We start from the raw sequence: 231,269 nt of genomic DNA, 5'->3' as shown, positions 1-231,269 counted from the left end.
GGCCCTGCCCCCCAACGCGGAGCGGGCCTCCGGGACCGTGAGCGGCTTCCTCCGTGAGCGCCCCCAGAGCCGTCCGCGGCACGTGGTCCTCTTCATCCTGGCCACAGTTGTGCCCTAGACACTTGACCGGTGAAAGGCCGCGCACGGACCCGCAGGGTCAGTGCCCGCACGGACAAGGGCCTTTCCTGGCTTCTGGATAAAGAAACCCCGGGTTAAGAGCCCCCCAGTGTGAGGGCTGCGCTTGCATGCCCTGGGACCTACAGACTTCCCATCGCACCTTCCGATGCTTGTAATTTTTTGAAAAAATGCTTCCGAAATGGTGTTTTTCCCCCTTCAAATCAGAGATATCAGTGAGTTATAGGAGTCTGTTGACCCAGGCTGGCTGTTCTCCCTGTTGCTTGGAAGGCTGAGGCAGATGGACTACAGCTGTGAGCTGTAGCAGAGCTAAAGCTGATCAGATGTACAAAGTTTGGAGCCAGTGATACATACCAGGGTTTCCCTAGGAGAGAGAGTTTTGGTACCAGCCTGTGGCATCTCTCTCTGGGAGCCCCACTCACACGTACAGGGTACAGGTTGGATAAGCAGGCTAACCCCCGAGAGCGTGGGTCCGGGCCACTCCTTGACTGCATCAGGAAAGAAGCCTTTGTTATCTCATTCTCTCTGTCTTCTCATTCATTCTCTCAAACCGTTACTGTTGATGATATGTAAACTGCTACTCTTTTAATGTCTTATGACTTCCGAAAGATACAGGAACAGTTTCAAAACTGTAGACTCTTTGGGAGAGGCGGGCATTTGATACAGAAAGCCTTAGCGCTATTCACAGCTTGTTGAAGCTTAAAGCTTTGGGCTACACTAAGACTTTTGTAACAGCCTTTATATTTATTTAAGTACATATTGATTTCCCCTGTAGAATATAAGCTTCTTGAGGGCAGGAACAGTTTTATTTTTGTCTTTGTATCTCCAGTACCAAGACCACTCATTCACTAATGATAAATGATATCTTGGCATTTCATAAATGATAGTTAAGGTTGATTGGTTAATCAGTGCTTATTAGACTCGACATCGTGCAAGGTGCTGGCCTTTTGATTTCACCTTTTAAATCTCTTCAGTATGCCTCTTCTTTCCTCTGATACTGTCACTACCGTGGTGCCTAGATTTTCCCAATAGTCTGCTTCCCTCAAGTCTCTTCCCAATCCAATCCATCCTCCGTTCAGCCACCAAAATGATCTTCCTAAAATGCGGGTCTGATCGAGTCACCCCCCCCTTCTCAAACTCCACTTGCTCCTTTTTGCCTTCAGGATCAAATACAAAATCCTCGAGGTTCAGAACCCTTCAAAAGTTGGCCCTTCCTGCCTTTCCAGTCTTTTTACACCTTAGTCCCCAGCCCTCAATACAGTGACCCTGGCCTCTTGGCTTTTCCACGAACACTATCCGTCACCTCTGGTCATTTTCTCTGGCTGTCTCCCATGGTTGGAATGCTCTCCCTTCTCTGCTCCAACTGCTGACCTCCCTGGCTTCAAGTCCCAATTAAAATCACACCTTTTTAAATCACTAACCCTTTTTAACTCTAGTGCCTTCCCTCCATTAATTATTTCCTACTTATCCTGTATACATATCTGTCTGTACATATTTGCTTGCTTGTTATTTCCCCCATTACAGCTGGAGCTTCTCAAGAGTAGGGACTCACACTCTTTTGCCTCCCCAGTGCTTAGCCCAGTGCTTGGCACTTAGTAGGAGCTTAATGTTTATTAACTGACTTATTGCCACGTATATGTAGACAAAACAAAGAACAGTTCCTACCTTCAAGGAGTTTGCATTTGACTAAAAGGATACAATAGGTAAGGTTTAAGGAGGAACGGAGTACTAACAAGAAGATAGCGCATGAGTTGAGAATTGAAGGAAGCCAGATGTGCATTCCATGCAGGACATGTCACCTGTTTGAAGACATGGAGGCTGGAGTGGAAAGATGGCATCAGAGAAGAGCAAGCTGGCCAGCTTAACTGGAAGAGAGTGGGTCATTGGAAGTCAAATAAAATGAGTATGGAAAGGTAGACTCAAGCCAGACACTGGAGGGTGTTAAATGCCAGGCTGAGGAATTTTCATTTAATGTCATAGACAAGCAGGAGCTACTGAAGCTTCTTGAACCCAGGAGGTAATATGGACAGCTCTGCTTTAGGAAGATTATTTTGCTGTCTTTTTTTATGAGAATGGGTTGGATACCTGAACCAGAAAAACCAATTAGAAGACTGTTGCAATAATCTAGGAGTAGAACTCACTCTGGGCATCAGTTTCTTCATGTTTAAAATTATAGCCTCTAAGGTCCCTTCCAGCTTTAAAGCTACAATACTGTAATCTTGGAAGGCATCTTACTGCCTCCTATATATCTCTAACTTCTGATTAAAAATTTTTTTTCTAACAACAAAGTGTGTCGATGGAATGAATCTTCATTAATAGAAATAGATGAGTTTTAAGAGGAAATGAAATTAGAGAAAGCTGAGGATTTAGTACTAAATCTCATGAATTTTCCATAGCTAATGACAGAGAAGATAAAAGAAGCTAGAAAGGAGACCAAAAAAAAAAAAAGAACTAAGAAGACCAACATCATATAAGCTAAAAAGTGGAAAAGTTAACAGTGTGAAATACAGCTGAGACAATCAAGAAATATGAGAACTGAGAAAAAGCCATTAGATTTAGCCGTGAATACATTTCCAAATAATCCTACTTACAGATAGCATTGCATTCATTCACCATGCCCCAAAACAGGACAAGGCCTTCTCAATCACTCCAGTCACTCAGAACAAATTGGCCTATCCATTCACGTTGGAAAAACAAAGTGGTTGAAGAATGTCTATTACCTAGATTTTCAAACAGGCACATACACACACACACACACACACACACACACACACACACAGGACCAAGGGAATGGGAAAAAGCATCACATGTGGCTCCTGTTGGGAGCTACTCCCTTAGTGGGAAAACACATTTTCTTAACCTCATTTTTCTCCCAGGGACAGTTGTAGAACTGGAATATTAGCCTTCCAGAAAATTCTAAATTGTAGGTGAAATAAAAGGCAATGGAAAGATGCATGGGGAATTCACCTTCCAGGAGCCAAGATGGCAGAGTAAGACTTCTGAAAGCCCAGAAAATATCAACCCAGGAAAAAGACAGGGCACAGCAGTCTTGTACCCCAGGAAGCTTGGGAGAGTACCTGGAAAGGCCTTTTTCTCTCTGGGGGAGGGGGAGCAGTACAGGATTGGAGATGTCCTAGCAGGCCAGCAGAAAACCCCACCTCATCGTACCAGGGGGAGATCCTGAGACGCTGGTTGGTGGAACAGGCAAATGCCAATTCCAGGACCCCCGCAAGCCTCAATACAAGAAGGGGAACTGGTAGACACCAGCTGGGAAAATGACCACGGGTAACAGTGTTCTCCAGCAGTGAAATCAACCCAGTGCCTCAACACAACTGGGAAGCACAACTCCAGAAGCAAAGCTCCAGGCTGACAGAAACCCACCAGCAGCAAAATATCCCTGTGCAAGGCCTGAGCCACCAGGAGCCAAAGGGAACTGGTAGACACCAGCTGGGAAAATGACCACGGGTAACAGTGTTCTCCAGCAGTGAAATCAACCCAGTGCCTCAACACAACTGGGAAGCACAACTCCAGAAGCAAAGCTCCAGGCTGACAGAAACCCACCAGCAGCAAAATATCCCTGTGCAAGGCCTGAGCCACCAGGAGCCAAACATTCAAGTGCAGGGCCCCTGTGAGCAGGAAAAGAAGCTTGGGCAAGTGCCCCCTTTGCTCCAGCAGTAGAACTCAACATTTTTTTTTTAAGTCAGAAAATAGGCAACAACCATGAACAAAAAGCAGACACAGAAAATGACCATATTGTTATCTTGGGGAAAGGGAAGATCAAGGCACAAACTCAGAAGAGGACAACATTGTTAACATACCCCCATCCAGAACCTCAAAGGGGAAGATGAACTGGTCTCAAGCCCAAACAGCCTTCTTGGAAGAGCTCAAGAAGGATTTTAAAAGTCAAATAAGAGAGGTAGAAGAAAAATTGGGAAAAGAAATGAGAGGTATGCAAGAGAGAGTCAATAGCTTGGAAAGGGGAGGACAATAACTGTAGAGAAAATAAGGGAGGAAGGGGCCAAGAGAGCAGGAGGATGATAGAGGGGAGGGCAGATTGGGGGAGGGAGTAATCAGAAGCAAACACTTCTAGAGAGGGACAAGGTCAAAAGAGAGAATAGAATAAATGGGGGTGGGGTAGGATGAGGGGAAATATACTTAATTTTTCACAACATGACTACTATGGAAGTGTTTTGCATGACTACACATGTATAACCTGTGTCAAGTTACTTGCCTTCTCAATGAGGGTGGGTGGGGAGAGAGGAAGAGAGAAAATTTGGAACCCAAAATTTTAAAAACAAAAGATAACAAAAAATTGTTTTCACATGCAACTGGGAAATAAGATATACAGGAAATGGGGTATAGAAATCTATCCTGCCCTACAGGAAAATTGAAAGGGAAGGGGATAAGAGAAGAGAGGGAGAGATAGAAGGGAGGGCAGATTAGGGGTATTCAGAATGCATGCCATTTTGGGGTGGGAGGAGGGACAAGATAGGGAGAAAATTTGGAACTCAAAATCTTATGAAAGTGAATGTTGAAAACTAAAAATAAATTTGTTAATTAAAAATTTTTAAATGACTATAAAAAACAAGTCCTTATAAAGTAGAATTGGCCAAATGGAAAAGAAGGTACAAAATCTAAGAGAAGAAAACAACTTAAAAATTAAAGTGGGGCAAGTCTATGAGAAAGCAAGAATCAAACAGAAACAAAAGAATGAAAAAATAGAAGAAAATGTAAAATATATTATTAGTAAAAACAACTGACCTGGAAAATAGATCCAGGAGAGACAATTTAAAAATTATTGGTCATGAAAACCATGATGAAAAAAAGAGCCTGGACCACATCCTTCAGGAAATTATCAAAGAAAATTGCCCTGAAGTCCTAGGACCAGAGGGCAAATTAGTCATGGAAAGAATCCACCAATCACATCCTGAAAGAGATCCCAAATTGAAATTGCCAAGGAATATAGTAGTTAAGTTCCAAAACTACCAGAGCAAAGAGAAAATACTACAAGCAGCCAGAAAGAAACAATTTAAATATCATGGAACCATAGTCAGGATTATGCAGGACCTTGCAACTTCTACATTAAAAGATCAAAAGATCAAAGGGGGTGGAATACAATATTCTGTAAGACAAAGGAACTTGGATTACAACCAAGGATGAACTGTCCAGCCAAACTGGGCATAATCTTTCAGGGAAAGAGATGGACATTAAATGAAATAGGGGACTTCCAAACCTTCCTGATGAAAAGACCAGAACTCAACAGAAAATTTGACCTTCAAATACAAGGCTAAAGAGAAGTATAAAAAGGTAAACAGGAAAGAAAAAAACCCCATCATATTATCAATAAGGGCAAACTGTTTACATCCCTACAAGGGAAGATGATACTTGTAACTCTTCAGAATTGTAATGTCATCATGACATTTAAAAAGGAGTATACTTAGAGGGCTTGGGTTTAAGTTGACTTGGATGGGATAGTAAAAAATCTAAGTGGAGAAGAGGGAGAAGAAAGGAGGAGGCAGACAAGGATAAATTACATCACATAAAAAGGCACAAAAAACAAATACAGTAGAGTTGGGTTTTTTTTTGTTTGAGCCTTAATTCTCATCACATTTGGTTCAAAGAGAGGATAATATAATCAGTTAGGTATAGAAACCTAACTTATACTATAGGAAGTAGAAATGATAAAGGGAAAAGAAAAGGAAGGAGGATAATAGAAGGGAGGGCAGACTGAGGGAGAAAGTGGTTGAAACCAAAATTCTACTGATGAAGGAAAGGGAAGGACAGAAAAAAGCATAAGGAAGGGGAGAGGGGAACAGGATGGAAAGGAAGACACAGATAATAATCAAACTGTGAATATGAAAGGGGTGAACTCTCCCATAAAAAGGAAACAGATAGCAGAGTGGATTAAAAACCATAAACCTACAATATGTTGTCTGCAGGAAACACATTTGATACAGAGGGATACACACAGCCTAAAGGTAAAAGGCTGGAGCAGAGCATATACTTTGGCTGAAATAAAAAAAAAGCAGGGGCAGCAATCATGATCTCAGACAAAGCAAAAGCAAAAATAGATCTAAGTAAAAGAGATAAGGAAGGAAATTGCATCCTGCTAAAAGGTACCATAGATAATAAAATAATATCATTGCTAAACATATATGCACTAAGCGGTATAGCAGCCAGATTCTTAAAGAAGAGAGATACAGGAAGAAATAGCAAAACTATGCTAGTGGGGGACCTCAACCTCCCCCTCTCTTAACTAGATAAATCTAACCACAAAATAAACAGGAAAGAATTTAAAGAGATCAACAGAATCTTAGAAAAGTTAAATATGATTGACCTCTAGAGAAAACTGAATGGGGACAGAAAGGAATATACCTTTTCTCAGAGGTACATGGCACCTACACAAAAATTCACCATGTACTAGGGCAGAAAAACCTCACAATCCAATTCAGAAAAGCAGAAATGTTAAAATAATCCTTTTCACATCATGATGCAATAAAAATGACATGATATAAAGGGCCATGGAAAGATAGACTGAAAATTAATTGGAAACTAAATAATCTAATCCTAAAGAATGAATGGGTCAAACAATAAATCATAGAAACAATAACTTCATCCAAAAGAAAGACAATAATGAGGCAACATACCAAAACTTATGGGTTGGTGAAAGTGGTCCTTTGGGAAAGTTTATATCTCTGAATGCTTTTATGAATAAAATAGAGAAAGAAGAGATGAATGAATTGGGCATACAACTAAAAAAGCTAGAAAAAGAACAGATTGAAAATCCCCAATTAAATACTAAATTAGAAATTCTGAAAACCAAAAGAGATATTAATGAAATTGAAATTAAGAAAACTATTGAACTAATAAATAAAACTAAGAGCTAGTTTTTGGAAAAAAACAATAAAATAGATAAACCTTTGGATAATTTGATTTAAAAAAAGAAAGAAGAAAACCAAATTACCATCATGAAAAATTTTTTTAAAAGATAGTGAATTCACCACCAATGAAAAGGAAATGAAAACAATAATTAGGAGCTATTTTGATGAACTGTATGCCAATAAATTTGACAATCTTAATGAAATGGATGAATATTTACAAAAATATAAATTGCCTAGATTAACAGAAGAGGAGATAAAACACAACCCCATTTCAGAAAAAGAAATTGAAGAAGTCATCAATGAACTCCCTAAGAAAAAATCTCCCAGGCCAGATGGATTTACAAGTGAATTCTATCAAGCATTTAAAGAACAACTAATTCCAATACTACATAAACTATTTGGAAAAATAGGTGAGGAAGGAATCCTACCAAATTATTTTTATGATACAAAAATGGTGCTGATACCTAAACCGGGAAGAGCCAAAACAGAGAAAGAAAATTATAGACCAATTTCCTTAATGAATATAGATGTAAAAATTTTAAATAAAATATTAGCAAAGAGGTTACAACAACTTATCTCAAGGATAATATGCTATGATCACGTAGGATTTATAACCAAGAATGCAGGGCTGGTTCAATTTTAGAAAAATTATCACCATAGCTGCCCATATCAACAACAAAACTAACAGAAATCATATGATTATTTCAATAGATGCAGAAAAAACTTTTGACAAAATCCAACATCTCTTCCTATTAAAAACACTAGAGAGCACAGCGATAAATGGAGTCTTCGTTAAAATGATAGATAGCATCTATCAAAAACCATTAGCAAGCAATATATGCAATGGGGATAAACTAGAAGCATTTCCAGTAAGATTGGGGTGAAACAAGCATGTCCATTATCACAACTGTTATTCAATATTGTGCTAGAAATGTTAGCTGTAGTGATTAGAGAAGAATAAGAAATTGAAGGAATTAGAATAGGCAAAGAAGAAACAAAGCTATCACTCTTGGCAGATGATATGGTGGTATGCTTAGAGAATCCTAGAGAATCAAGTAAAAAATTTCTTGAAATAATAAACAAATTTAGCAAAGTTGTAGCATATAAAATAAAGCCACACAAATCATCAGTATTTCTGTATATTACTAACAAAGCCCAGCAGCAAGAGATGGAAAGAGAAATTCCATTTAAAATTACTGTCAACACTATAAAATATTTGGGAGTCTACCTGCCAAAACAAAAGCAGGAACTATATGAACACAACTACAGAACACTTCACACAAATAAAATCATACTTAAATAATTGGAAAAATACATCAGTTGCTCATGGGTAGGCCGAGCTAATATAATAAAAATGACAATTCTACCTAAGCTAATTTACTTATTCAGTGACATACCAATCAAACTACAAAAAAAATCACTTTGTAGAGCTAGAAAAAATAACAGCCATCCCAGGGTCTACACTGGAATGCAAGAAGTATTAAAACATAATAAAACCAACAGTAACAACTCCAAGGAAAGGCTGGAGGCAAATGAATGATTTACTGCATAGTTGGCTAGAACATAGAGTCAGAAAGGTCTATCTGTGAATCAAGCCTCCACCACCTAGGAGCTGGGTGACCATGAGCAATTCGTTTAGCTTTTCATCCTCATTTTCTTCATCTCTAAAAAGGGTTAATGATAGCACCTAACTCACAAAGCTGTTGATGGGACCAAATGAGATAAATGTATAAAGAGTTTTGCATACAACAATTTGGCGCTGATTACAAAATAGAGAGTTTGATCGGTGGAACAGATTGGATGTGTGGAAGGGAAAGAACCTTGTAGCTTAGTGTTAAATAAAACCAAGGACCTCGTTCCTTCATTCTTTTTTTTAAAATTTTATTAATATGTTTTGACTTATCAACAATCACTTCCATATGCTTTTGAGTTGAAAATTTTTCTCCTCCTTCCTCCCCCTCCACCCTCCCCAAGACGGTGCACAATCTCATATAGGCTTTACAATGCCATTCCTATTAAACATATTTTCACGTTAGTGAAGTTGTAAGTAAAAATTAAAACCAATAGGAGGTCATTCCTTCATTCTTCACCTGACTTCTTTTGACTTCTTCATTGTACCCTCCTCCTCCCAGACAAAGATCTTTCCTCTCCCTAACACCTGGTTCCTTCTAAACTTCTTTTTGTGCTTTCTTCTCCCATTAGATTCTAAGGTCCTTGAGGGCAAGACCTGTTTCTTTTTCATATTTATATTCCCATTGCTTAGGACAGTGCCTGGCACATAGTAGGTGCATAATAAATATTTATTGACTGACTGACCCAATCTAGTGGCATAAGTAATCACAATTTGACAAAAAACATATAGGACAGGGGTGGGGAACCTGTAGCTCAAGGCTACAAGTGGCCCTCTAGGTCCTCAAGTGGGGCCCTTTGACTTAATCCAAACTTCATGGAACAGAAGATTTGGATTCAGTCAAAGAAGACCTAGAGGGCCAGAAGTGGCCTTACGGCTGTAGGTTCACCACTCCTGATATAGGGAAACTTGACAGCGGTTTGGGAACAATTAGATCTAGAACATCTTACACCAAATGCCAAGATAAGCTCTAAATGGATTCATGACCTACATATGAGAGGTCAAATCACAAACCAATTATAGGAGTGAGAAAGAAATCACCTTTCAGACCCATGGATAGGGGAAGAATTTCATTACCAAACAAAAAATATAGAGGATCAGAAAAGATAAAATGGAGAATTTTTACTATATAAAATTTAAAAGTTTTTGTACCAAAAAATCTAATAAGATTAGAAGGGAAACAGTTAACTGGGAGGAAATACTTGAGTCATTCCTCTTATAAAGCTCTCATTTCTAAACTACACAAGGAACTGATACAAATTATAAGAATAAGCACCATTTGCCAATTGATAAATTGTCGAAAGACATGAACAGGCAATTATCGTGAGAAGAGCTCTAAGACATCTATAATCATATAAAAATGCTTCAAATCACTAATTAGAGAAATACCAATTAAAGTAATTCTGAGGTTTCATCTCACAGCCATCAGATCTGCAAAATGGACAAAAAAGGAAAATGACAAATACTGGAGAGGAAGGGAGAGGAAAGGACATTGTAAAGCTCCTACCGTATGCCAGGCATCACACTAAGGACTTCACAAATATCTCAGTTGATGGGCTGTGGAGGGAACTTCAGATGGGCCCGGTCATTGTGGACAGCAACCTGAAATCACGCCCCACAAGTCACGGTTCTGCGCATACCCTTTATCCCAGCAACACTACTTCTAGGCCTATGCCCTTCTAATAAGACCGTTTCCCAAAATGAGCAAAGAAAGAGGAAAAGGACCTAAACATACAAAAAAAATTCACAGATTTGTTTGGAAACTAAGGAGGTAGCCATCAGTTAGAGAACTGCTGAACAAATTATAGTGTATGATGTATACAATACAGCTGTGCTGTAGGAAATGGAGAAACACTTTCAGAAAAACATAGGAAGACTTGTATGAACTGATATAGAATGGAATGAGCAGGACCAGGAGAACACTGTATTACAGTACAATAATTGCATTGTAAAAATGAACGATTTTTAAGGGCTTAAGGACTCTAATGAATGCAATGACCGGCCATGATTCCTGTGATGAAGCATGCTACCTATATTTTAACAGAGAGGGGACAGACTAATATGGCTGAGGGGACACACTTTTGGGGGCATGGCAAGTATAGGAATTTGTTTTGTTTTCCTGTGCTTATCTGTTTCAAGGGTTTTGTTTCCTTTTTTTTTTGAGCGCTGAGTTGAGAAGTGGGAAGGAAAGAAAAATAAATGTTTGACAATGAAGAAGAAGTAGTTTTCAAAACCCAAAATGCTGGTAAACTTTAAAGTACTATATGTCATCTATTAACAACAACAACAATAATAAACTCTTCTATGGAAAATGTGAACAAGAATGACAGAAGAAGAATGAGAAGGCGTGGATGGGTTTCAATCTGTACTAATGGACGGAGTGCTTGTGTTTAGGAAATCATGAGTCTACAAAATCACAAAATAAACTCATTAATAACTTAAGAGCAGACGTGGAGTAGTGAGCATGAAAAGTTAGAGTTTGGACCTTTAAGCTTGCTGGAGAAGGAGCCTGAAGGCTTGACATTTGGAAAAAAGGGAAAATATTTTTCCAGGGAGGATGAGAAAAGGAAAACCCTGTAACATTTCAGCTGAAAAAGGACCTCAAAAAGTTCCAGGTTGTCTCCTTACATAGACTTAATGATCACATTGTTCAAATGTCTCATGTGTGTATTTTTAAGTGAATCCTGTTTTTCCAGTTTAGAGTATGCTGGGTATAGTTTTACCATGTGATTAAATACCCCCAAACCCCAACTAAGATACTCTAATGTTCCATATGCCTTCCAAGGTAGATTTTAAGCGGTTTTCTTACTTTCAAAAGTATGAGCATAGCTTTAGTTCAGTTCAGAAGCAAGTATTAAGCAGAGCTTGATGCTGACAATTTAACACAACTTCAAGGATTGTATTAATTACTCATTGCCATCCAAAGGTTGTTTGATTTTGGGTTTGTTTTTTCAAGAAGACAGTGTGCATAAGAAAGCTTAAATTTTTAATCTGAAAGAACTAAAATGTGGCCTAAGAATCAAAGTAAAACAAAAGAAAACACTTAGATGACAACATTTATGAATTAGTTTCTTTGAGGACTGTTTAATTTTGAATGTTTTAATCACATGCTCCATGTTCGTGAATGCAGACTTCAACCAACTCTGCTTCAAGGGGATGGGCTTTTAAACATAATAAAAGCTAACATTTACATAGTCTTACAATTATGATCTCATTTGATCTTTACAACAATGTAGGGAAGCAGGTGCTATTATTATCCACATTTTACAGATGAGGAAACTGAGGCAGACAGAGGCTAACGTGCTTTGTCCAGGGTCAAAGCTAGTAAGCTTTGACACAGATAGTAAGTGTCTGAGGTCAGATTTGAACTCAGGCCTTCCTGACTCTACGGCCCAATACTCTATCCATTTTGCTACCTTCCTCCCCCATGTGAAAGGAGCATTAGGCCCATTGAACTCTACTTATCCATCCAGGTTTCTTTTTTCTTTTTTCTTTTTTTTTTTTGGCTAGGCAATGGGGTTAAGTGACTTGCCCAAGGTCACACAGCTAGTTATGTCTTATGTGTCTGAGGCCGGATTTGAAGTCCGGTCCTGCTGCATTCAGGGCCAGTGCTGTATCCACTGCGCCACCTAGCTGCCCCTAGGTTTCTTTTTAATGCATTGAGAAGTCTGGCAGACACTGGGTTACTTGCTTTGTTTTTTTTTATTTGTTTGTTTTGGTTTTGAATTTTTAAAAATTCCTATTTTTGTTCTCCCCTGAAATTGAAAAGAAGCAAAAGAAAATGCTCGTAACAAATATGCATAGTCAAAAAAAACCCCAATTCCTACATTTACTGTGTCCAAAAATACCTGTCTTTTTCTGCATTTTTGGGGGGGGTGAGGCAATTGGGGTTAAGTGGCTTGCCCAGGGTCACACAGCTAGGAAGTATCAAGTCTCCACAGTCAGATTTTTTTTATTAATTTATTTTGATTTATCAACAATCATTTCCATATGCTTTTGAGTTTAAAATTTTTCTCCTCCTTCCTCTCCACCACCCTCCCCAAGACAGCACATAATCTGATATAGGCCATACATATACATTCCTATTAAACATATTTTCACATTAGTGATGTTATAAGTAAGAATTAGAACCAATAGGAGGAACCACCAGAAAGAGGAAACAAAACTCAACAGAAGAGGAAAAAAAATAGCAAACAGTCTGCTTCGATCTGCATTCAAATTCCATAGTTCTTTTTTGGATGTGGATAGCATTTTCCATCAGGAGGCCTTTGGAGATGTCCTAGATCTTTGTATTGCTGGGAAGGGGTAAGTTTGTCAATATTAGTCATCACACAACGTGGCTGTTATTGTGTACAATGTTCTCCTGGTTCTGCTCACTTCCCTCAGCATCAGACCGTACAAGTCTTTCCAGGTTTTTCCAAAGTCAGCCTGTTCCTCATTCCTTATAGCACAACAGTATTCCATGACATTCATATACCACAACTTGCTCAGCCATTCCCCAATGGATGGGCATCCTCTCAATTTCCAATTCTTTGCCACCACAGGAAGAGCTGCTATAAACATTTTCATACATGTGGGTCCTTTTCCCATTTGTATGATCTCTTTGGTGCAGTCACATTTGAACTCAGGTCCTCCTGACACCAGGGCTAGTGCTCTATCCACTGCACCACCTACCCCATTTTTCTGCATTTTAAGTCCATTGCCTCTCTAGCAAGAGGTGAACAACATGCTTCATTGGTGGCCCTCTAGAGACTAGCAGTTTGTCATTGCTTTGATCAGAGTTCTTATGTCACATGATGCAGCTGTGCAGTTACATTGATTGGTGGAAAGATGGTTGAACCGAGAGTCAAGAAAGCCTGAGTTCAAATCTGGCTTCAGATACTTGCTGGCTGTGTGACCCTGAGCAAGTCACTTGACCACTCAGCCTCAATTTCTTCATGGGGATAATAATAGCATATACCTCTCATCTCTGTGAAGTGATAGTGATTTCTCTCCTACTCCCCTCCCTTTCCTTCCCAGTGATTGCATTAGCTTCCAAGTACATTTACTCAAATACAGCTTTAATCATGGTCATCTGAGAGAAGGAAAAACCGCAGAAAGAACTCTTATCACTTACAGTACTGCCATCAATGTAGCATCATAGTTAGCTGGGCCATCCCTAACAGAAACATCCAAAAAATACCCACAGTTGCCAACCAGGAGTCTACCCTGGGTACTTCTGAAGTACCCAGATGCATTTGTGGCTTTATCAACGTTGAGGGTACCTCCAGGGGTGCAGATAACAATCCGTCCCTGTCTACTCACCCTGGGCAACCCTTGTCCATGTCTCTCATAGATTCCCTAGAAGAGGATCTGCCAGGATACTGGGAGCCTTCCTTGTTTCCTCCTGACCTTGCAAGGATACCAGTAGAATGCACACGCAGTCCATCAGGTGTCCCTTGCTCTTGCGGCACGAACAGAGCCTCTCTGCCATTGATCAGTTTCTTTGCTGATTTCACCACAATAGCTCTTCCTGATTCGTCTGTTGAGGTGGCAGCCTGCTCACCCCCGCATGGACGTACCTCTCCATTGACCTCCGAGTGAAGTTCAAAGAGACACAACAAATGTGGCAAACATTCTTCAGTGTAGACTATTTGAGAGTTAGAGTATCTGGCTTAATGGAAAGGCTTCATTTTACATTTTCCATAAGCTAGTTTCTATGATCTCCAGGAACATGTGGGGATGAATAAAAATACTAAATTGCAGAGTTCATTGCCTTGGTAGAAGAAGTGTTCTTACCAGAAATTTTCTGTACCAATGAAAACTATTTCCAAACACATTTCAGTTTCACAAACTGTATAAAAGAAGAATTTGAAATAGCTGAGAAGCAAGAAACCAGAGGCTCTCTCTTACAAAGCCTCAGCCGCTGTGTTGCAAGAGTGCCAGGTCTGACACAATCCCAGGCTGCTTTCCCAGGACCAAGCACTTGGAATTATATTTGGAAAGGACCTTGTCAACATCACCTATAAACGGGAGATGTTTAGATCAGACCTATGATGCCATTGGCATAGGGAACTCCTGGGAAAGAAACTCCCTACTCTGAAGCAGGAATGCAAATGCAAGATACCAGAGAGTAAGAGATAACAAAACTTTCATCTCATAGTCTTTAAGAGGTTCAAATGACATAACAAATGTAAGCATTTACATATCTTAAAGCACTATGCAAAGGTCAGCTGTTATAATTTAAAATAATTCACAATCCTATTTGGACAGAAGTACTTAGAAGAAACTTTTTAAAAAAAATTTTTTACAGTGTAATGAAGCATTGGGATTGCTTAAAATCTGAAATAAGAAAAAAATCTTACCTGAGTTCAAATCCAGCCTCAGACACTTGACATTTACTAGCCGTGTGGCCTTGGGCAAGTCACTTAACCCCAATTGCCTCACCAAAAAAAAAAATTTAATAGATATCTGAGGCTGGATTTGAACTCAGCTCTTCCTAACTCCAGGCCTTGAATTCTATCCACTGCACCACCTAGAATAACTATATTTTGTTACAAATATATAATTACATTTTCAAAATATAAACATTGATACATGTTTGTATGAAGTTTCCTAGACATTCCTAATGTTTTCATTTGAGTCTATTCTTAAACCCCTGTGACCAAAAATGTGTTATTATCAATTGAATGGAAGAATCAAAGAAAAGACTTTGTCCAAGGAAGAACCAAACAGTTGCTTGACCATTTGTCCCAACCCTCTGACAGTGATGACAATATCAAAGTTATCATTACTAGTTATCTAGTGTCATCTAGTTGTACGAGTTTTGATATGTAATTAGTATTCTAGTCTATTAAACTTATTTTGTTTTTGTCAAATACCAGAAGAGGAATTTTATAACCTCATTTCTTTTTTTTTATTTGTTCCAATTACACATAGGAACAATTTTTAACATTCATTTTCTATAATTTTGAGTTTCAAATTCTCTCTCTTCCTCTCCTCCCCATTTTTGAGAAGGCAAGAAATTTTAGATAGATTATGCACGTGAAGTCATGTTAAATATTTCCGTATCAGTCATGTTGTAAAGAAAAAAAAGACACGGACCAAAAAAACCCCCAAGAAAAATAAAGTTTAAAAAACGTTTGCCTTGATCTGCATTCAGACTCCATCAGTTCTTTCTCTAGAGGTGGATGGCGTTCTTCATCCTAAATCCTTCAGAATTCTCATGGATCACTGTATTGCTGAGAATAGCTAAGTCATTCACAGTTGATCATTATATGATACTGCTGTTACTGTGCGCAGTCTTCTCACTTCGCAGCAGTTCATGTCTTTCCAGATTTTTATGAAAGAATCCTGCTTGTCATTTCTTATAGCACAATAGTATTTCATCATAATCGTACACAGCAACCTGTTTAGCCATTCCCCAGTTGATGGGCATCCCCTCAATTTCTAATTCTTTGTCACCACAAAAAGAATTGCTATAGATATTTTGTACATCTAGGATCTTTTCCTTTCCTTTTTTTTTTTTTATCTCTTTGGGATACATACCTAATAGAGGTATTTCTGGGTCAAAGGGTATGTACAGTTTTAAAGCCCTTTGGGCATAATTCCAAATTGGTCTCCAGAGAGGTTGGATCAGTTTACATTTCTACCAATGGTGCTTTAGTGTCCCAATTTTCCCACATCCTCTCCAATATTTGTCATTTCCCTTTCTGTCATATTACCTAATCTGATAGGTATAAAGTGGTACCTCAAAATTGTTTTAATTTGAGTTTCTCTAATCAATAGTGATTTATAACATTTTTTCATAGAACTATAGATAGCTTTGATTTCTTTATCTGAAAACTATCTCTTCATATCTTTTGACTATCAATTGGGGAATGACACATCTCGCTATATACTTGAGAAATGAGACCTTTATCAGCAAAACTTGCTGTAAAAATTTTTTTCTACTGTATTTCCTTCTATCTTTCTCCCTGTTTATCTTACTCTCTTTCCTTTCACCCTGTCCATCCTCAAAAGTGTTTTGCTTCTGAACATCAACCTCACCAATCTGCCTTCCCTTCTAACAGCATACCCCTCGCCCCCTTTCTCTTATTCCCTCCCTCTCCTTCTCTCCTGTAGAGCAAGATAGATTTCTTCTGCTGCTTCTTTTTTTTTTGGCGGGGGGGCTTTTTTGGTGAGGCAATCAGGGTTAAGTGACTTGCCCAGGGTAACACAGCTAGTAAGCGTCATGTGTCTGAGGTTGAATTTGAACTCAGGTCCTCCTGATCCCAAAGCTGGAATTCTATTCACTGCACCACCTAGCTGCCCCTGAGATAGATTTCTATACCCAACTCAGTGTGTATGTTATTCCCTCTTTGAACCAAATTTGATGAGAGATTCGTGAGCTCCCCTCTCCACCTCCCACATCTCTCTCTCTCTTGTAAAAGCTCTTTTTCATCTCTTTTATGTAAGATAATTTACCCCATTCTGCTACTTACTTCCCCTTTCTTCCAGTGAATCCCTCTCTCACCCCTTAATTTTATGTTTTAGATGATCATCCCATCATATTCAACTCACACCCATGTGCCACATGTATATTCCTTCTAGCTGCCCTAATACTGAGGAAGTTCTTAGAAGTTACAAGTGTCATCTTCCCATGTAGGAATGTAAAACAGTTTAACCTTATTGAATCCTTTATGATTTCTCTTTCCTGTTAACCTTTTTATACTTCTCTTGTATTTGAAAGTCAAATTTTCTATTCAGCCCTGGTCTTTTCATCAGGAATGCTTGAAAATCCCCTATTTCATTGAATATCCATTTCCCTCCTGAGGGATTATACTGTTTTGCTGGGTAGGTAATTCTTTTTTTTTGGGGGGGGGTAGGTAATTCTTGGTTGCAATACTAGTTCCTTTGCCCTCTAGCATATCATATTCTAAGTCCTCTGATCCTTTAATGTCAAAGCTATTAAATCTTGTGTTATCCTGACTATGGCTCAATGTATTTGAATTGCTTCTTTTTGGCTGCTTGCAATATTTTCTTCTTGACATGGCAACTCTGGAATTTGGCTATAACATTCTTGGGAGTTTTCATTTGGGGATCTCTTTTAGAAGGTGATCCGTGAATTCTTTCAATTTCTATTTTAACCTCTGGTTCTTGGCTATCAGGGCAGTTTTCCTTGATAACATATTAAAAGATGATGTCTAGGCTCTTTTTTAGATCATGGCTTTTAGGTAATCCAATAATTATTAAATTATCTCTCCTCGATTTTCCAGGTCATTTGTTTTTTCCAATGACATCTTTCACATTTTCTCCTATTTTTTCATTCTTTTGATTTTGTTTTATTGTTTCTTGATGTTTCATAGAGTAATTAGCTTCCATTTGCCCAGTTCTAATTTTTAAGGAATTTATTCAGTGAGCTTTTGTACCTCCATTTCCATTTGGCCAGTTCTACCTTTTGAAAAGTTCTTTTCTTCAGTGAATTTTTCCCCCCATCTTTTTCTATGTGGCCAACTCTGCTTTTTAAGGAATTCCTCTTTGGGTTTTTGTGCCTCTTTTAACATTTTGCTTATTCTGGTTTTTAAGGTATTATTTTCTTCAGTGTTTTTTGTGCCTCCTTTACCAAGCTGTTGACTCTCTTTTCATGATTTTCTTGCAGCACTGTCATTTCTTTTTGCAATTTTACCTCTGCCTCTCTTATTTGATTTTTAAGATATTTTTGAGCTCTTCCAGGAATTCTTTTTTTGACCCTGGTACCAATTCACAATTTTCTTTGAGGCTTTGGATGTGGCTGTTTTGACTTTGTTTTCCTCTGAGTTTGTGTTTTGATCTTCCCTGTCACCATAACTTTTTATGGTCAGGTTTTATAGTCTCTGTTGTTGTTGTTGTTGTTGTTTGCCCATTTTTCTAGCCTATTTCTTGACTTTTAACTTTAAGTTAAAGTTGAGCTCTGTTCCTGGGATGGATGGTGCCCTGTCCCAAGCCTTAAATTTTTCTTGCTGCGTTTTCAGAGCTAGTTCTTGGGGTCTGTCAGTTTTTGGTGCTTCCAAGGTGGTATGATCTAAGGAAAGGCGTGGTCACTACTCTCCTGGCCTGTGCTCTGGTCTGCAAGTGACCATAAGCACTCTTCTTCCCTGGAAACGTGATTAAAGTCACTGTCCTCCTGCAGCTCCACACTCTAGTCTGCTAGAGCTCTTCTTCCTCATCCTGGGACTGTGTTCTGGAACCACATATGGTGAATGCCACAGAGTACTGCACCCAGTATCAGCAAAGGGGTCCCCTATAATCTCCTTCTGACCATTTGTTCAACTCCCTCACCTATCTTTGAGCTGAGAGCTCTAGAAACTTCTGCTGCTGTTTCAGTCACCCCCAAGGCCTGCTGCTGGCTTGCTGGGGTGTGACCTATGCCATGGGAGCACCTTAGTGAGAGATTTTTCCTGCCAGCCTTTTAAATTGTCTTGGGCTGGGAAATTGTTGGTTCTGCCACTCCAGAATTCATTTTGAGGGGTTATTTTAAAGTTTGTAGGGGAATTTGAGAGAGCTCAGGCAAGCCCCTGCCTTTCCTCATTTATTTTTCTAAAAGCTTATTGAACTCTTTTAACATCATCTTCATTTTCCAATACCTCCTACCTCCCCCACCCAGTGGGCCATCCCTTATAATGAAAAGAAAAAGAGAGAGACATCTGTTCAGCAACATTAATCAACATATTGATTGAATCTGACAACACAATATAAGGCCATGTTCAACACCCATAGTCCCTCAGCCTCTACAAAGAAAGAAGGGAGGTTCATACTTAAATCTCTTCTCTAAGGAGGTTAGGCTAAGGAAAATAAATCAACTTGAGAAAGCAGAGACTGGTTTTGCTGATTTCCTCTGTTTTATAAAATCAATAAAATGAATTCTCTGGACTTGAATATTTCAGAAATATCTTCTGAGGGGTTGATTCATTTTATAAAATTAATTATTTTGCTTATCTTAAGGCAGAAGTAATGTGACATGTGCACCACTATAGAAACTCGTTCAATAAATACTTTGGAAAACCAAAACATAATACATTACTATGAGGGCTACAAAGTCTGTTTGAAACAATGTTCATGCATGACCCAAGTTGTGTTGTTTGTTAAATAAATTTTTATTGAGGTCTTTAGTTGTTTAAATCATCGTGGTTTTTTCCCATCATTCTTTCCCTCAAAGAGAGCCATCTCATATAAAAATAATATTTTTTAAATACAGAAAAACAGAGAAAAATGAAGGAGCTGCTGAAGCAGGAGCTGCAGAGCTCCATGGCCAAAGCTATGGGCCGCTCATCAATCGAGTGCGTTAGCCAAGCCCAGGGTTACAATACCTCCAGAGGCTGGGTATTTGTAAAAGTGAACCCCAAGTCAGAGGCCAAAGAGAAGTTTGAAGGTGAAACCTCAAGTTCATTTGCTACCCTGCGAATGAACACGGTGAAAGGACCGAAATCCATGAAAGCGAGAGATGAGTCAGGGTGTGGGAATCTACTGGTGATGGAGCATTTGGACAGGAGATATTTAGAGGCATGCTGCAAAGCGTACAAGAAGCTTGGGAAGACTCTCGGGAAGGAGGAGAACACTGCTGGGAAAGGAGGAGGGCGGGCGGGACTTCAGCTTGTGGAGCAGTTTGAGCTGCACGCGTAACCCGCTGTGGATCCGCCCCCAGGGGGGCATTTGTGCCACGCACCAGATTCAACCCCAGATAGACATGGCGGAGGAGTCTGGCGACAGACAAGGGAGACAACTTGGGTCTCAGCTACAGTTGAAGATACCTGGCGTGTTCCACGGAGATCTCTGGGGACGAAATGTCGCAGAGGATGTGTCCGGGCCAATGATTTTTGGTCCGGCTCCATTTTATGGCCGCTCAGTTTGAGCTTGCTTGCCATGGCTGGAGTGTTTGGGGACTTTGGCAGTTCTTTCTACTCGGCTTACCCCAGCAAAATCCCTAAAGCCCCCGGGTTTGCGAAGCAGCTAAGGCTCTATCAGCTCCGTAACTCCTTGAATCATCGGAATCATTTTGGATCGGGTATAGAGGATCCTCCCTTAATGTAATGAGGAATCCCATAAAATGAGTGTCTCTCTTTTAGTGTTCTGGCCTCAGCCCATTTTGGTGATTCAGATATAGTATCAGTTCTCTAAGGACGCAAGTAACATTATAGTCAAACCTCTGGAGTCTGGGATTTCTCTTGTTCCTGTTCGCTCTTCCCCGAACACCACCATATCCCCAATTTACAAGCCATAAAAATACCTTACAGTTTAGGGAAGAATTTATTTTCAAGTTGAATATTTTGCTAGATGCTAGAGAAAAGAAGCTAGATGAAGCTGTGCTACAGGATAAGGAAACTGTGAAGTAGTGGACGGCAGCATTTAGCCGTCATGTTACCAATATAGAAAAGGAAAAAATAGCGATCAAGCTTGTTTGAAGTGTGAATAAGAAAGTTTGATAGTAAAGAGATACCCTTATTTCTCTCTTGATTACTTAAACACATTCCTTTCAGCTTGTATAGTTCTTAGATGAGCCCTTCTGGTAGCGCAGGTTTTCCTAACCTTGGCCAGCTGTATTCCTACTGCAGAACATAAGAAGTGGTCACTTCTGCTTTTTGATCGGTATGGCTGAAATCTGGAAATGAAAGTCATTCACATTCAGGATCAGTGAATCTTAGAAAAAGAGGTGCAGCAGCCTCTTGTGTTGTCTAATAATAGTGTTCTGTCTCCCCTCCCCCCCCAAGGATCTAGAATCTTTTTACTGATCCAATATCTATTTTTCTTTCTTTTTTAAAGTATGTATGTGTATATGTGTGTGTGTGTATTCAACATTCACTTTTATAAGATTTGAGTTCCAAATTTTTTTCTCCCTCCCTCCTTCCCCTCCCTTCTCTATCCCCGCTCCCCAAGATGGCATGCAATCTGATATAGGCTATTCATGTACAATCATATTAAACGTATTTCCACATTGGTCCTGTTGGGAAAGAATCAGAACAAAAAGGAAAAACCATGAGAAAGAAAAAAAAAACAAAAAGAGCAAATACTCTGCTTCAATCTCCATTCCGATTCCATGCTTCTTTCTCTGGATGTGGATACCATTTTCCATAATGAGTCTTTTGGAATTCCAAGATCTGTTTTTCAAATGTAAGAAATCAAGTGTTTCCATTTTGATGACAGAAATGTAGGTTCGTGAATTGATGAACATAAAACGTTTGGGAGATGGAATTGTATCTCAGGCTACTTACAGATCTGAAGTTATTTCGGAGTACTTTTGAAGGACCATGTTAATTTGTACTCTGTTACCCTGAAATTTGCAGATTAGAAATGTTATCATAATGGAATTGCTGAGTTGGGTCTAGATTTTATCACGCAAAGGGGGCTTCCAGATTATCTAGACACAACACATTTCTTTTTTTCTGTTGCTTCCTTTGCTGTGTGTCCTGATGTAATAACATGAAATGAGCTTTTAAATGCTTTAATGCAGTCCTAGAGAAGTGGAGTAATTTATTTGCTTTTTTATTTACTCCATCTCGTCCTTCCATTTTCCTAAGCCTGGTCAGTTATCTTATTTTCATAGGGTCTTGAACCAAATTGTAAACTTGCTTCACTTACTCAGTATTTCAGCAATGTGGTAAATTTAATGAACAGTGTTGATGCTTATCACCCTCTTCCCATGAGAATTTGAACGATTAGCTGCCTCAGGGAGTGATATCTGAAGTGTTTTTACTTTTGCTGTTCATCTTGTGATTTGGCTAAATAACAGCTGAACATTCCTGTACGGCAATAAAGTAGACAAAGTTTGTTTCTTAAAAGATCCAATAAATAAATAAAGACAAAAACAAAAAGAGGACAAAATCAGCACAATTAATCAACACATTACATTGAAAGTCTGACAACATGTGGAGCACACAACGCCTGTGGACCTCCTGCCTCCTCTGAGAGATGAGTTGTGCTTCATATGTTGTTTCCATTTATTGTGTTCCACTGATCAACTTTTCTATTTTTTATCCAGTGTAAAATTGTTTTGATGAATACAGATTTGTAATATAGTTTGAGATCTGGCATTGCAAGGCCCCTTTCCTTCCCATTTTTTTCATTGATTCCCCTGATATTTTTGACCTTTTGTTCCTCTAGATGAATTCTGTTATTATTTTTTTGACCTCTATAAAGTAATCCTTTGGTAGTTTGATCGGTATGGCACTGAATTAGCCAATTAATTTAGGTAATATTGTCACTTTTATTATACTGGTTTGACCTACCCATAAGCAATTAATATTTCTCCAGTAATTTAGATCTATCTGTATTTATTCCAAGAATGCTTTGTAATTGTGTTCATAGAGTTCCTGTCTGTGACTTGGTAGACTCTCAGCTATTTTATGTTCTCCAATAGTTATTTTAAATAGAATTTCTCTTTCTATTTCTTCCTGCTAGATTTTGTTGGTCATGTACCGAAATGCTGACAAATTCTGCAGGTTTATTTTACATTCTGATTAGTTTTTTAGTTGGCTTTTGAGGGGTCTGTAGTTAAACTGTCATATCACCTGCAAATAGCGATAGTTTTGTTCCCTCATTTGCACAGGCTTATTCCTTCCATTCCTTTTTGTCCACTGCTTCTGTCAAGCGTTTCCGGTCCAGTGCTGAACGGTGATGATGGATATTCTTGTTTCGTTCCTGATCTTATTGGAAAAACGTCTGGCTTGTCCCCAGCGCAGACGATACTGGCTCTCGGTTTTAGGTAAATACTAATGACTTTAAGGGAAGACCTGCTACTTTTTATGCTTTCTACTGTTGTTAATAGGGATAGGTGTTGTATTTTGTCAAAAGCTTTTTATACATTGATTGAAATCATAGGATTTTTGTTGTTTTTCATCTTCATACGGTCAGCTGTGTTTATGATTTTCCCAACATTGAGCCAGTCTTGCATTTCTGGTTTAAATCTAGCCAGATCATAGTATATGATCTTTGCGATTTATTGCTGGTCTCCTTGCTAATGTTTTATTTGAAGCTCTTGCATCAGTATTAATTAGGAAAATTGGTCTATAGTTTTCTTTCTATGTTTTGACTCCCTCTGGTTCATGACATAGTTGGCATGATGATAGACATCACCATCCCACAAATAGGATTGTTATTATACTACATGCTCAGTTGTCCTTTGAGATAATGACTGAAACCATGTTACTTTCTAGCTTTTCAAATTAGGGCAAGGGAATAGAGTAATTTCATGTCACTCTCACTGAGTTCTAGCAAAGATAGGAGGTCTTAGGGCAGGGAGATCTCCAAATGGTCGTGAATTATGGAGTCAACCTTCTATTATGAACAGAGCAGCATGCCCTTGATTTCAAATGACCCATTCTTTGGAAAGTGGCCTTCACCTCCATTGACATCTATAACTAAAAGAGCTAGGAATGTAGAAGACACTGTTTTTTCATTGATTTCCTTGTTATTTTTTGGCCTTTTGTTCCTGTTATTTCGTATCCTGTTGTTATTTTCTAATCCTTTGGTAATTTGATTAATATGGCACTGAATAAGTGAGTTAATTTAGGTAGTATTGCCGTTTTTATTATATTGCCTCAGCCTACCTATAAACAATGAATATTTCTCCAGTAATTGAGATCTGTCTTTATTTATACAAAAAGCAGTTTGTAATTGCATTCATGTAATTCCTGTGTGTGACTTGGCAGGTAGACTCTCAGGTATTTTATATTCTCTGTAGTTTTTTGTTTGTTTGTTTTTAGGCAATTAGGGTTAAATGACTTGCCCAGGGTCACACAGCTAGTGTCAAGTGTTTGGTCTGTGGCCGGATTTGAACTCAGGTCATCCTGACTTCAGGGCTGGGGCTCTATCCACTGTGCCACCGAGCTGCCCCTTGTAGTTATTTTTAAGTGGAGTTTCTCTTTCTATCTCTTCCTGCTATAGTTTGTTGGTCACATAGAAAAATGCTGATTTGTGCAGGTTTATTTTATATCCTGCAACTTTGCTGAAGTTGTTCATTGTTTAATTAATCAAATAATTAAAGTCACCCTTAGAGGGTTTAAGCAGCACGCTTGGATCCTAGGAGCCCGACAAGAAGTATGTGAACTGACTTTATTAGAAAGTAGGAAGGGCTTCCAGACATACGTCTTTTGGGATCTTTCTCTTGACCTCATGCTTCTTCATCCTGGGTGGGCAGAGAACTTTTTGGCTTGACTTTCTCAGTTCTGCCTTTCCTTTTGTGAAATATGGAGTAGTAGAGAGTATAGTGATTTCTCAGCTACGGGACAAAGATAGATAGAAGGCTCCTCTTCTGATGGGCAAAGAAACAACCAGAAATCTTTTCATCTTTTTCTTCCATTTTCTATTCTTCCTTTTTTTTTTTTTTTTGCTTAGAGTTGGGAAGTCTATATGGCCTTGTGTAATGACAGAACAAACTGGGCCCTAGAAATAGAATGCCCTGCTGTATATTATTTTATTTAATCCTCATTCCCCTGTGAGGGTATGTGTTTGTTGTTGTTCAGTTGTGCTCTACTCTTTGTGACCCAGTGGACCTTAGCACGCCAATGCTGTCTCTGGGGTTTTCTTGGCAAAGATACTGCAGTGGTTTGCTATTTCCTTCTCCAGTGGATTAAGGCAAAGAGCGGTTAAATGACTTACCCAAGATCACACAATTAATAGATATCTGAGGGGCAGCTAGGTGGCACAGTGGATAGAGCTCCAGCCTCGGAATCAGGAGGATCTGAGTTGAGTTCAAATCTGGCCTCAGACACTTGATACTTAACTAGCTGTGTGACCCTGGGCAAGTCACTTAACCTCGATTGCCTCACCAAAAAGAAAAATTTAATAGATATCTGAGGCTGGATTTGAACTCAGGGTCTTCCTGACTCTAGACCCAGTGCTCTATCCACTGAGCCATTTAGCTGACTCCATGAAATGTGTACTACAGGTATTATCTGTATTTTACAAATAGGAAAATGCATTCACCCTTCAGAGGGTGAAATGATCTGTCCATGATCACAGAGCCAGGAAATATCAAAGGAGGGTTCTGGATTCAGATCTTGCCAGAATCTAAATCCTTCTTCCCATATATCATATTATATCCCAATCCTTGGCTTCCTTCAAGATTCTGTTCAGGGGCCACCTTCAACAGGAAGCCTTTCTTGATCATCCCTTTATTTATGTGTCCATGATTTATAACCTCAGTAGAATGTAAGCTCCTTGAAGGCAGAGGTATTTCATTTTTGCCTGTATATCCCACATCTAGCAATAATGTTGCTATAGGTGCTCAATAAATGTTCATTGAAATGAAATCCTTTTTTCAGAAATATGTGTACCCAATTCCTTGCCTCACTACTTTTCACTGCAACTAAAATTAGTCTTTGCAATTAACAAGTTCAGCAGAATTTTAGTATTTTCACTTACATTTTTGGCAGTTGTTTTTATTTTTCTTCTGGTTCAATCTGCATTTTATAAGTTCTTATAAGTCTTTCCATGTTTCTCTGAATTCCTCATATCTGTTAACTAAAGCACAATGACATTCTACCACATTTACATACCAAATTTAATTCAATCATGCCTTAATTGAGTAGTATCCACTTTTCCAGTTTTTTTTTACTACTACAAAAAGTGCTGATATGAATATTTTGCTATATTCTATTGGTATTTTCAAGGAATTCTGTACTTATGTGCTAAAAAGAAAACACACCTGTCCCAGTCTTTAAGAATTAGTCTGCTTTTAAGAAATAAGTTCAGATAACCTTCAAGCAAAAGACCCTTGTCCAAATTTTTACCCACTCTTGGGTAACTGCTGCCATGTGGGAGAGACATAGATTTTTTTTTTCTTCAGTGATGACCTTTTCTTAGATATCTTCTGCTCTTGGTATTTCCTTTCCACTGTGGGAGTACCGAATACTTACCAGCAGCTATCATTGAGATTTCAAAAAACTATTACTCCATGTGGAAATCTTAGGATACAAGAATTGCTCCCATTAGCTTTACAAAAGTTTACATGTAGAACAGAATTTACAACTGTCAGCAGAGGTGTCCAACTTGTTGCTTGCAAAACTCCCCAGAGTGAGTAAACTAGATTAAAATGGAATTGAGAACTGTTAAACAAAATAAATAAAAGACAAAACATGTTCCTTTGTGATTTTCTAAGTCAACACGCAGCCCAAAGTGATTCATTTCTAGTTGAATTTGACATCACTGGTATACAGTTTCACTTTTTTGGTTGAGCCCTCCAGTGTGGATGAAATCTCTTTCCATTTAGGACCCAGACCTTTTCTGAGATCTTCTGGCCAGAGCTCCCTTCCCTCCTTCATTTCACATCACTCACATGCCTCTCTGCATTATTTCCTCCTCCATGAAGAGGTGACCCCATCCCTTGCCAAGGCAAACCCCTCTACACATACATGATCCTGATGGGGTGATGGGATCTGAACCCTGAATTTTCCCATTTTAGCAACCCAGTTCCTGGCTTCTAGCCTAAGACATATGGCCCACCTCAACCCACCTAGATTACTTAGTTTACTTGATACTCTTTAATCCCATCTGGACTGGCTCACTTTTGACCCTTGCCCACCCTAGGCTATTTGCCACTCCCTAATCCCATTAAGATCTTTCTCAATGACCCTTTCCCCCTTTTTTTGTATACAAGTATCAGTCCCATCCTCATTAAATCTGAAGATTCTCTAGGAACCCTGCCTACTCCTATTGGCATTACAATACTGCAGATTTACTAGGATTCTTGCCTGCTCTATTGGCATTATAATAAACCTCACTACTTTGACTGAAAGAAAGCTTGAGTGGCTGAATTCTTTTCAGGCAGACCTCTCTGTGCTCTTACATTTAGGGATTCCCAGCACCTAAAACCACAACAATCCCATTCCATCCCATCTTCTCCACTAGATTTCCCTTCTTTCATCCCCACTTTTTCATTTAACTTCAATCTCTCCCAGTCTCCTGGCTGCTTTGCTGCCTATAAACATGACCATATTGCTCTCATACACCTCCCAAAAACCTTAGTCTGTCCATGCCTATCATCCTATATTTCTCCTCTCTTTCAGGGCTAAACTTCCTGAGAAGGCCATCTACTACTGCTGTATCTACTTTCTTTCCTCTCACTCTCTTAACTCTCTGCAGTCTGACTTCCAGCCTTATCATTCAATAGAAATTACTCTCCAAAGTTATCAGTGATCTAATTGCCAAATCTAATGGCCCCTTCTAAATCTTCTTTATCTCTCTGTAGCCTTTGACACTATAGATCACCCTTTCCTCTTTAGTTTTTATGACAATTTATTCCAGGGTCATCTGAGTCCAGTGGCAAGACATAAGTCAGGATGGCTGGAGATGACCTCCAAATCCAGTGGGACCTTGGCCTTTTAAGCTAAGGTCTTTCCCAGGTCTCAGTTTGTCTGAGGCAACACCCATTCAGTGATTTAAGGCTAAGTAAGAAAAGAGGCAAAAGATGGCCTAGTTTGCCTGTTAAAAAAAAAATCAAACTGGGAGAGAAAGATCCCCAGTTTCTGGCCAGAACAGAAATAATTGCTATTTACACTCCATCTGAGCCATCAAAACTCAAACAACGATCAAATGAGATTTAGGCTGGGACCTATTTTTGGCCAATCAGTGACAGCCAGAGTGATTTGGGTTTAAAGCATGGTCAGGCAGCTCCACTTGAATCCCAATGGACTGCATCAAAGCCTGGTTTTCCAGAGCTCTACTTCAAGAAATCATAAATGAAACTATAAGGGCAACCACACCCTTACACATATGTGGGTGCCCTGCCCAAAGGAAAATACATTTTGATCACTGAAACCTCATAAGATATCTTGAGGTTTAGGGCCCAGACTTTTTTTTCTCTCCCCTACTTATTTATTCTATCATTTTCTAAAAAAACTGGGACAATTAACTCTTTCGTCCCACTTAGTTTCATTTAATATAGAAGCTGCAGGGTCCTGTGTAATCCCGACTGTGGTTCCATGATATTTACATTGTTTCTTTCTGGTTGCTTGCAGTATTTTCTCTTTGACCTGGTAATTTTGGAATTTGGCTACTATATTCCTTGGTGTTTTCAATTTGGGATCTCTTTCAGGAGGTGATTGGTGGATTCTATGGCTATTTTACTGTCTGGTTCTAGGACCTCAGGGCAGTTTTCCTTTATGATTTCCTGAAAGATACTGATCAGGCTCTTTTTTTCATCATGATTTTCAGGTAGTCCAATGATTTTTAAATTGTCTCTCCTGGATCAATTTTCCAGGTCAGTTGTTTTACCAATGAGATATTTTACATTTTCATCTATTTTTTCATTCTCTTGCTCTTGTTTGACTGATTCGTGCTCTCTCATACAGCCATTAGCTTCCATCTGCTCAATTCTAATTTTTAACAAATTGTTTTCTTCTATTAGATTTTGTGCCTCCTTCCCCATTTGGCCAACTGTATTTTTTAGGGACTTGTTTTCTTCAGTGTACTTTTTTTCCAGTTGGCCAATTGTATCTTTTTAAGGACTTGTTTTCTGCAGTTAATTTTTGTCCTTCCTCTTCCAAGCTATTGACTCTCTCTTGCATACCTCTCATTTCTTTGCCCATTTTTTCTTCTACCTCTCTCATCTGATTTTTAAAATCCCTTACTACCTAGTTCTAAAAGTTTCCTAAGTCTTTTTTCTTTAAAAGACCAAATTTTAACTCCTTGAAAGCAAGAGAGAAAAATATGTCCATATTTCTAAGTCTCATTGTTTTCTCAGTCCATATAGTACCATGAACATGGGTACTGCTAAACCTTCTAACTCCTGTATACATAGGCATACAGGAGAAAGTTTGTTTTTCAGGGGTGGTAGTGGTGGTAATTGTGGCAAGAGGGACTGTAAGGGCACTTTCAGTTTTCCTAGATGAAGTCTCTTTGTTTACTGCCCCCCTTTACTAAGGGTTCAATGTAACACTTGATTTTTATAAGCAGAACACCAACAAAGAAACAAAACCACATTTTTAAATAGGCTTTTATTATACAGTATAAAGTTAGGAAAATCCTATCAATTTGAAAGTTACAGTATTAATTCCATACCCCAAATAAGAAAGCACCACATTGTAAAATTACATGAATAAGAAATAACTGAAAACTGTATAAATTAAAATGGTCTATTCACTAATCATGAAATTTAGAAACCTTTTCTTTACCAAAGGTCTAAATGTGAATTTCTAGTACTATAATATTTACAAAGATGATCTTCATCATGGCACACAAGGATAAAATGGCATAAAATGGTAGCAAAAAAAGACAAGGTAGGACTTCCTTGGTGAAGTAATGCATAAAGGTTAACAACATTGGTTTCTCTGCACTTGTAACTTCAGTTTAATATTTTTCAAGTTAAAAAAATCCCATTAACTCTGCTCTAAAAAAGTAATGTGTTCATAGCTCCTGGAAAGAACTTTTTTCCAGAGATTATTTAATTACCTGGAAAATCTGTTAAGACTTCCTTTCATGTAAATAATAAAAGTCTGCAATTTTATTTTTCATGCAAAATCCATTAGCAGAGAAATAAGTGAGCACAGGAAAAAAAATTTTAATGGCTAGGGAATAAATTTTATATCTTTAGTGAATTAAATGAGGAAATGAAGCACAATCATTTTACCAACCAACAAATACATATTTTTAAAAGCTACTGAATAAAAAACCCTGAATTCATATTTCACTAAAGCCAATCTTCCAAAAGATTTCAATTACTGAATAACACTGCATATGAAAATGAGATAATAATGCTAACCACTGGATAGTAAGCATCACATTATCTCCAAAAGATATGTCTGTGGAAAAACTACAATTAACACATCTCTGTAGTAGGGCAAACTTCTTCAGTTTTTTCTCTCTCTCTAAAAACTCACTGGTAATTAAGTTTTCCAAGTAATTTTATGATACTTGTTTACTGGCATTTTGCAGAATTCAAAATGAAAATATTTTTAAATTGTAAAGGCACACAGTCATTCAAATATTCTCACAAGGCTGAGAACTCCTGTTTAAAATAATTTATACTCAGGACTGCTCAATATATATTTCAAAACAAAGTCAATCCTAGGAATTGGTACATTTCTTAAATATCCCTGAAACTAAACAATATTTCTTGGAAGTTTCTCTATTCTAGCTTTATGTTTGTTAAGTATAAAAAGAAACCACTACCAAAACTATGCACATTAAGAAGCCATTTCTTCTCTAACTTAAAAAGTTACTAATTTGATCACACTGATCATAAAACTATACTAAAATTCAAACTCTGAACTTTACAAATTACCTAATTTGGCATTTTCTATAAAAGAAGTCAACAAAACAAAACCTCACAGGACCATTAAAAGTTGAAATTACAAAATAAAATCACAATGTGAAAATATAGGTCTTGGCTTAAATTACAGGCATAGAAAACAAGTACAACATTTCAGTAATTATATACCACTCAAATTTATGTGAGGGTGTTCTTAAAAAAATATTTGGCAATAACTAAAAGGTCATTCAGGAAAAGAAAATACTGATGACATAGCACTTTGGTATAAAATACACAGACTGTGCCAAATTTCTATTATCTTCCTAAGTTCTGGATTAGGGAAGGGTTTAATAATCATTATTATTCTCAGGGTGACACCTGAAAAAAACCAACACTTGGTTGAGATCTAAGCATGAAAAGACATTATCTGACTCCCCCTCCACCACTGGCATAAGTTTCTGATTATTAAAGCAACATTAACTGAATTAGTTTCTTATGGAATTTGAAGATGTTTGTGACAAATCACAGGTATGGTTCAGTTGACAATCCTAAAAATAAGGTTACTAACTTCAACATAGAACAAAGAATGAATCCAAATGTTTTTGAAAATTCATACCATATAAGCCAGAGTATTAAATTGAGAAATTTAATTTCATTGGTTCTTTTTATACTGTCAATGAATGTTCCATGAATAAATTCTTTTAATTAGAACTAAACTTCTATCAACACTAAAGAAAGCTATCTGTATTCATTTACATTTTATCAAGTTTCCTGTTAAAAACATGACTCAGATACATTAAAAACACGTAGCTGGGAGATCTTCAAAACGGTGATGCCGCCCCAGCTTAGTGTTTCCAGATGCCGCCATGTGCTTGTCCTTCTCACAAGAACACTGGATGGAAATGCCTGGTATAAGAACCTTAGACATGGTAATCATCCCAGTTACGCTCAACAAGCATATTTACGGAGAAAGCGGTCAAATGCATCATAGATGGCTTGCCTAGAATAGAGTAAATGAAAGAACAGGCAATCAACATAAAATTAAGCTGTACAGGCACTATGTTTATAAACAAAGAGGCTCAACTGGTTCCCAAATAAGGCAAGGTTCATCTACCCAGAACTCCCCTCTGTCTAACGAGTCACACCAGAGCCAGGATGAGTGCAGGGGTAGAACCCTGGAAATGAGTCACTACTATTGCAAGAAAACTAAAAAAATACAACCACAATAGATTTATGTAGCTGCAACATTGCATGTTAAGTCATGACAGGAGGTAAATTCGTTCTACTGTCATTTTATCTTGGAACACTCTTTTGAGGCTGTGCCCCAAGTGATAATCATGATCGTGATGATCATGTGTCCTCTACAAAGTGATCAAAGTTGATTACATACGTTAAAAAATAATTAGCTCTCCGGGTCACTAGAAATCTGTATTCCCTGCAACCTAAAACCAAAAGGTTGAATTATCTATACTAGCTTAATAAAGTATTTGATTAGGAAATTAATTCAATTTTGTAGAATTCTATTAAAAACATGTTTAGATATTTGTGGCACACATATACACACATTAAAAAATATGTGTGTATGATGCTACACTCTCAAATGCCAAAGTTATGGTATATAAACATGATGAAATACTATATGAAAAATGAAAGGGATTGTTTCAGAGAAACACAGATTTTTATGAACTGATGCCAAGTTAAATGAGCAAAATCAGGAGAACAATTTACACAGCAACATCAATATTGTAAAGATAATCAACTGTATAAGATCACTCTGATCAACACAATGACCCATTACAATTCCAAAGGATTCTAGATAGAGAACTGAGGTACTCAGAGTGTATACTGAAACTTTTTCCTCTCTCTCTCAGAACATGGCTAATACAGAAATTTGTTTCGCATGCCTTCATAGTGGTAATGGGTTTTGTATTTCTTGCCTTTTCAATGGGTAAGGGAGGGAAAGAACTTAAGACTGAAAAAAAAAGAGCAAAAAACATTTGTTTCCTGAGTATATGTTTGACGACTTGTTTTTGGTTGACAGCTTCATAAGAAAAAAATTTTGTTTAAAACCACAAACAAATGTTAACCTGATTCCTTTTCCATCCCACCGCTTAGCTCGTCCTCTCAGAAAACGATCTCACTGACGCACTCTAGTGAAAACATGGAGGCAATGGACTGGCTGTAAGCTCCCTCTCTATACCCATTGCAAGCACACTTGTGTCTTTATTCCAGTCTGAGTAAGAGGTAGCCCTGCTCTGCAGGGCCAGTGTGTTACATGTCCTTCCCTTCTCCAGAGATACTTATTCTCTAGAATGTAAACTCCTTAAGATAGGGACCGTTTCGTTATTCTCCTTATATGCCCAGTGCCTGGTGACTGAATGCCTACTTTCACTCTTCTCAAAATGCACTGTAATATCTCTCATTACATTTCAATTAGGCATTTGCCATAGAATTTTATAGATTCATTACACTGCGAATATCCTAAAATATCATTGTGACTTTTTAAAAGAGTACAAAAACCAATAATGCTTAGGCAAAACCACAAAAATACATACACTGTACTTTTTTATTAATTAATTCATTTTGATTCATCAACAATCATTTCTATTAGCTTTTGAGTTTTAAATTTTTCTCCCCTTCCCTCCCCAAGATGGTGTGTAATCTGACACAGGCCATACATATACATTCCTATTAAACACAGTACAATGTACTCTTAATTACTCAAGACTTTCTGAAGTGGGTCCACACCACCTCGATGTTCTGCTGCTTTCTAATTCACTGTTCTGTTCACTCCAGGTTGCCTGTCTAAATGTCATAAAAACATTCTACTTTTTGTCAAGTTTACTCCTATAGCTTAGCAGTTTACAAATGGACAAGTCTGCCATCTATTGGTGCAAGGATGGAAATGGAGATTTTTAAAAATGTGATAGCAAATTAGAACACAACTCTAAAGTCACCACATCAATGAATGAACAAACACCTATGTGCCAACCACTGGTCATACAGATACATAAATGAGAAAGCTTGCATTCTAGTAGACAACACAAATGAAGAGAGACAGAGCTAGAATGGGCAGGGAGCCACGCCAGGGCCCATGGCTTCACTCCTTTTCTCCTTTCATTACTGACTTCTCCCCGAGGAAGACTTCTGGCCAAGGCCAACCCCAGCTGATTAGTGCCAGCTTACCAGCCCCACCACTGTCCCAAGAAGGGTCCCAGGGATGCTTCTCTGCTCACAACTGCCCTCTGGGGATTCTCTTCCTCAGCTTCTCCACAGACCTCACCCCCCATCCTCTGCTTCTTTTGTGGACCATCTTTCCTAAGAGAACATAAGCTCCTTGAAGATAAGGATGGCCATCATGTTTTTTCTACCCCTCTATCTGTCCTGATTCTATCACCGCTTGTCACCTCCAGGAGCGTAGCCCATTGGTCACTCTGCCTTCTCTCCTTCCTATCCTCTCCCCCCCCCCCCCCGCCCCCCCCCCCCCCCCCCCCCCCTACAAACAGGTCCACCCCCTTCTTAAGAATCCCATTACTTCTCCCTGACACCTCTCTCTCTCTACTCTTTTGCTTCCATGATTCTAGAATGAATTATCTACACCTGCTACATACCTTCATTTCCTCTCCATCTGTTACAAGCTGGCTCAGATCCCACCCTCCTGATGCTGGTCTTTCCAAGGTTATGAATGATAATGCCTTTTCATTCCTTCTTCTTTTCAGGCATCTGGGAAACTTTCATTCTTTAACTCTCCTCCTCCCCAACCCCCCAATAGCCAGGATCTCCTCTGGGCTTCTATGACTCTTCTCTCCTGGTTTTCTGTCTGTCTGTCGTTCTGCAGGCAGTTCATCTCAATCAACCAACAAGCATTTATTAAAAGTATCTACTACATACCAGGCCCATGGTACAAAATGGAACATCTTAAATCTCTTGCTATCAATATAACTGTTCAGACCTGGGGTCAACGTTTATCTTTAAATACTTTGATAACCATATCTTAATTTAACTGTATTTTATTTCCTTTGAATTTTTAGGCGTTTTATTTTAGGTATTTATAAACATGATTTGGAGAAGGGGTTTACAGGCTTCACCAGACCTGTCTGTAGGCAGTGGGTAACCCTGGGACAGTGACTGGGCAAGTCACTTAACCCTATTTGCCTCAGTTGCTCATCTGTAAAATGGGGGACCCACTGGAGAAGGAAATGGCAAACCACTCCAGTATCTTTGCCAAGAAAACCCCTGGGACAAAAGTGCAACAAAAATAACCACTTCTTATTGAGACCTGTATTCACAGATCCCAGGCCTCTCGAATCACAAAAATACACAATACCACTTGCAATATTTAAAATTAAAGTAATATAACTCCAGCACAGCAATGAAGGGCCTCCACTATAAATCCAGTTTCAAACTACCTTTCCAGTGCTCCTTAATGCTACTTTCTTTCAAAGTCAATGTTCTATTCCAGGCAACAGTAACCCTATTCTCCACTCTTGTCCTAAACTTCCCTGTTCTGTGAATTCATACATGCCCTCAATGCTGCCTGCCTGCATGCATTACCTGCGGATGATATCTTTACTTGAGCACACAAACTGGATTTCAGTGAGGCAGAGTTGCACAATGTCGTGTGTGTGTTTGTGTCTCTCTCTCTGTTCTCCCCTCCCACCACTCCCCCCACCCCTGTCCCAGTCACTGAAGTCCAGCAGCAGAACAAGTCAGGACCACTGCTGATGAGCCAGGACGCAGTGCATGACCTTGGCATCTTCAATGTCTGACCTCACTCTAAGAGCTCCACAGCATCTGCTTCAGTTGCCTTCGCGGCCATTGGCACAAACTGTCCTTACCTGCCCATTCTGCAGGAGGAATTCTTCACATCTGGGGTTGACATCCCCCTAATTCGCTGATGGGTTTGAGGCCTGTCAGTCACCCTCAACCTGGTTTAGCCCTGCTTTAGTCTGCTGAGGTATGGCCACGGCACATGCTGCAGCTTCTTGGAGCCATAGGTGAGAGCTGGGGACAAGTGGATGGGCAGCCCTGACAAGGGCTGGCAAGCCCTCCCACCAGGTGCTCATCCTCCCTTAACTCCCCTGTACATCCTCCAAGGCTAATCGCAGGTGCTAGCGCCGCTTCCTCAAGTTTCTCTTGTTCCATTCCTTTTCCTTCAGCATGTTCCACGATGCATTAGATTTATCTGTGCCACGTCCTTCCTAGGAGGCTGTGAGCCACCTGATGGCTGGACTGTGCCATCTCGTGAAGATTTCCCTTCTCCAGGCTTAAATGTTTCTTTCGACAATTTCCAGCCCTTTCCTAGGCGCTGGCCACTGGTTCAGAGGTTCTTAATCTGTTCTGTGTTCCAGATCGCTATGGCAATCTGGTGAGGTCTGTGAATAATATTCTCAGAATACTACACAGATTACAAAGGAAACTAATTACATAACACAATTGTTAAAAATATTGAAAAAGCAAGTTCATGGATTTCATGTTAAGAATTCTTACTCTAGTTTCTTGAAGTTAACTTCTGCAATGGAATGTCAGACCTGATTACAGTATTCCAGGTTGGTCTGACCAGCAAGCACAGAGTAGAGATGAATTGCTGCCTCCTTTGTTCTGGACAGGACACTTCACCAATCTAACTTAACATCACATTTCCCCCCCCAGTTTATCTATTACAATAGACCTGCAATCAACTAAAACCCCTCAGCCTTTTTCATAAAAAGCTACTATGTAAAATGACAAAAACTTACACCTCTATAGCTGAATTACTGAATCTAAGTGCAAGGAATTTTTAAAAAAATCCTCATGCTATGTGATTTCACAAGCGCTGACCCAAACTTCCAGCCTGCTGATCTCTTGTTATTATCCATCCTCACTAGCTTCCATCCGATGTCTCTCCTCCCCTTCAGGCCAAAATCCTGGAGATTTTCTATGCTAGGTGCTTCCTCTCACTGCAATGTGTCTTCTCACTTCCTCACGCAACTGAAGCTGCTCTCCGCAAAGACTCCTTATCCCTTAACTGCCAAATGTGGTGCTTTCTTCTCCATCCTCACCCCTATCTCTGACACTGCCTATCGCTCCCTTCTCCTCGCCAGGTTTTCAGGACAGCCCTCCCTCCTGCTTCTCCTCGTACTCGTCTGCCTGCTCCTTCTCAGTTTCCTTTGCCAGCTCTTCCTCCAGGTAATGCCCCCCAACTGTGGCCCCCCAAAGCTCTTTTCCTGGGTCCTGCTCTCTGCTTCCTTGAGGCTATTTCACTTATCACTTCACCTCCTCCATGGCTCCACTGTCATCTCTATGCAGATGATTCTCACATGTCACTCTAACCTCTTCAGCCAGAGACAAGGACCACTTTGGACATCTTAAACTGAATGTCCTGTGAGTGTCTCAAACTCTGTGCGTCTAAAACAGAATCAGCTCCAGAGGCCTCGGGATGGAAAATGCTGTCCACATTCAAAGAAAGAACTATGGAAGTCGAATCGCTCTCACTTATTTTTACCTTAAGTTTTGCTTCATCTTTCTGACGGTTCCTCCTATTGGTTTTAATTTTTACTTACAACTTCACTAATGTGAAAATATGTTTAATGGGTATGTAAATGTAAAGCCTATGTCAGATTGTGTGCCGTCTTGGGGAGGGAGGAGAAAAAGGGAGAAAAAATTTTCAACTCAAAAGCATATGGAAAAAAAAATTTTTTTTAAAAAAGAAAGAAAATAAATAAATAAATCAGAATCAGTATCTTTATCCTCCAAACCTGCCACCTTTCTAACTATTTTTATTACTGTTAAAGGCATCATCCATTGAACTTTGGACCCCCTTGACACCTCCCTTGCACTCAGTTCTATTTATCTAATCTGTGCTTGAGCCTTGTCATTTCTACTTTACAGAATCCCTCATATATGCCCCTTCACCCTCTTCACTGACACGCTGCTGCTGCAGGCCCCCATCGCCTCCTGATAAGACTTCTAAAACAGTCTTCAGCTCCCTCTCCCTGTTCTAATCAGCTGCCAAAGTCACTGTCCTAAAGTGCAGGTCTGACCTTGTCACCAGCAGCTCCTCAGTGCTTCCAAAGCAAAATGTAAAAATGCCCTGGACTTCCCGGCCCTTCCCTGGGCTCCCTGCAATGACTCAGTGATTTGGCTATGCAAGTGTGGCCTCCTCTACTGCTCCTGCAACACGACAGCCTGTCTCCTCCCTCAGGAACTTGTCCATGGCTGATGATGGCCCTCTTCAGCTTGACCTTCTGGTTTCCCTGTCCTCTCTCTTCCCTCTGGTCTAGTCTCTGTGCCCACAGGCCTTCACAGATCATCTTGCCAGCAGAGCGTGAGCTACTTGAGGGCAGGGTCTTGTATTTTTGCTTCTCTCTCAATCTCTAGCACTTAGCACAGTGCCTGATACACACACACTAAATGCTAATTTTTTTCATTCAATGTATTTTTATTTCCATAGACATGCTTCGATCTGCAATTTTGACAAGTATGCTATTTTATGTCTTCATTTAAATCACTGAAAAAATGTTGGGAAAAAAATAAGTCTGAAGCCAAGGTCCCAGAGATTTGCCACTAGAAACCTCATCTTCCAAGAGATAAAGGAAAATGAAGGTAAAAGGAGGGACAAAAAAGAACGGAAAAGAGTAGGCCCTAGAAAGTCACAATAAAAAAGAATGTGTTCTTATTTATATTGGTTAAGAAAAGAAAAACCTATTTAGACTAAGCACCTCACCTGAAGAGTCCTTGTTTGAAAAGATAAGCACTAATATGTCCCCCTTCTAGGTATCGAATTTCACATCCAGGCCAAATTTCTTGAAGGCTTCGAACTCCTGTTCGTGGAATATAGGCATCTTCTTTGGCTTGAACCACTATAATCAGACTTGGATCAACTGGAACTATGTATAGGATATAAACAGTTCAAAAGTATGTGTACTCAACAGTGTGAACATAAGAATTTAATACTATGTGAATGGTATGAAAAATTAAAATATCCTATCGTTATGAAACGGTTTCAAATTCAAACAATAAAAAGATAATTTTAATTACATGAAACTGAAAAGCTCCTCATGAGCCAAATCAATGCAAACAAAATGGGAAGGGAGACAATCAAACCGGGAAAAAATCTTTGCTTCAAATACCTTTGTTAAGAGTCAGATATACAGGCAACTAACAGAAGTCATTCCCCAATAGAAAAGCAGTCAAACGAGATAAATCAACAGTTCTCACAAGAAGACTTGCAAGCTTTTCACAATGGCATGAAAAAAAACGCTCCAGACCACTAAGAGGAAGGATGCAAATGTAAATCAAAACAAACCCTGAAGTTTCACTGGTTAACTAGCAGAGAGGACAGAAAGTCAACACTGAAAGGGCTGTCTGTGTAAAGAGAAGGGCACACAAATGCTGGAGGGGCTGCAGACTGGTCCACCCATTCTAGAATATGACTGGGAATTATGTGAAGAATGTGACTCAACTGTACCCCATGACCCTGAAATGCCCCTGGGCTAGATGTACAGGGGCTTCTAAGGAGCACAGCAGCCACAGCCTGGACTTGGATTTAGGAAAACCCAAGTCTGAATCCAGCTTAGCTGTGCGATCCTGGGCAACTCCCTCCACCTCTGCCTCAGTTTCTCCATCTGTAAAATGGAGAGAACAACATCTACCTCCCAGAGATGTTGTAAGGAACAAATGAGATATGCCCAGTACTTTGCAAACTTAAAGCCCTACAGAAAGCATTTTCTTCTTCATCTTCATCATCACCATCATCATCATCACCATCATCATCTCCAAGGAGGTAAATGATGAGAATAAAGGCCTTAAATACACACCAAAATATTTAAAGCAGCAACAAGCTGGATCCTGCTTCCTCAGGAAGGCCTTCCAAATACTTGAAGAGATTCCTATTCCCCCACTATCCCCCCTTTAATAACATTTAATGTGTTATTACATACATGGTCACCAGATTCTGATATTTTCATAAGCAAATATTTCCCGAACTAATTAATCTAAATTATAGGACATTGGGAGGTTCTTGATGAGTAAAGTATGCTACAGCCTTTAAAATAATAGTACACAAGGCAGCTAGGTGGTGCAGTGGATAGAGCTTCGGCCTCGGATTCAGGAGGACCTGAGTTCAAATCTGGCCTCAGACCCTTGACACTTACTAGCTCTGGGACCCTGGGTAAGTCACTTCACCCCACTGCCTCGCCCCCCCCCAAATATATATATACTTGCACACTGGCAAAAACCCAGATTTCAAGAGAAAATTAGTACCTGAGAAATTTGCTACATGAGTACATTCGTCCATGACGCCTTTCATAAACATTAAAGATTCCTTCTGTAGAATGCTCCTTCTTTTTTCTTCACTGAATTGGGGGTCTGATCGACTTACAGAGCTGCCATCACTGCTCTTCTTGGTGGACAGTGTTGGACTTAGGGACTGAATCTTAGAGACATCTTCCAACACAAGGCCTTCTGATGTGGCACTGAGAGGGGCTTTACCAGTGTTATGACACTGAGCAGATTTCATGCGTAATGATTCACCCATGTCTAGGTTCAAAGTTCTAGGAGCCAGATCAAAATTAGCCAGGTTGTCCACACTTTTAGGGAAATGTTTCACAAAGTCTCGTCCCATTTTAAAAGAATCTGTCTGAAGAGTTGAAAGGTGGAGAGAAAGAGAGAAAATAGGAGAAATCAGAACATATTCTTAAGGAAGATACCTTTATTAAAATGTCTTATTTATCAATTATGCTTAAAAAAAGATACGAGGCTAAAAGAATTGAGTTAAAATCGAACAACTTCCAAATGATGCCACTGAGAACAAGGATTGATATTTTTAGTCAAAAAAAGCTGCATTCACTCACGCCATGCTTACTGCTGAAGTTTCAAAAAACAGAGACAGAAACACTTCAGTTATCCTCCTAGACCCAAAAGCATCCTAGGTTATATGGCTATTTCTACCACAAATGTTTCTGTACACATCGCTCTCAAGATAAGGCACTGTCACAAGCCGAAATACCTTGGAAGAGTTGCCAACGGTTTTTTTTAAACAAATTAAGTTTTTCAAGTGTGATTAATACTTATGGATCTGGAAATATCAAAGTTTGATAATATTTGTATTTCTAGCAAGAAAGAGGGAACTAAAATTACAGCAATAATGGTTACAGAGACATGGTGACAAGATCCTCTGTGGTGACCTTTTGGGAGGACTTGGACAAGAAGAGATGCACAGAAAAGGTAGGCACAGAGAGGCTGCAACCTGCACCATCAGTGGGAACTTAGGAATCAATAAGATCACAGACCTCTTGAAGTATTTTTAAACTTAAAAAAAATTTTCCCCATGGTAAATTACTAGAAAAATATTAATGATGATGATGATGAGAATAACAATAAAAGCATTTATACAATATCTACTGTGTATCGGGCACTATGCTAAGCTAATATTTACACACATTCTTATTTGAGCCACACAACAGCTCTGGAAAAAGGTCCTATTCTCATCCCCATTTTATAGCTGGGGGAAACTGAGGCAAACAGAGGTCAAGTGACTTGCCTTGGGTCACACAGGCAGTAAGTGCCTGAGACTGGATCTGAACTCTGTTCTTTGCGACACCAGGCCCAGCACTCTATCTGCTGAGACACCAGCTACCTCATAACAAGTTAAATTCAAACCTTTTGACTGGGATTCAATTGTTTTTCAAACTGAAAAATAAGCCTAGTATGCCTTAGTTGACTTTACATGACATAACCTCTTTAATACTCTCTAAGAGTTACTCACATGCAATACTACTAAGAGTCCACAGAGACGGGTCTAAAAAAAAGCTGGATACAACTAAATCCACATTTCAGTTCCTCAAAATTCACGGGTTTCTATCACAAGTTCTTTTGCAGGCTATTAGATTGGAAGATAGAGCCATAGTTTGAGGGCTGAGACATTACAGTGGTTCCATCAGACTGCTGTCTTTGCCTGCCTGCTCAGTGCGGGCTCTGCGTGTGGTGGAGGAGAAAAGGCCTAAGTATTGGAGTCCAAGGATCTGCTATCAAATCTCAACTAGGGTGTACCCCAACAAGAGGAATGTATATGGCTCATTCTTTGTTTAACGGACATTGTCAATGACAGCAATTTTAAAAACCTGACATACAAGTCTGTCCCTGAGAAATTAGTACCTAATTACTGTTCCTTGCACAAACCACTCCATCTCCCTACTACTGGCATTTCCACCGGCTGCCCCCCAAGCCAAGCTCTCTCCTTCTTCATCCCCATCTCCTGCCTACTCTGACTTCCTTCAAATTAGAGGTACAATCCCACCTTCTCAAAGAATTAAAGCTAGTGTCTTCTTTCTGGTAATTATCCTCAATTGATCCTGTATACATCTATCTTCTTCAAATGTTCCCTCCCCCATTAGACTAATAACTCCTTAAGAGCAGGGGAAGGTTTTCTAAGGCCCAGTGCTGGCACAGAGCAAGGGGTTAATAGATGCCTGTTGATGTGAGTGGGGAATTTAAGTCAATTGCCTTTTATTACCTTCTATGTTATGGTAAGTTTCCAGAACACTAAGTGAAAATAATATTCATTTATAGCAGGGCAAAAGAAGAAATTCTGTATTTAGAATTAAAAATGTACACTAAGTTACCATGTTAACCATGTCTGACAGCTATCTTAAAATTCTCTGTAATTTTTAAACTAAATGTATTACAAGGAAATTTATAATATTTTTTAGAATATTCTATTGTGGAAGAAAAACACAAGATTCTGTGTTTCTTCAGCCAATGTCTCTAAAAAAAAAAATAATCTACTCATTATCTCCAAGCTTTGATCCTAAGAGAGGGAGAACCAAAGGGTGGAGTTTGGCATTTTCTCTGACCCAAGTCATTTCTACTTACAATTTTATAATGCTTAGAAACAAAGGCAAAATGGAGGTTTTCTTGAAAAAGTGATCAGGACTTCGATCAGGAAGAACCCAAGGATCTCAGAATAGTGTTTCTGGGAATCTGACTGAATACTGATAAAGTTTTTTTCCCTTTCAGGTGAGACCAAAGACATTAGGGCAAGGAAAATGAGAAAATATTTCTTAATACTTTTTTCTTTAAAGAAAGGGATGACTTAATATACTTTCTCACTGTCAATACAATATTTTTGTCCTACTTATAAACATCTCCATGACTGAAGTAGGACATTCACACTATTATTAAATAGGGACCCACAGATACCTGAAGAGCATAAACTAGAAACTTCCCTGCAACAGTTCCACTTCTTCCTGTTGACTCACAATCGATTTGTGAGAGAAGTAAACATGTGTATGGCAAGTTAACAAGAGATCTGCCTTTGCTGGAGTGAGAGTACAGGTATTTGGGGATCTTTTTTTCCGGCATTTTTTCATAAGACCTAGGTGGGGGCAGTAAGAAGAAACATAGAAGGATCAAACACCAAGTTACTTTCACAATCCAGGTAAGAAAATGTGATACTTCTTGGTGAGTAAAAGAGTATTATAGAGACTTCCAAACGATCCAAAAAGATCTTCACAGAGATATTAGTTAATGAGATTCATTTACCTATCACCCTACAGGCACAAACCAAGGCATGTTCTCAATCCAATTTCGGGGTTCTCAGGTGGCAGCTGCCATCAGAGAGTGCCTTTCCCCATTGCTAAAACCTCACCTAAAGTCCCGCTCCAAGGCCTAATTGTGTCTGTCAGCAGCAAATGAGCTATAGCAGGTCCTGCCAAGTTCAGGATCAGTGATAAAAGTCTATGGCAGCTCTCTACAGCAGGCCAGCTGAAGCCTGAGGAGAGGCTTGTCACCAGGTCAGCATCAGGGCGACGAATCTTCCAGCCACGGAAACTCTGGAAGATGACCTGCTAAGTTAGAAGGCTTCAGTCTAACATACAAATGTCATCAAAATTGCAGACTGACATAAATCAAACCTGTAACAGTCACAATTTAGAAATCTGAAGACCAATGAAAAATCAATAATACACATATCATATATTTACAGAGGCAGCTACATGGTGCAGTACACAGAGCACTGGGCTCCAGCCTCAGACACTTGCTAGCTGTGATCCTGGGCAAGTCACTTCATCCTCTTTACCTCAGTTTCCTCATCTGTAAAATGAGCTGGAGGAGGAAATGGCAAACACTCCAGCATCTTTGCCAAGATAACTCTAAATGGAATCATGAAGAGTCAGACATAACTAAAAATGACCCAACACTATACTGTTATATAGTTCAAAGTAGCACTGTGTTAATATACACTATACATCTAAAGCTGCCTAAACACTGCATTTGGTACCAAAAGCAGTAAACTTCCAGGTCAATGACAAAATACACAAGTAGACAGAAAGAAAGAATTCAAGCACCGAGGAGCCAAAGTCAGGATCATACAAGATCCAGCAGTCACCAGGAAAAAGGAACAGAGAGTTTGGAATGTTATCTTCCAGATAGCAAAAGATCTAGGTTTACAACAAAATAACAAAACTGTGCAGTAGGGAAGTTTGGGGTCCAAGAAAGGAGGTAAAAAAACCTGCTACCCACAATCAAAAAAAATTTTTTTTAAATGCATTTTCAAAGTTATACTTCTTGTTTTAAAAAACTGGCATGCTTCTTATTTTTGAAAGACAGGGAAGACATTAGTAAGAGACAATTTCTTGCTAAAGAGGATTTTGTCCTTCCTCCCCACTCTCTTCACTCTTTGCTTAAATATTATCTTTAGGTGGTGTAACAGGATTGAGAGTTGGAAGGGACCTTGGTGAATATCTCTTTGAACTTCCTCATACACCTGATGTGGGGTCCAGAGAGGTCGAGAGACTTGCCTTACCTGTGTGAACTCAAGGTCACATAAGTAGTGACCAAGCCAAAATTCAAAACAAATTTAGGGTTACTGCTATCATACTGCCACTCTGATAACATGTAGAGCTGACATCTAAACAAAAAACTATATAAGATCTCCATAGTAGATGCCTGATAAATGATTACTGGTTAACTGATTCTATCAGAAGTAAAAATCAAGTTGCATTTTCCCATTAAGGATTTCTAAATTTGACTAGGTCAAAAGTGAAGAAAGTTTACTCTCTGAGAAGAGAAAATTGAACATACTGATTTTTATTAAAAAGATTTAACGGGAGTGTTTTCAAAACAGTAATTAAAAAAAAAAAACCTGACACCTGAATTTGTCCTTAAACACCAAGCATCTAAGGAATATAAGTCAATCATTTTCTCCTACCTCACCTTTAAAAAATATGATCATAGAATTCAATGTTAGTGGTATTTTTCATATTTCTAGGCAGTAAGAATAGTGAATCATCTTACAAAAAAAATCTATATTTACTCTAATGAGCCCATTGTAACAAAGAAATCTGAATACACTTACCCCACAATATTCAAGCATGTGAAAAATCTCTTCTTCATAAACTGTCTGTGTATAGTATTGTTTCTCCAATTCCCTCCAATTGATTGATTTACTTAGCACGCCCTAAAAGAACAGCCAAAATTAATACTAATACATAAAGGCCACTTCATTCATTGTCATTTCTACATATTTAAAACTCACTAAATGTTAAATGCAATAACATTACCGTAGTAAAGACTCCAGAAGCAGTTGACCAAGAAAGACATGGAATTAGTGGCAAAGGTTTAGGCCAGTTGGTTACAGCTAATGAAGCCATCTGTAATAAGAATCACACGGTTATATAATGCTTTAAACATGAGATCTTGCAACGAAAAAAGAAAAGAAAAATGAAAAAAAGAGTATTTCCAAGAAATACTATTCAGTTCATTTTCATAGTCACTTTTAGCACTATATTCTCCCACAAAATTTTCAACAATTATTTACTTGGCTCCTTTGTTCACTGATCCATTCACTTATTTAATGAGTGTCTACAAATTGTACATTACTGTGTTATCTGTTATGGGAGGATGTAAAAATAAAACTAATAGCCCAAAAAGATATTGTGACTTTGAGGAAGGGGTAAATTACTTACACCAATAATACAAAGCAGGAAGGAGAAAGAAGTACAAGAATGTTATTGGAGTTCAAAGGACAGGAAGCAAAGGTTCTTCATGAAGGTAGCACTCAGACTGGGGCTGGAGGGTGACTAAAGTTTTAAGAAGTGAAGGGACAGCAGGGAAGGAAGGATAGGTAGAGAAGACATTTCAATTAGATGTAACTGTTTGAAAGAGAACTGGGCTAGAGACCAGCAGATGTCAGAGCCAAGAGGACTTAGGTTCAAGTGTTGCTACTGACCCATCCTGGCTACAATGACCCAGGGCAAGTCACTTGGCTTCTCAGTGGTCTAGGCAATGCTCTACAGCCACAAATTGCAAAGAAGGTATCAACTTGCACTAGTAAAGACAAGTTCCCCATCTGGGAGTTCTTCCTCCGTACCAGGACACCCTAGGTACAGTCCCTATCCCTAGGCATCTATACTTCCAAAGGTCTTTTCACGGTATGGAGTTCACCCTGGGTTCTTGAAGGCTGTCATAGTACCTGAGAGCCTGCTCAATATCTTTCACAGACTATATCTTATCTGATCCTCTCAATGAAGTGAGAAAGGTAGATTAGAGGTCAGAATGAAAACACCAAGCTGAGATATGAGGGCTTAATTCAGGATGTAAGAATCACTGAATATTTCTAAGCAGAAAAAGGAGAGCAGAGAAAGAGGTCTATTTTAGAAAGCTGACTGTCAAAAGTACATAAATTGGAATGGAAAGAGGTAGGGGTAGACCCTTTAGTAGGCTACTACAATAGTCTAAGTGATGGATCATGGCTTCAAGGACTTAATGCAAAAGTATTCTTCCTGCCTCTCAGTAGAGAGGTGGTGGACTATAGGTCCAATATCTCCAGATTTGGCCAATATATTAAATTGTTGACTGTAATCATTTGTTACAAGGGAGGGTTTTATTGGGAGAGAAAAGGAATAGTTATTAAGAAGTGACAGTTTTGTTTAAAAAAAGCCATCAGCAAAAAAATTTTTTTTTAAAGTCCAGGTATATCTCACACTTATCAGATTACTTAAAATAACAGAAGTGGAAAATGACAAATGTTGGAGATGTGGAAAAATTGGGATACATACACTGTTGGTGGAACTGTGAACTGATCCAACCATTTTGGAGTGCAATCTGGAATTATGCCCAAAGAGCTACAAAACTTTGACCCACCAATACCACTATTAGGTCTGTTTCCCAAGGCGATCAGGGAAAAAGGAAAAGAACCTATATGCTCTAAAATATTTATAGCAGCTCTCTTTGTAGTGGCAAAGAAATGGAAATTTAAGGGGATGCCCATCAACTGGGGAATGGCTAAGTTGTGGTATATGATTGTGATGGAATATTATTGTGCTCTAAGAAATGATGAGCAGGTTGATTTTAGAAAACCATGAAAAGACTTGCATGAAATAATGAAGTGAAATGAGTACAACCAAGACAGCACTGAATACAGTAACAGGAATATTGATAGAAGAAAAACTGAATGACTAAGTTATTCTAAGTATTCTCTTTGTGACCTTACTATGAAGAGATACAGAATTTACACTTTAGATAACTGATTTTTAAGGTCACTTATAACCTAACATGTCAAGGTAGGACTACAAATCAATAAGAGAATACTCACAAAATACTCAAATCAACTACAAAGGGCCTATGAAAGAAGGCTATCCACCTTCAGAGAAAGAACTGATAAATAAAAGTATTCATAGTATGGTTTTACATACACACCCAACTGTGTCAAATTGGTGGCCTTCTCTAGTGCAGAGTGGGGAAAGAGGGAGACAGTTCAGAATTTAAAATCTAAAAATAAATAAATTTAAATTTTTTAAAAAGTCCAGGTACAGGGTAAGGAGGGCATTAAAAGTAGGGTATATACATTGCTTTAATAGCAAAGCTTATATAACACATTATTCCTCTACCTCTAATAATTCTTTCCTTTCTAATTTCAACGTAAGAGTTGTTCTGTTCATAATCAGTCTAAAGCAGAGTTTTAATTTGGGGTCTGTGAACTTTTTAAAAAATAGTGCTAGCCATTTCAATATAATTTGTTTCCCTTGTAATCCCATATATCTTATTTTGTGCTTAATTTAAAAACATTATTCTGAGAAGGAACCACAGGTTTTACCAGATTGCCAAGGAGGCGACTCAAAAAAGGTTAAAAATGTCTGTTATTCTTTTTTTAAAAATATTTCCCCCATTACATGTAAAAACAATGTATAACGTGTTTTTTTTTTAATAGGTCTGAGTTTCAAATTCTATTCCTCTATCCCTCCCTCCCCCATTCCTGAGACAGTAAACAATCTGATATAAGCTATACATGTGCAATCATGAAAAACATTTCCATATCAGTCATTTTGTGCAAGAAGAAAGGAAGAAAGAAAGAAAAGAAGAAAAAAGAGAAAAATAGTATGCTTCAGTCTGTATGCAGATTCCCTCTCTGGAGGTGGATAGCATTGCTCACCATGAGTACTTTGGGACTGTCGTGGATTACCACATTGCTCAGAACGGCTAAGTCACTCACAGTTCTTCATCGTATAATACTGCTGTTACTGTGTACAGTAAGAACCTCTGTTCTAAAGGAACAACTCCAACACATTTTTGACCTTACTATGGAGAGATACAGAATTCACACTTTAGATAACTGATTCTAAAGGTCATTTTTAACCTAACATGCCAAGGTAGGACTATAAATCAATGAAAATAATTTAAATAAGGACAAAAATTGCCAGACTGCTTATTTAATAGATGGTATAAGAGAAAAGGCCAAAAAGTTTACAATCTGTTTCAAGAGATCTCAAGCCACGCTAACATAAGCCTTACATATCTCAGGTATGACGAGAAGGCCAATGGATTTAGAATCTAAGTAAGACATGGCTTCTTCTAGCCCCTGCACTGTCATGGACTGTGTGATTGCAGCACGTCACTACTTTCCTCAATCTCAAGTCTTCTCCACAAAATGAGTGGCTTAGTTCAGGTGATTTCTGAGGTCCCTGCTAGTTCTAAAATCCTATGATAAAGGTCAATTTTCTAGTCCCTCTAAACATAATCATGCCCCAAAATTCAGAGACAGAAATACAGAATATTAGAGTTTTCCTAACTCAAGGACTAGAAAATTGTTGACATTCTGTTTCTACACAATAACAAACATTGTACAGGGAATAAAATGGTACAATAAGCATGAAACTGCTTTCAGTTTATCAGTTTATCAAAGCGGCTCTACCATCTTCAGTTTGAAACATTTGTCTTAGTTGTGGACAAGCAAAAATAAGGCACCAATTACAGAAATTTTTTTGTCAAAACAAAACGAAACAAAAACAAAAAAACCCCAGAAACACCAAGGGATCATTGTATATAATACCATCATGGCATGCTCTAACTACTGGTCATATTTCTCAATGACTTAAGAGATTTATAATGACTTTCAACTGCTTATAAGTACAGTTAATATTTTCAATATTCATAAATAGCTTTGGTTCTGAATAATAAACACTTATTTTGTCTCCATCATGAGAGTCAAAAAATATATTATGAGTTCTCATTTGCTGACATGAGTAGCAACTGGGTAAATAGGTTTTAGTTAAAAATGAAACTCTTTGACCTTTAACTTTTTTTTAAACAAGCCTGCTATTTCAGAGGGGCAGCTAGATGGTGCAGTGGATAAGGCAATGGGCCTGGGATTAAGAAAGACTCATCTTCTCCAATTCAAATCTGGCCTCAGACAACTTAGCTGTGTGACCTTGGGTAAGTCACCTAACTCTATTTGCCTTCTCATCTGTAAAATGAGCTGGATAAGGAAATGGCAAAACACTCCAGTATCTTTGCCAAGAAAACCTCAAATGGGGTCACAAAGAGTCAGACGTGACTAAAATTAAACTGAAAACTATTTCAGAGCAAGAATGAAACACACTACCTGCCTCTTGATAGAGAGGTGATGGATATAAGATGCAGAATGAGACACGCTTTTTTTCTGGACTTGGCCAACATAGGAACTTGTTTTGCCTGACTATGCATATTTGTTATAAGAATTTGTTATATATTCATCCTTCAAGCCATCGAGATGTTTTCCTTATAATTACCATATACTGTGTTAATAAATTACCTGGCATTAGTATAGATTTGCTCTAACTGCACAAAGGTTAGGGGAGAGTTTTGCTGTATTATTTTTAAGATACTGCATTACTGGGACAGCTAGGTGGCACAGTGGATAGAGCACCAGCCCTGAAGTCAGGAGGACCTGAGTTTAAATCTGGCCTCAGACCAATGCAGCCTTGACACTTACTAGCTGTGTGACCCTGGGCAATTAAACCCAATTACACACACACACACACACACACACCAAAAAAAAGAGATACTGCATTACTCTTACTACCGGGACCTGCTATTCTAGATTATACTAACTACCACTAAGAAAAAGGTCACAATCTCCCACTGCACTGGGGGCCATCACCAGTCATCCTGACCTACGTCTTGCCACTGGACTCCGATGACTCTGGAGCAGAGGGAGGCTGATGACTTCGCACAGCCCTGCCAATCACTTTCCCGTCAAGGCATCACCCTGCTAATGTCACTGGTCCTCTTCGAGGCTGAAGGACAAACAACAACTACCACTAAGATGAAGATACCGTGACGTGCTGGACGGCGCTATTTCACTGTCCCTCAAACGTAGTAATCATAAAAGCCACAATTTATTTAGTGCCTTACACACATGTCATCTCACTGGACCCCCATTAACTCTGTAAATCAGGTGCTACTATTATCCCGATTTTACAGACGATGTAACAGAAACCAAGTGAGTTGCTGAGGATCCCACAGCTATAGCACTGAGCACATCCCTGAGGAGGCCTTCCTGACTCCATGAACACCTCTGTGACCCCTCAACCCTCCCCACCACCGATATAAAGGAACAGCAGGGGAAGAGAGAAAATGGGGGCAAGTAACTGTCCAGCTATCTCATTCTGTGTTAAAATTCAAACGGGCACCGTGCGCTACTTCTAAGCTTCTTCACTCGTTTCTTCCGATGTGTGTTCCTGGCATAACAGTTTCATAAAATGAGAAAATGCTTGGTGTAAGTGATTTTGCCTCTTCACGGCCGTCTAACGCTTTATTTGTTCAAAGCATTTCTGCATGTATTATCTCATTTGAGTCCTGAAATAGCCCAGTCGCACAGGTGCAAAAAGTATCACTAAGGAATCCCCTCTTACAGGTGAAGAAATGAAGTATGAAAAAGAAGCTACAAGACTGGCTCCCTTTCTCAAGAGCTGGGTGGGTTGGGTGATTCAGGGAAGAACAAGGTTTCTTGATTCCCAGGCCAGGGTTTTATTAATGCACTATAGTATATGCAGTAACTCCTAAAAGAAAATCCAACAGTGTCAATTCTTTTCCATTTATTTAACTACATAACTTCACTACTTAAATTTGGCTATGGACTTTCAAGTACATACCCACTGAAATGCTGAGCTCTAAAAGCATTTAATCATGTTTTAAAGACAACTTTCAAAAATTATTATCTCAAATTCCATCTATGTAGGTAGCTACCTCCTCTACTCATGCAAATCACAGCTCACCTATGACTTAATAATCGTTGTAGAAACAATCAGCAAATGTATCAAGAATCATTTCAAGAGACATTGTCTTCTACTAAGTTTAGCAATATAAATGCAGATCTTTTTCTGATGCTAAAACTTACTTCTCTAGACAAAATTTCAACCCCCAAACTTTAGCACATGGGCTAAATTTCCCTCTAAGGATTTTAACTTACATATACAACAAATGTCTATATTGTAAATTAATATCAATTTTCCTTTGGGGAATAAGAAGCAGCAGCAATTCAAAGGGACTTCTTAGTGTAAAGTTAAGCCTAGCTTTACTTAATCAATTATAATAATAATTGAATAAGGCCATTAAGTTCATAACATAATGAAACAAATGAAAACAACATAAAGGCTTACATGTCCTCCCATGGATATTCCAGTCATCCCCAGAGGTCCATAACCCTCCCTCTCTAGCCAATGCAAGAGAGCTGCAGACTCTAGAACAAGGGCCCCTCCCATCACAAAGAGGTCAGACACATTTTTCAAGCTTGACCTTCTATTCTCAAAAAGAGAGAGAAAGAGAGAAGAATGGGCTTATTTAACAAAATTACATTTCTAAATATAGCATTTAACTAATAAAATCTTCTTAAATTAATCAAATGAGATAATATATGTAAAAGGCTCTGCCAGCCTTAAAGTGCTACATGTTAGCTATTATTATAGCATGTATAGCATGGAGAGCTAGCCTTGCAGCCAGAAAAACCTGGGTTCAATTCCCAACTCTGACATTAGCTTGTCTTACAGAACAGTTCTGGTAGCATGGACATGTATTAGGGATTGTCATATTATAAAGGGTGTGTGTGTGTGTGTGTGTGTGTGTGTGTGTGTGTGTGTTTAAATGTTAATTTTTTCTAATAAGAGAAATCAGACTAAAGCTAAGTTCTTCAATTTTTGTTTTATTTTGAACAGGGACAAAATAACATTACACACAAAACTCAGGCTACAGTGGCTTAAGAGCTTACACTTTAAATTCTCTCTCATGTCCTTTTCTGACCTGATTTCTTTTAAAAGTCAAACTTGTAAAAGGAGATCCACTGGAGTGCTGAGAGGTCGTCCTCGGTTCTACGACAATAGAGAAGTGTCTTTCTGGCAGATCTATGGCCCAAACCCCACGGGCTAAGTCCAGGGTGGACCCAAGATATACTAAATTCCAAATGCCCGCTCCAGTGAATCAGATTATAGCATGCTAAGATTCCAGTGTACAAATGTTTCAACTAATTTACCGATTTTCATTTTCACACTGTTTCAAGTCTCAAATCCTCAACCTCTAATGTTTTCATTTCCCATTCTCTTTTAATAATGAAAACTTTAAATCTGCTCTTAAAATTCATCACTACAGGAGTAATTAATTAATCACACCCATTCCTATGACTTCTCTGTCCAAAAGAATGCTTTCTGGCCATAACTACTACCTACATATGCTGTCACCCCTCATAAAAATATGTTACTTGAGGGCTTATATATGTATTTCTAGTACATGACACAGTGCCTGGCATCTAGTAAGGATCCCCTGAAGAAATACTTTTTCGTTCTCTCATTCATTCATAAATTCTTACTACAGATAAAATGAAATCCAGAAAAAGACTGAAACCTTAAATTCACAAAATAATCTTAAGCAAAACATTTTAACTGGGAGGGTACATTACTGCTTTAATTAATTTTATAAAGTGAAAAAATTTATTGCAATATCTCTTTGCCCCTCTATCATACGAAGCTTAAGGATTTTAAACCACTCTACCGTTCCTCACTAACTATGATTTGCTAGTGCTTTTTATCATGCAATCTTGTAGCAAGACAGACTTCACAACTGATTAAAATAGACAAAGAAGAACAAAACCCAACATTATACTTACACTTGATCTTTGGGTTTCCTACAGCCATTTAAGAATGTATGTCAAAGAAAAAGCTTAAATGGAATTTATATGAGCTCAATGCTCTAAAAAATAGGCCCTTAAACAAAGTGGCTTATCTGCTAACTACCAAGAATTAACTTTAGTTTGGGCATCATTACCTCCTGATTGCTATCCAGAAGCTCTGAACTTCCTCAACTCAATTTTATTAAAGTTAAGAGTTGGCCAAACTTCACCCAGACAGTCTTTGGAGCAAACACTGATGATAAATGCACCAAGATTATAAAATGCCTATTAAGCATTTTTTCAAATGTTACGATAAGTACACTAATAAAAAAAAGTACAATGGGATTTAAGCACTTCTGTTGGCAAAAAGAACACTTTCAGAAATGTGGATGGGCTTTCATGACGTAACTGAAAGCAAAACCAAAGAACTGGGCACATGATCACATAAAATGAAAACTGAATAGGAATGAACCATATTAGAGACTTAGAAGTGATTAAAAAGTCATGACATTGTACGTGTTGAAACTAATCTCACTTATTTAAAATATAAAAAGTGGTATGTGTTCTACTGCAAGTTAACATTAAGTTTCTACTGAATCACTACAGAATAAAAGCAGCAGCTCTGGCCTTGGAGTCAGAAGGACCTGAGTTCAAATCCAGTCTCAGACACTTGACACGTACTAGCTGTGTGACCTCGGGCAAGTCACTTAACCCTGAGTGCCTCACCAAAAGGCAAAACAAACAAACAAACAAATAAATAAATAATAAGAGAAGATCTTTTACTCAGGGAGAAAAAAAATTTCCATTAATCTTTAAAAAATCTCTTCAAAACCGAAAACTAATCAAACAAATCTTTACTTGTTTTAAAGGGGCAGGTTATCATGCACTTTCCATCAGACAGTCATGAAAAAACAAAAATTCTTGGTTATTGAAAAAGGATATAATAAGGGTTTTCTAACAACAAGGAAGCCATACATGCTTCCTTGATCATCGGGCGGGCCATCAGTGTTCGTCGTCTCCAGTAATGCTAGAGAAAGAAAACATGATAAACTTATAAGAACAAAAGCGTCACATTTATGAAGTAGGGTGAATTAACAAATTACTGTGGGCTCATGGTTTAACTGTCTTACATGATCTCCTGTTCCAGCAAGATGGATGCACACGGGTCTGTATTTACTGCTCCATTCTTTAGGTACAATGAATTGAAACCTATTTAAAAGATAATTTATAGTTACATTCTCAAGATGCTTCCCAGGAGAACATTTGAAATATCTTAAAATACTCACTTGTTTGTAAGTGCAAAAGGCCAAATTTTGGATTCTCAGATACTTCACAAAATGTCAGAGGTCTTTTAAGTCCAACCATAGCTGACAAAGAATCCCTTCAATGACTTCAGCAACTTACCCTCCAGCCTCCATTGGAAAGCACCCAATGAAGAGACAGCGCTTCTCAGGAGGCAGCCCATTTCCCCCTTGGAAAGCCTTAACAGTTAATGAGTTCTTCCTTACATCAAGCTCAAACCTGTCTCACTGCACATGTCACCCATTCAAGTGGTTAACTGAAACTCTGTTTGACACAAGGTATAAAACTATTAACAGCTTGCTAAAAGAGCACTCAAGTACAGCGATAAGAGAACTAGATTTGTAGCCATTAGACTTGAGTTCAAATCTAGCTCTGCCATTTACTAAATGTATATGACCTTGAGTCTCAGTTTCTTGATCTATAAAACAAGGGGATCAGACTAGTTCCAATTATGCCTTCTAAAGTTCCTTTCAATCAATAAATCAGCAAACATGTACAAAGTATTTAACATGTCCTTGGCACTAGGGATAGAAAGACAAAAGCCAAAACCAAGCCTGAACAAGAATTCTAGCTCTAGCATTGGGCCCATCCAGTCCCTACAAATGACAGTCATCATGATGAACATCGCCTGACATGTGGACAACCAGCCCCTACTTGGAGACTCCTTCAGGGGTAGGAGGTTGGGGCTAAGGGAGGATGGAAGGAGCACAGTTTACCACCAGCTTGGGCAGCCCACCCCCCTTGGAAGAGTTCTCATTGTTAGGATGTTTCCCCTACATTTACCTCATTGCAACAACACTGCCACTACCTATATTTTTATGGTCCTTTATCAGATGCCTCTCTTTCCAGGGGTGGGGAACATGTGGCCTTCTTTTTTCAGATTATACGTGTGTAGTCATGCAAAACACTTCCATAGTAGTCATGTTGTGAAAAACTAACTATATTTCCCTTCATCTTGTCCCACCCCACATTTATTCTATTCTTTTGACCCTGTCTCTCCTCAGAAGTGTTTGCTTCTGATTACCCCCTCCCCCAGTCTGCCCTCCTCTCTATCACCCCCCTGCTCTCTTGTCCCCTTCCCCCCTATTTTCCTATAGGATAAGATAGATTTCCATACCCAAGTGAGTGTGCATGTTATTCCCTCCTTAAGCCAGATCTGATGAGAATAAGATTCACTCATTCCCTCTCACCTTCCCCCACTTCCCCTCCACTGTAAAAGCCTTTTCTTGTCTGTTTTATGTGAGATAATTTACCCCATCTACCTCTCCCTTTCTCCTTCTCCCAATATAATCCTCTCACCCCTAAATTTTATTTTTTAGATATCACCCCTTCATCATCAACTCACCCTGTGCCCTCTATCTATCTATCTATCTATCTATCTATCTATCTATCTATAATTTTTTTCCCCTCCAACTACCTAATACTGACAAAGGTCTCATAAGTTACAAACATCATCTTTCCACGTAGGAATGTAAACAGTTCAACCTTAATAAGTCTCTTATGATTTCTGTTTCCTGTTTACCTCTTCATGTTTCACTTGAGTCTTGTATTTGAAAGTCAAATTTCCTATTCACCTCTGGCCTTTTATATGTACAACCAGTTTGCCAGCACTAAATGTCAACTCCTCAGACAGACACTATTTCCATTTGTCTGCTGTGCCTACCAGTGACTGATTCTTCACATTTACTTTTGGAGTTAATATTTTATTTATTTTGCTTCCCCCTTCCCCTGCCACCAAGCCCAAGGCAGCCCCTCTACACCATCCATCCACTGCCTGGGACCAAGCCGGAACACGTCTAATTACCAGCCCTTCAAGACTGAGTACAAATCACAGAGTTCTATCTCCTGCCCTGAGTCTGCTCTTCTCCAGCTTAAAAAGGCCCAGCTCCTCCAACCTATCCTTCTCTGATGTGCACTGAAGGCCTGGCCCCACCCAACCGCCTCTGACAATTTTTGTAACGCTGATTGGGTGGACTCACTGTTGTGAAATACAGGGCTCTTCTTAATCTCGGTTTCCTTAGGCGTGACCAAAGGCTCCCCACCACTAACACCAGGGATTACTTCCTCCTTAATTTAGGCCAGAACTTAAAATTAAAGACCTCCAACTCCAGGGTGCAGCACTGACCCATGGGCTGGCTTCTGGTACTTCACTCTATTGACAGCGGATTGGTGCTTGTCTTTTGAGATTAAAAAGCTTAGTCTTCCCTCTTTTACATTCTTTGGTTTCAAAAGACACTAAGCAGACATAGATAAAAATATCTATCGAGATGAATTAAATAAATTAATTAAATAGGAACCCTGTAAATGTGTTGCTGCCCAGTTTCTCGCCTCCCTTTCACAGCCTAACTCAGAAAAGCTATTTACGTCCACTGCCTCTTTTCCACCTTCCATTCACTTTTTAACACCCTGCAACCTGGCTTTTAATCTTGTGGCTTCTGGAAACCTTCATGCCATCACCAGCTTACTTTCTACCCCACCCCATGGCTGCTTCCATTTTAGAGGACAGAAGCAGCGATAGCAGAACCTCTGAATTGGTGGTGGGGGAAATAACATCCTTGTTTTCTCTAGCTACTCATCAGCCTTCCAGCACATTTGTCCCCTGCCATGGCAACAGTGGAGGCAGCTAGGTAGTTCAGTGGCTAGAACACCAGGCCTGGAGTCAGGAAGACTCCTCTTCCTGAGCTGAAATCCAGTTTCAGACATCTACTAACTGTGTGACCCTGGGCAAGTCACTTAACCCTATTTGACTCAGTGTCCTCATCTATAAAAAGAGCTGGAGAAGGAAATGGCAAACCACTCCAGTATCTCTGACAAGAAAACACCAAACGGGGTCACGAAGAGTTGGACTCCACTGAAATGACTGAATAGCATTGAAATAGTAAAGCCGCATTAATATATTTTACATGAAGACAACAATAATTCAGCCAAAATTAAGCAGACATTTCTAATTACATCATGTAAAAAACATAACCAAGCAAATTAATGATAAAGAAATAGGACTGTAGGAGGAATGAGAATGAAATGTTTTAACTTCAGGACTTTGGAAACACTCACTTCAATTGTTATACTGGTTACAAATTACTTATCCGTTCACGAAAGCAGTTTCCTTAAGGACTTCTAGCAGAAAACATGTCAGCCTATTCAAAGTTAGTGCATGTACTTAAAAAGTAACAAGACTCCTAATATCTCTTACTACTTCAGACCAGAACAAAATGAAAATCTTCTCCGAGCTTCCCTGAGCTGTTTCTTTGATATTCTTTTTTCAGCATGAAATCTCTTACCTGGCAATAACAGATTCAATGGGCATGAGATCAGGAATATAATGAGCCATTGGAGAAACAAAATGTCCTTCAAGAATTTTACAGTCAGTCTCTTCTTCAATCTGTCAGAGAAAGAAAGAAGCTAAGATGTGCATGCCGGTTGTAGGGAAGAAACCAGTAACCAAAGAGGTCAATTCAACAGGAGCTCTCCATGGCAGTGCTAAGGGCTACGGGCACAAAAGGAACAGAATGACAGCGATGGGCTAGGAACTTAAAAAGGAACTGGATGGCAAATCCTTTCGTACGATGTCTGTGCTACGAATCTCAATGCTCTTTTATCAGATATGATGAAAAGTGGGCTATATCATCCAGCTCACGAGGTTCTTTCAGGGTTTTGGGGAGAGGAACTTCTTGGCACACTATCTGAAATATCTGCATTATTTCATGGCAGTAATAAAGGATAAAGTTACACAGATACTTCAGCTACGACCATGCAGTCAGCCCACGCCCCAAGACCTCCAACTCTAGGGCACACAGCAGGCTCATGCAAATACAAGGGTTACATCTACATCTGTACTGCTCCAGACACCCATTAAAATTGGGCCAGAATTCACCTAGATTAGATTCTCTTTACCCTTTGATCAGAAATAAGCTCCCCTAGTTGGGGGGTTCCAGGCCAAGATTGAGCAGAATGTCTCATTGTCAGCCCTGTCCTTCTCTAGGGCTGGGTTCTGAACAGGAAATAAAGGGACAGCTAGGTGGCACAGTAGATAGAGCACTGGCCCTGAAGCCAGGAGGGCCTGAGTTCAAATCCCGACCTCAGACCAAACACTTGACACTTACTAGCTGTGTGACCCTGGGCAAGTCACTTAACCCCAACTGCCTTAAAAAAAATGAGTAGGAAATAAAAAGAGGAAAAACTCCACCAATAATTGGTTATTAACATAATAAGAAAACAGTCCAGATTGAATGTGTCAGTCTTCTCCTCTGGCCCCATCCACTATCCCCTAACTTTCAGAACCACCTGGAAGTACCCTATATCAAACCAAGTCCCTATCCTATATGGTGCCATCCCAAATTACTCAATTAATCTGGAAAATTAATCAGGAGGAACAAGAGGTTAAGAATCTTAACAGAATTTTTAAAAACGGGAAATAAGGGGGCCTAATAGTATCAACTCTCAAACTGTGTAATACAGAGCAGTTTTCATCAAAACTATTTGGAATTGGCTAAAACAAAACAAAACAGAAGAGTTGATCAGGTGGACAGACCAGGAGCACAAGATCTAAAAGCAAACATAGGAACACAGTGTTCAGTACACCCAAAGACCACAACTACTGTAGGAAGGATTCACTACTAGACAAAAACTGGAAAGCAGTCCATCAGCAGTTAGATTTAGATCAACACCTCACACCACAAAACTCAACAAATTCCAAATGGATGCACAGCCCAAGAGTCCATCATAAATAAATAAAATCAGGAGAATGGAAGGTGCTATCTTTCCAACTGAGGCTGGGAGAAGAAGCCTTGACCAAACTAGTGATTCAGAAGATCACAGGAGATAACATGGACAATTATAATCACATAGAATCGAAAATCTTTGCATGACCAAAATTAACACAACTAATAGCAAATGAAAACAGTTATTAACTAGAAACAAACTGCTTCAGCTAAGTCCTCTGACAAGGCTCTAACACCCAAGATCATTAATGATAACAACAGCTAATACGTACATGGCACTTACTATGTACCGAGTGCTAGGCTGAGAACTTCACAATTATCACATTTCTGATCTTCACGACAACTCTGGGAGGTGAGGGCTAACATCGTCCCCATGTTACAAATGAGGAAACTGAGGCAAATGGAGGTCAAGTGACTTGCCCAGGGTCATACAGTTAGTAAATGTCTGGGGCTGGATTTCAACTCGGGTTTTCCTAACTCCCTGTGCTCTACCCAGTGTGCCATCTCCCTGCCCCTCAAAAAGAGAACGGATTCAAATACTTCAGAACTGGAAGTGGAGGGGATTCCCGGGCACTGAGGAACGGCTGAGCAAGTCGTGGTATATGCATGTCATGGAATACTATGGTGCTATGAGAAATGATGAGCAGGCCGACTTCAGTAAAACCTGGCAAGACTTGTACGGGCCGATGCTGAGGGAAGGGAGCAGAGCCAGGAGCACACTGTACACAGCGTAACCAGCACACTGTGTGATGACTAACACCGACGGACTTAGCCCTTCTCAGCCATGCAAGGATCTAAGAAACCTCCAGAGGCCTCGTGAGGGAAAACGCCCTCCACATCCACAGAAAGAACGATGGAGTTTGAATGCAGATCGAAGCAGACTACTTGCTCTTTGTTTTCTTCTGTTTTGTTTTCTCTTTCTGGTGGTTCCTTCTATTGGTTCTAATTCCTCCTTACGACATCGCTAATGTGAAAATATGTTTAATGGGAATGTATATGTAGAGCCTATATCAGACTGCGCACTGTCTTAGGGAGGGAGGTGAGGAGGCAGAGGAAGAAAAATCTAAAACTCAAAAGCACATGGAAGTGATTGTTGATAAATGAAAATAAAGTAATAAAAAAAAAAGAGCTCTCCTACAATAGATAAATGGACAAGAGATGAACAGGAAGCTCTAGGAAAAAAAAAGAAAAGCAAACTGTCAACAGCCGCATGAAAAATGTTCTGAATCACTAATTAAGAAAGAAATAAAAATTACAGTAACTGCACCTCACATCCATCAGATTAGCAAAGATTTAAAAAAGGAAGACGAAAGTTGTTGGAGGGAGGACAGGCACGTGAATGCTCTCCTGGTGGAACACTCGAATTGGCACAGCCCCTCCAAAGCAACACACTCAAAGTCACTCAATTCAGCACTCCTTCGACCCAGAAACTCCAACAGCAGCCATATAACCCAGACAGCTTAAAAAAAAGGGTAAAATCCACACATAGAAGAATATTTAGTTTCACTTTTGTTGTAGCAAAGAAAACAAACAGAAAGGTGCCCATCCACTGGACAAGGGCTATATATTGGACCGCGGGGCAGGACACAACGGACTACGGCTGCCTTACAAGAAGTGATGGAAAGGATGGGTTCAAAAACTTGTATGAGCTGATGCAGAGTGAAGTGAGTAGCATCTGCAGAACCAAGTATACGAGGACTACCACCCAGCAAAGAAATGATACATTTAAGGCTTACGGGACCAGAAGGAGGCAGATGTTTCCCAGTGTGTGCATTGGTTCTGCTTGGGTACGGCCTTTCCTGTCGCCCTCCTCCCCCCATGGATCCCCGCCCCCAAGCCCTACATCTGTCAGCCATTTCCTTAGATATGTTTTGTATACAGTTGGTCATGTTGTCTCTCCCTTTATCATGTGAGCTCCTCGAGTAGCATCTGTCTCTTTTTTTCCCCCGCTAGGCCAACGGGGTTAAGTGACTTGCCCAGGGTCACACGACTACTGAGTTCTGGCCGGATCTGAACTCAGGCCCTCCTGACTCCAGCCAGGGCCAGTGCTCTATCCACTGTACCACCTGGCTGTCCCAGCAGCATCTCTTTCTCTTTTGACTCTGTATCCCCAGATCATAGCACAGTGCCTGGAAAATTTTTTTAATTTTCCCCCCACTTAACACGTAAAAACAATTTTAAACACTGTTTTTTAAAGTTTTGAGTCCCCAATTCTATCCCTCCCTTCCTTCTCCCCTCCCTGAGACAGTAAGCAACTTGATATAGATTATACATGTGCAATCACATAAAACACATTTCCCTGTTAGTCATTTTGTGAAAGAAAACATAAAAGGAAGGAAAGAATGAAGGAAGGAAGGGAGGGAAAGAAGAAGAGAGAAAGAGAAAGAAAAAGAAAGAGAAAATATGCTTCTGTCTGTACAAAGACATCATCAGTTCTTTTTCTGGAGGTGGATAGCAATTTTTGTCTTGAGTCCTTTGGGATCATCTTCGATCACTGTATTACTGGGAAGTTATTCACAGTTGTTCATTGTACAATACTGCTGTTACTGGGCACAGTGTTCTCCTGACTCTGCTCACTTCACTCTGCATCAGTTCATGGAAGTCTTTCCAGATTTTTCTGAAATCCTCCTGCTCACCATTTCTTACAGCACAGAAATATTCCACATTACAATCAGATTTTATTTTTTTAGACATCACCCCTTCATCTTCAACTCACCCTGTGCCCTCTATCTATCTATCTATCTATCTATCTATCTATCTATATCTATCTATACACATAATTTTCCCCCCTCCAACTACCGTACAATTTGTTCAGCCATTCCCCTCATTAAGGGGCATCCCCTCAATTTCCAATTCTTAGATACCACAAAAAGAGCGATCATAAATATTTTTGTACAAATAGGTTCCTTTCCGTTTGGAAAAAAAACACAACTCTTTGGGACACAGACCTAGTGGTAGTACTGCTGGATCAAAGGGTCTGCACAGTCTGGCTGCCCTCTGGGTACAGTTCCAAATTGCTCTCCAGGATAGCTGATCAGTTCACAACACCCCCCAAAGTGTATTAGCATCTCCAGTTTCCCACTTCCCCTCCAACGTTTATCATTTTACTTTTCTGTCATATCAGCCAATCTGAGAGGTCTGAGGTGGAACCTCAGAGTTGCTTTAATTTTAGTTTCTCTATTCAAAAGTGATTTAGAGCATTTTTATGACTATATATAGCTTCGATTTCTTTGTCTGAAAATTGCCTGTTCATATTCTTTGATCATTTCTCAACTGGGAAATGACTTGCATTCTTGTAAATTTGACTCAGTTCTCTATATATCTGAGAAATAAGGTATACCAGAGATACTTGCTGCAAAAAAATCTCCCTCCCTGCCCCCGTTTTGTTTTCTTTCTAATTTTAGTTGCATTGGCTTTGTTTGAGCAAAACCCTTTAAATAATCAAAATTATCCATTTTCCTTTTATAATGCTATCTGTTCTTTAATCCTAAATTCTTCCTTTATCCATAGATCTGGCAGGTTAACTATTCCATGCTCCCTAATTTGCTTATGATATCACCCTTTATGTGTTAATCATGTACCCATTTTGACTCTATCTTGGTATAAGGTGTGAGATGCTGTTCTATACCTAGGTGTTTTTTAAAAAAATTTTTAAATTAATTAATTTATTTTTAGTTTTCAACATTTACTTCCATAAGATTTTGAGTTCCAAATTTTCTCCCCATCTCGTCTCCCCCCCCACCCCAAGACGGTGAGTGACCACAAGCACTCTTTTCTGCCTTGGAACTATGAGGAAGATTCCCTCTACTCTGCCACTACAAGTCCACCATGCCAGCCCTCCTCCTCGCCGCAACACTGCCACCCAGAACTGTGACCCAGATCCAAGCATGGGCAAAGCAAGAGAATACTGCCTCAGCACCAGCAAAGAGATCCCTTCAATTCCCACTCTGATCAGCCACCTGATTCCCTCTGAGTCTGTGGGCTGAGAGCCTCAGAAGCAGCCACCATCCTGGGGCTGTGCTGGGACCAGGGTTGGGACCGAGCTTCTCTCTCACCACAACCACACCTACTGACTTTCTAAGTTGTCTTTGGCATTTGTGGGTTGAGAAGTCTGGAAACCACCACAGCTGCCCATGATTCAGTCCCCTAAGGCCTTCTCCAGGTTCACTGAGGCCTGGTCTTTGCCTGAGAACCCACAGTGACCTATGCTCCTCTCCCAATCCGGCGCAATAGATCTTTCCAATCAACTATCTAGGTTGTCTTGGGCTGGAAATTTGTTTCACTGCTTTTTTGTGGGTTCTGCTGCTCTACAATGTGTTTAGAGCCATTTTTTACAGGTATTTGGAGGGGTTTGGGGGAGAGCTCAAGCAAGTCACTACTTTCACTCTGCCACCTTGGCTCCGCCCCTATACCTCATTTCTGCCATACTATTTTCTACTATTCTATTTCTTAGCCAGTAGCAGACTGTTTTGATGATTTCCCCTTTACAATACAGTTTGAGATTGGTATGGCTAGGCCATCTTCCTTCACATTTTTTCACTGATTCCTGTGATATTCTTGACCTTTTGTTCTTCCAGATCAATCTTGTTATTTTTTTCTAGCTCTATCAAATAATTTTTTGGTAGTCTGATTAATATGGCAGTGAATAAACAGACTAATTTAGGTAAAATTGTCATTTTTATTATATTGTTTTGGCCTACTCGTGAACAATTACAATCTTTCCAACTGTTTAGATCTGACTTTGTGTGAAAAGTATTTTGTAATTGTGTTTATATAGTTCCTGGGTTTGTCTTGGCAGGTAGATGCCCAAGTATTTCATACTGTCTACAATTATTTTAAACGGAATTTCTCTATTTCTTGTTGCTGGACTTTGTTGGTAATACGTAGAAATGCTGATGACTTATGTGGGTTTATTTTTTATCCTGCAACTTTGCTAAAGTTGTTAATTACTTCAACTAGCTTTTTAGTTGATTGTCTAGGATTCTCTAAGTATTACATAATAAACACCTAATGACTGATCAACAAATGAGTTTAATATGCAAATAAAAAGCAGGTTTATTCCTATGTTTTAACATTCAATTTAACTGTAGCATATGCTTTCTTTAAAATTTAGATAACTAAATAATTTTATTTTGAATACCTTGTCAATGTACACTGGATAATCTCTTGAAACCATGTTCTGGCATTTTTCTCGATTACCAATTATCTTTCTGAATTCAAATAGTCTATTATGAAAAAAAGAAAAAAGAATGAGTTCAGTTTTTCATCCATGAAAAAAAAATCACATTACAAAATAATTGAAACTAGGTCAAGATGCTAAATTATTAAGACTTTTTTTTTAACCTATTCCAAAAAATCCAGTTTATAGTTCTATAAGTATTCTTAATTTTTAAGTACTAAGTGCTTTTTAATAAACATAATTTATAACTTTATACTAAGATTTAGGAAAGCTAAATAAGAAACTTTTTGATTTGAAGGATAATCACAACTATTAATATACTATTTTAATAATATACTACTTGAAATGTGACATTGGTCAAGTTACTTGACCTTTGCTTCAGTGTCTTCAACTGTAAAATAGGGATAATAAACAGCACCTCTCTCCTAGGATCAAATGAGATAACCTATATAAAGTGCATCTGCAAACCTCAAAGTGGTGTGTGCCAGCTATAAAAGCACTCATAAGTGTGGGTGCTCATCCCTTCAAATCACAACCCTTATGTCACTGAGTAGATGATCCTAGGGAGTTATTCTGACCAAGAATATCATCTCTGCAGCCAAGCTGAAGATAAAAGGACTAAATGATCTAAATTAAATATTTACTTGGACTAATAACTTCATGCAAAAAGACACCTGCAATTCTAGTTTGAATATGCGGGGCAAAATGCTCACCGTTTCAGATCTTCAGGCCTTCCCCATCCTCTGATGAAAAGCTTTGTGAGGAGAAGCCGTCGGTAAAAAACATCTAACTTGCTCACACCCATTAGGACATCTAAAAAGCAAACACATACAACACTGTGAACTGATTTTACCAATGTCACTCTTGAACATGGGAGCTTTCTAGCAAGTATAAATTTCAAGCTTTAATTTTTCCCTCAGGAACAAGGCTGGACAAAAAGCCGTGACAGGAAAAGGAAAAAAGAAGGTGAAATGAGAGACAAAGGATGACAATGGAGGAAAAATTAATAGACGTCATCTGATTTTAAAATATTTTCTTGCTGCTTTCATCTTCCAAAGTTTATACTCTTTACCAATGAACTTTCAACTCACAGACAGTTTGTGGTAGGTGCTGGGGGTAATTCACCTTTTAAGTCTATTCCATTCAGCTAAGGAGAATTTAAACTTGCGTTTCTTACAAAGTGTTCTAACGAGTGCTCTACATGGAGTATTCTAGAGTTAGGAAGATCTGAGTTTAATTCTAGCCTCAGACACTTATTTGCTGTGTGACCCTGGGCAATTTAGCTAACCTCCCTCATCTCATCTATAAAAACGAGCCCTCCCAGGGCTGTTGTGGGAATGAAATGAGATGACAGCACTTTGCAAATCTTAAAGTGCTATAGAAATGTTAGGTTGGTTTTTTTTCCCCTTTCAATTTAACAAGCATTTAAGTAACAAACATGAGAAAGGTGTAAGAAGACTGGAAAAATAAGAAGAGGCTAAGTCAGGGGTGGGGAATCTGCAGCCTTGAGGCCACATGTGGCCCTCTAGGTCCTCAAGTGCGACCCTTTGACCTGAATCCAAACTTCACAGAATAAATCTTTTTATTAAGGGGTTCCCCAACTCTGGGCTAGGTAATGAATGGCTTTGAATACCAAATAGAGTACTTTCTATCTAACCCTGGAGGCCACAAGGAGCCACTGAGTTGGGGGGTGACATGATGGGACTTCCAATTTAGAAAAATCACTTTAGTGGCTGAATAGAAGATTAATTGGAGTACAGAGAGACTTGAGGCAGGCAGATCCACTAGTGGTCCCAGCATGAGAGGGCCTGCATCAGGGTGGGGGGCTGTGTCAGAGGAGACAGGGGAGCATATTCTTGAGGTGTTATAGAGGTAGAAATGACAAACCTTCAAAATAGCTTGAATATGGGGGTGGGGGAGGGGGTGTGTGAGAGATAATGAGGAATCCAGGATGACTCCTAGGTTGTGAGCCTGAGGGACTGGGAGGCTGGTATTCCCATCTTAAAAGGGAAGGTGGTGAGGGAGAGGGTGAGTTCTGTTTTGGATGTTTTGAATTTAAGATGTTTGCTGCATATGGAGTTTGAAATGTATTGAAAGGCAGTTACAGATGGGAGACAGGAGGTCAGCCTAGAGATTTGAGAATCACCAGCAGTGAGATGGTAATTAAATGCATGGGAACTGATGAGATCACCCACCAAGTGAAGTGGTAGAAAGAGCGAAGGGAAGAAAGTCCAGGACAGAACCCTGGGGGACACAATAGTTAAGAGGGCTGATCAGATAGGGAGGAGGAAAACTAGGAGAGAGAATAAAGTGTCAAGGGGGAAGAGACTGAAACCCAGGTCTCTCTGGACTCCACAACTGTGTGTGTGTAACTGATGAAGATGGAAGGAAAGGACAACCCACGCTCAACTCTCTGGAGCAGAGATAAAGTTCTAAGACAGTGTTCTTCAATGCTCTCTGCTCTCACCACCTGGCTGCTTAGGAAGGTGGGATGGACGACAGGAGGAGGAGACAGCCACTTGTCCCAATGGATAACTCAGAAACAGAGTCCACTTCACAAATTCTTAGACTACTGAGAACTTCAAAAGTGGAAGGAACCAGAAGGATCAAATTTAGCCTCACTTTATAACCTTGGTGAAGCTAAGAGGCTTGTCCAAGACCACACTGCTCACCAGAGGCAGAACCAGAACTGGATCTCAGACTTCCTAACATCCGGGCCAATCTTTCCACTGTGATATAACACCCCAGTTCCTTTTTACACCCCCCCCCCACGATTCCCAGATGTACATACCCAGCCCTTGTTTCTCCGCTGAGCTCCAGTCACACACCACCAAGCGTACGCCTCAGAGGAGATGTCTTGTAGCTATTTCAAACTCAACACGTCTACAAAGTACAACTTCCCTCCTTCCTCCGAATCCTCCCCTGTCCCTCGCTCTCCTATTATCATGGACCATACTATGACTTTACCTTCCCATCACCCAGGCGCAGCAGCTCAGCATCATCTTTAACTGCTCACTCGCACTCACTGTTACACATTCAGTTGATTTCCAAACCTTGTCATTTCGATCTTTACAGCATCTCAGTCAATAAACACGTATTAAAAGCCTGCTATGTGCCAGGCACTGTGCTAAGGGCTGTGGGGTCAAAAGAAGGCACAAAACAGTCCCTGCCCTCAAGAAGCCACAATTGAACGGGAGAGACAACAGGCAAACAAATAAGTGGGAACTATATACAGGCTAAACAGGAATAATTAACAAAGGAAAGGCACTAGAATTAAGAGGGATAGGGAAAGGCTCCCAGTAGAAGATGGGATTTTATCTGGGACTCAAAGAAAGTTAGAGAATTTGGGAGGAGGAGATGAGGGGAGAGTGTAATCCAGGGGGATTACATGGCGGACTGCTGAGAAAATGCCTGGAGCTGGAAATGGAGGGTCTCGTTCACAGAACAGCAAGGAGGCTGATGTCATTGGGTCAGAGTACCCAAGGCTGTCTATCTGTGGTACATTCTCCCTTCTCCCTACTCACACCCCGACCACCCTAATTCAGACTCTCATCATCTCTCCCCTAGACTACTTCGATGGCCTTCTCTTATCCGTCTCCTGCCTCATCTCTCTATTCTGCTACCAAAGCAATTTCCCTGAAGTTTTCCCTAAAATTTCCCAAATCTGACACCCCATCCTCCTGTCAATTCCTTCATTTCGCCCTCTGTCCTTCCCTCTCTTCCACCCAACCTCTCTCCCACACATTCAGTAAACTCAAGTGGCTACTACTTCCAGGGTCAAACCTAAAGCTCTGTAGCATTTAAAGCTTTTCACCACCTGGTCCCTTTCTACCTTTCCAGGCTCCTTACACTCTGTCTATACCTTGCGCGTACCCAGTTATTTATATATGTTGCTTCTCTTATTGGAATATGAGCTCGTTGAGGGCACGGACTTCATCCCCAACTGTTTGGTACAGACCTCTTCTGCTCAATAAATGTTAGCTGAGTCACTGACTAAGAAAACAAAGACTGTGACCTGGTAGAACTTAAAATCTAGTTGGAGGAGGCAAGTCTCATTACCTTATAATTTTTAGGGCCAAATATATTCCTTATTATTAAAAAATTATTATTCAAATGAAAACATTCACTTGAATAAACCTAATTCAGTAGGTCTTTCTCTAAGAGGAAAAAAAGGACCCCCCCCCAAAAACCAAACCAAAAAATAACTATTTGCCATAATTTTAACACAGTACAACTCATTGATTTTCACATGGGGTGCAGCAATAGGTATTTCTTTAAAATTTATTTTTCAAATAACCATTTATATTTTTTAAAGTTATAAACTACCCATACTGGCCTCTATCATCATAAATTCAATTTCCCTTGAGCTAGCAGATGTCATGAACCAGCAAAGACCAAACAAAATAAAATGCAGTGTGCTACCTGCTCTTCCCAGCCTAGCATCTGGAAAGTCACACCCACAGCTCTACCTGCAGATGCACAAAGCCAAAAACTTCTCCTTTGTGAATCCTGAGGAAGCAAAGAAAGAAGATGGTGACAGGATGGGAGAAAGGAAGAAGGCAGAGGAATCTCAAGATCCCGAGAACAGGACAGGAGGCCTGACTAAACTGCATGCTTCTTTGCTGCAAACAAAGAGTGCCCTGATACTGTGCCTTCAGAAGTTTGAGGACCACAAAGATCCCAGAAGCAGGAATGTTAGCTTACTTAAGGGGAAAAAGGAACCTTGAAAGGTCATCTCTGGTCTACTCCCAGATTTCAAAATTTCTTTTTTAAAATGTGTCAGACAATATAATTCTTCCATTTTAAAAGAAAAAAATTTGTCTTGTTTTTACACCAATTTCATTTCCCAATAGGTCCCTTACCTACCCTCTCCCTCACAATGAAAGAACATTTAAAAAACCTGCTTAGACAAACCACCCACCAGCCAAATCCCACACAACATGCAGCGTCTCCCATGCAGTCTCCTGCGCTTCACAAAGAAGAAGGAGGAAACCTCAACTCTGCCTTGGGGCCAAGCTCGGTCATCATGATTTCACAGCGTCTGAGGTCCATGATTTTTGGTCATTTTTCTGGTTCCTTCCATTTACACTGTTTTAGCGGAGCATATTGTTTTATTGGTTTTGTTTCCTTCATTCTGCATCATTTCACATATACACCAATTCTCATCCACATTTCTATTTTCTTTCTATTCACTACTATACAGCGCAGTATTAGTGCTATGTTACAGGACCACTAAACTGACATACCACAACCTGCTCAGCCATTTTCCAGCTAATAAGCACTGGAATTTGTTTCCAGTTCTTTGCTACTTGATAAAGTGTCACTAGGTCATGATGTACTTGAGACCTTTCTACCTTTGACCTCACTGGGTATATGCCTGCCCTGAGTCAAATAGTATGGACATGTCAGTCACTCTCTTGGTATAATTCCAAATTCCTTCCTAGAAGGTCAGTTGACAACTCTACCAAAAGCAAGGCTACAGTGACTATTCCCATCTTTGTCAACTGAGAACCACAAACACTGGGGGCCTGTTCCATCCCAAACACTGTGCTAACTATCTTAGTGCCTCATCTCTCAAACCAGTTCTTTACCGCGTGCTCCTTTTTGAGCAGAATACAGCTCACATCTTGAGTTACCTTCTACTAGAGCAAGAAAGTGGCTAAAGCTGATGTCAGAAAAGCACTGATGAACACAGATGCCCCTCTCTGCTGTTCCACGGTGCTACCTGCCCTACTAGAAAGGGCTGCCTTAGGGGACAGCACATTCTCTGACACCGAAGGCCATAACATGGAGGCTGGGATCACCCATCCTGTTGTTTAGAGGACTCTTAGAGACTTACGTTTCAGGGAAGGGATTACAAGATGATCAGTGAGGTTCCTTTCAAATCTTGGGAGTCTGTGGTTCTAGAGCAGAGGCAGGGAACCTGTGGCCCGGTTCTAGAGAATAAAAAGAAGAGCATCAGACCACACACTTCACAGTGCCCAGGGGAAAAAAAAAAAAAGAAGAGCAATACACAGTCCCTCCCCTCACAGAATCTACCAGGGTGTGATCAAATTTTGTGCTATAAGATTAAAAAAAAAAAAAAGGTAGTTCAGAAGAAAAAGACAACATCTTAATTAGGAGAATTAATGGTGACATACCGAAACAATTTCTGAGCTAAGAATCAGACTATAAATAATTTACCTTTGTGGCCCCACCAAGCACTGCCCAGTTAGAATGTGCCACCACCACCAACAGTCTTAATCTTTACAGAGACAATGTGATCTTGGGCATGTTGTTTGCGAGAACAAACCCCAAAACCTGAAATAGTTTTAGAAAGAAATTTATTAGATTGTTTATTAGTAGACAGTGAGCTGGAGAGGAGGTTTACATCCAGGCTCTGGAAGGTTTACCTGTTTAGGTTTTAGACAAGCATGCTCGCCCATGAACCACAGAGTGAAGCAATTTTGCTGAGAGGGAAACCAGAAAGCAAGGAGATTGAATAAAATTTGGGCGAAGCCAAAACACAACAGAACCCAAAACATAAGCTTGGGTGGACCCAAAACACCCTGCAGTCATCTCCAGCATGCCTAGAAAGTTACTGGAGTCAGGTGACATTCCGGGTGCTGACAGCCTTCAATCACATAGCGTTGCATTTAAACAGCATAAATTTTCTGAGCAATATAATAAATCATTTCTCCTACAGGCACCGTTTCTCGTTGCCCCCATCTGACCTCATCTTGAACATTTTCAGGACGGCACTGATAAGTTGGAGGGTGTCTAGAGCAGGGCAAACAGGAAGGTGGAGAGCAATAAGTCCACATCATCAGAGAAATTGAAGGAACTAGTCACGTTTAGCCTGGAGAACAGAAGATTCAGACATGTGAGCTGAGCTATGTCCAGGTATCTGAAGAGCTGTCAGACTGAAGGAAGGATCAGAGTGGTTCTGTTTGGCGGTGGAGAGCAGAGCCAGGAATGAGGTGGGGGGCGAGGCTCACAGTTGTAAAGAAGAAGATTAGGGTTACCTTCCAACAACCAGAGCTGTCCAAAAGCATTATGGGGGCCTTAAAAATGCAGCAGGTTCCTTCTCCTCAGAGATCTTCAATCACAAAGGAAGGGGAGACTTCTGCGGAGTCTGCTGCTTACAGTAGCGACTCCTCTCACATGTGGAGTCCCTTCCAACCATAAAATTCTGCACATCTCTCTATTTCATCAGAGCAAATATATTTCCATCCTATAAACCAGTGGCTCTGGGAATTGTGGACCTTATTTAATACTGTTTTCTCCAAGGTAATGATATCTTCTTTTAAAAAAAATTTTACTTTTCCCACCAATTACATGTTAAAACAACTTTTAAAACTTTCAAAAAAAAATTTGAGTTCCAAATTCTATCTCCTTCTCTTCACTCTCCCTGAGACAGTAAGTAATCTGATACAGTAGTTTATATATGTGCAATCATGTAAAACACTTCCACATTAGTCATTTTGTACAAGAAAGAAAACTTGAAAAGAAAGAAAGAAAAGAGAAAAATAGTGTGCTTCAGGCTATCTTCAGAGAGTATCAGTTCTTCTGATCATGTTTTAAATGCTAAATCCAAAGGCTTTTTCTCTATTCTCTTTCTTCTCAACTTCCCTGCAGGTTCTGACACTTCATCAGCCCTTCTTCCCAAATACTTGCACTTTCCTTAACACCCACATGACTTTTTTGTCTTGTGATTCTCCTCCTACTAGTCAGACCACTCTTTCTCAGGCATCAATGATGCTCTGTCTCCTCAGTATGGGCGTCCTACACAGTTTTTGTCCTTTTTCTTACTTCTTATAACCAGTAACACTCCATTACTATAATTTGTTTAACCAATTCCCAATTGACATGTTACTTTCCAGTTCTTCCCTACAACAAAAAGTGCTGCTATACATATTTTTGTACATATGGGTCTTTGTCTTTGATCTCTTTGGGGTATATACTATATACCTAGTATTGGTATCACTGAACCACATGAAGAATCTGGACAAAACAAGAAGAGAATGCAAGACTCTTCCTCGAACTATAACTAGGGGAAGAAATCCTCATTAAACAAGGGAAAGAAGAAATTATAAAAGGGGCATTTAAGTTATATAAAATTTAAATGCTTTTATAAAAATAACAACAATGAAGCGATAGAGAAGAGGTTAATTGGGGCAAACGTTTACAGCAATTTCTCTGATAAAGATCTAATATATATGCATATGTAAATACACACACACAGTATATAACTGATAGAAATATAAGCAAGAACCAATTTCCAAAAATGAACAAGAAATTTTCCCAAAAGATCCAAGCTACAAACAACTATATGAAATAAGCTCCAAATCACTAAGAAAAAATACAACTTAAAATTAGGTTTTACCTCACATTCATCAGATTGGCAAAGCTTAAAATGCTAAGTTTTACATGGGCTATGGGAAGACAGGTGCACTAATAAATTGCTAGGGCAGCTATGAACTGATCCTACCATTCTGGAAAACAACTTAGAATTTTTTTTTTAAAGTCAACAAATTGTATACACCCTATGATCACCTGGTTACCTGATACAACTGCTAGGCATATACTCCAAGGAGACAAAGAGGGAAAAAATCTCATATACAATAATATTGATAGCAGCACTTTTTGTAGTAGCCAAAAACTAGAAGAAAACTGACTACTCATTGATTGCAGAATGGTTGAATAAATTGTGGTGTGTGAATGCAATGGGATATCGATATATAATAAGAAATTAACATGAAGAATTCAGAGAACTTCGGAAGTCTGCAACAGGTATCAACTGCCATGATCATGATAAAGGAAAACAACCTAGAAAGACTTCAGAATTCTCAAGTCTGGCAGTGATGGCCAAGCACGACTCCGAAGAAGTCACTCGTGAAGTATCTCTCCCACCCTTCACTGAAACATACATTTTCATCCCCATGAATCCTTGAGTTCTGTCAGGATGCAAAACAACAGGGCTCAGGAATTAAATTAAGGAAATCTGCCAATATAAGCTACAAAGCAAAGTGCCCCACTTAAAGTCAATACCAGAGAGAAAGATTAGCTCCATTAAAAAAAAAAAGTGCTCCACTGCCAAGGAATGAGCTCTCTTTCCTAGAACTGAATTTCATTAAGCTGAGCTGTGTTACTAAAATGAAGCAACTGTCTGGCAACCGGTGTAAAGATCTTGTATCACTGCTCTCCAGACATTTAAGTAACACGACCTTTGATTTCACTGCTTTGTACTGATATCCTTCATTACTTTTATTTATCCTAAAAAGTAATTAAAGTTATTTTAAATTTGCAAGGTATAGAGGAGCCATGTTTTTGTGGAGTTTTTTTAAAACCTCCTTTTTAATCCTATAACTTCATTTTTATTCACTTCTCACTTTTCCTTACTTGGCATAGTGAAGAGTTTGGGGTTGGAGTGCAAAGCCCTTAACTCTAAATCGAACCTAGGACCAGGGGTAGGAGGCCACTAAACTTTTCGGCTGCCTCAACTTCCTCACACGTAAAATACGGACGGCAAAAGTCTACCTACCCATTTGACAGGGTGACTGTAAGAAGATCACTATGTAAATCTTAAAGTGTTATTGAAACGTGGGCTGTTTTCTTACAGAGAGCTGCAAAGGGAGTAGAGACCCCCCCCCAACAAATCAGAACTTTAAAATGGCTTTTTAAAACCAAGAGGGTAGCAACAAGCCTCTTTCAATGCCTCCCTTTTACGGAGGCAACTTTTCCCATCAGCTGCTCACTTGGACTCCCCAACGATAAGCTCATCACCTGAAACCTCACCATCTCGGAGCCGCATTCGGCTTTGCCATTCAACCCCTCAGCTGCCTCTCCCTGTGATTGGGGCGCCCGGAGGGTGGGGCAATGAACTCCTCCCTTCTCGGAGCGCTCTGCCTGTGCCATCAGCCGCTGCGCTAGCTTTCTGGCCCTGGAAGAGTCGGCTTCTGAGTGCTCTCTCTCCCCTAGAAGGCTCTATTTTGCCTTAGAGTTATCGCGGGGCCAAGCAACATCGCAGCGCCCTAGGGCTTTGTGTTTGTCTTCTTCTGTCCGGTGCATTTTACAAATAAGGAAGTCGAGACCCGGCTATTGTCTGGGGCCAACATTTGAACTCGGGTCTTTCTGACTCCAAGCCTGGTACTACCCCCACCGTGCCACCTAGCTGCCCCATGCTAGAACCAAGCACACAGTAAGCACTTAATAAGTGTTTACTGACTGAGAAATGAGCACGCCAGAGACAAAGAGGAGCTTGGGTTTTCAGCAAAGCCAGGGTACAAGTTTGTGGCCTCAAACGGAAACTGTAACACAACACTCTTTTTCACACCTCCTGCGAACGTCACAAAAAGTGAAAAAACATCCACAGTCCTCGAAGACGGATCTTCTAACGAGACAGGCGAGGGACACATTAGCTCCCATTTGTTTTTGGTGGCGAACTCCGGCCGGGACAACCGCGCGAACCCGACTCCGCAGCGTCGGCTGCGATCTGGAGTCGAGGATGCAGCAGGACAGGCGCGGAGTCTCCGCGAGGAGCAGGAGGCGGAGGATGCGGATGGATGCGAGCGGCATCTCTCTGCGCCCTTGACCACAGACACAAAAAGACGATTCCCAAAGCGAGGCGGAGAATAAAAGAGCGGCTCCCGAGCACCTCCCGGAGGGAAGGGCCTCCGGACGGCTGCGGGGACCCGCGCTCACTGGCAACACAGCCAGCAGCGCAGGCAGGACTCAGGAGAGCCCATCGTAATTTCTATTAATAAAGCCCGATTACGCACTTTCTGGGGGCTGGGGGGGGTGGTGCTGGGGATACACAAAGAAGCGACAGACGGCCCCCGCCCTCCCCGATGGGGGGGGTCAACATGCAAATACACACGTGCAAAGCGAGCTATGCGCAGAACGGGAAACAACGGGGGGGGGAGGCAGAGGCCCGGCCCGGGGCCGAGGATCCGCGCCGGGAGGTCTGCGCGGCCCGGGGCGCCCGTGCCCTGCCCCGCTCACGCAGCTGCCGCGGCTCCCTGCTGCCCGCGGGGGAGCACGAGGCCCCCCGCAGAGGAGGCACGACGGGGAGGGGCCGCCCCCAAGGTGACCGCACAAGGAACAAACAGGCGGGCGGATGCGCCTCCCGTGACCCCACCCTGGGGTCCGAGGACCCGCGCTGGAAGGACCCCGACGCCGGCTCCTTTCCCACGGCCCCTCCCCCCATCCTATACAGGAGGAAACTGAGGCTCGGGGAGAAGCGACTTACCCAAGGTCACCTGAGCCGCAGCAGGCGGAGCGGGATGCAGGAAGCCTCTTCCTCTTTCCCGCGGGGCCTCAGTTTCCAGCCCGGCCCCAGCACGGCGCGCGCCGGCCCGCACGTACCTCCGCCTCTCCCGCCCCCGGCGCGCGCCCTCGCCCTGCCTCTCCCCCCGCCCCGGGCGCGCGCCCGCGCTCCGCCCTGTCCCCACCCCGCCTCGCGCCACTCACCGAGGGCCCGAACCGCGGGACGCTCCAAACAGCCCTCGGGCCTCCCAGGCCCTCCAGTGCGGGGTTCCTCCCCTCAGGCCCACCTGCCGCACCCGCCCACAGCGGGGGGGGGGCGGAGGAGACTGCGGTCGCGGCCGGGGGGAGGGGCGAGCGTCCGTTTGGACCTTGCCGGTCCTCCATCTCGTGTCAGGTGGCGCCGCCATCTGGCGGGCTGCCAGGGAAGGGTCACGGGGTGTTGGGGGAGGGGAGGCCTAGGCTCTCCAGCTCGGCCCGCTCTCCTGCGCACGCGCCCTACGTCCAGGCCCGGCAAGCCCCGCCGGCTGCCTGCCTCGCCCTCCTGCGCACGCGCAAATAAAACGCCAAGAGCGCCGGCGCGGCCCTCCAGGTGTCGCGAGAGTCGGCCCCGGACCCTGCGAGAGCTCCGCCCCCTCCCCGGGCTCAGAGTAGGATTAGAGCGGCGGGGTCGCCATGGCCGCCCGCGGGACAGCCGAGGAGCAGCAGCCTCTGCTGGGCGAGCAGGGCCCAGGGACCAGGTGAGCTGGGGGGCCCGAGGCCCGAGGACCTGGCCCAGTGGGGCGCCTTGTCTCCCGCGTTCAGCCCCTCTTACACGCGGGGAAACGGAGGCAGGGGACGCCGGGCCGCGCCGCGGTGACGGGCGTGTATGCAGCGCCCCGCCCCCCGCCGGCCCCCACCTCCGAGAGGGCAGGGCGTGGGCAGCGTGGCGCCGGACCCCGAGAGTGCCGGCCCGGGGCAGGGCGCTGCACCCTGGCTTCCTCATCTGCAGAATGGGGGCGTACTCAAGCCCCAGCGCCGTCGCAGAGAGCAAATGGGATGTTTGCAAAGCGTTTCCCAAACCGTGGAGCGCGACCTGCAGATATGTGTGCAGTTTCGTCTGTCATGTGCAACAACAGCATAAGCGTGCTGTGCTTCTCATGACGACGTAACGCGTCCTGTGCGTGGACGTGTATGAATGCAGACGCTGGCTGTCGTGGTCGTTCCGCCTCCGGCCCCCGGCGTCCTGCTGGCTCGTTGCCTTGGCCAGAACGTCTGTCCCTGTGATCCGGTGGTGTACGTTGTTCTCCCGGTTCCGCTTCCCCTCCCCTCCCCCTCCGCTCCGCCCGAGGAGTCGCAGGATTCCTTGCCTTTCCTCATTCCTGGGTTGTGCACACGCTCCTTCCCTCCATTCACATGCAGTGATCCGTTTAGCCGGGACCCTCCCCGTTCCGAGTTCTTGGCCGCCCGAAGGAGAGCTGCTGTGAATAAATGCCCTGGGTTCTTTCCTCTTTCGTTTGCGGAGGAAGGAGCTGTTAGGGAAAGCTGGTGCAAACAAATTCAGGAACCCCCGACTCCAGCCAGCTGTGAAACCCCAGGTTTCCAGGTGGAAAAAGGGGCCACGTTAGAAGATTAACACTTGGCAGTTGCTCATCTCCTTAGCGTCAACTGGCCCATCGGGAAGCACCTTGTTATTGAAATCTTAGGGATCCGAATCCCAGTTAGCACATAAAACAGCCTGATGGAAATGACAAAATGCTCTCTGCTGAAACTCTGGAGAAAAGGCCATTTCTGTGGCATTAATGATGTAATGAAAATTAGTGATGTGAGTTTCCCAGATAGCTGAAGGCTTCCCTTTGAAGCAGTATATTTAAGTTTTTTAAAACCGCTTTGCATTAGAACATTTCTAAGACTTTATCTGTTCTACAGCTTTCTTAAGTAGAAAAGTACTAACGGGTTCGCCTTTTCCCTCCCTTAATGACCCATTCTCATCCTTGATCTTTGCACTCTGCTCTACATAATGCAATTATTCCCTGGGAGCCTATTAAGACGTTTGCTCTTAAACAAAATAGCCTCAAGATTCCTGTAATATTTGAGTTGAATCTGTTTTTTTGTAATTTTTCGGTTTGCATGTTTTTCAGCTCTCGCTGCTGTCCCTATGTTTGACTGAAGGAACTTTTTACACCTGCCTGATTTTCTTAAAATCTGCTAAAGATAAGATCGATCCTCACTTCAGATCTTTATCAGTGTCATTTGAGTTTTCTGTCTCTGTGTATTACCACATATGCATGAATGTACAGTTGGATGTAATTCATTGAGCAGTGGCTCTCTGGGACACCTGCAGTGAGTGGACTGTGAACTAGGCAGAGTTGTAGAAGGAGAAAAAGCAGACGGGGGTCCATTGGAGGATTTGAACAGCACTTGGAGTGTTCCCAGGCTGTCCTCCAAACAAAACCTCATCTTCTCAATCTCCGTATTTTCCCACTTATGCTGTGTAGCCCTGATGCCTTTCATGGCACAGTTTGGGTTCTTCACAGATTGTCTTGTTTAACGAGGGCAGTGGGAGCCAGGTGATGGGCACAGATAAGACTTATATGCAAGAAGTGGCACAGAGAAAATCACCGAGGAGATTTGTGGTCAGGAAAGGAAACGGGCCCTTCATTTAATGAGAAAGGAAGCCCAGGTGTGTCAGTGATGCCCACCTAAGGTTAAAAGACCTGCAGGGGTCTCTTCTCTCCCAGCGTAGCCCTTCCTCTTAGGAGCTTTCCTTCTAATAGAGAAATGAAACACACAGCAGATCGGGGGCAGAGAAAAGGGTTCAGGGAAGTAAGGATGGAGACCGGTGCTGGGCATCTGTCTACAAGAAGCAGGACAGAAGACGTTAGAAGAGCTGCCACGAGTGATCGGAGCCACAGGGCAGGCGTTTGTCTCCCATTCCAGGAGCATGCAGCCCATTGATTTGGTCACTGTACTCCGAGAGAGAGAGAGAGAGAGAGAGAGAGAGAGAGAGAGAGAGAGAGAGAGAGAGAGAGAGAGAGAGAGAGAGAGAGAGCGAGCAAGAGCTGGGAGGGGAGGATGCTGGTTGAGCTTTGGTTTCTTAGTGACCGACTAGGTGGGCATGTGATCCTCGGAGCTGCCTAGATACACTGGGTTAGGTGGTTTTCACTCTCCACCAGTTAGGAAAGGTCTGCCCCAGGCAAAAATCCCCAAATCCATTGGATTAACTCCCCTAGTTAGGGTGGGGTGGAGGGGAGAGGAGCTTTGTCAGGCCAGGAGTGTGATCCCAGTGGGGAGCAGAGGGGAAGGAACAACCTGTATGTAGGGCTGCTTCCTACTTTGTTAAAGGACTCACCGGGGAGGCAGCTTTCTTCTGTTCCCCTCCTGCTCCCTGTCACCCTAAGGATCCATAGACAGAAATTGCAGAGGGTGAGAAGTCACGGACGGATTGTGATCTCCTGGGTTGGAACATCGTGGGGATCATAGATTAAATTTGGAAGGGACCTCAGCTGTCGTTTAGACCTGGGGCTCTTCACTTTGTGTGTGTCATGGAGCCCTTTTGGAAGTCTGGCGAAACCTCCAGGCCCTTTTTTGGAATAGTATTTTTAAATTCACAAAATACAGGGAAGGGGGACAAATATTAGTCACCTGAGATGTGCGGGGCACTGCCCTAAGCACATTACAGATACTTCGTTTGATCTTCACTACAACATGCTCTCGTTATCCCCGTTTTGCAGATGAGGAGATCTAGGCAGACAAGTGAAATGACTTGCCCTGGGTCACAAAGCTAATTAGTGTCTGAGGCCAGATTTGAATTCAGGCCCTCTGGATTCCTGCCCTAGCACTGACTGCCTAACTGCCTCTGTAAGTGAAACTCAGAGGATTGCAAAGGAAGCTAATTATATTTAAATACAGGTATAAAAATATTTTTAAAAACAAATTTAGGGACCTCACTTCAATACCCCTGATCCAGATCAACCCTCCCATAAGTATCCTGAGGCCTTGACAGGTTTAAAGGACTTGCCCAAGGTCCTGTTGGTACTAAGTGGTGTAGTTAACACTCATCTTTCAATCAACCACCATTTAATAAGCACCTACTGAATGCTAGGCGCTAGCTGCTTGGAATGCAAAGTAAAATCAAAGAGCCCCAGCCTCAAGGTGCTTAGACACACACAAAATATTTACTGAGTAAACTCAAGATGATCTAGGGGAAGAAGCACTTGGCACCCAAGGGGTCAGAAAAGGCCTTGTCTTCCAAGGTAGCACTGAAGCTGAGCTGAAAGCAGTGATGGAGATGAGGAGGACGAGCATTCTGGGCACAGGGGGAGCCTGTGATTTTCGGGGAAATGGGGGGGCAGGATGTGTGAGGAACATGAAGGAGATCAGTTTGACCTCTGGAATCAAAGGCAAACTCCTGCTTGGCTTTTCAAGCCTTTTACCACACGTCCAAGCTCCCTTTCGGGTTTCATCCGAGATGTAGTTGAGAGCCTCTTGAATTCTTGGGAGAGAGAATGGCACAGTCAGACCCGTGCTTTAGGAATTGCCCAGGCTGTGGGGAGGCTGGAGTAAAGGGGAGAGAGAGCGGTGCCTGCACCCAGGGAGAGCTTAGGAGGCTGCTGCAGTGGTCCACCCGAGACGGGGGTGAGATCCTCACTTGTAGGGGCACAGATCAAGGAGGCTTGGCTGCTGGCCAGCTGTATTTTGTTTGTCTCTCTCTGTCACCTTTATTTGAAGCTGCTTGATACTAGACCAGAGGTCACCTGAAGAGACCTGTTTCTTCTGACATCCTCTTGTTACAGAGAACTAAACAGAGACTTAAAGAGTAACCTTGAATGCGGTGACCCAGGTGGGGAGAGGAGAGCCCAGATTCAGCCCCAGGTGGTCTGACTCCAGATCTAGGGCTCCTTCACGTGGGCTGAACAGTAGATGCTCAGAGGTCACCGAGGCCATCACGTATCTGAGCAGAAATTCTGCAGTGTGCCTCCCCTCAAAGTTATCTGGTGTCTGTGTGCTTATTTTTATACAGATTGTTTCCTTTAATGGAATCTAAATTATTGTTTCATTTATTTCTTTGTATCTCTTGTGCTTGGTTTAGGGTCCAACACATAGTAGGCATTTAATAAGTAGGCTGACTTTTATAGTGTCCGCCCATTGCTTCAGACGACATCCTTGGGCTCCAAACAGAAATTCTTCTTCAGGAGCAGCTAGGTAGTGCCATGGACAGAGCCTCCGGCCTTGGAGTTCAAATGTGGCCTCGGATGCTTTATACTTACTAGCTTTGTGACCCTGAGCAAGTCACTTAACCCCATTGCCTAGCCCCCGCTCCAAAAAGAATTCTCCTTCTTCCACCCTCCTCCCATTTTCCCCTCTCAGGTTTTCTAACTTGTTTAACCACTCCACCTGCCACAATTCTGAGACTCCTCTGAAGCTTAGGTGCTCTCCTGGATTACAATTTGCATTGTGGTGTAGTAGAAGTTGGGAGACTCGGCTTTGAATCCCAGCTCAGATTTGCTCCTAAGTCAGACTTTTCTAGAGGACACCTTGCCTGGGTGATCTGGAGAGGAAGCCTCGGAGGCCCTTGAGTGGTAGAAGAGTAAGCTGATCCCAAGCTGTAGGTAGAGGGAGTTTCCTCACCAGAAGCCCCCTGTGCCCTCAGGCTTGAGAAGAGGGCTTTGTAAATTTGATCCCACCACGTAAATAGGAGATAATAATTATCCTAAAATGTGGCTCCTTGAACTACAGTCTCATGTTCCAGGTGTGGTCTAACCGGGGCGCAAGGTTAGTGAGCCTCGAATTTCCCTTGTCTTGGATAATGAGCATTGGTTGTTGTCAGCCTTGAAGCCGCTAAGACCAGCCTTCAGAGCCTGCTGCTGACACGTTCTGGCTGTGTGAGCAATCTCTCTGGGCCCTAGGCAGCTCCGTAGGACCTTACACTGCTGACTGAGATTGCTGATCTGCATGGATCTCTCGCTGCAGCCCTCATTTTTACATCAGCTGTTGCCTACATTGATGAAATCCTGGGTCCCAGAAAAGCTAGATTTAGTTTTGTTACCTGCAGTGCCACACTCCTGCTTCCCATCAAGCTCATGGTTCCCTCAGATGTTTTCCCTAGATCTTATTCACAGGGATGTCGCCCTGTATTTGTGCCTTGGGATTTTTTTTCACACGGTTACATATATAGGACATCGCTTTTTTCCATATTGAACTTTATCTTATTGGATTTCACTGATACTTTATCTTGTCAAGGTCCTTTAGAGATGTGTCTGAACTGGGCCCCAATTCAGGCAATGAATTTCCCATCTCTCCCAGTTTCGTGTTCGATAAGCATGCCACCTGTGGATTCTCCCAGGTCATTATTAAAAGTATGCTACGACTCCCAGCGAAGGAGAGATATTCATTCAAGTACTACCAAATAGAGGTGTGTAAGGATGCACAAACAAGGTGCTCCCAGTACTTCTCTGGTATCCTAGGTTATCAGGTTTTCAAAAAAGTTCAGAAAACATATCCTTAGCTGCTGTCTGAGTTTGGGCCTATGATTTCAGGGTTCCTGATGGGGAAATTCCTGCCATCAGTTCTATTTAACTACCATGTTTCAGGAGAGAATTGTGTCTGTAGCAAGTAACATTGGTATAAGAGCAGACGTTTTGCACATTCTACCTGCTGTCCTCTGAAATTGCCCTGGGGGAGCATGATCAGTCTTCCCTGGAAGCCTTTTATGCTGCCTCTGCCACACAGCCCCATTGACTCACAACTGACCCGCAGTTTCAGAGCCCAAACTGTGAATTTTCTGCCACCTGCTGGTGGTTCTTATATGTTTTAATCACTTACAATATTTAGCCCTTTCTGTGTGACAAAAAACTTTGGCGTATTAATAGTTGGAAAACATTTTCACCTTGAGGAAAGTCAAGTTTCTTTAGTCTATATGAAGACACCAATAGCATGTTACTGTTAATTATACTTGGCAACCTGATAAGTGTCAGCATTTTTTGTAACAGTTACTTTGGTAAAATATTACTGCTTTTCCAAATGTTTCCTGTTAGCAAGACAAAAAGATGTGCTGTTGTTGTTAACCTGAATTTCAAAAAGTAAGGTTTATTCCTAGAAGAATCTCTGCCTGTGGAGTTAGAATGCTTTTCCTAGGCTGGTAGACTTCGGGCCTGGAATGGGCTGTCAAGAACATCTAATCCACCCCGCCTTGGTTGACAGTCATTTCCCCATTGTTTCTCTTGTGTCTCCCCTCCTCCCCGCCTTATATACAGTTGGTTACTTTACATAAATGTCATTTTCTCATTTTTCTACATCTCTAGCCAGTGGGATGTTGTGGAAACTGAAGAGCATTATAGGAGTCGGTGGCGTTCCATTCGCATCCTATATCTCACTATGTTTCTCAGTAGCGTAGGTGAGTATTGGGGGATGGGAAGGTAGGAAATGAATCAAGTCCTGTGACCTTTCTCTAAGCTATGGCTTAGGTGGTGAATGAATTTTTTTCTGTTACCAAAATATCAGTTAGGAGTAATGCAAGTGTATAACCATAGGATTAAACATGAAAATGGAAGGGCGGTATTGGGACTGACCACTTGTAAAGTCGTGGTGGGGGTCCCCCATTGTAACCTCTTTGAGTTGTCTTGTGTAATTCTGATGCCTTCACTTGAGACTGCCTTAGAGAATCAGTGGACAAAGGATTTGCTAATCCAATGAGATAACATCTAGGAAATGCTATGCAAACCTTACCATGCTGTGTAAGTGCTAGCCCTGTCTTCTTGCTGAGCTCTGAGCTACAAAGACTAAAAGGAGATGATCTCTGACTTCCCCAGCTCACCTTCTGATGAGGAAGATAACTTCTACACACCCAAGTATAGCAGTAATAGACCATGAGTACAAGGCCCTTTGGGCAGAGAAGACTTGGGGAGGGTGGGACGCACAGAGAGTCAGGAAAGGCAAAGGCGGCTTCTGCAGAAGGTGGTGCTTGAGTCATGGAGAAAAGCAGGCTCCCCAGAGGCAGCAGTCAGGGGAGATGGGGGAGCCAGCAGCCTCAGCTCAGGGCTGCCTGTCCTTTTTTCTGTTCAGGAACAAAGAATCTCTTCTGTCTTGTTGGTCTATTCTATGTTCCAAACAGCAATGTGTGAATATTGGATTTCAGGTAAAGCTAAAAGTAAAGAGAATGCCCAATAATCCAACAAACTTATTTTTACATTAATTTTTATTGGTTTTGTATTTGTTTTTGTGCTGCCTTGGGTCTTTTCTTTTTCTGTTAGTTTGTAACTCAGACCCTTTTTAGAGATATCTGACACAGAGTCATTGGTTTTTTACAGTTACTTCTCTTCCTATCCTAGATGAGTTAATTTTCTTTATCTAGAAGCTTTTCAATTTCATATAATCAAAATGATCTCTTATCTTTTGTGACCGCTTCTATCCCCTATTTGATTAAGAGTTCATCCCCAACCCATAGCTGTGAAAAACTTACATAATCTCTTCTAATTTTTTTAATGGTGCGATCTTTAATAATTAAGGCACCTAGCCTTATTCATTGTAGAGTATGATTTAAGATGTTGATTTAAGCCTGATTTCTGTTACACTGCATTCCACAAAAATCAGCAGCGTTTCTAGCACCATGTTCCAGGTCCTGAGTTCAAATGTGGCCTCAGACCAAACGCTTGACACGTACTAGCAGTGTGACCCTGGGCAAGTCACTTAACTCTAATTGCCTAAAAACAAACAAACAAACAAAAAATAAATCATGCCGCTGGCCACGGGCATAGCTTTTGTGAGCCCCCCTTGGTCCCCTCACTGCCCTGAGAACAGAAGTTCAGTGGAGAAGGTTCATGATGATACTTCAAGTCTGTAGTGCTGTGTACTGTGTTTGAAGGAAAGTGTTGAAGCTAGAACTATAAAATGACATGCTTTTTGTTCACCTTTCACAGGCTTTTCCATTGTAATTATGTCAGTATGGCCATACCTCCAAAAGGTTTGTAAGTCTTCACTCGCTTCCTGCTATTACATGGATCATTAGAATGAGCCTGTCAGTGACTAGGAAAGATTGCCTTTTGTGTCCCTAGTGCCTTCCTCATTCAGTGCTTTGGACAGAGTTGGCACTTAATAAATGTGTTGAATTAATCAGTGTTTGTGAAATTGTATAATCACTTATGTAAGGGAAATTCAGTGGTCTTACTCCTTAAACTGTTCTAGTGCATAACATTGCTAAGATTCAGGAAGTTCATACTAATGATGTGACCTGTGTCTTTAAGTTTCTGTAATTCTTCTGATTTTGTCTATGACCTCCTGTATAGTATACTGTGTTTCTGAAGGTCACCGCTAGCTTAAACCCTCAGCCTCTATCTCAAGTTAAATTTTCCAAACTTTTCTAGGTAGGGACCATTTCCTAATCTTTTATCATTTCCATTGCTGTCTTCTCTGACCTTATCAAACTGTGCACAGGCCCAGATTGTGTATGTATGCTCTGTAGTAAGGCTTGTGGAGTGAGAAGTTTCTGTGTCCCTGACGTATCTCGCTGTAAAGCCTGCCTTGTAATCATCTGCATTTCTGATCACCTCTTCCCTGCCCGAAATTGCAGCAACTGCATTAATTCATCCAGAATTCCCTGGTCTCGTCCATTACATGTCTCTTTTCTTTAGCTGCTTATGTTGCTTGACGTTACTTTGCGCACCCTAAAAGACAAGGCTTCTTGACCATTGTTTCTTGAGTGCGCAGCACTGTGTTGAAAGGCACATGTGATTTTACTCTTGTGGCTTTTAGAGCTCCCAGAAATCAAAGGGCTCAGCATCCTCTTGTCACACAGTGACTTTTCATTTTTTTTAATATTATTTCATGATCAGAAAATAATAATAATCAGCCTTTATATAGCACTTTAAGGTTTGTAAAGCAATTTATGAACATCATCCCCTTTGCTTTCCACCCACCCTGTGAGGTAAGTATGATGGGGCTATTATCCTCATTTTATAGATGGGAAGCTCAGCCAGAAAGGGATTAAGTGATTTTCTTAGGGTCATACATCTAGTACGTGACTGAGTTGAAATTTGGACCCAGGTCTTCCTGACTCCTAAGTCTAGCTCGCTCTCTCTGCTCTGACAAGGTTTAGGTTTTAGATTTGAGGTTAAAAAAATAACTTCTTAATGGGTTGTTTTCTGTTTGCAGATTGATCCCACCGCAGATGCAAGTTTTTTGGGTTGGATTATTGCTTCTTATAGTCTTGGCCAAATGGCAGCTTCACCTATATTTGGCACATGGTCTAATTTTAGGCCAAGGAAAGAACCTCTAGTGATCTCAATCTTCATTTCAGTGGCAGCCAACTGCCTCTATGCTTACGTCCACGTACCTCCCTCCCACAATAAATACTACATGTTGGCTGCTCGTGCACTTGTGGGATTTGGAGCAGGTAATGTACTTGTTCGTATGTCTGTCTTTCTATTGGTCAAGTCTAGACTTACTTTGACATTTAAGCGTCTCCATAATTTGTCCCTGTCAGACCCATCAGACCTTCACTCCTGGGAGTCTTCAAGACAGAGTTTCTTGTCCAGCCAGGGCGGTCACCTCCCTGTTCTCTCTTTTTTTAAGTTTTAAATTTTATTTTAAACTTAAATGTAAAATAAGAAAAGAAAAAAAATTGCCATGTACACAGCAGAACATAAGAGAGGATTCAATATAAAACATTAAATTTCCATTTCAAGAAAACCTATATAGTAAATGCTACACATTGTTGTTTTAGCTGCTCAGCTTTTCTTTGCTTTCTTTTGTTCTGCTCTGCACTTTTTACTTTATTTCTGCCCTCCCCCCAAAGAAGGCTACGATGAAGCTCAGATATATGTAGATATAGATATACACACACACACATTTGTATAAACGTAGATGTCTGTAAACATGCACATATATACATTCATACACATATATGTAAGACCATACTATGCTTATTTATTTCCTCTTGTCATCTGTTTCTCTGAAGGTGGACGGCAACTTCCTTTATAAGTCCAAGTCTTTCCATGTTTTTCTAAATCAGCCACTTCATTTCCTACACCATAGCAGTATTCCAACCCAGTCACATTCTATCTGAGAGATTGTGAAGGTTTTTCCCTAATTTTCTGCAGTCCTTCTGTTTTTTTCCCTGTTCTCTCAATAGAGGATGCTCATTCCCATCTCTGGGCTTGTGCCATTCTTTCTTCTTGGATTTGTATCTCCTCTTTTTCTTCATCCTCTAAGACCCAGCTTCAGTTCTCAGCCCTTCTCCCACTTCTTGATATAATGTCTGCTGTTTTATGTGCATATCTTTTCTTCCAACTAGCTTATAAGCTTCCTGGGGATAGAGATTTTGTCTTATGCGGATTTTGTATCCCTGAGTAGCCCAGTGTTGAAGCTCATGGCAGACACTCAGTCAGTGCTCATTGGGATTATGTTTGGTTTTTTTTCCCCATTTCTTAGATTAAAGCTTCTAGAGGCAGAGGATATGTAGTAGTGACTTAGATTTGTATATTAGTGTAAGGTTTACATACTTGGGCATTTGTTGTAAAATTTGTTATAGCAGCTAGTACCTTACCATTCGTATACTGCATGCTTAGTAAATATTGGATGAACAGAAAAAGGATTGTTTGGTGTCGGTCTAATTGCTGGTCTAATTGTCAAATAATTAATCTTGTACTAAAATTCCACGCTCACATTACTGAAAGGGAATGCAGTGAAGCTCAGAGAATAATAATATTTTAAAATCTTAACCCACCTGATGCGGTAGCACTTCAGTATATGCATGGTAAGCAGTTTCTGTGGACATCAATAGGTAACATCTACTATGCCCATTACCATAACTTCTCTTTTTATAGAATGCTCAGTTAAAATGAATATTGTCAAGTGGAAGATACTTTCTTTTCATTTGGAGTCTTATTTTTTCTTTCTTTTCTTTTTTAAAGGAAATGCAGCAATAGTTAGATCTTATATTGCTGGTGCTACTTCCTTGCAAGAAAGAACCGGTGCCATGGCGAACACCAGCGCTTCCCAGGCCTTGGGCTTTATCCTGGGTCCAGGTAGGTGTCAGTTCGGTATTTGGAGGGAGGAGAAGCAACAAAGTCTTTGTCTGACGTTAAGTTAGGATGACCGCCACCTCTGTCAGTTGTGTTAAATGAAATCCAGTGGCTGACTGACAAGAAATTAAATTTTTTTTAATGTATCATCTAAAGAAAAACCATTCAGCATCCTAACCCTTCACATTTTCTATTATTTTTACACATTCATTAGGAACTTAATGCCCCAATTGTATATGATTAGCCATTACCTGCTTTCTTTTTTGACCCTGCTTTCTTACCACTTTGGGAGGTGCCTGTGTTCTTGTTTCCTGCCATGTATCTTATTTGTTAGAGTCAAATCAGAATACAAAATCAGCTTCTTCGTTTTGACCCTGTCCCTGTCTAGTGTGCATGAGTCATCCAGTAGCATCTTTTTTACTGTGCTAAGTTTTTCAGACATGTTTTGCTCTGATTGGAGAAAAGGGCGTGACGTGGCCAGCCATTGACCTGCAGGTGAACATGTACACGGCCCCCGTTCTACTCGGCGCACTTTTGGGAGTTGTCAATATTGTCTTGATCTTTGCTATGTTAAGGTAATTGAGTAGATATCCTCATGTTGGTGATTGTGTGTGGGGTGCTTTGCCACTGCTGATGGGACGTGTTCTCGTGTGGCTTTCAGCTCCACCTTGTCCACGTTCTTTTCTTCTCCTTCATCTAGCACACACGCGGCTTGTTGCATCTCCCGTTTGTCGGGCGCTTTACACACATTGTCTCATTTGCTTCTCAGGACAGCGCTGGGAGGTGAGGCAGGTAGTGTTTGCCGCAGTAGAAGGTGAGCTCGGCTTGGAATTGAGACTTGGGTTCCAGGGCTGCTTCAGGCTTGTGTTGGGTCACGTTAGTTCTCAGCCTCATTTTCTTGATCTGTATAATCCATACGTGCCTTGTAGCGTCATTGCAAGGAAAGTACTCCCCATGCTACTATAGAAGTGTGAGTTGTTATTGTTAATAGCTGCCAATCTATAGTGGGAAAAGGAAGGTTCTGAAAGACCCTTAGTGCCACAGCTGGCGTGACACCAGTGTTCTTTGTTCTGTGCTGGGCCAGGGGTCCGGAGGGAAGCGGCTCAGACGTAGGCCTCACAGCTTCTCCGGGAGCGAGGCAGTCGCTAGATAGGAGGGGCTCCGTGAACCGAGTGCTCCAGCCTGGGAGAGGGCTCAAAGACCCTCATCTTCCTCTGCCCCTGCTCCCCGTGGTCCTGGCTCTGCCGCCGGGGCCGGGCGGCAGAGCTGTCATAATCCGGTTCCTAAATCTCATCCACAAGTGACAGAGATTGAGATGCTTTACTGTCCTGGTCACCCTACCTTGAATAGTCTCCTGCTTGTCTGTGTTTTTCCTAAAATATGGCACCCAGAGCCAGACACAATACCCTGTGTCTGACTGCGGCAGAGGATGGCATGACTCTCGTCTCCCTGTTCCTGGACACTGGCTTTCTCAAGGCAGCATCAGATATATGACCTTTTAGCTATCATTGCTTGCAGTGTACTAAGACCTCCAGGTCTTTTTCAGATGAAGTGCTCCTCTATCCTGGAGTTGGAAAGATGATTCTTAAATTTCTTTTTAAATTTGGAACATAAAAAAGGATTATTTCCATGTATACAGCAGAACACTCACAAAAGGAGTTGTACACAAAACCATATATCTATTTCATACTGCTTGCTTTTTCTTTTTAAGCATCTAGGTAAATCCCACACGTTAATTCATTTCATAACCATCCTACTTATCTGTATTTCCTTCTGAACTCTGTTCTCTTCTGTGCATTTTTACAAACAAAATGGACATTTTTGATCTCTACTTTAAAACTATTTTTCCCCCATCAAATTGCATCTTTTTAGATTTGACCCAGCCTTCTCACCTCTCAGGATCTTTTTGACTCCTGATGCTAATGTCTAGGATGGACGGTTCTCTTCCTTCTTTGTTACGTCATTTGCAAATCTAATAGGTATACCATCTCTGCCTTGAGCTAATTTATTGATTAAAAATATTAGATAACTGAAGCCAAGGACAGGCCCCTTCAATGCTCAGCAGAGTTAATGATTCATCCCTTCAGCCCGTTCCAGACACATTAATCATCTGCCTTAACACTTACGCGTTTAAAGATTACGCAACAGGTGATTGCTTAAACTTGGGTAGCATATGCCTTCGGCATTCCTGTGATCTGTCGGGAAGCATGAGAGTGTAGTCTGGCCTGATGTCCCCATCATGAAGCCCCACTCACTCAGTTCCTTTGGTTGCCATGTAGAATTTTGCCAAGAATCAAAGTCAAGCTTGTAGTGTTTGCGCTTGCCTGCTTTGAAATTTGAGACTTTGCTTTTCCTTTGCTCTGCCGTAATAATAATAATTCTGTTCTCTTTTGAGAATTCCCTATGTCCACGGTCACATCAGCTCTGTTCTGCGCTGGGCAAGTTCAGTTCTTTGAAGGTAGCTGGGTGCTCTCACTATCTCCCTACTCATCTTTTGTGTCAGTCCTGTGTTTGCTATTTTTGTCCTTTTTAGTCCAGTGATCATCATCCTTAGCAGAGTTAACAGAGAGAATGGGTTGAATAATTCTGCTTTTTCTCCGTCATTCCTTATGATTGTCCCATCCAGCCTAAGTGTTATTCCTGTCTCTTCTTTTATCCTCTCATTTTCCCCCAGAGTAGATTCCTTGAGGGTAACTAGGTGACACATTGGGCCTGAAGTCAGGAAGACTCCTCTTCTTGAATTCAAATCCAGCCTCAGTCAGTTACTAGCTGTATGACCCTGGGCAAGTCACTTAACCCTGTTTGCCTCAGTTTCCTCATTTGTAAAATGACCTGGAGAAGGAAGTGGCAAAACCACTCCAGTATCTTTGCCAAGAAAACCCCAGATGGGTCAAAAAGAGTTGGACACGACTGAAATGATTGGATAGCAACTAGGTTTCTCAAAATAACAAACTCTTAACACTTAGCACAAAGTAACAGTCTTAGCCCTCATTAGCCTCAGCTTATTCTGAGTTTTGGCAGATCTGACATCACTCTTACAGGACAATGACCTGTTTTTATATTTGACCTTTTATTTATACTTTCTTCCATGTCCTCTATAGATCCTTTAAAAATCTAAACTGGTCAGTGAGGGTGCTGTGCATGACATGGAAAATAGTTATCTTTATTTGATATTTATTCACGGATTCTAAAATCATTTATAGTCTACTTTAAAAGACAACAGACAACTCAGAAGATAATTCTGTTATGTGAATTGAATGTGCTAGGGCTCTTAACCTGGGATCCATAAACTTTTTTTTAATAACTACATTTCAGTATAGTTTCCTTTATAATCTCTATGTATTTTATTCAATGCATTTTAAAAGATTATTTTCTTTTTTTTGTTTGTCTTTTTGCTAGGCAGTGGGGTTAAGTGACGATCACGGCTAGTGATTGTTATGTGTCTGAGGCCAGATTTGAACTCGGGTCCTCCTGACTCCAGGGCTGGTGCTCTATCCACTACCCCACCTGACTGCTCCCAAAAGATTATTTTCACTTGAGTTTTATAGGCTTACCTAGCCTGACAAAGGGATCCATGAGATAGAAAAGGTTAAGAACCCCTGCAATGTGCTTTTATTTTATAGTGGGGAAAACATGATGTTGAATGGAAATCAGATTTGTAAGTTATCAGTCATTAACCTTTCATTGACTGGATCTAATTGGTAGTGGTTTACAAATGATTACATCCATTGTCTCTGCGCACCCACAAGGAACTTGGGCCATTTCCCCAGCAAAGTGTTTATATTGTCATGGTATTCTTTAGGAAATAAACTGTTTTCGGTATTACTTACATTTCCTGCACGGATGAAATAATAGGTTAGGATTGTCAAGAAATTTATATGAGCTGCACCAAGAAATGAGTGTTAAGATAATTGTGCTGTGCAGTAACACACTTCATTTTTTTATTTTCAAGGGAACATCGGGTGGATGACTCTGGAAGACAGTATAAAAGCGTTAATTTTGACGAAGGTACTGTTGGATTTATTTAAGAGTTTGTTGAATTGCAGTTAGTTAGTGTTGCTAATGACCTTTGGCTGTCTGGCACTCATCTAGATCGTACTTCTAATTAAAACACGTTGGATCCCTGGGACCACCCTTTGGGACGCTGATGAGGAAGAGGTTGTGGTCAGTGGTGCCCCGGGCTGTGGAAACTCACTGCTGTTCCCCAGTGAAAAGGGCCATGCAGCCGGGTTGGCCCTCTTCCTCAAGTCCCGTCTCCCTTTAAAGCTCAGGGCAGGTACCACCTCCTACAGGCAACCCTCCTGGTGTTCCTCCACCAGCTCCTGCTGTCATTCCTGAAATTTCTTTATGTTCTGTGTGCTTTTCTATTTTCTGATTTGTGTATGTGTTGTTTTCCTTGATTCACCTGTTAGCTCCTTGCAGCAGTAGTGCTTTCATTCTGTCTTTGTCAGATCGACTGATGGATTGATTTGCCCACGTCCACTAGCCCTGTTCTCACAGAGCGAGTTATCCTGACTGGCATCAAAAAAGTGCTCAGGACAGCTTCGTTGGTATTCTTTTCATGCCACCATGCTTCAGGCAGTCGGTCCTTTGCTTTTTAAACACAAGATAGGCTTGTCCAGTCCTTTGCATTCTCGCCATCTAGTGTACACTAGGTCCCTTAGGGCACATACAAGTGTAAGGTATAAATTCTGTCCTCAGGGCAAATGCCACTGGATTTGGAGTACGGTAGTTGGGGTCAAAACCCAGCTTTGCCACTTGCTACCCGAGTGTGTGACCTTGAGCTGGTCACTATCTCTAGGCTTTACTTTTCCTCATCTCTGAAATAACTTGATGATCTTTAAGGGCTCTTCCTCCTCAGTCTGTAATGTTGAAACAAGACTTCTCTGCTAAAATAGGAAATGTTACCATTTTACAAAGTGCAAAACTTAATATAACTAGGGACCCAGGTGCCCGATATAGGTAAGCTATGGGAGGGGAGAAATCGATGTTGATTGGAATCATTGGAGCAGGCAGAGAAAGGATGGCCTGGAAATAGGCCTCGGAAGTGAGGAGGATGAGAAAGAGGTGGGAAGGTGCTTGATGTCCAGTGTAAGTCCCGCTGGCATAGGGCAGGCAAGGGGACCCAGGAGATCAGACTTTGTATTTTAGGAAGGTCATCTTGGCACCTGTGCAGAGGATGGATTAGTGAAGGGAGAGAAGCCAAAATGAAGAAACTTAATGAAGCTGTCAGGAGTCAGATGAGAGTAATCAGGGGAGAGGGTAGCACGTGAGGGGAAAGAAGTTTGGATATTCAGCACAAAGGATTGTGTGAGGCTAGGACAGCTTTTAGGAAAAAGTGCTAAGGAGGATCAGTAGAACAAACAACCTTTCCAAGCAAAATATTTTTGAAGGCTTCGGGGTTAAGTTCCTTCTCAGTGTGGTTTCAGTTGAGACTCACTGAGGAAATTATAAACTAGTTTTTTTCCTTTTATCTTTCATGACAGTAAACATAAAAAATTCTCTGTTTTAGAATATATTAATTTTTAAAATCCCAGACTTATGCAGGCTTGATTCATGAATTTTAAAACCATTTAGGTATTTTATTTTAATGTTAGTTATAGTTGTCATACATCATCATAAAAAAATTCCCCAAAGATCAATGGTTAACCTGCTAAAATGTTTGCACATACACCCCCACCCCTGGTCATCTTCAGGTGTAGTGTCTGCATCAAACAACTGAATCATCATTCAGTTTTATTATTTTTTTTTGCAAAGTTAATCTGAAAAGTATCGAAGCAAATTACTGCCTTATTAAAAACATAGTATAGTGCATATCCTCTGAAAAAAGAATCACAAAGAATGTAGTAAAGTTTCATCAATTAGCAAGAATTATTTTTTTAAAAATGAAAACTGGATTAAATTATGTCTTCTTGTAGAGTTTTGACTGATTTTGATTTAAATCAGAACTATCCTACCTACTTTTCACTTTCAGAATTGATTCAGTCTTTTGATTTCTAAAGTCACTTATCAACCCGTAATGGGGGGAGGGGGATCACACTAGGTAGAGTCAGACAATTAAATTGTAGGCTCCAGGTAGGCTAAGGACAGCATCCTTTATTTTTGACTCGGTGGATTGCTTAGTGAGCATTTATTGAATGAAAAATTTTAAATGTGCTGGTACAAAAATATTTCTTTTCCATTTTTTTTTGCTCATTCTTCTAAGAATGAAGGGGGGGGACCTTCCCTTGTTCCCCCTTTTGTCTTTTCCCACAACCTCTTTAATAATAATGATAGCTGGCATTTACATTGCACTTTGTTGTTTTATTTGATTAATACTAGCCTGGTATAAAATTATTAGTTATTAGGAACAAGTTGTTCTCAATTACACACACTGAGTAGCTCAGTCATGAAGAGAAAATGTGGCCGTGGCCAATAGGACAGCTCCACACAGTTGCTCTCCCCTTTTTACTTTAAAAAAAAAAAACCACCTTCAAACTTAAAAAAATTGTTTTAACAATGTACATCTCTCAGTGTTTTGTATATCTTGGTGACCCTGGAGTTTGAAAGACTGCAGTAGAGCCAAAGCTATCAGGTGTTTGAGTTGGGCCCCAGCGCCAGATTCTGTGTCAGCCAAGTATTGGCCTGGCCAAGCTGGAGGGCTTCATGACCAGGCTGGCTGCAAGGCCAGGACATTTTAGGCCACATCAGGTCAAAGACGGGTTGCAGTCTCCGTTGCTGGAGCATTACCCCCATTTCAGGAATCACAGATCTTTCAAGTATTCATGGAAGTGTGGATATTAGTTTTGTAGGTATTATTGAATTTTAAAGTAAATTTAGTGAAGTTAATGACAGGGAATTTCCTTAATCATTATAGTCTTCATAAAGTCCTTGAGTTCTGATCTTTAATAGCTTAAGGATTTATGTGTGATGATAACATTTAAAAGCTTAAAAAGCATGGCTTACAATGACCTTTTCAAAATCAAGATACTTAGAGATGGAATTTGATAGGGGTTTTCTGTTTATTGTGTCCCTGATAAAGTGGTGTATATAGATAAAGTTACAAAATATGGGAACTGTGGATAACTGAGTTATTCTTGTATTTCTGTGCAGCAAGCACGGATGTAGTTCACGATTCCCAGGAAAGCATTGATCAAGTTGCTGTTGTCACCACCAACATTCTTTTCTTCATCATCCTGTTTATCTTTGCTCTTTTTGAAACGTGAGTTTTATTATTTCTATATCATATTACCTGAATTATCCCGTTTTGTTTATTAGAAGTATGTAAATGGGCCTGCATACCCTTTAAAAGACAGTTTTCTCTGATTATGGAGCGGAAAAAAAAAATACAGGCACTGCAGATTGTGGTATTCAGTAAACAAACACATTTAGGAGAGCAGGGGAACCTGCCATAGTAGTATCTTCTTTATTCGTTCTTTTCTCAATATTTAATACTTGGATAATAAGCATTGAAGTTAATGTCCTGTAGTTTAATGCTGCAGCTTGTAGGGCAAGGCTATTAGCTTTAATATAATTGTGCTCCATATATTCAAAGAATAATTTTCCAGCACTACCACAACCATCTGGGACACCATTGAAACTGGGAAAGGACATTTGGATCTCCCAAAATGGCTTCCACAGAGGATGCTATTCTAATCTACATGGCTTTTTTTGAAGTCTTGTAGTGATTGTATAGAAATATCAATAGCGTTATGTTCCCTGTCACCTTAATATTGCCTTCCTCTAGGTGGAAAGGCAGAGGGTTGCAGGGAGTATTTTCAAGATAGGCATTTTGTCACATGGCAAACTTCATTAAACATATTGTCTTTCCCTCCAATACCCTAACCACTCAGTTCCTCAGCCTACTCACCTCCCATGGGCTACTCCTCCACCCCAGCCACAGCCAAAGACAGTCATACCCTTGATCTTGGTATCATCCACAGATGTACCACCTCCATGTTCAAGAATTCTGAAATCTAGGGCAGCTAGGTGGATAGAGCTCCAGCCTTGGAGTTGGGAGGACCCGAGTTCAAATCTGGCCTCAGACACTTGACACTTACTAGCTGAGTGACCCTGGGCAAGTCATTTAACCCTGATTGCCTCAGCAAAAAGCAAAAAAAAAAAATTCTGAAATCTTATTGACCATAATTGCTTGGCTTTCCACCTTTCTCTGTGCCTTCTGTTACCAAACCCTACTTTTCGTATGCACCTTGACCTCTAGTCCCTTGACCCCTCACTACTCTCACAGGCCACCTCCCTTGCACTAGACACTGTTTTCCTTGTCTTGACTCCTTAGAGAACCAATTCAATTCTGCCCTGGCCTCCTCTCTTGAATTCCTTGCCCCTTCAACATATCGTCAGCTGTGCCCATCCAGGCCTCATCCTTGACCATTCATCACCTTCTCTCCTACACATGTGCTGCTGAGCAAAGGTGGAGAAAATCACCCAGCCGTTTGGACTGGCTGCACTGCATATTTATGTTGCCCAACCTCCCTTGGGCTCTCACTGCGGCTGGGCAGTCCTACCACACCTTTTCATCGCTCCTCAGATCTTCAGTGGCTCTCCCTCTTCTCTTCTCCCTCTCTCAGCTGAGAATCTTGCCTCATAATGTACAGAAAAAACAAGGATGTGCCTCCTTTGTTCATGTCTCACCTGATGAGTGACCTTAGAGCTTGCCAAGATGAATCCCTCATTCAATTCCCTTATTCTATCCTGTCTCCTCTGTCATCCCACTTTCTCACTCATTTTCAGTCTCTCCCTCTTTACAGGCTCTTTCTCTGCTGCCGGCAAACGTGCCCTTTTCTCCCCTATCCTGAGTAAACCCTCTAGATCCTTCTATCCCCTTTAAATGTTGTCCTTTATCTCTCCTGCCCTTTGTAGCGAAGCTCAGAAAGGCTGTCACAACAGGTGCCTCTTCTTTCCTTCCTGTCTCTTCCCTTCTTTTCCCTCTCTTCTCAGCCCCTTACAGCCTGACTTCTGGCCTTATCACTCCACCCAGACTGCTCTCTGCAGGTGCCTGTGATCCCTCTGTTGCCAGATGCAGCGGCCTTTTCTCGGTCCTCATTCTCCTTAGGCTCTCTGCGGGCTTTGGCACTGTTGAGCACCTGCTCCTCGTGGGTGCTCTCTTCTCTCCTGGTTCTCCTCCTCTGTCTCCTGTGCTGGGTCATCCTCCAGATCACCCCCTCTAACTGTTGTGTCGCCCATAGCTCCGTCCTGGTTCATCTTCTCTTCTCCCTCAGCCCCCGTGGATTGAACTGCAGTCTCTAATGCTGATGATTTCCAGCTCTGCCGATGCTGCCCCGACCTCTCTGCCTACCTCCAACGAGATGTTCAGGAGGTGTCTCTAACTCACCATGTCCAGAATGGAACTCATTATCTTTCCCCATTAAACTTGACTACCACCACCTTCCCTGTTACTGTAGAGGACAGCACCATCCTCCCAGTCCCTCCGGCTGTCTCAATCTCGAGGCCTGTCGTTTTCACCTCTGCATTATCTCCTGAACCCGTCCCCTTTCCTCCTGTTTCGCCGCGCCCGCCCTGGTGCAGGCCCCGTCACCTCATGCCTGGACTGTTGCAGTAGCTGCTAAGGGTCTGCCTGTCTCAAGTCTCTCTGCTGCACTCCAGCCTCCATTCAGCCACCAAAGTGATTTTCCTAAAGCACAGGCCCCGTCATGTCACCCCCCCCCAATTCAGTCGACTCTGGTGACTTCCTCTTGCCTCCAAGATCAAGTACAAAATGTTGGCATTGGGGGCTCTTCAGAACCTGCCCCCTCCTGCCTTTCCAGTCTTACGTCTTATTCACCCAGACATCCTCCTCAGTCCAGTGACAGAGACCTCGGGGCTGCTCTGTGAACGTGACGCTCCATCTGTTGGCCCCGGGCATTCTCTCCGGCTGTCCTCAGTGCCTGGAATACCATTCTGGCTTCCTTTTGGTCCCAACTCAAATCCCACCTTCCCTAACCCCTCCTAACTCTAGTTCTTTCCCTCCGTTAATTCTTTCCTGTTCATTCTGCTCACGGTTTTCCGTGTGCATATTTGTTTGCACGTTGTCTCTCCCATTAGATGGGGCTGCTTGAGGACAAGGACTGTATTGTGCCTTTTTTTGTATCCACAGCACTTGGCTTTGTACCGGACACATAGTAGTTCCTTAATAACAGTTCATTGAGGGGCAGCTAGGTGGCGCAGTGGATTGAGCTCCTGCCTTGGAGTCAGGAGGACCTGAGTTCAAATGTGGCCTCAGACACTTACTAGCTGTGTGACCCTGGGCAAGTCATTTAACCCCATTGCCTAGCCAAAAAGCAAAACAAAAAAACCCAAAAAAACCCAAACAGTTTATTGATTGATTTTTCTTAACTGTCTTAAGAGGGAGGGTTCCATGAGATGAAGTGTTTATTGGGAGGTGCCTGGTATAAGTATCAAAAAGCTATCAATTAAGAAGTGGGGAAAAGTGTTTAATCAATTTGGATAGTTTTCCATAGATAATTGTTCACTTAAAGGCCTTTCAGCTTCTGTTATGTGAAATATTCACCTGTGAAGAATTATTCCTCAGAAGTGCCAGAGGGTATGAGCTGGCAGTTTTCAGAAGAAGAAATCAAAGCTATCTGTAGTCGTATGAAAACATGCCCTTGAGGACCCTCTCATGTAGGGGAAGGGAAACCAGCCTATAAACCAACTGAATTCCCTTTGGGACAGAGGTCTGGGAGGTCTGACACACCGGATTTTCAGACTGAGATGGAAAACTAGATTTCTGTGCCATATTATGTCCAGCTAAAGAAAAAGTAAGAAGGAGAAAAAATGAGAAGAGGGAGAAGGTGGAAGGGGAGAGAAGAAGAAACCAACAATCTCCATGGGTTCTGAGGCAAAACGATTTTCAGAATTTTTTTTATTAATTTATTTTGATTTATCAACAATTACTTCCATAAGCTTTTGAGTTTTGAGTTTTTCTTCCCCTTCCTCCTGAGGCAAAATGAGTTAATAACAGTGGTGTTGTGTCGAGCTCTGAAGCAATAGAAAATCCATGCTGATGCTGCTGGATGTGTAAGGGGGAGAGAGGACAGTGCAGAAGCACGAGGGGTCTTGTTAAAACTATGTTGCCGCTTTAGAGAGTAGAAATTATCCACATGCACACTTCCTAGGTCACAGTTTGGCACAAAATTAGCTGTTTTCACTAATGTTTGGTATTTGAAGTATTTTCTCTACTTGCTCTAATTTTGTGGTCCTCGTTTCTAGCATTGCTACTCCACTGACAATGGATATGTATGCCTGGACCAGGGAGCAAGCTGTGTTATACAATGGAATCATACTTGCTGCTCTGGGAGTGGAAGCAGTCATCGTTTTCATGGGAATCAAAGTACTTTCCAAAAAGTAAGTCATCATGTTTTTGTGTTTTGTTTCCAGTCTAGCCATTAAAATAAAAATACAAAACAATGATTAGAATCATCAAAGTGTTGCCAGAGTATTTCGTGTATATTATTTATACCTCTTTATATAAGTTAGTTCTTTAAATGTTACAATACATTTATTTCTGTGAAATAAGATAATATTTTAAATGTTAGCTGAAAATTTATAGAAATCCTGTATCAGAACCCTTTTGTAAAACAATTACCTCATTTTTCTGATGTCTAAATGTAGATCATCAGATATGCATTTGTTTAAACTGTACACCTGTATAGTTTGAGGGAGCACCAGCATAAATTGTTGGTAATGTGACAGTTTATATTTTTAAAAAAAGAGGGAAAAGTTAATTGATTTTTAGATATTGTATTATATAAGTAATTGGAGAACTGTTTGAGACCTTCCACATGGCCTTGATCTCTAGGTATTTAAAGGTTATTTGAAAAGGAAATAATTCTCACATTAATGCAATAATGTGATATATTATAAAGTGGTATATAATTAATTGTTAAATGTGTGTATAGCTAAGTGCTAAATGTGTGCACCAAACAGGTAAGTGCCATGAGTTCAGAGAAGGTGGACTGGGCTGATCACAGAACGTTTCGTGAAGAAGATGAAGATGGACCAGGCCCTGAACAGGCCAGTGGTCCCCCAAGCTGGGCACCTGCCCACCCAGAGAAGGCCATTCAGAGCGGGGCAAGATGAGTGCGTGCAGTGGCCAGTGGGGCCCATCTCCAGCCCAGAGTCTGGGTCCTCCTTTCCCCATTAGTGCCCAGCGCTGTCCGTGGGCTAATCTTCCATGGCTGTGCAAGCTGCCAGCCTCCCCTTTGCTTCACCCCAGCGCCTGAACTAGAAGCCATACGAGCAGAATCCCCCCCCCCCCAGCCTTCTCGTGCCCACATCCCCACGAGTCTGCCGCAGGGGTGCCGCTCTGTGGGTTCTCTCTACTCTGGAGCATCCCCCCACCCCCACCCCCTTTTGGTTTTTAATGAAAAAGGAGTCACATGTGAGTTGAAATCTGCATTGCAGATGTTTTTGCATTGCCTCGCGATCAAATGAGATATTTCCGAAGCACTTAGCAGGAGGCCTGGCACATTGTAGGCACCTGATAGATGCGTATTCCCTTCCCTAAGCCCCTCTTCCACACTTCCTTACTTCTTGCCACATCTCGTCTTTTGTCCCTCCACGGCGTGTCTCACATCTCTTCCCTTTCTGCTCAGGCACCACCGCTGCCAGCCTAGCTCGGGTCCTCGTTACCTCTCCCCTGCACATCTCCCCAACCTTCCACTGGGCCTCCCTGCCCCATCTCTCCCTGCTGCAGTCTGTCCTTCACTCAGCTGCCAGAGTGATTTTCCTCAAGGGCAGATCAGACCACATCACTCCCCTGCTCAGCAAATTTCAGTGACTCCCTATTGACTTCAGGATCAAACATTTTTCACATTTATTTCATCCTTAAAAATCTTTTCTACAACTCTTATAACATGCATAATTATTACTAGTACGTCTGTATAATTTACATGTAGCTAAGTATCACATATTCAGGATGTATGCTCAAAAACTTGTTGTTGGTAGGGTAAGAGTATGTGAGCCAGAGAGTCTGGAGGTCATTAGTCTAGGCAGCAGTGGAGATGGAGGGTGTTCTAACAGGAGGAGGGGCGTGAGCAGGTGGGGAATCTGCCGGGCATGAGCAAGGGTGGACCAGAGGGCAGAATGGCAAGCCACAGGTTCTGCTGTAAGTATATTGGTTTTGAGCTAGTGATGGGACCTCCAACGGTAGACCTGCAGTGGTCAGTCACCCTGAGGGACCCAGATGTCCTGGACCATCAGTTAGATTAAATCGTGCTCAACCCATTTCACTTACCAGTGCAGAAGAGTACATGGATTCATTCTGGGAAAGATTCTCAGGCATCTAAGCTGAAACAAAAAGGAGTTTCCTGGGAATTATCTTAATTCCTCACTCTCTCGTCCCTCACACGTCCCTCACACATCACCCCACACCTTCTTTCAGTTTTCCCTTGGAGTCCTTTCAACGTCTCGTGCCTACCCACTGCCACAATCCTAGCTCCCACCCTTCTCACCCTATGCCTGGGTGACATTTTTTTTTCTTTTTTGTGAGGCAATTGGGATTAAGTGACTTGACCAGGGTCACACAGTAGTAAGTGTCAAGTGTCTGGTCTGAGGCCGGATTTGAATTCAGATCTTCCAGACTCCAGGCCCAGTGCTCTGTTCACTGCACCACCTAGCTACTCCTGCCTTCATCTCCTCCCTCCCAACCCATCTCGGAGTCACCTGCATGGAGAGAATTCAGTCTGTGGAAGCTGAGAGTGTGGAGGAGGGGAGAGGGAGGGAAAGAGCTGGAGGAGGAGGGAGGGGAAGAGGGGAGGAGAAGGAGGGAGGGAGGGGAAGAAGTAGAGGGGATGGGGGAGGGGAAGAGGTAGAGGAGGAGGGAGGGGAGGAGGTGGAGGAGGGAGGGGAAGAGGTGGGGAGAATGAGGGAGGGAGGGGAGAGGTGGAGGGGATGGGGGGGTGGTCTGTAACTTGGAACAGAGCAGTTTCAGCTGAGCTGAGTCTAGAGTAAGGTGGTCAAGTTACCTGGATTCTGTCATCGTTCATGCAAATATGAAAGTTCAGAAGGAGAGGAGTGAGTTTGGGGGGGGAGCAATATAATGTCAGCTGGTGAGCACATGTTCATTCTGTCCTACTCACTCTTCCCCACCAAAAAGTGAATAATGTGTGTGTGTGTGTGTGTGTGTGTGTGTGTGTGTTGAGAGGGGGGATGGTTGCTGCCCCTAAGCACGGTGATCCCCAGGGTAAGCTGTGGTGACTTGGAGGGAAAAGTGGGAATGGAAATGTGTGTGGTTGCTTCTGGGCCTGGTTGCAGTTGCCTTCAATCTCTTCTGCCCGAGGGGCCTTCCGCTGATTCATCTGGAAAAGCCAGCCAGTGGTAGGGGAGAAGGCCGGGTGGTGCTGGTACATTGGTGTTAGCATCAAGTCTGTGACTTGATAGGGCGCCACCCGTCTTCCCACTCTTCCATCAGTCAGTCCCTCATCACTTGGGGTCCGACCAAGGCCGCTTCGCATCATTTCTCAGCCCCTATTCTACAAAGAGAACGCTGGCCTAGATGATAAAAACAGCCAAAAACTTGGGTAGCCCAAACCTCACTCTTTTCTGTTAAATGGTATTTTTACTGTGAATTACCAAAGTTATTTAACTTTAAATTAACGAGTGTCTATTTTTTCCTAGAACTGGAGAGCGTGTGCTTCTGCTCGGAGGACTTCTGATCATTTTATTCGGATTCTTTATCTTGTTACCTTGGGGAAATCAGTTTCCAAAAATCCAGTGGGAAGGTATTCTCTTGATTATAAAAACTTGTTTTTATCTACTTAAGCTACTTTTGTTTTAAAATAATGTGCTGTGCTTACTTTTTAGATTTGCATAATACTTCCATTTCTAATAAATCATTGGGAGAAAGAGTTCTCTATTTTTGGAAGTCATCAGCAGGAAATTCCAGTGAAGCCCCGACTGGCTGCCCAATCGAGCAGTCCTGGTGTCTCCATACTCCAGTGATTCACCTGGCCCAGTTCCTCGTTGCTGCTGTATTGATAGGAATGGGTTATCCAGCCTGCAATGTTATGTCCTATACCTTATACTCAAAAATTTTGGGACCAAAACCTCAGGTAAGAGAATTACAGAGGGGCTACCATTAAGGTCTTTTAAAACTTACAGTTTTTGCTCCCTTATTTCAAATGGTCTGATTTGCAAGTTTTTGGATTATTTGATATTTTAAATCAAGAGAGTAAACTTTTGTAAAAGTTTATCTTATGCTGAGGTTTTCCACAATGTTCCTGGAAACTCTCCAAGGTCACAATCTAGTTTCCCTGGCAAGAATGGTGGAGCAGAAGCAGCCCGTCCAAAGGCCTTTCTTCAGAGTTGATCAGGAAGGGGGCTGTGGATCCTAGTTGCCTGACAACGGACCTGTGTCTGCACAGCCTGGCCTCGAAAGTTTGTAGGAACAATACTTCGAAGGGCCTTCAGGTGGGAATGCTTCTCCAGGAGTCAGCATTTTTCTTCGTAAATTGAGACATGGTAGTTTTCATGTAGGAAAGCGTGATGGTTATGTGCTTTTCTCCTGTGAAATGAAAAGACAGTATTTGAACAATAGGCTAGGTTTTAGACTTTAAGGTAAAGCCAAGGTAGCATTTCATAACAAATTTTGGCAGTATTTATCCTCTTAAAAAAGAAGAGTCTAGAAGGTTATGCACATCTTAAAGAGCAATGTTGGTACAAACTCTGAGGCATGTCACACATGCTCAACAACGTCTTGGAGGCTGGGGTTCCACATCTGTTCTTCAATCGTGTCCCACTCTCCATGACCCCATTGGGGGGTTTTTGGCATAGACACTGGAGTAGTTTGCCATTTCCCTCTCCAGCTCACTTCACAGATGAGGAAACTGAGGCAAACGGGGCTAAGTGACATGCCCAGAGTCATACAGCTGGGAAGTGTGAAGCTGGATTTGAATCCAGGAAGATGAGTTTTTCTGTCATCTGTCATTTTTGCATGAATTCAGATAAAATATGAATAGTAAATATTATTTATATGAACATTATTAATGACTTACCAAGCTGCAGTAATATTGCTGAGCTAAATCTAAAGCTAGTCTTTCATGCCGATGTAAACCTGAAGCATCTCTGTAAACTGTGTTAAACTGTCGAAGGCAGAAAAAAGAAAATGATGGCGGGGAGGAACATGTTGACTTAATGGAGAAGATCTGGTGAGGAGGAGGAGGGAGTACTTGACCCTCAGTTGAGCCTTATGCTGCTGAGAATCTTTGCCTGTGTTTTGTTAACAAAAACTAAACCCTGTGTTCAACCTCTCTCTTCTCTTTAGGGCATCTACATGGGCTGGTTAACGGCTTCTGGAAGCTTAGCCAGGATTCTTGGACCGGTGTTTGTCAGCCAAACATACACTTACCTGGGGCCCCGATGGTCATTTAGCTTAGTCTGCGGAATGGTTGTGTTAACGATCGTGCTTTTGGGAGCAGTTTATAAGAGACTTATTGCTTTTTCTATACGGCATGGCAGGGTCCGAGAGTAAGCTTAGGAGAATTAAGTAGAAGAGGTGAAGAGTGATGTGATTGATGGGACTTTGTTTCAAGATTGCTGGGAGCCTGGAGCTTCGTTTCCAGAAAGCCGGGTGCTTTTGCAGAGGCTCAGCCGATTGTCTGTGTCTTGGGATGGGTGTTAAGCACAGGCCAAATTCCACCCTGTTGCTTGGTACCAGAGGGCAAGTTAATCATTTTTAGATTCTAACTTCCTCTTATACAAGGCGAAACAAAGGTTTTACAGCACCTGAGCTAATGAGCAATATATAAATGCACAGCAACATTCACCTAATGTGAGCTGCACCTGCTTTATTAGTTTTGAATCCGGTTTACACTGTCAGAGAACAGAAAAAGAACAAAAATGCAGAAACGATTGATTATCGTGTGAGTCAGATGGGCCCTAGCTCCAATTTCATGCCACAAAAAATTTAGAAATTTATATTAGTATTCATTCTGTTGTTTAGTTGTTTTCATCATGTCCAGCTCTTCTTGACCCCATTTGGGGTTTTCTTGTCAGAGATACTGGAGTGCTTTATCATGTCCCTCTCCAGGTAATTGACAGATGAAGACACTGAGGCAAACAGGGTTAAGTGACTTGCCCAGGGTCACACAGCTGGTAAGAGTCTGAGACCCAACGTGAACTCTGGAAGATGAGTCTTCCCGACTCTGTGCACTCTGGCGCCCCCTAGCTGTCGATTACACAGAGTACCAAAGAGCCCCTCTGGTCCAGACGACCCTAGTTCAAGTCCTATCTCTGACAACTCCTGGCTGCATGTCTCTGGCCAGTCCTCAGTGCCCCAGATGACTCTCCTCATTCATAATGACTGTAAATGCAGAACTAGAGCCCATCTGCCTTAGCGGAGGAAGTGTCCTCACTGGTACTGCTTAGACCCCTGCCTCCCTCAGTGCACGTTGTATATCATCTTACAAATTTCCCCGTGTCTTTTGTCTGTCCAGCCCTTAAGTACGATGCTAGGTGCTAAGGGAGGCAGAGTCAGTGAGACTCCCAGCCTCCAGCCTCTTCCTTAGAGGGGAGATGGCATGAGTGCTAGAGAGAGGAGGGGGCTTCTGGGGGCTGTCACTGCTGAACAAGCAGAATTGGGGAAGGCTTCATGTGAGAAATGGCATTTGCGCTCGCTTGGAGAGTGGTCAGGATTCAACTCGAGGCAGAGGCGGGACCCAGCACTGCAAGAACAAAACCACGGTGTGAGAAAAGGCATAGGGCAGTGATGGAAGAGCAGGCCCCTCCTGGGCAGCAGGACAGCAGGTTGGGGAGGGCAGAGGGAAGTGAGAGAATTTGGAACTGAAAGTGAAACAATGGAATTTTTTTTTAAAGAGAAAATAAAAGGACATGAAGACTAGCGTGAGGTTTTGGGAACCAAGTTGTGGAGGGTTACAACCGCCAGGCCGAGGAGTTAGAATGTATTTGGTAAACAGAGGTGTGCCCAGGGTCTCCTTAATTGAAGTGTACTCGGAAGCAGAAATCCAGTTAGATTTAGTTTCCTATGAAGTTAGGTGTTTCTTTTAATTGCTCACGAGCAGTTTACTTAGACTGTATAGATAGACTTACGTCTGTAGATGCAGAACAAAAATAATTTGAGAACAGAGTTGTTGACATGATAAAAGTCCAGCTGAATGCTCTGAGCATCTGTTCAAACCTGAAGGCAGGATAATGTTTTATCCCTTGCATCTCTCACGAGTGGCAGAGGCCAGAGAACGGCAGTCAGGTTGTTCTCTACATCGAAGGATTTGGTTATAATTTGAAGCAGGATACTTTTACTAAATGTGAGGTGTTTGGGAGAAGCCCAGAGTTCTTACTGTTCAGAGTAATAACTTTCATCGCTGTTCTAAGTCTGTACGTCTGACTGTGTTTACCGTGGGTTTGACTGAATTGCACTACCAATGTAAATATTTCTACCTCTACAGTAAAGAGCCATTTTAAAAGGATCTGAATAGCACGTGTAGGCTTGAGAAAAACACTGTGTTGGTGGGCAAGGTTCTTTGACAAAATGCAAAAGAATCTTCAGTGATTTTCCTAAGCCAGTTTTCTCCTGTAAGCCCTGAGTGTTTTTACTGCTGATGGTGATACTATGATTTGCACTTTAACTGTACCAAATTCAACTTTATTTCTTGTAGCTAGTTCCCTTGTCTGTTAAATGAAGTGGAGTTGTTAATATTGGCTTAGTTTGCAAATTCATTTACTCAGGGAGTTGTTTTCCTTACCCATCTCGCTTCCCACATCAGGATCTCCCTTCAGCTAGGTAGATAGACCACACTGGGGCCATTCACCCATCCCATCTGGCATGCTGCTGGTGCCAGAGGCTCCCCCGTCTTGGGCAGAAGAAAAATTGGCCCGTTAGTGCTTGAAGTGGGCATGCAGAGAACAGGGAAGCTTCAGGAAGAGCAGTCTATGTAATTGTAATGATTATATCAGATCTTAGCAGACACAAGCCTGTCCAATAGGATTTGAAATTGCACAGGCCTACCTTGCTTCTGCATTGAAGGGCACCAGTTACTGGAGCAAGTGTATTCAGTAAGCACTTATTAATCATTCACTATACCCCAAACTGTGATACAAAAACAGACTGTGCCCTCAAAAAGTTCACATTCTACTCACTTTGTCCTTACCAATGGTAGTGGGGCAGGGCTGGGCAGGGGGGAATGGTTGATAAAGGGTAAGTTGCAATGTTTTTTGGAGTAAAACAATTAAAATAACTTGTGAGCTTCAAACTAAACGTCATACGTAGTCTCGATAGTTATTCACCAAAAGAAAGTAAGTGGCCATAAGCAGGGCTTCCCTGGTACATACCTAGCTTTACTTATTGTGAATTGTTTCTTGGCAAAGAGACTGGAGTGTTTTGTCATTTCCTTCTCCAGCTCACTTTACAGATGAGGAAACTGAGGCAAATGGAGATAAGTGACTTGTGTCCAAGATCACACAGCTAGTAAGTGTCTGAGGCTGGCTTTGAATCAGGTCTTCCTGTCTCCAGGCCCTCAGCCCTGTCCACTGAGCAACCTAGGTGCCCAGTACTTAGCTTATGGCTGAGTGTAAATAGAAATCAGTTTTAAGATTAAGGGTGAAGTTTGAATTTCTATTATTTTCATACTATTTGTAACTAAGGGACAACCTCTATGACAACTTTTTTAAAAAAATCTACTAAAACTTTGCTTTTGGCCTTTCAAGGAACACTAACTTGTAAAGTTTTGGGGTTTTTAATCTTATTCACTGGCAGTGTAAAAGCTCCTAACAAAACCAGAGAAAGGGAAATGTCAGCATCTAATAGAGGAGGACATTCTGGAGAATCACATGGGGTGTTTTTGGCCAGGGAAGTAGTTGACCACCATGAAAAGTCTCAAGGGGAGCAGATTCAGGATAAATTGAAAAAAGATGGTAGATCTTTATGGTATATTAAACTGGTTCCTAAAGTAGATTAAACTGTTTGAAAGAAAAGGAGGAATACGTTCAATTCTGAGTGCTTCTGGTAACTACTGTGGAATATTTTGTGATTTTAATGTCTTTTAAATTGTGAATTCTCTTTTATAATAAACATCTGGTTTGTGTGTATGTGTGTGTGCGCGTGCGCGCACACATGTCGTTCTGTGTTGTGGCTGTTCAATTCTCTGATGCCTGTTGTATATGCTTAGCATGTACTTCCTTGTTAGAGGGCGCACGGGACAGATACTTGTGTTCTCTTCACTACGTGTGTTTGTGGGCATCTCTTGGGATTTTACATTTGATCTGTGCAGCTGCTGGATTTCTGAGCAGAGGAGTGACGTTTGCATTATGACAACAGAATGGATTGGAAATCGGCATCATGGCTGAATAAAAAGCACATTAGATGGAGAGTCTGAAGAGACACATCTGAGTGAAAGCCATCAGACCTCTGGTCGTTATGGACTTTAGCAGACTGGCAGCGAATGGCTGAGCCCCATCTGAAGGGAGGAGGCAAACTATAGGTGTTGTGTTCGGTCTTCAGTTGATTTGTTTTGCTTAACTATATTGTTCAATGAGGGAGAGTCTTTGGAAAGTGACAATGTAAAAATATCAGTAAAACTTAACTTTTAAAGAGACCATAGTTTGTGTCCTACTTGCTAGCTATGTGACAATAGGTTACGTAACCTCTTCTGAACTTCTCTTTCCTCATCTCTGAAATAGAGATGATAATCTCCCTCTGTACTATCTCACTTACTGAGCTCTTCAGCTCGCAATGTAGAGGGTGCTCACATGGATTATTCATCCTTAACCTCTGTTGACCTTCAGTCTCACATCTTCTGCCTAACAGACTTCTGGTATGAGATGTCTCAAACTCATTATGTTCCAAACAGAATTTATTCTTCCCTCTAAACCCTCCCTTCTCCCTGATTTACCTATTACGGTGGCAAGGACCACCAAGCTCTCAGTCACCTAGGCTCGCTAGTAACCTGGGTGCCATCCTGGACTCCTCCCAATCCATTACCAAGTCGTGTCAGTTCTTATACCATCTCCTACAGGCTCTTCTCTGACACTGCCACCCCACTGGTGTGGACCCATCACCTCATACCTGCACTATTGCAATAGTTGCTACTGGGTCTGCCTGCCTCAACTTCCCATTCCAATCCAGCCTCCATTCAACCATCAAAGTTTCCTAAAGTCCGGGTCCTCTCTTACTAAGTAAACTGTGGTTCCCCATGGCCTCCAGGAGCACCTACAACGTGATCTGTTGGCATTCAAAGCCCTTCATAACCTGTCCCCTCCTACCTTTCCTATCTTCCTACACCTTACTCCCCCACATGTACTCTGATCCAGAGACGCTGGCCTCCTGGCTGTTCCCTAACAAGACCCTCCATCTCTTGGCTCTGGGCTTTTTCTCTGGCTGTCTGCCATGCCTAGTACACTAGGCATGTGAATTAGACACCATTTTCACCTGTTACCTCCCCCTGTACTGGCGACTATATGCATCTATGTCCGTGTTCTGTTTTCCCGTTCCAATGTGCCCTGTGGGATCTCTGCTTCATTTTTGACAAATTCCCTTTAATCCTGGTTTCATATCACACTTTTTCCGTGTTCTGGGGCTCATGGAAAGCTGGCTACCTGCAGAAGACGTTGATTCCCTGCCAACCTTCTCTACTGGTCCTCAGGTCACTGGACCAAAAGGAGACAGCGTGTTATTGTTGCCACTTTTTTAAAAAAGCAACTTCATTTTTATTTTCAGTTAGAAATTCTCTTCACTGCTCTTCCATCCATTGAGGTCCCTGCCACTTTTATTGTAGACTTCCTTTGCCACCATCACTCAGTAGCGCCTTCTCTGAAGATTTCCTGTCCAAGTCTTTGTCATGGTCACTCCTCAAACTCGGTACCCTCCTGCTGAGCTGCTTACCCTTCGTGCCGGATACTTCAGTATCCCCAGGGCCTGCTGGCCTCCCAGTTCATCAGCCTCCCTACCTCCGGTGACCTGCGTCCTCACCCCCCCCAGCCGTTCTCAGGGATGGTGATGTCAAAGGTGTTCACCCTCACCCGTGACCGTGCTACCTCTGTGACCTCGACATGAAGTTCTGCCCTGCCGTCATCCCGCCTTACCCTTGCCTTGTCCTCCGAAACCTAGACTTTGTCCTCATCTCAACCTTCAGTTCACACCTCCCTCCTTTCCTACTCCTGCTTTAGCCTCATGTCTTCACCCAGTGGTTGACAAGTATGTACTGCCCTCCTCCCCAGCCTCAGCTAAGAACATTGCCTCATTCTGCAGAAAATATTGAGGCCATTTGCCATAAAGCTCCCTTTTTTCTCTTCGTCTCGTATTGTCTAGGTGCCTTTGACCACTCTCCACCTGTCTCACATGATGAGGCGGCCTTACACCTTACAGGTGATCCCATTCTATCCCGGCTTCCCAATACATCACCTCCTCTGCCATCCCAGCTCTGTCACTTATTTTCGGTCTCCCTGTCTATTGGCTTATGGCCTCCTGCCTACAAACATGCTCACGTCTGCCCCAAACTGAACAAACCTTGATCCATCCCCACTGTCGTCCTGTCTCTTAGTGAAACGTCTTCAAAAGGCCGTCTGTGGTAGGTGCCTCCACTTGCCCTCCTCTCATTCATTTCCAGCTTCACCATTCCACTGAAATTGTTCTCTCCGAAATTACCAGTGATCTCTTGATTGCCAGGTCCCGTGGTCTTTTCTCAGTCCTCATTCTCCTTGACTTCATTCTCTCTGAAGTCTTTGGCACTATTGAGGATTGATATCATCTCTCCTCTCTCTCCTGATTCTCCTCTCACCTCTGACTGCTCCTTTCCTCCCTCCTTTGCTGGATGCTCCTCCAGAACATGCCCTGTAACCACAGTCGTCCCTCGGGGTTCTGTCCTGGGCCCTCTTCTTCCTCTCTAGCACTTGATGATTCCATCAGCTCGCATAGATTTAATTATCATCTGCTGTTGATTCTCACATCCACCTTTCTTGCCCCAAACTCTCCGCCCACCTCCATTCTCACATTTCCAAATGCCTTTCAAACATCTCCAACTGGCTGTCCAGTGGCCATCTTAAACCCAATATGCCCAAAATTGAACTCATTATCTTTTCTCCTAACCCCACCTTCCCTCTTATTATTAAGGCAGCACCATCCTTCTAGTCCCTGGGAGTCAGCCTGTTTTCCTCATCTCTTACCCCTCCCCTCCATATCTAAGCTTGCCAAAGCCTGTTTATTTCGCCTCAGCAGCGTCTGTCAAACATGTCCCCTTCTTTCACCTGCACCCTGGTGCAGGTCCTCTGTTACTGTGTAACATCTGGACTAGGGTAATAGTCTTCTCTCCCTGCTTCACTCCGAACTCCTCTATTCAGCGATCAAAGTGATCTTCTCAAAGCGCAAGTCAGACCATGTCAAACCCCTACTCGATAAATGTCAGTGGCTCCCCGTTACCTCGGGATCAGATATAAAATCCTGTTTGGCTTTTAAAGCCCTTCCTACTTTTCCAGTCTTCTTACACATCAGACCCCTCTGTGTACTACTCTTCAACCCAGGGACACTGGTCTACAATGCTGTTCCTTCAGGACTTTCTTTATCTCCTGACTTGATCAATAAACATTCATTAAGTGCCTACTGTGTGCCAGGCAATGTGCTAAGCACTGGGGATAGAAAAAGAGGCAAAAGACAGTCCCTGCCCTCAGGGAGCTCACAATTGAGGAGACTATAAGCAAACCCACTTGTACAAGCAAGCTATGTGCAGGATAAATGGGAAACACTGAACAGGGGGAAGGCATTGGAATTGAGGAAGTTGCAGATAGTTTCCTGTAGGTAGGATTTAAGCTGGGACTTGAAGGAAGCCAGATGGAAATGAGGGATAGTGTACTAGGCATGGCAGACAGCCAGAGAAAAAGCCCAGAGCCAAGAGATGGAGGGTCTTGTTAGGGAACAGCCAGGAGGCCAGCGTCTCTGGATCAGAGTACATGTGGGGGAGTAAGGTGTAGGAAGATAGGAAAGGTAGGAGGGGACAGGTTATGAAGGGCTTTGAATGCCAACAGATCACGTTGTAGGTGCTCCTGGAGGCCATAGGGAACCATTGGAGTTCACTCAGTAAGAGAGGACCTGGACTTTAGGAAACTTTGATGGTTGAATGGAGGCTGGATTGGAATGGGAAGTTGAGGCAGGCAGACCCAGTAGCAACTATTGCAATAGTGCAGGTATGAGGTGATGGGTCCACACCAGTGGGGTGGCAGTGTCAGAGAAGAGCCTGTAGGAGATGGTATAAGAACTGACACGACTTGGTAATGGATTGGGAGGAGTCCAGGATGGCACCCAGGTTACTAGCGAGCCTAGGTGACTGAGAGCTTGGTGGTCCTTGCCACCGTAATAGGTAAATCAGGGAGAAGGGAGGGTTTAGAGGGAAGAATAAATTCTGTTTGGAACATAATGAGTTTGAGACGTCTCATACCAGAAATCTGTTAGGCAGAAGAAGATGTGAGACTGAAGGTCAACAGAGGTTAGGGATGAATAATCCATCTGAGCAGCCTCTGCATTGCGAGCTGAAGAGCTCAGTAAGTGAGATAGTAGAGAGGGAGAAGAGCAGAGGGCCATGGATAGAGCCCTGGGTGGAATGATTGCAATGGCCCCCAATTAATCTTCCCACTTCCAATAGCCCCTCTCAGCCAAGCCTCCACATTAGTATTCCTAAAACATAGGTCTGGTCCTGTTGCTTCAGCCTGGTATTTGAAGCCCTTTTGAATCTGGCTTAAAAGGAAGTGAGTTTATTCTTTTCGGAACCACTACTACTCACTCCCAGCTACTTGTCCCCATTCATTTCCCATTATCCATCCCAAGTGATCTGCAATCCAGATCCGCCTCCTTTCCAACTTAATGGCCCCACCTCATCTCCACTTAGAATCCTCAGCTTCCTTCTAGCCAGGCTAGCATAGCCACTTCGTGCCAAGGCTTTCTTGACCCACAAGTCTGGCTTGGCTCATTTCGGGGGGGGGGCAGGAAAATGGACCTGTGATTGCACTGATCTAGGCAAGGCTTCTTAAACTTTGTCTGCTTGAGACCCTTTCAGTGCTTCTTAAACTGTGAGTTGTGACCCACATCAAATGGGTAGATTCTAGGGTACTCCTAGAGCCCTAGATCAGTGAAATCAGTCAAATCTGGCCTAAGTCACTTAACTAGCTGTGGGACCCTGGGGGAGTCACTTCACCCTGTTGGCCTCAGTTTCCTCATCTGTGAAATATGCTGGAGAAGGAAATGGCAAACCACTCCAGTATCTCTGCCAAGCAAACCTGAAATGTGGTCATGAAGAGTCAGACATGACTGAAGAACAACGAAACCGTGACAGCTCCTAGAAAGACGGCTCCTTTTGCCAACCTACACGAGGACTCGCTCTGCTGCTTTTAGTTTTAAGAGTATTTCCAGGGGCCACTGAGAAGGTCAAGCGAGCATTTGAGGGGGTCACATAGCCAGGTGTCAGTGGTGGGACTTGACTGGCCAGCTCTTTGTGACCATCTGTGCTAGCGATGCCAAACGCAAATAAAGGAGATGTTGTCGAGTAAGACAATATCTGAAAAGCACTTAGCACGGTGCCTGGCACACAGCAGGGGCTATGTAAGTGCTCATTTCCTCCCTCCCCAAATAGAAGAGGGGGGCCAGTAATCTGTTCCTAAGGATCCCATGTTGACCTAGTTTTAAAATGTGAAGTTGTCTGTGTTTACTTTGTTAACTATTTCCCAGTGATCTTTCATTCTGGTCAGCTGCACTCGTGTGTTTGGCATCTGTACCACAAGGGGGAGCCAGGTGACTTCTCGCCATATGGTTCCATTCCTAGGCCCACATATTTTTGGCCATTCATTCTCCAGTTACTGGACCCGTAAGTTGGTTGCTGTTTCGTTTTTCCATTACAAATACATTGAGGACACACGGTGAATGCTCCTCATGTGGGAAATGGCTAAACAGATTATGTATATTAATACGAGGGATTATTATTATCGGGCTGTTCTGTTGTTGTTTAGTCGTGTCTGACTCTTCCTGACCCCACTTGGGGTTTTCTCAGCAGAGATACTGGAGTGATTTGCCATTTCCTTCTCCAGCTCATTTTGCAGATGAGGGAACTGAGGCAAACAGGGTGAAGTGACTCTCCCAGGGTCACACAGCTAGGAAGTGTCTGCAGCTGGATTTGAACTCAGGAAGAGGAGTCTGCTGACTCCAGGCTCAGCACTATATCCACTGCACACCTAGCTGCCCCATTACTGTGCTTCAAGAAATGACAAATGAATTCAGAGAATCACAGAATATAGAGCTGAATGAGAGCCCAGTCGCTACCTAGTCCGACTCATTTATACCTCAAAGGAAACCCTACTATGACATACTCGACAAGGAGTCATTTGGCTTCTTCTTGAAGATCTCCTAGGAGCGGTAAACCGCCAAGGCAGTCCTACACCTTTGGACAGCTCTAAATCTTGACATCAAGCCTAGATTCTTTTTTTTCTTTTTGCCACTTTTTGCCATGGTTCTGCCTTCTGGACAAATATGCCCATTTCCCTCAGTCTTGAGCAACCAGCCATCGTCAGGTGATGGGCAACTTCAGTATTCTGGTTACCCTCCTCTGGACTCTCCAGCTACCAAGGACCTTAAACTGTGGTACCTGGAACCAAACACTCTTTGAGACCTACTCCAGGCCAGGGACCAGAAGGACTGTCCTCTCTTTATTCTTGGAATTGCCACTTCTTAATATAGAAACGGACAAAGATTTAGATGAACGATGCAGTGAAGAAAGAGGAGCCTGAAGAGATACACATGACTTCAGTGACGTCCCTGAAAACAACTCTCAGAAGTATCCCATCTCAGATTACAGGAGATGACCACTTCTCGTGTAGAATTGAATGAAACAGGGGCAGCTAGGTGGCGCAGTGGCTAGAGCACTGGCCCTTAAGTCAGGAGGACCTGAGTTCAAATCCGGCCTCAGACCAAACACTTGACACTTACTAGCTGTGTAACCCTGGACAAGTCACTTAATCCCAATTGCCTAAAAACAAACCAAAAAAAAATTAAATATTTAATATAGAATTGAATGAAACAAACTCCCCTTTCATGGGAGAGAAGTGAGTGACCCTAAGTGTAAAAGCTGTATCCTGTCAGAAACGGCCACTGCCTTGGTGGGATTTGTTTCTTTTGTGGTAAGAAAAGGTTCTAAAGGAGACATATTAAGAAACACCAGTAAAACTTTTAAAACAAACCCCTCCCGAATGAATATTTTTGTAGTTGGGGCCTTCTAAAAATATTTTAAGGTAGAATACTATTGCAGCCTGGAGTAAGGAAAATTCATCTTCCCAAGGTCAAATCAGACACTTAGACAAATCAGACACTCAGTCACTTATATGCTGCGTGATCCTGAGCAAGCCTGTTTCCTCATCTGTCAAATGAGCTGGAGAAGGAAATGGCAAACCACTCTGATCTCTTTCCCAAGAAAATCCTAAATGAGGTCAGGGAGAGTCAGACATGACTGAAAAATAACCAAACAGCAAACTGCAATTAGTAAAAATTACTATTAACTCTTGGTAGGATTCATTGTGCATCCTCAGATTAATCTCTGAGACGATTACCAGTCTATTGACCTATCAAAAACGGACCAGAAGTGCCTGGTTTCCCAACACTCCTACCAAGATGGAATTCTTTTGGAACTTTTTTTTGGAATGTTATTTTTGCGACTGTCATTTTCATTTCTCAGGTTGTCTAATTTGAGAATCTTTTCATGTGGTTGTATCATGTCCCCCAATTTTTTTTGGTCAGGTGCAGTGCTCTAGTTTCTGAAATATAAGTGAAATCCTATAATTGGAAAAGCCTCATCCAACGTCCAGGAATGTCTTCTAAGTCCCTGACCAATGTTCCTCCAGCCCATGTGAACCTCCCCAAGAAAACACTACCTGATGATGGCCCCATCCTTGTCCTAGAGAGTGGTGTGGGTGCCCAGAGGTGTAATCACAATGAAGACTCAAACGAATAAACTCAAGAAATTTACCTTCTAGTTGGTGGGTTAAGCCAACAGAGGAGACTAATGAGAACAGTCATCTCATAGTCATGAGAACAGTCCAATGGCTGCAGAAAACTTCAGAGAAAGTGGGGCTTGAACTGGACCCGAGGCAGGTCCCTTGAGGGCACCTCCGGAAAGGGAAAAGTGGTTTCAGAAGTGAGGCAGCTGCCAGGCAACCAGGAGTTAACACAGAATACTGTTCCTACTGAACATACAGAATTCAGAACTTTATGAATCCTTAAAGCAGAAAGCAACTGTCTGTTTAAACTCTGCTCTTCCTACTGAATTCCACAAACAATTGAGATGTTAATGAGTAGAAATTATTACACTAAGAAAGTGCAAAGAAAAGCATCCAAAACATCTTTTTCTATTTCCATGTTAACTGTAATCCAGAAAACCCTTTAGTTTAGAAAAGAAAATACATACACATATAAAACCATCATTAAAATAACTGCTTTATAGACATGGGTTAATAAAATATTATGTACAAAGTGCTTCATTTTAAATGCCTACAATAAAATTATAATAACTTACTGATTTTTTTGACATGTCAAATTAAATGAACCAGGGCTAGAACACTCTTAACACTGCATTTATTTGTTTTTCTTTCTTTCTTTTCTTTTTTTTTAAACAAAAACACTTTTGTAGGAATGTTTCATTAGAAACTTGGTGCTACAAAAATAAAGCTATAAACAAGTATACAATTTTACATTAGTTGTAACATATATACAAATTATGTACATGTTTAAAAATCTTAAAAAGCACATTTTCCATGATTCCCAACATGCCTGAGAAAACAAAGGCAGAAAAGCTGCACCCCCCCCCCACTCACTTTCACTTCACAACACACACATAAATACAGACACATAATGGTGGGCGCATCAAGGAATAAGAAATGGGCATGTTTCCTTCTGACTTCGCAGCCTCGTGCAAATACAAGCATTGCAGTCATATTAAAATCCTCTTCTGGAAAGGCCGTCTGGAGTGGCTGTACTGAGATGAACAAAATCACTTCCTTTCAAGCCAACAAAAAGTCATTTATTTAACATTTATCATCCAAAAGAGCTCTTTTAATCAGCGGGGACCAGGAGCTGGGTTAGCAAACATCAACAGGATGGAAGACAGACACTGTAATTTCTCCTTGATGTATTCTGGTAATTTTTCATTTTCCCCGTATCTAGGTGAGGCAAGAAAGGTGAGGAGAAGATGATGTCATTATCCCAGTCTGATTATTAGAATTACAGCATACACTGAAAGCTTTCCTCACAATTCTATTACAAAAAGTCACCACAGCAAACATTAATGATTAAAAAACATAAAGAACTAATTTTATACAGTAAACCTGAGTACAGTACAAACCAGTCATGTTTCCATTTTCTGTTTCCTTTTTCTACAGACCTGATATGTTTAAATGGTATTTCAAGGTTCTGTTCTTTCCTCAGCGTGGCTCTTTCTTTCACCAACACAGATCACAACCCTTCTTCAAACATAATCTGGAATTGTTGTGACCGAGCTGGTGGTGAGCCCCTGTAAATGTAGTGAGGCCGGTCCTCAGAAGACACACAGTCTTATCACTGAGGACATGTTGAAACCTCCCTTGGAACCTGAGGTCACCTCCAAACCAGGAGGAGGATTTTAGTGCCGTTTACTAAGCAAGGAGAAAAAAAATCTAAGAGAATTTTTGCTATTTCTGAAACAGACTGAAAATCTAGTTTCTTCTACAAACTTCTCTAATTACAAATTATTAAGTTGGAGACTCTTCTTTGAAAGAAAATTCATCCTATGTTCTACTAAAATGTTTTCACACTAAATCCACTTTGTTATAGTAGCAGGATTTTTGTATTTCAATAAAATCCACTCAAAGTTTCTCAGAAAGAGAAGCTAATGACACCAGGTGCGCATACTGAGTAAACTCCATCCCTGCACAGGCCATCCTGGAAACCCATCCTCCCTGTCCCTGGGCCACAGCTCTTTTACAAGTACAGCTCTACACAAACTCGATGGAGTATTACTGCGCTGACCTGTCCTCAGCGTAATGACCCACCAGGATTACAGGGGAAATCGGTCCCCCCCGACCTGAGAAGAGAGTTTCCTAAAAGGCTTGCGGTGCACAGCCAATGTGTTTGGACTGACTACACTTGTTTGTGATGGGTTTTGTTTTTCTCACATTTCCAGTTGGGGTGAGGGTTGGGAGCAGGGGCTGCAGAGTTGGGGATGGAGGGTAAGAAGGTGGATCTTGGCTGATCAAACAATTTAAAAAAGCCCCACAGGCTTTGGGCCAGGAGTGCGATCCTGGTACCAGGTAAACACAAGATGCTACACATCTGCTCGTCATCCAGAAAGGCTCTCAATTTCATAGCTTATGAGATCACCTCTCCCTAGGGATACCAATACCCCCTACTCAATGTAATGGACAATTAGCTACCATTCAGTACAAAGTCTACCAAATACTTTCTAGTAATGGTAACTTACAAAGCAGACATTTACACAGTTTTGCTTACACCAAAAAACAATTTTCTTCTAGTTAACAATAAGGTCTAAAACTTGAAAAAACAGACAGCTTGTTTTCTGCCATTATATTCTTCTCTAACACACTGGGGAGAACGCCAACATCAATATGGAAACTTGCAGGTAGTACTTTAATTCACAAAGTCCTTATTTTCTCTCTTGGAAAAGAGCACATTTATCTAAATCTTTATGCCTGACTATGGAATTACAATATTAGAAAGCAATCAGGTCAACTCCTGAATCAGAGTCACTATGTCTTGATTTTATTTTCTGCCTCTCAAGCATAAAATTTAAACCTGGTCTATCATTCCTGGAATACGGTCACGTGCCTAAGGCTACAGAAATAAATTGGCAGCAAAAAACCCAACCAGGAGAAGCAGAGTAGCCAAATAATTGCATTAATGTTTGAGAAAATATACATACGAAAAAAGACTACGTTATGCTGATGTAGAGTTTATTAATGAATGACAGGCTTCAAAATTAAAAGGACAATTTTATTCAGTGTAATGTGGATAGAAAACAGGATTATCGAGAAGCATCTAGAACGCAATACCTCAGTGACTCACCTGGTTGTCTGGCCATTTGGTGACGTGTAAGTGATGGAGGGCACTCCTGCCTGTACCACCAACTGGGATCCATCATTGAACTGAACCCAAACAGCTCCACTGGTTAACTGGGAACAAGTGTTCAGTATCATTCAGTACACGAGACCTTTAAGATGATACTTACATCTCTGATAGTGGTATTTAGCAGTACAATTGTACATGACTATAGCAGAAGCACCCAGCACCCAGGGGACAAAAAAGAGAAAACCCACAAAAGTATTCGTGTTGAGTGTTCTCGTCTCCTGAGGTTACTCCTTTAAAACTTCAAGATTAGGGTACTTGAAATTGTAAAAAGTCAAGGCCAAAGACTAATCTAGGATCCTTAGAATTCGAACAGACTGAAAAAGGAAGAGAAAAGACCTCTTACTCACCCTCTCCTCTTACATCTACGATATTCAAATGCTAGGTGAAACAGAAAGGATTTTGTTGCTGTAGTAGTGGGGGTTTAGTATATGTACTGAACTTCTTAATACGATTTCTAATTTTTAAAAAAAGTACCATTTCTCATAAAGAAAACGTCAGAAGGAGGAAAAGGGTATTTTTCAGTGAAGTATGTAATTATAATGTGAAGCCAAAAATTTATAATATTTATAAATTTATAATAATGAGAAAGAAATATTTTAAAAATCACTGTCCTGTTGGCTAACTGCTCACCTGTGTAGCCCAACCAACATTTTTCACAAAAACAGACTTCAGAAGCTGGGCTGATTTTGGAAGATAATCTTTTGGGCTGGTAGAAGACCCTTCTGCTTCAGGCACAGCTGCTGTTATCCCAGACTCTTCATATGAAACAATCTAGAAACAGGTAAAAGACTGCTATTACTACTTCTAGAATATTATGCTTTTATGTACAAACTTCAGCCATCACGGTGCATCTTTATCAACCTAAAGCCACTTCAGCACAATTTTCTAATGCTACTGGAAACTCAAAACACAGCCACATTTTCACTGCAGTATAAGTTCTTCAAAGTGGTGGTATGTTTTGACATGTCAGGTACATTATTTTGTTCCAGATTTAAGTATTTGCTAGAGGGGCAAATATCTGAATATTTTCAGTGTTCAATGAATCTATCAGAAGATCTACATTTACAGAACAGAAATGGACCTGATTTTTAAAAGCATAATTATTTGTATATATAAGGCCTTCAATGATAGCTTTAATGTTAATTTTTTTTTCATTTCACACCTAATTATTCAATAAATGTTTAAACAAAATAGTATCAGAGTTAAATTCTCTTATCTCTTATCTTCTCTTATCTTTTGTAAAAGATCATTGTCAGTTTTCCTGTGGTGTGCTGGTAAATGCTTAGCTCTCCAGGGGAAAACAATTGTGCGCACAACACTTTTAAGTCTAATCTGCATTGTTTACATTTCCTGTTGCTTCCTTAAGCATAAACAATCAAGAGTACACTAAAGGAAGCCCAGACTCCTGAGGGGTAAATGCTCACATTGGGAATTTCCCAATCCACTCTCCATGAGCCAGGATGAGCCCGGCCCGGCACAGCCGTGGCGGCCACCCACTGCGGACCAGGCACGCTGACCAGCAACACTCGAGAAGTCTGTCACGAAGGTAGTTATTTGTGACTCATGAGACCTTCGTCAGTATCAGGGTAGTTGGAGGAAAAAATTATATGTATGTAAATATAGATAGATAGATAGATAGAGGGCACAGGGTGAGCTGAAGATGAAGGGGTCACATCTGGAGAACAAAATTAAGGGATGAGAGAGGATGATACTTGGAGAAGAAGAAAGGGAGAGGTAGAATGGGATAAATTATCACACACAAAAAAAAAACAGAAAAGAAAAGGCTCTTACAGTGGAGGGGTAATGGGGGGAAGGTGAGAGGGAATGAGGGAATCTTATTCTCATAGGATTTGGCTTAAGGAGGGAATGACACACACATTCAATTGGGTCTGGAAATCTGTCTTACCCTATGGGAAAATAGGGGGAGAAGGGGACAAGAGAGCAGGGGGGGTGATAGAGAGGAGGGCAGATTGGGAAAGAGGGTAATCAGAAGCAAATACTTCTGAGGAGGGACAGGGTCAAAAGGAAGAATAGAATAGATGGGAGGGCAGGATAGGATTAAGGGAAACAGAGTTAGGTGTTTCACAACATGTCTACTATGGAAGTGTTTTGCATAACTGCACATGTACAACCTATATGGAGTTGCTTGCCTTTTCAGTGACGGTAGGTGGGAAGGAGGAAGAGAGAAAATTTGAAACCTAAAGTTTTAAAAACATATGTTTTAAAAAAATGTTTTCACATGCAACTGGGAAATAAGAAATACAGGAAATGGGGTACAGAAGGCTATCCTGCCCTACAGGAAAATAGAAGGGGAAGGGGATAAGAGAAGGGGGGAGAGATAGAAGAGAGGACAGACTAGGGGAAGGGATATTCAGCATGCATGCCATCTTGGGGTGGGGGAGGGGTGAGACGGGGTGAAAATTTGGAACTCAAAAACTTGTGGAAGTGAATGTTGAAAACTAAAAATAAATTTATATTAAAAAAATAAATAAAATGATAGAAAGGAAAAAAAAAGAAGTCTGTCACGCTTGTACTTCTATTGTACAGTTTAAGAAGACTGACTTACTGAAGGACTAATGGGAGGTGCCTGGTTTGAAGCCGCTGAGTTGCTCGCCATCCCCCGATTTAATGATGCCATATCTTTCACCAAAGAATTTGGATCCAAGCAAGATGGAGGGGCCACAGACTGGGGGAAACTAGGGTTGCCTGGCTTTCTGAAGAGAAAAAAAAAAGTTTTCCAAGTAAACATTTTTTTCCCCCAAAAAACTTTGCTCACCTGAAAAATTAAACTGTCAACTACTTTCCTGAGATACAAACACTTTTGCTAAATTAACTTAAAAGAACAACATTTTTTAACAAAGGAGGGCTCATTTGTAAAACTCCATATACCTTCCAATAATTATAGGAAAGAAGGGAACGCTTCCATTTTTTGTTTCTTCTACTGAAATAACTGATTCTAGTGCAAGGCAAACACGATGGCCCTGTTTAAAAACAAAGAACTTTTGTCACTACTTTGCCAATGCTAAGAATGGGGTTATAAAAGGGTAAATATACAAGCAAATTTGTACCTCATTAGCATGATCTACATATACTTTTATTTCTTCTTTCAAGTTATCAACTTCAGTTCCTTCTTTCAAAGTGTATGCTTTCCCAGATTTTTCAATCACATTAATTATGTCTTCTGTTTTGTGTATTTTTGCTCCTAAAAGAATAAACTTTTTAAAGCCACTTTTCAAAGAATTATAAGATTTTTTTCATTGAAAGACCATGTACAATTTTGCCCCCAGGAAAATACATCATTTACTTCCTGCTGGTCAGACTGTTAAAGCTCACTGCATCTTACTATCCATTTTTTTTTTCAACAGATATCTCCAGTCCTATTTGGATCCCCATGGTGCTGTGTGGGTGAACCTGCCAAGCGCCATGAACCTGTCAAGCACCAAGAACCATGCCAGCAGAGTACAAATTCTGCCAAGTCTTACCAAAGAGGAAGCTTTCAGCAAAGTATGTATGTCATCCAAAGAAACATTATCCTAGGGCAGTCTGGAGACAGAGACAGGGACTGAACCTGTGATTTCACTGTTACAGAGAACTCCCAGGTGAGCAAACTCCCTCTACCAACGCAGGCTGGCAACTTTTTACCAGTGGTATCAGACGCAAATAGAAACGGATTCCTGCAGGCGACATACTGACTTCGAAAACCATGAATTAACATTATACATACCGTGATGTATTTTAATTTATTTTGTTAAACATTTCTCAATTACATTTTCCTCTGGCTCCCGCCACACTCAGGTTCTGTGGGAGCTGTGCAGGTTTGATACCTCCCATGTAGAGAACACACAGAATTGAAGCAACTTGCCCAGCGCCATGTAGCCAGGAAGTATGGAGACAGTCATTACCAAAATGGATGCAGAGAGATCAAGATTTCAGGCCCAGCACCTCTCCCAAACTGCTGATTAGAGGGGCTGCTATCTGCATCACTGGAGAAAGTATCGACCACCCATAAAGCGGTCTTTCTTCTAAAGCACTTCAGTGTATGTACAGCTACCTGTTCCTACTCTGTATAAGATGGGTAACCTCAAACGATGGACGTGGTCTGTGAAAGATATCTGGTAAGATCCCCGCACAAATCTTTTTTGAGAGAAAAGGCCACGAGGAGACTTAAACTGAATGAAATGCACACATATAAATGAAGGGAAAATTCAAAATGTTTATGCTGAGCACATGATATTTTTTCAGGATCTGACACATTTCTATTTACAGCTATCCTTTCCACATGGATGGAGTCAGGGGCGTGGTGATCTGGAAAATCTGCATAACATTTTCTGGCCCTCCCTCTGTACCAGAGAAGAAGTCTGAATTTTTTCTTTTTCTTTCATGGAGTGTTTACAGTATCTTATTATAAAATGTGGGTTGATATTATATAGTACTGTACATACATGTTGCACGTTTCTGATTTTCTAAATTTTTTTTTTGTGTCACTCATGGCTTCTGCAAAACTCCCCCCAAATTCTCACTTAATTTCTCATGTCGACTCTCATAATGAAACCATGATGGGGAGATCATGATGTGGAAGAGATAACTGTGTTTTTACATCAAAAGCAAAAAATGGGACTTCATTTACCTCTCTCCTTTCAAGAGTCAATGAATCCTACCACACACGTGACTTGGCACATGTTTGGTACAAGCTGTATGTGCAACAAGTTGCATTATAATAGGGTTCTGCTATACTTCATAACATAATAAACAGGTATAGTCCCTGAAGGAAACAGTATCATTTCTTTTAAGTGAGCGCTTACCATCGTAAAACCAAACTTCAAAATCAGCACGAGGGGAATTCTCCATCAAAATGCATTTAGCGTATTTTGAAAAAAAAGTGATTTTGGGTGTTTTAGACCTCACAAGCTGTACAAATCTGGAAGCATACTGATACTTTCTCCAGTATTTTTCTGCAAGGACAGAGGGAGAAGAAAGGAATATCAACATTATGCATTGATTTTCGGAAGAAATGTCAATGAAATGAAAAACAGCATCTGCAAAAAGCCTTGCAATTTCACAATCATTCCTGCTATTCTTTAAATATCCAAGTTCAGAGGTTAGTATATGCACCACAGAAACACAATTTTTCTGTTAAACAAAATATTCCTAAGTCCACTAATAGGAAACAAGGTGAAATATTGCATTGCACAATACAATTCCAGAGCAGCTATTGAACTGGCAGTCTTTTAAGTGTCAAAGGTAATGTGGAATCTGTATTATAAAATTCTACTATTTTTAAAGAATACATCCTTAAATCAATTTTTATACAGCAAATAAAGAGGCTTTGGACCAACGATCATTTTAACCCTTCATTGTTCATGATCCCCAGCCACGCGTCTCCTTGAAGCCCTCCAATGACCAGCACACATCAAGGGACAGCTCTAACTCTTAGGACATCCCTTCTCTGGGTTGACACGTCTCCCTCTAACTTCTACCCCAAAAGCAGCCTCAGTTCTGCTCTCTGGGGCTAAGGAAAACCGACCTAATTCCTCACCACCAGATAGCAAATTCATGCCTCCAAGTCTCTTGTTTTTTAGGCTAAACATTCCCTAGTGCCTCCAACTCATCTTCATGTGGCAGTTTCCAGCCTTTTCAATAAATCTACTTCTCAGTTTTGAGAAGTTAACCTTTTCTGATAAAATCTGACTCTTGAACACCGAAAAGACACATTACTCAAACACTGAAACTGGGAGCCTACTATTTGGTTAAGTGATCCTCATGTAGCAGAAAAATACTGAAAATCAGCAACATGGTATGAAGCAAATGTCTTCAAATCACTTGACTTGACCTAGCTATGATAAAAATTAGCCAAAGACACACAACATGACAACATGTATGTGTGTATTTAATCACTGTAAATGTAAACCTCATTTAAAAAATATATGTATATATATATATATATATATATGCACACATTTTAAAAATAAATTTTGCGGATGATTTCTTTTACAGCGGTCATTTTCATATGTACTACTCTCCAGCAACGAACCCAACTTTATCACAAAGAAAAAGTTAAGCATAATCAGGCATTACCATGATCCTGGTTGACGGTGTAGTATTTGTAATATTCTTTCCCTTTACCAAGAGAAGGGGAGCGAGTTTCATTATCTGTTCTCCAGAACCAAGACTAATCATTACAACTATTAAGAATTTAGCCAAGTTCGATCTTTCTCATGGAATGTTGCGGCATTCCCTCTAGAATCAATTTTTAATTAGTGAAAAAAAAATCCAGATTACAAAGACCATCACCAATAGAAGTGAGACAGACACATTATGTATCCCAGCCATGTAGCAGAGAAAAAGTTTTCCTTACACACACACACACACACACACACACACACACACACACGTACGCACGCAACATTACGTAGCAGAAAGATTCCTGAACCTGGCAGTCATGAGAAACCTGAGTTCAAATCCTACTGGGCACAATAGTGAGACCCTGAACCTCTCTGAGCCTGCTTCCTCACCTGTAAAATGGGGATAACACCACTCACAACTTATCTGACAGAACTACTAGGATGATCTCATGAGATAATTTAAGTAACAGTACTTCACAAACCTTACAGAGCTGCATAAATGCGAGCCACTATTATAATTCTTGTTTCTTTTACTAAACTTTGTAACCTGCTATATCTATTCAGCAAAAGTATTTCAGAAAGAAAACGACGTACCTGGTAAAGAATCAAAGCTATACCGCGTCATGTCTTTGGGAGGAGGGAGTGCTCTGTCATCAAGAGGGAAACCTTTTCCATCATGCGGATAATAAACTGTGATCTGTGAAAACAAACACCAGAATTTCACACCGTGAATCAGGAGACGATTTATGTTCTAACTAAAGGCTATCAAACTGACACCACCTGTGTCCTGGTTTCTGCTCTGACAATATTACATGTCATAGCAGAAGTATCCTTTCTATAATTAAGTGCTCTTATTGATAAACTGATGCAATAAACTCTACAAAAATAAACAAGTCAGTTAGTCTACATAACCAGCCATCTCTGAACATAGGCACAACAGCTTAAGAGGGACTGCAACAGACAGTGCATGCAGCCTCACTCTCAAAAGCAGTTTAGCATTCGTTAAGTTAATAAGGGTGGGTGATCTATCTCTAAGTCAGATCCATCACAATCCACTGCTTTTGTTCAGAGTGTATTTGCCGTTTAATTTTAACTTCAACATACATTAAGACAAACTCAGATTTTACTCAATTAGATTGCACAAGGATTTAAACAAATTCTAGAATAAATGTATTTCCAGAAGCCTCGGTGAGGAAGAAGTGTTTTTTTTTTAAAACACCACTGGCAGCTTTCCACCGAAAGGCTCTCCCCTGCCCCCCTCCAAACTGATTAAACAGCTAAGTGATAAAGACAGTGGACGGTACCGAATTTCCATCGCCGGAAACTTGAAGAACTTCTTTCACATACTCTTGGGAGGCCACCTCCTTTAGCAGCTCCACACACACTTCTTCTGTATCAAGGATACTCACCTAAAAACAAGAAACAAAAGCATTTCTTTGTGGCTTACTGGGAGTGCTGTATATACTTTATATAAAGTTACATAAAAGAGAAATTCAACCTCAGCTTTATCTTACCATGGGAGGTGACAATATTAACGGCAAACTCATCTCTATGTGTGGCTGCTTCCTTGTTCCCTATGTTAGCCTGTGTGCGCTGAGGGACCAACCCTTTAAAAGAGGCAGCAGGATTGAGCAGCTGCACCCAGCTGTGAGAGGGCCCATGAGAAAGGTGGCAGAAGGGGAGGTGGGGGAAAGAGAACAAAAAAAGAATAGCAAACCCAACAAAGCAACCGGAAACAGACAGCAGAAGGGAGGATGTAACAGAGAAAACAAAGGGATCCTGATCGACAGATACTATTAATTAGAAGAAAAAAAGTTCAGAATGTTAGTAGCCAAAATACCAGAATGAAGTTTTAGTTCATCTAAGATGAATTTTTATGCTTTTTTAAAAAAAGCTTTGAACAGAAAAGTTTCCCTTTAAAAATTAACTTTTCAGTTTATTTTTCTGAGGGGAATCAAGTAATATATAATATGCAAGTTCCCCAAAAGATAAGTGGTCCAAATATACAAACAGTTTTCAAAAGAAGGAATGAAAATTATTAACCATCCAAGGGGGAAAAGAAGCAACATCATTAAAAAAAAAGTGCAAAATAAAACAACTCTTGAAGTTCCACACTGCACCAAGCAAACTGGCAATGATAAAAGACCGGATGGTCCACACTGAAGCAACCACGAGAGCCTGGCAGGTCAACATACTGTTGATGGCGTTACACACTGATCCAGCTCTTCCGGAAGTCAGTCGGTGATAAGTACAGAAAAGCGGCTAAGCTGTCCATAACCTTTGACGCAGACATAGCGCTATTTGGTATATGCTAAGGAAACCAAAGGCAGAGGAAAAGCTTCCTTTTCTAACAAAATATTCATAGCAACACTTCTTGAGCTAGGAAATGAAGTGGATGCCCATGGACTGGGGACTGGTTAAGCCAACCGTGACTTAAGGAAAGATGAACATCGTGGAATATCATTCAACTGCTACTTAAGAAAAAGACAAGCATGAAAAATTTAGAGCAATTGGGAAAGATCTAGAAATAAACTGATGCAGAACAAAGCAAGCAGGATCCACACACACAATGACCACTGCAAAAAGATAACAGCGTTCCCACGAACCTAACGACCAGCTCCGACTCCAAAGAACCGAGGCTGAACCACCTCCCTTTACGGGAAGGTGGAGAGAAGCACAGACCTATGACTGCAACAGCCCTGAGAAGTCATTCACCTGATGCAACCCCTGGGGGAGGGTCTGCGGTTTTTCAGATGAGTAAACTGAGGGTCAAGGAGGGCGATTTGCCCAAGGTCACCTAAGGCATAAATGGCACAGCTAGTAGAGAGATTCAGGTCCTCTGATTCCAGATCTAATGCTTTCCATCGCATGCCACTGGAACACTGTGACCATCCAGACGGCCTACAGGTACGGGATGCCACAGACACGCTCACTGGACATGGTCTACGGTTTGTTAGACGGCATGGTTCTAGGAGGCAGTGAACTGGGAAACAACAGTGATATTTAACAAAAGGATCAATTTTATAACTAATGTGAAAATGTTTAAAAATAATGTACATGTAGAGCCTATATCAGATTGGGGAGGGAGGTGAAGAAAATTTAGAACTCAAAATCTTATGGAAATGAATGCTGAAAACTAAAAACAAATTAATTAATTTTAAAAAAGCATCAATTTTTTAACTCAAAAGTTTGATATTATCATAAGATGAAATGGCTCTTTTGATTTCAAAAATAAACTAACACCCAGCACATTATCTCTGGTATTTCAGAAGCTGCTCAGCATAATCACAGTCAGCTCTGGCAGTGACTGGTGCTTCACACATGCTTGGGGATCTGCCTTTGAAAATCTGACATTTCCTATCGCCAGCTGACAACCCAAGCCTACACGACCCGAGGAGCGGAACCACTGTCTCCTTAAGTGTCTCCTTCACCACCACCATCTTTATTCGGTGGAGAAGGAGCAGCAGTGACCGTACAAGACCCGGGGTAAGAGAAAGGGAGAGCTGTCACAGACAAAGGTCGTCAGGATGTAAGAGGGTGTCACCAACAACGTGCTCAAGGAGACACTGTCAGTCCTTGATCCTGCTCTCCCATTTAATGAATGCATACTTGAAACAGGCAGACGTACCACCGCTTTTTTTGTTTTCTGCCTGATGGGCTTCAGCCTCCGGGCATTCAGAGGGGAGGCCACGCTTCGCAATGTACGCCTCTGGTGGCCCAGCTGGGGTTCCATGCTCCTGGACTTGCTTGGCTCAGAAACGGGATGGGAGCCAAACACAGGTGTGGGCTGAATGACTTCAGGCTCGCGGTGACATGCAGGCACGTATTTCACGGCATGTGGCTGTCTGACACAAAATGCGTTGTTGGAAGCATCTCTATCTCTGTTAGCCATCCTGTCAGTCCATGCATTTCTCCTGGTGTCCTGCAGATCTGGATGACCCTGGACATTTCTGCTCGAATTGGTGCTGATGTGAGCAGGGGGCTCTCTTAACTGGGCTTAACAAAACCACACACAATATAAGAGTTAATGCAAAACTTTTAAGTTTATGGAAAAAAGCTGTACGGTATATGCACTGTCGGGGCTTAAAAATGCTGCTGCCATCAATGGAATTTTAAAAATAATTCTTATACCAGGACTCAATAGTTTTCAAATAATAGATCTTGGAGTATTTCTTAAAATGAATGATCAGAACCATCTCCCTCATGGCACACGAGGGTCAACCTTTCAAAGTTTGTTTAAACCCTTCACTGTATTTTTTAAAATATACAGACTGGGATTTTTCTCTTCCCTTTCCTTTTAATGACAGATTACATTAAACAATGTATTTGTTAACTAGAGCAGCTGTACTACTACTAAGCAAAATGAATATTTTATTCTTCCCTTTCAAATGAAGACGTTGACTGAAAATTGTATTTTAAGAGGCTAAGACAGATGATAGCTACGTAAATAATTATGTAAACCTGCATTCCCTTCCCCAACAGCTGCACATGGACAAATTCATTCCCTTTTGGGATACCAAAAAAAAAATTTAATACGAAAGGATTCAAAATGTGTGTTACTTAAACCACTGCTTAAATTACACGCTCATTACGTGCTACTTGCGTCTAGTAGGTAATATAATACTCAGCAAGATCTCCTCCTCTCCTTCTGCTTCTTTTTTAATAGCATGGCCCTTTTGATTTCTTCCCATCCCCTCCTGGGTATCTGCCCTGTTTTCCAGTAAAAAATGCTCAGCATCCCAACCACCTTTCAATCATGAAAACAAAAGCTGAATGGCAGATGCTTAAATATATGCTTAGGTTACAGGAGAATCCATGGCTAATTAGCACGGTTGTACCATCTGGGTGATTAAGATGGCCAGATCTGCTTCTACTGGAAAAATAGAAGTTCGTTGGGTACCGCAGAAGGAGGCTCAATCGCCTTCCATATGTGAGGTAGAAAAAGGGATCCTTCTTACCATTCTCCTCTATCCCCATTCTCACCATTTATACACAGGTAGATTCCGGCCCCAGCCCTGCCTTGCCTACGTGCCTTGTTATCTTGTTATCGGCTTATATTAGGGACCTACAGTTGCCTTTTGCACACAACATCTTGGCTGTAAGCGAGCTCTGAGCAATACTGACTGTCAGTCACTTCCATTTACATGGCCATCCTGTCTTTAAACTCCCTTTCTATTAGTTCATTAGACTGAAAAATAGAACATGAGAGTTGAAAGAGACCTTAGGGGGCAGCTAGGCGGCACACTTGACACTTACTAGCTGTGTGACCCTGGGCAAGTCACTTAACCCCAACTGCCTAAAACAAAACAAACAAACAAAAAAACAAACGAAAGAGACCTTAGAAATCTAGTCCGTAAGAGGAAGCCAAGGCTTAGTGAGGCCAAGTGACTTGTCCTAGGTGGCAAGCTGCTCAGCAGCACAGCAGGGATGCTAATAGTTTTTGAGGGTCCCTTTCTATACCCCCAAGCACAGGGCGAGGCAGCAAGACAATATTTTACATGAAGTTCTGGGGGCTTTAATGAATTCCAAGTTCAACGTAAGTCACCAGTAGGTCACAGCGGCCAAAAAGCTCATGTAATCTTAGGCAGCATCAAGAGAAGCAGAGTGTTCAAAGACGGTCCTGCGGAGATGATACGGCCAGATCTTGGGAAGAACGAGCATCAGAAAGGTGACGGGGTTAAAGCCGATGCCCTACCTGAACTGGCTAAAGGAAATTGAGAGTTTTCATGTAAAGAGGAAAAAAACTTATGGAAAATGAGTATTTGAAGCACTGTCAGGTGGGAGAGAGCAAATACTAGGTAAATTTGTTTAACCCCTGAGGGCTGAACTAGACTCCATGGGAGCAAGGTGCAGAGAGGCTGTTTCAGCTCCACGTACGGAAAAGTCTCCTAATAATTAAAGCTGCTCCAAAGCGGCACAGGAGGCCATGAATCATCTTCAAGGGAGACAATAAAGCAAAGGCTGGATGGCAGCCTGTCAGGGATGCTAGAGAGAGGCTTCCTGTCAGGTCCGGGTTGGATTAGATGAGCTCTGGTCAGAGCCTATGATTATAAGTCATCATGCTGCCAATGAAAATGTTCCACAAATACTTACCATTTGCTTGCAAGTTTCCAAACCACTGCTGAACTGTTTCAGAGTGAGATGTCTGGTCTGAAAATGGAAAAGCAGATTTTCCTGGATGGGGAGGACTAGAATAGAATAAAACATAATGGTCTCATAATTCAGCAAAAATTAAATTAAGAAATTTTCACTTGAAAGAAGAAAATTTGCATAAGAAAAATCATTCTTCTTCATTTCAACAAGCATTTATTATTATTTATTATATGTACAGTGTCAGGCACTGGGGAGGCAAATAAAGAACAAATAGTAACAGAACCCACCTCCAGTGAGTTTACAGTCTGCTGGGGGGAACAACAGGAAAGACCTCCAGTTTAAATTACATTGGTTTTTCAATAAAGAAAAGGACACAAAAAATAAGGCTAAAAACATTTTGCATGTCAAAAAAAAAAGCCTAATTAAGAATGTGGAACATTCTTAGTAAATACTAAGTAATGTGAGGGAGGAGAAAGCGCTAGGAACTGGGCCAGAAAGGCCTTGGGTAGGAGGTCCCACTTGAACTCTAACACCAGGTTATCATGGTGTCTTCTCTGTTTATCAATGTGACACCTAAGGTGAATGGATGGAGAATAAAGGAGCTCATCACCCTAAGGAATGGAAGGGATCGCGCCTAGGCCTCTCTCGATAAGCTCCTCAGCCCCCAACAGCATGGATGCTCCACTGGCATCTCACACTCCTCACTTCCAAACTGGAACTCATTATAGCTTCCCATAAAGCCCTCACTTCTTCCTATTTCCTGATTTCTGTCAAATTCACCGCCCTCCTTCCAGTCCCTCAGGTTCTTTCCCCCACATAACTGCCATGTCCTATCAGTTCCAACCCCATAAAATCTCTTGTGTCTGTCCCTTTTTCTTCAATGACAGAGAGACTAGATTTGCTGAAACCCTTACCATACAAAGCTCTTTCTAATTCTTCTCCATAACTCCAGGCTCTCCTTTCATGCTACCAACATGATATTCCTAAAGCACAGATCTCAACATGAGATTGAAGTGTCCATAGGTCCTTTCTCTCTCTAGGACAAATACAATCTCCTCTGACATTTAAAGCTCTTCACAGCCTGCTCAGATAATAGCCTCCCTCATGAACTCTACCTTCCAGGCAAAATGGTCCCCCTACATGACATTCCACCTTTTACTTCCATGCCTTCATATGGGTATTCCCCTCATACCTGAAATACTCTCTCATCATTTTTGCCTCATGTCAAGCCAACAATCGTATTAAGAGCCTACTGTGTGTCAGGTACCACGCTACAAAAACAGTACCTGTCCTCAAGAAGCTCACTTTTTAATTGGGGGAGACAACATGCAAATCAACTATACACAAACAGGATGTATACAGGACAAACTGGAGATAATCTCAGAGGAAAGACACCAAGGACGACCAGGAAAGGCTGTCTGCAAACGGCTTCTGATAATCTGGTGGATCCATTCAAGGTCTGGCTCAATCAAGGGCCTCCTGTTACACAAGGCCTTTCAAGACCAATTCTTAGTGCTCGCCACCCCTCAAATTATGTGGTATTGATCTCATATGTATTTTACCTTTAATTATCAGTCTATATGTTGCACCCTCCAGCAGAATAGAAGCTCCTGGAGGGAAGAGGCAGCTATGACTTTTGTCTTTGTACCTTTGGTGTCTGGAACATAAACAGGCTTAATAAATGCTTGTTGAATAGGAATTATTGTGTGATAACTATAAGAGGGTTGGAAGAACTCATCTTACTGTGCTTGGTCTTTATCAGGTCTTTCAAAAGGGCCAGGAAGATCTGAAGTATTTTCTTGAAATATGTGAAGAACACTGGCATCGTTGTCAGCAGGTGAAAACCTCTCCTCATTTTCAGGCCCTCCCCTTCTGTTGGCCTTTGAGAGGATATCTGCTGAGTGACAGCGCTCCACAGCCGGTGGTTTGGCTTGAGAATGACCACCACCCGATCGATCAGAGGAGTGGGCTCTGCGTAGGTATCGAGAGTGTGGCCTTTCTTCAACATCCTGCAGCAGTCTTCCCCGGCCACTATGACTGGTCTCTAGTCCTTGAACTCCCCACTGATTATAAAAACTGCTTCCATCACCAGATGAAAAATTACTCACATTCTTATTCTTTGGAAATACAGTCATTTTATTTGGAAGCGGCTGCCCAAACAATAGTCTTTTCTTGTCTGGTAAACAACCACTTATACTGGTACTGGAAGAACCGGTAAGTGCTGTAGAAATTGTGGCATGTCCACTATCTATTGAATCTTCTACAGTTCCTGAATCTTTAATTCTCACTGAAGAACTTCTACACATAAAAGGATGATCCAACACTGAAGACAGACTTAAACGTTCTGCAGGATTTCTACGAAGCAGCTGATGAATAAGGTCCTTGGCCTCTTGTGACAAAAAGGTGGGCATCTCATAATCTGCCAACACCACTTTATTTAATGTGTTTTTGACTGTGTCAGTGTCAAAAGGGGGTCTACCAATAAGTAATGTATAAAACATACACCCTAGGGACCAAACATCAGAACTCAAGTCCATGTGCACTTCTCGTGGCAACTTCTGGTGAAATGTAATTAGGAGTTCCACATAATGTATAGTGTTTTTCATTTGGCATTTTCAATTGAGTTGCTAGACCAAAATCAGCAATCTTGATATTCATATTACGCGTGAGTAAGAGGTTGGAAAGTGTGAGGTCCCGATGTAATATACCATGAGAATGAAGATACAACATTCCTGTGATGATCTGGTGCATGAACTGTCGAGCTATTTGGAGGCAAAAAAAAAAAATCAGTGCCAGAAAAATCCCTATTTACACAACAGGATGGCAAAGTAGCACTAGCTATTCTACTACGCTGGCTTATAGCTTTGCCACTGCTAACAATATCATACAAATACATTATAAATACTACTTCTTTGTCCCAGATGGCAACAAGAAATGAGAGGCAGTTATGAGATCAAGAAATCAGTTATTCTCTTTTACAGGGATGCCTTCTCTTGATAGGAGCCATAAAACTGGCGTAAAACTTCCTATTTGTTAGTCATGTGACCTTAAACCAGTCACTTATCTAGTGTGAGACTGTTTTTCCATTTATAAAATGAAAGTAACATCTACCCTACTTTAGTGGGTCATTGTGAGGTTCAAATGACACAGGAATATTCTATTAGCTTTAAAGCACAGCATGCAGGGAAAAAAAAAGGTGTAATGAGGGTTACTTTTACATGAGATAATCAGGGGCATTTTCTACATTTTCCTACCCCTACCTGGATGACAAGTCACAGTGAGGCAGTACGTTAAGCACCAAGACAGACACACACTGGCAAACCAGCAAACACACCACTCCATTCTACTTAACTTTTTTTTTTTATAAAAGTATAGTCTAATTAAGGCATTAAGGCCCTCTAAAAAGTCCTTTTACTGACCTAGACTAGAAACTGAAATTGTTTTATTATCATGACTTTTGCAAAAATAACAACTCAAGACCAGTTAAAATATACATCAGTCTTTAAGAAAAGGGTGCCTTACCACTTCCCATCTTTCTACAATTAAACTTTCTCAGGGAATATACTCTGAAAAAGGATTTGTTGGGAAATAACTACTGCTTCAAAACAAAACATATAGTTAATATTAAGTTTGTCTTAATAACAACAATACCAAAAATTAAAGTGTTACATTATGTTCAACTTTATGAAAACCATACCTTCACTTTCAGAGAAAGGTTTCATTCTATTCTTCAGGTACCTGTTCATTTCTCCATTATGACATATTTCTAATATCAGATACACGTAATTGCTATCTTCAAAATAGTTATAAAGCTGAAATACAGAAAAAAGAAAGATAAGCTAATACACAATTTCTGGGAGAAATACCAGCCTCATTCTGGCATCTTCTCACCTCCAGGATAGAAGGATGTTTCAGTTGGCAGTGTATCTTCACTTCATTCTGGACCCTCTGGACCATCCCAGCTTTGTGCATGGCCTTTTTATCAATCTAAAAAATTTTTTAACAGATGACAATTTTAAATGTAAATTTTGCACTGTCAAACAGAGTAAAAATAACTACTTTTAGAATGAAATATCCTCTTAGCTAGGTGGCAGGGTAGCGGACAGAACGCTGGGAGTGGAGTCAGGAAGATTCATCTTCCTGAGTTCAAATCTGACCTCAGACACTTACTAGCTGTGTGACCCTGAGCAAATCACAATCTTGTTTGTCTCAGTTTCCTCATCTGCAAAATGAGCTGTAGAAGGAAATGGCAAACCACTGCAATATCTTTTATCAAGAAAACTCCAAATGGGATCACAAAGAGTCGGACGTGGCTGAAAACAACTCAACAACGAGAACAGTATATCAAATACAAATCAATGAGAGATTAAGTCTGTTTTAAATCTAGCCATCAGGTTTAAAAAAAAAGAAATAACATTTTAGCTTAAAATAATAACTTGGGTTTTTAAAACAGGCTTTTCATTACTTCAGATTTTTGTCTGTGCCCTGGCACTACCTGTTTATGATCTTACTTTAACCAGCTGTCCTTTCTCATCCCTGACCCACAAAAACTCTCCTTCTTACATAATAAGTATGAACCCTACTAGAGGTGAAAAAAGAAAACATAAAAGAAAATCCTTCCTCCCTCACTTCCAATTAGAAACAAGATGACTCTAGATTTGATGCACATTTCTTGTTCTCTAATGAGGAAAGAGAGTGTTATTTTAGACTAATTTCTGGTAGAAGGGTATAGCAGAAAGAGAATCAGATCTGGAATCAGTGAGCAGAGTTCCAATCCCAGCTCTTTAGCTTTCTACCTACCTGCCTCCCCACAGAGAGGCAAGTCACTCAATTTCTCTGGGCCTCAGTATTCTCAAGTTTATCATGCAGGAGCCGGACTAGGTAATCTGTCAGGTTTCTTCATGCAAAGTCCTATACTACTTTACGCTATCAGGTCCAACACGGCACTATAAACAAGTGGGCATTTAAAAACATTACTCCTACAAATGACATATTTAAAAAATGTCAATGAAACTTTGAAAAAATACCAAAAAGAACAGAAGATAGTTTAGAAGAGGCCACAGATAAGCAGGGAAGAATTGGCAGCACCATGTTACATCTAAAATAACAAAATAACACGTATAACTAACAGATCCACAGTTTCACACACAATCCTCTTTTTTGCGTTCTCTGGCGATGGAAACATTTATAACTGTCAGTAAACAACAGCTACACGGAGAAATTAGATCCTTAAAACGGAGAACAGATTAGCCCCGTCGCAACGGCGGCCTCTACACGCACGCAGAATGAAAGACTTCTGCGGAAACCAAGTTAATGCATCTCTTTCCTCTCCCTGACTCCACGGATCCCACTGTCCACGGCGTTTTCTTGGCAGAGCTAGTGAGGGGTCTGCCATTTCCTCTCCGCGGATCAGGTGAAGCGGGGCCCTTCAGCGTCCGAGGCTGGAGGTGCGCTCTACCCACTGCGCCCCCCGGCTGCCTCCCCCCCCCACCCCCGCACACCTATCTCCACACGAACCACCACGACCCAGGCGCTCTTGGAGGCCCGACTCACCGGGCGCCCCCCGCTCTGCCCGCCAGGCCAGGAGCCCTTCGGGAAAGGTCAGTGCGTGCCCGCACTCACCATTTTGATCGCAACTTCCAGACCCGTGTGAATGGACTCCGCTCTGTAGACGCCAGCAAAAGAACCCTTCCCAAGGAGGCTTCCAACTCTGAAATCCTTAGAAATTAAAGCAACGGTTAGAAGGGGGCTGCCTCCCAAAGGCGAGGAAGAGGCGCGGACGGTGCAGGGGCGCGGGGCGCTCACCTCGATGGCCGAGCCGTCCCGGGGGCTGGGCATGGTGCCGCGGGGCTCGGGGCTCCTGCGACTGCACACCAAGCGCCCTTCCCCCCGGAGGAGGCCCAAGGGCCCGGGCCGCGGCTCCCGCCGCAGCTGCCGCCCAGGAAACCGCCGTCCCCGGGGACGGGGACGGGGGCGGGGGCCCCGCGGTGCCGGCTCATCGCAGGGCGCCAGCTGCGGCGGGAGCGGGGAGACTCTGACCCCGCGCCTCCCCCCCCCAAGTGATCTGGCCCACACTCCTCCCCCCCTCCTCTCCCGAAATGGTCTAGTCCAAATTCCTCTCTTCCCCCCCAACCCGCCTCCTTGGAGGTGGTCTGGTCCACACTCCTCCCCCTGCCCCCCGCCCCCTCGGAAGTGGTCTGGCCCCCGCCGTCCCCCGCCTCCTCGGAAGTGGTCTCGCCTGAAGCCGCCCCTCCCCCCCCGCCTCACTTAAGTGGCCTCTCCCGCGGGCCCGCCCAGGCCCCGGACCCTGCCCGCCCGGCCCAGAGCTCTCGCCGCGGCCTTTCGCACCGTCCCCGTCCTCTGCTCCCACCTCTATCTTCTCCCCGATGTAAGCCGCCATGTTTCTGGGCTGTCACCCCCGTCAGCCGGGCTCGCTCCTTCCCGCAGTCCGTCGGAAGCGGCGCTCCAGGCAGCCGGCCGCCTTCGGCGCCCATCAGGCTCGGCTCTCTAGGCCGCCGCTCCGCGCGGCGGCGGTGGCGGCGGTGGCAGCAGCGGCACGGCCACCTCCGAGGTCCCGCCAGGAGCTGGGCGGCACAGCCACAGAACCATTTTGAAAAATTCCGCCCGTTGCCGTCAAAGCGAGGCTGGGCGCGTACGCGCTGACGTAAGCGCGCGGGGCGCGGCCCCGGCGGGAGGCCCGGAGCGCGCATGCGTGCGGCCTCTCGCGTCCGGCTTGCTCTCGGCCTCGGCGGCGTCTGCTCGGCGGGCGAGTGAGCGGGCTGCCCGTGGCCCGTCCAGCCCGGCCCCAGCTGGGGCTCCCCGATTGTCACTCTGAGCGCCTGGCGCACGTAGGCGCCTAAAGGCGGGGCTTCCTAAGGGCTTACTGAGTATTCCTTGGTCCCCTCGTTTTGACAGAGGAGGAAACTGAGGCCCAGAGACGTGCAGGGGCTTGTCTGAGGTCACGCAGGTCAGGGGAACTCAAGAGCCAGGGCAGCGCCCTGCGGCCTCAGCGCAGCAGAACGGCTGGGCGGTTTGCCTTGTTGCCCCTCCTGTGTGTCGAGGTTTCCCCCTCAGTCATTCAGGCAGCATTTATTAAGCGCCTGCGGTGTGCGTCCTCCCTTCTACAAGAGGAGCGTGACGTCGTGGCGTCAGCGAGGCAGGGCTGTGCAAGGGCTCCAGCCTCACTTTGTCCCCCGGAGCCGTCCGGGTCCAGCGGCCGGGCTGGATCGGGACGAACGGAGACGGCCGAAGAGGGGCGGCCCCTGGCCTCGAGGAGCTTGCCCGGAGGCCCGCCCAGTGCCGCGCCGCACGTGCCGGTTCTGCCTTGGGCCATCCCTAGAGCCCCGGGAGGACGTGAGCTTGTGAAGGCCTGGCCCTGAGGAGGAAGCCGAGAAGCGCTTGGGGATCCATGCATAACATGTGGGGAACCTTAGCTAATAAGTTTGAGAGGAGCCCGGGGGCTTGAGGATTAAGCGACTTGGGGTCTCTGGCTCGTACGTGTTTCAGAGGACAACTTGAACTTGCTTCCTTCGGGCACCAAGACTCCCTCAGAAGGGTGTCTTTTCTCTTTTTAATTTTTAATTTATTTTTATTTATCAACAATCACTTCCACAAGCTTTTGAATTTTGAAAAATTCCTCCCGTTGCCGTCAAAGCGAGGCTGGGCATTAGTGATGTTGTAAATAAGAATTAGAACCAATAGAAGGAACCACCAGAAAGAGGAAACAAAACACCACGAAAGAAAAACAAAGAGCAAGTAGGCTGCTTCGATCTGCATTCAGACTCCATCGTTCTCTCTCTGGATGTGGAGAGCGTTTTCCATCATAAGACTTGTGGAGATGTCTTAGATCCTTGCATTGCTGAGAAGGGTTAGGTCTGTCAATATTAGTCATCACACAACGTGGCTATTATTGTATACAACGTTCTCCTGGCTCTGCTCACTTCACTCAGCATCAGACCGTACAAGTCTTTCCAGGTTTTTCTGAAGTCCGCCTGCTCATCATTTCTTATAGCACAATAGCATTCCATTGCATTTATATACCACAACTGGTTCGGCCATTCCCCAATTGCAAGGATGTTTTTTTTTAGACAAAGTTGCTAACTAAAGAAAATGTATGCTTGCAACAGCCAGTATCCTCAAGTTTGCCTTTTCTTCGGTTGTGCTTCAGCACGTGTACAATTTCTTGGATTTGCTGCCTCTGAATTTGGGTGGTAGGCTCATGAGTCAGCCCTTAAATGCTGGTTTTAGGATGACAAGATTTGGGACCAGAAGGGACTTTGGAGTTGCATTTACTTCATTTCACAGTAAGGACACAATTTTCCCAGAGAGGACAAGTGATTTGCTGAAGGTCACATAGCTGGCTTTGCTGTTCCTTAGGATTCAACATTCTCTGTCCCACTCCAAGCCTTTGAACAGGCTGGTCCACTCCCCAACACCACTCCATCCCTCCCAAAGCCTGGCAGCACCGCTGCCTCCACTGACCTCTTCCTACAGAGCTCAGTCCAGAGCCCATCTGCCTTTCCTGATCCCCAGCTGCCACCGTCTCTTTTCTCATTACTTTTGGTTACTGCACCTACTTTGAATGATAAAATAAAGTTTCCTGAAGTTGAGAACTTTTTTTATCCTGGTATCCATAGTGCCTGACACACGATGGGCTCTTAAATGCTTGTTCAAGATGTCCACTTACTATTAGGTAGCTCCAGCTCACTCCTGTTGCCTTTTAGCCTGCAGACACCTAGTTAATTTATGTAACTCTTGCCATATGCCAGGGTCTGAATCTAACCTCTTGGATATCTGTTTCTATCGGCAGATAGAAAGGGACAGTGAACCAAGCTTTTTTTCTTTAAAATTTTTTATTTGGAAGGTCATGTTTTGGTAGTACCTGAATCACCCATGAGCTCAGAGATCCATTGAAGTCATTTCGTTAAAGGAAAAATAAGCAGTTTTTTCTCTTCATGCCCTTGGTCTCTGTTAGCAGTGTGCTGTGTGGAAAGTATATTCACTGATCTTCCCCTTTATCAAGCCACACGTGGGCTGTGCATAGTAAATGCTTTACTACCATGTTTGTGAAATTTACATTTTGAAAAGAGGCAGCATGGTGTGTAGCAAAAACAGCTCTGGCTTTGGATGCAGGAGACCCAGCTTTGATCTGAGAACTGGTATCACCCAGGAGCATGTGCTCCCTGACAGCAGAGACTAGACTAATTTTGCATTTGTGATCTATCCCTCAGTGCCTAGTATGGTGCCTGGCACAGGCTTCTTGATTTTTCTGGATGGATGTTAGACTCCAGCTCAGAAACTTCCAGCGTTTCCCTGTTGCTTCGGATGAATAGCTCTTCCCCAAACTGCACATTTCATCTTGGGCTCATCACCAGTCATTTTGACTTTTGTCTTGACTTTGGACTCTGATGACTGGAGGATAGAGTGTGGCTGATGACTTTTCAAAGCTCTGCCTCACTTAAATCCAATTCATATGAAAGTCAGACCTCACCCTGCTGAGGTCATTTGTCTTCTACTGAATGAGGATGAACAGCAAGTGAACTGATTCAGAACAGTTGGCAGAATTTAAAAGATAACACACAATGATTATAGTAACGTAAAACTATTTTAAAAGGCAGACAGGCTCCAATGAGAGGAAGGAAGGGAATGAGCATTTAAGTGCCTATACTATCTTATTTGGTCTTCCCAGCAACCTTGGGAGGTGGGTGTTGTTATCTCCTTTTTCAGTTGAGGAAACTAGTAGACAGAATAGTTAAATGACTTGCCCAGGGTCACACAACTGTCTTGAGGCCAGATTTGGACTTGGGTCTTCCAGACTCCAGGCCCACTACTTGTATCCATTGTGCCACCTCGATGCCTACTATTGCCTGTAATGACTGTGGGCAGTAATCTTTTGTGCTTCAAAGCAATCCTCAAAAACTATAACTTACGTAAAAATTGCTGTTCAGCCTCTGTGGAGTGAGTTGCCACACAGGGAGTTCTTGTTATTCCAATTAAATTCTGAGCTGATTTTGCCTCAGGCCAGTTGTCTGGTACTTTTTGTTCAGTGTGGAAAGGACTTGCTCCTAGTCATTCAGAGGCTTCAGAAAGGAATTTACTTAACCATAGCAGGATAAAAATATTAGGCAAGGATCTACACTGAGGTCACCCTAAGTTGATTGAACTGAGAAGCTCCTCTGCCTGAACTGCCCATTGTGGTCCTCCAGCCAAGCATCAGAGAATCCTTTGAAGCATCCCCATGGCTACTTTTTATACTCAGGTGACCAGGAAGTGAGATCAATAATTTAATTAGTTCCCTGAGCCAGTCAGGTCTTTATGATTTAAATAATTGTTAAGAAACAACTAGCCTAACGTGCTTGGAGGCAGGGGTGAGGAGCTTGCTCCCACTATATTCTACCCCGTCAGGTTTCCTCACAAGCAGCATTTGAAATCTCAGGTGCTGCCAGAAGCAGATGAAAACGTAACTGAAAAATATTTAACAAAATAAGTAAAAATATACCACAACATAGATAATGTTAATTTTGGTTTTCTGTCTCTGTGTGGCCCATTTCTATTTGAGTTTGACCCCACTGTTCTTAAGGACTTTGTGCTACTTAAATGACTATTAGTGGTCAGTCTTGGCTCCCATAATTCAAGATGCTTGATATAGGCAGCACCAAAGGAGAAAAAGAAAAGCTAAAATGGAAATATAGCTAAAACAAAACAGCCCCTGAAGGAATGGCGATAGGGGAGAAGGAAGACCAGAAATCCCAGGTCCCCTACCCTTTGGAAAGACCAAGTCCTGGGTCTAAACAATCAGGTCCATATGGTGACCATGAACAGGATTGGTACCAGGAACATCAGGGCCACAGAAGAGATGACATTTTCTTACTAGTCACTGACCCTAATCAGGTCGTGAAAAATGGCTCTCTAACACCAACTGCTAGTGTTCCATAGCCCACTGGCTGGGACCCCTCCCTTCCTGAAGGTCCGTGGAGGGGTCTGAGGTTGGGGGAGGTAGAAGAGAAGATAGATCCTCACTCCATGAGAGAGCCCTCCGTCCCCCTTTGGTGAGGGCTGGGTAGACATTTTTACTTCAACCTCAGAAAAAAAGTGGTGCGCCTCCCAATGATGCCTTCACATCCTCCCTGGGAAGGAGGTGTCCACTGCCCACAGGGTGTTGTGCTAGCAGCAATGTGGGGGAAGCAGTTCCAGATTGTGGTCGTCTTTGCCCCTAAATCCACCCCTGCCCCACCTCCATTACTGTAGAAGGCAACACCATCCTGAGTCCTTCAGGTTCCCAACTTAGATTCCACTCTCACCCCCTTTTCCAAGCTGTTTCGAAGGCCGGTTTTCACCTCTGCAACATCTGCCTTCTCTCCTCTAACACTGACCCTAGTCTAGTCTAGAACAGAGCCTCATTACTTCACACCTGGACCACTGCAGCAGCAGCTGCTGGTGGGTGTGCCTGCCTCACCCACCTCTCACCACTCCGTGGCCATCCTGCAGTCCAGTCACCAAGAGTCCTCATCTCTCAAGTATTCTCCCTCCTCATCTCTGTCTTCTGGCTTCAGTCTTGCCTTCCACAGGAGACCTTTCCCAATCCCTCTAAATCCTAGTTCTTTTCCTTTGTTGGTTATTTCCTGTTTATCCTCCATATAACTCATTTGTACATAATCCTTCACGTGCTGTCTCCCCTATTTGATTGAGTTCGAGGGTATATTCTTGCCCATACTCCACACTTGGCACAGTGCCTGGGCATATAACAGGTACTTAATAAAATTTTTATTGACTGTGCCAAACGTGATTTTTCAGAATAGTCTAGAGTATTATTTTATTTTTTAGAGAAGTCACTGAAAAGCAAAACAAAGTCAGTCTGGGCTGAAATCAAGCAGAAGCTGCAGACAGGAGCTGACTGATAGCCATCTGGGCTGGTGCTGGGCCCTAAGAAGAGGCATTTTGATGAACTTGTTGATGTTTTAACATAAAAAACAGCACTTGAGCTATGACAATCTTGAAATTTTAGAACTGGAAAAGACCTTAGATGAACATGCCTACATTTTACTGTCAAGAAAAAAGGGTCTGACTCGTCCTTAAATCACAATAAGTGCGTAACTGCAACAACTCCCTTATCTGTTCTTCAGACCATTACAACCCATTTATTCCTTCCCTTGTGTCTTGGAGGTTGGGTGCAGAAACACGAGGAGTGCTGTCAGCATGTTTTAACCTTGCACATAGCAGGCACTTAGCATATTATCATTTGAATCAAATAATAGGTTTACCTAGGGACAGAATTCAACTGAAAGCTGTTTTAAACCCAGATTCCTATTTTATTCTTTATTTGAAAGTGTGTATATGTATTTAAGTCTTTCAACAGCTTTCAGCCAAAACTGGGCCTACTCTGACAAACCTTTCTAAGTTATTCTGAGAGGTTTCTTATCACGCTGGCGGTCTAAGAAGGTTTGGAATCTGCTTCATGCAGTACAAAGTTATTTTGTTGTCCATGACGACGGTTTACTTATCTCCATCCTCACTTACTGATTTGTTGGCTCTAATTTTGACATCATTTGTTTCACAAAAAAACTTCATATGGCTAGAACTAAGGCATCGAAAATATTCAACTTATATTCTGTTTCCATTGATGACTTTTTTAGAAGGTCCTAGAACTCTTACAAATGAGATTTTTGCCTTTTGCTATGCATAATTTACTTTTCCTCCTAATGTTAGTAAGTATAAAATCCTTTCCTGAAAAGATCCTGATACCCAGTGAAAATATTTCTGCATGTTGTGTAGAAAATATTTCTGCATGTTTGCAAAGGACATTTCTTATGAGACTGAAAAATTAGAAAAAATAACAATGAGAGAAAATTTAAAAGCAAAAAGGAACTACAAATAGAGGAAGATGGCAATTAAAAACAAACGAACAAAAAACCCTTTCTAGGCCTAACTGCCCAATACCCAAAGATTACTTTTTTTCCAGACTTGTTATAAACTGCTTTTGAAGGTGGAAATCCTTTTTTTTAAAGTTTGTATCATCAAGCACCTGTCCATCTTACATTATGCTATGTGCTTTCACACAGTATGTGAAAGATTCATTCAGGAAATTGGATTTGGGAAAAACAGCACACATTGGGTTGCAGAAATTAGTGTGGTGCATGCCCAGGACAGTGAGGAAACCACTGTTTTGGAATATGTTCATGAGCTGCCTAAGTGTGGTTAGATGGAATGCAACTAATCTATGGGTGAAATCCACGGTAATGTTATGTTTTAAGGGCTTGAGAAGCATGCAGAAGAGACTGTGGTAGTAACTTAAGGGAGTTACATGATTAAAGTGATATTTTGGGGAGATCAGTTTGGCAGTTATACACAAAGGAGAAACTCAAAGACTGCTGCATTAACTAACCCGAGATGTTCTAAAAATTAGGAGTAAGGGGGCAGCAAGGTGGTGCAGTGGACAGAGCTCCAGCCTTAAGAGTCAGGACGACCTGAATTCAAATCCAGCCTCAGACACTTGACACTTACTAGCTGTGTGACCCTAGGAAAGTCACTTAACCTTGTTTGCCTCACCAAAAAGCGCCCCCCCCCCAAAAAAAAGGGAGTAAGGGAAGGCAAGCAGAAATCAAACCCTACAGGAGAACGGGAATGAGTCATTTATAGTCAACAGGCATTTATTAAGGACCCAGTGATAAAGGAAAGATTCCTGTTGGGAAAGTCTAGACTAACAGCCAGGCCACTTTTGGTTGGGGCAGGGAGAGATACAAAGTCGATGTGCTGGGCTTCATACCCATTCACTCTACAGTTGCCACCAATACAAGTGGAGCTGCCCTTGATATACTAAGAACTGAAGCATTTCAGCTCAGCTGTGATTTCAGGGAAGAGACATGTTTGGGAGTCATCAGCATGAAGGGGTGAGAGTGAATGAGCTTTCCAGCGTGGTTACGGTGCAGGGAAGGAGGAAGGACCAAAGACGGAGCCCTAGAAATCACCCGTACCTAACAGAAGAATCATCCGGTTTTCTTTCCTTTATCATAGCTGGTGGAGGGGACATGCTATGCTTTCGAGGAACTTATTTGTGGGGCTTCCCTTTCAACAATACACACCAAGACGCTTCATGTTCTTGGGTCTCTGGTCTTGCATGCCTTGCTGTGAACAAAAAAAATTCACTAGTGATGAGCCTCTGAGCTTGTTTGTGGCTGGTCCTTGAATGAAAGGCTATTCTAGCTGCCCAATGTGAAGACTCTGCAGCTTGGTAAAATCTGTCAGTGCCTGCATTCTAAAGCAGTCTTCAAAATTCCAGGGTCATTTCCACATCACAGCAAAACATCAGAATAGAATTTTTCAAAGGGTTAGCTATCATGCCACACAATGAAGGGAAACAATATATGCATATCCAAGGGTCAGTGAGTCTTGGCTGACTGGAAGGGTCTTAAAGAAATGCAATTACTCAAGCAGACCACATTTCACACTCCCTTGGCAGGACTCCAACTAAAATAAATGGACATATAGACCATTATTAAAAGAGAAGCCATAAAAGTGATTTTTCTTCTATAGGAATCGATTCCAAAAGCTCACAACCTTTTGAAGGTTGTCACATCTGCCCTACCAAGCAGTTAGTGTGAAAATGGAGATAACTAATCACCATTTTGTTTCCGAGGTGCAGCGTGACAAAGTGAATAAAGGGCTGGATCTGAGGCGATTCACGTGGCCCAGTCTTCACACATGAGTACCACCAATACTGCTGGACAAGTCGCTTCCCAGTCTCAGAATCTTTCTTGGGGAAATAGGCATCATAGATGTGCCACCTGAGCTGTACATGAGCTAACGTCATTTTAAAAGAACAATGGAAAAAGTTTTCATGTGAGTTATAATTATTTCTATGACCAATTTACACTTGGGGGGTGTGTGTGTGTCTGTAACAGGAAGAGAGTGACAGAGACAGAGACATCCCATCAAGTTCAAGTCACAGTTAACAATGGTAGTCTATTAAGGCCTCTGGTAAACACTGGCCACTCAAGTGGTATTGAAAAGCAGTGCAGTAATTAGTCTTCTGTTAAAAGTCTCACACTGACTAGGGCCTCTGGGAAAGAAATTAAACGTTGATCTAGTTTTTTTCAATGAACAGAAAACTACTCACTAGTTTTGATGAACTTATGATGCTTTGTTGATGAGAAATACACTATAAAACTCAATTATTAAATGCTGAAATGAATTTTTATACTTTTAACTTCCTCATTTTAGATAGGAGAAGAAAAAACAGCAGGTAAAAGGAGCACCAAAAGCAAACTAAAGGCTGGGGATTGATTCTTCATGTGAGTTCATTTCCATGATGAAATGATGAGTGCATCCAAAGAAGATGAGATGTTCCCTACTGGTACAGTAAACCAGGTCTATAGGTTGAAATAAGCATGGTAATGGTAAACTTAGGAATGAAGGCTGATCCAGCAACCAAATACTCATTGGCATCAGATAACTCATTAAATGAACTTTTTGCAGCAAAAGTTAACAGTAAATTATCCTTTTGGACTTGGCCATAAGTTTTAAAAGTTAGATTAGCAGACAGAAAAGAATTTTTGTTAATTTGGGGGTGTTTTTTGAATTTATGAAACAAGCTTTTTATACTTTTCATTTTTATTTTTAGGTATTGGGGGTTAAGTGACTTGCCCAGGGTCACACAGCTAGTAAGTGTCAAGTGTTTGGTCTGAGGACAGATTTGAATGTAGGTCCTCCTGACTTCAGGGCCGGTGCTCTATCCACTGCACCACCTAGCTGCCTAAACTTTTTAAGGCATATACTGCATTTATATCATGACTTCAATACTTTAAAAAATTACTAATCAAATTAGTAACATATATGCTTAAGAATTAAACCAAGTAAGAAAAAGGCTATATGACCTAAAGAAATGACAAATATTTTAAGATGGAGACTGAATGACTACATAAGGAGTAGCAGAATAGAAAGCTAAATGTTTGAGAGTTTAAAGAGCTAAAATAATACCCAAAGTCATTATAATGAATTTTAATGCTTCAAGATATCTGACATTTCATCACTCTAGGCATCTCCCTCTTCTGAGGTTTAACCTAATAGCCAACCTTCTAGTGATGGAATTTTCTGAACTTAGTAATAAAGCCTGAGAAGAAGGGCAGATGTCATCTATGGTGGGACCCAATACTACTTGATGATGCTATAAGACTCTTTGAAAACTCCCAGAAGGTGTTAAGATATATATTTTTAACATACTTTGATGAAATGTACTTACAAGACAGGGGAAATGCTATCCACATCCGGATAAAGAACTGATGGACTCAGAATGCAGATTGAAGCATATTTTTTTTCCACTGACTTTGTTCTTTCTCATGGTTTTATTTCCTTTAGATCTTTCTCTTTTTCCACAACTGTGATGAATATGGAAATGTTTTATATGATAGCACATGTATAAACTATATCAGACTGCCTAGACCATTTTCAGAAGAGGGGGTGGAAGGGAGAAAAATTTAGAACTCAAAAATCTTGTAAAAATGATGCTAAAACATTTTCCAAATATGTAATTGGGGAAAAAATAAAATACTAAAGAAAAAAAAAAGATAGGACATTGTTCCAAAGTCCTCCAAAGACTTGCGCAATGCTGGATTCGGAGTCCTACTACTGGACAAACTGCCCTCTCTGGGCCTCACATGCCCTTGTTTGCAAAGTGCAGGGTTGAAGCCAGAGCACCTATGTGGTCTCTTTCTGCATCAGAGTGAAAACTTCAGGTTTCTCAAGTTTTTGGGATTCCACATCTAAAGGAGTCCCAAAAAGGAAATGATGACAGGATTATAAAAAATGGATGGGGAGGTGTAGGGAGATTTCACGATTTCCAAGGCAAAGAAAAGGTTATTTAAAACAAGAAAGTGGGGCAGCTAGGTGGCGCAGTGGATAGAGCACTGGCCCTGGAGTCAGGAGGACCTGAGTTCAAATCCAGCCTCAGACACACAACACTTACTAGCTGTGTGACCCTGGGCAAGTCACTTAACCCCACTGCCTAGCCAAAACAAACAAACAAACCCCCCCCCAAAAACAAAAAACAAACAAACAAGAAGGTGACCAGCTCCTTTTCCACCTCCATCAAGGGGCTCTGACGAGGGTCAGTTCTATGCAGATTCCCTTAGCATTAACCACTTATCAACTCTAAGGAAGAAGTACTACTACTGAGACAGGGTAAATAGCCACAACCCTGTGGCTTCACAAAGAGCAGGCTGGACAAGACAGCCGTACCCATTCCTGTCATGAACAGACCCTAAATACCACACGTAAGTTTGTTAGTCACATAATTTACTGTTTTAAAAAACGTGATAGATGTATGTATAAAAAGCACTCCAAAATCGTATTTGGTGGTTGTATCCTTGCTAATTCAAACAACAATTTATTGTAAGCACAGCAGTTTGTTAACAAGATAATACCAATATGGAGAAATATTTTTCAAATATTATAAATAGCAGCAGCAAGGTTGAGATACAACATTGAGAGCACCTCTGCACATCCTTGAGTTCCCTCTATCTCAATCCCACAGAATATGTATGTTTTCAATGTAGAAAGGAAAACACCTAACAGAAATTTCAAAATTCACTGGCTTATGATAATCTATCTGGAAGTACAGCCATAATCCTACAGTTTACACACAAACAAAAACAAAGTAGAATTCACAAAGGCATCATGAATACTCTAGAAGAGACAGGAAATAAGACTGGGCAGGTAGAGTATAATAGTGACTACGCACATCAATGTTTAATAGTTTGCTATCCTATTAGGAAACTACCAAAAGTTTAAGGATTCATTTATATGTTAATCCTTCTTTTAGTTTTTAGAAACACTGTAGTCCCAAGTTTTATTTTGCCAGTATATTTATTGACAAAATATTTAATAAATAGCCTCATATGAAATAGGATACTTTTACCATCAAAATCTTCCAAACAAACCTGGTACCTGGATTCTGTCAGAAATACGAGACTGGGCGTGTACCTTTCATAGTAAGGTTAATTAAATAAAAATGACATATCAAGTAGGCAAAATTAATCGTCCACATATTGGTTATTCTCCATTACAATCAGTTACACGAGGGCCTGACAGCGTGTACGTTTCTCACTCTTGTGAACTGCAGACGGTAATAAACAGCTTGCCAGTTTTGACACTGCTATCATCATCAGGCTACTCGTCACAAATCATTTTCCACGGGAAGGTTCTTAACACAGGCTCTGCAATGCATCTCTGCCAAACACACAGATGGCACCACGGGAGCTTTATCAAGCTGTCATCATCATAAAAGCAAGTGCTTTCAAATGAGATGTCTTCTTGCTTCTTACAAATTCAGGCAAGGCGTATCAAAATGCTTCCCATGTTTACCCTCTCAGATTGCTGGCTGACTCATGTTCCACAAAGAACCAAGAGCAACACTGACATCTTCCTTTTCCACAGGGAAAAAAAACACATGAGTATATATTAAGCTGCCAAAAAGGATAGGACGATTATAATTGCAGTTAACAATGTAAACAAAAACCCCCAAATGAGTAACTTGTGATGCTTATTTAAAAAAAAAAAAGATTTTTCTCTTGTGACTGGTCATAAGGAAAAATGATAATGTCAATTATTTGGGAAAAATGTCTTCCAAATTCATTTATACTCATCTCTATTTCTAATAAATTTCTGCCTTTTATATTCTAGGTTGCAAAACAGCTCTTGAATTTAATAAAGGAAAAAACAATTAGCCAATGAGCCCTTTTAGAAGCAAAACCAAGTTTTAAACCTGCAGTTTCTTAGGGACTAGGCAAGCAATCAGGACTTACAACACCTATGCAGAAGAAGTGCAGAGTAATTTAAGTGACTACTTGAGTTTTGACTGCTACATTTTTTAAACATTTTTACTTTTTTAAATTAAAAACAAAACAAAATAAAAAACAAACAAACAAACAAAACCAATCAACCAAACCTGGGACATTGGTTCTTTCATATAATAGATACAGAAATTTTATTCCTCTTAGATCAAAGCAGCTTTAAAGCATTTAAAGATCAGACTGTGAAAGAAAAATCTCTGTACATCTATTACTTGTCTTCGTACATTCTAGGAATATTACATACTGGGACACAAAGATTATTTTTATAATGGAGAATGTGAGCAAAAAAGCAACAGCAGAAACCTGAGGAAAGGATGAATGGAAAAGGAGTTAGAAAGAAAAATGTGATACTAAGGCTAAGTAAATTATTCATGAGAGTAACTGGATATTAGCACATTACCCAGTATGTGAAAAAAAGGAAACTGGAGAGAATAAAAGCAAAACAAAAGAAAACAAAAGCCCCCAAAAGGGATGATAACCTTAAAAAAACAAAACACATACGCAAAATTCTTTAAAAATGAAAACCATTTTCAATAAGATCCTGGAGTTGGGAAGGACTAAAAAAAAAGCTATGTATAGCAAAAGAATAAATATAATGGAATAAATAGATAGTATTTCCATTTCTAAAGCGCACAACTGCATTTGAGAACCCACAAAACTACTATGGGTTGGGTATAACAGGAGCTGTTTGAAGAACAAGTGGCTTGTGAAAGAAAATGAAAAAGATATTATGTAAATGCTCTATTTTTTCCTGGACTGGCCATCTGATTAGTTGGTATAATAGTAAAGTTGAAAGAATCAAAGTACATAGGACCTCAAAGGTTTACTGATCACTTCACCTTTTACTCCTTGGGTTTTTAATAGAAATTAATCAAAATCCTTCTTTCACATTCTGGTGAGTCAATGGAAATCCTACTTATAGTAAGACTTGTCAAATGTCTACAGATTGCCATTGCTGACCCATATGTGTACAGATTCCTTGCAAATTGATGGTAAAACATTTTTTTCCTCCTGCCACACTTCATACAGTTGCCTGCTGCAACTTTGCCACAATTACATCTTAAGATGTGCCCTTAATTTGAAGCCAGCAATAAGTCATTTTGGAAAGACCATATTTGGTTATTATGATAAAACCAGAGTTTTAAAGGTTTATTCCTATTCTAAGTATACAAAGAAAAGCTTTATGTAAAGTTACTTTAAGTGAAAATTCGTAGTGAAATAGCTAAGGCAGCTCTTTTGGACTTGATGATTTGGGGGAAGGGAAGTCAGTATTTCCACTGAGCTACTTTTTTTGTGAAAAAGTTTTCTTGGAAATTTATTAGTATTACGGTTATTGTTCTATAGATTAGACCAGAAGTAACTATTGCAGAATGAATGCTCAATCCAGCTGTTGGCCAGAAAAGAATTTAATTAAATTTAATTTCTGAAATTTACCACTTGTTTTATAAGCAATTTTCTAAATTATAATTATGACAAAACCGTAATGTAATCAGAGAAGGCAAAATGCATTAGAACTGAAATTCTTTTAAAGGTTTTAAAAATCACTTTAAAAAGTGATTACTGATTTAAACTGCATCAACTCACCAAAGCTAAGAAACAAAAACATTCTGGAAAGTCCAATGATTAAAAAGTATAAGGGCTTAAACAAGCCTAACACCTATGCATCTATCTAGTTAAATGCCACAGAACCAAATTTCATAAACACTGAATTTTAAAAACACTACAAACAACGTCAAATATAAAGTATTAGCATACCATATCTGCTAAAAATATGATAAGTTTACACCTTTTTCCTATTAAATTCATAAAATGTTCAAAATCTACTCTACCACAATATAACATAATGGCTTTAATATTTGTAGACTGAGCAGAAGTCTAACTGTATATGCCCTTACTACATGAACATATGTGTGTACACAAGTAATTCCAAATACACAAAACAAAACAAGAAAAGCAAGCAAAGCCAAAGGCAGAAAAACTTCAGACAGATGTAGAAGGGCGGGGGAAACAAATTCATTTTTGTTTACTGTCTATCAATATTCATTTGGTTTCTAACTTTATAAAATGTTATGGGTTTTATGTAAGGATTTATTCCTGACAAGCAAGGAAATATGTATAAACATGTTAAGTTTATCATAAAAACTATACAAGTATCTGTTGACTACCAACCTTAACTAAAAGACAAGCTCAGAACAAATTCTAATAGGATAACAGGATGCAGGCCTTCAAAATAATTTATATTGATTGGGGAAAGCACACTTAAAAATAGGATAGCCATGTTTAAAAAGAGCTAAACAGAAATAATAGAATAGAACAGAACAATATCTTACTGTCTTTAAATAGGCTATCTTGAGTGCTTTAATGCCTTACTTTTATAGTACTGATAACAGGGTCCCTAGGGTTTTCTAATAAAGAACATTTTCCTCCCCTAGAGGTTTGATCCCTCATAAATTAAACATTGTCTTCCCCCAGGGGGTGTTCCCTTGATAATTAACCTAGAATACCATCACATCTGTACTCCTTTATGGAAAATTAACAAAGTTTCTTAGGATCATCTCAAAAGCCACACAAACGAAGAATTTTAATATAGAATACCATTCTGTGGAGAAAACAACATAATGTATTGCATTGCCCTTACAATTTTCCTGTAAACAAACCAAAGGGAGATTATTATCCCCCCCTTCCTTATAGGAAAGGCTGATCCTTTGATTTTTCAAACTCTGTTAATAGCTCAGACTGCCCTGTTCTCCACGGCACCTCTTTTGGGGGTGTTCTCAATGCAGTCGATTTCAAAGACTTACAGTCATTTCAGATGTGTTCTCTCATCTTTTCCTGCTCCATTCTGGCTCCGTGCCCCTCCACTCCCAGCTTCCTAATAACCACTAGGGGAAATTGGCTATCAGTTGGAATTTTTTTAAAAGCCAAAATAACCCAAATAATAAGTTTTCTCATTAATTCTAGTTTTAAAAGTTCTTAGACTGACTGCTTTTTAAGTTTTAATTAGACAATTTTGCTATCTTTTTTTTTTTACTAAATAACATATCTTTTAAATAGTAGATTCATCTTTATTTTGACAGTATTCTCTAGCATAGAGTACAGAAATGAAAAAGCACATTGGATTACTTGTCTTAAACTATACATGAACCTATCTCACTATGCATTACAAATATCTCTATATTATGGATAATTTAAATAAGAGAGCCAAAAACATTTTACTAAATAGTCTCTAAGTGCCAATAAAGTTATAGGAAGAGGGCCCACATAATAAACTTTTGGGTTAAAAACAAAAGGACTAGTGACTGGTGGTGCAGGGCTCCATCATCCTCCAGAAAGCTAGGAGAAACGATTTCATACCTAACGTAATACATTCTTAACTAACAAGAGTCATGACCTCTCTCTGTCTCAATCTCTACTCAGAGATCCAGAATTACTCAGTATAAAGGTTACAGACTAGGATGGTAAAGAGATATATATATATATATATATGTGTGTGTGTGTGTGTAAACACACACACAAGCTTGCCTTTCATATACATATAAGGACATGCACGTGCACACACACGGATGACATGAATGTTTGCTACGTGTATCTGTGTGCACATGCACCCCCCCCCCCAACATATGGATGTAAAACACGCCATAAGCCCATGAGTAGCTATCTGGTTCCCAGGGTTAGCCCCATGCTCCTACTCTGGCCTGGCAGTTTTGATTACCTTTTGAAGACTAAATTCTCCATGCTGCAGCAGTCAATGTCCTTAAGGTACTACTTTATACAATCCTTAAGTTTAAACCAAAACAAAGAAATGGAAAGTACAGGCGATCCCATCTGTCTCGAATATAGTTCTACAGCAGTTATGCTTAAATCACATTAAGAGGATTAAAACAAGAGATAGTTTGAAAGATGGAAGATATTCTGAGATGTCAACACCTCAGTCTGTGTGGACTTAATATTAAAAGAAAGTTTGAGTAAAAATCCCCACATAAAATACCACAGCCACTACACACACTTATTTTAGCCCAGGCTACAACTGTCACAATAAAATATCCCTATTCCAGAAAACTGATTTTGAGAAACACTGAATATCTCCAAAGACACTGTGCTCAGAACATTTGATTTGCATAGGTATAGGAAAAAAAATCAAAATTTAAACATAGGTATATCTATCTAAGACTAGGTGCTATCACCCTAATGTAAATATCTACAGTTACCTCAAACAGCTGAAAATTTTTTCTTTGCTTTTCCTGTGGTGTTAAAATCATTTCAACATGTGTTCACACTGAATTTGGCAGCTTAGGCTTTGGGATAGTACTGGGCCACTAGGGGTAAGTCAGATGGTTAAAAGCACAGATATGTTCATGGAAATACTCTATTGGTAACTCAGAACCCCCTTCACAATTAATTTAAATTAGAAGCCTCAAATCGCAGAGCCCAGTTTTGAACGGATCACATAATGGTAGAAATTATCAAAGAAAGACTAATTTTGCCTGTTTATATGATGTGGAAGTCTACATTACACACAAGTCACAAGACTTTCCAAAGACTGTAGCAGAGGGGCTCCCCTGTGCTCCCAAGTGTGACGACATGACCTGTACGTGAAGAGTGGGTGGGTGACAGGCAGAGTCAAGTATCATGGTGCTCCTTACCCTTCACTTGGAAATAGGAGCTCACTGGACATTTTTAAAAACCGGAGTACCGTTTACACCTAAAGAAAGTTGCCAAGACCAAAGCAGCAAGCCCGACTAAAGCTAGCAATCCTTTTTTCTCTTAGCTAGGAAGTGATTTTCTTGGAAAATTCTCTTAAGTAAGTCATTAAGCTAACATTTTAGCAGCGGTAGCAGCGTGTCTTCAGCCAAAGCAGGTCATATCTAGCAAAGGAAAAGGTGAAATGGCAAGCATGAATTCAAAGCTGGGTTTTTGGTAAAGGAAAGCTATTGCTGGTGCCACCACAACTCAGAATGGTGTTTCCTTTTTGAAATTCATGTTTTTGTTCATCTGTGTGACAATGACAAGAAAACCTTGAATACATCAATGAGATGGACTAGTTTGTCAGCTAACCTCTTATTTGTTTTAATATTTAAATTATAATAATACAATAACTAGAAAAAGGTCAGTGCTTCAATGGCTTTAAACCACTTCAATTCCAATTTTTTTCAAAAATAACGATGCAATTCAATCTACACTTGCGCATCAGTAGTGCAATAATACAGTGTCCTTTCCTGAACAAAGGAGCTGAGGTTTATCCACAAGAGAAGCTTTAAATAAGGTAGGTTGTTGCCATCTTTCTATCAATTCTGCAAGTCTGATATAAGATACATCGGGAAAGCTTAAACTGACGTATACAATCTATTCAGCTAAAGCTTCACCTAAGCAGCATTAATCATTGGAAATGAACATCAGAGGTGCACTCAATAGAAAACACTTTTCAAAACTACTGCAAAGAACAAATGACAAAAATGGCTAAGAACAATGGAACATCTGTTGGTGTCCCCAATGGGGAAGAATGGGCCCTGCAGTTACTTGCACTGTCTGGATGCGTGACGGGGACCCCTGACGCCTTAGTCCACTTCCATCTCTCCAGCAGAAGGCTTAGTGTGCGGGGAGCTTTCCTGGGCTGCATCAGGCTTACTTTCCGTCCCACTCTGTCCATTCATTGGTCCATTGTGTTCACCATTCGCTTTCGCTTGGTCTTCAGACACCTCCACTTTGGGTTTGGCCTTGTGAATGATGGGGTTACAAAAACTATCCAGCTCCTAATGGCATTAAATTAAGAGAAATGATTCTACTTAATAATGAATGGTTAAAATGACCACATCATGTTTGATGCTCTTCTTTCTGCCTGCACTTGTCTGCTGTCTTCTTTTTTTTTTTTGTTACTAAGTATTCATTACATGAGATGATGTGAAACTGGCATGTATAACAAGATTATATAGTTGTCTTTTCATTAAGCTTCCCCTCAATCCCATTGCCTTAGATTATTAAGGGTAGCAATAACATAGTTTATAAGTTCTCAGGCATGGAGTAATTTTTGTTTTAATTTTTTTTATTCTGAACTTAAAATATCAAATAAAGTAGGAGCTTCCATATACACAGTAGAATTTAAAAAAAAATTGGACATGGAACCGAGGCTCTCCATTATGTACAGCTTTATCTTTAAATTTGTAACAACCTCAACGTGTCACTTTACTCCTAGTTTGATCCTTTCTAGGCCTTCTTTCTGTTCTTTGGTTAAAACAAACCAAAAACCTTCAACAATTATCTTCTCTTTATCTGTGACCTACCCCTACCTTTACCACCTCCCCCCCCAACTGAAGAAAAAAACAAAACCTTGGGAATTATATTATCTGTATACTTGTGACAAATTTTATAATCAGGAGCCAGAATGGTACAATTTAAAGGGCCGTGACTAATGGAGCCAGAGGACCTGGCTTCCCATACCACCTCGGACGCTCCAACAAATCCCTCAATACCTGTCCCAAGCCACTTCTGGATCTCACTGTTCCTCCACGTTCTTTCACTCTGTACCCTGTTCATAAAGCTCCTGCTTTCTTATGCTGTCTTACGTTTCTTCTCTCACTCCTCAATCTCCAAATTTCTTAGGCGTCCCTCAGGCATACGCTGTTTATGGTGAACATTTTTCTCTTAATCTACCCATTAAAAATTAACAAACTTTAAAAAATTCCCTCAATGACATTTCTCCTGGGCAGTCTTTTTCCGGGTCATCATTAAAACTTTACAAGCCAAGGAGCACATGGAATTGTCTAATCTTGAAAAATGAATTTTTCACTTATCCTTCCCTGAGTTCTTCCACAAATATGCCCTCTATTTAGAGAACTCATCTGGCAAATTAAGATTTTTTACTTCTTGGATCTGAAATGTGTCTTGTACTTAAATTAAAAATGGGAAAATTCCAATGGGGGAGAAAATGAGGGTGCTTTCTTAAGAAACCAAGAGGGGAGCCGATGACCAAATGAGACTTTCAGAATCAGGGAGAGGTAATGATGGGGAAACTAAAAAGCACGGCACAGTCCTCTAAGAATGGTGCCCAGAGTGCCAAAGCTGAAAAGAGGCCAAGGCTAGCAAGGAATGCTCAGAAGGACAAAAAAGACTTTGTTGGGTTCTTAAAACGACACTGAGGAAAAACAGCTGGATCTAAGAAGTCGCAGGACCGCCACTTTGGGTCAATGAGGGACAGAAGCCACGGCTGATCAACCTTGATTTTGCTTCTTTGCCAAGGAGACTTGTCTCTGAGCTAAACAGAGCACAACCAAAATGCTGGGCAGGGGAGTCACGTGCAGGTAGTAGCCCTCTGGGCCACAGGGAAAGAGCCCTCACAGAAAGATGAGAACTAGTGGGAAAAGAGCACCTGCAGGGGCAGTGAGAGGCAGGCATCCTGGTGGGGCACTAGCAGGGCTGTGAACCCTCATGGCCCACGGTCTTCACTGGGCACGTGCCCCCCTATACTTTCTTTCTTGGCCAAGGACTGAATATGCAGTGGAAGCGCAAGCCAAGCCACTATCTACACAAACATAATTCCTCTGCTCTAAGCAAGTGAGAGAAGCTCAGGGACTGGGGGGGCAGTAGTCGTGTCCGTGCCCCCTTCCCCCCCCGGCCAAGATCTTACCTTGGACTTCGCCACTATTTCGGCTACTTTCACCACCGGATCTTGAGTGAGGCTTAATTTGTTTTGCGCATTCATCTTGCTGTTCAACCAATTCATGGCTTCATTGACAAATTTTTCCACCTTTTCCATGTCAGCAGCATCTAAGTGATCATATTTTTCATCCTAATATTTTTTAAAAAAAGGTCTACTTAAAGCATGAAGCAATCCTCAGTAACATACGTAGTATGATCATCTTAGTGGGCCTTATGAGAGGACAAAAGCGTGGCAATCTAGGCGAAGGTGCACACATTAAAAAAACAAAAACAAACAAACAAAAACCCAAGCCCAAACCAAGCACCTGTGTACTGTTTACAAAAGAACATATAAATGAGTGTAAGTTAGCAGTGTCAATGTCTGTGGCAACTGAAAGAAACAAGTGAACAGGATGGGCTGGGGCCAATTAGGAAAGGCTTCCTGAGGAGGGCACCCACTGTTCCAGGTTTCTACAAGGCTGGAAAATGGTGGGATGCACTCTCTACAAGGGAAATGGCACATGCAAGGGCATGAAGAGGAAAGTGAGTAAGCAACAGAGAAGAGCAGATATCCCTGGAATGGAGTAGAATTCTCTGCAGGAGAGGACGAGTAAACACAGATTGGTTAGTTAGGAGACGATGTCAAAGGGCAGGAAAAGGACTCTGGATTCAATGGAAGACTGCAGCTATCCTATGAAGGAGACGCCAAAGTGGTCAATGGGGCCACAAGTCTCTCAAGGATGCCACTGCGGCGGTCAAAGTCCATGCTAGGGACACGCCTCTAGAAGAACAGAATGGGGCAGAGAGCACAAACACTGTGGGAAAAAGAGCAGTAAGACTGTACATGGAGTGGTCAAGAGGTTAAGGAGAGTTTTCTTTTCTTTTCTTTTTTTAATTTGGTTAGGCAATGGGGTTAAGTGACTTGCCCAGGGTCACACAGCTAGTGAGCATTACGAGGCCAGATTTGAGCTCAGGTCCTCCTGAATCCAGGGCTGGTGCTCTACCCAGTGTGCCACCTAGCTGCCCCTTAAGGAGAATTTTAAAAAAGCATTCTGAACAACCGAGAAATCGAGGATGTCATCTGTCAGACAAGTACGCTGCACAGGAACTGCCCCTTCAGATTCTGGGTCTTGTCCCACTCTCTGTGATGCCAGACCTCTGACCTTGTCTTCCCAATATCTATACACTTCCTTGTTCTACACTGGCCAGCCCCACTGTTGTGATTCCTCTAGGACAGCCTGCTCCCACAATCACCAGAAAAAGAAACTGGGGAGGGCTGCTGATTTGGATGACACAATGCGGTGAGCCGAGTTTTTAACTTGTTGACAACATATGGGGTCACAGAAATAGATGAGAGGCGAAATACAGTGAACACACATAAGAATCATTAGAATAACAATTTGAAACCATGTGAATGAACGTATAAAAACCTGAATTAAAGCCTTGGTGGGAGACCAACTGCTAGTGGGCCCGAGTATTATCAAGAAACTGCCAAGGATATAAAAATGACCTGAGAAACCAGGTAATCACGACAGTAGAGAATAACAGAAACTAGTCATGATAGCGTCCTTAGAATGCAAGATTGGTCTTGGCATTTTTTAAAAAGGCTCCACACTTAAAAAACCAGTTGGTCATCAGTAACTTCAGAGAAAGAAATGTAGCTGACATCATGGCAATGCTCAGCTTACCAGGATGTATCAGCCCTTCATTTAATACTCCAGTACAAGAAGCCTAGTAGAAAGTTCAGATTCTTTAAAAATCTACGTTGGCTTATGTTCTGTAATAATTTTAGAGCTTTTATTCACATCAGCCTTAAAAATTAACGTGCATGCATCCAAACTAACGGTGACATTCCCCCTGCCCTCTCCCCTTTTCTTCACAAACACAGTACCTTATTCTTAAATGCTTCTACCACTTTCATAAGAAGTTGGATCTTCTTTCCCAAGTCATTCAAAGCTTTTGGTCTCTCTTCATGTTCTACGTATCTAATTTGAATAGGCTGGCCAAATTTCTGTCAGCAAAAGAGGAAAAAAAAAACAAGCACGTTTGAGGCTTTAAAAACAGCAATGATGTGGCACGGTCACACAGAGGGCGCGTCAACGTCAACGACACGACGACAAAGCCTCTCGATACATGACAATTGCTTCTTCTGGTCTTGGTGGTTGGTCCCTCAAGGAAGTCCTTGGCCAAAGACCACGATATTCCCTACGAGGAAAACGCTCAGCAACTTTTGTTTCTAAGACATCATTCCACCAATCCAATCAGAAGCCAGGGTCCAGAAAATTAACTGCCCAGAATTTCCATCTGCAGTAATACACGATGTGCTTTTGAACAGAAGCAAAATATGCTGAGAGTGCAAACTGCTTTTAAACAGCCAGAAGAACAAAAATCCCAACCAAGAGACATTAAGATGAATCTATCCCACTGCACTCAAGACATAATATACTGTACTAGAAAAAAACCTGCAATTAAAGCTGCAGCTCTAGGTCTATCCTTGGCTAAGAAATAAGCAAACGATATAATACAAAGTTAAAAAACCCTTTAAACATTCCTCTCAGAGTTGTATGCCTCCATATAAGGTCCAAGAAGCCATTACAAGTCTCAGCTCTGTAGCCTAGAATTCTTATTCAAACTTTGTTTTAGGAAAAGAATGCAAACTTGGAAGTTCAACTAAAATATATCCAAAGAAAGGTCCAATAAGATGGGTAAACTGCTCTAGACAATCTGTCATACCAGAAGCAGAACACTGAAATCCTGCAGCCTTTCCAATGTGCTCTGCAGAACTCTGTGTAAACGACAAAGATCCCGCAAAAATACAGGGTGTGTACTTAAAAAAAAAAGATCCTGCAAGGAATGACTTGAACTACCAAGATTCTATGCTTTATTTAAATGATTCCTTCTCCCCACAACCTTCACATGTTCTCCCTGCTTCCTTCCAGTCTTTCCCTCTGGCCACATAAGCTGCCCCAAAGCTGCCTACAGCCCAGGTCTGACCTAAGTCCTTCTCCAGCTGCCAATCCTTCAGGCGCTCCCTCTAGGATCACCCCCAGGATAAACAGCCGACTCCTCAGCCTGACATTTCGTGCCCTCCATCCAAGCTGCAGAGCGCTTCCTGTGCCCTGCCGCTCCGACGTTGTGGTGGACACAGCACTGCACCCGGAGTCACAAGACCCAAGTTCAGAGTCAGCCTCAGACACATACAGTTGTATGACCCTGGCACCTGTCACTTGCCTCAATTTCCTTATCTGCAAAATGGGGATAATAGCATCACCTATCTCTCAGGATTGTGGTGAGAATCAAATGAGATAATATTTGTAAAGCACTTAACACAGTGCCTGGCGATTATAAACATTCTATGCGTTTACTGTTATTTTCCTCTCACATGGAAGTCCTTTAAGAGCAGAGGCTTGTTTTTGTACTCCTAACCCTCACTGTAGCGCATTTCAGAAAAATATTTACTGAATTTTCCCTGTAGAAAGCAAGGCAACCTGTATTATATCATTAGTCTTAAAAAGAAAAGGATATCAACCTTTTGCTGCTTTTCAATGTGACTAAAGAAAAATTCCCTCTTCATTTCTGCTGCCTGCCCACCAATACTGTTCAAGCCGCGTCCACGCCCAGTGAAGCAGCACACAAAATGCACAATTTGTTGCACACACCCTGTTGTTGCTGACACATCCCAAGTCCACTCCCTTTGTGCACACTTGCCTCAGAAGGCAAGGAAGTTGGGCTGACTGGGACAGCTTCCCTGCCTCTATGAGAACAGAAAAGGTCAATTCAACAGGCATTTATTAATTCTTAATAGGTGCAAAGTATCATACTCGGAGTGGGAAAAACCAAGCTCAAACCCCAACAGCAGCTGAAGGTGCAATCCGACGAAAAGCAGCCATCTAGTGAAAGTTTTGCTTCTGGTCCCCCCGTCACTGGCCTCAGGTCCTCTCATCTATCTGCCTCTAAGTCTTCCATTTGCCCTAGGCATTTTCAGAGTTCAGATTTCAACTCAAGGCTTAGCCACAACCTTGTCTAAAAGTCAGTGTACTGCGCAACGCTATTAAAAAACAAAAGACCCACTCGAAACAGCACTGTGGGCAGGGGGCAAAGTGCTGGGCCGTCCTCACCGTGACTCAATCCTCACACAGACAAGACTGGACTCCCAGTGAAAGACTCCTTCCACCAATTCAAGGCACATGCTCTGAGCCTTGAAGAGGGAGGTGACTTGCCCAGGGTCATTCAGCCAAGATGGGTCAGGCTCCCCACCCCCAACTTCCAGGCCAGAGCTCTATCTACCATGTCATCATGCTCTCTCTGTCTCTACACACTGCAATCATTCGTGGCCTAAAGACAGTATCACCTTTAATTCTTGAAGTTTATCCACGTAAATTTGTTTTGGCTGATCTTCGCCATCTTCATAAAGCCAATTTTCAGTATCTTCCAACATTGAAGACAGTTTACTTGAATCCTAGGACCAAATTTAAGAAAAAACAGATTGAAAATATTCCTTGGAAATTCCTTGGCAATCTCCCTCCCACCCATAAACCACAGAGAAGGCAAATTGTAACGCCTATGTCATTTTTAAGGTTTTACAAATGGTGCTTTCACATAAGCCCACCATTAACAAAGAAAATGGGCTGATACCACGGGGTCAGCGGCAATGGGGCCATTATGATTTCTGGCATAGCTGCTGACAGACAGATCCTCCCTGCAGAAAGGTCTGAGGAAGAGTCGGAGTCAATGTGCCTTCTCCGACACAATCTAGCAGACTTTTGCTTGGAGGAAAAGGGTTGCTATTCTCACTCTCCCAGACTTAGTTCTGTCTCAGCCTGGACCCAGGACCGAGGATTCTGACTTGGGGTTTCTCCTTCTAATCAAGTTGGCTCCAAAGAGGCGGACCAAACTAGTCCCTGAGACTCTGACTCCATCCAAAGGCCCTTATCTGAGCTTGTCATTTGCTGTCCTCTCCACAGAAGGGCTGCGTCTCACACCCACAGCCTGGAGCTTGTCACCCAGACCCCATAAGCAGCCTGCCTACTCTCCCCTCCCACAATTTGGATTTAGAATCTTAATTAAATATGAACATAATCAAAGTTTCTTGGCTAAGTGGTTGGTTTACAAATAGGTACTTTTTAGAAACTTAAAAGAAGTTAAAACAGCTTTAAAAAAAAAAGAAAAAAGGAACTTAAAAAAAGCTGTACTCTTACTTCTGCAGTGACAAATTTTTCATAGACATTGCATAGCTTGTCTCTGAAATCATACACATACTCTTCCACAGCATTCTTGGCATCATTTCTTTCTTTCTCTAATTTGTCCTGCATGATCATCTTTCCCTAGTCAAAAAAAATTACCAACAAAAGCTCTATTTCAGTACTCATTTAACAAAATACAAATATTCTTTAAAAAAAAATTGAAAACTTGTCTGGACTAGTCTCCTTTCACTCCTATAAGCGAAAAGGCCCAGGCAGACAACATTTTGTGAACACATGATTCCTTTACAAATTACCATTCATTCAATGAGAAGTAACATGATAAAAAACAAAAGTGCCAATAAATTATCAAATCCTATGAAGGACATGTTATACAACATAGTTAAGGAAAACATAAGGTAAGGGCTTCATATTTCAACTAATTTATTCTTGCTAATGAAACTGGTGAAGGGCTCCAAGTGCATGTAAATTTTGTGCTCTGGGGAAAAGCCCAATGCTAGTCATGTCTTTTGGAAATCTCCTAAGCTATCTTCTCCTTTGGTGCCATTGTCAGTGAAAATAACAGATATTAGATTGTAAGCTCCTTGAGAGCAGGGACTGTCTGTCTTTAAAAAAAATTGAGAGAAAAAAACATAAAGTAAAAAATGATATTTCAATCTGCACTCAGTTTATCACTTCACTCCCTGGAGATAGACGGACTTTTTCATCCTGGGTCCTTTGGAAATGTCCTGGATCACTGCCAAGTCTTTCATAGTCATCATCCTTACAAAACCGCTGTTGCTGTGTACAATGCTCTCCTGGTTCGGCTCACATCACTTCGTATCAGTTCACATAAACCTTCCCAGGTTTTCCTGAAAGCATCCTGCTCGTCATTTCTTACAGCACAATAGTATTCCATCATAATCACATACTACAACTTGTTCAGTTCTGCTATTCCCCAAATTTCCAATTCTTGTGCCACTACAAAGAAAGCTGCTATCCATATTTTTGCACGTATAGGTCCTTTGTGGGGATACAGATGTGACTGGTAGTGAAGTATTGCTGGGTCAAAGGCCCACTTTTACAGCCCTTTGGGCATAGGTCCAAACTGTTCTCCAGAACAGCTGGACTAGTTCATACCTCCACCAACAATGGATTCATGTCCCTATTTTTCCACAGGGGTTTGTCTTTCTTTTTCTTGACCGTGTCCCCAGTGCTTGGCACATTAACAAACGTATTTATTGGATTGGTCGTCTTGACTTAATCACTATTAATTTTTTGAGTTCTTTTGCCATAACAGAGCACAGACGAACTTTCTTGAAAGTAGGACAAAATATACACATGATTAAAAAACAAATCTGAAAAACAAATCCTTCAAAACATATTTACATAGTCCAGCAAAATAAATTCCCACATTAGCCATATCTGAAGCTCCGGGGCTTTGCATTCATTTTAAGTTCAATACTTCTCTGTCAGAAGCTGAGTAGCATATGAAACATACTATGGTCAGCCAGCTTTAATATTATATAAGAGTGCATGGCGATGGCTTTGCAATCAGGAGACCTGAGTTCAAGTGCTACCTCTGCCATATACTGGGGTTGTATGACCCCAGGCAAATTTCTTAACCTCTAGGTGACCGGGTGACTCTCCCAGATCATAAATTACAGACAGAGGGCAAAACTGTAGTAGTTGAGGAAATTCCATAGAATCATACATAGACTTGGGCTGGAAGGGACCTGAGAGGTCACTGAGCTCAACCTCTTCATTTTACAAATGAGAAAACGAAGCCCAGATAGTTTCAAATTACTTGACCCAGGTCACACTAGTAAATATCAGAAGCAGGATTTGAACCCCGATCTTCCTGACTCGTAAGTCCAGCACCTGCATTCTCTTATCTCAATGTTCTCTTTTCCAATGAAATCAAAGGTCCCAGCTCCTATCTCTAAACATTATACAGGACGCTCCCGACCTCCAAGAACTTCACTGATGGGAATTCAGAATATAATGTCTCTTCTGCCTATACTGTACCTACAATAGCTTAACGTACCAGTGGTCCTAGTACTAGGGCTGATTTCCTTCCCAGGATTGATGCTGTTCTACATCAAGGGTTATGTCTTCTCTCATTAGATTATAAGCTTCTCGAGGGCAAGGACTGTCTTTTTTTTTTTAATTTGCATCCTAGTGTGCTTGCTTAGCACAGTGCCTAGAACACACTAGGCACTTAATAAATGTTTGCTAACTCAGGGACTTCTTAAAAACAAGACAATATATTTACTGTATGTATCATATTATATAGAGCAGCGCTTCTTAAACTATGGGTTGTGACCCCCCCCAGTTTAAAAGCACTGTAGGGGCTGCACGTGGTAAAAAGTTTAAGAAGCCCTGATATATAGTACATATTTAGCTAAATTTTTCTAAAAAATGAAAATTTAAGCACTCTGTTCAACATTTAGCAATTAAACTTTGTTAAACAGTAACCTTAAATAAACAAACTTCATAAAAAAATTCCGAGTTAAAATTCTATAAACCGACAACTCTGGTACTACTCCCAAGAACACCCACCTCATTTTCTATATAACTGTTGATGAGATCCTGGCCCAGCTGTCTGTACAGGCTACTTTGGACGGGCAAATCGATGCTCTTGACTTTTCCTTTTTTAACATTCTGGTTTGCTCGCTCTTGCTTGTCAGAAGGCGCTGGCTGTGGAGAGCAATGTCATATGAAAAAATATCCACCTGAGTCCTGCCTAAGCAAAGAAATAACCTTGAGCAGAGAGTACAACCTATAGAAGAGTAGCTAAGTTTTCTTTAAACTGGAAAATACCACATCACTTAAAACCCTCCCAGCAATACTGCAGCATCTGTTTTAAGACATTTATTTGTTTGTTTCTTTATACAGATGTCAAACCGAAACACACCAACAAGAAATATTCTTCCCAAGGGCAGCTAGGTGGCACAGTAGATAGAGCTCTGGCCTTGGAGTCAGGATGACCTGAGTTCAAAACTAGCCTCAGATACTTCACACTTAACTAGCTCTGTGACCCTGGGCAAGTCACTTAACCTCGACTGCCTCCCCAAAAACAAAAACAAAAGAAAGAAAAAAAAAACAACATTCTTCCATCTCTACATCTTTCAGTTAACTTTCTCAGTTCCAAGTTACAGAGAAGGTGTCAATAATCTGTTTGGGTAAAAAAAATGTTCCTTACTGGGAGTTCTCTATGTCCAAAAAATCATGGATAGATAGATAGATATAATCTGAGCTTTGCAGCACCGCTCCCCAAATCCCAACACTTAACTTGACATTGTATTGCATAAACTACATAGATTACCTACTATTAAAATAATCAGAAAAAATGCAATATTTTGGAAACATATACTCAAATTTTACATTGCAATGAGGAACCAAAGCGAGTACATAATTATAAAATAGAATTCTATTTCCTTTCCTTTTATCATCACTGAAGAGCATCACTTCTAGAAAATTTTAATTATACTGTTTCATTATTTTCTTAATATATTTATAAAAATAAAAAGTGGTTATGATTTATTCTTGCTAAACCTAAATTCAGTCTCAACTGAAAACCATGCTGCATAAAAAATATATTATTGGTTCATAGTTCTAAATGTTCATTGTATTGTATACAGACAGGATAAAAAGCAAACCTTTGTCTTGGCACCCGTGTGATCAATTTCCTCCTCTGGGGTATGCTCAGCGTGGCCTTTTTGATGGCCTTCTTCTTGGTCAACTTGCATTTTGTCCTAGGAAGGAGGTATGTAAAAATGGACAGGATATATTGCTGCAAGGGTGACTTTTTCTTTTCAAAGCAATATCATTAGGTCCTTATGACATTCAAAAAGACTTCAACAGAGGATTGGTCAGGTAGATGCTACACTTTATTTAATATGTGTTTTTTGGAACAACTACAGCTACAGAAAAAGATTAAAGGTGGCAGAAGAAGCAAATGACAGAGCATGCCTACACTGTGGCAATAACCTGATGACCCATTCATTTGAGATCATTTAAGAGTGCCTTAAAAAGAAAGCCAAAAGCTGCCCACGAGCCCAATGTCCACACCACCGTATACCAACAAGAGTAAAAGGCGGGCAGGCACCCCCACTATTCAGGCGTTCAGATTACACTTGGAAATATACAATGTGGAAAATGGGTCTTTTCAGCAAGTCCCCACATAGTCCAAAGAGAGCTGAAACACGACCCAATGCAAACTAGCCTCTGTCCAGTGAGGAGGCCAGCACTGACTGACTGATGTGATTCTCCAAGGATGTGGGGGTATACTCTACCATTCTCCTTGGGAAAAGGAGCAGCAGCAGAGGGAAAACAATTAAAATGAAATTAAGGAGAATAAATTTCAGTTGTGTGTGTTTTTTTTTTAAGATGACAATACAGTTATCATTATGGTGTAATGGAAACAAAGAATTGTTTGAGTGGGAGGGTCAAGGAGCTTAGAATCTAAACCCACTCTAATTCTTAACCAGCTCTGACCTTCTTCATCTTGAGCATTTTTCCACCCACCTCTGTCTCCTTCACTGCCAGGCATTCCTCCCACCAGTTAGCCACCTTCTCTGTGCCCTCTTGCTCTGGTCATTTCCTTCACTCCTCCAGGCGCCATTATGTTTCTTAATGGGACCACCATTTCTTCTCTCATCTACCCACCACGAAAATGCTGTGAGATTACACTGGACTCTTCCTCATCCCTCACTTACCATCTCCTTTGTCACCAAATCCTGTTCATTTTTACAAGCATAGTCTCACTTGCGTATCCTCTACGGCCTGCCGATATCCTGGTCATCCACCCTGCCCCTCGCTTTCACTACAGTATCTCACAGCTTTCTCACCTCCACATTCTCTCCCACTGACCCATTTTCCACACCACCACCAGACTAACCTCTTACCTTATTGGACCATGCCATGTGGCTCATCTCTCTGAGACCACCCTCCTTTGCCTGGTATTTAAAGCACTTCATAACCTGGCACTACCTGACTTCTTATATTTCTTGACCCACACTTACTGCTCCTGTCAAAGTTGACCACTTTCTGCTAAGGCGTAAAGGCACCTTTCGAGCTCTCTTTAGAATTCAAATAGCCTCTAATCTCATTACTTCATGACATAAGTTATTTACTCCAGTCAAGGAAATTCACCAGCAGGCAACTTGTTTGGTGACTCGGCTTTGGAATTTTATGCCATATACAGTTACTATGTCTAAAATACAGATTAAAAAAAACAACAAAAACCCTGGGGTAGAGTTGTACTTCATCTTGAATTTAAATGTATGTAACACTGCTTACATTTTAAATGTTTGTATTTGTTTGCTCTGCTGTTATCACTACAGGAAAACCTCTATTGCAAAAGCAGTTGCCACCAGGGGTTCATGAAATAGGACTATCTCAAATGCTAGCCTTATGAAGATCCTGGACTCCAAATCCCTTTAGAACCTATCTTAGACACACGTCATCGTGAAGACTTATTCAGAATATTAATAGCTAGCACTTATATATATGCCAGGCACTGTGCTAAGCACTTTACAAATATTTTCCTCACTTGATCTTCACAACAGACCCTGGAGGTAGGTGTCATTATTACGAATATATACCTTATAACTGAAGAAATCGAGGCAAATGGAGGTTAAATGACTTGCCCAGAGTCACTCAGCTAGGAAGTATCTGAGGACCAATGTGAACTCGGATCTTCCTGACTCCTGGTCCAGCGCATTCTCCAGTGAGTCACTTAGCTGCTCTTAACCTTAGCATGTATTTCACTTACTACATAAAATTTCATTCATTTGCTCTTACAAAGGGCACTTCCTTAAATCTTTTTCCTGTAGGAATTGTGAACGAGAGAATAAAGGAGCTGGAAGGTAAGTGTTACTCTATTTTCTTCTATCTCCTCACAGTGCTTTGTACAGAGAGGCCACTCAACACTCCTTTAGAAGCAATGCCAGTTAAAAACAGAATGCTTTTCCAAGGTCACTGAGGTAGAAATTGCCCTTACTTGGTATACAGGAAACCAACTCAACACCTGGCTAAATCTAGTCAAATCAAGCCAAGCACCAATCAATCAATCAATTAATTAGTTTGTTTGTTTTAGGCAATTGGGGTTAAGTGACTTGTCCAGGGTCACACAGATAGTCAGTGTGAAGTGTTTGGTCTGACGCCAGTTTTGAACTCAGATCCTCCTGGCTTCAGGGTTGGTGCTCTACCCACTGCGCCACCTAGCTGCCCCTTCAACAAGCATTTATTAAGCACCAACTATGTTCCAGGCTCTGTGCCAAGTGCTGGGCATACAAAGAAAGCTTAAAAACAGCCCCTGCCCTCAAGGAACGCACAGTCTAATGGGGAAGACAACCTGCAAACTACCACGTACAAACAAGATACAGATGGGTAAGTTAGGATGGTCAGAGAGCAGCCATCAAGGGGAACGGCGAAGGCTTTCTGCAGGAGGAGGGATCTTAACTGGCACTGCACGACAGCCCAGCGCATTCCAGGCAAAAGCCAGGAGGCCGGGGGCACCAGGCCCAGCGAGGAAGAGCTGCCCTCAGCACACGCTGGCGCGAAAAGCCGCTCATTTTTAAGCGACCCCGACCACGTGATGCTGAAGGAAGGGAATCCGGCAGAGGTGACGGAGCGCAGGCACTACGTGCATTTCGCAGCAGGACAATCCCTCCTCTTTTCAGAAGTCACCTGGACAAGCGGGGGAGGCATCAGGGCAGGAGAGTGCAGGGGGGACTCGTGTTCACAGAGAAGAGACTTCAGCATTAATCATTAAAGGCTAAGTTACATGCTCTGCCCTGTGCTGAAGAAGCAAGGCGAAAAAAATTCTAATGCAGAAAGGGATAAACATCTCTTACCTGCAAAAAAAAAAAAAATCACTTTGGAGGCCGACCACCTTCGTCCCTCAGCAATGCTGAAAAAATGACTCTAGTGCCTAAGAGTTTTTCAGCGGCCTCATGCGGTCCTGTGTATCCACTTTTTCTTTTTAAATGGACATACTAGGCAAACATGGGCATTTCCACAAACCAAGGAAAAGAGAGAGCTGTATATGGGACTCAAGTTCTCATCATGTGTGACTTCTTTTTCTAACCTCAACACCACACTGACATGAGGTGGCGTGACATGACATGCCTACACGGCCCCGCTGTCCTCTGCCTCCTCCAGGACTGATTGGCTTTTTTTCTTTTTGCCCCACTTTATATTTTAAGGTCAGGAGACACCAGAGGCACAGAGAATGGAGAAGGTCCAGAATGCAGGCAGGGGGTTAACTTTAAAAATGCGTAGATATTATTTTATCATCATGTTCTCTGTTATACACCTGCATTAGAACTGCTCTTTTTTCCCCCCAAATAAAAGATAAATTTAAATAGCAATGGGTAGAAACCGCCCATTCTAGAATGGAAGGAAGAGCAAAAGGAAAGTCTTGAGAATTTAAAGACAAACAAAAAACCCCCAAAATGGAAACCCTACAAAATGGGCACCTTTGTTCTCTCCTCTGAAGACGCACATCCAAGCCTCTATCATTCATTATAGCTCTTGTGGCCCGAGGCTATGCTCGATGCCAAGAGTTCATGCGCACGGACACTGGCCATCTCTCTGGACTGTCTCACCTCCCTCTCGTCCACCTCTTACCCTGGCAACAACAACTAAATGCACTTAAGACTCCTAGAAACTCCCAGTCACAGGGCCTTTGACTCCACCCACCACCTCTGTGACTTCCCAGACAGGTGGCCTGGCTGCCACCTTCCTTCCCCATCTGCATTACCTTTTCTTTTCCCCCCTTTTTCTGGTGAGGCAATAGGGATTAAGTGACTTGCCCAGGGTCACATAGCCAGTAAGCGTCAAACGTCTGAGGCTGGATATCTATCCACTGCACCACCTAGCTACCCCTAGGCTTCCACTTTTTTGGAGGGGTGGGGTGGGTGTGTGTGTGTGTGTGTGTGTGTGTGTGTGTGTGTGTGTGTGTGTGTGTGTGTGTGTGTGTGTGAAGCAATTGGGGTTAAGTGACTTGCCCAGGGTCACACTAGCAGTAAGTGTCAAGTGTTATGTGTCTGAGGCCACATTTGAACTCAGGTCCTCCTGACTCCAGGGCCCGTGCTCTCTCCACTGCACCACCTAGCTGCCCCCATCTGTGTTATCTTTGCCTATATTGTCGTTGCTAAGGTGACAGGATTGTGCTGCTTTCTGCCCTCGTATGAATCTGTCCAGCACTTAGGACAAGGCCTGGCACACAGGATGAGCTGAATAAATGCGCTTCCATTTCTTCCAGGTCAGAGATCAATGTAACACAGGTCTCATTACATGGATTCTGAGACAGTTCTAACTAAGAGCTATTTTTCATTAAAATTTAACAGGATTTATCTGTTAAAATATTCATGGACAATTCTAATAGTACAAAGCCCAAACTTAACATAATTTCCTTTTGTATTGGCAGGATCATAGATACATTTTTAAAGGATGCCAGTCAACTCTAATTTCTCATTTTTAATGTCTACCTTAATTTTAGGCCTCAAATTTTTGTCTTTAAAAAGGAAACCAAAGAGATATAGATATATATAGATATATCTATATCTCAAATAGTAAGAAAACCATTAATTTTAAACAAATTAAAGGAGTTCGATAAATGTGGAGAAATGATTATGAAAGCTTCCAACCAGAAGTAGTTCCTATCAAAAAAAATCCAATTTCCAACATTACATAGGATACTCATCAGAATGAAAAGTCATTAAATTTAGACAGTGATTCTCGAGTGAAAAGTAAGCATAACTTGGGGCCTGCTAAGAGGATGCATCCTACAAACAGGTTACCAGTAAGTAAATCACAGTAGGCTGGGCACTAATGCACCCTTGAAAAGTGTTGGAGCAGGCCTCAGATACTTCACTCATCTGCATGGCTTTCACTTCTGAACTTTACTAAGTGCCAGAGACTAGGTTACTAGACCAGTTTTCTGGTGCAAGCAGATCAGGAAAGAAAAAGGCCGAGGTCCTCAGATGAAAGCAATCGTTTAAAGTTGAGCCTAAGCGATGCCCTGCAAGGGTGAGAGGCGGCATCTTTCTGCACAACTGATGTCCCTCAAGGGAGGCACTGGTCCTTGGTTTAGGGTTTGTTAATAACAGCAAAATAAACAAAAACGTGATCCTTAAAATGGAAGGCCCATTCTAAACACTTACATTCAAGATGAAATACAAATCAACAAATGTGAAAAAACTGAACTTTAGTCCTAGTAACTTTACACAGCGAAAAAACCCCAAGCTAATTCCTCCTCACCCTAACAATTGTTTCAAACTAGGAATACCAAAAAGCTATTTCAATTTATTTAGCACACATCTAAGAAATACGAATAAATCAAATGTTAGTCTACACATGTCTACACATGTGCTTCAGCATTAATCACTTTGAATGAACCACATTTATTATGGAAGCTAAAAAACTAGCTCATGATAAAGCACGTTGTTTTAGAAGTTGTCCTTAGGGGGAAAAACCAGCTATGGTCACAATATATGGGATGTGGAGCGAACAATCTACCACTTCAGAAGAACAATACATCATCCCCTAAAAAAGTCTTAACGTTTTGAAGATACTGTTACCTGGTCATTCTTATAGGCAGAGAAATTCTGCAAACTTTCAGCTCAATACTTCAAAATTCAGACTCTAAATAATGTTATCTCAAATAGATTGCTTTTAAAATACTAAAGTATCGTTTATTACTATGACACTAGAAATATCGTCTAATATAGGAGTGTGGAAAGGGCATTATTACATACCATCTCATCTTTGCCTTCATTCTTAAATGATGACTCTGTTTCCATAGGTATATCACTGTGATCCCCTTCCAAACTCTGCTTCTCAATTACCGATGCACTAGCCACACTGAAGATACCATGGATATTAACACGTACTTTAACCTTCACTTTGGAACTGTCACCATCAGACTGGGGAAAAACATTCTGAATAGTGAAGTTCCCTTCAGGGAAAAGAAGGTTATAAAGCTTTGGTCATAATGCGTTTAAAATTCTAACATGTCTTAGGATGACTCTGCAATCAACACAACATAGTCTGAGTTATTATTATTCAAAAACAACGCCCTGAAGATGGTAAATATTACAATCCTGGTATCCCACAAAGGCTTACAGATTCTAAAACGGTCAATGTAAGGCATGGAAAGAAAATCAAGAGAAGCCATCCCCAAATCTTAACATCTCTACCATTACAGGATGGCTGGGTTTAAATGAATTACTAATCCTACAGAAACAACCCTGTTTTCCACGTTTAAATACATTCATTTTCTATTCTTCTATTTAAAATTAGAATGGGAGAAGACTATAGCCTAGTTAGCCAAATTAGTTACGAAAAGGCTTTGGTCTGAAAAGCCAGGTCCCACTGTTCCAAACCCTCCTTTTTAAGGGGAAAAAACATTTCTCACGTTGCTCCCTTAAAACTTTCTATCCAAAGTACTAATAAAAACTCAAGGCTTTTTCCATTCTATTTTGTGGCGTAATTTAAGATAACATTATTTCAAAGCAGCAAGCAATGAGCATGTCTTAGGTATCACTTGGTCATAGATTTGTAAATATGTTAATATTAATTCTCCACTGACAACAGGTTTATACTAAATTTTCTTCACCGAAAATCATTATGACAGCATTTGAAATTTATTGTTATTTGATATTTTTGCTTCGATCAACCAATATCTCTTCAACAGCAAACAAACCTCCTTAAGCCAAAGATTTCCTCAGTTTATAATTTTACAGAAAGGAGGGTTACTGTGACCTTCACCCATATGTTTACAACAGTGACCACGGTATTTGACCAGTTCAGTGTGTTTTCCATGCTGACTTTTTTTGCATCGTTAGAGTATGTATTTTCTCTGACTTTGCTTTCTGCATTCGGGCATCTCCTCTATCACATGGAAACGAGTATCCCCGTGGTTTTCTGAACTCTTTATCTAGTCACCCTTTGTTTGGTGTAATTATATTCCATGACATTCATGTATCATGATCTGAGGGTACATTTTGTCTCCAGTTTTTTCCTTAAAATAATAATATGAAAATGTTTGCACGCCAATCTTTTCTCGTATCTGCAACCTCCTGTGAACACAGGCCCAATATTGGAATCTTGGCATCAAACAATTTAGCTCTGGGCATGAACAGCTTAGGGACTTTTGTGAAACGATTCCTAATCATTTCGCAGAACTGTTGAGCCAATTCATAACTCCACCAATAGTGAATTACCATGAACTATCAGCAACCTGGATAGCATGGACTTGAGATGACGTCTCAGGTTTTTAAAAGTTGCATTTCTCTGTTTATTAGCAACTTAACACGTCTTTACAGGTGGTTATTGATGAGGTTTGTACTTTTTTTGAAAACTTTCTAACTATCTTTTTGTCTAAAGGGGAAATGGCTTAATCATAAATTTTGTGTCACTTCCTGATTTTAGATGTCATACTTTATCAGAAATACTAAATTCAAAGTTTTCTTTCTCAATCCACATGTTTCCTTTTAATTCTATCTGTACTGATTTTATTTGGGCAGAAACAACTTTAAAAAAGAAAAACCTCCAATTTTCCTCCTTACTGTGACTTTTTAATATTTGGATTACCTACGTGGAATTTACCTTGTTTTATGTTGTATGATGCTGTTTTAAAATCTACTTTAAACCCTATCTGAAGTTTACATAATTAAAAAAGTACCAAGACTATCACTCTTTCCAAATACTGTCTGTCAAGTCATACTGTCTATTTCTTCACTTTCTAGTCATGCGAAGGGCACAGCTGAAAACGACGGCTACAGGGCCTTAAGCTCATTAATCTTACCTGCAGGAGTTAGGGTTAGGGTTAGATTACAGGTACTGTTTCTGTCCTAATCAAACGGTACTTACCCCAGATGCTGCTAAGCACAAGGCTGAAGTGAGGGGAGAGGGAAGAGTGTTAAAAATGTCTAAATTATAAGAAAGCAAATTCTGCTCTTGGGTAAAACAATACCACACAACTAACTACCTGACTGCAGCACCTCACCTACTTTTTAGCTGAATGGTTTCTAAAAGCGAGGATATTTAAACAGGCTCAGACACAAGCAAATTAAAAACTATTCACAAAGGGATTCAGATAACCTAAGCTAACCCAACACATTTTATGTACAAATATCATCTACTTCCTCAAAAAGAGTAAACAAAACAAAAATGCCCAGTGAACTCCATCTAAGAAATCCGTACTAACTCACTTTATTTTGTAAAGGGAGATAGTGTGCGGAACCCCGCATAAGCCGTAAGGCTCCACTGAAGGGTGAAGTTTTACTGACTGCTTTTAATTCTTTGTGGCAGGGGTTGGATTTGGGCAGCGAGGTAAAGGCATACACTCAGAAATAGAGGTGATGTAAAAACAGAAGCTACCATCAATATTTAAACAAAAAGGACACAAAATAAAATCTTCTTAAAGGCAGAAAGGACTTAAGTTAAATCTATGAGAGTTTCAGAGCCCTGGACCAGATCAATTTCAACCTATCAATCATAATGTAAAAATTTTCTCTTTTTTTATAAATACCATCCTCTCGAATTCTCTCTTACCAATTCGGGGATCAGGATAAGGCACTTCATATGGATGGGTATAATATGCTTCTAGTTCAAACGGTTCCTTCTTGTGAAAGGTAATAACTTTTGAGAATGGAGCAGGATGGTTCTTACAGAACACTTCACATTCCCTAAAGAAAAGAAAATAACTTTTTCTTTAGGTTAAATGACAGATGCCTAGAGTCACAACCATAGAAACACTTACATTTTAAACTTTAATAAGTGTAGAGCCACTGCAAATACCTACAATTATAATAATCACAAACTGAAAGACAATACTAGATAAATGATATCAGCCAATGTCTATCTGAACATTAATACCTTCCTGAAACAAGGAACAGACTGATCATCACATACAAGATGAAGAAACAACCTAAACATAAATTGTGTCAACAGCAAATTCTATACCACAACTACCAACCCTTCTTCCTTCTCCACTTCCACCCCACCCAGACCAACCAACTAGTCCCCAAGGTGTTAGGATCATAGCTTAAAAAAAAGTCTTATCATGAATACCATGTTGTAATCGTGAAACATCAAATCTCCAACTACAAAACAGAAAAAGAACTGCACGTAAAACTGAACCACCCCTGCTCTGCACAGCTGGTTTTGCTAAATAGCTAGCCCTTGTATTGAGCCTCGAGGTTTGCAAAGCACTTTACACGTGTTATCTCACAAAATACATCACAAAAACCCTGCTGAAGAAAGTGCTTTGATTACTTCCACCTTACAGATAAGGAAACTGAGCCAGGCAGAGGTGAGGAGACAGGGTTATCCGGCTAGCGTCTAAAAGATTCAAATTCAAGTCTTCTCCCCTCCAAATCTAACACTCTGCCACTTCTCACCTTACTTCTACTACCTCCTTCTGTATATTAAAAAAAGTTTCATCTACAACCACTAGGGGGTGGGGGGGAGCATCACTTCTTCTATTTGCAGGATTGTAACACTGTAGCAGGACAGACATTCAATATAACTTAATCCAACACCCTCATTTTAAGATGGGGAAAAAGCAAGTTGAGAAAAAGGGCGTGGCTAAAGGACTGCTAGTGGGCAGTGGATAAGGGCAGCAGTACGAAGTAAGGGAAGTTCCATGCCTTCCTGACTACCTAACAAAACCTCAAACTGATCTGGACAATACAGAATCCAGACTGGGAAATCCAAGGCCGGTGGGGGATTAGAAGATAATCACAGTGAGTCAGTTTCCCCACCCAAGTTTACAACAGGAGACAGACAGACAGGTCTGAAGATACTAGGGCAGGGTCTGTCCACATTGTAACTTAGCACAAGAAGTACAAAATCTTGCCTAAGCATCAAACCCCCCGAAAATTGGAATGGACCAAATAGAAGCCAAAGTAAAAAAAAAAAGAAAGAAAGAAAAAAAAAAAAAAAATATAAAGCATCTCACAGCAAAAACAACTGGCCTAGGAAACAAAAGAGAAGGAATTTAAGAATCTCTGTATACCTAAAAGCCATGATTCAAAAAAAAAAAAAGGCCTAGATATCCTATTTCAAGAAATCCTAAAAGAAAACTTCAGAAATCTCTTAGAAGCAAAGAGAAAAGTGGAAATCCAGAGCTTCCAGGTCAAGGAAAAAATGCTACAAGCAGGCAGAAAGAAAAGATCTGAGGTACTAAGGAGCCACAGTAAGGCTCACACAAGATGTAGCAGCCACCACTATAATGGAGTAAAGAACTTGGAATACGACACTCCAGAAGGTAAACAATCTAGGTTTACAACCAAAAATAACTTACTCAGCAAAACTGAGCAAAGAATGAATTTTCAAAACAGGAGTTCCAAGCATTCCTGATGAAGACCAAAGTATGCACAAACTCTGAAGTGTAAACACAGGTGTCTTCAAGAAGTAAACAATGAAAAGAGACTAAATAAGATGAAACTGCTGACATTCTAATTTTGGGAGAGCACACACGTCATCATCAGGTCCACAGAGGGCATCTAATCAAACAAGGCTTAGGATTAGTTTTGTTATTATCTTCATGATCTTAATAGAAAAAAAAAAAGGAAGAGGAATGGAGGAGGCAGGGGGCAGGGAAGGATGTGAGAGACAGGGATGTTGGGGAATACTGTCTCACATTTTCAGGATGCCCAAATAGAAGGCTATACATACAAGCAGTACAGAGTGGGTGACACTTGAACCCTCCCTCTCATTTGAACTGGTCAAAGGAAGAAAGCATATACACACGTTTGGTACATAAATACACGTCACTCAACAGGAAAAGGAGGAGGAAAAGAGAAGGGAGAATGAGAAGGATGGGAGATTAAGTGAGGGATATGTCCTAAATAAAACTGAGGTGTGGCTGAGCAAGTAACAGGGAACCACTGAAGTTTACTAAACATGGTCAGACCTGAGCCTTAGGAAATTATCTGTGCAGCTGGGTGGAAGATGATACAGACAATGGAAAGCCTTGAGAAAAGCAGATTAAGAGGCTGTTGCAACAGTCTAAGTGAGATGTGATCAGAGCCTGACCTAGTTTGCTAGTTCTGAGAGCAAAAACAGAAAGGAGAGATGTAGAAGGAAAACGACAAGATTTGGCAAGGGACTGGTTATGCAGGATCAGAGAGAATGAGGAACTGAATGTTTAGGTTGTAAACTTGGACAATGGGAAGGACCATGGTGCCTTAGACAGTAACAAGAAGTTTATAGAGGAAGAATAAGAGTAAAGATAAAGAAAATGTCATGAGATCAGAACTATGGTGCCTGCTGATAACATGCAACTTACTCTGTACTACCAAAAACATGACACTGCCCCAGAGTTGAGAGACTGACCTCTGAGGGGGATTTTCCATACCCACAGGATGATGCTGAGTGCAGACAGGGACATTTTTCCCAATGGGAGCTACTGCTGCAGGTGTCTGGGTGGGGTTAAATTACAATGGCCCCGAGGGGCCAACACTCAGCTAAAAAAGGGTACAATCCATCTCTTGCAGAGGGGAGTGAGTGGACAGAGCACAGAAGTGTTATGGATATTGGTTTTGTTGAAGACAAATCCCATTTTCTGATCTATTGATCATATAACCATTGGAAGGTGGTATCAGGTCAGTTTCCACTTTGGAGACCACTGGACTAGATGACTTCTGAGGGTCCATGACCTATGATCCTATAAAAGAAATTTGATGGGATTTTGCAAGAACGGGGACACATGTATTTAGACTGTCCTTAACAAGTGAATTATATTCTAAAAATTCATATAGCATGAAATTCAAAAAATATTTTCCCTCAGAAACATTATGTTAACCAATCAATAGCCGTTTATTAAGCATCAACTATGTGCCTGGCATTGGGGACTAAAACACAGGTCACTCACTGACTAGAAAGGAGTCACAAAAAAGCCAATTTAACTTGTAACAGCTGAAAGAGTAAAAATGCTAAATGAAATACTACACTCTTCAAGACAGTAAAATCTGGTAAGGAAGCTTAAAAAAGGGTTTTTTTTCTTTCAGAATTTATTGGAGAATTAAAGGAATGGCTCTTTGGTAGGCTGGAGAAAATTTCAAATGTTAAATTTTAACTTGTTTTACTTACTCCATACAGATGTACCTCATTTCGCAAGACAGGAAATTTAAGTTGGAAAACATGCTATTCAAAATTTAAATAAACCTGGGAGAAGACCTATTATAATGAGAATAAACTTATTCAAATGTCACTTATTTAACTGTTTGAGAAATATAAAAATATCAAATTAGAATAATTGTTCGACTTATTTTCTTAAAACAGGACACACATGTAATCAGAATAGGATTTGACACCCTACGTTTTGCTATTTTCTTCCTTGTTCAGTCCTAAAAACAATCAAACCTTCATCAAAATTATCATTAGTGAGATTATTTTCTACACTCTCTTATATTTTTGCTTAACCCTTGCTCTGAATGTTCTGATTTCCTGATGTCTTAACTCTTCAATTAAAAAAAAACTGAGGCAAAATTAATTTAACTGACATACTAATTTCTAAACACAAATTTAAAGACAGACTTACCCAGTTCCATCCTCAAAAGATGATTTCCATCTTAATGTTACTGAATAGGGAACAACATCCGTGATGGAAAACTCACGAACTTTAAAGGCTGGAGAAAGAATTGCGCACTGAAAAATAAAACACCAGTATAAGTCACAAGGGAAAAATACCATTCGTGGCTGTGCTATCTTAAAGAAATGGTTCAATAAAGTATGTGTAGTAACTAAAACCTGAAGTGTATTTGCAAGTTACTTCTGATAAGAATTAGTTCCTCTGTGTCAATCTGTCTTTCTTCAAAACTGATACAAATAAATATCATTCTGAAGTTCCTTAAAAGACAAGGAGGAGCTGGATTTGACTGAATCCTCGCTGTTACACTTAGAAGCTTAGGAACTGAGGCTCAGAGAGGTCAGTAAATAGTCATGTAACTAGTGAATGTCACAGGCAGGATTTTGAGCCCTGGTCTTCTTGACTCCAAGGCCAGTCTATCACAAGTACACTCTATCACAAGACTTCTCAAAGCAAGAAGGTGCTAGCAGAAGCTGAAACACAAAGTCAGACATCATTGCTGCTGGTTTAAAACATGACAATATGGTCTAGCACGCATGATATTTGAAGGAGTCACCACGTCACCACAGCTCTTGAATTCTATTTAAAGAAATTAGTGAACCTGGAGCCAGAAGATGTAGGCCCCAAGCCCACCTGTCACTTTCCTCGTTAGGTGACCCTGGTCACCCTCCTGATGTCCTCCTGGATGAAACATAAAATAACATCTTCTCTCTGGCATCTGAAGCTGCTCATAAGCTGGCCCTTCCTGACCTCACCCCATGCTCCCCTCTGGGTACTCTGCCCACCTCCTCGTCTTCCACGTGCCACCTTCTGCAGGAGGCCTGTGCTAGGCCCTATCCTTTTAGATGACCTTCCATCTACTCTGTACAAACTTCCTACCTATTATCTCAAACTGACTGAACCCAAATGTAGTGTACAGCACTGTGCAGGAGTGAGAGGGGAATGGTCCAAGCTCCTGGCTCCCACATAATGTGCCTGACTCTCTCTCTGTGGCAGGCTGGAGAGGACCTGGTACCTAGCTCCATGGATGCTACCTCCCCCACGAGAATGCCTTCCCTCATACACCTGGTGCTCAGCACAATGCCTGGGCACACAGCAAGCTCTTAATAAATGCTTGCTGATAGACTGGAATGTTATCTTCATCTCTTGCAGTTTTGTTCCCTTACTTGCAAAATGGGAATAATAATTCTTGTGTAGAGGATGTTGAGGAAAATGTTTTGTAAACCTTAAAGCACTACCTAAGTTAGGGTGCTGCTCTAATAAACTGTGGGAGGGAGGAAGGGGCTTTGAGGGCCATATAGATAGATGGTGATTTAACCATGTGGGGAGTCCCTGAAAAATGAAGCAATATGCCCCAAGTCCACCAAGACCTGTCAGAGGCGGGACTTGAGCTCAAGCCCGTGGGACTCTTGGAGCCAGAGCTTACTGCCTCACTTGCTCTGATAACACTTACTTGGTCATTTCTTTGTTGTGAACACACACACACACACACACACAGCCCCTCCAAAGTGGCTTCTTAATCTGGGGTCCAGGAATGTCAACAACAACAACAACAATGAAAACACCCCACAACATTCTGATAACTTTATTCTAGCATCACTGATTTCCTCTGTAATCTTATGGGTTTTAATTTATGCATTTATGCTTTCAGAAACCAAGTTTCTGAAAAGGGGCCCACAATATGCCAAAGGGGTGACACAAAAAGGGGAACTCAGCTTTGGCCTCGAGAGCTACTGTGCTGCCAACCTGGTGCGCAACCACGGCTCCTACCTAGCACCGTACACCCTCAGAACAGACACAAACCCAGCGCCAGGCCCTGGCTCAGCCCCAGCAGCCTGCTGGCAAATCCTGAAGAGAGCCCTGAAGGACGGTGGCACCCTTTGGCATGCAGCATCCCAGGAGAGGACCACTGCTCACAAGTCCACCTCAGCACTCCTGAGGTTTACAAAGCAGTTCACTCACAACAACTCCCTAAAGCAAGTCATGCAGACGTCATTAGCCCCATATTACAAGTGAGCAAAGTGACGTTCAGGCGGGGTCATCTGCTCCTGTCGGGCACTGCAAAGAGCCAGACGACCCCAACACCCGCAGAGGCCCCACCTACAGGACAGTTGGCCTCCCACGTGCACGGCCCCCGTACCTGCAGTGCGCACCCTCTTGCAACAGCTTCATCGGCGTTTAATGTGGTACTTATGTCTTTAAGGAAGAACTTGGCAATCTGCTCCTTCACGGCGGGGATTCGGGTTGCGCCTCCCACAATTTCTATACTGTTTATGTCGTCACGGCTCAAGTCTGGAAAAGAAAACAAAGTTTTTTTGGTTCTAGTCTCATCACCTTAAAATATTTTTTCTGCCATATACAGCCAAATACTGAGTGTGTATATAGATCCATATACATCAGTTGGCTACAAATTATTGTTAAAAATCTGTTTCTAATTCAGATTCTATAAAACATACAAATGAACTGGTAACCAGAGATCAAAGATGAACAAACACATTGAATGTCTGGGCCAGAGATATGGACACAAGACTCTGCCTGGGATTTAAAAAGGATTAGAAGAAACCAGACTTGACCATAATAAGGAAAAGTCACACTCTGCTATGACAAAACCCTTGAGAGGTCAGGTCACTTTCACCAAAACCGCTCTTCTACGGGTAACCTACTTACATGCTCATACGGAATGATACATCAGAAGACTTGTAACATCATACAACTGAAATGTGAAGAGGTTTTAGTCATGAGAATGAGGAGCCGTGACTGACAAGCACCGTGATGAGTAAAGCTAAACCACAACACAGAAAGAAGAGAGTCGGAGTTCAAGTTCTGGTCCGGATATTTGATTCCTGTGTGACCTCATTCCTCTGTTAACTGAGAGGGGACAGGCCAAGGGGAAGGGGGAAGCCTACTTCAAACTCCTTCGTTTTCTCACCTAAAAACATTTTCAGTTCACACAAACTATTTTGGACATCTGGCACTGCAGGGGATACTTCGCAATTTTATTTGCGACAGTTTTCAAAAATGTTTTAAAATAAAGGTGGGGGCAGCTAGGTGGCACAGTGGATAGAGCACCGGCCCTGAAGTCAGGAGGACCTGAGTTCAAATCCGGCCTCAGACCAAACACTTGACACTTACTAGCTGTGTGACAGTGGGCAAGTCACTTAACCCCAGTTGCCTAACCAAAAAAAAAAAAAATTAAAAAAATAAAGGTGATGTGTTAGTGACCACAGAAGTTCTACTTTTAAGTTATTTTCAGACAATAAGAATATTCAAGTTTTAGGCAAATGCCTGCTTTTCTAATATAGTCGATTTGTTACCAAAATCATATTTAGTCACTATGAAATAATGCCCTCAGACTTCTAGTCATTTACTTTCATGGGACCAGACAGCTCAATCACAGCCCATGCCTAAGCCACCACCCCTCCCCACGAGAAGGAAGAGAAATCTCCTATCATGTTTTGATCACGCAGCCTTTCTCCCACTTTCACCCATGACTGCCCACACTCTGCCGAGACAGATCACAGCACGGCCGTCAAACCACTGCCGACTTACTTGCTTGTTCCATTACAGCTTTTAAAGGTGGTTCCACTCTGGCCAAGAGAGAAGCACAAAGCTGCTCAAACTGAGCCCTGTGGGGAAAAAAAAATCAAGAGCATCAGGCAAAGACAAGGGGATGAGCAGAGGGCACTCTGAAGTACCACAGCGAAGAAATCTTAAGTGACCCCAACATTAAACCAGCAAAGACTCCGAAAAGCACCTGTTCATTTTACTGGAAACATCAAGGTCATTCATGAAACACTCGATGTTCAAAGGAAGGTCCGACGCATTTGCACTCATCAGTTTCTTTAGTTTTTCACACTCCTGGTATAAGCGCAGCAGGGCTCGAGAATTATCTTTCACATTCAGTTTATACTTTGCCTTGAACTCGTCACAGAAGTAATCTACTAAAGCATCATCAAAGTTCCTGCCACCCAGGTACGGATCAAAAGTAGTAGCCAAGACCTGGTTAATTTAAAAAAGAGAATTAAATGTAAATAGATTTAATTGTATTATCTGGTAATGTGAAGAACAGTCCTTATCACTTTAAAACACTTTACAAATGTTCTCAAAGCAGCCACATAAAACTGTTCTACTGGCATTAAACACTTGTTTTGTTGGAGGAAAAAACAACAAAAAACCCCTGTGCTTTGAAAAGGTAAGTCCTGGCTTTTTAAAAGGTGATGCACAGATCAAAGAGGGAGCATGTACCCCTGCTCTGGGCAGCTCCCCATCCCCCAGCCTTCTCTCATTCTAGTTCTAGCAATGGGAGATAGTATACTGAGACAAGAAAAAGAAATGGGGTTATGCAATATGCACAGGAAAAAAGTAAATAAGATGAGCACTTGGTGCAGATGACGGCACGGTTCCCTAAAGATATGACTACAACTTAAATAAAACACTTAACAACTACAGTAAAGTAGCAGCATATAAAACAAATGTACACAACCCAGCAGAAAGAGTTAAACAAAGAGCTACCTGAATAACTGGTTGGGTGATACCACACTATGATAACAATGACACTAATCAAATTAATCTATTATTCAGTGCCATATACCACCAAGAAGTGACACTGTAGAACACACACACATATGAAACAACAGGTCAAGAATTTGAAGGGAAAGACTAGAAAAAGTAGAGCAGGGGGCAGGCTGCAATACCGGGTCTCAAACTGTGGTTATACCTATCAAAACTATTGGGCATGGGTTTTAAAACAGGAAAGACTAGGTATTCAGCATCAAAAACTCTCATTTACTGGCAAACTGGCAAGCAGTCTGGAAGAAACTGGGCTTAGATCAACATCTTACACCATATCCCACGAGAAATTCAAAACGGATATGCAACGTGCATATTAAAGATCACACTACCACGACACTAGCAGAGACCATGGATGTTTCACAACTGTGAGTAAGAGATGAATTCTTAACCACAGAAGGAACAAAGGTAATTACTGCAGAGAGAGAATTCTGATTACATGAAATTTCTAGCATCAACAAAATTAACGCACCCAAGAAAACGGAAACAGTCCACTGACAAAAAAAATCTGAGTCAAATTTCTCAAATATGGGTGTGGTATTCAAGATTCACAACCAAAAGCTCTTCCCCAATAGATAAGTGGGCAAAGGATATGTAGAACTTTCTCATAAGAGAAATGCCAATCAAAAACTACCCTGATGTTTCACCTCACATTCAGCAAAAATGACAAAAGAGGTAAACAGTCAGTGTTGGAGGAGCTGTTGGCAGAGTTGCAAATTAGTTTATGTATTCTGGAAAGCAATTTGTAATTATGTAAAGAAAGCCACTAAAATGGTCATACCCTTTGACTCAGAGATTCTTTTGTTGTTCAGTCGTGACTGACTCCTATTTGGGGATTTCTTGACAGAAACCACAGGAGTAGTTTGCCATTTCCTTTTCCAGCTCAGTTTACAGATAAGGAAAATTGAGATAAACAGGGTTAAGTGACTTGCTCAGGGTGATATGTATCTGAGGCCAGATGTGAACTCATGAAGAGGAGTCGTCCTGACTCCAGACCTGGTGCTACCTACCCGCCCCCCCCCCCCCCGATTCTGCTGCCAGGCATATATCACAAAGAGGTCACTGACAAAAAGAAAAGCTCCAAATAGATGCCAAAATATTCGTAGCATTACTTTTTGTTGCAGAAAAGAACAGGAAAAAAGCAGATGTCCACAGACCGGGAAGTTAAATTATGATGACTGCAATGGACATGGAGAAACAGGAAAAGAAAACAACCTGCACACTGATCACAGCAACGTAACTGCGAAGAACTACTACCACCAGAACCGGAGGCTGCAAAATTAAAAAGAACAAGCCACACCTTTCATTTTAATGAAGAAATGGAAACAAAGGGGGATGCCCATCAACGTGGGGGATGGCTTATGGCATCAAAAACGTGATGGATTATTACTGCACCATTAGAAATAAGAAACACCTGGGAAGAGTCCTATTAACTACTCAAAGCAAAGGGAGCACATAACAGTGGAACAATTTATACAGTGACTACATAAGCATCGAAAAGGAAAACAACTTTGAAAGACTTTCGAACTCTGACCAATGCAGAGGGCAACCTTAACTCAGAAGGCTGATGGGAAGCAGGCTTCCCCACCACTCGTCAGACACAGCTGATATATGAACTTATCTGGTACGCAGGAGGGCTTTCACTCTGGAAAAGGGCCAAGCTCTATAAGAAAAGTGGGGATGGGGGGAAGACACATGGAAGAGAGCAGGAGCTCCAAAGAGGCCACAGACAAGTGCAGGAATGGTGGTACAACGCCATTAAGCTGAAGAGAGTCTTTTAAAAAATCTATGAAAGAAAGTCGCAGTTTGATATATAACCTTTTTTCCAGCTCTTTACATATGGAAAAGTTCATGTTGCTTGATGTTTGTCAAGTTCATAATGAGAAAAAAATGAGAAGGAAAAAAGATGGCATGCTGCGTCTAAGTACCAGGCTTTTAAATCTATTTCTTTGGCTCGTGAGATCCAAGTACACACACTGTCACTTTCACTACAAATTCAACCCACAGAAACAATAATTTTTAATTCATTTATGGCTGATTCTAAAGAATTATGCAAGAGATAATTCTCATAAGAATTACACCTTTTTAAGAAACTGCTTTCAAGAATACAGATGTAAAGAATATAGACAGTATTCATTAGAAAAGTTAGACAAATAATTTATCCTAAGTCTTAGAAAAAGCACAAAAACTAGGTTTCAGAAAGAGTGTCCTTATTCTCAAGTCATGTTTTTTTCAATTAAATATATAACCTAATACATACAACAGCTCAAAGAAACCTTTCGATTTCAAGATAATTTTAATAACTACGGTTTTACTGTAAGTAATCTGGTGCATATTCTTAAATTTCTAGAAGAGCTCTGAGATGGGGGGGGGGAGAACAACATAAAGATACTTAGTGCCAAAGAAGCAACCTCCTAGCCAGCAATAATGAAAACAATGGAGACATGAGAATGGGGGTGGGGTGGGGTAGGTTAGGGTTCCTTCTCCCCAGCCCCTCCTTCCCTATCCACCCTGCAAAAAGTAAGACAACAGAAAACCAGAAAGAATCATAGGCACGACAGCTTTAAAGTTACATATTTTAATGAAAAATGTTATCCAACTCCAGGGAATGAACTGGTAGAGTATGAATGCAGATCAAAGCATCCTTTTCTTTTTGTTTTGTTTGTCTCTGTTTTCTTTCACAACATGACTAGTATGAAATATTTTGCCATGACTGCATATGCAACCTACATGAAATTGCTTGTATTCTCAATGAGGGGGGAGGAGAGAGAGAGAGGGAGGGAAAGAATTTGGAACTCAAAATTTGAAAAAAATGAATGTTAATATTTGGAAGAAAGTTACATGCTGAATTTGTAATACACTTAAAAAGAAAAGCAAGGTCTATATGAGAGATTCACAGTTTCATGTACAAATTCTCTTGTCCTATTTACAACGTATATAAAAATGCTCATTTTATTCAGAATTTGTTAAAACTGAGATAATAATAAAATAGCAAAGTCAACCCAAACAGTAAAGAATACAGAGCTAGGGACAAAGACACAGGAGATAGAGTATCCTAGCAACAATGCTATGATAATAGGAGCATGAGAGGTGCAGGGGAACACTTAGGGAACCTCCACCAAAGACTGAACATACCTTGAGGGCAGAGGCTGCTTTCACCTCAGTGCTGAGCACACTGGTTAAGTGCTTAATAAATGCATCTTGTCCGTCTTGAAATACTTTCCAAATAAATGTGTTTGGAAAGTAAGAAAGCCTAAGCCTGTAAAGTGTGAGCCTCGTAAAACAGAATAAACTATGATGTATAAAAGTAAAATATAAAGATAGAAAAAAATGGTGCCCATCAACTCCTGCTTAAATTATTCCCAAAAAGAACATTATATGTATTAAAGGAAAAGTAACATGGTCTAGTGGCTAGAGTAAACCTTGAAGTTAAAAAAAAAAACCCACCAAAAAACCAGGGTTCAAGTTGCCACTGAGATCCCTCTGGAACCTGTGAGCAGCAGAGAAGATTCTGACTTGCCCCTGGAGGAGGAAGCCCCTTGACTGAGAGGGGGCTCCCTATGCCAATGAAAGCACAGGTCCAGTCTCAAGGCAGGGTGTGTAGGGAGTTGGCCTTAGAGCCCATAAGAATTCACTTCAGTTGAGGCTCCCACCACCTCATCTGGGGAGTCTGGTCAAGTTGCTTGACCCCTCAGTGGCCTGGGCCATTTCCTAAGACCACAAGTTACAGAGGAAGTGCTGACCCGCACTGGCCTAGGAGTTTTCTGCTCTAGAGATTCCCTACATCAGTGAAGTCACAAGCCCAGTTCCTAACCCTTTTATTATAAAAAGGCACACTACTATTTTCTTTTCTTTTCTTTTTTTTTTTTTGCCTTTTTGGTGAGGCAATGGGGTCAAGTGACTTGCCCAGGGTCACACAGCTAATTAAGTGTCAAGTGTCTGAGGCCGTATTTGAATTCAGGTCCTCCTGATTCCAGGGTAGGTGCTCTATCCACTGAGCCTCCCAGCTGCCCCTACTACTATTTTATCTTACATGACTTCTCATCGATATCTGCACCAGAGCCACCCCCCCCCCCAACTCTGGACTCTGCCGCTGGGGTGCCAGACTCGGGAGGTGAGCCCGTTGCCTGCTGCTGCCTGCACACCAGCAATCATCTCCCACTCCTCTTGTTCCTCCCTCGACCCTCCCCAGCCTTAGCATCTTCTCAATTCCCCTTTTCTAGGCTCCCTTAATGTGCTGTGTTTCCATACTTGAATGTAAACTCCTGCAAGCCTGGCTCGCCTGTGTCCAAAGCCCCAATGTTTACCAGTGTCCACACAGAGTAAGTGCACAATAAACACTTTATCTGTATACTACCTTTTATCAAACCAATTACATGGACTCATTTTTAGTAAGAGAATAATAACCAAACGTAGAAAATCTCTCACGTACCTTGAGTTTTCCCTTGTTAAAAGCACAAACTGAAACTTGGTAGGCGGAATGCCCCATATCGACAAACACGACATTTCTTGGTTTCTCCTCCAAAGGGGGAAGGTCTTGCTTATAAATTCCATACGCGAGCGCAACTGTGAACACAAACATTTCCTTTGGAATTCCAGCCACTCTGGAGATCAAGTACCAGTGAATTATTTCCATAGTTTGAAATTTAATGCAAAAAGGGCACATGATCATTCATGAGGGGAGGGGATTCGCTCTTGGTCATCCTTCATTCCATTCCACAGCTTGACCAACAACGTCGGAGCACCCCTTAACATTAAAAAGAAACACGCCCCAACCACTGAGACACCCAAAGACGGCTGCTTAAACCAGCAGCTACCTACTCCCAGCTAAAATCCTCATGAAATCAGCACTTTCGTGCTAAGTCTTGAGGCTGACCAACTTCACTGCACTTGCCAGCAAAAAAATCAGCCACACATTGTTGCCAATGACTTTCCCATTGCTTACCTGCAGCGGTTTCATTCATCAGTCTTAAACAATTTAAGCCGGCGACCTGGGCAGCTGCCATCACGGACCTTCTCTCCGTGTCGGTGAAGAAACTAGGAACCTGACAGGTTAGGAACAGGGAGTAAATACAATAGTTCTACGTGACACAGTTCACCTTTAAGGTTTCAATTAAGCAAAGGGCAAAATAATGAATGCATCTGATTATACATATGAAGGCAACATGTCAAGAATCCACTGAAGCTCATTAAATGAGGAGAAAAAAACCTTGAAATGTTTATCCTAAAGTGATTCAGACAGAACTTAAAAACAAATTGAAAACAGAACATGAAAGTGATTTAATGTCCAAACACAACACACTGACAAAGTCCAAAGGAGCTAGAAAATAAAATGTCATTACAATATCTTATTCAAATTAATAATGATGATGATGATGATGACAAAGGTAATTGCTAATATTTATAAAGCTCTTACTATGTATCAGGTGCTGTGCTAAGTTCCTTACAATTATCTCATTTGATGTTCACAACAATGCCAGGAAGCAGGTGCGATTATCCATATTTCACAGATGGGGAAACCGAGGCAAACAGGATGAAGCGATCTGCCCAGGAGTCACCCTACTAGCAATGGTCTGAGGCCACATCTGAACTCAGGTCTTCCTGACTGCCGGACTGGTGCTCTTTCCAGTTAGTGTGTGTTAGTGTGTTCAACATTAACATTCTAACAGTGACCAACTGTGAAAGTCGCTGCTCAATACGGTGCTCCAAGACAATGCAAAGGACCCATGACGAAAAGCGCTGTCCACCTCCAGAGGGAGAATTGATGAACTCTGAGTGAAATTTCTTCATAATTTCTTGCTTTTTGTTTTTTTGCAAAATGGTTAATATGGAAATGTTTGGCATAAAAGAAGTGTGGAGTTTTTCATTTTTAAATTTTATTTATGTTTCTTTTTGCTGGGGGTTACTAATTCCACAATAACATATTTTAAAATTTAATTTAAATAACTAAAGCCTGCCTGAATGTTGAAAATTAGAACTCTTTGATGTATCCAGTGATCAATGAATTTTGCTCAATAATAAGCAGCACCGAAAAGTCAAACTTAATAAACAACAACACTTTACAAATGACTTCAGGGAACTAGTTTATACAAGGTTTCACTCTAAATCACGTTTTGGAAATCCAAACTTTCTCTCTGTATTTGCTTAAAGTAAGGTAGGTGTATGTGGATGATGACTACTTTGATGTGAATCTATTAATTAATATAAATTAATATGAGGTCTGTGTCCATGAACTCTCCCCCAGAGCTGGAACATCTAGGGCCTATCACCAATTCTTTGTTTTAGTAAAGCCTGAAATTTGATATCACGATCTTATTTGTACAATCCTCATACATGTTCTCCTGATAAAAGACATCACGATTTCTGAGCCTCAGCACTCCATGCTATAGCACAAGTTTAAGGACAGGGACACTGTTTAAGTAGCAACACAGCCTTTCTTTAAAAAGTAAACGTTCTCTTGGAAGCTGAGGGGATGCCCATCCACGGGGGAATGGCCGAAATGGAACAACATTGTGCTACAAGAAGTGATGAGCAGGCGGACTTCAGAAAAACCTGGAAAGACTTGTACGGACTGACACTGAAGTGAGCAGAGCCAGGAGAACGCGGTACACAGTGACAGCCACATCGTGTGATAACTAACTTTGACAGACTCAGCCCTTCTCAGCAATGCAAGGATCTCAGACAGCTCCAAAAGTCGCCTGATGGAAAACGCTCTTCACATCCAGAGAAAGAACGATGGAGACTGAATGCAGATCGAAGCAGACTGTTGGCTCTTTTTTTCCTTCTGTTTTGTTTTCTCTTTTCTGGTGGTTCCTTCTATTGGTTCTAATTTTTCCTAACAACATCACTAATGTGAAAATATGTTTAATGGGAATGTATATGTATAGCCCATATCAGATTTTGCGCCGTCTTGGGGAGGGAGGAGAAGAAAAATTTAAAACTCAAAAGCTTATGGAAATGATTGTTGATAAATCAAAATAAATCAATTTATAAAATTTTTTTTAAACAAACATTTAAAAAAAGTAAACATTCTCAACAAGCCATCAAATTTGAGAAAGATCTCAAAATTAAGAGCAAAATTATAGGCCCCATCCCGCTATCATTTTTATTTAGGAAAGCTCTGGTATCTAGAGGTCCTAAAGCTAGGGACAACTAACCTGCTTTGTAAAGAAGCTAGCTACCCTATGAGAAAATTAAATAGCCCCTGCACCGATTTCTCTCCTGCAGCCCTCTCCTCCTGAGCCCTTCTTGTCCACAGAAAAGAAGAGGCTGAGCTGCTGGGCTGACTATTGGACCCCATTCTCAAGTACAGTGAAGGAAGGGCAGTAACATCTTTCAGAGTGGTAAGGGCACGCCTGGGCCATGGTCTCATCACCCTAACACATCAAGAAATAAGCGCGTCTCACATCACAGGTGTGACCTTGGGCAAGTCGATCAACCTCTCTGGGATTTGGTTTCCTCATCTCGAAACAGCAAAGCGACAGAGTTTTATTAAGCCACCAAACTCGAGGGCAGCACTGGGAAGATACCCAAAGGAGGAGCTCCTCACTCTGCCCTCCAGGCTTACATTCTCCTGAGCACGTCCCTCAAGAAGAGGATGAAGTGGGGAGGAAAGCTCCTCAGCCCTTCCTGGTGTTCTCCTCTGCTCTGGTCGAGGCCCCATCACCCCTCTAGGGGCTTTCTCTCCCTCCCTGAAACCTGGGGTGCTGCTGCAAGATTGGCACTGGCTCCCAGCACCCCCGACTGTACACAAATGTCCAAATGACAAAATGGGAAACCATGGAAGAATGGCAGAACCATAAAGATGTCTTCCATAACCCACCTAGTGTATCGGTATGGTACTATAATCGAAATTGGGTAGCAATGATATACGCAATTAATATTTCCCCATCCCCACTGCAAAAGGACCCATCAGAGCATCACAGATGTAGAAATGGAAGGGACCCTGGAGATCATCTAATCCGCCCTTATTTTATAGTGGTTCCCCAAGCTAGGATTTGAACCCAAGCCCCCTGACGAAATTCAGTCCTCTTTTCACTGCACACATCATGATTCTCACAAAACAAGGTTCTCCCAATGAGTCAGCTCCTTTGAGGAAGGAAGTCAGGTACCTAATAGAAAAGAACAATTTTATGCCACTGGGGAAGCATTCAACAAATGACTGCTTCACTGACTCAAATAGCACCTTGTGGTCTAAAGCACAAATGAAGCTTTCTCACATCTCAGACTTGCTTTAGGGAATCCAGCCCCACTGATTATGAAGGCCTATAAAGTAAATAGTGATCTATCTTCTACAGCACAGGGCCATACACATAGAGTTATGGTTTGAATGTGCATGTCCTATGAAAATCCCAGTTTCTCTTACAAACCACCCCCATTTTAAAAAAAGAGAGAGAAAAGGACCTGCTTTTGTTGATAACTTTTGGGGAGACTGGGGCAGAGCCAAACCTGGTGGTGCAAAGGTTTTGGAGAAGGGGGTTGATATACTGGATGTAGTTTTGGAGATACAGCCACTGAAGTCACCAAGATCTATTTGGCTAATCATGACCAACATGTTGAAAAACTTCAAGCTATATAAAAATGAAATTTTTTGGGGGGGGAGGGGGTTAAGTGACTTGCCCACGATCACACAGCTAGTAAGTGTTATGTGCCTGAGGCCAATTTGAACTCAGGTCCTCCTGAATCCAGGCCTGGTGCTCTATCCACTGCACCACCTAGGTTCCCTTCTTCCTTTTCTTAAGACTACGAAGACCAGACACATAACCTGAAGGAAAAAAATTTAACATCACTTTACTTTTAAATAAAAAACTTCATATCTCTATTTTCTTTGCCTTGTGGATAAAAAAAAAAGGCTCTGCACTGTCAATGGACTCAGCTTGGTCCTTCAAGATATTCTTACATTCCAGCCCTTCCACGTGAAAAAGAAAGCTAACTGGATTTAGTGGTCATTGACTGGGTGAAGAACACAGACAGAAAGCAAAAAGAACCAGATACCTGCAGTGTATAACATACAGGACACTAATCCAACAAAAAGAATATCAAATAAGACCAGCGCTTTACATAACTCATCTCGTTTGAACCTCCCAACAGCCCAGTGGGGAAGGTGTTAATCCAAGAATATCTGATCAAAGTAAAATACGGTACAACTTACTGAAATCACACAATCTGCCACAGGCTTCTTCAAAGCATTTTCTGAAGTCTCCTTAAGCTTGGCCAAAAGCATTCCAGTGACCTGCTCGATTGCAAAAGGCCGATCTTCTTCTAGGTACCGAACCTGAAAGCAAAGGAAAATGTCAGTAAGCAAAACAAATAAATATTTAATGAGCCTATCGGAAAATTAAAAAATAAATGGATAAACTACATAAGAACTTGAAATAGAAACCTAATCTTTAAAAGATTCATTTCAGCATAAATGATTTTTAAAGCCTTATCATTCACTCCTTATTTTTTCCTCTGCTTTCACAAAGAAGACATCTGTTGCTTTCATTTTTTAGTAACAGAGGCAAGAAAAATATAAAATAAAAACTATAAACTCTGTGCTAGGTGAGTCTTCACTAGAATTTACTATATCTGCATGATTTCAGGGTACTTTTCCTCACAAAATATATGTTTAAAACTTCTACAGAAAAGAGATTAAGACAGCATGAATTTCAATAATAAAAAATAAAGCAATACTCGGGAAGCTGAATATTGCTAAGTTAAAAGAAGCCAAGGGAAGGTACTGTAGTACCAAGGCTATATTATAACATAAATAACCTCAAGCACAATAGCTTTAAACATAAGGTTCCTTTTTTGGCAAAGTAAACATTAATACTTGCCTTTAAAAATCTTAATTCAGAAATGTTATTGAAATGCTATTCAAAAATGCTTTCCTTTATTTAATACCTTTAACACATGTCAAGATGTTTCTGCAATAATTACAAACATTTTTTCAAAGGCAATCCTCAAACCAGTTTAGTCCTTTCCCTAAGTAGCTGTAGCTCTAATTCTCCCTATCCCCCTGCAATTTCTCTAAAGTCAGTTTTATTATTAAATTAAGCAAGATAATAATCAAATAGTTTTGCCTTCTTAAAAACCTTATTCACTTGAATAGAAAGGAACGGAAATCTTGGTGAAGCTATCTGAGCTGCCAAGAAAATGTGAGCGAGTAGAATGACTGCCTCCTAGGTGGGTTTTCCGATTGTTACGTTATCGAGTTGCTGCCCTGGGCAGGTACCTTAACTCCTGTACTTCCATTCGGCATTTTCTGAAGCTCATAGGGAAGCTTGAACCTTTCAGTCTGTACAATGGGATCATCAAAAGACCGTCCATGGAGTTTTTTGAAGCCATGTAATGTATTTCTTACATTTGTAACAATCTGTTAAAAAAAATACTGTTATTAATCAAAGTACACCACCAAATCTTTGCCCTTTACAAGTAAAAAACAGAACCCCTGTTTTCTGCATGTCCAGTTTTACGATAAAACAAGTTTCTGACTTACCGTGTGCACTAAGAATAACAGTTAATACATTCTTCATATTGATTCTCTTTTTTTCTCTTTTTCTTTTTTTGTTGTTGTTGTAATTTTAGGCAGTGGGGTTAAGTGACTTGCCCAGGGTCACACAGCTAGTAAGTGTTATGTGTCTGAGGCCGCATTTGAACTCAGGTCCTCCTGAATCCAGGGCTGGTGCTCTATCCACTGTGCCACCTAGCTGCCCCCTTAATATTGATTCTCAAAAAACTATGAATTATGCAACAATGGTGCAAACATTTTCATTACCCCACAGCTCCTGCTTTGATAAAATACAGAAAAAGTTCAAAATAAATGTATTTTTCAAAAGGAAAAGTTTTGTCAATGTCAGGGTTTCTTTTATAATCACCTATATCTCACCATCTCTTGCCAGTTATTTTTCATCTATTCCTCTCCTTTTATTACTTATAAAAAGAAAAGCCATGTGGGAGAGTGGAACCAGGATCCTGTTTCTGACACTAACTTTCCAGCTCCACGACCAGTGGTCTACTGCTAAGTAACAGTCAATCTCACCGACACTGAGACAACTCTTAAATTACAGACCTGTGTTCACAGTAACAAGTCCCCAGGTCGGTTCTAGTGGTTATTCCCACCAGTATCCCCCTCCAATCTCTACTAAATTCCATCTCCCCTCAAAGAAGATCCAATTTATGAACAAGCTTCTCATGTTCAGCACATTGTCCCCAACTTCTAAGGTCCCACTAAGGTCCTAAATCTATAATCCCATGAGACTTTCTGGAAAGCAGGTTTCATTTAACTAGGTATATGCTCTATGAGGGGATACACCCTACTTCAAAAAATTCAGTGAATAACAAATCAAAATACAAATTGCCATAACTTTTGAGCAGCCATGACTTTAAAATCTAAAGAGGAAACCAGAGGTAACATATTACAATTACCATTCTAAAGCCAGAATGATATTATCTTGCCTAAGATTGTCAAGTCAGCCCGCTGTTCAATAAAGGCAACGTGACTGCTTCCCTCAAAAAATGTAAGAATGAATTCTGGGATGCACCAGAAATTCAGTCAAACTATCGTGTCCACATGCATCAGGCTTGGGTGAGCTCAAAGCCCAATTCTGTTTTTTTTGTTATTTTTTTTATTTTTAGGCAGTTGGGATTAAGTGACTTGCCCAGGGTCACACGGCTAGTAAGTGTCAAGTGTTTTGGTCTGAGGCCGTATTTGAACTCAGGTCCTCCTGACTTCAGGGCTGGCACTCTATCCACTGCGCCACCTAGCTGCCCCATCAAAGCCCAATTCTGGAGTGGAACTGATAGTCAGCTTAATATTTATCCAAATTGAAGAAATATTTATGGGAAAACAACCTTAAATAGTTGAAAAAAAAAGGTTAGAGATACAAAGAAAGAGAGAAAGAGAGAAAAAATATCCCCAGCTCAATTTATGTAAGACAAATAGAAATCACACATACAAATATAAGTGGAGCACCATGATAATTAATAGTTAATTAAGTCTTGTATACTGGTAACACGGAAAGGGGGGTGGGAAAGAAATTCTTAGGAAAATCAATGCTATTCTACCTTTTCTTTTTAAGAGAGGAAAAGATTCAGGTACACATTAAAATTCAAGAGAACTCACCGATTTTAAAACTGAAGAAAATAAGGTTGAAAGGAAAATTAGCTGTAACACTGAAGTAAAAAATATATGCTTTCTTACTAGTGAACAGATACCATAACCCAAAAACTTTTAAAATACATTCTATATAAATTAATGGCAGCTTCAAATATCCCTGTTTATTATGAAGTTTCTCTAATTTTCTATCTCACTTCTTCCTAAGATCCTCCTCCCCTCAGGTGGAGCTTCTTGTCAGGAAACCCTTCAGGCACGCAGATGCGGCCTTTGTCCCACAGCATAAAATATATACATCTTAACATCTACTAACAATGTTTTCACACACATCAGCAGCATCAACACCCTGAACTCACAGTTACTTTGAAAAAAATAACTGCAAATTATTCTGACCAACACAATCAACTATACCATACTGATCATACAATAGATCAAAGAAAAATAAGTGGGAAAACACCTAGGTTAACACTAGATTGTTAATACTTTCAGGTCATGTTTATGCTTTATTCAAGCTCAATTTTTTGGGGGGTGGGTGAGCAAAATACAATAATTAAGAATTAAAATACTATAGTCAATGTAACACAAATTTTAATTATAGGTTTTGTTTTCTGCACACCTTTATTCTCCCTTTACTACATGTATGAATTAATCAGGATCCCCCTACTTAATCTAAATAAGATCTTCCCACTACTTATGTAATGCATATTTAATTCAAAAGTATGTGTGATTTTAAGGAACCACCAAAATTAAATTAATTTACCTGGCTTTTGGCTGCATTCCCAATTGTTCGAGTTTTGGATCCTAAAGATATACAAGCCCTAAAAAAGAAGAAATAGTCAGATTTTACTAAAAGTTAAAGATAACTCTGGAGGGAAAACAGGTAGCAGGTTAAGGAAAAACAAAATCAATCTTCCTCTAGTACTTTTGTAATTTATTGTTATGCACCTGACTATAAAAATAAAAACCAACTCTTCAAGGACTGATATAATCATGTAATTAATGAAACTAATAAACTATTTAAACATTTAAAAATGGCAACTTAGTTCTTATATTTCTAACTATCTTTCTCCACAAACAATGGATCCCAAATACATAATAAAGATGACTTATGCAAGAATATGAATCTAAAAGTAATCAAGAAAAAAAAAAGAGACCAAATCAATTATGTAATTTTCTCCTCAATCTAAACTGCACAACCACATTATTTGTAACACAAATCTTTATCGTCAAGTCGATTGCTACTATGTAAAATTCTGGCTATGAAAAGCAGATTTAACATAATACATTTTACAAACAAAAACTTCCACGTGATCCAAGAAAAAGTTTATGGGATCACAATCCTGAACAGATTCAACAACTACACATACTGAATACCTACAATCCATTGAACACCCAATTGCATCTTGTGTGGGACACAGTGTGGTACTAGATGAAGGCTCTGCTTTCAAGGAGCTGGGATATATCTCAAAGGGGAAGAGACATGCCCAAACCACTGAAGTGTGAGGCGGCCTGCTCCAAGAGGCACAAACTAAGTGGCCAGAAGAATAGAGAACACAAAGTGGACAACCATCAGCTGGGCTGAGGATGGCAGGCCAAAGAAGCTAAGTACTGAGGCCTTAAAAATATTACTAACCAAAGTATCGAGATATATACCCAATGAGGAAGAAACTTCCACAGAACCTTACATGTGACAACATAACAATGAGGACAGTCATAGCACATTACAATTATCGTCTCCTTTGATCCTCTCACAACAACCTGGGAGGTGCTGTTATAATTATCGATATTTTATACATGAGGAAACTGAGGCAAACAGGTTGAGTGGTTTCCCCAAGGTCACACAGCTAGTAACAAAGTAGAATAAAAATGACTTAACGGATCAATAATAAACCCCCAAAACATCAGTATATATAATATACTGGGCTCTGGGGCTCTAAGTCTACCTATACCTCTGCTACTTTTCACTTTGTTTTCATGCGTGTGCATGCAGGTATTTCCATTTCTGCAATTTAGCTCTGCTTCATGTCATACATCTTTCCATGTTTCAGTGTTATATCCAATATTCACTTTTTTAATGACATCCTAATATCACAACAACTCATCTTCCTGAGTTTAAATCTGGCCTCACTTACTAGCTGTGTGACCCTGGGCAAGTCTGTCAACCCTGTTTGCCTCAGTTCCTCATCTGTCAAACGAGCTGGAGAAGGAAATGGCAAACCACTCCAGTATCTTTGCCAAGAAAACCCCAAAGGCGGTCACAGAGAGTCAGACATGACTGAAATGACTGAACAAATACCAACAACACCTTAATGGCTTGTTTGGCTAGTCTCCAATCTTTGGATACAGAGACTGTAGTTTTTTGATATTACAAACAAGAAGATCATGAATATTTTACATTTTTGACACTTTTCTTAAGAATTAGATCGACAGGTGTGAGTCAGTGTCAATCAACATTTAGTGAGCACCTACTACATGCTAAGTGCCGTGAATACAAAGAAAGGTCAAAAACAGTCCCAGCTCTCAAGGAGCTCACATTCAGTTTAACAGGGCAGGTAAATAAGTAAAGCAGCAGGGGCAGGAAACGGCATTTCAGAATGTTTTAAGAATATCTGGGGAATGCAAGGTAGTCATTGGTACAATAGTGCAGTACAGGCTTGCCAGGCATATTAAGGCCAGCTCTGGTGCCGCCAAGACATGGATAGACACTGCAGGGGCAGACAACAATAACATCTCCTTCCTTGTTCTGCCACTTCTCCTGCTGACGTGGGCAGAATACAACTTCCATGCAGACCATCATGTACGTGGTATAACTCTCATGGATCTCAGAGACCAAGAAAATTCAAGTTTCCCGTGTGTTCTTTCCAGTTTTCTCTCATGACAGAGAGGATGACTATTGCTTAACTTCCATGTCTGTCTTCACATCAATTTTCTTTTTAAAAAGATTTCTGAACAGTTATGAAAAGACATTTATCAGACGGTTAAGGGTTAAAAACACTTATGCACCTAATGAGACAGATTCTCTTCCAGAAACCTTTATTTACCTGCTAAATGGATTCAAAAAAAACCAAACAAACAAGACCTGAAAACCAAAATATCCATTTGGCTATTTTAACGTCATTGTGAGTATTCCCACTAGAGCAGCTCATAAAGCTGCTGCATCCAAAAGACAAGAATCCTTGATCCACCATTAAGCAGGCAACCTTCTGATGACAGGCCTTTCTCCACGTAGCTAAGTGAGTCCTCTGACAACAGGCCTGTTTGTCTGTCACCAGCCTGGCATGCTCTCCTGACACAGACTTCTACAACTCAAGGTCACACTTGCATATAATAGCATACGCAAAGGTCTACATACATGGTATATATACAGTACAGGCCAGTTTGTCCTGAGTTGTTTTAAATACAAACATCCTTTAGGAAACTCTGCTTTCACGCCTAAAAAAGAGAGCTTACAACACTACTAAAAGCTCCAGCTAGCCATAATGTTCTCAGAAGATACTTTTAACACTTAGAGATATTCCCCAAATGGAAAAAAGAAGTTGTCACAACTTCCAGAGAGCTGATAATTACTGCTCTAGAGTTTAATGATATCGATTCTCAATTTGGTAAACAAACACCTGCTTATTTGATCAGACCACTTTTTAAAGGGCATTACTAATTAGGTGAGTGCGCCTACATACTATTTCCAGCTGGTTAGGTGGATATTCTCACCTAAGAATCCCTAATACCCACTAGCTTGTTTCTGTGTTAGTCCCTTTTTTTTTTTTCTGGCCAGGCAATGGGATTAAGCACCCAGGTCCTCCTGACTCCAGGGCTGGTGCTCCATCCACCGCGCCACCTAGCCGCCCTTGTGAGTCCCTTTCAACAAAGGCTCAGCTGAGGACCCTTGCCTAACAAGATCAGCAGTTAGTCTCTCTAACAGGAGCAGCTGCAAGCTTCCCCCAGCCACCCTCCCAGCCTTCTGGCAACCCAGCTATCCGGCTGCGGTCAGGGCAGCAGGTCCAAACGCAGCAGCCTGCCGTCAAAGAGAAAATGTATACTTTTCTTGGAGCTGTTAATGAAAAGTTCTCTACTACTGAGATAGAGCAGAAGAAAAGTAATGTGCCATTCCTCTGTAATCCTAAGCATTTCATTTTATGCATTAAAAAACATTCTGAAGAGGGGCCCACGGGCCTCACCAAACTCTCAAAGGGGGGCTTCCTAGTGGTTTCTAATGTCAGGGACCCCCTCTGAGAGTCTCGTAGTTAGACAGTTTAAGACATAAAGCAGAAGTGAATGTTTCTCAGCAAGTAACTTGTCGGACATACACCATATCAAGAATTTGACTTAACATTTCTAACAATTCAACTGATTGGAAGACATTAACACACAATGTCTACCTTTTCTAAATGCCATGAATGGCTGAACATTGAGCCTCAAGTTGTTTTTTTTAAATACAAATTATCCAACGAAAATGTGAAAAATAAAAGTTTACTGCCGGCATGTTAAAATTGCAAACATCTGCATGAGAATTTTTTAAAAATTCCTCTTATGTCTTGCAACGAAACAAATCTAACATTTTAAAAACATGAATCAGATCATTCTAAAACTCTCTTTGTCCATGGCTTTTAACAGCTCACAAAAGTATAAGATTCCTAATTGGGGAAAAATGTAGGTGTCTCATAGGACTTTAGATCTGATAGGAACCCCTGGAGATCATCAGGGCTGACCCTTTCATTTTACAGATGAAGAAAATGAGACCCAGAGAAGTTTTGAACTGACTGTCCAAGGTCTTGCAGCTTGAAAGTAACAATATTAGAGCCAAAGCATAGGTCCTGACTCCAAATCCAGGTAATTTTCAGGAGAGGAAAAACAAAACTTATCAACACAGTAAAATCCTTCCTATGAGAATAAGCTCATTTTAAAAAGTTTTATTATGCACTTAAATATCCCTAGCCTTCCCCACAAAAAAACATTTCTATACATATAACGAGAACACAAAAAGAGGATTCTAGGCAACCACGAACCTCCATTTCATGCTGCTCGGTACTGTAAAACACAGAAAATATTCTACAAGTTCCTGCTTGTCTAGGCTTCCTTTGGATCTCTTCTGTGCATTTTTTTCCCATTCAATTTTATTTTTACTTCTAGATTCTCTCCCTCCACCTACCTCACCCCCCTCCCCACCCATTAAGAATACAAAACCCACTATGAATATGAAGTCATACAAACTAAATTTCCATATTCACCATGTTATGAAAGAAAAAGAAAAAATAAGAAAAAAAATGCTTCCACTGGCACCCAGACTCTACCTCGGCTCTCTCTGGAAGTGGGCTGCATTGTTTCCTCATGAGTCCTTTGGAATTGTGGTGGGTCACTGTGTTGATCAGAGTTACTAAGTTTCTACGTGTTGATTATACTATTGCTGTTACTGTGTGAATTGTTCTCCTGGTTCTCTCACTTCATTTTGCATCAGTTCAAAAGTCTTCCCAGGTTTCTCTGAAGAAATTCCCCTGCATCATTTCTTATAGCACAATAGTATTCCATCACAATCACATACCATGATTTATCCAGCCACATCCCAACTGATGGACATCCCCTCAGTTTCTAATTCTTTGCCACCTCAAAAAGAGCTGCTACAAAATTTTTATACATATGGATCCTTTTCATCTCTTTGGGGTATAGACTTTGTCTTCTATGCATTTTTAAAGCTAAGTTTTATTGAAAAACAAAACCCATTATAAACACATATACTCATGCAAAACAAATTCCCAAATGTGCAGACTTCCCACCCAAGGTCTTAATCTGAACTGAGTCGATGACCTCTCTAACTGAAGCTGAGTAACATGCCTCATCATATTTGTCCTCTGGAATCATAGCTGGTTATTACGACTAACAATTCCTAAAGTCTTTCAAAGCTTGTTGTGGTTCAATCATCTTCAGTCGTGTCTAATCCTTCATGATCTCATTTGGGATTTTCTCGGCAAAAAGATACTGGAGTGGTTTGACATTTCCTTCTCCAGATCTCTTTACAGATGAGGAAACTGAGGCAAACAGGGTTAAGTGACTTGCCCAGGGTCACAGAGCTAGTAAGTGTCTGAGGCCGGATTTGAAATAAGGAAGATGAGTCTTCCTAACCTCAGGCTGGCACTCTGTGCACTATGGCGCCACCTAGAGGTCCAAAGCTTAACCCTAGCATATTGTAGTTACTGTATAACTTGCTCTCCTGGTTCTGCTCATTTCAACCTGTATCACTTCATACAAACTTTCCCAGGTTTTTCTAAAACTGTCCACTCTATCATTTCTTACAGCACAATAGTAATTCCAATTCTTCTGTGCGTTTTAAAAGATGTTTCCATGGCCCTCCTTCTTTTGGCATAACCACTCTTCGCCTTAACCCTTCCCGCCCCATTAATCAAGAAAAGGTAGGAGAAATCCTTGTAACATGAAAACAGTCAAGCTAAGTAAACCTACACAGTGGCTGTGTCCAAAAACATCTTTCTGTACCGTACCTCTCTGTGAAGAGATGGGAAACATGCTTCATTTTATGTCCTCTGAAAACAAGGTTGGTCATTGCATCAATCAGTTCTTCAATCTTTCAAAATTGTTTGTTATTATGTTACTAACCCTGAATAAACTGTTACCTTGGTTCTGATCACTTCACTCTACATCTATTCATACTCTCCATTATTCTCTGAAATTGTCTTTCATCATTTCTTCTTGAGCAGTAATACTCCCTTATTCATATACCACCACTTATTTGTTCAGCCATTCCCCAATTATCTAAGCAATCTAAGGCACTCCTTCACATTCTAGCTCTTTGCTTTCTTCTCCCTTTACTTCCTGAAGAGTCAGGATCAGAAGGTTTGTTTTCCTTACACCTACCCCCGTCCTTAGTATTATCATCCCTTGTGACCTATCCCTGGTTTTCCACCCCATGTGCAGGTTCATGCATTTCCACAGCAAATGCTTTGTATATGTGCGTATTCATCCCTCCTTTGTTTTGGTTTACAGGGAGGTTTATCTAACGTCCCTTTCCCCATAGTTCCCCCTCATGTCTGTACGTTCTTCTCAAACCCCCCCCCCATTTATTAGAAATAACAAGCATATCTCACATACACACACACATATGCCAGTATAATTCCTTCTTTTACCCTCCATTCTCTTTCCCCTCTTAAGCTCAGAAAAGCAACCCATCCCTTAGAATCATTTTCTTAATTTTAAAATATTGATACTATAATTGATATTATTCCCTCAATTTAAATCCCTTTGAAGACATTAAGGTTTTCAAAGACATTAGTTTCTTCTCCAGTTAGAATGTTATCACTACATAATCATACAGCTTCTTTCTAACTGCTCAAAAAACTATCTAAGTTTCTCGAGACTCTTGGGTTTGTATTTCAAAGCTCCTACTCAGGTCTGGTCTTTTCATCAAAAATGTTTGAAAGTCCTCTTTTCCATTAATGGTACATTTTTTTCTCCTGTAAAAGAAAAGTTTTGCAGAGTAGGGTATCTGTGCTTTTATGAGCCTCTCTTTAGCCTTTTTTGAATACCATATTCCCAGATCTCTCTCAATATCTGAAATGCTTCTTTGCAGATATTCATCATTTTTTTTCTTTGATGTGGGCTCTGAATTTTTTTTCTTAACATTTCTGGGACTTCTCCTTTCAGGAATTCTATCTTCATTTTGCCCTTTGCTCTGCATCATCAATTTGGGCAGTTTTCATTTTAGACTTCCAAAAATATAGTGTCCAGGTTTTCTAATTTCATCACTGTTATCAGGGAGCCTAATGATTCTCAAATCCTCTCTTCTTGATCTGCTTTCTTGGTCCAGCTCTTGATATCTGACTTCATATTAATCTCTCCCTGCCCTCCATTTGGATTTTGTTCTAATTTTTTATTGCAGTCTCATGTTTGCTCTATCCTACTTTTCAGTTAGCCTGTTAACTTGGATAAAGTTTTCTGAGTTCTCTTCTAAGCTAAAAGTTTTTCTTCTAAATTCTTCCAAGTTCTTTCCTCCCGAATTTTTACTTCATTTTTATCTCACTTTCTTCTAGTTATTCACATAGTTCTTTTTTTTTTTTTTTGCAATTGGAGTTAAGTGACTTTCCCAGGGTCACACAGCTAGTGTCAAATGTTTAGTGTGAGGCCGGATTTGAACTCAGGTCCTCCTGACTTCAGGGCCAGTGCTCTATCCACTGCACCACCAGGCTGCCCGACTAGTCACATAGTTCTTGTGGAAAATTCATTCCCCCATTAAGCCTCTGCCTGTAGTCACTTAGCTCTTCCCTTTTTGGGAATCTTTAGATTTGCAAAAACTTACTGACCGGTAACTTACTCAGTCTTTATTTAGTTCCTGAACTGCGGCTTTGGTCTGAGACAGGTTCTTTCCTCTGCTTTGTTTCTGGGTAGTAAGGGTGAAGTGGGGGTGTCCTGCCCTCCATACCCTCACAGACCTTCACCTCTGAGGTCAGACTCCCTGGATCTTGGGATTCAAGCACCGGAGCTTTAGGGCCTTCTCTGTGGTTCTGGGCTGTCAGCACTTCCAACGTCCCTTCTTTAGGTCTTTCTGCAAGGAGCACTCTGCTCTTGCTGTCTCTGGACACAGAGCCGTGCAGGTTACAAGTGTACCAAGGCCTGTCTCTCTTTAAGCTGGGTGGCGGCCCCCATGCTGCTGACCTTCTGTGCAGTTCTTGAGTGGAAACTGTCGCTTACTCTCCTTTCTCATTGCATTTCTTGCTAATTATTTGATCTCGTGCCAACTTCAGAATTTTGCTGGAGTACTAGGGAGTACTAAGTGAAAGCTGGTCCATCTAACTTGTGCAGGCAACTCTCTTGGTCAAAAGTAAACCAGTTTTTTTTTTCTTAAATGGAAGGAAGAAAGGACACTTTTCTCCACTGACTTTACAACAAGGGGACTCCAAATTTTGACTAAATGTGAGGCCAGGTCAGGCTTTGTCTAAATAAAGGTTTCTAGGGCATGACTAAATACAGGAAATCTTGTCCTCTCTTCCAGTCTGTTGATGTACATGTATAATCCATGTATGTGTATGTGCCCCCCTAAAAATGTGTAAATTACTTTTAAAAAAGCAGATACATAAACTACTGTTAATTTTTAAAGCATTTAAAAGCATACATTGCAGGGGCAGCTAGATGGCACAGTGGACAGAGCACCGGCCCTGGATTCAGGAGGACATGAGTTCAAATCCAGCCTCAGACACATACTAGCTGTGTGACCCCGGGCAACTCACTTAACTCCATTGCCTAGCCAAAAGAAAAACAAAACAAAAGCATACATTTCTAATTTTAGCCACCTTCTTTATCCAAAAGTTAGGCCTTAAACAGTACTTTTTAAATTTTAAGAGTCAAAGGCATTTCATAAAGACAAGGGTTCTTAATGTTCTTTATGTCACGGACTTTTTGGGAAGTTTTTATGAACCTCTCTTCTCAGAATAATGTTTAAATGCATAACGTAAAATACATAGCATCACAAAAGAAACCAATTATATTTAATTAAAGTTATAAAAATAATTTTAAAACAAGTTCCTATCACTTAACCCCAATTGCTGCCCCCCCCAAAAAAAACAACAAAAAAAACCCCAAGTTCCTGAAGAACCTCACATTAAGAACTCCTGGTTGTTGTTGGTGTTGTTTTTTAAAGGCTATTATAGATAACACAAAGGCAAATGAGGGAAAATTTAAACTTTAGTACCATGAACCTTATTCAAAACCCACTGAGAATTTCATGAAACCTCACCTATTGCATACCTACAGTAAACAAGCCAGGAGAGGTCTCTAAAAACAGGGTCCATAAAGGATCTTAGAATTGTAATCTATTACTCAAAAACAGAAGGCTAAGGGTCATAGTGATCAGAGTGATGACCTTAGTCAGGAAGATCTGAGTTCAAATCCTAACTGAGATACTTGCTAGGCTTTGTGACCCTGAATAAGTTGTTTAACCTTATCTGTAAAACAGGGAGAGTAACAGCAGCTGCCTTACCCCATTGTTGTGAGAATGAGCTAACAGATGCAAAGTGCTCCACAGCCTCTGAGTGCTTTATAAATGCTAGCTATTACCACCATTATTGAGAGATGGATGTAGAACGACATGAACTAGGGAACAGTTTTTATTTATTAATACTTTCATTAGGTGATCTGTAATATTTGTGAGACTAAGAGGTAAGGAAGAGTAAAGAAGACACATTAAGCCTCACAGACTTGAATTTAATGGGGGCAGAAGCCCTGGCCTTAGGCCATCCCACTTCGGCCTCCACAGCTCCAGAGCCTGGAGCTCCACCCCCATTTCCTCCAAGTAGTTAGGAATGAAAACTGTGTCTTACAAAGAAGGGCTGACCTGGTGCTCTCAGCTCGTCTGCTTGGCACCTGAAGTCAGTTTCCACCCAGTACTTCCTCAAGACCTCTCAGTTTCAACCCAACTGAGCCTGCTGTTCCCTGCACACAATGTTCTATCTCCAGTCTCTATGGCTTGGCTGTCCACATGAAGGGCCACCCCATTCTAGAAGCAACTGCAGAGGTTAGTGACCCCAGCACCACTTCTACTTTTTATATTATCCTTATTCACTTATCAGTAAACATTTGGTATCTCCCCCTCCCAGTAGCAACATGTTAGAGGACTGGGAGCATTTCACTTTGAAAGATGCTTTTGCCCTTAACCTGGGGGCAGTAGGTGGTGCAGTGGATAGAGCACCGGCCCTGAAGTCAGGAGGACCTGAGTTCAAATTCGGCCTCAGACCAAACACTTGACACTTACTAGCTATGTGACCCTGGGCAAGTCACTTAACCCCAATTGCCTTTAAAAAAAAAAGCCCTTAACCCTTCAGTGCCTCCAGGGAACTAAGACTCAATTAAAGAAGGGTTCTAGATCTGCTTGGGAAGGAGATTTCTATGCCAGAGACTTCCTTGGACCCAAAATTAAAAGGATGTACAATCCTAGGCAAAGTATTTACCTCATCTGGGGATTAAAAAAAAGGCATTATCTGTAACATCAGAACGAGAGGTGCTCAAATATTGCTTTTCCCGATTCAACAAATATCTTTTAAATGCTTACTGCCTGGAGGTCACTAGTGATTCAAAGCCAAAATGGAGACACAGTTCTGGTCCCCAAGGAGATTAATTCTGCTCAATCGTCAACAAATATCAATGACACTAGGGGCCCTTGTTACCTACTTCTTATAGGACTACACACCATATCCTCTGGCTAAATACAAATTCCAGGAAGGCAGAGGCTGGTTCAGGGATTTTTTACCGGTGGATTCTCTTTGCCTAGTACAATTTGCTCAATAAATACAAATTAGGATTTTTAAAATGACAAAGGCAAGACACTTAACCCTTACGTTATTGTAAACAGGATGCATTAACATCTGTGAAGAAAAGAGGTAATGAAAATAAGGCAGAAGTTGATTCCTCCATTCTGTCCCTTCTCTAATTTTTGATGGTAAAGTAACCCTCCACCTCGACCACAACCATCATTCCATTGATCATCCATGCCTTTCCACTTGTTCAAAGCCCTCTGCAATTATCTCTTTTAATTCTCACTACCAACCTGGGAGGTAGGTCCTATTTTTATCCCCACTTTATATATGAGGAAACTGAGATAGTACCTCGATCAGGGTCACACTGCTCTTAGATGACTGAAGTCTTCCGGATGCCAAGGCACCCCTTAGGTACCTCTATGAATATATAAATACAAAGATTCTCCCTATACAGCCCAGGGTCACTTTCCGTCTTCAATTCTGAAGAGCTCTTATTCTTTTTTCTACCATCACGCCTTTCCTCCCATCACCACCTGCCCTTAACTAGAAAACTGTCCCTCTCTTTCTCCAAAATCCAGCTCCTACTTCCTCTTAAAACTCTAAGGCCACCAAAACATTTCCATGCACCTAAATAATTTTCTATCTTGAGTTACAGAATAGTGGTGTGACTTCAAGTTCTTCGAGGATATTTTTTTCCTGCAATATTCCCAGCACCCTGCACAGTGCTTCACAAAGAAGACCCTCAATCAATGTCTGTGGCTGAAATGAATTAGGGAGGCTACAAAACTTGGGTAACAGAGGCTTAACCTAGAAATGCTCCTGAACCAAACATCGTGTTGCTGTTCAGTCGTTTCAGCTGTAGCTGACTCTTCGTGGGGTTTTCTTGGGAGAGAGACTGGAGTGGTTTGCCATTTCCTTTTCCAGTTCATTTACAGATGAGGAAACTGAAGCAAACAGGATTAAGTGACTTGCTGAGGGTCCCATACCTAGTTAACGGTCGAGGCCAAATTTGACTCAGGAAAATGAATCTTCCTGACTCCAGGTACTGCACTCTGCGCACTATGGCGCCACCTAGCAGCCCCAGCAATGTTAAGAGCAAAGGGGAATTTTCCACTTAGTAGGACTGCACATAGATGCTCCAGGACACAATACTTAGACAGCACCTTGTTTCAGAGAATCTAGACTACATGCAAGGCCCTGGATACACGACAAAAAGCAAAACAGTCCCTGCCCTCAAGAAGGTGGGGGAAGCACAAAAATCCCAATTTTATTGAAAGGCTAACTAGAAAATGAATTGAAAGCTAGGCATTCTGATGACAAGTTTACCCTACCGGGCCTTTTACTCCATGAGAATGAATCGTCTATACAGAACAGATGCCGCTATGTGAGTTAGGGAAGATGTAACAGACTAGAAATGGACAGAACACTAGACTCGGAGGCAGAATGCCTGGCCTCAATTAGGCCTCAAATACACATTACCCATTTATATACATCTTGTCTCTCCTATCTGAATTTAAGCTCCCAGAGGGTGCACACTTCTTGCTTTTTCTTTGTATTCCGGAGCTCTGCATTGTACCTAGCACTTAGTAAGCATGTAAGAGCCGTTTGTTGATTGACTCAAGGATTAAAACATAATAGATTCAAGTCCCTCAAAGTTTCTTTCTTAAACATTTGCATCTTGAAAAGCTGAAATATTACTAGACACTGAATAATCAGTTAGACACTTTCCTTTTCTGACAAAATGATTAGATTTTTTTCTTAGAAGACTGCTAATTCAAAGTCTGTTGTGAAATACCTGGATGTTTTAGCCAGTAACAGGCCCCTATCAAAATTTGCCTTTCAGACAGTAAGCATTCAAGGAATGTTTGTGGAAAGAATGAGTGTCCAAAGATAGAAAGATGGGAAGACAGATGGTATAAGCCTCTGAAGCAGTTGCTGTTTAGAGGTACAACTACAGGCAGAGAAGGCTGCAGAATCCAGTATCCTATAAACTTACAGCTTCCTTTGTTGCCATGGTGGAGGGAATAGAGTTCTGGCCTTGGAGTACAAAAGCACTTGCTAGCTAAATGGCAGAAAGCTAAAGCTTGGAAAGTCACAACCTTTCAGAACCTATTTTTTCATCTGTAAAATGGATATAATAAAAGCACCTGCCTTACAGAGTAGTTCTATCAGATGAGATTATGTATATAAAGTGCTTTGTAATTTCAAATGCTAATAAATTTATCAACTCATATATTTATATATATTTTACTTTACTATCTGGACTAACGTTCTCACACAATCTCTTTTCAAACACTCATTCAGTTCATAAAGGCCAGGTAGTCCATACACCTCCAATCACAGAGGACAATGGGGCTCAGAGTTCAGCTGACTTGCCCAAGGATACTCAAATAGTGACCAATAGGAGAATTTCAATCAATCAGTAAGCATTGCCCACAGTGTGCCAGGCTGTGGTAAGTGGTGGGGATAAAGGAAAAAAGAGGCAAAAGACAGTCCCTACCCTCAAGGAACTCACAGATCTGATGCAAAGCCAGTGTTCTTCTTCCTCTGTCCCCTTTGCCCCATGGCTAGACAGACTAAAAGCAGTTTCTGCAGGGTGAAAATGAAGTAATCCAAGCTTGCTTCATGTCAAGTTTCTAGGAGACTGGTGTGCTCTAAAAAAGCCCTGCTGGCTCTTCCTGAAGAAGTATTTTTTGAGTATGAGAGTATACGGACTTCTTTGTCCCTTCAGCCTCTGCTCTGTAAAAGCTAGGAAGCTTCTACACTGTTAACATCACCACTTGTTACTTGAAGCCTACAGCCTTCAGAGAGAAGGGCTTGTAAACTTTCTAGCCCCACCTCAGCTTTCTTGACGAAGACAATAAATGCTGAAAGTCCCATTCACTCCTGAATTGTACCTGCACAAGTCCAGCTCGCCTGCGGTCAATGGCTAGCAGGGGAAGGAGTTAAGAAAAACAGAAATCACCACTTCAGAAAAAGGGAAAAGACTTGGAGAAGGGAGAGCAGGAACACACATATATCAATATTACACGTCTAGAAAAGTGTGTACACTTTCTAAAAAACACAGTCTGATTGAAACCAAGGAACAAAAAACTCACACTAAATAAATGACTGTGCTTCAAACTCAAAACTAGTTGTAGAATTTAAGCTGTCTAAAGACTTTCAGACTAATCTGACCAGAAAGTATCATGACCTGAATGAAATTAAAGCCTGTGGGGAGGGACTAGTCTTTCTGGGATAAATGTCCATGTGTAAACTGCTATAGAATACAAGTTTTCAAGTTAGGTATTAGTTAGGAATTAGGTATCAATCTGTGGTTTTCCTGTAGGAATTAGATGAGATCATAATTTTAAAAACTGCACAGTACTCTTTAATAATTAACAAGCAATCTACTACTCTGTGACACATCTTCCCTCACCCACACATCCTCTTTGCCAACAAACTTCCCAGACAAGCAAACAGTGAAACCTGTGGAAACCCTTTCATAATCTTTATAGAGTCATTGCCCAAGCATGAATATCTAAGAAGATGACACTCATCTCCACTGCCCTGAGCCCCCATCGGATAGAAGATGGTTTCCATAAAAAGCCTTACACATTTAAGTCAGTGTATGAATAAAAGATTTCTACTATGGCCATCACTCAACGGCTGAGAAAGTAACTCCTGCCTCAGCCACCCCCTTAAAATGGGTGCCATCACTTTGCATTCTCAAGGTCATAGCAGATCAAACACAAAACTCCCCAATGGAACCCAACACACTTCCTTTCTGGCCGAGGTTGGGAAAGTTTTAAATGGTAACTCCCCAACAGGGCTGTCCCTTCCAGGAGGGAGGTGTCCTGCCTCAAAGGGAAACAGAGGCAGAAGAGGTGACACTGAAGGGCATGGTGGTTAAGATGAATGAAGAGGTAGAAATGACATCTAGAATGGATGCCTGGCATGTTCTCCCTCTGGCTCACCCCAAGCGCTTCCTTTCCTCACCGACCCTCCTGCCCTTGTCCCCGGGTCACTCTGTATGTAGCTTTGTGTCTATCCTGTACAGACTCAGCTAAGAACTGTAGGCCGTAGGTAGACTGCAGGCGCCTTGAAGGCAGGGCTGGACTCATTTCTGTCATCCCCCGCATCTGGGCACAGAGAAAGGGCTCCAACAGGATTATGGAGGGCACGAGACAGACGCCAGCAGCCGGCCTAGAGACCAACATCCCCTAAGGACCCAACCTGGGAAAAGCTGCGCTATACCCGCCCCCACGCCTCAGCTGCGGACTCGGGAGGGGGGGCAAGCGGTGAGGCTCCAGCCACCGGCGCCGCCAGCAAGAGGGCAGAGGGAGTGGGGGGCTGCTTCAGTTGTTGGGACCGCGGGGAGCGGGGCGGGGGAGGGAGCTGCCAGGCAGAGATGGAGGGGGGAGGGGGATGAGCGGGCCATTCAGAGAGGAACGGATCATGGGGGGGGGGGGTTAGCGGCCGAGGAGCGGTGGGCATCCCCGGAGATGGGGGGCGGGATGGGGCCGGGGCAGAACCCCGGGGGAGGGGAGGACCACATCCCTGTCCCGGGCGACGTGTGCACGGAAGACCGGGGTGCCGCGGGGGGAGGGGGCAATGGAGGGAACGTTCGGGAGCACGGAGGAGAGACGGCGGGCGGGGTGGCGTGTCGGAGAGCTCGGAGGAGGGAAGTCATTCGCAGCACGGGGGCGGTCCCCGGCTCACGGGGGCAGGCCTCGCGGAGCACCAGAGGGGTCCCCGGCTCACGGGGGAGGGTCCCCAGCAGCACGGGGGGGGTCCCCGGCTCACGGGGGAGGGTCCCCAGCAGCAGCGGGACGTCACGGGGCAGGCCTCGGGGCGGGGTCCGCCGGCACTCACGGGGTACACCGGTCGCTGTACTCGTTGGCGATGGTCTCGATGCCGCCGCTTCGCGCCACGGCGATGTAGCAGTTGAGAAAGCCGAGGTCGATGCCGACAACAGACATGCTGCCGCTGCCGCCGAGCCGGGAGGGGCGCCTGCTGCGCGCTCGCCGTTGGGGCTGCGAGGGGCGAGGAAGGGCCGGTGAGCCGGGGCCGGGGCGGGAACCGAGGGCCGGGGCCGGGGCCGAGCCGGGAGGGAGCAGGGGCCGGGCCTGAGTCGCCGCCGCTTGCCTCGGAGCGTCTCTCCCCCACTGCGGTTCATCAGCCACCAACCGGCAGTTACTGGGCTCTGCGCCTGCGCGCTCGGTCGCCGGGGAGGTGCGCGCGCCGCCGCTCTGACCGCCCACTCCCTCCCCCCCCTTCCCAGAGGCCACCCGCCTCGGCTTCGGCAGCTTTCGGCGGCGCTCGGGCAACGGCGGCGGCCGAGTTCGAGAAAGATCTCGAAGACGTAGGAGGCCCGGCTGGGGCGGGGCGGGGCGAGGAGAGGGGCCGGGCGTGTGTGGGTGGAGCCGCCCCCCCCCCCCCCCGCCGCCTCTGGCTTTCGGGCTCGGAGTCAGACCGAAGTGGAGGCGGCGGGGGCCTGCAGTGGCGACCTTGGCACCTCGGAGCGGCCACCTGGGACCACCCCCAGCTCCTGCGGGCCTCAGTTTCCGCATCTGTCTCAAGGGGGCCCTCGTTGACTGCGCGCATCCCCCTTTCCCTAGTCAGTGGGCCCCCGCCCCCCCCCGGCGCAGCGGGGCGCCCGGAGGCCGCGGCGCCTCTCCCCGGGAGGGTGCGGACCCGGCGCTTTGTCCTGGTCCCCATCACGCTCCTTTGCACTGGGTCGTGGGTGGCCTGGCCTTGTCCCGGGAGGGTGGGCAGGCGGTGAGGCTCCAGCCACGGGCGCCGCCAGCAACACGGCAGAGGTCCCGGCCGGGCCGCCCCGCGCCGTCTATCGCGGGGTCCGCCCGGCTTCCTATGGCTTCGGGCCCCGGAAAGAGAGCCCCGGATGGAGCAAGGGGGCCCTGGGCCCCTCTGCGTGTGAATGACAAAGAGCCGTCAGGAAGTCCTGGCCCGGCCTCTTTCCACGTGCCCCCCGAGGGGGGCCCCGGCACCCCAGGAGACAATCTCCCTGCCCCGGGATAAGACCGGGGATTTAAAGCAAATTAAGGGGTGCGCACTCCTTCCTTCCAGCGCGGCCTTTCCGTGCGTTCCCAACCAGACCCCGCGGGAAGACACTGGAGGAGAAGCTGAAATGCATAAATATTGAGGACTCTGTTCCTCGAGACGTCCAAAGGAATTCTATGAACGTGACTCTAAAGACAGACTTCAGTGATCAGAGAGGGCCTGATTGCTTGTGCTTGGGCTGTGACAACAAAGGTGGTAATTCGCTGTGTCAGTCACACTATAGATGGAACTAGACAAAATAACATCAATCCAGAGAAGCAAAAAATTTGGTCAAGAATCTCACCAGAAGTAATGAAAAAAGTGGTAAGGAAAGTGGCCTACCAGTGCTTAACAGTGTGATAGAACCAGATTATCTTGAAAATGTTCTTTTTAGTGAGAACTCTCCTGCCTCAACCGCCCAAGTATAGTCAGAATTTAACATTCCCACAACTACTTAAAAGTACTTTTCAGTTCTTACGCTTTTTGAAAAAAAAAGTGCAGTTTGTGCTACCATCCTATTCTGAGTACCATAATAATTTCTTAAAGGAAATTATATTGTAGATTTCTCTACTAGGATTATACTCAAACTGTACAACAAAACTGTAATCATTAAAGCTATTTGGCATTGTTTAAAAAATAGAAACGTTGATTAGTAGGATACATAGATTAGGAAAATAAGACCCAGAAGCAAAAAAAACAAAAACACGGTAGCATGATGTTAGATAAACCCAGTGACTTAACTGTGATGAGCACTTACTATTTGCCAAAATCATTAGGAAAACTGGAAAGCAGTCTAGCAGAAATTAAGTTCAGAACACTATCTCACACACACCCTACTACAATAAACTCCAAATAGATATATGACCTATATGTAAAATGTCACATAATAAATTAGGAGAATGGAAAGGGCTACCTTTAACCGCTATAGAAAAGGGAAAACTTGTTCAAAGAAAACAGATAAAATGGACAAGTTTTATTACATAAATATAAAACCTTTTGCACACAATGTAGCTAAAATCAGAATGGAAAATCAGAATGTAACTGGGAAATAACTTTATATCAAGTTTCTCTAATAAAATTGTGACATCCAAGATATACAGTACTGATTCAATATAGAAAAAGAGACAATCTAGTAAATAAGTGGTCAAAGATAATGGAAAGGCAGTTCTTGAAAATTCTACAATAACTATATGAAAAATGCTCTGAATTACTCATAAGTAGGTAAATGAAAAAAAAAATTCTGAGGTTCCATCTCACATCCATCAGGTTGGCCAAGATGACAATAAGGGAAAGAGACAACTGTTGGAGAGGATATGAAAGGACAGGCACACTGAGACACTTTTGGTAGACATAAAGAAATGGTGAGGGGAGATAGAGGAAAGAAATGATCAAAGAAGCACTTTACTAATGTGCTGAATTTAGTATATACATACATACGTATACCTATATGTGTTTCATATGCAGTACTCTTTGTACAGTCTATAGAGATATTCATGTTTGTCAAGTTCAGAATAATACAGAATGTTTAAAAAAAATGTGAGGGACCTAGTGTCTGTCCCTTACTGGTCACCAATGTCAAAAGAATCAGCAACAATCAGTAATTAATAAACATCAGGTACCTTCTATGTGCCAGTCACTGTGCTAAGCAAAAGAAAACCCCCAAGACAATTTTGGGGCTCAATCCCCAAACAGCAGAAAAGAAACCAGAGAACGCAAGCACTCAGAATGGGTCTACTGTGCCTTGTATGAGCTATACCTATGCCTAAGATGCTCCGTCCTCATCCCATCCCCCCACTCTTCTGCTTCCTGGTTTCTTTGGTACTGTCTAAGGTGCAGTTCAAAGACTTCTGCAAGAAGTCTTTCCCAGGTCCCCCAGCTACTAGTGTCTTCCCCTTTCAGATTACCTTTCATCTACTCTGCATACATCTTGTGTGTCCCTAGTTATTTACATGTTGTCTCCCTAGTTAGAATGTGAGCTCCTTAATACCATTACAGTGTATCCCAAAGAGATCATAAAAAAGGGAAAAAGACATATACAGAATATTTTAGTGGCTCTTTTTGTGGTGGCAAAGAATTGGAAATTGAACGATGCCCGTCGATTGAGGAAATGACAAAACATTGACAAGCTGTGATATATGAGTGTAACAGAATGCTGTCATGCTATAAGAAATGATGAGCAGGATGCTCTCAGAAAAACTTGGAAAGGCTTATATGAACTGATGCAAAGTGAGATGAGCAGAACCAGGAGAACAATATACACAGTAACAGTAACACTGTACTGTGTGCAACTATGAATGACTTAGCTCTTCTCAGCAGTTCAATGATCTGATGACAATTCTTATCATTCAAGAATTTATCTTAAATCCTTGTCACTGAAACTTAAATCCCCATCACTTCTTGGGGATAAGGAACTAATTCCATAAATTTGCTCCCTGTTTTATGAAAAAAAGAGAAAAGCTTGGGTTTTTTTGTTTTGTTTTGTTTTGTTTTTGTTGTTGTTCCTAATCAGAACCCTTTTGAGTTTCCAAGGGAGGTCACTGTTCTGCTAGTTTCACAATCCATTCCTCCTCCTCATCCTAGGAACATAAGCTTTTCCAGGACAATCAGAATAGGCTTCCTGGGGGAAGCCTCGTTCTTAGAGACTGTCATGTAAAGCTCCTCAGATAACAGCACTCAGCATTAAGCCAAGGCCCAGAGAGCCAAAGCTCATTCACGTGCCCCTGAATCCCAGCCCTGAAGGAAAGTTATCAGCACACTTTTCTCATGGTTGCTGTATATATTTGTGGGACAGCATCCACCATATTTATGGTGAAGATGTTTTGTAATAACTGTTTTTGCTGTCTTATCTGAGTAAATGCCTTTGCTAAAAGCTAAGGGGAAAAAAGGAATGTGAAATCCTTGAAGACAGGAGATCACAGAGCTCCACTTTGTGTCTGCTGCCCTGCCTGGTTTCAACTCCATGGAACAAGATTTCCCCAGGGCATGGAGCATTCCCTGTATCCCCTTGCCCTTTAGATTCTAAGCTTCTTGAGGGCAGGGACTGTTTTTCTTTTTGTTAATTGTAGCCCCACTGTGTGCACAGTGCTTGGCACACCATAGGCACTTAATAAATGTTTATTGGATTGGTTTAGATTGGATTGGATTGCATTGGATAGGGACTGGCTTTGCTTTTCTTTGAATCCGTAGCACTTAGCACAGCTGCTGGCACATAATAAGCCACTTAGTAAATAAATGATTGACAGGTGTGCAATTTTGAAAGAGGCATCACTGGACTCGGAGTTAGGAGGACTTGGGGTTCAGATACTGATTCTGCCATCAATGTGACTCTGGGTGAGTTCTATCTCTAGGCCCCATTTGTAAAAAAAGGGGGCCGGACAAGATGGCTTCTTAGGATCTATGACACTATAATCAGCAAGAGAAAATAATTTTACCTGCAAAATTTTGTGTGGCTTTCACAAATCGAGAAAGGAAGACCTGAGTTCAAGTTTGACTTCAGGTACTCCTGGCTGGGCAACCCTTGGGCAAGTCATTTTATGCCTTTCGTGCATTTCATGCACGTCTGCCTTAGTTTCTTCAACTGTAAAACGAGGATAATAATGGTATTCACCTCCCATGGCTGCTGTGAGCATCAAATGAAATCGTATTTGTAAAAAGCATTTAGCATGAAGCAGGTTCTATATCAATGCTTCTTCCCTTCCCTTCCCCTCTTTGACATCAAACCGATGGAGCTTAGTGGTTCTTCCTGGTGTTCTGTCCACCCTTACTTCTTTCTTCTTCTGGCCTCAAGTCACATGGTCCTGTAGGAGCAAGATGGTGGATCCTGAAAAGAAGTCAGGTTTGCCTAGGCGTCACAGTTGGTGTCCTCATTGCTGGCATCTGTGGCTGCAGAGGCTGACTGTACTGCTATGTCAGAGAGGGACATTGGGCCATGTGTGTCCCTGCGCCACCTCCAACCCCCTTCTGTCGTCTGAGCCTTTCTCCTTGGCCCCGCTTCTCTACCTCCCAGAGACACTAGGGCAGGGTCTTCCCATGACACCGTCTCCCACGAGGCAAGTGTCAGAGTCACTGCGCCTTCCCGATTCCTGTTTCCTCCATTCTGCTGCTTACAATTCAGCCAGTAATTACCATCACCCCACCTGCTCCCTCATGTGGCCACCCAGCAAAGAAATCCTTTGGGTCCTCTGGCATTAAAGATAGAACTATAACAACAGCGACAACAATAACAAATCATAATAATAACTGAAGAAACAGGCGTCCCTCCTCTAGCAAGAGAAGTGGGGGACCATGGGTGTGGCAGGTTGCCACTGTCCAATGGAGCCACTGATCCTCCCCCGGTGCTCTTCCCTCTCTCCTTTACCTCACCCAGAAAAATCCCTTTGTATATGTTTTGTATTCATTTATCTCTATACAGATTAGTTTCTCCCTAGTAGAATCTAAGTGCCTGGGGTTTTTTGGCTTTCTGTCCTCAGCATCTAGCATATGGTAGGGCATGTAGCAGGTTTTTATAAATGCTGGTTGAGTTAAAAACAGGATGCTTTTACCTCATCCAACTGGAACTCCCATATTTTTCTGGCCATTCTTCTCCAACCCTGAAAGTTTCATTCACATTTGAAGTCCAAACTTGAGAAAATGAGTCATAAGTCAATGAAAACATTTCAGTGACTCATATTCATGTCTTTGTAAGCTAAAAAAAAAAATTTCCTTCCTCTCTCCAAACCACTTGAGCTTAAGCAACTATCTTCTTCCTCACGTTTACCCTTCACTGACAGGCTTGTCCAAAGAGCGGTCTACTGTCATTGGCAAACACTCACTCTTTAATATCATGCAATGTGGCCGTTACCCCTGCCATTCTGGTAGGGCTACTACTCTCTCCAGGGTCACCCATCATCTTCCAGTTATCACCAAATCGAATGGCCTTGATCAAGTCCTTATTTTCTTGGCTTTTCTGAAGCCTGTGGAGCTTTTGATCCATCAGCTGAAACTCTATTCCTTTGGCTTCCATCATGCTACATGGTCATGGTTCTCCTCCCATCTCTCAGACCACTCTTTGGTCTCTCTGGACAGTTCCTCTTGCTCTTCCTGACCGTAAGCATCTGTGTGTTTCCAAGGATACCATCTTTGGCCCTCTTCTGTTCTTTTTCTCTCCTTTGATATTTTCACCCACTCTGATGAAGTAGATGACTCCCAAATCTCTTTCTTCAATTCTGACTCTTCTTCCTAGGTCTAGTCCTGCTTTTCTAGATGCCTGGTATGCAATTCCCCATCCTGACACATGTCCCAAATCACCAAATGCTCTTCTAATGATCTGTTCCTGCTGAGTCCTACTGATCTTCCAGTGAAGTAGGTTCCAACCACATAATTATAAATCCTAGATTAGAGGTCCTCTAGTTCAAACTCCTCATTTTACAGATGAAACTGAGCCTGAGAGGAGTGTGACGTGTACCACAGCTAATTATTTACAGATGTGGAGCCTGAACCCAAGCCCTCTCTGTCCAAATCTGGAACTCCTTCCATTGTACTCCGCCACCTCCCTCTCGTTTTTGTGTATCCCCACAAAATCAGCTCTCCACCAATCCATTTCTGAAATGATTCTTTTATCTATTTCCTCCTTTCCATCTGCACTGCTATCAGTCTCTCATCCTTGGCAGCAGGAACTTTTAAATTTTCTATTTTCTATTGCTATGCTTCATACATAATAAGTGCCTAATAAATGTATCATTCATTCATTCGTTCATTCATTCATTTATTCATTTGTCCCTCCAACCCATCCTATGCACTGTGCCAAATTCATATTCCTACAACACTGTTTCCACCATGTTACTTTCTAGCTCAAAATTCCTCTGTGCCTCCCGACTTCAGAGTGGCGTTCCAGGACCTTCTATGCCCTGGCCCAAATCTACACATCCTCTAGTCCCTTGCAAACACCCTGTCTGTGCTCCAGCTAAATTGGACCATTTGCTGTTCCCTGAAAGTCTATTTCTCAGGCTTCCTTTCATCTTTGACTTGACTTAGCTGGTCCTTGCACTTGGAATGAACTCTCTAACTCATTTCTTAGAGGCAGTCAGGTGGCACAGTGAATAGAACACTGGGCCTGGAGTCAAGAAGACTTGAGTTCAGATTCAGCCTCAAACACTCTATTAGATATATGACCTTGGACAAGTAGCTTAACTGCAGCCTTCCTTAGTTTCCTCATCTGTAAAATGTAATAATAGCATTCAGGGTAGCTAGGTGGTGCAGTGGATAGAATACCAGCCCTGGAATCGGGAGGACCTGAGTTCATATGTGGCCTCAGACACTTCCTAGCCGCGTGACCCTGGGCAAATCATTTAACCCTGTTTGCCTCAGTCCCTCATCTGTAAAATGAGCTGGAGAGGGAAATGGCAAACCCCTCCAGTATCTCTGCCAAGAAAACCCCAAAAACAGGGTTGTAGAGAGTCAGACACGACTGAAATAACTCGACAACAACAATAATTGCACTCAGGCTTGTTGTGAGGACCAAATGAGCTAATATCTGCAAAGCACCTGGCCCTGGGCTTCCCCTCCCCTTCCTATCTCTTGTGAAAATCCGCTCTGTATAAGACTGTCTAATCCCTTCCTCCCTTGCTTCATCCTGCCATGCTTTCTAAGCAGAGGCCATCTTTCTCTTCTTCCTCTCCCACTGACTTCTCAGTTCTTGTAATCTGGCTTCCATTTTAATGACTCTGTGAAAACCTTTCCCGTGGCTGCTGATAATCTCCTAGTCCAAAGGCCTTTTCCTTTGCCTCTCTTGAATCTGTGAGGCCCCCTGTTCCTGGAAACTCTTTTCTCCCTGGGTTTTCCTGATAACTCCTACTTCTCTGATTGTTCCTTTGTAGTCTCCTCTGCTGAATCACCATCTTGTCCTGCCCGTTTTGTGTAGATATTCACAGAGCTTTGTCCTGGGCCCTCTTCTACATCTTTACTGTTTCTGTAGGCAACCTAACTAGCTTATATGGGTTCAATTATTATCTCTATACAGATGACTCCTACATCTCTATGACCAGCCTTCATCTCTCCCCCAAACTCTCAGGCCTGCATTGCCAATTGCCTGTTGGACGTCTTTACCTGGGTGTTCCACAGTCATCTCAAATTCGAATTGTCATTCAACAAGGATTTAGTAACTGTTTACAGTATACCATAGCCATGCTAAGCTCTGGAGATGCAAAGAAAGGCAAAAACCGTCCTTTCCCTGTCCTCCTTAATCTTAGTGCCTTCTCTCTGAAACCATCCCCAATTTATCCTTATTTGCACATAGGTTGTTTTTTTTTTTTTGGGGGGGGGTTAGGCAATGGGATTAAATGACTTGCCCAGGATCACACAGCTAGTAAGTGTTATGTGTCTGAGGCTGGATTTGAATTCAGGTCCTCCTGAATCCAGGGCCGGTGCTCTATCCACTGTACCACCTAGCTGCCCCTGCACATAGTTTTTAAAGTACTGTCCCCATTAGACTGTGAGCTCCTTGAGAGCAGAGACTGTCTTTTATCCTTCTTTGTATCCCTAGCACTTAGAACAGTGCCTGGCACATGGCAGGTGCTTTATAAATGCATATTGACTGGCTGATTGATAGCCCCTGCCCACAAGGAAATTATATTCTAATGGAGGAGATAAAGTGTAAATAAATAGGTATATGTAATATGTGTGGGTAAAATTGTCAGGTGCTATCATAAAACCCTAAAACCAAAACCATAAACCAAACCCAACAGTATAAATTTAGGAACCAATGAGGAATAAAGGGCCAGAGATTACATAGGCTTCTAGTCTGGCAGGTACATTGGGTATGAGGCATCTCAGGACTGGACAAGACTGTTGCTGGAGGACTCCTCAGGTAGGAATAGGAGAAGCGGTATCCTAATCTAGCAACAGGAAAGCCTCTGCTCTCTCTTGTAACCCACCCTAATAGATAGGACTGACCCTATGGTTCCAGCAGTAAGAAAGGTCACAGATGGGGTGGAGGTTGTAATACAAACAGGGTCAGAGCCAAAATAGAGGAGCTGCAGACAAAATGGAATTGCTTTTGCTTCCTCAACTACCCATATATACATAGAGGGTAGATGAAAGGTGGGTGTAAGGCTGTAGCAGCTAGGGAGATGGGGAAAGGCCTCCTTCAGGAAATGGCATTTGAGCTGAGTCTTAAAGGAAATCAGGGGTTCTGGGAGGCAGAAGTAAGGAAGGAGGGCATTTCAGGCCTTGGGGACAGTTCTTGAAAATGCTTTGAGATGGGGTGTCTTGTTCAAAGAGTAGCAGCGGGGCAGCTAGGTGGTGCAGTGGATAAAGCATCAGCCCTGGATTCAGGAGGATCTGAGCTCAAATCCGACCACAGACACATAACACTTACCAGCTGTGTGACCCTGGGCAAGTCACTTAACCCTATTGCCTAGCCAAAAAAAAAAAAAAAAGAATAGCAGGAACAGGGTATGTGAAGGAGTGTAAGGTGTAAAAACACTGCAAAGGTCGGTAATGGTAGGTTATGAGGGGCTTTGAACTCCAGACAAGGGATTTTATATTTGACCCTGCAAGTGACAGGAAGCCACCAGAGTTTATGGAGTAGGGGAGTGACATGGTCAGACCTATGTCTGAAGAAGACCACTCAGACAGCTGAATGGAGGATAGCCTGCAGGGTGGAATGACTTCTGGCTGGGAAACCAACCAGCAGGCTACTGAGATAGTCTAGGTATGAGACGATGGCCTGCACCAGGGTGGTGGCAGGGTCAGAGTAGAGAAGGGAGTGTGTGAGAGAGATGTTCCAAAGGTAGATTGACAGGTCTTGGATGTGGGAATCAGAGTGAGGAGTTGAGGATGACTCCTAGGTTGCTAGCCTAGGTGACCAGGAAGATGGTGGTACCCTCATCAGTAATAAGGAAGTAAGGAAGAAGGGAATGTTTGGGAGACAAGACAACGAATGTAAAGTTTAAGATGTCAGTTCGAGATGTCCAAGAGGTAGTGAAGATTGGGGCTGGATAAGTATATTAGAATCATCAGCACAGTGATGATAATGGAATCCATGGGAGTTGATGAGATCACCAAGTGAAATAGAATAGAGGGAGAAGAGAAGAGGTCCCAAGGCAGAAGCTGGTGGGCTACCTGCCTTTGGTAGATATGACTTGGAAAGATCCAGCAATGGAGACTAAGAGTAGAACCAGGAGAGAGCAGTGTCCTGAAAACCCAGAGAGAAGAGACTCTCAGGGAGAAGAGGGCGACTGATGGTGACAGAGGCTACAGAGAGGTCAAGAAGGGGAGGACAGAGAAAGTGTCACTGGATTTGGCAACTTGGAGAATGGAGACTTTGGAGAGGGGAGTTTCAGTCGAATCATGAGGTCAGAAGCCAGACAGAAGAGAGTGAGAGGACAGGAAGTAGAGGCAGCAGTTAGAGGCGGCCTTCTCAAGATGAGATGGAACGGGATCGCCTGTGTAGGTAGAGGTGTTAGCCTTAGTAAGGAGTTAGGACCACCTCTACATGTGAAACAGGGGCAAAGGAGATAGAGGCTGAAGGCCTCTGAGTGATGTGAGATGAGAAAGAGGGGAGAAGAGGGAGCTTTCAGTGAATAGCCTTGTTTTTTCTGTAGAAGAGGGGGCATGTTTCTCAGCTGAAAGAATGAGGGCAAGGCTTGAGGAAGGATAAACAGAATGCAGGCCAGTGTAGCTGAATCAAAGAGTCAAGGAACAGAAGAAGTGAAAAATAGACATGTGATTGGTTGCGAAGAGCTTTCTTTCTTTCTTTTTTTTTAAATTAATATTTAATCCCCCCAATTACATGTAAAAACAATTTTTAGCACTTAAATTTTTTTTTTGAGTTCCAAATTCCCTCCCTCCCTCCCTCCTCTCCCCCCTCATTAGGAAGGCAAGGAATTTGTTGCATGTGCGTGATGCATGATTACATGTGCGGTCATGTAAAACATATTTCCATGTTAGTCATGTCATGAAAGAAAACCCAAGACAAATAAAGTAAAGAAAAAGTATGCTTCGATCTGCATTCAGACTCCATCAGCTCTTTCTCTGAAGATGGGTAGCATTTTTCATCCTAAGTCCTTCAGAATTGTCTTGGATCATTGTATTGCTGAGAATAGCTAAGTCATTCACAGTAGATCATCCTACAATCTTGCTGTTACCGTGCACAGTGTTCTGGTTCTGCTCATTTCACTTTGCATCAGTTCATGTAAGTCTTTCCAGGTTTTTCTGAGAGCATTCTGCTTGTCATTTTTTATAGTACAACAGTATTCCATGTGAAGAGCTTTCAATGCCAAACAAAGGGCTTTAGATGAGATTCTGGAGATAATAGGGAGTAGAAGGGTGACACTTTAGGAAAATCACTTCGGCAGCCGAGTGGAGGATAGAGTGGATTGGGGGAAGATTTGAGGCAGGGAAACCAATGGGAAGGTTATTGCAATAATTGAGGTGAAAGGCGATAAAGGCCTGAATTTGGGTGGAAGCTGTGTGAGAATAGAGATTGGGACATGTATGAGAGATGTGAAGGATTTGGTGATGGATCGGATATGGGGATATGGGGAAGAGGGCAGTATGAATGAGAGTGGGGAGTCAAAAGATGACATTGAGGATGTGAGACAGCAGGTCTCACTGAGAGCGGGGGGAGGATCCAGGCTTTATGGAAAAAATGTCTATGTGTAAGTATATAGAGGTAACTAGGTGGTACGGTGGGGAAAGTGTTGGACTGGAGTCAGGAACACTTGAATCCAAAGCCTGCCTCAGAAGCTTGCTGGTTGTGTGGACTTGGACGAGTCACTTAGTCTCTCCCAGAGTCAATTTCTTTCTCTAAAATGCAGTTATAATGGAACTTATCTCATACGGTTGCTGTGAGGATCAAGTAGAGTAGTGTGTGTAAAGCACTTTGAAACCTTAAACTGCTATATCAATGCTTCTCTCCTCCTCCTCCTCCTCCTCCTCCTCCCTCCTCCTCCTGGTGGCTGTTATCTACAAGATCCCTAGAACGGTTTCTTTCCCTCCTCAATAAGGTCAGTGCCTGGTTCAGCCTTTCTATCCAACCCATCTCCTTCCTTTACTAGGAAATTTTGTTATACCTATTGGTAGCCCCCAAATACAATCACTTCCTAGTTCCCCAGCCTATTTCCATGACCTATTTACTCCCCCCTGCCATCTCAAGTACACACAGAGATGGTCACATCCTTGACCTTGCCATCACTGAAGGTTCCATGCTCATGAGTTTGGAGATCCCTTTAATCTGATCATACTTTCTTGTTGTGCTACCTTTTTTGGCCTTACAGCCCCTAACCCTGTTCTTCACCCTCACAGGGGCTTATATTCTCTCTATCCCTTGACTCTTTCCCAGATTACCACCCTGAACTGGACACACTTTCCTCCCTGACCTGTCTTTTCCCCTTGGTGAACCAACTCACTGACGTGATTCTCCAACTTGAATTGCCTTTCCCCTTTGTCCAATCACCGGTCCTGCTTGGAAAGTCCAAGCCCTAGCCCTGCAGCATTCATACCATCTGCCTCCTTTGCTTCTACCACATGCTGCTGAATTCGACTGGAAAAAATCATGACACTGTACAGATGGAGTCCGCTACAGATTCACACTAACTAATCTCAACTGAGTCTTCACTGCAACATGGCAATCCCCCATAATTGATTTCCTGTCTTAGTCACTGCAGCAGCTGTTCCATACTTTCTCTCCTCTCTTTAAGCCTCTCATGCCATCCCCTTCCCCTTCTTGGCTGAGAACCATAGCACACATTCCACTGAAAAATTGGGGCCATTCTCTGAGATGCCCCTTTCTTCTCTCCTACTCTTCTCACATATCCTTTGACGTTAATCCCCTCTCCCTGATGATAAGCGGACCTTTTCTTGGCATGGCCAATCCCTTGATGTACCCTTGATCCCCATCCCCTACTGTCCTCCCTCATTGTCATCCCCACTCTCAAACCTTTTGTAGTCTTGTCTCTAGAAAGGCTTGGTGGTCCCTTGAAGGACAGCTCTGTGATACTTTGTATGTTTAGGGAGACATGACTCCTGATTGGCGGAGAGACTTTTGGGAGAGAGAAGAGAAGTGACAGGAGGCAAGGTTTGGAAGATGAATGGCTAATTGGAGAGCCCCTGGAATCACAGACATGTGAGGGAAAGCTGGTGCTCCAGTACATCCATTGACTCCCAGTGCTTGCAACCCAAGGGACTGCTAGGAGTGAGATTATTCTCTCCCTGGCTGAGATGAGATTTCATCTTCCTATCAGTTGGCAGAGCCCTGTGACAACAGCTTTTGAAACAGCACAGAGGCCAGCAAAACTGCCTTTCCCAGACTCGGGGATGCTCAGACCTGCTTCAGGCCAGGGAAGCATTCCCACTCTAAGGCAAATACAGAAACCACCCTGTGCTCAAGCAATAAGCAATCCCTTCAGAGTGAGCTTCCTTCCTGTTTGTGATGCTACTTGTCTTAATGCAGACTTGGGAAGTCTGTAAAACACAGTACAAGGTGCCTGGAGCACACACAGAACAGTAAATCCAGGCAGCTATATTGGGAGGACATAGAATTATCAAGGGCAGTCAGGGAGGATGGTGGAAACAATAGGGCAGGTCTGCTGGGGCATGGTTGAAATTGAGTCTACCCTACTGGGGCCTTGCAGGGTGAGGGCGCCCTGAGCAGTCAGGCAAGTCTGACTGGTTTTTTTTAAGGTTCTCATCTGGGTCTAGAAGGATCAGGCTTTAGGGGAAGGGAGTGAAGTGGCCTAGATCTGATTCATGCTAGTGGGTGGAGGGGAGACTCCTGGAGAACTGGCAGCTGGTTGACATTTAAACTCTCCAAGTTGGGCCAATGGCTTTGGGCCATTATTACTGGTCTTGCTTGGACAGAGTGACCTGGGGCAGATTTTTTTGGTAGCCCCAGGGCTTCTTCATGTATGGGGCTTCGAGGCTTCTCCTTATACCTGATGACTGCAATTCTCATGGGTGCATTAGCTTCTCTGTACTGGTGATTCCCAGATGTACATATCTAGCCCTAGTCTCTCTCTTGAGAGACACTATGGCACATTAAGTCTTTTCCAATGATCTGAGGAAATCATGTCCAAAACAGAAGCATTCCCCTGACCATGACACTTAATCACCCCAGCTCATCCCACCTTAGCTCTTTTGCCCACTTCGTGTGCCCCATTAGTCGGCAAACATTGTTATTTCCTTTCCTACAAGGTTTCCCAAGGCAACATGAGTGCCTTCGCACTGGCTGCTCTTTCCTCATCCCCTCTTAGAAGCTCTAGCTCTTTTTATTTTTAATTTTTTTTCCCCACATCAGTAACTCAAGACGAATTAATTATTTTTCAGATGTATAATCATATTAAACCTGTTTCCACACCAGTCATGTTGTGAAAGAAAAATCAGAATAAAAGGGAAAAACCACAAGAAAGAACAAGCAACAAAAAAAGTGAAAATAGTCTGCTTCCATCTGCGTTGACTCCATAGTTCTTTCTCTGGATGTGGATAGCATTTTCCATTGTGAGTCTTTTGGAGATGTCTTGGATCACTGTACTGCTAAAAAGACCTCAGTCCATCATAATTGATCATTGCACAATGTTGCTGTTAACTGTGTACAACGTTCTCCTGGTTCTGCTCACTTCACTCATCATCAGGCCATACAAGTCTTACCAGGTGTTTCTGAAGTCTGCCTGTTCATCATTTCTTACAGCACAATAGTATTCAATTACATTCATACACCACATCTTGTTCAGCCATTCCCCAATTGATGGGCATCCCCTCAAGTTCCAATTCTTTGCCACCAGTAAAAGAGCTGCTATAAATATTTTTGTACATGTGGGTCCTTTTCCCTTTCTTAGGATCTCTTTGGGATAAAGACCTAGAAGTGGTATTGCTGGATCAAAGGGTATGCACATTTTCGTAGCCTTTGGGCATAGTTCCAAATTGCTCTTCAAATGGTTGGATCAGTTCATAACTCCACCAACAATGCATTCATGTTCCAATTTTCCCACATCCTCTCCAACATTTGTCATTTTCTTTTTCTGTCACATTAGCCAATTTGATAGGTGTGAGGTGGTACCTCAGAGTTGTTTTAATTTTCTCTCCTCTAATCAATAGTGATTTGCTCTGGCTCTCTTTAAGACCCAACTCAAGATCCTTCACCTATGGAAGGCCTCTCCTGCTCATCCCAACTGCTCTAGCTTTCTCCTCTAAGGCCACCTGCCATATACACTCTATGGATCTTGTACTTATTAATCGATATATATGTTATCTCCCCCTTAGCATGTAAGGTCCTTGAAGACAGGGACCCCCGCCATTTTTTTTTTTGCTTTATCCTGAGTGTTTAACACCCTGCTTACTGTGTAGTAAAAGCTTAAGGCATGCTTGCTGACTGGCTGATTTGCATGATTTATCCTGCTGAGAAAAGTGCTGCAAGAATAGGACTCACTTATCTTCTTTGGCACAGGATGCCAAAGGGTGCCTCTCAGTGGAGATCTCCTTTAAATACTGTGCCTGGTACACTGGCTGTCCCTGCTATTTGAAAGTCTGTAGCTTCCCTAGAAAGCCCTCTCACCTATCATACAATCAATACTCCCACTCATTGCCCGCCCTTTGAGTGTAGCTGTGACTGACTTCCAGCGTCCTAATCCCAGGATTTTATCCCCCCTCTGTGGGCCCCTCCCCCTCAAGTTGTTCTAATGCTCCCTTGACACAAGAGTGGAGCTGATTACCGCTGGTGCTCAGCCAAGATGTATTTGAATCAATTTCCATTCAGTAAATGCTTAACTGAGTATCTACTACATGCTTGGGCCCATGGGAGAAACTAAGGTAAATGAGACTGTTTCTCATCATGCATTATCCATGTGTTCATTAGACTTAGGGCTCAGATCCCAGGTCGGTCTGTCACTAACAAGCTACATGATCTTGGGCAAGTCACAACCCCTCTGGGCTCTGGTTTCTTCACTTCCAAAATACGGATGTTGAACCAGATGACCTCTGTCCTGTCTTCTCATTATAACTGTGATTCCACGTGCAAGGCAATGGGAAAGTAAAAATGATCCCTGCCTTTAGGGAGCTTATAGTCTAGTAGGAGAGATGAGGTACCCAAATACTACTACTTTTATTAAAATTACAGAATATAATTATTAAAATGTTCAGTAATAACAACATGATGCTTATGTAACAGAAGTGTAAAGTGCTATGAGAGTTCTGAGGAGGGGGGAATGCCTTCTGTGAACTGTGCTCAAAGCCCATTTGCACGGGACTTTTTCTCACTGATAGCGATTGATTTTTCAACGCTCCCTGAGAGCTGGAGGGAAGAGAGATCCTGGTCTCCTGGCTTCCAGCTCGGAGAGAGAAGGCATGTGGTTCGAGATTTTCTTCAGGTCCCTGAAGGCAAAGAGAGACTGTTAGAAGAAGCTGGCGTGTAGCAGAGCTGGCACTTTGAACCTGCCCCTATCTCTAGCTTACTGTTCTAGAGACTTCAGGAACCCCTTGACCCCCCATCCCCAATCTGAGACTCTCTCGATTGGGCTAAGATGTCTTGCTTTCTCAGGAGAGCTCCAGACATATTCTCATCATATGCTTTTTCTGATTTGTTTCTGTTTGGGTGAATGGATTTTTGATTTGCACTGTGAAGCTGGCATTTGGAGGGAAGGGAGCCAAGCCTTGGATATATAGCTTGGGACTCTCCTTTCTCCCTTAAGGAATAGTGATCAGGACGGCAGCTTGAATCTAACATTTATTTCCCCAACTAATTAAATATAAGGGAGCAACGAATATAATTCTATCTTGGTACCTCTTCCCTCTCAGGGGAGCAACGTGGCCAGCCTCGGGTCCCAATGTCCTGCTCTCCTCCTGGCAGGAATCAAAGCCTCCCTTGGCAAAGGATGAGGGGGGAACTCTAGAGATGTCTATGCATGACTTCCTGCAAGGCGGACTGAGACAGACGGCTGTAGACACATATAACCCACGTGGCAAAACAACACACCGTGCACCACTCATCCACACGTTCAAAGGACAGAGACCAGGGACAGATTTCATTTTGGACTCTGGTTATTTTTCCATATATTTTCTCATTCCTACTAGAGTTCCAAGGAGCAGGACGGCAGAGTGCATTGGGAACTGGCTCAGGGGGCCTTGGGGTCCGACTCATAAAAACTGTGTCACTGAGTGAATGACTTAAATTCGGTGTACCAGGCAGCTAAGCCAGTAAGTTACAGATGAGTGGCTGACCTATTTTGTGGAAGGAATTTCCACACCAGGTGCTCCCTACAGTGATGTCATACATCTTGGCTAAAAAAGCCTCCCCCTCAAAACAAACAACAAACACAAAAAGCCAGACCCTAAGCTCCTTTAGGGCAAGGATGGTCTCATTCATCGTCATAATCCTAGGGGCCTAGCACGTTCATTTTCTATTGAAAATTCTTAATGTTTGCTGAATGAATGTACTTAAGAAGTTAAAGCATGTCAGCATCACAACAGCTTACTGTGTATGGGCATCCTAAAACACAGCTCGAGGCGTTTCCTTTGGGGAGGGAGAGTTCTGGTTAAGTGCTGAGATTCCTGCAAAACTCAAACTGTTTTTAACTCACTGCAGGACCACAGTGGGGGATGACTAGGTGGTCATATGCCAAAGGTGTCTTAAGCTTACCTTCTGTCTAATGGGCCCCTCTGGCAGTCTGGTGAATCCTAGGGACCTCTTCTTGGAATGTTTTTAAATGGATAAAATAGGATTACAAAGGAAACCAATTATACTGAATACTTATCAAAACATTTTTAAAAATCTGGACAAACAAGTTCACAGGCCCCAGGTAAAGGCACCCCTGTGTGGCCTTTTACTTGGGAAGGACTTCAGTATACTTTTATCATCCCAACCTTCTGCCTCCCCCCCCCAACCCTGAACTCTTCCAGCACCCCTTTCTGTTGTCACCTTTCATTAGAATGTTAGCTCATTGAGGGCAGGGGCTGTCTTGTTTGTATTTGTGTCTCTAGCACTTGGCACACAGTAAGCACTTAATAAATGCCTTATCTATCTAGACCCAAGGGAACTCACAAAATGACCAAGACTCAGAAATAAGGGACCTTTTTTTGAGAGTGGAATAGAGAGATGAATGATAACGGTCCCTTATTCAATCACAAAACTTAAATATGTTACAAGAACAGTTCCTTGGGCATCCCTGCCCATTTAAAAACAGAAGATGAAGGAATTATCACAGAATCATTGACTTTTACAGCTTGAGGAGACAGACTATGAAAATGAGCCCAACAAGCAAGATAACTTGGGCAGACTTCAAGCCAGGGTCTCTTGTGAAGACTGTGCTTTGTAGCCAGCCTCCCAAGAACACACCTGTTCCACAAAGCAGCGAGGCACTTTCAGCAGACCCACATTTGTGGAAGATGTGGGTTCCTCTTGCAAGTAACCAGCTGTGAATTTTAAAAACCACTACTCAACACTTAGCTCATAGGTTGCTGAGGTTCAAATAAGATAATGTGAAAACACATCTGAAACACAAACACATAAGGTATTGTGCAGCTTTTAAGGTATACATGAAATCTTAAAAAGACTAGAGGAGGAAGGAGTGCAGCACTGTAGTTTGAGGGGAAGGGCCTTTGGAGGACTTATGGAAGAATACAGGCAAGTCACAGATTATGAACTGATTCGGAGTTGCTGTGGTGGAATCTATCAATCCATAAACAAGAGTGACTAGGTTGTGTTTTTTTTTTTGAACATTTTTTGTGGACTGGATGGATATCCATTGGTAGTCTGGTGAAATCTGTAGACCTCTTCTCAGAATAATGTTTTTGAATGCATAAAACACAGGATTAAAAAGGAAACCAAATACATTGATAAAGTTATTAAATTTTTTTAAAAAAAACTAAGTTTACATACCCCAGTTTCAGAACCACTGCCATATAATGCAATTGTAATTCTTGGGTCAGAGGCCCCCTCCTAACAGGAATGGCCCAAGTATGCTTTGGAGTCCTCTTACATATTATTTGGCTTGTTATTCCTTCACAGGTAGCACTGGTGAACTCCACTTCTGGCTCCTCCTCCAGAAAGCTCACTTTACACTCAGGCTCCCAAGTTGTCAGACCATAGAAAAAATTTATCACAG

General features: G+C 41.7%; 4 protein-coding genes and 1 pseudogene across 8 annotated transcripts; 2 read left to right on the top strand and 3 right to left on the bottom strand.

Annotated features, from left to right (window-relative positions):
• The first annotated feature begins 19,854 nt into the window (after window positions 1–19,854).
• On the top strand, window positions 19,855–20,693 carry LOC110209842 (ketosamine-3-kinase pseudogene; annotated as a pseudogene).
• An 8,863-nt stretch (window positions 20,694–29,556) lies between these two features.
• Window positions 29,557–75,801, bottom strand: ABHD18 (abhydrolase domain containing 18). Of its 2 annotated transcripts, XM_020988564.2 has the most exons (12): window positions 65,138–65,237; window positions 64,386–64,470; window positions 57,806–57,906; window positions 54,353–54,431; window positions 54,165–54,249; window positions 53,220–53,247; window positions 51,724–51,862; window positions 45,367–45,456; window positions 45,162–45,263; window positions 40,070–40,445; window positions 38,532–38,694; window positions 29,557–31,826 (listed from the first exon to the last, which is right to left on the bottom strand). In XM_020988564.2, the coding sequence occupies exons 1-12, from the start codon at window positions 65,227–65,229 to the stop codon at window positions 31,775–31,777; spliced, it is 1,392 nt and encodes a 463-aa protein (XP_020844223.1). In that variant the 5' UTR covers window positions 65,230–65,237; the 3' UTR covers window positions 29,557–31,774. The 2 variants fall into 2 exon arrangements, with proteins under 2 accessions (XP_020844223.1, XP_078004866.1); XM_078148740.1 differs by lacking the exons at window positions 29,557–31,826; window positions 51,724–51,862; window positions 53,220–53,247; ... (1 more) ...; window positions 54,353–54,431; window positions 57,806–57,906 and adding exons at window positions 70,264–70,360; window positions 70,608–70,724; window positions 75,655–75,801 and having other exon boundaries at window positions 38,528–38,694.
• Window positions 75,802–76,094: 293 nt separating this feature from the next.
• On the top strand, window positions 76,095–108,213 carry MFSD8 (major facilitator superfamily domain containing 8). 3 transcript variants are annotated; one of them, XM_078148739.1, is made up of 12 exons: window positions 76,095–76,408; window positions 82,952–83,043; window positions 84,566–84,609; window positions 85,797–86,037; window positions 87,557–87,670; window positions 88,098–88,242; window positions 91,620–91,675; window positions 94,760–94,868; window positions 98,876–99,010; window positions 102,284–102,387; window positions 102,470–102,717; window positions 102,902–102,982. In XM_078148739.1, the coding sequence occupies exons 1-12, from the start codon at window positions 76,344–76,346 to the stop codon at window positions 102,911–102,913; spliced, it is 1,365 nt and encodes a 454-aa protein (XP_078004865.1). In that variant the 5' UTR covers window positions 76,095–76,343; the 3' UTR covers window positions 102,914–102,982. The 3 variants fall into 3 exon arrangements, with proteins under 3 accessions (XP_078004865.1, XP_020844218.1, XP_020844219.1); XM_020988559.2 differs by lacking the exon at window positions 102,902–102,982 and adding an exon at window positions 103,929–108,213 and having other exon boundaries at window positions 76,098–76,408; XM_020988560.2 differs by lacking the exons at window positions 76,095–76,408; window positions 84,566–84,609; window positions 102,902–102,982 and adding an exon at window positions 103,929–108,213 and having other exon boundaries at window positions 82,953–83,043.
• Window positions 108,214–116,060: 7,847 nt separating this feature from the next.
• PLK4 (polo like kinase 4) lies at window positions 116,061–136,947 on the bottom strand. Its single transcript, XM_020988557.2, is given in 17 exon segments — window positions 116,061–116,800; window positions 118,698–118,804; window positions 119,391–119,531; window positions 121,327–121,474; window positions 121,650–121,741; window positions 121,829–121,962; window positions 123,563–123,712; window positions 125,477–125,579; window positions 126,187–126,291; window positions 128,511–128,878; window positions 130,976–131,070; window positions 132,719–133,500; window positions 133,502–133,737; window positions 134,673–134,787; window positions 134,867–134,962; window positions 136,598–136,693; window positions 136,781–136,947. Coding segments are annotated over 17 exon segments (2,904 nt in total). The 5' UTR covers window positions 136,814–136,947; the 3' UTR covers window positions 116,061–116,697.
• An 11,369-nt stretch (window positions 136,948–148,316) lies between these two features.
• On the bottom strand, window positions 148,317–212,369 carry HSPA4L (heat shock protein family A (Hsp70) member 4 like). Of its 2 annotated transcripts, XM_020988567.2 has the most exons (20): window positions 212,011–212,369; window positions 196,668–196,725; window positions 194,027–194,167; window positions 192,962–193,084; window positions 188,756–188,855; window positions 188,243–188,376; window positions 182,996–183,240; window positions 182,791–182,867; window positions 181,382–181,533; window positions 179,194–179,300; window positions 175,200–175,333; window positions 172,400–172,599; window positions 166,292–166,387; window positions 165,192–165,329; window positions 162,648–162,773; window positions 161,801–161,908; window positions 159,341–159,460; window positions 157,439–157,600; window positions 155,335–155,567; window positions 148,317–149,390 (listed from the first exon to the last, which is right to left on the bottom strand). In XM_020988567.2, the coding sequence occupies exons 1-19, from the start codon at window positions 212,115–212,117 to the stop codon at window positions 155,373–155,375; spliced, it is 2,523 nt and encodes an 840-aa protein (XP_020844226.1). In that variant the 5' UTR covers window positions 212,118–212,369; the 3' UTR covers window positions 148,317–149,390; window positions 155,335–155,372. The 2 variants fall into 2 exon arrangements, with proteins under 2 accessions (XP_020844226.1, XP_078004495.1); XM_078148369.1 differs by having other exon boundaries at window positions 148,317–155,567.
• Between the last annotated feature and the right edge of the window lie 18,900 nt (window positions 212,370–231,269).

This window comes from Phascolarctos cinereus, unplaced genomic scaffold, assembly GCF_003287225.1.
Source record: "Phascolarctos cinereus isolate Bilbo 61053 unplaced genomic scaffold, phaCin_HiC Scaffold_9;HRSCAF=440, whole genome shotgun sequence".
NCBI lineage: Eukaryota > Metazoa > Chordata > Mammalia > Diprotodontia > Phascolarctidae > Phascolarctos > Phascolarctos cinereus.
The sequence above is the reverse complement of the archived record's forward strand: the minus strand, read 5'-3'. Positions and strand labels throughout refer to the sequence as shown.

Bases quoted from the DNA above. Each gene is read 5' to 3' on its own strand.
- MFSD8 (XM_020988559.2), top strand. From the start codon at position 76,344: ATGGCCGCCCGCGGGACAGCCGAGGAGCAGCAGCCTCTGCTGGGCGAG. The intron at 84,610-85,796 runs GTTTGTAAGTCT...TTCTGTTTGCAG, and splicing joins TATGGCCATACCTCCAAAAG to ATTGATCCCACCGCAGATGC. The intron at 102,388-102,469 runs GTATTCTCTTGA...CTTACTTTTTAG, and splicing joins TCCAAAAATCCAGTGGGAAG to ATTTGCATAATACTTCCATT.
- HSPA4L (XM_078148369.1), bottom strand. From the start codon at position 212,117: ATGTCTGTTGTCGGCATCGACCTCGGCTTTCTCAACTGCTACATCGCC. The intron at 166,388-172,399 runs GTATGTAATAAT...CCTCCTTCCTAG, and splicing joins ATGAAGGCAAAGATGAGATG to GACAAAATGCAAGTTGACCA. The intron at 157,601-159,340 runs GTACTGTGTTTG...AAAAAATATTAG, and splicing joins TAGAAGCATTTAAGAATAAG to GATGAAAAATATGATCACTT.
- ABHD18 (XM_020988564.2), bottom strand. From the start codon at position 65,229: ATGGGTGTGAGCAAGTTAGATGTTTTTTACCGACGGCTTCTCCTCACA. The intron at 45,457-51,723 runs GTAAGCCTTTAT...TTCTTATTACAG, and splicing joins GAATATCCATGGGAGGACAT to ATGGCTTCATTAGCTGTAAC. The intron at 45,264-45,366 runs GTAATGTTATTG...CTGTTCTTTTAG, and splicing joins CTTCTGGAGTCTTTACTACG to GGCGTGCTAAGTAAATCAAT.